At 49.4% G+C, this 247567-nt stretch overlaps 4 protein-coding genes across 18 annotated transcripts; 2 read left to right on the forward strand and 2 right to left on the reverse strand.

Moving 5' to 3' along the window:
* Positions 1-19891: 19891 nt before the first annotated feature.
* Positions 19892-153073, reverse strand: AK8 (adenylate kinase 8). 6 transcript variants are annotated; one of them, XM_036856352.1, is made up of 13 exons: positions 152809-153069; positions 150090-150174; positions 143134-143183; positions 140798-140911; positions 130213-130281; positions 105420-105501; positions 104820-104891; positions 104125-104325; positions 100612-100743; positions 93023-93112; positions 72497-72638; positions 21427-21507; positions 19892-20243 (listed from the first exon to the last, which is right to left on the reverse strand). In XM_036856352.1, exons 1-13 carry the CDS (start codon positions 152947-152949, stop codon positions 20006-20008), a joined length of 1497 nt encoding a protein of 498 aa, XP_036712247.1. In that variant the 5' UTR covers positions 152950-153069; the 3' UTR covers positions 19892-20005. The 6 variants fall into 6 exon arrangements, with proteins under 6 accessions (XP_036712247.1, XP_036712248.1, XP_036712250.1 ...); XM_036856353.1 differs by lacking the exon at positions 100612-100743 and having other exon boundaries at positions 19909-20243; positions 152809-153073; XM_036856355.1 differs by lacking the exon at positions 150090-150174 and having other exon boundaries at positions 19909-20243; positions 152809-152941.
* Positions 153074-153599: 526 nt separating this feature from the next.
* Positions 153600-162934, forward strand: SPACA9 (sperm acrosome associated 9). Of its 5 annotated transcripts, XM_036856362.1 has the most exons (6): positions 153600-153691; positions 154901-155093; positions 158588-158765; positions 160897-161099; positions 161858-162074; positions 162875-162923. In XM_036856362.1, the coding sequence occupies exons 3-6, from the start codon at positions 158619-158621 to the stop codon at positions 162884-162886; spliced, it is 579 nt and encodes a 192-aa protein (XP_036712257.1). In that variant the 5' UTR covers positions 153600-153691; positions 154901-155093; positions 158588-158618; the 3' UTR covers positions 162887-162923. The 5 variants fall into 5 exon arrangements, with proteins under 5 accessions (XP_036712257.1, XP_036712254.1, XP_036712258.1 ...); XM_036856359.1 differs by having other exon boundaries at positions 161858-162934; XM_036856360.1 differs by having other exon boundaries at positions 153643-153721; positions 161858-162934.
* A 3621-nt stretch (positions 162935-166555) lies between these two features.
* TSC1 (TSC complex subunit 1) lies at positions 166556-212405 on the reverse strand. Of its 4 annotated transcripts, none has more exons than XM_036855508.1 (23): positions 212350-212405; positions 202989-203051; positions 196182-196367; positions 194631-194734; positions 193369-193521; positions 191284-191428; positions 189585-189739; positions 189127-189200; positions 183253-183428; positions 182520-182635; positions 182028-182139; positions 181596-181714; positions 179777-179846; positions 179261-179365; positions 178415-178973; positions 177290-177333; positions 176518-176684; positions 175538-175720; positions 174527-174637; positions 173261-173383; positions 170028-170215; positions 169785-169946; positions 166556-169376 (listed from the first exon to the last, which is right to left on the reverse strand). In XM_036855508.1, the coding sequence occupies exons 3-23, from the start codon at positions 196285-196287 to the stop codon at positions 168872-168874; spliced, it is 3477 nt and encodes a 1158-aa protein (XP_036711403.1). In that variant the 5' UTR covers positions 196288-196367; positions 202989-203051; positions 212350-212405; the 3' UTR covers positions 166556-168871. The 4 variants fall into 4 exon arrangements, with proteins under 4 accessions (XP_036711403.1, XP_036711404.1, XP_036711402.1 ...); XM_036855509.1 differs by having other exon boundaries at positions 202989-203191; positions 212350-212390; XM_036855507.1 differs by lacking the exon at positions 196182-196367 and having other exon boundaries at positions 202989-203191; positions 212350-212390.
* Positions 212406-236619: 24214 nt separating this feature from the next.
* On the forward strand, positions 236620-240948 carry GFI1B (growth factor independent 1B transcriptional repressor). Of its 3 annotated transcripts, none has more exons than XM_036856251.1 (6): positions 236620-236719; positions 237274-237414; positions 237838-238109; positions 238700-238837; positions 239667-239931; positions 240770-240948. In XM_036856251.1, the coding sequence occupies exons 1-6, from the start codon at positions 236620-236622 to the stop codon at positions 240946-240948; spliced, it is 1095 nt and encodes a 364-aa protein (XP_036712146.1). The 3 variants fall into 3 exon arrangements, with proteins under 3 accessions (XP_036712146.1, XP_036712147.1, XP_036712148.1); XM_036856252.1 differs by having other exon boundaries at positions 239766-239931; XM_036856253.1 differs by lacking the exon at positions 238700-238837 and having other exon boundaries at positions 239766-239931.
* The last annotated feature ends 6619 nt before the right edge of the window (positions 240949-247567 follow it).

Genomic DNA, 247567 nt, shown 5'->3' on the forward strand with positions numbered 1-247567 from the left:
TATTAAATGCAAAAGTGAATTATGTCTTTTTCAAGACTGACTCAGATTTGTACTTCAGTGTATGAAAAGAAAGTGAACATCAAACTTGTGTATACAGAAATAAGACTGTATAGAAAAATAAGTCTGTGTTGTGTAGAGTAGTATATATTTTGTTTATCCAATGCCTGTGCTATCTTTGTGCTTGGCTTCAAATTATGTGTTTGTTTACATATGACATTTTTTGAAATAAAAAGAACAGGCATCTAAAAACTTAAGGTTATAGAAAGGAGATGGTTTTTTAATGCTTACCATCTGATTAGGTGGTGTGTTTTAAACTTTTAGTGTGTAAATAAAAAAATTTTAAGAATAATAGCACATTTTGCTTGGAATACCCCCATCCAGATGAATTGGCTGCTTCTCTGCATTATACGTATGTACATAGTGTTCATTATTAGATTGTAAGCTCCTCAAGGGCAGGAACTGTCTGTCTCATCTTGGTAGTTCCTGCAGCACCGAGTGTCAAGTGCCTTGCACAGAGTAGGTGCTGGTGATACAGCGAATGAGTGAGTAACTTCCTGCCACCTGTAAGACGAAGCATGGTTCACTTTTCCAGTGTGTTCAAAACTGCGAAGAACTCATGACCGGAAGAGGGCAGAATTCTTTCTTGGGTTTGAACTGGGTCTCCTGGGCTGAAGCAGACCATGCTGTGTGCTTTGCCCTAGTTATCTTCTTTCCCTGAAGATATACTGGTGTCCTGAGCTTTTATCTGATAGTAGGGCAGAGGTTTCTGGGAAAAGTTTGAAGTGGGAAAGATTATAGAGAAAATGAAGTGGAAATTATGGAGGGTGTTTGTCAAATGCAGTCCTGTGGGGCAATCTTATTTTAGTTATTACTAAAGAAAAGGGTAGCAGATTCTCTTTCTTTACCAGTTAGCTGGTTGGCCAATTTTCCAGTTAATGAAAGATCATTGGTTTTTTAGCTTTTTCCCATTTTGGATCCCCCGCAATTGCTCTTAGGATTCTGGTACTTAGAGTCTATTAAAGTTGCTGTGAATATCCAGTGCTGTACATAATGGCAGTTTTGTAAATGTGAAATAACCTCAATTATGTTGTGTTTTGTATGCAGAGCCACTAGTATTGTTATCTTGGCCACTTTTTTATTCAAAATAAATAATCAAATTACTTGTATATCGTGTGCATATTTTCACCTGGTTTGTAGCAAAGCTTAGAAACCTCTTTTGTCCTGACCAGCACCAGCAAAGGTAAGTAATGCGCAGGCACAAGCAGAGGAGAAGGGAAAGAATTGTGCAAGAAATGGCCATTAGCAAGGACCTCGAAAGCAATTCAGTATGCCTTCGGTGGTTTATTCCAGAACAAGTCTGAGGAACGTAAGGGGAAATAAAACAGCTTCAGTAGGCTATTAGACCACATATAGTTAACAATGTCAGTTAAATAGTATCTGGTGAGTACTTAAATGAAGTGCTCGTTGCCGGATTTCAGCAACGATAAACCTGTGATTCAGACAAATCCTCCTGCTGAGAGCAACCAGAAAAGCTAGACAAACACCAAACAGGATAAAGAAAATGAATAACACGCCTCAACATACAGTAATAAAACTGCTGAAGAATCAAAGAGAAAAAACTAAGCAAAGAAAAAAGATAAGTTACTTTTTTAAAAAAAGCAGTAATAAGACTTAAAGACGACTTCTCAATGGAAATGGTGAAAGTGAGAAGGCAGTGAAAAGGTGCCTTCTAGGGGCTGAGAGAATAATTTCCAACCTCAGATTTTGAGCTTGGCAAAAAAAGTCCTTTAAGAATGAAAGACATTTTCAGACGAATAAGAATGGAAAATAATGCTTCACAACAGACCCACACCAAGGGAAATTCTAAAGGGTGGTGTCAGGTGGAACTCAAGGGCACTAAGAAGGGGAGGCAGGAGGGCAAAGCTGTGACTGTGTGAAACAGAACATCCTGAGGTTCTTAAATAAAACACATGCCTGCAAGTCAGGAGTGCTCAGTTCTGTAAGTCCTGGTCCTGTCTAGGAGCAAGTAAAACTAATCCATATTAGACACTGATAAGTAAAGTTTTCTCTATGGTAAACACTTGAAGAGCAAAGGGTCTTTTAATTAAGCTGAGGGGGAAAACTAGAACATTTTAAAAATAACTCAAAAGGCAAGAAAAAAAATAAACATAGAATAGGCTGGGAAAATGAAAAGCAAAAGGATAATGGACTTCTACACTGAAATAGAGCAGTAATTATATTAAATGTAAATAAACTATTAAAGCAAAGATTGTCAGACTGATTTTTTGAATTTTATTGGGTTATAGTTGATTTACAATGTTGTGTTAGTTTCAGGTGTACAGCAAAGTGATTCAGTTATACATGTACTATATTCATTCTTTTTCAGATTCTTTTCTCATAGGTTATCAGAATATTGAATAGAGTTCCCTGTGCTATACAGTAGGTCCTTGTTGGTTATCCATCTTATATATAGTGGTGTGTGTATGTTAATCCCAAGCTCCTGATTTATCCCTTCCCTGCCCCACGTTTCCCCTTTGGTAACCACAAGTTTGTTTTCAATATCTGTCAGACTGATTTTTTTTAATGTTAAAAGTGATAAATATAAAATATAAGGATACAGAAAGTTTTAAAGAATGGAAAAGTATACCATGCAAGCACTAATCAAAAAGTAGTTGACATTCCATTGCATTGGAAGAATCAATATTGTCAAAATGACTACAATACCCAAGCCAGTCTACAGATTCAGTGCAATCCCTATCAAATTACCAATGGCATTTTTCACAGAACTGGAACAAAAAAAAAATTTTCAACTTGCATGGAAATGCAAAAGACTCCGAATAGCCAAAGCAATCTTGAGAAAGAAAAACAGAGCTGGAGGAACAAGGCTCCCTGACTTCAGACTATACTACAAAGCCACAGTAATCAAAAAAGTATGGTAGTGACACAAAACAGAAATAGATCAGTGGAACAGGATAGAAAACCCAGAAGTAAACCCACACACCTATGGTCAATAATCTATGACAAAGGAGGCAAGAATATATAATGGAGAAAAGACAGTCTTTTCAATAAGTGGTGCTGGGAAAACTGGACAGCTACATGTAAAAGAATGAAATTAGAACATTCTCTGAAACCACACACAAAAATAAGCTCAAAATGGATTAAAGACCTAAATGTAAGACCAGATACTATAAAACTCCTAGAGGAAAACATAGGCAGAACACAGCAATATCCTTTTGGATCTGTCTCCTAGAGTAATGGAAATAAAAACAAAAATAAATGGGGCCTAATTAAACTTAAAACCTTTTGCACAGCAAAGAAACCATAAACAAAACAAAAAAACAACCTACAGAATGGGAGAAAATATTTGCAATGATGCAACCGACAAGGGATTAATCTCCAAAATATACAAAAGGTTCATACAGCTCAATATCAAAAAAACAAACAAAAAATAGGCAGAAGATCTAAATAGACATTTCTCCAAAGAAGACATACAGATGCCCAAAGGCCATGTGAAAAGATGCTCAACATCGCTATTAGAAAATGCAAATCAAAACTACAATGATTTGTATCTATCACCTCACACCGGTCAGAATGGCCATCATCAAAAAGTCTACAAATAATAAATGCTGAAGAGGGTGTGGAGAAAAGGGAATCCTCCTACACTATTGGTGGGAATGTAAATTGGTGCAGGCTCTGTGGAGAACAATATGGAGATTCTTTTAAAGACTAAACACAGAGCTACCATATGATCCAGCAATCCCACTCCTGGGCATATACCTGGAGAAAACCATAATTGGAAAAGATACATGCACCCCAATGTTCATTGCAGCACTATTTACAATAACCAAGACATGGAAGCAACCTAAATGTCCATCAACAAATGAATGGGTAAAGAAGATGTGGTATATCTATACAATGGAATACCACTCAGCCATAAAAAAAAATGAAATAATGCCATTTGCAGCAACATGAATGGACCTAGATATTATCATACTAAGTGAAGTAAGTTAGAGAAAGACAAATATCATATTGCTTATATATGCAATCTAAAAAAAAAGTACAAACGAACTTATATACAAAACAGAAATAGACCCATAGACATAGAAAACAAATTTATGGTTACTAAAGGGGAAACAGGGGGAGGGATAAATTCGGAGTTTAGAATTAACATATACACACTACTATATATAAAATAGATAACCAACAAGGACCTACCATACAGCACAGGGAAATATACTCAATATTTTGTAATAACCTATAAGGGAAAAGAATCTGAAAAAAACATATATATGTATGTATAACTGAATCACTTTGCTGTACACCTGAAACTAGTACAACATTGTAAATCAACTATACTTCAATTAAAAAAAAAAAGTAGTTGCTATTCCATTTATGTCCCTAGCCTTCATGCTGTCATTGTCATATATTTTCCTTTTACATACATTATAAGCCCAACATATTTTGTTTTAAACAGTCACTTGTCTTAGCTCAGGCAGCCATAACAAAATACCACAGATTGAGTGGCTTAAACAACAGAAATTTATTTCTCATAGTTCTAGAGGCTGGGAAGTCCAAGATCAAGGTGCCAGCAAGGCCTCATTTTGAGACCTCTTCTCGTGGCTTGTAGGTGGCCACCATCTCACACACAGTTCACATGACCTCTTCCTTATGGGTGAGCAGGGAGAGAGAGCAAGATCCCTGGGGTCTCTTCTGATAAGGGCACTAATCTCTTGAGGGCCCCACCTTCATGGCCGCATCTAATCTTATTCGCCTTCCGAACGCCCCATCTTCAAATACCATCACACTGGGGGTTAGGGCTTCAACACAGGAATTTTGAGGGACACAAGCCTTCGGTTCATAGCACTGGTGTTCCTATTCCTTCCTGTAGATCCACGTTCCCATTTGGTTTCATTCTAATGATGCTAAGACTTCCCTTAGCATTTACGATGGTACAGCTCTGCTGGGGACAAAGGTTCTTAGCTTTTGTTTATCTAATAAATGTATTTAACTATTATTTTAGAAAATGGTTTATATGCATTGATTCATTTTTCTTCTTTCTGCTCTCATCTCTGGAGAATATTTTCACAGGATACAGTGGAAATTATATATACATATTCTGCCCCCTCCCCCCCCACCCCAGCGCATTAAAAATCTAGTTCCATTGATTTCTGGTCTCCATTGTTTTATTTTCCCTCATGTGTACTGTCTTGTTTTTCCTCTGGCTGCTTTTAAGGTTAGTATTTATCCTCTCATCCTCTTCACTTCCCTGAGTTTATCAGCCACTGCAGTAACCATTCTCCAGCAATCTGAGGACTGGCAACTTAGCTTCCTGCCTTGAGATCTGTGTCTCTGCCCGAGGCCTTCCTCCAGCACAAGGTGGCTGGCTCGGCCATGACCCACAGGTGTGGGGAAGCTAACACCCCAGGGCCCACCCTCAGTGGAGCCACAGGGAACTGGGGGTCAGCATCGCAGTTCTCCAACCAGCGTTCTACAGTTTCCCAGGCCTCCCTCGTGTGATTGAGCCAGTTTCTCATATCAGTAACCCGCTGTTAACCCACCACTTTAAGGCTGCCCCCCTTCTCTGCCTCACTTTCCTCACTTCTTCACCTGTGCTTCTTTGGATCACCTCCTAAATAAACTACTTGCACCAAGGTCCTTAAATCATGGTCTGCTTTGCTGGGGGACTTAAAGGCGAATTGGTACTTTTTCCTAAAAGTAGCCCAGGAAGCAACCCCTCAAGATGGGATCCTGGAATCGGTTCACATGCCAATCAGCAATGGGCACCTCAGTGCTGCTGGAACGTCCTGGGAGCTCAAAGGGCCCTGAATGCAAAGCCAAGAAGATCTGGACTAAAATGAAGTTCCCAATCAGGATGCTGAGATCTGGGATGGGGTCTTGAAGATACTGAATCCCCAGATTCCCTGGAATCCCGTCGGCCAGCAGATTCATTCTCGCCCACTTGATAAAGGAGAGTAGCTCTGACTGCCTGGGGACCAGCCAAGACCTGGAGCCTCACGGGATGATATTTTCCCTCTTCAAGACCCACCCTCACTCCCTGCATTCCCTCCAGGTCAATGACTAGGGTGAATTTCAGCCTCACCCACGTGGGGAGGACACTGCGTACTCACCAAGGAGCTGCAGTTCCTGTGGGCAGGAACCAGGGCGTTTGGGGCCAGGAGGGAGAACAGAGGCTGGAGAGGGGAGCGCATTGGTGGGGAGCACTCTGTGTGGCTCGGATGAGGACCCCTGGAAACAGTCCTGTGTGGTGATGGACGGCTCATTGAAGCTTGGACCCTGAAGCCACCCTCAGGGGACTGAGGACGAGACCTGCAGCGTGAGGATGAGAGGGGCGCATGAGACAGGCTGTGTGAGGCCAGAGAGCCCCCCAGCCGACCACATTTCCCAGGAGAGACCAGGGCCGCCCTCTGGCTAAAGCCGAGGTGTGGGCACTGAGTCAGTGAGAAGCCTGGTGGCAGCTGCCCCTAGGCCAGGTTGACAGTGAGAGCTGCTGCGCAGGAATCGGCCTTCCTAGGGTCAACGATGCTGGGATCCCGGCCCCTAGTGGTTGCCCTGGGCTGGTAAAGAACAGGAAACAGAATGACCACCACGGGCCGGCTAGAGCGGCCATCAGAGCCTTGGTGGGCAGGACCCTGTACCAGGCGGTTCCTATGGGTGAGAGACGGGCGGACAGTAAGGTTGTTGCTGGATTTTAACCAAAAATGGGCTTGAAAACCCAAGCTGTGGTCATTTCCCCAACACTGGAGTTCGTATTCGGGATGGTTCTACTTAGCGTTGGTTCTCTGACCTGTGGGGAAGGGCCCAGCAGAAGCCCTGAAACTGCTGTCACCAGCCTAGACCATAGGTCAGAAGCAACACTGTAACTTTGGCAGGATTATTAGGGTGAATGTCACCCTCAAAGACTTAAAGATTGGGGTGGCGGTGGTCTCCATCTCACCCCTGTCTGGTGCAAAGCCAGCTGGTCACAGCAAAGCCAGCTGGTCACAGCAGATGACAGTGGGCTGCTCTAAACGGACCCCTGCCAGATGTAACGTCTTCACTAGAACAGACCAGCATAGCTCTGGCAATTGATATGTTCCATATTGATGAGGCAGATGCATTATTTTCAGCGTCCATCGGAGAAGAGGATCGACAGTAGTTTGCGTTCACCTAGGAGAGACTGAAGTTCACATTCACTGTCTGGTCCCAGGTCTGCTCCCTCCTGTGGGGAAAGTGAACTTAACGTCACGTCACAGAGGAAAGCTAAAAGGTGTGACTAATCAATACTAGATACTCGGTAGGGGGCAGCCGTAGGAGGTACTGATAAGAAATTATGAACAACAAAATGTCAGAGCAAGTCTAACCAAGGATTAGAAAAGAACAGAGTGTCAGCATGAACCCGATCAAAAATTATGAAAAACAGTACGTCAAAGTAAGCTCAGTGAAACCACTGACACAAACACCTGCTGTTTACTGAAACTAGGATGATGTGCAACTGCTGTAGCTCTAGTTCCATAAATAGAGTTAAACACTACAACTTAGTACCCACTCGCTGGTTACCTACATGCATTAGGGCATTTTGATGTTCAATAACTAAATCAGCTAGTTATATGTTTATAAACTGGTGTCTTCTGCAATGAGAAGCCCACACACCACAACGAAGAGTGGCCCCCGCTCACCACAACTAGAGAAAGCCCGCGCACAGCAACAAAGACCCAACGCAGCCAAAAATAAATACATAAAATAAATAATAATTTAAAAAAATAAATTAAATAAATTGGTGTCTTCCCTTGAGTCTTAATTTCTTTCCTCCTCCCCTGACACTCATCTGCTCTTCACAGTATAATCCGAAGACATTTGACTTTGATTCCACAAAACTTAACGCTGGTCTGTGACACAGATGGCAGCATCCTAACAACTTGGTAAACAAAGAGTGGCAACTCCTGGTATGTGGGCATCTGTGTGCCTGGAGGGAGTTGAGCACCCTGCCTGCAGGTCCTGCCACATAAGGGAAGTTGTGCGGGTCCAGTGGGCTGGGGCGTGACATTCCCTTTGAGGTAAAGAGGAAGTCGCTGCGCCTTTACCTCCTCCCACCGAGAGACAAAGGTGCCTGCTGGGCCTCCTAGGACTGGAAGACGGCTCTGGCTCATTTACTGAGAAATTCAGGAGGCTGCAGAGCGGGGTCAACGGCAGGTCCAGGCTGCGGTGCAAGCTGCCCTGTCACTTGGCCAGGTGACCTGGAAGAGCCAGTCAAACTAGACATACCTGTGTAGATTATGGAGCCAAGTGGAGTTTCCAAAAAGCCCAGATGAGCTGCATCACAGACGCCAGGGTCCTGAGCAGGGCCATGCCTCCACCACAGTCTGCTGGGCTCTGGGGAAGACTGAGTGCCTGACCTGTGGGACATCCAGTGGCCAAATGACCAGAGCCATGCATCACACGTGGGGTACCATCAGATCCAGGACGAGACAGCCATTATCAACAACAGCCATCATATGGTACCGTGTGCCCAAGAGCTAGAATTGATGAGTTGGGACCCCAAGCAGTGGCAGGATTTGTCCCCCCACCATCATTTCCTGTGATCCATTTGAAGAATTTTTGCTTCCCATCACCACAAGGTCAGGCTTGGTGGAATTAGAGGTTCTGCATCCCTAGGATGTGGAATGCTTCCACCAAGGGACACAGTAAGTGTCCCACTGAACTGAAACTGTAATCACTGCCTGGTAATTTGGGGCCCCTCACACTGGTAGACCAGCAGGCAAAGGAGTAAATTATTATGCTAGTGGGGCTAATTGACCCTGATCTCACAGGAAGCTGGGGTTTCTGACATAATGCACAGTACAAGTGGGCAATAATACATACCAGTTTTGGCCTTGTGGATACCTATGGCAGGTGAAGACAGGGCTGGTTCTACTAATCCTCTTTTAATCCATTTTGAGTTTATTTTTGTGTATGGTGTTAGGGAGTGTTCTAATTTCATTCTTTTACATGTAGCTGTCCAGTTTTCCCAGCACCACTTATTGAAGAGACTGTCTTTTCTCCATTATATATTCTTGCCTCCTTTGTCATAGATTAGTTGACCATAGGTACATGGGTTTATCTCTGGACTTTCTATCCTGTTCCATTGATCTATATTTCTGTTTTTGTGCCAGTACCATACTGTTTTGATTACTGCAGCTTTGTAGTATAGTCTGAAGTCAGGGAGGCTGATTCCTCTAGCTCCATCTTTCCTTCTCAAGATTGCTTTGACTATTCAGGGTCTTCTGTGTACTAATCCTCTTTTGTAAGAATTGCTTTAAAGATTATGCTGAACACTACACTAAAACAGCCCCAGCATGGATGTGATGTGGGCAGCTGAAGGGGTAGACTGTAGCAGAAACTGTGGTTGCCTCTCACCATACCCTCTTGGCTCCCCTGAGTCCACTGTTAGATGCAGTAACAGGTTCCAGTACCTGACAGCTTCTCAACTTGAGCATTGGTATCTGTTCTCTCCCCTGCCTGAGGGCTTCCTCTGGCACCCCAGGGACTTGCTTGGTTGCCAGATGACAGTAGTGTTGGGGCGTCAACTCCCCTTGGGGCAACTCGAAAGCAATGGGGAATGAGAAATAAGGGATAAATATGCCAGTCTCTGGGAGGGATGATTTCGAGGAGTGTTCCACATAGCTTCCTGGAGGAACCCCAGTGGATGCACCCCAGTTACCCACAGCTGTACCCTGCCCATCAACTAGATTTTATTGGCTTTTCTCCCCTTCCTGTCTCACAGCCCCACACGTGCTTCCTGGGATCACCTCCCAATACCCAAGACCCTCCTTGTCTCAGGGTCTGCTTTGGTGGGAACCCAAAGAAGACAAAGCCAACCTTACTAACAAACACAGGTGCAAAAATCCTAAACAAAATATTATCAAAATGAATTCATTATACATTTGATTAAATGTATTTAATATATAATAAAAATTATGCTACATCACAACCAAAGTGGTTTACTCTAGGAATGAACATGTACAAACCAATCAATGCAATTCACCACAGCAAATGAATAAAAGAGAAAAATCACGTGATTAAGATGGAAAGATGGAAAAAGAAGATTGATAAAATCCAACAATAAGAGCAACCTAAATGGGAAAAGAATTTGAAAAAGGATAGATACATATATATGTATAACTAAATCATTTTGCTGTATACCTGAAACTATCACAACATTGTTAATCAACTATACTCCAATATAAAATAAAAAGTTTTTAAAAATTCACCAATAATGATTTTTTAAGATGACCAACTTTTAGCAATCTTGGAATAGGAGCAATTAACTTCCTAATTTAATAAAGTATATCTTAAAAAAACCTTATAACAAATCTTATACTTAATGGTAAAATATTGAAAACTTCTCTACTGAGATCAGGAATGATAAAAAAGCGACTTGCTATTAGCACTTCTAGGAAGGGAGAAGCACAGAAGTCCTAGGTCCTCTCTCTGCAGTTAATGGGAAGGAGCCTGTCCGTGCCAGGACAGCAGCCAGACCACCAGCGTGGCTAATGCCATACTTGGCTGTACTTCCATTTTCAGGTTCTTTCTCTCCCTTCCCTACTTTCTCCTTAAAACAAGCAAAGGAAGTTGGGGTGAGATCACGGAAGCTTTGACAATGTCACGGGGAACTGTCCTCCAGCTGATTGTTTGACAAGAGACCATACCACCTGCCACCCGGGGCCCCTGCTCAGGATTCTCACGGGGTACACGTACCAGTGTTAGAAGTGTGGGGTGATCTTTCAAGACAGGTGCCTCCAAGAGTCTCCCGGGACACCCAGGGGAGGCCAGGTGTCAGGGGTGACTCCATCCAGCCCCAGTTCTCTGATTCCCTCAGCTCTGCCCTTCTTTGCATTTCAGCTTCATACTCAGGCTGGTAGCAAGATATGTGTGCCTGATAATGCGAAACTGTTTTCAGAGTGTGCCCACGCCTGGCTGCACCCGAGAAGGCGAGCATCTGTCGGGCAGCAGGAGGGAGGCTCGTAGAACCTCCAGGCTGCACAAGCTCCCCAGGTGATGCTAATGCACTTGTTAACTCACCTGCAGCCTCTCATTGCTGCCGGTCCAGATGCACCACAGCTTCGCTCTACCAGGTGACCCTGATCTTTCCAAAGCCGGTAACCTTCCCACCCCCGCCGGCAGTCTGTATGAGCTCCCACTGCTTCACATTCAACATTAGAAACTGCTAGTTAAATTACTGCCAGTCTGGGGGCTTGTAACCCTATCCCAGTACAGTATGCATATCCCTGGTTACTAAAAAGTTCGAGCTTTTTTCATGTATGTAGTTGGCTATTCATGTTTCCTTCTGTAAAACGCCTGCTTCATAGTTTTCAGTCACGTGTGTGTGCTGCTATTTAAGCCTCTCTCAAATGCATTCAGCTTTTAAATGAACATATAACACATTCAATTAAGTGTATGGCTTAAGATTTGAGCGTAACTACCACCCAGACTGATAGAGAACATTTACAACCCACAAAAGGTTCCTTGTGCCCCTCCTCATGCAACGGTCTGCTCAGAGGTGACAGTTATTTCTGATTTCTATTAACAGTGATTCGTTTCATCTGTTCTTGAACTTCATCTAAATCGAATCATACATAGAGTCTTCTGGGTCTGGCTGCGAGACTCACCCATATTGGGGTATTTATCAGGAGTTTGTTTCATTGTCATGGAACATTTAATTATACGAATATGCCACGATTGATGAACACGTTGTTTCCAGTTTAGGGCTAATACAAACACAACTGCTTTTAACACGTTTGTGTGCATATGCACGCATTTCTCTTGGCAATACTAGGAGAGGAATTGCCAGGTCGAGGGGCAGACACGTGTAGCATTAGTAGATAATTGCTTCACGGTTTTCCAAATGGTTAAAACCCAATGCTCCCTCCCACCAGCGCTGCAGGAGAATTCCAGTTTCTCCAACTTCTCTCCAACACTTGGTGATGTCTTATTAAACGCTGGTGGTGGGTGTGCAGGCAGCTCTCACCGTGACCCTAATCTGCATTTCTCTGATTACTAACAAGGTTAAGCATTTTCTGTCTACTGTAGTTAACTGATCATTCATGTTTCCTTCTGTGAAATATCTGGTCATGTCTGTTTTCACTTTTCTAGTTGGTTGCTTGTATTTTGGTAATATTGAGGTGTTCTTTGCATATTCCGGACAGCAATCCTGTTTAATTAAACATATTGCTGGGCTTCCCTGGTGGCGCAGTGGTTAAGAATCTGCCTGCCAATGCAGAGGACACGGGTTCGAGCCCTGGTCTGGGAAGATCCCACATGCCGCGGAGCAACTAAGCCCGTGAGCCACAACTACTGAGCCTGCGCGTGTAGAGCCTGTGCTCCACAACAAGAGAAGCCACGACAATGAGAAGCCCACGTACCGCGATGAAGAGTAGCCCCCGCTCGCCGCAACTAGAGAAAGCCTGCGCACAGAAACGAAGACCCAACACAGCCAAAAATAAATAAATTAATTAATTAATTTATATAAAAAAACCTATTGCTAGTCTTTCTTCCCGGCTCTATTTCTACCTGTAGGGACTCTGTGTTTTTCCTCCAGTCTCCATGCAGAGACCATTTCAGCTGAAGCCCTGGGCCACTAGGGGTCAGCAGATACTTCCCAGGCTGCTCTGGGGTCAGCTCTCCCCTATCTCTCCGGATTTGTACGTTCTTATCATTTTTGGTCTCTGTATATTTTTTATTTTTCTTGCCAGCTCAGTTATAATTTTAGAGGTTTTTTCATACTTCATTCAGAATCTGTAGGGGTTTGTTTTAAGAAGGGTCACCAGGATATCTAATCAGCCACGTTGCCAGGGACGGATGTCTCCAGTTACTTTTGAATTTCCATGTTCTGACCACAAGGATCCTCCACAACAACCAGGCAGTGATCCTCGGAGCTCAGGTCCACAGACACAGATCAATAATAGGATGTTTGCTGGAAAAACAGCCCCCCAGGCCCCACCCTGAACTTGCTGAATCAGAATCTCCAGGGATGGAGCCCAGGATTTTCATTTTAGCAAGTGTTCCAGATGCTTTTCACATACTGAGAGAGTGCCTCTCCCAGAAGGCTGCTTGAATACAAAATTACATCCTTCAAAGTGGCTAAAATATCTACATGTAGAAGAATGAAGTTGGACCCCATCCTCACACCATACAGAAAAATGAACTCACAATGGACTATACACTTAAACATGAGAGCTAAAACTAAGAAACTCTTAGAGGAGAAAATATAGGAGTAAATGTACGTACTTTGGATTAGGCAAAGTCTTCTTAGGTGTGACACCAAAACCACAAGTGACAAAAGAAAAAAATAGATAAATTGGACTCCATCAAGATTTAAAACTTTTGCACTACAAACAATACCATCAAGAAAGTGAAAAGACAACCCACAGAATGGGAGACAATATTTGAAAATCATATGCCTAATAAGGGACTTGTATCTAGGCTATATAAGAACTCATAGCTCAATAATAAAAAGATGAAAAACTCAATTTTCAAATGGGCAGGAGGCCTGAATAGACACTTCTCAAATGAAGACATACAAATGGCCAACAAGCACATGAAAAGATGCTCAACTTCATCAGCCATCAGGGAAATGCAAATTAAAACCACCATGAGATACCACTTCACACACACTGGGATGGCTATAAAGACAGATAATAACAAGTGTTGGCAAGAACAGAGAGAAATTGGAGCCTTCAGACACTGCTGATGGAGATGTAAAAAGGTGCAGAAAACAATCCAGCAGTTCTTCAAAAGGTTAAACACAGAGTTACCATACGACCCAGCAATTCCACTCCTGTGTATACACCTAAAGAAATTAAAACATGTGTCCACACAAAAACTTGTTCACAAATGTTCATAGCAGTGTTTTCCGTAACAGCTGAAGAGTAAAAACAACTCACAAATGCCCCTCAGCTGATGAATGGATAAATAAAACATGGGACATCCCTACAATGGAATATTTTTCCTCAGTAAAAAGGAAAGAAGTACTGATATCCTACAACACGGATGGACCTGAAAATCTTATGCTAAGTGCATAAGATGCATAAGTGCATAAGTAACATTTTAAGAAGACAGTCACAGAAGGCCACATATTGTATGATTCCAATTATATGCAATGACCAGAGCAGGCAAATCCAGAGAGACAGACAGTAGATTACTGGTTGCTAACAGCTAGATGTCGGGGGGATGGGGAGTGATGGCTAATGGGTACAGGGGTTCTTTAGGGGGTAACAAAATGTTCTAAAATTAGTAAGAATGGTTGCACGACTGTGTGAATACACTAAAAACCAGTTAAGTTATATACTTTCAATGGATGAATTCTACGATATGGGAATTATATCTCAATAAAGTTGATATGGCTAGAAAGTTTATATTCATGCACCTTCCTCCATCACACACGGTGATCTCCAAGCTCTCGTGGCTTTGTAAAGAGCACATAAAGTTGTCACTGTGAATGACACCCTAATGCTGGCACATGTGCCTTTCAACCTCCCCATAAATCCCAGGCAGCAGGTTCAACGCACAGCACCTCATACCTGGGCCTGTGAGCAGGTCCCTGTTTGTTCTTCCTCTCCGCCTGGAGATCACTGGAGGGTCCGCTGTTTCTGAGAGTAGCTCAGTTAGTGATCCGCTGGCTATTTACATGTAAATTACACGTCAGTGTTGTCATTCCAACCTCCACCAGGGATCAGGTGGAAAAGATTTGCAAAGGCAACAAGAGCTTAACAGGAAAAACTGGACTTCACCACATGGGTATCACTAAAAACCAGCCTACAGTTGACCAGAAGTGACGGCTGTGAGCAGAGCTCAGCCCTCTTGCCTTGGGGAAGGAATGACCAGATTGGTAGGTCAGTAGCTTATTTGATGGCCCTGGATTGCAGGTGAAAAAAAAAATCAGGAAACTGTTTTGCTAAGGAAAGGTGCCTTATGTGACAACATGGATGTACTTCGAGGACATTATGCTCAGTGAAATCAACCAGTTACAGAGGACAAACACTGCGTGATTTCACTTATAGGCAGGATCTGAAATAGTCAAACTCAGGTGTTCCATGGTGGTCAGGTGGTTAGGATTCTGGGCCTTCATTGCCGTGGCCTGGGTTCAATCCCTGGTAGGGGAACTGAGATATTGCGAGCTGCTCGGCGTGGCCATAAAAACAAAAAAACAAAAAAACAGTGAAATAGTCAAAACTCATAGAAGCAGAGAGAAGACTGGTGGTTGCCAGGGGCTGGCGGAGGTGGGGTGGTTGCAGAGCTGCTGTTCCCTAGGTATAGAGTTTTAGTTGTGTGAGATGAATAAATTCTGGAGAGCTGCTTACAGCAGTGAGCCTGGAGTTAATACTATACGGTACACTGAAAAATGTAAGAGGGTAGACCGCATGTTAAATGTTCTTACCACAATTCTTTACAAAAGTAGGTAACAGGGCAGTATATACAATACAGTCTCATTGGTGTACTCATACCCACCTATCTATCCACCCGTCCGTTCATCCATCTGGCCATGCATTCATCCATCCATCCCTTCAAACTTTTAAATTTGGTTATCTCTAGTGAATGACAAATAAGGGAGGGTTTTATCGTGGCAAGGATGGGAGTTTCACTTCCCAAGCGATGGGCTTCAGAGGTATCGAGTTTTTTATAAGTAACATTTTAATAATAAAAACTATTTATAATTATATTTCAATTTTTTAATGGAAGCATATTCCATGATCAACTAATACGTCACTTTTTCTCATGCCTCTGAACTCTCATGTGGCTCAGAAGTCAGCCCCCAGGCCACCTTCACCTGCCCTAGGGGGTCTCCTGTGAGTCCTGGCCACATTTAAATTCCCTGTCACCAGCTCCCCTAGCCCTGGGCACACCTCCAGACTAGTCCTAACCACGCCCCTGTTCCCAGGAACCCTGTCTGACCCTCTAGGCAAAAAAGCGGAGCTGGCTGGGAGGGTGCGGGGCTGTTTCATGGGACCCAGGGTCAGGGATGGGTCTCAGGAACCATCAGAAATTAGGTGGTCTCTTTTTCTCTCTCGTTTCTGTCATCTTCTTTGTAAAATGTAAGCCTCATAAGGGTAGAGATTTTGTCCTTTTTTTCCTCTGTTACATCCCCAGTGCCCGGCACAGTAGGCAGTCAGTAAATACCTGTTGAATGAATGGGGCGGACACGTGTCTGCTTCTCTCTCGGTTCCTCCAGACAAACTTGCACTGCTCTCCTACGCACAGGCCAGACAGACCCCGACATCCTCTCCTTCCTCCAAGCCGCAGGAAGAGTGACCAGCTGCCCTCAGTTCTCTCTCCAAATTCCTGGGAGAGAGGAGCTGATTGGCCAGCTCAGAGTACAGGTGTAACCCTGGTCTCATCAGCAGCAGTTAGGTGCAGGTCCCACAGGAGAAACACCTGTGCAGGCTGCAGGGCGGGGACAGGCAGACACCCCAAAGGAGCCTCTGTACCGTCTGGATTTCCCACTGGTGGGGAGCAGGGAAGGGACGGGGACAACAAACACAGACGTGAGCCAGGGTGTCGGGTGGGAAGAGAGTTTGTGGTGACAACATGATGAAAGAGGCTGGAAATGAACGAGGGAGCTGCTTTAATGATGACAGCATCAGCGATTGTTCTCCTGCAAGTTACCTTAATCAGACCTCAGTGGTTAACTTCAAGCACAGCGGCTGATCTGGAAATTAACACATTTGCCCTCCAGCCACGGACTTTGCCTCTCCTGAGCCAGGAAGCCCCCAGCCAGGATCACTGCGGCTGGAACCGGATGCTAATACACTCCAGCCAGGCCTCCCAATTAGGCCGCGACCTGGAGCTGAGGGCTCCAATTAGAAGAGCCTAATTTGTCCCGGCAGCCTGCGACCCCGGAGCGGGGAAGCTTTGCTATGCAAAGCAGCGGGAGGGGCTGTGCGTCGCGGGGGTGAGATGAATACCATTTGCTCGTCGTTTCCGGGGGAGCTATCTACACGAGCGGGAGCGTGTTGGGCCAACCCGGCGGCGCGGCAGGGCCACCGCACTCCCGAGGGGCGCGCCCGGGACCGCGCGCCGGAGCGCATCTCAATGAAGCCCGCGCTGTCCCCGCGTCCAGGGCGGCGCGGAGCCCAACCAAGGCCCCGCCGCGGGGCATCCAGGATGCCAGGGGCTTCGGGACGCCGGGACGCGGCGGGGACGAGCTCCTCCAGGGTAAATGCAGGGCCCTTGGCAACCCCGACGGCGACGGAGGGAGAAGCAGGTGCCGCGCCGGTCATCACGTGGAGTTCTGGGACCAGCGAGTGACTCAGGTCCCGACCCCTGTTGCCACTTACCACGCACAGCCTTTCACAAGTTATTTGACTCCTCTGAGCCCCAGTTAACTCATCTAGGGATAAAAACAGCACTGACCTCAAGGGGAGCTGTGAGAATGTGATTGAGAAGGGCTGCATTTATTGAGCATGTACTGTGTGCCCTATTTTCAGCCTTGGTGTATGTATTCATCACTTCATCCCACAATATGAGCTTAGTATTGGCTAGGAGGCAGTGACTACTTGTTCTCATTTTACAAGGATCCAGAGGGGTGAAGCAACTTGCCCAAGGTCACACAGCAGCATGGGGACCTACACTCTTGGCAGGGACATCACCTGCCTCACAAAGGGGGCACAGAGCTGGCACAGCTGCTCTAACGGGGTGGGGCAGGTGGAGGGAGAGGAGGGGTAAAGGTGTGGGCAGTCCAGAGAGGAGTTCGTCCACAAAGTAAGCCTTGCTATGTGAACTAATTAAATGAGTGTTTGATGATGTCCTTGGCTAAAGATCTACATCCAAATGGTATTTCACTGAGTAAAGTGAAACCACATTCTCTGGTACCCGGAATGACACGCAGAGGGGTAGGCAGGCCTGTGTTGGCCACCTCCCCGCTTTTGTCTCCTGCAATCAGGGGGTGCCGGGTACAAGTGGGCAGAGTTTCATCACAGCAACCTGGCCCTGTGGTCTGTACCTGGGACTTCTCCTGGGGCCTCCCAGGGCCTGAGGAGGCTTAATGGGCAGGAGCCCGTTGTCAGGGGACTTTCAGGGTAGTTGCTGTTTTCCCTGTAGGGGTTGGGGGGAAGTGGGGCCTGGGCAGGGGAGGCCCTGATGGAGTTTCAGGAGGTGGCACCCGGTGCCTGTGCAGGGTGAGGAGAGAGAGAGTCGGGGGGCTGAGCCACGAGGCAGGGGGAGGCGCTGCCTCCGGAGAGAGGCCCAGCCCCGGGAGGTGCGAGGGCAGGCCCAGGGCTCAGTCTGAGGTGGCGGGGCAGAGGCAGGAGGGCAGGCCCGGAGGCCTGGCTCCAAGGACCCCAGCTGCCGGCTGGCACGTCACTGGCTACTGTGGCCAGCGCCAGGGTCAGATCTTTGCTGGAGGGATTCTGGGCTGCTCCAGGCTGGAAGGGGCTTTAGCCATTAGGCCTGGAGTCCCCGAGCTGCCCAGAGCCCAGAGGCTGGAGTCTTGGGCCCAGGCTGGCCTGGCCTGCTGAGGCCCGCAGGCAGAGAGCACCAGAGCACTGGGTTCGGGTGTGCCATGGGTCTGGGTGACCTTAGGCAAGTCACTTACCCTCTGTGGCTTTAGTGTTCTCTTCTGTCGATGGAGGGAATCACCCAAGTATCTTTCTAATGAGGTAAAAAAATAACTGGGTGGGGGGAGGGGGCTCATGAAAGAGGATCAAGAGCTCTGTCAGCCTAAGATGTCACTGTCCGGTCCCTCCAGGGTCTCCTCCTGCTGCTGTGGGCTCTGGGGGACCCAGAGGGGCTATTTCGGTGGGAGGTGAAGGCAGGCCTTCCGAGGGGCTCCAGCAAGTCTCAAGAAACAGCTAAGTGTGTCTAGAGCTGCCCTGACATGACAACCACTCACCACATGTGGCCATTTACATTTTTTTCTTTTATATAAACTTATTTAATTTATTTATTTTTGGCTGCATTGGGTCTTCGTTGCAGTGCGCGGGCTTCTCATCGCAGTGGCTTCTCTTGTTGCGGAGCACGGGCTCTAGGCACGCGGGCTTCAGTAATTGTGGCACGTGGGCTCAGTAGTTGTGGCTTGCGGGCTCTAGAGCGCAGGCTCAGTAGTTGTGGCTCATGGGCTTAGTTGCTCTGTGGCATGTGGGATCTTCCCAGACCAGGGCTCGAACCCGTGTCCCCTGCATTGGCAGGTGGATTCTTAACCACTGCGCCACCAGGGAAGTCCCTACTTTTTTTTTTTTTAAAGCAAATTTATTTTTCCCACAGATCAATTTCAATTACCAAGGAAATATTGAATTTTTTTTTTTTTTTGGCCACACCGCTTGGCATGTGGGATCTTAGTTCCCCAGGCAGGGATTGAACCCAGGCCCCCTGCATTGGAAGCATGGAGTCTTAACCATTGGACCACCAGGGAAGTCCCCATTTACATTTAAATTAGTGAAAATTAAGGACAATTTTTTTTGTGACAATTTTTAAAACATCTTCTCAGTCGCAGTGGCCATGTTCCCTGTGCTCAGCAGCTACCTGCAGCTCGTGCCGTGCTGGACGGTCAGAGAGCGTGCCCCTCATTCCAGAGAGTTCTACCGGACAGGCTGCTCTAGAGACAGCGGCTTTGGTAAAACTACATTTGCTGAGAGCACAGCCTGTGCCAGGCTCTGTGCTGAGTGCTTTACCAGCGTCATCCCATTTAGTCCCAAAGCAACCCCGTGAGGCAGGGACTGTCATTACCCCATTTTAGTTGTGAGAAACGAGGGGCTCCGAGGATCGGCTGACAATCCCAGGGTGCACAGCACATTGATGCTGGAGCCACACCGCATCCCAGGTCTGACCTGGTCCGCGGCGCTCTACTTGACTGCTTTCCTGGACTTTGCCTGTCCTGTGCTCCCAGACCCCCAAACGAGGCAACCTTCCTGCCACCCCACCTTCAGGACACACGAGACTGCACTCAGCACTCTTTATTGGCTTGGCTGAGTTTCCAGAAGGTCGGGGAGAAGGAGTAACTTTGTTTCCCTGGGGGACGCTGCTTGCTCTTAACCCATCAGGGAACTTTCTTGGGCAGGGGATTAATGATCCCACTCTCTATGTATTCAAAGACCGTGTACGGGTCCTGGTCCCCGTTGAGGGTGATGGCCCGCCCATAGAACTCCTCCAGCTCAGCGGAATTCCTGTAGAACAGGTCCGTTCTGAGCTTGATCTGCTCTTCGGAATCCTTTGGGCTCTGCAGGAGACGGGCCTGGATTTCCGTGGTCGGAGGTGGCTTGTACATGAGGTGGTACCTGCGAGAGGAGGGGAAGCAGGTGACCCCTGGTCCAGCTCAGAGGACAGGGGAGAAGGGGGCCCTCTGTCCTACTGCCAAGCAAGCCGGTCACCATCAGCACCGCCACCAAACATTTACTCTGCACCAGCTGTGTGCACACCCTCAGCTGGGCCCGGGAGCCGCAGAGAGACCCAAAGCCTAGGCCCTGCCCAGGAGAGAAGAATGCAGATCAATAATAGGACAGAATATAGTAATATACCGAGGGCCAAATCCCTTTCTTTCTGTCATTCCCTTCCTTTCTTCTTTCTTCTCTTCCTCCTTCCAAACAATATTTATCAGCTGCTATATATGCCTGGCACACACTTGCTATTGACAACGCAGTGGCCCGCAAGGCAGTTGCCTCTGGCTTTATGGAGCTCACAGTCTGATGGGGGATGGGACATTATAACACCAAGTGTGAGCAGAGATGACAGGAAGTGCCACCATTACTGTTGGAGAGACCCCAGGGGCATGGCAGCGTGAAGGTCATTGTACTTGACACAGGTCAGAGAAAAGATGTCCCCTAGCAGCAAGGCGACAGATCAGACTTATAGTTTAGGAAAATCCTGGTATTTCCTTCGTGCCCCTCGTCACTCCCTACTGAGAAACGTGGTCTGGTGACCAAGAAACAGGGTCTTGATTACTGGGAAGATGGAAGCTTCTACCTCTTTGCAATCGCAGAGACTATAAATTGTACTTCAACACCAACACAGTGATTGTACTTGGTCAGATGCAGAATAAAACTCAGGATTTACCCCCGTAGCTGTGGGAGGGCTCAGAGGTGAACTGGTTCCCGAGGGGACGCGTCTGTACAGCAACCACGTCTGGGACGTACTGTGGTGACAGCAGAGGCCTGGAGCGCCATTTCACACGCTGGGGTCAGAGCCGAGCCCAGGACAGAGCCGGCAAACATTTCAACAACAGCTGTAGAGCCCCGGACATTAATTTTCTTGCTGCTCTTCCAGGAAAAGAGGGCCGACAGAAAGCGCAGAGGAGCTAGCTGGGGGAACCCCCTTTCTAGAGTCTTCTGTCAGTCGTCACTGGCGTCATCCCTGGAGCAGCCCCACCCTGGCATTGGTCAGCTACATGGAGAGAGGGGGTCCCTGGTGGGGCATGGCCCCTGGAGCCCTCAGAGGGCTGCCCACTGGGAGCCTGGCACAAACCTTTCTCCTGTGACAGGGTCGGTTCTTCTCAGGGTCAGCCGCTCAATGATGGAATCGAATGGCACATTCAGGAAAAACACCCTACGAGGAAGAACAAGCACCACGGTCAGCTGGAGGGAACCGCAGGCTGGACTCGTCCGAGACCAGGGTGGGCATCAGCCCCCAAGAGCGGGTGGAGCCTCGGTGGGCATCACTCAGGGCTCGGGGTATCAGGCTCTGGACGGCCACCAGGGAAAGATGCAGGCAGGGCCTCCCTGCTGTGGAAGCTCTCCGCACCCTGATTCAGGGACGGCGCCCAGCGCCCATCACTCCCAGGGGTCGGGGGGGACTCTCTGGGGGGGGCATCACTCAGGTGAGCTTCGGGGAGCAGACGCCCCATCCTTGTGGCAGGACAGAGTGTTCTCTGGAGTCACACAGACTTGGGTTAGAACCTCACCTCCACCATGGACCTGCTGGGTGACCTTGGGCCACTAACACAACCTCTCTCAGACTCAGTTTCCTCACCAGCAAAATGGGTCCAGTGATAGTTGCTGGTGTTGAAGATGTAAGGAAATGAAGCATGTGACAAGCTTAGTGCAGGGCTTATGCGTCCTGGGCGCTCAGACACGGCAGCCAGTGTAGAGATTGAATCACATTTCTTACTGGAGTCCCCTCCCGAGGGTCCGGGCTCCCTGGCTGCCTGCGCCCCCCTTAGAGAGGCAGGGCTGCTGGCCTCAGCTTCCTCACTTTCTCTTTCACAGAGGAGTCCTGGACCCAAGGGAGCAGGACCCTCGAAATCAATAGTCCCAGCAGAAAAGACACAGCCCTCGCTTCTGATAACTCAGGACTCCGCCTGGGCCTGCCTGAGAAACCACCTCCTGAACCCCTAGTTCAAATGGTCTAATCCCCTCCCTCTTTGGCGGTGGAAGTCTTTCTTTCTTTTTCCTTTTTTAATTTTTATTGGAGTAGAGTTGATTTACGGTGTTGTGTTACTTTCTGCTGTACAGCAAAGTGAATCAGTTATACATATATCTATTCTTTTTTAGATTCTTTTCCCATATAGGTCATTACAGAGTATTGAGAAGAGTTCTCTGTGCTATACAGTAGGTCCTTATTAGTTATTTATTTTATATAGAGTAGTGTGTATATGTCAATCCCGAACTCCCAATTTGTGCCTCCCCTCCTTTCCCTGCTGGTAACCATAAGTTTGTTTCCTACATCTGTAACTCTATTTCTGTTTTGTAAATAAGTTCATTTGTACCATTTTTTTTAGATTCCACATATAAGAGATACAATACGATATCTGTCCTTGGGAAGCCTTTCTTTATATAAAACCTGAGGAGAGAGGTTCCCAATCAGGGCTGATTTTGCCCTGAGAAGCTATTTGGCAACATGTTTGTGGCTGTCACAAGGGGGGGGCCGGGGGGAGTGCTACTGGCATCTAGTGGGTGGAGACCAGGGGTACTGCTCAGCACCTCACTCTGTGTAGGACAGGCCCTCCCACAAAGCGTTACCGCCCCGTGTCAGTCGGGAGGCAAATGGAACCGGTGGGAGGTGCCACCGCTCTGGCTGGGGTCCGGCTGGGGGAAGCGGGTCGAGGTGAAGGACCAAGTGTTCTGGCTCTTCCCCACAGATCTAATCCAGGGCCTGTCTTCTGGCATCAAACCATCTCAGTTTGTTTTTTAAAAAAATAAGTTCTGGAATATTCTATGGCTCACTTACTGTTTATTCATTACTTTAATTAATTCATGCCTGTGTTTACTGAGTGTCTGCTGTGTGCCAGGCTCTGCAGTGAGGCCCTGTGTTTACCAACCCATCGTATGGGACTGAGACAGGACATTGAACAGAGTTGTCATCTCGGACGTCAGCGTCCCGTGACTGATGCAACTTCCAGTGGGGACAACATCCGGGACAGCAGTAGCGGTGACAGCCTCACTGCACCCAACACCTTGTTCATGTCACTTCCGAGTAAGAAATTCAGGCGAAAAGCACCTCTAAGTGTAAGAAAAACTTACTCAGCGATTTCCCGCCTTCACAATTGGGTGGGAGTCTTTTTAGGATGGATCCTCTGTCTCCTCCTAAGTTAGTGAACAAGAAGCCTTCACCGGCATCCCAGGAATTCACCAGATGTGTTGATCAGGCCGCCAAGAGGCCAAGCTTTAGTGGGTCCAGTGGCACATTGGTCCCCATGGGCCCTGGACCAGCCTCTTGGGCTCAGGTGCCACCCCTAGGGCCAGAGCAATGACCAGCCCCCAGCCAGTGTCCTGACACCCGGAAGGCACTCAGGAAAGGAAGGAATAAATGAATAAGTGGTACACCATTCTAGTGCTCTATTTATATAGTCTTTCTGCCTCCTGCCTGACTTTCCTCCATCCCAGCCAAAAAACTCAACCAACTGGTGGAGCTGAGAATGATGCTAAATTCCAGGGTTGGAAGGGATCAACGTTTCCCTAATTCCCAGGGACCAGGTGCATCAGAATCCCGTTGGGAGACTGTGACCCTGCTGGGTGCCAACACCCTGGCCCAGAAATGCTGATTCAGCAGACATTGGAGGGCGCCCAGTATTCCCCCCTCCCCACCACCCAGTGCCTGGAATCCGCTGCCTTGGAGAACACCTGGGCCAGGCACTCTTGAAGGTCCTGTGACCCCTGGAAATTAGACACAAACTATGGAGTACGTGTCATTTTGGGGAGGGGATAGATCCATGTTTCACAACAGATTCTCAAAAGGGTCCTGGTTCTTAAAAATGGTTAGGAGTCACTGGTCCGAGTTTCACAGGGCAATGAAGGATGCGGCCACGGACGACTGTGAGGAGGTGGCAGAGCTGGGCCGCCCCAGGTGCCACACTCTGTCCTCACACTCACTGCTTCCCGGCGATTTTCCTGAGCCCCTCTGGGGAGCCACCCCGATGCCCACTTATCCCTGTGACTTGTTTGGAGTTATCTCATCCCCGGGCTGTGGGGCTGGGCGTGAGGGAGGCCCAGGTGTGGCCAGTTTGAGTGCCAGCTCCTCCTGGCCACAGGAGTTGGGTCAGGGTGCAGACTGATCCAAGCCAGGCCAGTGAGAGGCTGCCCCAAGGCTTGCCAGAGAGAAAGCAGCTTCACTTTTTCTGGGGCTGCTAAGCTGTTGGCACGGGAGCCTGGGGTTGCCTGGGGCCTGCACCCAGAGACAGCCTACCTGAGAATAAAGCCCACCCCGAGAGAGCAGAGAGATGGTGAGAGACACTGTTTGGGGCCCTGGATCAAGCTGTACCTGAAGCCAAACGCCCCTCAATGTTTCCCCGACATGAATACATAAATCTCTTTTGCATAAACCAGTTTGAGCTGGGTTTCCTGCAATTGTTATCCAAAGGCCATCTACTACATCTAGTCTCTCCAATGCCACTTGCTTCTGGAAAACGTGTAAATTAAAAAAAAAAAAAAAGAGTCAAATGTGAGCCAAATGCTCTTCTTCAAGACCAGCGTCTCCCAGGCTTCCCTGGTGGCACAGTGGTTAAGAATCCACCTGCCAATGCAGAGGACATGGGTTCAAGCCCTGGGCCGGGAAGATCCCACATGCTGTGGAGCAACTAAGCCCATGTGACACAACTACTGAGCCTGCGCTCTAGAGCCCGTGAGCTACAACTACTGAGCCCACGTGCCACAACTACTGAAGCCCGTGCGCCTAGAGCCCGTGCTCCGCAACAAGAGAGGCCACTGCAATGAGAAGCCCACACACCACAGCGAAGAGTAGCCCCCACGCATCGCAACTAGAGAAAGCCTGCGTGCAGCAACGAAGACCCAACACAGCCAAAAATTTTAAAAAAGACCAGCGTCTCCCACTGACTTTCTTCTCGTTCTCTCTTTTTTGCCCACACTGTTTGCTGAGGCTCACTCCTGCCCAGTTGCCAAGAAGCCCTTTGCTGGTAGCTGATGAAAGCTGCAGCCTCCCCTCCACGAAGTGAGCACAGCCTGGGGTGTGGGCGGGAGCCATGAAAATCCACCTCTTCCCCCGCACACATTCTCGACAATGATCTCCATTCCCCACGTGCCTCAAAATAACAGCCACCAAATAAAACATGCGAGATCAGGAGCATCTGAACACGGGGAGCACAGATGTTTCAATGTGCTTTCATCTCTTACACTCCAAACATGCCTGCCCCCCCTCACACCCCCAGAACTTGAGAGGCCCAACAGCAACACCAAAACGTGGCTGTCACCGCAGCTGGCGGTTGACGGTGCCGCTCCGGATGGATGCCGACGCCGGTAGAAAGGGAGCCAGTTTGGAAATCCGTGATAATGGATGCTGCTTCATAAACAAAGGAGCCCCAACTGAAAGATTTTTAACCCAGCATATCAAGATCGCTTGTCGTCATTCAAGGGAATGGCTTGTGAAAGGCTGGCGAGATCAGAAGCCCAAGGACACCAAATTGGTACTTGAAACACGTCGCTGGGAAAAGCCTCGCTGGGGAGGAGCTGTGTGCTTCCATGCTGGAAGCTTCTGATTAGCCAGGCTCAGGGCGACCTGGTGCCACAGCCAGGTGGCGGGGAGAGTGGGGAGCCCACTCAGCTCTGCTGCCCTGTGCGTGCCCCACCTGCCGGTTTTGGGTACTATGCTACTCATTTACAGTAGCAGCCAGGAAAGACAGAATGTGAAAGCAGAGAATACTCAAAGCAGGGCGCACCGGGCAGAGACACCCCTGGTATACGTGCTTGGGTTCACCAGGGGAGGGAGCTACACCTGCCTTGGGGTTTGCAGAATTTCAGGCTGGTGGCTGCCTCAGGAGGGAGCTGGAAGGTACCTCTGATCCCTCGCTACTCAAAGTGGGGTCCCTGGACCAGCCGCGCCAGCGCCAGCTAGGGACTTAAGCCCCACCTCCCACCCACCGAGTCAGAGTCTGCGTTTTAACAGTGATTTGTATGCACATCGAGGTTGGAGAAGTGCCACTCTGATCCTGTGTTTCCCAGATTTGTCTGACGTTGAGGATCATCTGGAGGGCTTGTCTAAAATACAGATTCCGACCTGAAACTAACACAGTATTGTAAATCATCTATTCTTCAAAAAATAATTATTAAAAAACAGAACAAAACAAAACATTCCAGGCACCCCTCCCAGAGCTACCAAGCCAAAACCTCCAGGGGTGGGGCTGGGAGACCTGTGTTTGTAAGTCAGCAGCTCAGGTGAGTCTCATGCTCGGGCAGGTATGGGAAGCATGGCTGTAATCCCAGGTCTCACCTTGGCCAAACCTTGGAACCAGAAGGGGAGCTTTGAGAATACTGAGGCCTGAGCCCCACCCCTACAGATTCTGCTATAATTGGCCCAAGGTGAGGCCTGGGAGTGGAGATTTTTTTTTTTTTTTTTTTTTTAAGTTTAAGCTAACTTTTATTTATTTATTTATTTATTTTTGGCTGTGTTGGGTCTTCGTTTCTGTGCGAGGGCTTTCTCTAGTTGCGGCGAGCGGGGGCCACTCTTCATCGCGGTGCGCGGGCCTCTCACTACCGCGGCCTCTCTTGTTGCGGAGAACAGGCTCCAGACGTGCAGGCTCAGCAATTGTGGCTCACGGGCCCAGTTGCTCCGCGGCATGTGGGATCCTCCCAGACCAGGGCTCGAACCCGTGTCCCCTGCACTAGTAGGCAGACCCTCAACCACTGCGCCACCAGGGAAGCCCCGGAGTGGAGATTTTTAAAAGCTCCCCAAGTGATTGTTGTATGCAACCAACTTTGAGAACCACTGCGCTGATTGAATCGCTCAGTGTACAAGACGGGGAAACTGAGTCCCAGAGGGGAGAGGGCTCACACTCTGTCACCCAGGGCACTGATGACAGACAGTGAATGACAGCTGGGATCTCCTGACCCACCCCCATTATGACCCCTCTGATCATACTGCCTGGGGCTCTGTCTGGGGAGCAAAGGAAGCCTTCCTCCTCAAAGGCCTTGAAGCTCACCCCCTGCTCCAGAGCTAAACTCACTGGGGACAGAGGGATAGAATTTTCTCTGGACCCATGGATAGATTTGATAAATTGAGAGATATGACATACAATAACCGGCTTTAAATAAATATCATGTCCAGTTCTGCCCAGAGGCAGGGGTCTGCCCTTATTAGCCTCTTGATCTCAACCAATAAGTCTCTACTCTGTGCAAAACTCCATACAAAGCACCATGATGTAAGTACAGTGAGATATCACTTCACACACATCAGGATGGTTATTATCAAAAGAACAGCAAAGGGACTTCCCAGGTGGTCCAGGCTTAAGACTCCGTGCTCCCGAGGCAGGGGGCCTGGGTTCCATCCCTGGTCAGGGAACTAGATTCCGCACGCGGCAACGAAGGATCCCGCGTGCCGCAAACTAAGACCCGGCGCAGCCAAATAAATAAATAAATATTTTAAGAAACAGCAAATAACAAGTGTTGGCTGGTGAGGATGTGGAGAAAGTGGAACACTCGTGCACTGCTGGTGGGAATGTCAAATGGTGTAACAAGCGATCCAGCTGTTTCACCTCTGATACACACGCAAATAAGGGAAAGCGGAGATCGGAACAGATATGTGCACACCCAAGTTCACGGCAGCATTACTCACAACAGCCAAAAGGCAGAAATAACCCAAATGTCCATCAGTGGATGACTGGACAAATAAAACGTGACATATACTCACAATGGAATATCTTTCAGCCTTAAAAAGGAATGAAATCCTGACACCTGCTACAACATGGATGAACCCTGAAGACATTACACTAAGTGAAATAATCAGACACAGAAGGACAAATATTGTATGATGGCACTTATATGAGGTATCTAGATTAGTCAAATTCATAAAGACAGAAAGTAGAATAGTGGGGGAATTTCCTGATGGTCCAGTGGTTAGGACTCAGCGCTTTCACTGCAGGGGACCCGGGTACGATCCCTGGTGAGGAAACTAAGATCCCGCAAAGCCAAGCAGCTCGGTCAAAAAAAAAAAAAGAATGGTGGGAGCCAGGGGCTGGGGTGAAGGGGAAATTTGGAGTTGTTGTTTAGTGGAGATGGAGTTTCAGTTTGGGAAGATGGAAAAGTGCTGGGGATGGATGGTGGTGATGGTTGCACAAGGAGAATGTACTTAGTACCACTGAACTGTACACTTAAAGATAGTTAAAATAGGGGACTTCCCTGATGGTTCAGTGGTTAAGACTCCAGGTTTCCACTGCAGGGAGGCATGGGTTCGATCCCTGGTGAGGGAGCTAAGAGTTCACATGCCGTGTGGCATGGCCAAAAAAAAAAGGTTAAAATAGTAAATTTTATGTTATGCATATTTTACCACAATAAAAAATAAGCACAACGGTGTGTTTAATAGACATTATGATGAAGGTAGGAGGAGGGGTGGATTTCTAGCCTTGAATAAATTTACAATTTAATTAGGTTCTTAATATACATATGTATACAAATAAATGGATGGACCAAAAAATATGAACCATATAATAGTACTAATTCTATACTAATTATAAGGTCAATGCTATACATACTCAGAAAATAGAAAAGGAAAGAATAGAACTTAATTTATTAGGTTGCCTTTCCCTGATACCAAAAACCAGACAAAGACACTACAAGAAAACTATAGACCAATATCCCTCATGAATACAGATGCAAAAATACTCAATAAAATATTAGCAAATTGAACCCAGCAATACATAAAAAGAATAATACATTACAATAAATGGGGTTTAGCCTAGTAATGAAAATCTGGTTCGATATTTGAAAATCAATCAATATAACCATATTATTAGACTAAAGAAGAAAACTATATAATCATCTCAATAGATGTAGGAAAGCATTTAACACAATTTTATATCAATTCCTGATAAATATTCTAAGCAAACTAGAAATAGAAGGTAACTTCCTCCTCAGTCTAATAAAAGGTATTTACCAAAAAATTCCAGCTAACATCAAGACTGAATGCTTCCCCCTTAAGATTGGGAACACAGCAAGGACGTCCATTTTCACAACTCCTATTCAACATCTTACTGGAAGTCCTGGATAGTGCAATATATCAAGAAAAGGAAATAGCAAGCATACAAATGGAAAGGGAAGAAATAAAATTGTGTTATTTGCAGATGACATGATCATCTAATTCAAAGCCCCAAAGAATCATCAAAAAAGCCACTATAACTAATAAGTAGGTTTAGTGAATTCACAGACTACAAAATCAATAAACAAAATATAAACCAACTTTTCAAGACACTAGCAAAAAACAACTGGAAATGGAAATTTTAAAGTACCATTCACTATAATATAAAAATGAAATACTTAGGTTTAAAGCTAGCAAAATATGTATAAGATCTGTCTGATGAAAATTACAAAACACTGGTGAAAGAAATCAAAGACTTAAATACATATGGGGAGCTATACCATGTTCATGGACTCAGAGACTCAATAGTGTTAAAATGTCAATCCTACTAGATCTGCAGATTCAATGCAATTCTAACCAAAATTACAAGAAGGTGTTTTGAAGATTCCACACAAGTTAATTCTCAAATTTATATGGAGCGTTTTTCTGGAAAAGAATTAGAATCACTAAAAAACGTTGAAAAAGCAGAATAAATTGATTTTGAGGCTTACTACAAAGCCACAGTAGTCAAGACAGTATGAGTGTTAGTGAAAGGCTAGACACAATGGATTAAAGAGTCTGGAAGTTGACTCATACAAATATGACCAATTACTTTTCAACAAATGTACCAACACAATTCAATGGAGAAAGATGGTTTTTTCACCCAGTGTTGCTGGAATAATTAGACGTCCATATGCAAATAATGATAATAATAATAATAATCTTGACCCATACCTCACACCATACACAAAATTTAAATCAAAATGGATCATGGACCTACATATAAACCTGAAACAATTAAACTTCTGGAAGAAAATGTCTGTGACTTTGGGTTAAAGAGTTCCTACATATGACACCAAAATCATGACACATAGATTTTTAAATTGATAAATTAGATTTCATTAGAAATCTAAAAATTAAAAACTTCTGCTCTTCAGAAGACCTTAAGAAAATGAAAGAGATGCCATAGGCTGGGAGAAAATATCTATGAAATCTATATCTGATAAAGGATTTGCATCCAGACTACGTACAAATGTGAATTACACACACAACTAATGACATAAAGGAGGACACACAAATAGATCCCTTAGTACCTTGTGTTTCCAAATTTGATATTCAAATTGGGAAAGTCTGGTCCAGGAAAACAGTTTCCTGAAAAAGGCTCAAACGACTCCTCCTTCCCCAGTTCCTTCAAAGCCCGGAAGGAAGGCAGTGGCACCATCCACACTTTAAACCAAGACTCAGCCTCTGCCATGCGCAGCCCTTTTTCGGGGCTAGAGCGTAGGCAGCAGTGGCTCTCAAGCTTTGATATAATCAAGGGGTCTTCTCTCAAGGGGAACTTTGCAATGACCGCCACTGAAGCAGGGAATCAGAGAGAAAGGAGAGCCACCAAGAAAAAAGGCCAAGTGACACTGTACAGTAGAATGGTCTGCTCACCTTTAAAATGTGCGCCCCTGACACATCAGAGAGGTGAGGCAACATCAAAGCTACTGCAAAATAGTCCTCATATGACTACAACAAGTGGGGCCATTGGATAGCACAAAGCGGGAGTAACCATTGTTACAGACGCGTCAGGACAAGGCCTCCGCCTAGTCCAAGGGCAGGGAGAGGTCGCATCGTGTCTAGAGGTGACTGCATTTGCGGACGGCAGTGAGGGATGGGCAAGCTGTTAGAGGACTCTAATGGGAATGAAAGATGACCGGAGCTGAGGATGGCAGGACTTGGGAGAGAGTGGTTAGAGGGAACAAGTGAATTATGCACAGACTATCAAAAAAAACAAAAAATAAGAACTGGGTCAGCTGCAGAAGAATCCACACCTCTGGGGACACTGCAGGAGGAGCTGTCTGAGGACAAGCGCCGGGCTGCCTTGTCTGTGCTGCAACCTTCGTGCGGGGATGTGGTGAGGGCTGAATAAACGTGCAGCGAATGAGTGGGTTAGCACGTGAGGGAACCAGCTGTGATGCCGTGGAAGGCCCTATTCCATCTCACAGGGACGGGCCCCGTCAGCTCTCTGGGATCGGCCCCCGGGTCCACCCAGTCACAGGTGCAGGTTGATTCCCATCACAGAATGCCATGCTGGACAGAGTTTAGATGCAAGTCCCCCCTGGAGACCGGAAAAGGCCCTGGCCAGAGTTTTAAATTTTTTACTATGTGTCTTTTTTACTCTGACAAGAGTACAATTTGAAAACAAAAGGCCAAACGTCTCAACCTCATTTTAAACCCCCTGCGCGCAGCATGCCTCCTGCCCTCGGGTAGCCGCTGCAGGGTCCCCTCCCCGCCCGCTCCCCACTCCTTAAGGAGACAAGGCTCCCGCTGGCCATTTCTTGTTTAAAACTGTGCATAATTGATAGTGGCAAATCTACACTGCCCACGTCTAAAATCTCTCCAGGGGCAGGAAGGACAGTCTCCACGACTGCCATTAACTGGGAAATTAACGAGCACGCCTGGCGGTTCAGCACGCGCTGTGCAAAGTGCAGCAGTCCGGTGTAAGGACAATGACCCCAGGTTCAAATTCCGGCATAATCGGTCTCCATCTGAGAGTCCTCGAAAAATTTCTGCCTCCATCACCACTGGGAAGAAAGAGAGAAGTTCCTCTGCACACGGCCACCCAGACACTTCCTACACGATCATGAAATGCACATCATTGGAAGTCAGAAAGTTCTGCAAACTTTTCCCAAAGAGAAAGGCAGATGAGTTTAAGGCAAAAAAATGACAGTGGACAAGTGGAAAGCAAGCCAGACCTACACTCCAGGACTAGCCAGTCTCTGCCAACTCGGGGCGCCAGCTATACCAGTGGCTCTCAGACTGGACGTGTGTGGACACAGGAGGACTCTAAAAATTCTGGCTTTCCCCGGGTCCGGGCAGGCCCGGTGTCCAAACTCTCGCAACACCGCCCTCTCCCCGCATCTCTCGTGCCCACACAAGATCAGCAAGTCAGCCATCAGTGCAGGGCAATCACCCGGGCGGGGCCAAAACGGCTCTCAGGGGCCACTGGGCACCTACACTCATCACTGCCTTTCCCTTGGTCGTCCTTCAGCTCCGTGTCTGTGTTTGAGGGGGCCTGGCTCACCACCCAGCTGGTCTTCTTCTGTGTGAGAAGTTCCTGTGTGTTCGTGGAAACGTGTCTTCCCTGTGCGCTGGCCAGAAGCCACACCGCGCCTTCTGTCTTGCGCTCAGAGCACCTGCAGCCACCAGCACCTGGCTGCCTTGGGGTCCCCCCGAAAGTGGGAACACTGATCAACGCTGGTCAACCGTGAAGCATGCCGGTGTGGACACCAGTTCAGTCCCAAAAGGACGACTGGGCTGGTGAACATTTTGTCAGTGCCCCGTGGTCTGGCCAACATCCGATGGATGCTCCATCAGATCCCCCCCTTCAAGAAAGAATTTGTGTCTCAGCTGTAAGGGGCAGGGTCAGCTGACAGCCTCCAGCTGTAAATATCTTCCAGGGACTTGAACCCTACGTTCTTTTTTTTTTTTTTTAACATAGTTACTGAGATATAATTCACCCCCCTAAAAGTATACAATGCAATTCTTTTTAGCATATTAACAGCGTGTGCAACCGTCAACGCGATATAAGTTTGGGAGATTCTCATCACCCCCAAAGGAAACCCTGTACCCAGGAGAAGGCTCTCCCCACCCCCCAGCTCCCAGCCCCTGGCAACTGCTAGCCTGCTTTCTGTCTCTGTGGATTTGCCTCGTCTGGACACTTCATACAAATGGAATCATACAATGCATGGCCCTGCAAGTCTCCATTTAGGAAAATTAAAAAAAAAAAAGAGGACCTCACAAGGTCATTTTAAAAGTTAAACATAATAATGCATATAAAGTGCTTAATGCATAATAACAACATAGAATATCCATGTGGCCCTACGTGCCAGGCATCCTTCATTTAGCCTAATGTTTTGAAGGTTCATCCCCATTGTAGCATGTATCAGAACTTCATTCCCTTTTATGGCCAAATGGTGTCCCAGGGTATGGATAGACCAGATTTTGTGTATTCATTCACCGACTGATGGACCTTTTAACCCAAGCTTTTGAGCAAGCTCACATTCTTCTGGGGTGGCCCTTGGCCAGTGAATGAGCACAGAGGGGTACCAGGGCCTGGCCACTTCTGCCCCTCACAGCCCTCCCTCAGGAGGTCCCTGCTGGGCTGGTGGAGTCTGGGTCAGCCTGCCCCCTGATCCCACGGCTCCCCCGCCCCATCCTGCTTCATCCCTTTTCCTGGCTCAGCTCTTACCTGCTCACGAAGCCTTTTCCACCCCATGACTGTCTCAGCCTCTGCTTCCAGGAGAACCCAACCTGTGACATGTGCCCTGAAAGGCACCAGGAGCCTTAAAGCATTTGGTCCCATTTATGTGAACACAACTTCCTGTTTGCATGCCCATCCTCCACCAGGCTATCAGCTGTGAGGCAGGGACCAGTGCATTCGTGTGGCAGTGGAGAAGAGGGGACTGGCTTGGACATGGGTTCTGTGGTCAGAAAGATCTGGGTTCAAATTCCAGCGCCACCTTCCGGTCCACTGTGGGACCAGCCATGTTACCCTCCAAGTCTCCATATGCGAGGATTAAAAAAAAAAAAAGTACCTTGCAAAGTTATTTTAAGGATTAAATATGATAATCCATACAAATTGCTTAGTGTGTGATAATAAGACAGAATATCTATGGGGCCTACATGGCAGGCAGTCTTCTAAGACTTGACCTACCTTAGGTCATAACTCCTCATCGTGACCTTACAAGGGGATTATTATTATGTCCATTATAGCATGTGAGAAAACTGAGGGACAGAGAGGTTCAACCTGCCAAAGTGCCCCAGCTAGAAAGTGGCCGTGATGGTGAATTTTGTATGTCAACTTGAATGGGCCATAGGGTACCCAGATATCTGGACAAATATTATTCTGGGTGTATCTGTGAGAGTGTTTTGGGATGAGATTAACATTTAAATTAGTGGAATATACAGAAGAAATTAATACAATATTGTAAATCAACTACTACAATAAAATAAATTTTAAAAAATTAATTAGTGGAATGAATGAAGCAGATTGCCCTCCCTAATGTGGGTGGGCCTCATCCAATCAGTTGAAGGTCTAAATAGAACAAAAAGGCTGACCCTCTCCCAAGTAAGAGAGAATTCCTCCTGTCTGCTTGCTTTTGAATTGGGACATTGGCTTTCTCCTACCTTCAGACCTAGTGGGGTGGAGGTGGGATCGACAAGCTCATGTACCCCATCCTCAAGGCTCACTGGACCCCACTTCAGCCTTCCTGCCTTTTGGCTCTTCCTCAGGCTCCTGCTTTCGGACTCACCCCACAGATCTTGCAGCTTGTCAGTCTCCATAATCACATGAGCCAATTCCTTACTACTACGAATCTTTCTCTCTCTATATAATACACATCCATTGGTTCTATTTCTCTGGAGAACTTCGCCTAACACAGTGGTGGAGCCGGATGCAAACGCAGGCAGCCGGCTCCAGTGTCCGTGCAGCTGAGCACAGCACACCATCATGAATCTGCTGAAAGATGAAGGAAGGAAAGAAGGAGGGAGGGGGGAGGGAGGGAGGAAGGAAGGGGAGAGGGAGGGAGGTCTTGGCGTCCACTGCTCAGCGCAAACCCCAAACCTCAAATCCCAAAAGTGTGGCTCAGTTTTAGCTCTCTGGGCTGAGCTGCAGAGTCAGCTGGAGTCAGAGCCACCTTCCTCTACTTTAAGCAGATCAGCTGGAAGGGCTGTGGGGCAAGAAATGGGCAGATGCTCTGCCAAGGGGGCCTCCACCATGTGCCTTCCTCTCAGCCGCCCAGCTACCGGGCGCATGTCCCAGGCACTGCTCTAGGAGCAGGAATTTGCATCAAGGACCAGAGAGCAGGGTGAGCAAGATCTGGACCCTTGGACCGCCTGGGAAACAAGTGCACTCACCTTGTTGCCGGTCCCCGGAAAAGGGAAGCCGAGGGAGGGGGAGGTGAATTAATTTCGAGGTTTCCTTTCCCAGAGCCAGTCTCCCTCAGTGACAAATGGCACACGAAGACCTGCCCTGGTAAAGAGTTACATAAGCATGTCCCGGCCACCATCAGAATCTCCACTCTTGACTTTTCCACTCTCTATTTTTTTTAATAAGGTGCTGCAGAGAAGCTTTTGCTTTAACCCCTTCCACAGCTGGAGTTTTCCTCCATGAATCTCTCTAGCGAAAAGCATTTTACTTCTTGGCTTCAATTTTAACCCTTTGCTGCTCATTAATCTCCACCATCACCATCATCACCGTCACGGCAAAACTTTCTATACTTACTACGTGCCAGGCACCTGCACTAATAAGCATATTACACATGTGTGTTGTCCCATTTAATCCAAGTAAGGTCCTGTGATCCTGCCCATCTCAAGGGTGAAAAAACTCAGGCTCCCAAGAGGTTAAGTGGTGCCCCCAGGCTGGGCTCCAGGTCCAGCTGACTCTAGGTCGCTCTTCCACTACCTTCCTATGTGTAAAATAACACCACTTGTTCCCTGCAGCTGTTAGAACATCCCTGAAGTCTCTGGTGAGAATCAGAAAATGGGAAAGGGACTGACCCTGAAGCAATTTAGGAGGGGAGCGAGTGGGGTGAGGTCCCCACTGTCCATGCACCCCAACCTCAAGGTTCACTGAACCCCACCTCAGACTCCTTCGGGCCAAAGTCACCACCTCATCTGTGTCCTCCGTCACCTGGCGGACGGTTCCCCAGCCGCTGGGACTCCCTCCTCAGCTTGTCTCCCTGGGGACGCGTGCACAGCTGCCTCTCGGGGTTAAAGATAAATAATGTGGATTCCAAAAGATCCTTCATCCCCAGTCGCAGCTGTCTTGCCTAAGGATTCCACCACTGTGTTTGTTAAACCCACACTTCAATTACTCCAAAATTATGTTAAAACCTTGCATAAATATTGCAGTGGCATCTTCCGAAGAATTTCATTACAGCAAGTTGGGCTGCTGCCAGAGCTTCGGTTAAAAAGTAAGAGGAGAACAGACACATGCAGAAAAGATATTGTTTTCAAGATAAAAAGGCAGGGAGGTCATCCTTTGTCAGATCACCCAGGTGTCAAAGAGAAACAGACTCCCATTTCACAGACTGAAGGGGGAAAATGCCCTTCGGCCCTCCAACCTAATAGGTCTTACTTCTCGAAAAACCTAAATCTGATTAAATATTAATAACCAGTGGTATTAATTAAGGCGGAAAAGTCCATCAAGAGAACCCCAATATGTTTACAGTGTCCCCAGGAAACCGGGGAAATTCACAATCAAGTGTGTAAATGTTCTAAAAAAGGGTCCTGAATATTTTATGAATATTTGTCATAAAACAGAAATAATAACCACTGTGCAGAGCTATTAGAATTAATATTTATGCTGCCCGCCATGAAATATTCATGGGGACAGAGAAAGGGGGGGGGCCGTAAGACAAGAATTAATTTACATTGGGCTCGGTTTACCCGCTGGCTTGATGTTTAAAGACGGTTGACAAGCCTCCGGATGAATCCACCAGTCACTTCCCGCAGCCGGTGGAGTGGAGGGGGTGGGCATGGGTCCGGGCTGCTGACAGCTCCACAGATTGAGTTTCTGACAGCCCTTAAAAAACCTAAACGGCCCCCCACCTTTTTTTTCCTTCTTCCATTGCCCAAGGCGCTCTGTTCTGCCACCACGCATCCGAGCTCCCCTTCCATCTGCTGAAATTAACGAATTAATGAGCGCGACCCGCTTTACGGTGGGGCCCTAGGAATGTTTACAGGCGATTAAATTATAATGCGGGGCGGCTGTATAATTCATGAACCAATTAAAGGAAGTGTTAGTTGATTTGATGGGATGAGGACGTACAAAATGCATTTAACTAATGGGGAGCCACGGGCTGCGAGGGCCGGCTCCCTCTCTCGGATTACGCGGCTAATTGCCGCACTTTATGGGGCTGTCACTGATAGGCATGCATATTTCATTGTTCTCAAATACTTCAATTGTGTGCGTCCGTGTCGCGCCTGTAATGTGGAGAAGCCGGGCCAAACTTGGCTGTAGTTACAGCGGCCGGGCTGCGGCCGAGGCCGGAAACCCGAGCGGGGGCATCGGGTGTCTCCCGCCATTAGGTGATTAAAATGGCTCAGCGTAAGATCGCCTTTTGTTTTACTGACGATTCCGATGCTGGCTTCAGGACAGTGGCCACACCAGGGCCCTGACCCCCTTTTCTGTGGGGGAGGGGGGAGGGGAAGTCCACAGCGGCTGTGTTGTTCCCAGCATGCCCACGTCTAGAGTTCAGGGGTCCCTCGGGTCACCCAGAGAGCTCAGTGTCCCCCAGGGCAGTTCACCAGGGACGCATCCTGAGCTAAGGGTTTCCTCCAGGCCCGACTTTGTCCGTCGGCACGAGGTAGCTGCTCAGGGTTTCATTATTCGCAGTGAGGGGCAGACTTGGACCCATCGTGAAGCTCTGCCATCAGCACACTGCCGTGTGCTTGGAAGGAAATCGCAGAGAAGAGCAAAACTATCCCGATGCTCCGGAAGAGAGAACTCGAGTCCACGGTTCCGGGCCTGAAGGGCAGGGGGAACGCAGTCCAGCGGGGTGCCCGGTTCCGAGAGACGCCACCTTCCTGCCAACCATCCCAGCTCACTCTTCGAGGCCTGGGCGAGCGTCCCCCAGTGCATCCCAGACCATCAGAGCCCTGCCTCAAGGGTCTGCTGCTCTCAGTAGCCTGGCCAACTGGCCGGCCTCTGAAATGGCTCTGCTCTCTCCCCTGGCTTCTAAGTCTGGATTTCACGGGAGCTAAACACACGTGCGCACATGACACACACACCCCTAAAATAAATGATTTAAAAACCCTGGGGTTCATAGCTTCAATCCCCCGGTGGATGCCTGAGAAAGAACTTCTTTGGCTTCCACTTTTGGCACCCAGAGCTGGGAGAAGGGACTGGTCAGCGGCCAGAAGCTGCACTCTCAGATCAATGCTCACACGCTTTCTCCACATCCACACTCGAGAGCTTTGTGATCCTGGGCAAGCCTCAGGCTCTCTGGCTCCATGATGGGGATGGGGATGGGGATGGGGATGGGGATGGGGATGGGGATGGGGATGGGGATGGGGATGGGGATGGGGATGCGGATGGGGATGGGGATGCGGATGGGGATGGGGATGGGGATGCGGATGGGGATGGGGATGGGGATGCGGATGGGGATGGGGATGGGGATGCAGATGGGGATGGGGATGAAGAGACTCAGCCACATGCTTAGGGTTGGGTCCAGCAAGTCGTAACAGCCCACGTTATTTCAGCCAATATTATTATCGTGTGATATTAGAGATTCTAACTTATGCGAGTAGGGAGGCCAATCTCACCACTTCTCGCCTCCGCAATGCACATCATGGTCAGGGTCGGCCTCCACCCCCCAGTTGCACATGAATGCTCTGCTGTCCAATGAAGTGACTGCTGGTCTACCAGAAGGCCCAAGGAGTCAGCAGACCCTCCTCTTACAAGCACGGAGTGTCTCTTTGACTAGATCCAGGTGGCAAGGCTGCAGGAACCGAGGGACCACGGGTAAGAAGAGCACCCAAACGGTTGCCACTTCAAGGATGGAAGAAGGGCCAATGGCAGGCTAACAGAAAGTAAGTTAACTCGGCCTAAATTACCTCCTTGCAACCTACACTTAAAGAGCAATGGGTAGTCCAGGTGGTTTTAATGCATTCTGGTTTAAAAGGAAACCAAAGTATCATTCATCAAGTGCTTACCATGGGCAACCAACTGTCCTACATATTTTACAAACATGACCTTGTATCATCTTGCGAGGTAAACAGTAGTATTCTCAGTGCACAAACGGGGAAGCTGAGGCACAGGGCAACCAACCATCTCGGTTCAGGAATTTCTTCCAAGCAAACACTTGTGTTGACATTGGTGAAGAGGCCAAGACACACTCTTAAATTTAAAACAAAAAGTTACATAATAACATATATTATATGAGCCTGTTTAACAAGAGAAGTAAATCTAGAAGGATGTACACCAAGCTAGCCATGATGTTTATCTTGGGGGGAGGGAGTAGGGGCAAAAAGGGGACTTTTTACTTTATACATATCTGCTTTTTTTTTTTACAATGAGAATGTATTATTTCTACAATGAGGAAAAATGCTAATTATACAATAACAAGAAAAAGCTAATTTTTAAAAAGGGAAATTATCGATTTTAAGCTAAGGACCAGCATGATGGTGCGAACGCACATGAGTGGACCAGGTTTTCTTGTGCACACAATGCACAGAGTTATAGTTTAATGGGTCCAGGCACCAGCCTGACACCCTGACATCATCATGGAGTCAGCACTTCATTTCACGAGAGCGGGCAGGCCGGAGACAGGACACCACAGATGGTGACCACCGAGAACCACAGAAAGTGAGATGAATCTGTGTGTAGACCACCCTGCTCACCTAGTCTCCCACGTGGCCAGGGGTAAGAGGGGCCAGGTGAGAAAATAGCTCAGTGCAAACCAATGCCTCTGCTTTAGGAGAATCAACTTATGTTCATTCATTAAACAAATACTGACCCAGTCCCTCCTGTGTGCTAGTCACCCACTGTCCCAGGTACCACGGACCTAGCGGTGAATGAGCCAGACACGGTCCTGTCCTCACAAAGCTTCCAAGGTGTGCTCGTACACATACGAACAAAGATTTCCTGTTCTTGGCACTTGGGTTTGGTCCTGCTATTAAAGGATTAAAAGATGTAGTATGAAAAGACCAGTTGGCAACCAGCAGAGAGATGAGATGCACAAGGTATTTGGCAAATATGGTTCAGGCAAGGCGGGTGAAGCACACCCTAATGTCTTAAGTGAATAATTTTCCAATGAATGGCTGTTGTTAATCAGCTAATATTGACAGTGTTTGTTACGGGCTAAGCATGCTACAGATACAGCAAGTCCCCTACACATGAACGAGTTCCGTTCCGAGAGCGCGTTCGTTAAGTCCAATCTGTTTGTAAGTCCAACAAAGTTAGCCTAGGCACCCAACAAACACAATCGGCTAGATAGTACTGTACTGTAATAGGTTTATAATACTTGTCACATAAATAATACATAAAAAGCAAACACAAAAAATAAGACATTTTTAATCTTACAGTACAGTACCTTGAAAAGTACACTAGTACAGTACAACAGCTGGGATACAGGGGTGGCATCGAGTGAACAGGCAAAGAGAGTTACTGACCGGAGGAGGGAGAGGAGGTGGGAGATGGTAGAGCTGAAGGATCGTCAGCAATAGGAGGCGGAGGGCGAGCTGCAATTTCACTCATGCCTGACGTTCGCATCTTTGAAAGTTCGCAACTTGAAGGTTCGTATGTAGGGGACTTACTGTATAATGTTATGTCATGGAATCTCTCCCTGTACCAGGGAGGTACGACTATTATGCCCCATTTGATGGGTGTGGGAACTGGGGCTCTAAGCAGTGAGTGAAACTCCCAAGGTCACATCCTCAGTAACAGCAGACTTTTTTTTTTTAATAAATTTATTTATTTTATTTATTTATTTTTGGCTGCATTGGGTCTTCGTTGCTGCGCGTGGGCTTTCTCTAGTTGCAGCGAGCAGGGGCTACTCTTCGTTGTCATGTGTGGGCTTCTCACTGCAGTGGCTTCTCTTGCTGCGGAGCATGGGCTCTAGGCGCGGGGGCTTCAGTAGTTGTGGCACGTGGGCTCAGTAGTTGTGGCTCGCGGGTTCTAGAGCTCAGGCTCAGTAGTTGTGGCGCACGGGCTTAGTTGCTCCACGGCATGTGGGATCTTCCTGGACCAGGGCTCGAACCCGTGTCCCCTGCAATGGCAGGCGGATTCTTAACCACTGCGCCACCAAGGAAGTCCCAACAGCAGACTTTTTGAGTTCAGGTTAGTTGGACACCCCAGGCTGACCTGTAACCATTGGGCCACAGTGCCCCTCTGGATGCTCTTGTGCAGAGCACCTCGTAGACAGCTCTGGCTCCTCAGATGCCCCGTGCCTGGCGTCACGCTGAGGATGTGCGGACACCACCTCCCCATTTCACAGGTGAGGCAACACACTGCATCACCCTCCAGAGCATTTTCACTACCTGTATTCAAAGGTAGACCTGTATTCTGCTCTCTGTCTCTGTGGGTTTACCTGTTCTGGACACTTAGTATAAGTGATCTCACGTAGGACATGACCTTCTGTGACTGGCTCCTGTCACTCAGCATCATGCTTTTGAGGTCGAAGTCGTTCTGAAACCAGCCCCATTTTACAGATGAGAAAACGGAGGCTCCACGAAAGGGAACTCGCCCAAGGCCATGAAGCCAGTCAAGGGCAGAGCCAGGCTCCGACCAGGTCCGTCTGATTCAAGAGCCCACAGCTGTACCAGCTCCGTGTCTAGGCTCTCAGTTTCCTTTGGATGATTTCTTTCAGGAATGTGTGCACGTGCTCAGCTCACCTCCTGGGTGTCGGCTGCTCGCAGACCCCCAGCCCCTCCACCACCCCGGCTCCTGACTCCCCGGCCACACGGCCTCCTTGCTGTCAGGAGCACACCCTCCGCACAGGTGGCCCCTGGCCCTCGGACTCCCAGTGGCCACGCGGCCACCCCTTTTATTGATCCAGAACTCCGCCGAGACGTCTCCCCCCTGGGCCCCAGTGGTGAGCAGGGTCCCGACCTCTCACGCCTCCTGCTTTGTTCCCCTTGAAGCCCCCCTCCCTGGGAGACATCACGGATGCATCTGTTTGTGTTTACTGTCTGCAGGCACAGATGTGTCTGGGCTGTTCTCTGCCCTACTGTCAGCTCCTAGAACTGTGCGCAGCACACAGTAGGTGCTCAATAAACGTTTGTTGACTCAACTATGTTGTCCTCAAGAATCTCATCCTGGGACTTTCCTGGTCGCGCAGTGGTTAAGAATCCGCCTGCCAATGCAGGGGACGCGGGTTCGAGCCCTGGTCCGGGAAGATCCTACATGCCGCTGAGCAACTAAGCCCGTGCGCCACAACTACTGAGTCTGCGAGCCACAACTACTGAAGCCCGTGAGCCTAGAGCCTGTGCTCTGCAATAAGAGAAGCCATGAGAAGCCTTTGCACCGCAACGAAGAGAAGCCTTTGCACCGCAACGAAGAGTAGCCCCCGCTTGCCGCAACTAGTGAAAGCCCACGCACAGCAACGAAGACCCAATACATACATTTATTTAAAAAAAAAATAGAATCTCGTCCTTTGAAGGGTGGGCTGGAGCTGAGGGCAGTTGGAAGAATCGGGGGGAGGGTGGCCACAGACACACGCCATAGGGACACACGGCTACAAAGGCCACCACGCAGGGAGGACAGGACTCGGCGCCTGCACGTGTCTCCTCTTATTTCCTCCGCCACCTCCTTCCCCTGCCTTCCTCTGCAGGCTGGATTCACACTCAGCTCACCTTTACTGAGTTTCTGCCATGCACAAGCCTCTGGGGGTGGGCCAGGCCTCACCCACCCCCCGTGCCCCCCTGAACTAGTCTCTCCTCTGTCGGGCCTCCACCAGCTTCACTTCGTCCACGCATTTTCCCAGAGCAGAGGCCGCAGAGACCCTATGGGAGACACACCTCCACGGCATTCCCAGCACAATTCAAAGGACTTTCCAGAACGTTCCAGCTCGGGGAGATCCCCTCTGAGCTTCCATTCCAGGAAAGGCACTTTCTCTTTTTTCTCAAATGTCTAAAATATGATAGGAAGCTCCTACTTGTGGGCTAGAAAGACATAGGTTCGGATTCTACAAAGCCAAATAGACTCCACCTGGAGAATCCGGGCACAACTCAGACCTACCCCCGTGGGCAGCCTCTGAGAGGGGCTCCCTTGGGCCCCGTCCCCTCCTGAATCTGCACCCAACTTCAGGGTGCATCCAGAGACAGTGACTAATGGAAGTTGGGTAGAAGCTGAACCCTGAACTTCATTGATCAAAACCGGAGGAAACTTCGATTTGGGGGATGAAGGACGCCTGCCCTGGGAGGCCTCGCTCAAAGCACAGCCCCGAGGTTTGGCAGTGGCAGTGCCAGGAGAAGACGCCCCTGATCGCCTACCGAGGAGAAACCCAGGGTTAAACTGTTTATCTGGTTACATTCCTGGGTTAAACTTCTTAAGTGAACCTACCTATGAGGTGAAACCTGAGTCTCCAGTTAAAGCTTTTCCACGTCCTTGGCTGCGGACACAGGTCTGCAACTTAAAACTTCTGGGTTTCGATAGTTGCCTAGGAATTACATCTATTATTCGAGCCCAGAAGCCTACCGGGTCTGGAGTAATCTACCCCAAGGGCATCTCCCTGCAATAATCCTGTGTCTGTGTCGGGGCACAGCTACCCTCAAAGGAGAGCTGTGCGGCCACTAACACAGGGGCCGGGAGAGCGTTTGTGAACGGGGATTCACGACACATTAAGTGCAAGAAAAGGGTGGGATACAATGTGCGTAGTTAAAACCCTGTTTTTGCAGAGTATCCCTGAAAATGTCAGAATATGCATACTAAATCAAAAAGTTAACAATGATTGTCTCTGGGTACTGGAAATATTCTTACTTAGCTACATTTTCTAGCTGTTCTACAAACAAATGGATTCCCTGTGTAATAAAATGTTTGAAATATACAGACAATACCCCCAGGCCCCCCCGCACTCCGGGTGTCCGAACAGCTCCCAGGGGCCTCCCCTGGCCTCGCCCTGGCTTATGAAGGGCTGGGTCTCAGGCTCATGTTTAGGTTTCACAGCCTCCCCGCTACCCCCTACCCCCGCCCCGAGATGAACTGCCCCGGAACCTGCTTGGATGGCTCTTCCTTCCCTCTCCCCACCACTGGCTCCTTTTCATTCAAGTCTTGGCTTCAACAATCCCTTCTCAGAGGCGCCTTCCCCTTGGAAGCTGCCACTTCGCCCTTCTCCGCCACACTCGGCAGTTTACCTCCCCACGGGGCACTCCGTCCTGGCCCATGTTTCCTCTGCGCTTGTTTGTGTGGTGTGTGTCTCTGCCCGTGGGAATGTTCTGTTCACTGCTGTAGCCCCAGGGTCTGGGACAGGGCCTGGCAAAGAGCAGCCCATAATAAACACACACGGAATGGACAGATCGATGCGTGAGTGCTTTCCTTATTAGTAGGACTGGGCTCTGCGTCGAGCACTCTGCCCCAGGGAGTCACACGGCATGCCCACGAGAGAGGAGCCAATCTTACTCTCGGCCTCTTTCAGTGACGAGGAGTCAAACGTTCGGAGAGGCAAAGTCACCGCCCAAGTCCCCCTTCAACGAGCACTCACATCCCTGGGCCTCTTCATCTTGCCCCTCCACTGCCAGGACGCCCCCCGGAGGTGGTGAGCCTGGCCCTCTGCCTGGCCCCAAGGGCGGGGCCCTGGAATATCTATGGGGAAGGGCTTGGGGCAGTGGCCTGGTTAGAAGTGATGCATGAGATGCGTCTGCAGAGTCTCATGTTGCTTAGACGATGGCTGGGAGCTCATGGGGGGCGGGGGCTGAAGCCGTCCTGGACTCTCCCCCAGGTGAGAGTCCTTCCCTGTCCTTGGTAGGGAAGGGCCCGCTGTGGCTCCAGGACATACTAGTTTCCTTGCGGAGGACTGGAGGTCATCCCCCTGAGGTGGCCCCCCTCCCCCCGCCTGCGGGGATGGAACAGGCACCTTCACGTGGTGGGGCCCTGGCGACCACAGGAGATAAATGCTCTCACGGCCCATCCCTGCAGCCTCCTGGGGTGGCACTACGGTGACAGTGGGTCGGCAGGTGGCAAGCGCAAAGGTGTCCTGCCAGCTCTGAATTAAGTACTACTATCACCTCCATTCTTCAATGCAGAAAAGGGGCCTGGAGGAGAAAAAACTGGCCTCAGTTAGTGCAGCTCAGAAGGGGCCGGCCCTTCGCTGTCACTCCACGGGGCCTCTCCCTCAAGGACCAGCTGCAGGCCGACCCTGAGAATCCACTCAGCGCAGCACAAAGTCCGGGGAAGGAAGAGACAAGGATGCCCACAATCTCTGCGCAACGGCTCCCAGGAGACGCGGACGTGCGAGGTCAGGGGAGGGGAGACGCGGACGTGCGAGGTCAGGGGAGGGGAGACGCGGACGTGCGAGGTCAGGGGAGGGGAGACGCCGAGCAGATTGCTCTCTGATGTTTCGGAAGTGCCTTGGCCACAGGCAGGCACACAGGTGCATCTTGGTTCAGGACAGAAGTGGCTATTTGCGTTTCATTATCTTTGAGCAGGACTGCAGATACAAACGGGGTGATGATGGAGCAAAGCAGCTTACTGTTGGGCGGGGGGAGCCCAAGGTGACCCCAGCCTGTAACACTGTCATTGCATCACCGATGACTCTGGATGATTACGTTTTCCTAGAAGATGGCTAAGCACGCAAGTGAGGGAACAGTGCCAAGCTCCCAGGCCTACCTGAGTGGACGTGGGGAGTGTCAGGACCCCTCTGCCTTTTAATAGCTCGTCTCCATCCGGCCAGGTAGTGTTTTGGGCTCCCATCACTCCCGCCACCGCGCTCTCTGTGGCTGCTGGCTCGTCCTGCGGCCGGCCGTTCCACGAAGGGACACCTCAGCCAAAGGCAGCTGCCCTGACTCTTCCTGCCCGGCCGTGCCTGCCTCGCAAAGCCAGCTGACTTTTTCCCTTCTGATTCCACTTTTCCCCAACCACTTACAGAAAAAGGCCTTGCGGCCAAAACATTACCGCTGACCCGATTAGCCATGCTTTGCTGATATTTTTATCAGCATCTTCCCTTCTTCCAGCTGACAGCAGGGAGCACTCACTGTCGGGCTGGGATATTTGGATTATAACTTGCTCGTCTGAAATACTTAACAGGGTTTCGTATTTTCCGTGTGTCGGGGACCTGGAAGGTCACGCGTCCTTGGCACCCCCTCAATTGTTTTCCTGTTGAGGGTGTCTTCCCAGGGTCGAGTGCCCAACCCTACACCCCAGGAAACCCCCCCAGGAGAGACTGCTATGGGTCGAGCATCCTCGAATCCCTTTCTGAAAGGCAGACTTCCGGGGGGAGGGGACCACGTCTCACCCATTTTGCATCCCCAGAGCCTGCACTGGGTGCACGTAACACTCATCATAGGGCTAATCCAAGTTTGCAGAATGAATAAATGACCTTCCTATTTGCTGAGATCCATGCCCACGAGCTCCAGAAGCGCAGCCCCAGTAGCGGTGCAGTACAGCACCCCAGAATCAAAGAGAACCCCAGAAGCCCTCCAGTTCCACAGGCAGAATTGCCTCGGACCAGTGACCATCGCTAATTCTCAAAGATTTCCAAGGGAAAAGATTTATCCCTCAGCCTGCTTTGGTTTCTTTCTCTTATCATCACCTTTACAGACACAACAGGAGTTCTTTTTGTCCAGACTCTTGTCCATTTCAATTCTGTTTCCCTTTGTTTTCCTCTCATAGGAAATCCCAAAGCAGCAGCTCACTCTTTATAGGTAGAGAGAATTCCCCTCCCAAAAGGAGCCCCAGGTTCTACAGAGAAAAAGCTTCGGTTCAAACCCTCTTGCCTTCTGCAGCGTCCAGAGGAAGGACGACGCTCGCTCAGGCACAGGGATGCTGGGCACGGAGGGGAAGCAGGGCGGGGCGTGGGGGGGGCGGGGCGTGGGGGGCGGGGCCTGAAACCTGTAAGAACATTAAGTAAATCATTCGCATATTTTTAAACTTTCACTGTTCTTGGTAACAGATTCCTTCTGACCCACCTGCCCACCAACCACAGACCCACGTCTCGCCCCACAGGGCAAGGGTGCCCTGGCAAGGGGAGGGCAGGGGTGGGTGGGGATCAGCACCCCGGGGGCCACGCTCCAAAACACAAATCAATCTTGAACCACCCTCTCGCCAGAATTGCTGGCACCCCTGCTGGCATCTTTCCAGTCAAGTCAGAGTTCACTGGATTATCTCACTCTTTTTTTTTTTTTTCTGCCACGCCTCACGGCTTGTGGGATCTTAGTTCCCCGACCAGGGATCCATCCTGGGCCCTTGGCAGTGAGAGCTTGGAGCCCTAACCACTGAACTGCCAGGGAATTCCCAATTATCTCACTCTTGGGAGCTGAAAATGTGCTTTCCTGTGCAATGGACATGCATCACCTAATTGATTTCTCACCAGCCCCTGGGGGCAGGTGCCATTAGATCACGCCCACTTTATAGAGGAGGGGAGTGACCTGCCCGAGGTCCATGGCCAGTAAATGGCAAAGCAGGATTTGAACCTGGGCAGTGTGGACCTGACTGCCACACGGCTGCTCTACCCAGCCTCAGGGACCACAGCAGTTCAGGGCTTCAAGGCAGGTCTTCCCCTGCACAGGTGCACGCCTGGCTGGCCTTCTGGCTAATGCAGCGCTGTGTACCGGCTGGTACCCCCGGCCAGCTGTACCTCTGCCCCTTGATTCAGGTAGCTGAAGGGCATACAGCTCGAGGCTTGGCGTGAGGCAGTGCCGCCCTTGTGGCTGTGCTCGTCAAATTAATGTCTGCACACCCATAAAACGGCGCACTCAAGATCGTTACCAACCCTACGTATACAACTCACCAGATTGGTATCTAGAGAGTTCTGCTGGCTGATTTTCTCTGTTCTTCTAAGTACTCCACAACTAAATGTTTCACAAAGCCATTTCCTCCCCAAATATTTATGTTCTCAAATGTTTATTAGCCTCTCTATCAGGATCAAGATTTTATGAGCACTCTATACCAACTGTGAATTAAAGACATAATTTCGAATCCATCAAATTCCAGTTTGGCACTACATTTGTCTCTATTACGCTGCAGCGGTTGTCATGGGCACCTGGCAGATGACAGCTGAACGCATCTGTCCGGGGGCAGCCGAAGTGACTGATGTTTCAATCCGGAAGCGGCTGGGGGACTTGGTGCCCACCACCAGCGGCGGCAGAGAAGTTTCCATGGCTCACTGGCACGTGGAGGATTTGGGAGCAAAAGGCAAATCTCCGGAGGACACTCTCCCACCCTCGTTCCACCAACCAGGCCGCCTCCAACCCGCTCATCGCTGGGACAGGAGGGCCGGCATCTCACAGCAAATGAAAAAGACAGATGAGACAGAAAGAAAGGCCGTACCTTCCTCTGATGAGCAGCACCTACCTGCCTGGGGGCCTGTTGGTTAATCCAATCCTCTTTTTGAAACATGGAAGGAACCACAGTTCACCAAGCTGGCACAAAAGTGCTAACTGCTACGGTTTATTATTCACATTTAGTAGAAACCACCATGTTGAACCTAACAGTGACTTTATACCATACAGGCTATTAATTCCACTTTGAAAATTCCGCTCCCACCTAGAGGGTAAGCTGGTCCGTCTGATCTGTTCACTGTCCCAGCATACAGTACGTGCTCACTAAACGTCTGTCGACTAACACCAATTCAAACTCAAGTCTTTCAGCCTACGAAATGGGAGAAAATATTTGCAAATGATGAGACCGACAGGGCTTAATTTCCAAAATATACAAACAGCTCATACAACTCAATGACAAAAAAACAAACAACCCAACTGAAAAATGGTCAGAGGACCTAAATAGACATGTCTCCAAAGAAAGATGGCCAATAGGCACATGAAAAGATGCTCAATGTCACTAACTATTAGAGAAATGCAAATCAAAACTACAATGAGGTACCACCTCACACCGGTCAGAATGGCCATCATTAAGAAGTGTACAAATAACAAATGCTGGAGAGGGTGTGGAGAAAAGGGAACCCTCCTACACTGGTGGTGGGAATGTAAATTGGTGCAGCCACTATGGGAAACAGTATGGAGGTTCCTCAGAAAACTAAAAATAGAATTACTGTATGATCCAGGAATCCTACTCCTGGGCATATATCTGGACAAAACTCTAATTTGAAAAGGTACATGCAACCCCATGTTTATAGCAGCGCTATTCACAATAGCCAAGACATGAAAACAGTCTAAATGTCCATCGACAGATGAATGGATAAAGAAGATGTGGTATACATATACAATGGAATACTACTCAGCCATAAAAAAGAATGAAATCGTGCCATTTGCAGCAACATGTATGGAACTAGAGATTATCATACTAAGTGAAGTAAGTCATAAAGAGAAAGACAAATACCATATGATATAATGTATGTGGAATCTAAAATATGGCCCAAATGAACCTATTTACGAAATAGACTCACAGACATAGAGAACAGACTTGTGGTTGCCAAGGACGGGGGCACAGGGGCGGGATGGACTGAGAGTTTGGGGTTAATAGATGCAAACTAGTACATGCAGAATGGATAAACAACAAGGTCCTACTGTATAACACAGGGAACTATATTCAATATCCTGAGATAAACCATAATTGAAAGGAATACAAAAAAGAATATATATATATATATATATATATATATATGTGTGTGTGTGTGTGTGTGTGTAACTGAGTCACTATGCTGTACAGCAGAAATTAACACAACTTTGTAAATCAACTATACTTCAATTAAAAAAAAACAAAAAAACCCCTCAGGTCTTTGATTCCCAAGCTCATGTCTTTAACGCTAAACCTACGGCTTCTAGAAGACATCATGGCAATGCCAGCCAGAGGTCCGCCCCCAGGGGAGCCGAGTGGGCCTGCTTCCAGGAGGGGCTCTACGTCCACGCTCTTCTGGGGTGCACAACTGTTCTCACAAAGGACGGACGAGCCTGGCATGTTTCTGCCACCAGCACCAAGACAGGCAGCCTGAACGAAGAGCAGAGTTTCCAGGGCCTTGTCTTCCTGAAGGCTGGATGCCTGGGTCCCACCCCAATGGCGAGTCGGCGCCCACGCTCTGCATCTGGCAGAGGCACTGAGCTTTCTTGGAGAGGCAACACGGCTCTCACGAGAACCACTTTCCTTCACGATTGGCCTTTACGTTCATAAGCCTGTCATGTTTTAGCTGTGGCTAGAGGCTCAAAGCATTAAAAATTGGAATAATTGTCATTACTTAAATACTCTAAGTAAATCAAAGAGGAACTGCCGTGGGCAATACAACCATTCTTGAAAGAAAACATTTAGGCATCTTTTAAATCCATCATCGAGCCTAAGAACAAAATATGCTCCCTAAAACTTAAGTTTCCTGCGGTCAAACATTTCCATGGCTTGAGCATTTGCGTGGTGATTCAGCCGAACCGTGTCACAAACCTGGGTGGTTCCAGGGACCCACTTTGCTGCCTAGGTGTCCTCTGGAGTCCTGCAGCGTGGCATCCCCAAACCTACATGAAGCCTTTGTTCCTTGGATGGTCTAGCAGTTTCCACACACACACCTCCTTTGGTCACACAGTGCTTTATCTCCACCAGTAGAGTTAGGAGCTCTCGGGCACTTTGGTAGCACCCACTGAAAATAAAAATTACAATCCAGCAACTCCACTTCTTAGGATTTTAATCTGTAGAGATAGTCCCATGAATATACAGAACCACACGACGGACATCAATTGTAGCAGTGTTTGCAAAATGAAAGAAGGAACACAGTCTAAATGCTCTTCAGTAGGGACGTGGTCAAATTACTTACTGCCTAGTCTAAGGCTGGAATACTATGTGGCTATTAAAAAGGATGAGGCAGAGCTAACGTGCTACACGGAAATATGTCCAGATACGCTGCCAAGAGAAAAGAGAGAGTAAGCAGTGTGTGCAGTATGTCTCCATCTATATAAAATAAATGCATATATTTATAATCTCCTTATTGATGCAGGAAAATATTCTGGAAGAATACCCTAGAAACTACAAAGAGTTGTTGCTTATGGGGAAGGATGAGAAGAAAATGATATTTTCCCCATTTCTTATTATGACATATTTTGATACATAAAAATAAGTTATGTAACATATAATCATTCAGGCCACAACTCTTTATGGAGCACCTACTATGTGCCAGGTATTATTATTTTAGGAGCTTGAGATAAATTGGTGAATAAGACAAAGAATCCTTTACTAGAATAATTTCTATTCTGGTGGATACAGTCACGTAAGAAATGCATCCCTCCAATATTGACACACTCTGGATGCTCCTAACCAATCCCATCCCTCTGTCTCCACACACACCCCAGGAGAACCACCATCATGAATTTTGAAAAGTGTGTATGAACACTTAAACAACACATTACTTATATATAGTATCATGTCATTTGCATATAATGACAATTTTACCTCTTTCCTTCCAATTTGGATACGTTTTTATTTCTTTTTCTTGTCAGATTGCTATGGCTAAGACTTCCAATACTCTGTTGAACAGAAGTGGTGAGAGTGGGCATCCTTGTCTTGTTCCAGATTTTAGCAGGAAGCCTTTCACGTTGAGTATTATATTAGTGGTGGGTTTGTCATAAATAGCTTTTCCCCACTTTGGTAAGAGTTTTTATCATGAATGGATGTTGAATTTTATCAAATGCCTTTTCTGCATCGATTGAGATGATCATGTGGTTTTTGTCTTTTCTTTTGTTGATGTGGTGTATCACATTGATTGATTTGCTTATGTTGAATCATCCTTGTGACCCTGGGATGAATCCAACTTGGTTGTGGTGTATCACATTGCTTAGTTTTGCTTGTTTTTGGTATCATGCTGTATATGTTCTTTTACAACTTGTCTTTCCACTGACCACAACAAATGCATAAAGATGAGTGTGTGTATACACCATTGTTGCTGCATTGTTTGTAATAGAAAAAAATAACAACTGTAAATAACTTAAATGCCTGCCAACAGAGGGCATTTAAAGACATTATAATACATCTGGACTATGTAATCCTGTTCAAAAACTATTACTATGCAATAGTTTGCAGTGTAATACTATGCAAACAGTTAACGAGTTATAACTTTACGTAAGGATAGAGAAAGATGTCCAAAATATTTTACAAAGTACAAAAGCAAGTTACAAAAGGACATACACATGATTTTATTTTATTTTATTTTTTAAAGAAATTCATTGGAAAGCAGTTTGGGTTTTAGTACCAGCCACGCCACTTGAACAGTTCCCTACTTGGTTCAATCATCTATTTATCAAAGGTGAGCACGATACAGTCTCTGCCCTCATGGAGGAGAAGCAGACAAGGCTGTGAGTGGAGAGGGAGGGGCTTCAGCAAGTTTCCCAGGAGACAAAACTAAATACTCAAAACACAGTGCAGAGGGGCTGACGGAGGTGCTGAAAAGGCAGGACCGTTCGGTGGGCAGGGGGTGTAGGGCAGAGCCAGGAGCACCAGACCCCATCCCACTGCCACCACTCCCTGCCAAGTGACCTTGAGCTCCAGCCTCCTTGAGCCCCCATTTTTAGGGGGTAAGAGATTTGAACTGACGATCCTTAAGGATTCTTCAAAGTCTGAAATTCTATGCTGACATTCGTCAAATGCAAGGTTGACTCAGGGCTGAATCCCAAACCTCTGGGGGAAGCTGGGTGTCTTTAGCCCAGGGGAACCCTCTACCAGGACAGTCCCAAGGGCAGGGACTCCAGCCTCGCAGGTCAGGGGCACTCAGTAAATGTGAGTAGAATGAATGAATGACGGAATGAGTGAAGTCAACGTTCAAGGAAGTGCATAACAGAAGTGTTCGAGCACGATTTTAAAGGGAAATTTTTCTAAAATGGTTCTTCAAGGTGATGGTGAGCTTGCCTCTAACAGAGCCAAGTGCTGGGAAGAAAAATCAGCAGACTAGGGCTCCCATCTCTCATTTCTCACAAAGCCGAGGCTTTCTGCCCACTGCCACTTGCCACTCCTGCTAGGTAATCAGATCGTTGTTAATTAATAAAGCTGTCAGGTGAATCATCCTCTCTGGTCATTAGTATCCGTCCAGAAAGAGAATCCTGCCATCACCACCCCATCCACCCCTCGGCTTGCAGCACAATTAACTTAATGCTATGCAAATGAGAGGCTCTTCTCATCATTAGCTTATAGCCCTCGGATGTTAATCGCGTAATTGGGCTTTCAACAGGGTAATTAGACACGATTTCGTCCATTAGTCTTACAAGGCTAATTATTGTTGAGAGGAGAACGGGGGATGCTCCCAGAGCTCCACACGAAGAGGGGCCTCTGGTTAAAGCAAACGCGGGTGGAACCTCCAGCAGGTACAAAGGCGGCCACATTCCAGGTCGTCCCAACCCAGCATCCTAATCCGCCGCGGGTCAGGCGGGGGAAGGGAAGGGGGACACGGGGAAGGACAGCAGGTGTGCCGGGTGGAGAAAAAGAATACACACGGCACTTAAAAGCAAAAGAAGAGAGCGCGGGCTTCCCTGGTGGCACAGTGGTTAAGAATCCACCTGCCAATGCAGGGGACACAGGTTCCAGCCCTGGTCCGGGAAGATCCCACATGCCGCGGAGCAGCTAAGCCCGTGAGCCACAACTACTGAGCCTGTGCTCTAGAGCCCGCGAGCCACAACTACTGAGCCCGCGAGCCACAACTACTGAGTATGCATGCCACAACTACTGAAGCCCACGTGCCTAGAGCCCGTGCTCCGCAACAAGAGAAGACACCGCAGTGAGAAACCTGAGCACCGCAATGAAGAGTAGGCCCCGCTCGCCGCAACTAGAGAAAGCCTGCCCACAGCAGCGAAGACCCAAGGCAGCCAAAAATAAATATAAATAAATAAATAAAAATAAAGAGGTGATTTAGTTAAATGAAGCTGTCAGGGTGGGCCCTAACCCAATCTGAATGGTGTCCTAGAAGAGGGGGAAATTTGGACACACAAAGAGACACTTGTACACAGAGAACAGACCACACGAAGAGTCAGGAAGAGGGTGGCCGTCTGCAAGCCAAGGAGAGAGGCCTCAGAAGAAACCAATCTTGCCAGCATCTTGATCTTGGACTTCCAGCCTCCAGAACTGTGAGGAAATGAATTTCCATTTTTTAAGCCACAAAGTCTGCAGTATAGCAGCCCTGGGAAACCCGTTCAGATTCCTAATAGGTATCTCACTCTTACCGTGTCCAAAATGGAACTGGTGGTCCTGTCCCCCACACCTGCTCCTTCCACATCCCCCTGGTCAGTAGATGGCCAGCCCATTCTTCCCTTGTGCTCCAGCAAAAACTGGAGTTGTCCATATCGACCGTGTCTGTTCTGCCTTCAAAACGTAGTCAGAGCCCAAGTACACCTTGCCACTTGCATGGCTACTACCCTGGGCCAGGCCACCAGGATCTCTCACCTAGATGATGCCAACTGCCCCCTGCCTGGCCTCCTTGCTTCTGCCCTTGTCTTCCTGCCTACATTCCATTCTCCACCCAGGACCCTGAGTAATCCTTTCCAAACATAAGTATCATCACTCAACTGCCCATCACTCCCCACCCCCAGTGGCTCCCACCTGACTCAGAGGAAAAGCCCGAGTCCTCCAGGAGGCTCGTCTACCTCTGACTCACCACCTCCCGCCCCGTCGCCGCTGCATTGACAACAGCCTCCATGATACCCCCTGAACGTACCAAGCACATTCTCACCCCAGGGCCTTTGCACTTGCTGTTCCCCTGGTCCGAACTGCTCTACCACAAATCATCCCAGGATTTGTTTAAACCTCTGCTCAAATGTGCTCTTATCAGAAAGGCCATCCCTGACCACCTTCCAAGCAATGTGCCACCCCACCCATCCCTCCCCACCTTCCTGCCCACCTTCCCTTCTCCCCTTTACTCTGTTTTACTGCTCTCCATGGGACCCAGTATAGTATGCATCTGTTGGTTGTATATAGCCTTTCTCACGCCAGCAGGAATGTAAGCCATGTGACAGCAAGTATTTTCGGTTTTGTTTCCTTTTGTGTTCCCAGAAGTCGAGCAGTACCTGCACGTAACAGATGCTCTGTAAATATTTGGTGCTTATCTGAACAAAGTCATCCCCATCTTGCACAGGAGGAAACTGAAGTTCAGAGATGATAAAAAAAAAAAACCTGCCCAGCCTCACACAGCCTATTGAGGCAAAGCCAGGTTTCTGGGGCCTCTTACTTAACCACTGTCCTGTTAAGCTGCTTCCCATCCGCAGGACAACATGTAAAGTGCCGTGAAGGTGCAGAGCAAGGAGAAGCATCAGGGAAGGCTTCCTGGAGGTGGTGGAGTTTGAGCTAAGCCTTGTAGGAAAGATAAGATTTGGACAAAAACCCAAGGTGCTCTGAAGGAAGACACATTAGGAGCAAACACTCGGTGTTTAGCAAGCAGGAAGTAGGAAGGTGTGCTCAGGTGTGGGGGCAGGAAGGGGAGGGATGGGTGGGAAAGAGGGAAGCCCTCCTCTCCTGATCCCCACCCCACCTCCTACTCTGTGAGTGGGAGTTCCAGGCCTGGTGGGTTTCTTCCCAATGCATGGAGTCCTTTCCTAGGATCTAGAACCTAGGCTTCATGAGACAGAGGCCCAGAGAGAAAGGAAGGGCCTCAAGAGCCACCTGGGGGTTCTGACCCACTTGCTCCTGGGGGTGGGGGCGGGTGTTGGGTGGGGTCTGGAATCTGCAGACACCTCAAAGCCAACAAGGAGGCAAGGCCCAGGGTTCTATAATCTCAGAAAAAGTAAGGCTGAACTTCAATTTGTGGGAGACCTTCTTAAAAGTTTTTTTTTATTATTATTAAATAATTTCTGTGATATTTAGGGAGGAGAGCTTCAAGCTTTTAGACATCTGCCACATGAATCTGGCAGAGGCCCAAGCTTTTAAAGCACAAGCGGGGTTCAACAGTTCAGCACTTTATTTATGCCTCCAAGGAAGATGGAAAATTGAAGTACACTCTGATGCCTCCCAAAGTCTCCTATGGGTAAAGAAAACAAATATGATTTCTCCAGGTCATCTCGGCCTCCGTCCTCTTGCCTTTCTCTGGGAAATGAATTTAAGTCAACAGTCCAGCGTTGCACCTGCCAAAAATGGGGGCGTCTTCATCAGAGCTGGACTCAAATGCCAACTACCCTGGGCTCCATTCTGCTAAAGGTCACCTGTCACTCTCCACCGAGGCCTGGAGATTGCTTTGGATGTCTGATAGCAGGGAAGGCGTGTTTATCTCCCCTGATGTCTCAGTCACCACCGGCTTAGGCCCAACTGTTACTGGTTGGATAAAACCCGTTGCACCCCTAATAAGAGCTTGGAATCCACAGGGGAAACAGAAATTGAGGTGTGCTTTGCCAATGAAGAATAGTCAACCTTGATGGGGGGAAAAGGGAGAGCTGGGCATGAGAGAAATTTTCTGACTGCGAAGGTTATCAGACACTAAACTAGGAAACTGAGAAAAGTTGTCACTTCCTCCCCAAATGACACATTTACGCAGTGTCATTTGGGGAGAAAGAGTGCTCAAGTAGAGCGTGGCAAACTCACCCTGGACCCCTTCCTAGACAGCAAGAGAGCCAGCCAGGCAGAACCGGGTGCTCTCAGAAAGTTCTTAGGAAAAAAAAAATTTAACGGTTAATATACACACTGAGTTAGGGGCTTCCTTGGTGGCGCAGTGGTTAAGAATCTGCCTGCCAATGCAGGGGACACGGGTTCGAGCCCTGGTCTAGGAAGATCCCACATGCCACGGAGCAACGAAGCCCGTGCGCCACAACTACGGAAGCCCATGCGCCTAGAGCCTGTGCTCCGCGGCGTGAGAGGCCACTGCAGAGGCCCCCGCACGCAGCAAGGAAGACCCAACACAGCCAAAATAAATAAATAAATAAATACACTGAGTTTCAATATACTACGGCAAGACGGTTAGTGTCAGTCTTTAACAAAGTTACTAACCAAGAAAATACCACGCAAATCCCTTGTTACACGTGTGCCCTGTCTCTTCCTAAAGACTAAACTCCCAGGCCCTCCATCACCCAGCACAGGCCGTCTCTTAGGCTCCCGGATTGCCAGCTGCCCTGAAGTCTCCTGCCACCAGCACACGACGCAGTGTGCCTTCTGGTCCCCGCTGCCCGTTGGGAACAGCAGAGCTAAGCCTGTGGTCGTCTGGGCTCGCTCTCTCTTTCTGAGAATTCACTGTACTTTTATATTTTATACTCTGCAAGATCCTGGAGGCTGCAGGCAAAGAGTTCAAAGGTCAGGTACATTTTTGATGTCGCTGCTTCAAAAGTAATTGCTCTCATGCTCTTCAAGACAGACGACAAACCTTAGTAACAGACTGTCATAAACTAAGTTTTAACCCTCGAAACAAAGCGGTGCCGACCTTCCACATTTGCTCGGAATCATCCTCACCAGACTTTTTCTTACACAAACACTGGAAATAAGTGGTAAAATGTCAACAGTCCCTAGGCGGGAAAATAATGGGAGAACTTCCCTTTTTCTACTTCAGTCCTTATTTACCGAAGGATTAAAATGCTCCAGCCCCGGGGGCCCCGACTCCACCACTGGCCACAGTCTTGAGCTGGAGGCCCAGCGTGCACCTCCTTTCCTAACTCCAGGCCTGGTGACCCAGCCACCGGCTCTGAGAACCACCGCCTGCATCCCCTCCGACCTCCCAGGAGGCTGCCAAATTCCCACCACCAGCTAGTATTTATTTTTGCTACAAGGAAGCACAACACTCACTCTCAGAGCCAGGACAGTCGGCGCGTGCTGTCGCAATGTGCTAAGTCGCTGTGTAACAGGTGTGGTGGAAACCGAGCTGGTGGCCTGGGAAGATGGCCTACGTCTTGCGGGGAGAGGATGCGAAAGCGAGGACAAGGCAGTTTACCCGAACGGGACGCCGGAGCAGGTGATGGCAGAGATTTCAGAGACGCTGGAGAGATGCAAGTGTTGCCGGGACGGAAGACCTTCGGGTTGAGTTTTAATCTCTTCAGGGCTGTCTCCAAAAGTATGCCTCGACCGCGGAAAGGTGAAGAATACAGAATGAGGACAGGTGGGCAAAGTCCATCCCAAGCAGGACAGGTGTGATACGGCATTTCACAAGTGCTGTCTCGACCCAGTTTTCAAGTCACGGCTCACAGCCCTCAAGTTCCCTTCTTGGGCAGTTTGCCAAGCCCCACTCCAAGCACTACCCTTCTGGGACTCCTACACTCCAGCCGGGGACAGCCCCCAGGCCCCGGAGCCGCCGAAATTATTTAAATTAGCCAATCCAGCAAGAGGCTGCAAAACCTAGCTAACTGCCCTCCTGCCAGACAGAAGATGCCTTCCACGGCTCAGCTGCGGTCACCCTGGCCCCAGGGTGAAGCCCCCGCACGGGCCCCGTGTGGCAGCCGCCTCTCGTTTGGAGCTGTAAGTAACAGAGTTCTGCCTTTCGTCTCTCTAAGTGTCATTTGGTTGTGTCCTGCCGTCAAAAGAATCTTTAGGGAATTCCCTGGCGGTCCAGTGGTTAGGACTCGGCGTTTTCACTGCCGGGGCCCGAGTTCGATCCCTGGTCGGGGAACTAAGATCCCGCAAGCCATGTGGCATGGCCAAAAAAAAGGAATCTTTAAATCTTACAAAACAACAGGGGACAGGTGATCCACGCTTTTTCACGGTCGCCACACGACCTGCGAGACTGTTCCAGCATTCAGATTTCCCCGTTTGTCTGGCTCTTTGGCTTCTCTGACAAAAGTGCAGTTTTGTCTTTGTGTATCTGCGGGATCATCTTCTGCCCCGCAAACCGCAGGTGAACAAGGAAGTACCTTCCTCCACCCAAAGGGGAGCAGTGTGCCCGAGCAGCCGAGGGGCCAGCCCAGGCCACAGTTCCTTGGTGAGGAACTGGTCTGCCCTTGCTTTGCAGAAGCTCTGGTCTCCACGCACAGGCCCAGAGCTCCCAAGGTATTAGGAATAAATGCGGCTCTCACACCCGGAGGCCCTCGTACATACGCCAGGCTCTGTGCAGAGTGCTTCCGCATCACTGCCTCTTACCCCCGACCTGACGTCCTCAATGCCACGGTCCCTGGTCCTCAGTTGAGGAAACTGGAATGCAGAAAGGATAACAACTGGCTGCAGGAAATTCATGTTTCGATATTTATCTGTTGACAACATCATCTTGGTTGTACAGAGCATTTTCTAATTCCTAAGCCCCACCCATACGCATTTTCCCAGCAAATACGGTACATGAATCCAGCAAAGGTGAGGTAAGAAGGGCTGGGTTATCACCCCATTTGACGGATAAGGAAACCGAGGCTTAGAAAGGTTACGCAGAGCCCCCGGACCGCTTACCAGCGAGCCGCAAAGCAAGATTGTCAGAAACGTGTGTCGAGCTATCAGGAAGGGGAAAGACGGATGAAAAAGAGACAGCTGCTGAATGTTGAAAGAAAGAAAGAACCAGAAGAGACAAGGCCTGGAGCTGCCCCCACTCCCACCTCCATCACATGCACACTTTCTTTTTTACCCTTGAACCCAGACACTTTGTTGAGACAATGGCTACTTCCCCCAAAGCCCTCGAACCCAAGTGGACATCTGCCTAGAAGGGCCAATGGACGCCATCGCTCGTGCGACAGAATCCGAGTGGTTGGGGACCCTGCTGTGGATAGGTGCGCAGCGACTCTGCTCTTAGGAGGGGCCTTCCGGCTCACCGATGTTTAGGAAAGCTCTTTCTTCCAAAAACAAAAGGCACCGTGGAGCACACAGTCCATGATATGTATTCCAGCCCGTGTCTGGTAAACTCTCGGATGGTGGCAGCAAGGCAGGGTCAGCCGGGTTCTATTAGCTCAATTAACGTGGAGTAAGATAAGGCTAACATCCCGCTCGCTGGGCGGCTTGGCACGGGGCTGGAGTAATGGAGTTATTAACCTCAGTCAGCCACTGAATTTTGCTGCTGATTCCAGCTCCATTTCCTAGTTCAGGCCTCCATTAATGGGCTGTTTATTATCCCTAATCCACATAAGGATCAGCTGCAGAAATATGAGAGCTTCCTGGAAGGACCAAGTGATAATAAAAAAGAGAGAGAGAGAAAGAGAGAGAGGAGAGGCGAGAAATCCTCTCGTTGCGCATTTTAATTTTTCTTTGGTCCAACTGCTGTTCTCTTAAGAGATTATAGCATCCTTTTCACTGTGGAACACATCAGAAATGGTGAAGCCATTCTCCGAGGGTTTCGCTGTGCTGTCCTCCAAAACACAGTGTCATATGCAACTAAAAAATAATAAGCTTTTAAATTAAATTAGAGAGCTCTGGCATATTAACTATATGCCAGTTCAGTTTTTACTTTCATAACATACCATGATTTTCCATTGTTCAAATTTAACATAGCTGAACCCAAGAAATCAAACCAGCATTCAGCAGAATAATTTATCAACATTGTTAAATGCTCTGATCACAATTTTCCTGTTTGCCTGGATCCACAGGGCCCTCCCAGACAAAAAGGTGATTTTTGTCTTTGTCTATTTCAGGGCCAGTCTCTCATCCCACATGCCGCCTGGTGAATAAGGAGCTACCTTCCCCAATTCCAACCAACGGGAGTCTTTAAAATGTCTTCTGTAGGTAAGAAAAGCAAGCAGATTGTGACTAGAGGGAAAATATTTTGAGTAGAAATGAGTTATTTGTACCAGCCCACTGTGAGTAGATACAGCAATTACTCTCTGACAGTCGTCTTTCAGAGTATAACAGTATTTGCCATTTTAGTCTCTTTTTATGTAATAGGAATTCAAAAGCACATGGGTAACGATTATAATAAATGTTTCCATGCTTCTTAAAGTGTAGGCAAATCAGTAGCTCACCTATTTAGGGCATGGAGTATGTAATTTATTATGTGAGAACAGGAGAGAAAACTATATCCTACACTTTGAAAGAGAGTCTGTCAGAAAGAGCTGTGGGAAAGAGCTGTGGGAGGGATATTCGGAGCCAGCTCATAGAGCCCCCTGCATCCACGGCACTTGCCAATTATAAATCACACGCACACATATTCCACTCACTCTCCAGAGCACTGGTGCTGTCAGGTTAAAAGGGTAGAGGTTATTGCTCCATTTGACAGACAGGAAAACTGAGGTTAATTGTAGTTTTTTCAAGCCAGCAAGCCAGGGAGCAGGATAGATGCTCAGGGCACGATGGAGCCGTTCAGAGCAAAGAGCTGGGGTCCCGGTTGGCCTCCTCCACGTGGCCTGGGGCAAGGGACACGGCTCCTCTGAGCCCACATGCCTTTAACTGAACCAACCTACTTTATGGGGCTATTGAATGGATTAAAGGAAATGCAAAGCAGGCACACAATTGGCACTCGGTAGATACCAGATATCACTATCATCATTCTTGTTGTCAGGGTGATGATGAGGGTCCAAGATGAGGGGGCAGGACCGGGAAGGGGAGAAGTGTCCTCAGGGACAAACAAGGCAGGACCACTGCAGAGCAGAGTCAGAAACTGGATGCGAAGATGCAGAGGGGAGAGGAGGAGAGCAAGGGATCCAGCAGCAGCAGCCTGGTCAGAACATTCTGGGCCGCCTCCGACCACTAAGCGGAGGCTTGTTTCTAGGGTCTGGCCCCAGGAAATCTGAAAGCTTTCAGACCCACGCGTCTGAGGGGCCAGGCTTGCACCGGGCAGGCTCCACTTGGGTGTGGGAGTCCCAGCTCCTCCAGGCTGGGAGTTCATGTCAGCCAGCCTGGGAGTTCATGTCAGCCAGCCTGGGTCCCCTCGGCTGCTCTGCTCTCTGGTTCCCTGGGCGAAAGGGCTATGCTTTTAGCAAAAGCCAACAAGACACCCAGCACCAACTGGGATTCAAGTGCAATGAGAGGAGACCTGTCACTGCTTTCCCAGGGACAACCGAACCCCTCTGGGCTCCCACAGTTATGTGGGACACACAACTGTCTAGTTTAAGAAATAATAATAAATAAAAAATTAAAACCCACCACACTCGAAAAGGAACCTATAGAGCAGTTGCCAGTTTGCACAAAACAACCTGGGACACAACAAGCTAATCGAAAATACCTTCCTTGGGTGATTTCTTCATAGTCCCCAAATTTAGTCCAATGGAGTACAGAAAGAGAGAAATACTAAAGAAAACAGCAATAATAAAATCTCTGCTACCATTCTGCTGAATTCCATTGCCACTGACTCAGCGAGGGTTCCCCCCTTTTACCCTCTTTCCAGGGATTTCTGAGAGACGCAGCAGCAGCTCTGACCTGGGACCTTGCAGTTGGACGTGACCTGGACCTTGCCCGCTGGGCCTACAGCGGTACAGCCCGGGTCGGGGGAAGAAGTTCAAGTCATGGCCCGCCCCGCCCCCTCCTCACAGCATCAAGGTGAGGGAGGATGCAAAGGAAAAAACAAAAAAAACAAAAAAAACACCCACCAGTCTGTCTGATACACTGCAAACTTCCCAACATCAATCAGAATCCTATACTCCCTCTCCATAGTAAACATTAATTTTAAAAGGAAATACCGTGCTACAAACTTGCAGCATGAAATGAATTATTTTACAGCCAGGCAGAGGGCAGATTTCTGGATGGAGCCTTGGATACTTCTTTCTTTGTTTCTTTCTTCTTCTTCTTCTATTTTTTTTTTTTACTATTATTATTACGTTTTAACAAACTTTATAGCCCATTTTATTTGTTCTCAAATAACTTTTTCTCCTTCTTTGTGGCACATCAATTACTTGGTTTGTTTCCCTCATTGTGGGATCTTGGAACCAGGAGGTTGATACTGCTCAGAGGAATATAATTTAGTATTATGTGCCATGGGTTTATGAGGTAGGAGTGAAACAAAACATGGCATTTGAACACTATCCATTTATTATCTCTAAGAAGAGACTCATATTTGACAAGGAGACAATAACTTTGTTCCCTGATAAGCCAGAGGGGTCTATTTCTGTGTCCAATACACAGAGTAGCTTACCCTTCCCCAATAACTCTATTTACTAGTATGAATATATTTTTATAGTAAAATTGTAGATATGTAAATTTATTTTAATCTAATTTCATTGAATCCTCCTAAAAACAAAAAGAGCCTTTGTAGACTGTTTTCATATCTGAATTATAGATTTCGGTATCGTATTCCCAGATTGATTTCTAGGCTATAATTCTGTCAAGATTTCCTCCTGGTGTCAAAAACAGCAGCACCACAGCTAGAGTGCTTTATAATTGGCATCACAACCGAACCAGAATTACAGCCCTGATATTCATCCCAGTGCTAGGTGGGTTCATTTTAGAATGTTTCTCTCTTCCTTAGCCTATATCTGAACTTGAAGGTTCATGGCTAAAATTACTTTCTGAATTAATCACAAAAAATGCTAAATTGCAAGCTAAGGTGGAGGAAATGGATTAGTCAGAGATGAGAAAGAGGAGGGAAAATACACCCTCAGTGATTGGGAGAGAAATACAGAAGGATGATTAAACAGTGGCATATAATTAAATTTACGTTGTAAACAAATACCTTTTTTATTTCTCTGCTTGTCCTCTGCCTTAGGGTCAAATAAATTAAATTGGCATTATTTACTAAGTCTTTAGAAACTGCTTTTTACTTCATGGTGAATGGAGAAGTATTTCCTTGCAAGCCTGCCCTAAATCAAAGAGGTTCTTGAATAATCTTCCCTGCGATGCTTTTAATAAACACCATGCCCTCCCCCTGTTGGTCGTGCAGTCCTGGCATGGTGCACAGTGTCGGTAAATAAAAGAGGCGTTCCTCCCCTCGGGGTTCAGAAAAATGAGCACTAGATTCTCTCCTTATGTCTTGTCAATGACCCGCCCCCAGCCTTCTTTTAAGTGACTGTTTTTGCATTTTCCCTGATGCCTTTCATCTTCAGGTAGATGAGTTTACTCAGAAGCTAATTATTGACACCAAAGTCTGTTCCATCCCCAGAAAACGGAGGGTGGAAACTTCGCCTCATAGCACTGTGGTCCCCTGGCAATTCCCGGTCAACATAGGTGGAAAGACAGGATGCTCAGGCTGCCTGCTGGGTCCCTGCTGCCCTAGAACTAAACAGACCTTTCAGTCTTCTAGGAGGAAGCTCTCCGGACCCAACTCCAAGGATATAATTAAGACAGAATTGAGGAGAATCCAACCGTGAGGGACAGAATAATGCCCCCCACCAAGAGGTCCACCTCCTAACCCCCAGAATCTGTGAATATGTTACTTTACATGGAAAAGGGGATCTGCACATGAGATTACATTAAGGACGTTGATAGGTTAGATTATCTGGGTGGACCCAATCCAATCACACGAGTCCTTAAAATCTGAGAACGGTTCCCAGCTCTGGTCAGAGGGAGATGTGGCCACAGAAGAAGATCAAGTGTTGCAACATTGCTGTCTTTGAACACAGAGGAAGAGGGCAACAATGATCCAAGGACTGGGGGCAATCTCTAGAAGCTGAAAAGGGGAGGAAATGTACTCTTCCTAGAGCCTGCAGGAAGGAATGCAGCCTGTCTGACATACTGATGTTGACCTTACAGAATTGTAAGACAATAAATGTGTACTGTTTAAGCCACTAAGTTTGTGGTAATTTATTACAACAGTCAGAGAAAACTAATTTTCGGTCTATTTTCTAAAACCAACTCATGCTATTCTTAGACAAACCACAGAGCTATTCAAAGACAAGTGATTTGCAAAATATACCCACCTTGGGACTCAGGTATGGACATTGCCAAATAAGGGTCCTAAAAGTTAAAAAAGAGAGAGAGAGAGAGAGAGGGAGAGAGAGAGAGACATAGACAATGAATACCCTTTGGAAGAAGAAGTACTCTAGGAAACAGCAGAACATTTTAGATAAAACCTTATCAACGTGCTCAAAATAATTTAGAGAGAACAGACTCTGTAATACAAGAAATCAAAGAAAAGAGGATGAGATAAAATTTAAAAGGAGATGAAAGAAAACTGACAACGTTAAGGGAAAAAACTAAGGGAAACGTAAAAGCATTATAGAAATGAAAAATAAATTAGAAGCAACAAGAAATAAATATGATAAAAAATAAAGTTATCATGAAGGACAGATGTGAAAAACAATACAGAAAAGAAAAGGAAAAGATAAAAGCTACTAGAAAGAAATTGTAATTATGGAAACAGATAATAAATATCCAGCATGCACATAATTGGTCTTCCTGAATAAGAACACCAAGTGAATGAACCAGAAAAATATTAATATATGTACTAGAAGAAAATTCTCCTGAAATCATGGAAATGGAAAGGATTCATAATATTCCAGAGAAAGGTAATAAAGAGAACCAAGACTGAGGCATGGCCTAGTGAATGTAAATGAACTGAGAGAGAGAGCATCCAGATATAAGAAGTACATTACCTATGATGGAAAAAAACCTCACTGGCCTCAGACATTACTGCAACCCCACAGGTGTCAGAGCACAGTATAGAAATGGTACAGGATGCTGAGGGGTAAGAAATGTGATGGGAGAATTTTTTACTTTGCTAGATACTGTTTACAGATAAAGCTAACAGAAAGACATTCTCAAATGTGCAAGAATTTAGGAAGTTTAGCATGTCTGTACCCTTGCTGAAAATGACTCAAAGACATAATCCATTCAAATGAACAATGAATCAAAACTGATAAATGGAGAGGTTGAATCATGTAAACAGCTGGTGTTGAAATCTGAATCCAGTTGAAGAGAGAATGAAAACTTCACAAGTACAGTAATACAGCTAAAAACAGAATGTAATTGTTATATTTCTAGAAAGAAAAGCTTAGTGATCTTAAAAATAATAATCTGTGTATAATAGACTGAGGCCAAAAAATTTCAGAATGTGTCTGTCCCTCCCCACCCACAGCCCCAGCCTGCCAGAAATGGAGAGTGGATGGAGGAGGGGAATGAGGAGGTGGTACATATGGGAGCATTTTTTCTTTCATCTTTCATTGACAGAGTCAAATTATTCTGTTTCATTTCAGAACTGACAAATTGAGAAATACAAGTTTAATTAAACTATCTTGACGAGAGTAGTAGAACTAGAAACAGATTATCTACGAAACCAGCTTGGGGGGAGAGGAGAGAAGCCAACAATAGCAATAATAAAACAAAAAGAAGGGGCTTCCCTGGTGGCGCAGCGGTTAAGAATCCGCCTGCCAATGCAGGGGACATGGGTTCGCGCCCTGGTCCGGGAAGATCCCACATGCCACGGAGTGACTAAGCCCGTGCACCACAACTACTAAGCCCGCGAGCCACAACTACTGAAGCCCGCACGCCTGCAGCCCACGCTCTGCAGCAAGAGAAGCCACCGCAATGAGAAGCCCGCGCACCACAACGAAGAGTAGCCCCTGCTCGCCACAGTTAAAGAAAACCCGCGCGCGGCAACAAAGACCCAACGCAGCCAAAAATAAAAATAAATAAATAAATTTATAAAATAAAATTAAAAAAAAGAAAACACAGACCATTAAAAAAAGACGGAAAACAAAGGAAACCATGATGAAGCATAAAATAAAGTGATGAAAGTAAAAAATAAGTGGGATAAATTCAACTGTTCAAAGGAAAAGACAAGCAGGTTGAATAAAAAATGTTAAACCCAATTTCATTCTGCCCTACGTGACAACTTAAAATAAAGGAAGCAAAGTAAATGAAGGTAAGAGACATGCAAATGCAACAAAGCAATCAAGGGTTGAGTTCCGGGTAAAAATGGCACATTGAAACATGCACCACATTCTGTTTCCTCCCCAAACCTGACAGAAGATTGACAGGAAAGGGATTCTGAACACCTAACCAGCAACGACAGGGAGAACAGCAGAAGGGAAGGCAACTAAACAAGAGTTTTTGAGGCTGGAAGGCAGCTGGACCTGTGACAACAAGCAGCAAGACGTCAGCAAGCCAAATCCCGAGTCAGCAGTAGGAAAAGCTGAGAACAAACCCAGCCCTCAGCGGCAAATCCTCAAAAGACTCAGGCAGAGGTACTGAAACGGAGCAGGGCCCTGTGGTCCTTCCCTCCCATGTCCTCCTCCTGCCTTTTGTCTGTGGAAAAACTTTAGCCAACGAATAAGTTTAATCAGAGAAGTGAGAAAATGCAGAGGCAAAGAAAACAGTCAAACAAATAATCATAGTTTAGTCATTAAGCATAGTTAAGGACGTTTAGTTCCCCCTCAAGGGCTATGGATAATATTCTGAGCCGTATCCTGTGAGCCGTCTTGTAGATAGTGAAACCCCACGAGGTGGAAGAAGTGAACTACATGATGACCAGGCTGTAGCCGGGACATAAGCTGCCGCAATTCTGAGAACTGGCCTCAAGGAAATGGGAACAAACCAACCCTGGAACTGAAGACTAACTGTACCTAAAACAATCAAGACGACGCTGATCAGACCACCGCAGGACCAGTTTCAAGATGAGTGTCAGAGCTGACTGTGCTGTTTCTGCATGTAGAGCCCTCCCTCCGTCTATAAAAGCTCTTGTCCCCTGACTGTCAGTAGGGGGGAGTCAGCCTTTGGACAGGAGTCCCCCCCTCCCCCCTGGGTTGCCAGCATTGGAAATAAAGCAAACTTTCCTTTCCACCAAACTTGCCTCTTTATTGGCTTTTGAGCAGCAAGCAGCGCTGGTAAGAGTCCACTCGGAAACTGGATGGCTAAAATAAGGACGATTGGTCAAACTTGCTTAAGAAGAGATTAAGCCCCAGATCCCCTCCTCACACCACCCAGCCGAGGGAATGCTCCTCCACTTCGGTAGAAATGGGAGGTTTATTCTCTAGAGAGGATATAATATAGGCTCCTTGGACTTGAAGAATGCTGAGCACAGTTGAGAGTCTGAGTCTGTACCAAAATTAGGGGAATTAGGTTTAAAAAAATATATGCATATGGCATGCAGTATGTGAGACCTCTGCTCGCCTCCTCCCAATTCCCACTGCCCTGCTTCTCCCTCGGACCCCAGACCTTCACCCTCCAGCAGGAGACTGGGTGAGTCCTCTCTGAGGAATCTGACATTTCCAGAGGTAAAGACTTAAAGACGTTGAGTTGGTGGGAGGATTCTGCACAAAAGGCCCAAATAGTTCATCCTACACTGAAGACAAATTCTATGAGCTCCATCTATGCCCTCAGAGCTCCCAAAGAATTTTTTAGTTTCCCGTTCTTACATGTGAGCAAACAACCAAGAGTAACGCAACGTCTTTCTACCGAGAAAGAATGAGACCAAGACAAACAAAAACTCAGTAGGAACAGACTATGCAGGAGGGGAAAAAAACCTCTCCTCATTACCCTCCTGCAAAAACAAGCTTGCCATTAACATCTTCAAGAGATTAAAAAAAATCCATGAAATAAGATCAAGAAACTATAAGAGTAATATTCAGATGACAAAAAAAGACCTCTTGAATGTTATAAAAGTAAAAACTGCAGCAGAAGTTAGAAATTCAATAAAAGGGTTGAAAGAGAAAGTTGAGGAAACCTCCTAGAAGGTAGAGCAAAACAAAACAAAGGCAAACCACACACATACACAAACACAAAAAAAACAAAAGACATAGGATACAAGAGAGAAAAGATTTTTTTTTTTTTTAATTATTTATTTATTTATTTATGGCTGTGTTGGGTCTTCGTTTCTGTGCGAGGGCTTTCTCTAGTTGCGGCAAGTGGGGGCCACTCTTCATCGCAGTGCGCGGGCCTCTCGTTATCGCAGCCTCTCTTGTTGCGGAGCACAGGCTCCAGATGCGCAGGCTCAGTAATTGTGGCTCATGGGCCTAGTTGCTCCGCGGCATGTGGGATCTTCCCAGACCAGGGCTCGAACCCGTGTCCCCTGCATTGGCAGGCAGATTCTCAACCACTGCGCCACCAGGGAAGCCCCAAGATTTTTTTTTTTAATTTACAAGGCCAGTCTAGGAGATCTAACACCCAAATAGCGGGTTCCAGGGAGAACAGAAAAAAAAAAAAAAATAGAGAAAAATCAACAAAATAATTCAAGAGAATTTCCCAGAACTGAAGGACATGGGTTTTCACATTAATTTTTGGTCCCATGGAGTAAATGAGACCCAGATCAAAGAAATAAATGAAATTTCATTGTGAACTTCTTCAGCCTGGAGCACATGTGATGAGGGTGTGACAGCCTACCGTTGTCAAACCATCTTTTTAACTTGAGAAGCAACTGGAAGGTATGCTACACTAAAACAAGGGAGTATGCGAGAAAGAGGAAGATGTGTGATTCAGCAAACAGGGACCCCAACTCAGAAGACAGGCCAAGGGAATCCCTCAATCACAGTGCAGAAAAGTCCTGGAACAGCCCTGCAGTGAACCTACAGAAAAAGCAGTCCAAACAAGAAAGGAACGGGAGTAAATAAGAAAAACCTGGAACTCACAGTTTACATAATATGATGGACTTTGTGGAATATTGTTCTGAGGGGCTATTATAAGCTGTAGAAATAAGTAGCAAATAGATTCAAAGAAAACTAGGCAAGTGAAGAAACAAGGTGATTATTAACATTAGGAAAAACAAAATGAGAAGAGAAAGGCAAAATAGACAAAAAGGACAAAAAAGACCTCCTTCCAGCTGAGTTAGCTCTCCGAAAACAGGTTTTCCGGAAATTACACTCACAATTTTGTGCTTATATCTCATTGGCCAGAACTTAGTCCTGTGGTTCTACAGAGCTGTAAAGGAGGCTGGAAAATGGGGTCTTTCATTTCAGCACCAACATGCTCTACTGAAAACTGATGTTTTGTTACTGAGGAGGAAAGGGAAAATTCATGTTGGAGGAGACAAGTAACGGTCCTGTCACAGACAGTCGCTTTCATCAAGATGACACTGCACAATGAACACACAGCTGACAAAAACCTTTATGAACTAAATAACATGGCACCAAAACATATAAAGCAAAAACTGCAGGAAACACAAAATCAAATCATTAATAAGCTACCTCTCCCCCAAAGGGCCAGCTCCAAGGAACAGTTAGTGTTGAAGTTTTAAAAACTATTCCAGATACAGAGGAAGAATGAAAACCTGTGAAATGATCACATCCTTGATACTATAAGCCTGACAAAGGACAAAAAAAAAAAAAAAAAAAGGAAAAATTCATACCCATATTACATATGCATATTAAAGCAAAAAATCTAAATAAAAATGTAGCCAATACCATCCAACAGTGTATTAGTTTCCCATTGCTACTATAACAAATTACTACAAATTTAGTTGATTTAAAAAGTTCAAACTTATTATACTACATTTCTGTAGGTCAGAAGTCTGGTACAGGCCTAACTGCACTAAGATCAAGGTCGCTCAGGATGACCTCCCTACTTTAAAGCCAACTGATCAGTTACCTTAATTACACCTGCAAAGTTCCTTTTGCCATGTAATATAACATTCACTGGCATGACATGGCAGGGAGGGGGACTGCTCAGTTTTGATGGGGAATCAAAACTGCACCTGCCACAAGCAATATATTGAAAGAATAACACACCAAGACCAAGTGACAGTCATTCTAGAAGTGAAAGGCTGACTTATTATTAGAAAACCTGCTAACATAATTCATTATATTCATACATCAAAAAGAGAAAAAAACCCGTTTGTCTTAGAAGATGCTAAAAAGGCCTTTGAATAATATTCAGCATCAACTCCAGATATTTTAAATCCTAAGAGCTATACTTCTTTAACTTTATAAAAACTGTATATACCTCAAATGACAGTAGTGCCTTAGTGGTAGAATGCAGGACAGTCCTTCACGTCAGGAAAAAAAAAACACCTGTCCATCATGACTCAGTTCTGGAAGTACTGCCCAATGTAATTAGACCAAAGAGTAAAATGAAAAATATAAATATGGAAGAGGCAAAAGAATAAATATTTGTAGATGACATGATCATCACCCTGAAAAGCCCAAGGGAATCAACTGAAAAACTATCAGAAGCAGTAAGAAAGTTCTAGTAAGAAGCTGGAGTATAAAGCAAATAAGAAAAATCAATATCTTTCTTATACTCCTGAGAAATCCAGTTAGAAAATAAAATGGGTGAAAATACCCTCTTATCACAACACCAACAAGAAGAACAACAGGTAATATAATAACTAGAAATGCACTTAAAATGAAAAGCATGGGCCCAATAAAGTGTCGGTCGTTTCACGAAGGGGCAAAGAGAGGACAGGGCCATAGACTGCAACAGACCAAGTGATAAACCTAATGCAATTCTAGTTAAAATGTCAATGGCAGGGACTTCCCTGGTGGTCCAGTGGGTAAGACTTCTTGCTCCCAATGCCAGGGGCCCGGGTTTGATCCCTGCTCGGTGAGCTAGATCCCACGTGCATGCCGCAACTAAGAGTTTGCGTGCCGAAACGAAGATCCCACATGCTGCAACTAAGACCCGGCGCAGCTAAAATAAATAAATAAAATATTCTTTAAAAGTCAATGGCAGTTCACGATTGAATTATCATAGTGCTCATTTGGAGTAACAAACAAACATATAAAATAGACAATAAAGAAGAGTAATGAAAGGGCTTTGTCCTGCACTGACTTGAAACACATGATAAAACTAAAGTAGTTAAACAGTGTGGTACTACTGCAGAAATAGACTTTTGGGAAACAATAGAAAGTTTACAAGTACAACCAAGCGTACAGAGAGACTGTATTTACGAGCAGACAGTGTTCAGACCATATATAAATACCTATCCCCTGCAGCCACCAGCCCAGGACCCAATCACCATCTCTGCAGCAATCAGCCCCAAAGAGCCAGGACTTGATCAGTAACTAACAGCTTCCCTAATTTTGCCACCATTTCCAGTTTAGAACCAAATTAGAGAAAGCTGAATATGTTCCCCTAACCAAGCACATAGGACACCCTGCTTCCAGCTGGCCGCCCCCAGCTTCCCCAGGCCCACAGCCTCCCTCAGGGAAGCCCTCAAGCCTCACCTTTCCCACTAGAAGGCTCTCCCTCCCCTCTGCCTGCCTTTAAGATTGGGCCAACTCCCTTGCTATATATAGCAAGCTCTGACTAAACAGCCTTTGCTTTTTTCATTTAGGAGGTCTTTGTTTATTTCCACAATACCTACTGTGGCGGGGTGCCCTCAAGTTCAAGTTAGTGGAAGAAGGACAGAGTATTCAACAATATTCAACATTTGAGGGGGAAAAAAAAAGAGATTTGCACTGCATACCCACATCAAAATAAATATCAGACGCATCAAAGAACCAAATGTAAAAAAGGAAGTTGTGAAAACAGTAGAAGGAAACATGGATTGCTTTGCACCACAATCCCATGAGGAAGGCAAGACTGGTTGCTGCGTATTATCATTCACAGAGGAGACGCTCAGGTCCAGCAAGGCGAGCGGCCGAGCCAGGATCTGAACCCAAGCCTGACTCCTCGTTCCCAGGGTGAATGGGATGAGTGGGTGGCAATGGGAATGACTAAGAGACACTCCCCCCCTTCCGGAACGTGGTAAGGCTCCGGCAAACTGCCAGCAGTCAGCCGGATCTGGACAGACAGCGCCTGGTGGTGGGGACCTTTTCCAGGGAGGCGGCGTGGCCAGGGCCGAGGCCCCGCCGGAAGCGGGTTGCTCACCTGTTGGGCTTGTAGCCCAGGCCGTCCATCAAGCGCGCCTGGTCCCTGTCTCGCGGGAAGCCGTGCAGCACCCACCCTCTCTCAACGCAGTCCTGCTGGTCCAGGCGCTGCCTCAGCACCTTCATGATGATGTTGTCGGGAACTGCAGAGAAAGGAAGACAGCTGGTCACTCGGCCGCCCTGGCCACCTCTCCTGAGTCAACAGGAAGGTGAGGGAGCCTCCGCAGCCCTGGCTCACGGTCTTCCTAACTTTATTTGACCCTGATTTGAACAGGTGAAGAGGCCATTTTAGATGGACAGGGCTGTGGGCGCCCGTTTCCCAGGACCCGCCGAGGTCCTAGCAATGGGAGGAACGTGGCCACCCAAGAAGGGAAAACCATTGGGTGACCTTGACCTTGAGCTGAGCTTTCCCTGACTTTGACAGGATATACGCCCATCGGCAGCCAGGGTAGCTCCCAGCCCTTCAGTGATATGTGGGCATCCCTCCCCGATCCCCCTGCAACCGCAGGGATCCAGTTTTTGCAGCAAAAAGACTTTTCACGGAAGCATACCAATCCCCAGTGGAAGGTTTAGTTTTCCTCCGATGGGATGGTAGTGGTGCCCCCGAGGCTCTCTGCTAATTCACGATACACAAGCAACCCCCTTCTTTTCCCCTTCCCCCAGTTCTCCCCTCCTTGATGTTCAGAATCAAATCTCTCTCAAGAATCACAGCTTTAGTTATAACCAGAGACTGAAATCGAGTCTCAGGGAGAAGGAGATGTTGAGAAGCCTCTTGTTTACATTACTGCAATTGACATTTTCCTGAAATTTATACCTCTCTTCTCAGATTCATTAAAAGGCCTATGTTGCTAATGTACTGCGTTCTAGCAATTTGCACTGCATTTCCTGCACTTTGCACTCATTTTTCCAGAGATACTTGGTAAATATTACCATTGTTTGCTATGAATGTGGGGCCCCCCAGCGAGCGGGTTTCCTGGAGCTGCAGTGACAGGGCAGCTCAGCGGCTTTTCTGGAGATGCCGGGTTCCCTCCGTGAGTCAGCCAAGTGGCCCTGACGCACATGACTGAAACTTCCCCAAAGGCCCCCAGGCTGACAGCCAGATGAACGTGGTGGTGAGAGATTCAGAAAAATTACTGCTTTCCTCCACGGCTGTGACATGCCGGGTTACTGCCCTGTTGCCAAAGAACCATAAACCTCATCTAAGTCATTTGCATTTCCCTGATTTTGTTCTTTCTCACATCTTCCAGCCTTTCTTCCCCAGTCCCTAGGAAAGAGCAGGAAATTTGCTCTAATGAGAAGATTTGGCTAAGACAGATCAGTGAGAAGTTGATACAGCTAATCCCATCCCTTCCCTGCTTAAACCCGCCGTGGCTCCCCAAAGCTCTGGGGATAAGAGCAGTACACTTCCCCATGGTCAACAGGGCCCTGCAGGGCCCAAGTCCTGCCTCCCCTCCCTGTGAATCTCCCCCAGCTCTTCGCCTCCCCTTGAAGGTGCCGGTCTCTCCATCCAGAGCATCCTTCCCCCATGCCTTGCCCGGGGCCAGGCCCCAGAGGAGTGTCCGCTCCCTGGACGGCCCGTCGCTGGGTTAGCACCTGTGCTTCTTCACCTTCACTTGCCACCCCTGTTATTAACTCTCTGGCTAATTCTTTGTGTAATGCTGCCTCTCACGAGGACAGAGGACCATGCCCACCTCGCTTTTCCATGATTAACACAGTGCCTGGCAGATAGGAGGTATGGAATAAATAGACAGGAGCCCTCCCTTTTCAAAGCTTCACTGCAACTAAACAAAGATGTTAAAACCAACTCGACCAGGCTTTGGGGAGCTCAGAAGAAGAGAGGAGGGGGAGGAGCTGGGCTGGAGGCACACACGAATGCGGGGGCTGGTCTCAGCCCTGCCCTTAGGTGCCAACCGACCTCCACTCGGTCAGGCAGGCTCTCCCAGTCTCAGTTTCCTCAACCGCCGAAAGAGGATGCCGGGACCTCTCACCACAGATCAACACGACGCATAGCTCCAGGCATGTGGGAGATGGCACTCAGAGATGGGGGCTGGTACTTTTCAGTTCGGGAGATGTATGTCAGGAAACAATGTTTCATGAATAGGCTCATGTTTTCCCCAAGGTCAAGGTCACGGTGTGCTGAGTTGGCTCCTGGGATAAAGGATGGTTGACTTCAAACAAGCCTGGGCAGTTAAAGTTGGAGAGACTTAGGGACCTCTGTCCTCAGTCCTCTGTTCACATTCCGGGGGTAGTAAACCTACTGATCTCCCTGCCCCCACTCCCCAGGGGCTGTTTATATTCAGGGCAGCAGCGGTGGCGGGGGAGGGACAGAGGGGCAGCTGTCACAGCTTCGGCTCCTCCACCCCGTGCTCCCCTCCCCACGCACGCAGGGCACACCGGCTCCCACCAGCGGCCCCTGTGAGGAGTCAGGGTGCGGGGAGCCAGCCCTCAGGCTACTGTGTGAATAAATAATGGGTCTTTTCTCTGATCCAGAAACCTCATGTTTTCTGTCAAGAGAAATACAGATTAAAGACAATGTGGGTTAAGAATCTGCCATAGAGCTTTCCAATCCAGGTCTACCCCTAAATATGTACAGATATTCTCAGTGAAATAGTAACTAGTACAAAAACAAGCCTATCCCAGGGATCCATCCAATGGAGCGTTATGCAGCATCTGTGCTGTGTCCAGGGACAAGGGTTTGACGCTGCCACACACGGCAAACAAGAAGCCAAGGGCCCTGCCCTCCTGGATTTTACGTTCTAGCCAGAGAGACAGACAATGCACAGATAAACACCCATCTCAGAGGGTCCTAAATACTATGCAGAAAGCAAACCGAATGATGGGATGCTGCTGGTTTGACTGGGTCCAGGATGGTCTCTGCGGTCACAGCCGGCCGAGGTCTGGACGGTGAGTCCAGCCCGTGAAGATCTGGGGAGGATGTCCGGGGTGGCACTGGCAAAGGCCCTGAGGCTGGAATGACCTCGGCACGTGGAAGGGATGGAGAAAGGGCCAGTGTGGCTGGAGCAGAGTGATCTCTGGGAAGTGGAGGTGGGGAGGCCCTGCCAGGTCTTCAGGAAGGAAGGGGATCTGGCCACCCCCGGGCCATCTTGGGAATGACCATGCGCTAGCCCTTGGTGCATATTTATTGAATGAACGCATGGGGGTTGATCTCAGGATCCTGAGCTGGTACGTCCTGGAACGTGCGCTCTGCCACGTTTGCACAAGGACTGCTTATTTTGTGGGATCCGCCAGTGGAGACCCCGGCTGGGGTCCCCAGGTCCCATGGGTGTGGCTAGTGAAGAACACTTTACCTCCTGTAAAGTCTGCAGAGAGCTTGGGCTGAGGACCCCTGAGTGCAAACCAGCTGTGAACAGCTCCAGCTTTCTAAATTTCTAAAAGGAAACCAAAAAAAAAAAAAAAAAAGTAATTCCCTGGTGGTCCAGTGGTTAGGACTTGGCGCTTTCACTGCGGTGGCCCGGGTTCAATATCTGGTTGGGGAACTGACATCTCGCAAGCCGCGCGGCGCAGCCAAAAAAAATAAATAAATAAAATAAATAAAAGGAAAGAAACCATCTTTTGCTGACCCCACAAGCACAGTGCCCTCAAGTCCCTGGGCACCTGAGTAGCTGAGGGACGCCGCAAGCTTCCAGCGACACCCCATTAGAGAGAGGCCGGCTGTGGCAGAAAGCGCTCTCTGCACCCCTCTCCCAGCCCCAGTCTCTCCATCAGCAGACGGGGAAGGTGGGTGGGCTGAGCTCTAAGTGGGGGCGCTGCAGGAAGATTTGTAAATACTGCTGCTTTTATGAGAGTTCCTTAGAATAAAACCCAGAAAAACTCAGCTCTTAGCTCCCCTGGGTTCCTTTCTTCAAGCAAGTGTGAGCGGAGAGCCCAGTGGTCCGGCCGTGGGACCTCCCTGAATCTCAGAGTCCTCCTCTGGGACACCTGCCTCGCTGGATGTTATGGGGCCTGGAGACAACTCATGGGAGCTGCCAGATCAGAGCTCTTTTGAAGGGATGGGTCTTCATTGCTGCACGTGGGCTTTCTTTAGTTGTGGTGCGTGGGCTTCTCATTGCGGTGGCTTCTCTTGTTGCAGAGCACGGGCTCTAGGTGCGTGGGCTTCAGTAGTTGTGGTGCACAGGCTCAGTAGTTGTGGCGCACCGGCTTAGGTGCTCTGCGGCATGTGGGATCTTCCCGGACGAGGGCTCAAACCCATGTCCCCTGCATTAGCAGGCAGATTCTTAACCACTGCGCCACCAGGGAAGTCCCTGTGTGCATATAGTTTTAATTCCTCCTAAAAGTTTACCCAGATTCCCATCAGATGGCTACGATGAAGCCACTGGCAAGAAAATGGGACCCTTAAATTACAAGCATGAAGTCCAGCATCTGAGCTTGAATCTGGCTTTAGGAGAAACGGGCTTGCCCTTGGGAGAGGAGGTCCACTGGGTAATTAGTTTGCTGACCAGTGATACCCCAGGCCCATTAAGGCCTCAGTTGTTTGGTGGTGAGAATGGCATTGGGCCAATAATTTGTTTTCTTCAATAGTCAGTGCTGTTTGGAAACCAAGCTGCACTCCAGGAGGGACGTCTGAGCCACTGAGCTTCTAGGGGCAACAGCGGGCTGCTTGTGCAGCTCGGAGCCTTGGCGATTCAGACAGGGAAAGACCTGGTAGGTCATCCCTTTGACCACCCCCCTCATTTCAAAGTTGAGAAACCAAGTCCCAGAAAGATTGTGCCTTAAGTGACCTGCCCAAGCCAGTTTCTCAGCCTGGAAGAAATCTGACTTAAGGTCAAGAAATCTGACCAGATAGAAACACAAAGAGACTTTTTGGTTTGGGGTGGTTTTTTTTCCCCCCTATTAAGTTGGCAAAGATTTCTAGAGGGAACTTCCCAACTGACATCAAAAGTTAAAATGTACATGCCTTTTGGCCCAGCAATCACGTTCCTAAGAATTTACACCTAAGATACAACAGCACATACGACCAAAGATGTGCACATAAAGATGTCCATTTCAGTGCTGTTTATATCAGTGACAATCGGAAACGATTTTAAATGTCCGTCAGTAGACAACAGCTTAAATAAAGGATGCACATCTATGCAATGTGATATTAGGTAAACTTTAAAAAATCATTTATATTTATGTTGACTCAGAAAGAGGCCTCGGACAGAATATCAAATGGGAAAAAAGCAAGTAAACAGTTTGTATAATACGGTCTAATTTAAATGTATATTGACATACATATACACACACGCACATATACACACACTACACACGCACGGGGGAGAGAGGAGGGCCCCACTGATGCCCCACGAGTGACAGATGGTCCCTCGGGGGCTCAGGGTCCTGGAGTTGAGAGAGACAATAACACAAGTCAACACATCCTGGCTGGAAAGGCCTAAGGACATGGGAGGCGTGGCAGTGCTGAGCGATTCGGAGGAGGGCAAGGTCACATTTCCGGAGGACTGGGGAAGAAGATGGATACTCACATAGACTCCAGCTTCGAGCCAAAACCAAAACAAGCCCCTCTCTTCAGGCTCTCAAATTAGCACTTCTCCTCAGAGGACCGTACCACAATTGTGAATCAATCATTATTGGTGCAGTATTTGTTTAATGCCTACATTCCCACCCTCACCCCCCACTGGAGAAAGCAGGGACCCCTGTCAAGTCAGGCTCGTTGCTACACCCGGGCATTTGGTATTGTGTCCCGCACGTGGCAGGTACGTAATCAACACACGTTGAATGAATGAATGAATGCATAGTTAACAATTCCCCCAAACCTGGACTGTTCTCCCAAGCTCTGAGTCAAGTCCTGTGGCAATGGGAAACAGCCCTTCTCTCAGGGCTCCCTTCATCCACGCCACAGCCCACCCATGAATTAAATAAGCAGTCAAGAGAAGACGTGTTGACGTCTGGGATTTGTTTCAAAATACTCCTGATGGCGGGGAGGTCTTCCCAGAGGATTCCAGACGCACCGAGGGTGACCACGAGCTCACGTGGGTCCCTTATACTGGTTATGGGTCCCTTCAGGTTCCTTATCCTATTCTCTCTGCTTTTTACATACATTTAAAGGCCTCCATTAACAAAGTGGGTTTTTTGTTTAAAGGAAATGACTTAAAGGCCTAAAGGAGGTTGAAATGACCACTGCGAGAGACCACTGCAAAAGGACAAAGGATGAAATCTCCTTGGAGGGTTGTCCTTGCACCCCAGAAGCGGCTCCACTTTGGGGGCACCTGAGGGCTGGATGGAGCCCTAGCCCGTCTGTCACTCTGCTCTGGACCCTGGAAGCGCTGCCCAGGAGCCTGGCATCTGCACGGATCTGCCTTCCTGGGCAATCCCGGGAAAGCTGCTCAGACCCGCACACCGGGCCATTACCCTCTCTGTGTCTCAATCAAGGTTGAACATTGGTAACTGGGGCTCCTGGGGCCAGGGAGACAGAGGCTGCGGGGCCACGGAGGCTCGCTGGTCCCCTCCCCCTCCAGCACGGACGGCTCTGGGCAACACCAGGGGTCCCCTCGCAGGGACGGGCTGTGCTCCCCCTTTGGAGGCTGGGAGACACTGCTGGCGGCAAAAACAAATGACAGACCCCTCTGGATACTGCCTCGGGGGCCCTCCCGGACACAGACACGGCGTGCAGGCCCAGGGGTGAAGGGTGAGGCGGGAAGACCCTGCCTTCAGTGCATTTCCCGGCCCTACCCCTGCATCTCCTGTATCAGGTTTTCTGCCCTGTGCCTTTGTTTGGCTGCTGCCTTTTTTCCCCCTGTAGGCCATCGACTCACTTTTCCAACCCCACATGGTCTGACCAGCCGGTTCAGCAAAAATGCAGCCTTTTCAGAGCAGATCTCGGCCGCTGTGTTCTGCTGGAAGTTGAAAGTCTCCTTGATAACGCTGTCCCTCGGCCTTCATCCTCCTCTCGGAGAGAGATTTTCAGTGCGCTCGCAAGTCTTTCTCCACTGAGTCAGGTGCCTCAGGCTTGATTTCTGGGCTTGACAGTTAACATCTTACCCTGCGTATAAGCTACTGCCAAGGGCTACCTCTCCGGAATGTCCTGTCAACCCTAAATTTAGCAAAGTGCAAGATATGAATATCCCATTATTTCATAAAGGCCACACCACATGGTTTCGGGTGGCTTTTTTTTTTTTTTTTTTTTTCTGAAAATCTTCCATAAAAGATGGCAGTCCTCACATTGACCTCGAGGTTATTAAAATCTCAATCCATGTATTCCCTGCCGGCCGGCTGTGCTCGAGGGGTGGGCGGGGAGCCTCGGTCACGGGCGAGAGGCTCCCAGGTCCCCCACCAACCCCACCCAGGACACCTGGCCCACCCTTGGTCTTGAAGGGGAGGCATTCCTGTTCAAAGGCCTGGGCCCCAGGTCAAGCCCCCTCCTGCATATCAATCCTACGGCTCAGACAGAAGAAAGTACCCCCGTGAGTCAGGCCACCATGAGGTGACTGGACAGGACTCTTCTTCCCAGGCTGCAGGTCTGACATCCTCAGTCAAGTCCAGCTCAGAATGCCAGTGGCATTCGTTAGGGAGGGCCCCGGAGAATACCTAGGCCAGCTCATGATGTGCCCAGTGGAAGCGAGAGCCGAGGGCAGAAGGGACTCTCTCGGAGCCCTTGCCCCGACCCCTTCCTGCTGCCTGTGGTCCAAACCTCTGCATCCCCGTGAGCGTCCCTGACCCGGGGCTCAGCTGCTGGGGGAGGGGCCCGAGGGGCACCGAGGTTGCTGGCGCTGGCCCTGAACGGCTAGGACGGAAAGTGGAGAAAAGGAAAGAGCTCCCTCAGCCGGGGCTTCAAGGTAAAAAGACCCAAGGTTGATTGATGCGCCCAGGACAAACCATCTAACCCTCCCACCACCCCCGGGCAGATCAGAAAAAGCTGAGGACCTCACCACACACCCTACACACTCCCGACACACACACTCAGAAACCCACCGACACACTACACACGCCCAGGCACTCACCTATAACACCCCTACACACCCCTGCAGGACACGCACGTTACACACCTGCTACACGCCTACCTGCACCCTACACACGCTACCCCCCCATGCGCAACACACACGCTCTACGCCCCACACCCTTCTACACACAATACAGCGCACGCGCTTACCCCCTCCCCTACACACACACACACGTGGACACACACACGCACGCACACACACATACATGCACACACACATACACACATGCACACACGTACACAGACACACGCAGCCTGTAACTGCCCCTGCAACGTCTTTCCCTCTTCAAGGCCCCATTTGAAATCAAGTAAAGGGGACACTTGGCATCTGTCGGGGGTCGTGGGAGACTCAGCATTTTCCTCTCCTCCCGCTTCCCAACATCCCAGCGCAGCTCCTGGACCCCGCCCCCTCCTGATCAGGCCCAGTGGGAGAGTCTTGGAAAGGAACCCAGCTGCGGAGGAGAAAGAGGGGTTGCTTTCGTTTCTGTTTTTCATTTCCATCTCATGCATACGGATGCTCCAGAGAAATGGGGCTCCCATTCCCCCCACGCATCTGTCTCTTCCCCACACTGCTGGGGGCTTGACCCAGGATATGGGCTGGGCTCTTCCGGGCCCCGACTTACTGTCACTGTAATTCAGTGAAAGCTAAACTCCACCATTTCTGGGAGACCGTTACCCTTCGGATGACACTGATTCCTGGCAGCTGAGACCTGCAAGCCCTCCTCTCTGCTGTAACCAGGAATCAGGAGTGTCTTAGAAGGACCTGCAGCACCACAGTGCCAGGACCTCGGGCCAGGCTTTCCATTAGCGACGCTCTTTGTTTGTTATTTACCGCCACCTGCTGGTCAACCATGGATCCTGCGCCCCAAGTGAGCACTTAAAATGATAAACAGAACATTTCTAAAACCCGTACAGCAGATGACAAGGAGAAACCAGCTTGTTCGAATTGGGTGTACTCCACAATTCTTCGGGGGGACCAAGCCCCTGGGAGTGCTTGCCTCCTTCGTAAACTCAAGTCACTTCCCCCGGCCAAGTGCCTGCCTTGGTCAGCCAGTGTTTCCCAGGCACAAGATGGAACGGATGTCTTTTAAGACTTCTTTAGGTTCCAAAAGTCTGTATCCTAATATCTCTATTACTTAACAACAACATTTAAATCTGCTTGGCAGACAATGGTGCCAGGAAATAACAATTTTTAAAAAATAATTTTAAAGTTTTTGGGACTTCCCTGGTGGTCCAGTGGTTAAGACTCCACACTCCCAATGCAGGGGGCCTAGGTTCGATCCCTGGTCAGGGAACTAGATGCCAAATGCTGCAACTAAGACCCGGTGCGGCCAAATAAATAAACAAACAGATATATATTTTTTAAATAAATAAATAAAATAAAAGTTTTATTTCCCCCAACAAGTTGAAACTTCCTGGGTTTCAACAGGAAGTTTTCTCCTTATAGTTGCCGACAATTTTTTAATATTGGCTATTTTTTTCAAGTCCAGAAGAGTACATTAGGCCTGGGACTCTCACCAGCCAGGAGGCTGGTCTGTGCTGTCCATCCCTCGTGAGCGCTACCCGCTTTCTATCACTCCCCTCTGCCACGCCTACTGGGGCCAAAAGCAAAGATAAGATTGAGGTGCCAACACGGCTGACCCAGTCACAGCTGCGAGGCAGCTCTCCAGCCCTTGGGCTTCTCTTGCTAATGAGGTTTTAGATGAGAAAAAAAAGACCATTTAAAAACATTTTTCTGGGGTGGGGGGATGAACTGGGAGATTGGGATTGACATGTATACACTAATATGTATAAAATAGAGAACTAATAAGAACCTGCTGTATAAAAAATAAGATAAAATTCAAAAAAAAACCATTCTTCTGTAAATAAATGGGGCTTCACTTAGCAAATTAATAAGACTTTTAATAAAAATGCTCACTTAGACACACTGTGTATAACGATTTGGTAATTAGTTAATCTTAAAGCGCAGTTTTACATCTTTCAGTGGAAAATGAGAAGAGGCCAGCAGTCCAGGTGCGGACCAGATTGTTGTGAAGTGCAGAGTATTAACATTAACGGTACGCTGCGGATCAAAGAGTTTAAGGAGCACGATTTTCCTTCCATGTTAATGAAGTCGGGGCTCAGAACCAGTTACTTCCGCCCACATCTCAAGGGCAGCGAGAAAGCTGTTGCCCACATGATGATCTGTGAGGAGAAAATCAGCAACTACTGGGAAACCAGGGAACAACCATGAGCCCCATATTCTGGGGTCAAAAAGACGCGATGGCATATTTACTTAACAAGCATGTGTGCCATAGTGCTTACTATGAGCTCAGCTCTGTTCTGAGCATGTATTTTCTCTAATACAAGTATTGATTCATGTAATCTTCATTAACAACCCCATTTTATGGATTAGGAAACTGAGGCACAGAGAGAGGAAGTAACTTGCCCAAGGTCACACACTAATAGGTTACGAAGCCCAGAATTAAACACAGGCCATCAGGCTCTGGGGTCACCTGCTCCACCTCTGCTCTCTGCCTGCCTTTCAGGGGAAGAAACAGCAAGAATTCTGCCCTCCATTCTGCATTTCGTTTGCAGCGTGCCCTTGGGTGAGTGACTTTACCTCCCAGCTGGGGTTTCTTCCTCTTTAAAAGAGAAGTGGACTCTCAGTTCTCTGAGCTCCCTGCAAGCCCCTACGTGGCACGTCTGACGTCAGGCCACCCCCAGCTCTGAGGACCCATGAGGCCATCTGGGTTCAGCCTCACCCAGTCACAGGATGCAGCCAGTCCTGAACCAAACCAGAACGTTCAATGCAAGCCTTCCCTAGGGTGGCAGATTAGAGGTGGCCACTCCTACCGCTGAGAGGGGACTCTAGCCCCCCTCCCCCCCTCCCCCCCCCCGCCACCGCCTTGAATCTGGGCTAGTCTTATTGACTAGCTTGATGGAAGTTCATTCTGGGACTTCTGAGGCTGGCTCAGCAGAAGACATAGCTTACCCCATCCTCCACCCCATCCACCACTGCCGCCCTGGGCCTCCTTGGGATGCTTGTTCTGGGGGAAGCTAGGACCACATAAGGGGGGCTGACCAACCCGAGGCCCCCATGCTGGGAGGAAGCCCAAGCTAGCCATGTGGAGAGGCTGCACAGAGAGAGGTCTGACCAGCCCCAGACGGTCCAAGCATCTCACTCCAGGCCCCAGGCATGGGGATGAAGAATCCTGCCCCAGCAGATGCAATAGGGAGAAGAACCAAGGAACCAGGTTGACACCAGAACCGAGAACCCCATGTAGAGCCCCAGAGGAGCCAGCCCAGGTGCCTCTAGCTGTTCTAGCCATGCCAAGTAAGGCCCAAGGCAGTGTGGGGTGGAGCCATCCCTGCCACACCCTGCCTGAAATCCTAGTGCACGAAATCAGGAGCAAAATGAAACAGATGTCCTTTTATGCTGTCACGTTGCAGGGTGGCTGCAATAGATAACTGAGCCCCGGACGTGGAGCAGACTGGGCTCCTGCCAGCTCCTGGTGACCATAGGAACCAGGCACCCAAAGCTGACGTTAGTCACAGGAAGAGAATACGATACCAAAAAAATCCACATGTGAAACATCCGTCTACCGAACAATCTTGCTACTACTACCATGACTTCTCCTACAATTACAATTACGACAATGACAATACTGTAACTATTAATAATAATAGTAGTAAGTATCCAATAAGTGGCCTATCGTGTGCCATGCACAGTGCTAAACATTTTACAGACACATTTTCATTTAGATACCTAACAAGCCATGACTTTGATACTGTGAAAAGCTCACCCTTGTAGATGAGGAAACCGTAGTTCTGAGCGGTCGGGTGACTTGCCCAAGGTCACGCAGCGGGGCAGTGGCAGAAACTGAACTGGAATCAAGTGGTGATTGCACAGCCCAAACCTGCAGCCGCTCCCTTGACTGTCGAGGAGTGACCGTCGCTGGCCACCTGTCTAGAAACCCGTCAGGCTGCCTGCTGCCTTCTATCGCCTGTTCTCCCTTTGTTCCTTCGAGACAAACGGGGTCTCACCTACACGGAAATGCAGGCAGCAGAGGGGAGCTTCTGGGCCCCCGACGCCACGGGGCGTGCCTGCCTGCTCCTGCCGCCCCACATTGTCCCAGGGCACGTGCTGGGCGCTCAGCTGTGAAATCGTTCGTTCACCCGCGAACATAGCTGAGCTCCTAGCATGAGCCACGCTGGCCGTGGGGACGGGGGAGCAGACAGACCATACGCAGAAGCATGCAGCGGGAGGTGCTGGGAGGGGTCCCGGACGAGGTCCTTCTTACCTCCCGGTAACCCAACCGTGACCGAGTGGAGAGAGGGTGGTGAGATCAGAGTTCTAGCAGCCAAGGTCACAGATGGGGTAGATGGAGGTCTGAGGTGAGAGGTGAGGAAGAGGGAGGTGTCTCTCCCCGCCCCCTCCCCTGGGTCCCAGAGCAGGCCCCAGGGAGGATGGGCGAGAGGGAAGGGCACGGGCACTTCCTTTTACGCTCTGTACTCTCCCTCACCTCTCGCCTCCTGCGTCTCTCTGCCCCATCGCACCCTCCCCACCCTTCGCTCTACCCCGAGCCCCCTTCTCGCTCAGGGCAAAGCTGGAGGGCATGGGCCCCGCACTCCCCTCCCCGGCGATCACAGCTGTGCCACGTTCCCCATGGGGAAGCTGCAGCGCTGCCTTCTAGCTGACAAACCCCGGCAGGTCTCCAGGGACGTGGTGACCGTCCGAGGTGTAGGGGCCGCAGAAGGTCACCGAGGGCAGCCTCCCCTCCACCCCTCAGGCCTCCCTCACAGCCCGAGGAGAAAGCCGATGTCAGCTCCCCCTCTGGGGCGTTCTGAGAGGGGAAGGGGCTTCGAGCTGCACCTGCCTGGAGGGGGTCGTGAGGGGCTGGCCAGACGGCTGCGCAGGGAGACCTCCTAGCTGGAGGAGAAGGCTGGGCCTCGGGGCCTGGCCTGTCGAAGACGATTTCACAGCTGAGTGGGTTGGAAACCACCAGGGCTGCCCGTGGAGGGGAAATACTTCCAGAAGCTTTGGTCGGAGTGAGAAGGACGCCCTGCACCTCTGGGCTCCCCTTCTGTTTTGTGATCTGCACGCCTGACACACAGCAAGCCCCCGACGAACATTCAGCCCAACAAGAACAGCTGAGCTGCCCCTCTTTGGTGACACGGCAACAGTAGACAGGCCCCTGTCTCTTGGGGGGAGAGAGACGTTTCATTGACCAGATGCACGAGCGAACTGAGAGCCCCTTGCTGCCTCAGTTTCCCCGCTGCTCTGGCGATTGAACAAACAGCTTTGCGACCTTTTGGCCACAGACCTTTGGCTGATGCCCCAGCAAAGCATCATTTTAATAATGATGCTTTTGCAGTCAAAGTCTAGTTTTTACAAACTAAGAGCTGGACCCTCTAGGGGCGCAAACCTGTTGATAAAGCCTTCTACCGCTGTCCTCATTACAGGGCTCTGGCCCTCACAACGCACCCCGACTTTGAGACCCACTGCTTCTGCTGGGCCGTCTCAGCAGGAAGACTCCTACCTAGTTTCCAGAAGGAAACCTTTGTAGTAGTCCCAGCGGAAAAGTCAAAAGTTTGACTGGAAAAAAGGAGCTACTTCAAAAGCATTGTCAGACCGCGAGGTGAGGGTGCCTTCAAAATGCATGAATTACAGGGGTGTCCATTCGTCAACCGATAGGCAGCCCAACAGTGGGGTTCTGGATGGGGGCACCAAGGGGACGTGTGGGGACACATCCGGGGGAGGTGCAGCGTGTAAAATACACGCCAGGTAAAAGAGTAAATTAATGTGTTTATTACTCACTGCTTGGAGTGCACGTGCGTGCGCGCGCGTGTGTGCAGAAAAATGAAAGAAAAATGTAGAGTTTTTTCAATAATAAAAAGGGAGTTGCACTGCGGGGCCCCTAAAGCTTGTGAAAAATTAAACTCGATAGATTCAAACTGTCCTATTTCCACTTCAAAAGAGAAGAGGCACTGAGCTCTTCCCAAGTTATCTTCAAACGCCCAGCACCCTAGAAAGTTTCTTTAAAAAAATAAAGGCTCCTGTTCCCCCAAGCACTGTACCGGTTACTGTACCCACTGTCTCTCCCTCTTCTAATTATACCCCTGTGAGTCTATTAATCAACTGGTAAATTATTTAGAGAGTCATGCGCTGTCTTCAGCTGGTACAAACACACCACATGCAAAGACTTGCTGGAAACGGGCCGGGGTCCCTCGGGGTCTCCCCTCTGCAGTAAGACAGCCTGCAGCTCACCGAGGCCGCACCGTTAAAAAACAAGAAATAGCGTTCCGCTTACCTCCTCGGATGGGAAGATTTACTTTGTCTTTCAACTCAGCAACTCTTTGCAAGGTTTTAACAAAGGAGAAAAGCTGGTGTATTGTCGAATCTTTGGTGTGCATTTAGTGATGAGAATATTAATTTCCCCTAAAAAAAAAAAAAGGCAGCACTTCGGCTGAGCTCTGATCCATGCCTCCTGGGACACGGACTCGTGGAAGGCTCTCGAAAACGCTCATAATCATGCCAATTTGGGGCTGGTTTGGCTTGTTTGTGCTCCGATGGCTGCGTTGGCTGTGGTGAGGTCTCATTACCAGAAAGGGTGCAAATTAGAGTCTGGAATCTCCCTCAAATCTCCCACCTCTTCTCAGGTTCTATTAGGCCATGAGGGACCTTCTCCAGATAGAAATATTTCAGAGGCACGGGGTATACGGGAGGGGGCACAGGTAACACTTGGTAATGATCTGTCTTCCGCGTTACCTTTTCTACACACCAGGACTTGCGCTTTCAGGGGAAAGTTATTACGCCAATTAAATAGCTGTTTTCTCAGCTGAAAGTCAGTATATGTGTGGCGTGTGCACCAAGGAACTTGGGCCTTTTTTAATTGAATCACTCTTGCTGTTGGAGTGCTGGCAGGGGCTGGTTACAGAGGTGAAGTGACTTAGGAGCTCCCTGTAACTTGGCCAGTGAGCCAGGTTGGCAGGTGCTGGGGTGCACAGTTCCCCCTTCCGCTCCTGGAGAGACGGGAGGTGGGAAAAGCTAGGGTCTAACCTGAAAACCCCACCCCGGGGACACGCCCTCGCCGGCGGTCCCCCAACCTGACAATCCCAGCACGTTCGGAGCGCAGTGGGGACGGATCTAGACAAGCATCTCACACACTTAGAGCAAAGACTTAAACCAGTGAAGACAAAATATGCCTTTGGCTGTTTTAATATCTCCCCTGGGTCACCGGGCTCCAGAGAAAGCGCAAGCAACATTCGAGAATGAAAACAATGGCCAGAGCCCGGGTAGAAGGCAACCCTTCTGAACCAAAGAGACGGTGGTGTACCACTAATGAGACCCAGCAATCTGGAATGAGGTTATACCTACTGCCAACAGCCATGGGACCGTAAGTTATGGCCGAAATTCCCAGGAGAAGGACTAAAAGTAAAGCAATGCAGGCTTCTTTCTGATGGGGTGAGTTGAGGTCCATGAGAAGGGCTGGTTTTGTACTAAGTGAAACTTGGGAAATGAGACAATCCAATGGGCAAAGACAGGGGGCTGCCTTCCTCGGGAAGCTCCGCATCCTGAGGGTTAAGGAAGCTCACCTTCCAGAAGGCCCTTTGGTAGGAATGAAGCCCAGAGAAGGCTCAGGGCACATCATTTGGGGGTGGTGGCCACTGTGACTCACCGGCGATTGAAGCAGAGAATTGAGCTCTAGCTGCTCCTTTGCCTGATTTGGGGGAGAAAACAAGAACAACTGCACGCATGGCCCTAGTGCACACTGGCCATAGCGCTCACCAGCACCGACCGTGGGACTTTAAATGGCATACGAGCAGCTGAGAAGTTCTTTTTCCAAAAGCCCAGAAGAGTTTTTACGTGTTCTGCAGCCACGTAAAAGCGACGGGAGCTCCCGGGCCGTCAAGCCTGCATGACGTGCGGCCTGGCCCCGTGTGTCGTGTGCGGGCCCCGTGTGTCGTGTGCGGGCCCCGCTCCGTGGCTGCCAGGGAGGGGCTGCGCTGGGAGCGCCGCGTGGAGCCCAGGGAATAGATTTGCTCAGCGCAGCTCAAGTCGGAACGAGTTTGGGAGGTCAGACCTATGCATCTCAAAATCCGGAGCACGGAATAAGCATCTCCCCACAGCATCCAGAGTGGCCGCCAAAAGCCCAGGATCAAGAGATTTCGGACGAGCTAAGACGGGGCCCTGGGGTCCTTTGCCCAGTACATGTGGAAAGATGGGAAAGCAACAGTTATTAATTTTGCCGCTGATTTGAAAGGAGGAGGTGTTGGCAGCACCTGTGAGGACAAAAGAGAACATAACTGAGCCTGCAGAGGTCACGGCTGGGACATCACATCATGAGGCCCCGCAGCAGGGAAATAAGACGAAGTGGCTCCCTGGGGGGAAGGTGGCATGTGGATCTCTTCTCCGAGCTGCTGGTGGCAGCTGGGGCTGTGAGGGTGGCCGGGGTGCACTGTGGTAACCACACTGCCCGTCGCTGGGGCCTCCGGCTCCGAGGCACGTGGGGAGAGGGCAGGGATCCCGCAGAGAGACAGACGGGCAGCGGGTGAGGCCGAGCCAGCCAGCGGCCAGGAGCACGGGGCAGAGTCCCCAGTGGAGGAGGTCCAGCCCCTGGAAAGGCACTGACTGCCTTCAGGGGGGGTGGTGAGGGGGGCGGTTTCTACACTAGGTTGGCTGCAGGGCAGGATGTTCCGGCAGTGACATCCGCCAGCTCCGAGGTGCTGGGGCTCTGCCCCCGGGGATGGGGCCTCTATGTCCTTACGAGACTCTCTGCCCCTTTAGCTGAGCTCCCTGAACCGTGTAGGATTTCTGGAACCTTCTGGATTTCACACGCAGAGCACTGGCAGGGGCTTCCCAGGAATGCTGCTGACCCCCAGCAGAGACGTCCGAAACACGCCCAGGGTTGTGAGAAGGGAAATCTGCGTCGCCTCGATGGTCCCACGAGGCAGAGGGGCAGCCGTGTCTCCTTCTCCCAGGAATTCTGTCAACGGGCTGAGAGCGTTCAGGGCCATGCCTCGCTGCTCATGAGGATTCGGGAGGAACCTCCTGGTCCAGGGCAGTGCTGGGAGGATGTATTGCCTCCACCCCGCCTCACTCTTGCCCGGAAAGGAGAATCACGCATCCGACGGGCCTTGTCCCTCCAGCTGGCGGGCCCTCACCCCTGGTGTGGAGGGATTCCCTTCCCATTTAAGCCCCTACTCAGGGCTCTTCCTGGGGAGGGTCTGGGCTGGTCTCCCCGTCCTCACCGTCGGGGTGCAGCCGTTTATTGTAAGGTGTCACCTCTGCATCCCAACTGGCTTGTCCCAAGGCCTGGACTTGGGGGGCGGGGGTCATGTTAGGAAGCCCAACCGTGCCCTCAGATCCCTGCCACGTTCTCCATCCGATGCTCCCAGCAGACCCTGGGTCTGTCTCCTACTGGGTTCAGAACTCAGGTGTGATGTGGTTGATTCCCACCCCCAGATCTGCACCTGCACCTGAGACCCCGATGCCAGACGCCAGCAGTGCTGGCTTCCAGAAGCTGCCAACCGCCGTCATGCGAGGTGGCCACGCAGAGTTTCCGGGTTCAGTCTGACCTCGTTTTCAAACCCGACTTCAGTGGAGAATCATTTAAATTTTGGTCCTGTTTCCGCTGGTGGTGATGCGGGCGGCCAGACCCGGGTGGTTCCCGAGCTCGTCCTGCCAGCCGAGCGCTTTGGTTCTCTCGGCAGCGTCTCCACAGCCCACTAATGAGCCCCTGTTAGTGGTGATGAATGTAAATGCATTCTTTGTTATCCCTGTGAGATCAGGATTCGTGAAATGACAGAATTTATTGCTTCTGTTAGGAAGATATGATATTGGTGGTTGTTGGGTCTTTAGTTCTGTAGGAAGTGCAAAAGTATAGAGCTACATTGTCTAAGCAAAGAGAGGGTCGCAGAGGAAAAAATTTAGCACAAAGCGTTGAAGATCGAAGCTACCGGGGTCTCGCTCACTTTGTAGGAAATTGGGAATTTTGCACTGTCTCCTAGGTATACACCAAAAAAAAAGAAAGAAAGAAAAAAAAATCCCCAAAACAACTCTGCCTCTTGCCCACCAGTGAAAAGGCTCCTTGTTTATTTTTAGGGGTCAGAGAGAGAGAGAGACTGGAAGATGCTGTACTACTGACTTTGAAGATGGAGAAAGGGGCCTCTAGAAGCTGGAAAAGGCAAGGAAACAGATTCTCCCCAAGGGATTCCTCAGGAAGGAATGCAGCCCTGCCAACACGTGATTTTAGGACTTCTGACCTCCAGGACTGTAAGATAATAAATCTGTGTTGTTTTAAACCACTAAGTTTGTTTCAGCCGCGATAGAAAACAAATAACTTGGCAATACCCAGAGATGGCAAAGCCGTGGAGGACTCGAGCATTCCGTACACGGCGGGGAGGGGGACATTTCACTTCAGTGTCACGAGTCATACCTGCTCATGGGTCCCAGGCATCAATTTATCCTAAGATAATTAGGGGTGTCTGCAAACCTGTGCCAGTACAAGAGGTTGCATCATAGTATTATTGAAGGAGTGCAAATTTGGAAACCGCCTGAATATTTACTTTCCATAAGTTTTATGTTGAAAAAAATTCAAAAGTACAGGAAAGTTGCAAGAAGAGTCAAGGAATTTCTGCATCCCCTTGCCCGAGATTTACCCACTGTCAACAGTGCCTCATCTGCTTGGTCATGGTCTCTCTTTCTAAACCACGAAACGCTTTCTCGTGGAGAATTAAACAGATTACCCTCCAGTCTGCACAATGGAATACTACGCAGCAACGTTTACAATGACATAAGTCTATTAACTTGTTATCCTATTCACTCATTTATGCAACAAACGTTCTTTGGGGTGCTAATCACCCCCCCACCCCCCTGCCCCAATAAAGGGGAAGCTGGCCTCGCTGGAGGGCAAGTGTGCTTGAGGGGGCGCCAGGCCCCCGTCCCTGCTTGCTGCTCCCACCCCTGGGCGCGCACACCCCAGCCCGTCCTCACGGCAACCCTGCAACCCGGGGTTTCTGTCTCCATCTCGCCACTGAGAGGCCTGGGCCACGTGGCCGGGGTGGGGGGCAGCGGGATCTGAACCGGACAGGGAAGCACCAAAGCTGGCACTGGTTTCCGCTGGCGCCCAGGGCTCCTGTGCACACGCCATCCTAGTCACCACCCCGGTGACTCAGGAGTGAACAGACTTGCCCACCGAGATCATCGTGTCTCACCACGCAGATCACTGTGTCTGAGGGATCCCGTGCCGCCTCACCTGAACTGCACCCTGGAGACTAGAACACCTTAAGGAGGGCCTTGGGAGGGCCAGGCCGGGACGTCCTTCCTGGGGGGCTCTTTGGGCTGAGGTCCTGCGCCTCCTCGTCAGCTTACTCCATCCAGGAAACGGTGGGAGAAGGGGAGGGCACCCTCACAACACACGCGCTGCCCGTCACAGTGGCCCCTTCTCTCTGGGTCGGGTTTCTTCACGGCAAGTACCTGTCCATATCAGACTTGATAACGAGCCTGTACTGATTGCACAGAGGAGCTACAGCCCTTTACGTAAGAGTGGAAGAGGTGGGTGTGGGAAACGCACTGCCCCGGGGACGAGCCCAGACGTGAACTGGCTCTGAGGTCCTCAGTACCTCGGTCCCTTCTCTGTGGCTCCTTTGTGGACTCAGGAGACTGGAGAGTGATCTCAGTGGTGCCCTTCCTGGGGGTCAGATCTGGGGGATGCTTTCAGAGCGTAGGTCACAGAGGGCTCTGGAAAGATGATCTGGTCCAGCCTACCCTGAGGACCAATGGCTGGTCAGCCCTCCCTATCTGCAAAGCTGTCTGAACCTTCTAGCTTCTGACTGCTGATTAAATTGGAATCTTGGCCGATGGTATTCTTTTGTACACCAATTAATGAAGGAGGTGGGCAGCACTATGGTCTCTCCCAGCTCCCAAGGTTTTTTTTGTTTTGTTTTATAAATTTATTTTATTTATTTATTTTTGGCTGCGTTGGGTCTTCGTTGCTGCACGCGGGCTTTCTCTGGTTGCGGCGAGCGGGTAATACTCTTCGTTGCGGTGCGTGGGCTTCTCATTGCGGTGGCTTCTCTTGTTGCGGAGCATGGGCTCTAGGCACGCGGGCTTCAGTAGTTGTGGCACGCGGGCTCAGTAGTTGTGGCTCGCGGGCTCTAGAGCGCAGGCTCAGTAGTTGTGGCGCACGGGCTTAGTTGCTCCGTGGCATGTGGGATCTTCCCAGACCAGGGCTTGAACCCGTGTCCCCTGCATCGGCAGGCGGATTCTTAACCACTGCGCCACCAGGGAAGTCCCCCCAGCTCCCAGTTTTAAGCGTTATCAGTTATGGAAAGCAAGCATTCTTGAGAAACAGGAACATTCCACACCACCAGTGAAGCGCATCATGTCCACAGACCCCTCCCCCTCACTTGGAAGCCAAGGGGACCAACCAGGGAACAAAACCAGAGCCTTTGCCTGCCGGAAAGCCCAATTTCCATTCCCTGGTTGTTTTCCCCAGTTTGGGCCCCCGCGTGCCCAGCGAGCCTCACACAGAGGAATCTCTCTTCAGAGCCCGGAAGGTCGTGGCAGTCACGGCAAGTGTGGCCTACCTGCCATCTCCTTTTCGAAAAAGGGCCGGATCATCTCGCCGTACTTGGACTTGTCTGCCATGGCCTCTTTGAGTAGTTGCCCACAGCAGACTAGAGGAGAGAGGAACAGAAAGACGCCCGTTAAATTTTAAATAGAAGGAAGAATGAGAAAAAAAAAAAAAAAAAAGCCCCCCCCCCCCCCAGTGCTGCCTGCTGCGGGGGAAAAGAAAAGGTCACTGAAAAAAATATAAAAGGGTTTTTCTGAGTGTGGGTGTGTGTCCAACTGAAAGTAAGTATCAAAAAGGAATAAAAAAGAAGCCGAGGAGGAGGATGTGGAATGAAAAAGAATGCATTTGGCAAAGAACATATTAAAAATGGACGGCGTGGAGAAGACATAACAAGGAATGTCACCACCAGAGAAGGCCCCGCAGGGCCTCGGCGACACCCAGGATTGCTGGCCCCAGCCCCGGAGGGTGTTGAGAGCGAACGTTCTGGCGGAGAACCGCGTGGACCTGCGTGACGTCCATGTCCACGCTGTTATCACGCAGGGGAGGGTGGGGACGCTTCTTGTTTCCACAGCCCCCTGGGATGACGGGTCCACAGACATCATCAGTTTCTACCACAAAGGGACACACAGGTGCCTTCCTGTCACAAGCACCACTGTGTCTCTAGACCCCAGCCGGGGCCAACACACAGGGCGTGTCAGTTAACTAGTGTGGAAGGAATTAACACAGCTGCCCTCTCCTTGGCTATGAAAACCTTAACAGCCAAAGCCAGAAGGGTCCAGCCATGTTTTCATGAGTTGGTAACTGCACAATCTTACTTTTCTTAACTTTAAAGCTAAGAACTTTACTTCCTGCCTTAAAGAAACCAAAACCAGTCCTAAAATTAACTGCATAAAGTGAACGTTTAAGACGATGACCACCACCAAAGACGTATTCCTCCGTAATGACATGTTAATTCACTGTGTGATGGCAGTGATCGTATCCAAGGTGGCTGGCAGCTTCGCTCACTAAGGGAAATGTAAGGACTAATAAAGGCTGTCGGCTACTGAGACCTTCAGCTACGCCAAACACTATGCTAGGCATGCTTTGTATTATCCGGTCCTCACAACAAACTGTTGCTTTTTAGATAAGGAAACTGAGAACTGAAGAGGCTGTATATACTGCTCTAGGTCACGGAGCCAGTAAGTGGCAGAGCTGGATTCACACCCAGGTCCGTGTGACATCAAACCTAGGCTTAGCTTCCAGCTCAGGACAGGAGGGAGGGGCAGGTATCATATTCACCTTCTGTCATAAAAAGCCATAAAACTTAACAAAATATAAGAGGCAACTCTTTTCAGGCACTGGACAAGACAGGCACGGGCTGTGATCCTTGAGAGAAGGGATACACACAAAGTGAGACCCTCACTCGCCCTGGATTTCGACCTATGGGCACTTTCCAAACCATGGCTCAGGAGAAGTGGAACCCAAACACAGCAGCAGGAAACAAGGATTGGAGTTTGGGGCCCTGAGGCAGCTGGACCATGTGGGACAGAATAATGGAGGGGGGAGTGGGGCAGGAGGGGTTCGGGAATCTGCATGAGGGTTTACTTGAGTCACTAGTCAATGCAAAACTGCACGTGTGCAGGGGAGACTCCACAGGGCCTGGGAGACAAAAGCTACGGGGAAGCTGGGAACTGAGTGGCATCTGACAGCCAGAGTGAGAGATCTCGCTCAACACCCCAGACACGCAGCTGAGACTCCAGGAAGGCCACGCTTCGGGTGTAGGGATACACGAGCCCTAGGGGAATCCCACCCTAATCCCATAGTAACAAAGACTAAAAATAAGCCTCAGTGGGGTGAAGTTGGTCCTCCAGTTATTTAACTGCCTGTTAGAACTCAATTCTTTTTCATGCAATATTCTCAAAGCAGGATCACACAATCCAGACTCTCAAGAATGTGAGAACCATAATGTCCAGCATATAATAAAAAACTACTTGAGAGGCAAACAAACAAACAAAAAAACCACCAGGAAAATGTGATCCCCTACAAGGAGAGAAAACAGGCCATAGAATCAGATCAAGAGATCACACAGATATCAGAATTTGCACATAAGAACTATAAAATGTCTATTATGAAAATGTTTAAACTTTAAAAGATAAATAAAATGAATGAAAAGATGGGGAATCTCAGCAGAGAAATGGAAACTATAAAAAAGAACCAGATGGAATTTCCAGAACTGGAAAATACAATATCTTAAATGGAAAACATCACTGGATGGGCTGCCATCAGTGAATCTGAAGACATGAAAACAGGCACTAGAAACTATCCAAACTGAAGCAAAGAGAAGGTGGGGAGGGGACCAGAAAAAAAGAAAAGGAATAAAACCTCAGGGAGTTGGAGGACAATAGCAAACAGTTTAACATACATGTAACTGGAGTTCCAGAAAGGGGGTCGGGGGGAGGGAGGGGGAGAGAGAGAGAGAGAGAGAGAATATCTGAGAAAATAATGGGAGGAGAATTTCAAAATTTGATAAAAATATCAACCCACAGATCCAAGACTCTGATACCCAAGCAAAATAAACACAAAGTAAACCACACTTTGGTACATCATCGTTAAATTTCTGAAAGCTAAACAGAAAATATTAGAAGCAGCTATGGGTGGGAGTAAGATGCTTTATATATAGGAGAACAAAGATAAAAATAATCTCTGAGTTCTCATCAGAAGCAATGCAACGGAATGCATCAATGCAACAACCAAATGACATGTTGAAAGTGTTAAGGTGGGGGGGGACCCTGTCAACATAGATTTCTATAAGCAGCAAAAACATCCTTCAGTAACGAAGGTGAAATAAAGACATTTTCAGACAGATGAAAGCTGAATTTCACCAGCAGACTTGCACTGCAAGAAATGTTAAAGGAAGTTCCTTAGGTTGAAAGAAAATGATATCAGATGGATCTTGGATCTAAACAAAGGAGTGAAAAGTGTTGATATTGAGTATATATAAAAGCTCTCTGCCCCCACTTCTTGACTTAAAAAAATGACGGTTTAAAGCAAAAATAATTACAATATACTGTAGGGTTTATAACATATGTAGAAATGAAATGTATGACTACAATTACACAAAGAACTAGAGCAAGGTGAAGGGAAATACACTGCTGTCAGGTTCTTGGGTTATACATGAAGAGGTATAATATTAATTCAAGATAGACTGTGATAAGTAATGGATAATAGTTAACCCCTAGAGCAACCACAAAGAAAATAAAGCAAAGAGATATAGCCAAAAAAGGCAACAGAGGAAATAAAATGGATTACTAAAAAAATAGTTGATCAATCCAAAAGTTGGCAGGAAAGGAGGAACAAAGAACAGATAACACAAATAGAAGACAAAAAAGCCAGAATGGTAGACTTGAAACCAGCCATATAAAAAATTACTTTAAATGGAAATGGACTAAACAATTAAAAGGCAGAAAATGTCAGGCTGAATTTTTTTTAAAAGCAATTATATGTTGTATTCAAGACACATATTTAGAATATAAGACACATAGTTAAAAAAAAATAGAGTATATACTTATCAGACAAAGTAGACTTTGAGAATTTACTGGAGAGGTAGAGGAGCATTTCCTAATGATAAAAGGATGATTTCATCAAGAAGAGATAACGATCCTTAGTGTATACCCACTTAACATAGCTTCAAATTACACGAAGCAAAGACTGGCAGAGAAATAGAGAAATCCACAGTTAAGAGTTGGAGATTTTAACGCACCTCTCTCAGTTACGGAAATAACAAGTAGAGAGAAATCATTAAGGACGTAGAAGAAATGAACAACGCTATCAAACATCTTATCCTCATTGACATTCTTAGAGCACAATATTCAACAAAACCAGGATACATATTATTTTCAAGTGCACATGGAATTCACCAATAGAGAGCATAGGCTGGTCCATAAAAAGTATCAATACATTTCAAAGGATTGAAATCATATAGGGTATGTTCTTTGACCAACATAGAATTAAAGAAACAAAGAAAAAAAAATGTGGAAAATTCCCAAATATTTGGGAAGTAAGCAATACACTTCTAAATAATACATGGGTCAGAAAAGAAACCACAAAGGAGATTAGAAAATATTTTGAACTGAATGATAAAACACAACACATTAAAATTTTGTGAGATGCAGCTAAAGAAGTGTTTGGAGAAAAGTGTGTAACATTAATGTTTATATTAGGAAAGAACAGTTTACAACTCCTGTCTATAGCCACCTCATTCTGCAAGATCCTAGGAAGACAGTACTGCTATAACAGTCTTCTCTTCCTAGAGGTTCCAAGTACTAAGACTTTAGACACACATGACCTGGGACTGCGTTGGGAGGAGCCCCGCCTCACCTCATTCCTTCCCCCAGCAGGGCCCACCTCCATCCTGAAGGGCCTCTCTTATTCTTTCTACATGTTCCCTATCTGTGTACCAAATAACATGCACTGCATATAGCAAGCACTCAGTGAGTAAAATTAATAGTATTTTAATAAAATGCTTCATGGTTGTTTCTGGTTAGAAAATTCATGCTCGGTGCAGGGAAAAAAAAAAAAGTCAGAGTTGTGTTAATATGTGATTCTACAAAGATAACCAGTTTGGTATATGGATGTTCCTTCAGATGTTTTCTTTTCTTTTTCTTTTTTTAAAATAAATAAATTTATTTATTTATTTAATTTTTGGCTGCGTTGGGTCTTCGTTGCTGCACGTGGGCTTTCTCTAGTTGTGGTGAGTGGGGGCTACTCTCCGTTGCGGTGCGCGGGCTTCTCATTGCTGTGGCTTCTCTTGCTGTGGAGCACGGGCTCTAGGCACGCGGGCTTCAGGAGTCGTGGCTCCCAGGCTCTAGAGTGCAGGCTCAGTAGTTGTGGCACACGGGCTTAGTTGCTCCGCAGCATGTGGGATCTTCCCGGACCAGGGCTCGAACCTGTGTCCCCTGCATTGGCAGGCGGATTCTTAACGACTGCGCCACAAGGGAAGCCCTCAGATGTTTTCTTGAACATAGACTAACACACTTTTTTGAACAAAAATGAGACCATTCGGGCTTCCCTGGTGGCGCAGTGGATTAGAATCTGCCTGCCAACGCAGGGGACACGGGTTCGATCCCTGGTCTGGAAGATCCCACGGGCTGCACAGCAACTAAGCCCGTGCGCCACAACTACTGAGCCTGCGCTCTAGAGTCCGCGAGCCACAGCTACTGAGCCCGCGAGCCACAACTACTGAAGCCCATCCCGCAACAAGAGAAGCCACCTCAAGGAGAAGCCCGCTCACTGCAATGAAGAGTAGCCCTGCTTGCCGCAACTAGAGAAAGCCCGTTTGCAGCAACGAAAACCCAACAAAGCCAAAAATAAATTAAAAAAAAAAAAAGAGACCATTCCCTGAACACTGTTGAGTGACTTGCTTTCCACCCAGCCCCGACGTAACGATACCTCACGGACATCGAGTCACTTTACAGGTTTCTTTTTAATAGCTGCCCAGAGCTTACTTTAACTAACCCCCTTGCGAACAGAGTTTGGGGTTGCCTTTATTTTTCATTATGCGTCCTTCACATCTCTTGTTGAATACTGTGGGGAGTGTTTCAGCAGAATAAAATCCTGGGCGTGAAATCACTGGACCAAAGGATTTGCACAGTTAGCTTGGTAATCAGTAGTGGCCTTTATCTTTCAAAAGGTTGTGCCTGTTTATATACTCGCCAATTATAGACAGGAGCCTTTCAATAAACCTTGTCGGAGTGAGTGCTGGTTATTTGTTTGGAGACTTTTTCCCACGACCGAGAGGTTCATAAATGTGGAGATAAGACCCAAGGCAGGGGATGGCCAGTGGGGCTGGGCTGTTGGGGGCTGGGCGGGCGGCTCCTGGAGCTTTGGGTGCAGACAGGCCTCTGCAGAGAGACCCTAACGGACAACTCAGTGCTTGCCTCTGCAGACCACAGGTCCCCTAAACAGGTTTACGGAAATCTCACGATGTCTTGTATTTCTCAAGAACACCTTTGAAAAATGTCAACTTTCTGAGCTAGTCTCCAAATGCTCAGTTATTGAAAAGAGGCCCAAAATGGCTCTTCTGCTACAAAAGCAAAAACCATGGTGAGCTTTTCTATTTTCATTTTTGGAAAACTCTAGGCAGATAATTTCATTTCTTTATGATTGGTGTGCTGAAAACAATTTAAATTTTAAAATACTTTTCTTGAATGGGAGTGTCTGCATAAACAAACTTCGGCACAGTGACAATTATTTAAATTAAGCTGTGCACTATATTAAGGTATCACTGTTGTGTTTTTCAGACCCTCCCTCTGCCATTCAGGCTCTTCTCACTGTAACTCTTCATATGTCTTCACATAACAATAAGTGCAGGCACTTAAATAAACGTGGGCGTGGCCACAAGTAGACTGTGGCTCATTCTTTACAAAGTCATCCCTAACCACAGCTGGAATTTTATTCTTGTAATACTCTTAAGAGGTAAACTCGGAAGGAGAAGGAATTATTTGAATAATTCCATTAAAAAAAAAACTGTTGATACAAGCAAAAGCATTTTTTATCATGAAGTATCCAGGTGATTTTTCCATACTAATTAAATCAGAATACTACTATTTAGTATTTTTACTAAAATACTAATACAACTATTAGTGTTTTTTTCCATACTAGTCAGAATAATTGCTCAGTTCTCCACCTTCAATCTATGGGTATGATTTTTGTCATTGATTCCTGGCTGGGAATCTCAGTGGCTTTGGAATTTTAAGCTGGAGAAGACCTAATTGAAAAGCATTTTTATTCAAAACTTGATCTTTCTGGGGTGGTATGTATATATTTGTGCGTGTCAGTATACATGTATATCTGTATGGTGTATGTGTATCATTTGCGGGTATCATGTGTATCACATGCATATTTCTATATTTCAGGGTGCAGGTCTCATGTCTCCTGCTTAAATAAAGTAGAGGTTATTGAGGCTTCTGGAGCACTGAAGTGGGAGGGGGTCAGTGCCTTTAACTCTCTCCAGTGCTGTGTGTCTGCTACAGCCTCCCTTCCAGCCCTGTATCCTCCTGAAACCAGGCTGGCATCCAAGACCATCCGGGACCACCCCAGGAAAGACCTGGAGGACTGATTTCAATATTTTCTCTCTTCCTGGTAAAATATTTATTGAAACCGTGCTGAGCTAGAAGTCTTCCTCCGGTTCAGAAACTGTTTGCCTGTAAACACACTGACCTGGGTTGGGGGAACCAAACAAGACCGGAGAAAATAATTAAACAGCAGGTCCACATTATGCAAGAACTCCGGCTTCTGGGGAGACTGCAGGGGCAGGATGGAGGTGCCTCTGGGGCAGAGCACAGAAAAACCACTGCGCCAAAGGACATAAAAAATGATGACCAGAAAACGTTCCAGCTCTTTGGGCTGCGGGCGTGTTTTTATTGGTTAATGTTTTTATGGCCATATTCTTTGGGAGGCAAAAACCTTATCCCTGCAAAGATGGATTAAATGAAAATTGTTCGCAGCAGAGAGCAAGAAAGAGAAGTGATGCCGATCTCCTCGCCGCTCCAGTAACACGGGAAGGTCTGGGAGGGCAGGAAGCAGGGGAGGCTCTAGAAGCCGGGCGGCCGCCGGGGCACTCACCGTTGACGAGGCCATATTTCTGGGCCAGGAGGGCGGCCTGCAGACTTTTCCCGCTGCCCATGGGCCCGCAAAGCAGCACCCTCGGGGTGAACGGGGCGTTAGATCGATGCATGGTTTGGACATAGGTCAGAGCTGGAATGAGAGGATGTGAGGATAATAAACCAGGGTCCTAAAGAAAGGGAACCAGCTTACGACACCTCTGCCTGGGCTCTTTTAACGGCAGTAATTATTTCTCTCTTTTACAGCTCCGTGGAAACCCTCTGTGAATCTGCCGGGTAACCACAGGGTGAAGCTGCGGGGAAGGAATTACCCTTCAGGCCTGGGCACCAAGGCGGGAGGGGACAAGGAGAGGCACAGAAGCCACCCTCCGAGCAGAGCCCTGCCCTGGATCCCTCTGACACAGCACAGGGGCCGCGCTGCCCTCCTGGTCCAAGGAGGGCTGGCTGTGTGGTTGGGGGCTGGTCCCGGGACACAGAACACACACTGAATACTGGGTTAGGGTGTTTCCAAATTGAATCCAGGCTGAGCCTCACCCTGAAGCCCCGGGACCAGGTCGACCTCCTAGAGTCAGACACAGGCTTTGATAAACACGACAGGCCACGCGGGGGCCTCGTACTCGGGGACATCTAAAGGCCTTCGGAATTGGTGGAGGATAATTTGCAGCCGCGCTCCAGTGACACCAACTTTATTGCAAGTCTCCAAAGAGGCAGTGATCAAATGGGTCCCGGGAGTGGGCAGATGTAGCCCTGGCCCGGGGTGCCCCTGGCATCTGAGGAACAAAGAAGTAGGGAGACAGGGCTGAGGCACATGCACCGTGGGGGGCATTGGATGCCCAAAGCTACTGAACATCAAACCAGGTCACCTCCCTCGAGAGTGGAGGGTAGAGGAGGGGGCACGAGCGGGCTGAGGAGGCCGTTGAAGGGCAGCCACTTGGCACCTGGGCCAGGGGAGCGGCCCGCCCGCTGAGGCCGAGGCCGGGGGTACCTCCTCCTCAGTCCCCCTTGCATCCAAAGGGGGTCTCCCTCCCCGGCCCCGCCTCCTGCCAGGGACCCTGGACCACCCTGCGCAGGTGCCGGGGCGCCTGAAGTCAGCATGTTGGCCCCTCGCCCGGGATGGAATCCATCCGAAGACAGGAAGGTGTCCCCGGGGACCACCCTGAAACCCGCGACAGGTGTGCAGGGTCTTCCAACCTTGTGCTTGTCCCTAGCTGTGACAGCCACAAATGTCTCCAGACATTGCCACATGTCCCGGTGTGGGGAGAGGGCAAAACTGAGAACCACTGGGATATGTTCACTGGGCAAATTTTGAACTCTCAAATCTTTGTAGGATTTTTTGATTGGAAGGGTCATGAGAGATACTATGATTCCCCTCTGTTTTAGAACTAAAGGCACAGGTAAGTTACCTGTCTTCAAGGTCAAGATAATAACCAGCATCATCACGGCAGGGATGCATTTGCTGCTAAGCTAAACTCTACCAGCCTTATCTTATCTGATCCGTGCACGGTCCCATGAGGGATGTGCTTTTCTTGTCCCGATTTTACAGAGAGTTGGCAGGGCTGGGGCAACTCTCCCAAGCCCACTGCCATGGGTTACACTGTCCATCAGCGAGATGAACCCGGAGGAAGAGATAAAGATAAAGACAGCAAGGCTGTCTTTATCCTCAGACCTTCCAGGATCCAGCCCATCTGAAGAGCACAAATACTACAGGCAAAGCAGCCTGCTTACAAATGATGCTTAATTTACAGTAAATAACCAAGTTAATTAGAAGTAATGATCCCCCAGATGGTCTCAACATCTAATTATTCTTTTTAAAAATATGTGGTTGCTGGATGCACTGCAGAGATATTAAAAAAACAACACAGAGAGAATTTTGCATTCCAATTTTCAATTTATCTCTCTGCATTATTAATTAATAATAATTAATATTCACTCACATTTTTATTTACAATTTCAGGCATGAATTCTTAATGAACGATCATATGAACTTTTAAATTTAATTAAGTAGTTTGGAAGTAATTAATGTGTAAATTCAGAATCATGGCATAAGATAAATGTTGTGGTTGTTTACCTTCGGAGTGCAGTGTTTGCTACTAAAGACTCTTCCGAGATGCGAAATCACTCGAAATTTATAAGGCATCCATAAGCCTGGCATTTTTCAAAGTAGCATCACTCTCCAGACATGGCCCCTCGTATACCGACCCCCTTCGGAGACCTCCGGCTCTCGGTAAAGCAAAGCCGCTCAGACAACAAGGCCACCAGCAGGTGGGGGCCAGTGGGAGGGCCGGTCCGGGGAGCTCAGAACCACCTCCCCACCAAAACTAACCTTCTCTTGAAGAGATTTGAGAGAATATACCAAAAAAGGGCATCGTAAACCATCAAGTGTCTTAAAATCCCTGCGGAGGTATTTTTATTGTGTCAGGCACCGGCATCTCACAGAAGGGGATAACTGCATGTGAAGACAACTGAAGCTCAGCAAGACTTTTAAAAAATGAGGGTGCTCCCTGGCGGTCCAGTGGTTAGGACTCCGTGCTTTCACTGCCAAGGGCCCGGGTTCGATCCCTGGTCGGGGAACTAAGACCCCAGAAGCCGCACAGCGTGGCCAAAAATAAAAATAAAAATAAAAATAAAATGAAATAAATAAAAGAAAAAAATAAATTAAAAAAAATTAAAAATGATAAATGCAGCTGCTTTGGGGGAGAACTCTTCTAACTTTCCTCGTCTTTCGGGACCGGACGTTGAATCCTGATGATAGCAGCGTCCGATGGTTACTGAGCCGTTCTCTGCACCAGCTACTGGGCTCAGGGCGGCGGATACCTGCGTCGCAGGATCTCATGGAGCCCTCACCTAAGTCCGTGAGGAAGGAAGGATTTTTGTTCCCATTTTGGGGATGACAAAACTGAGGCTCAGAGGGGTTAAGAGAGTTGCCGCAGACTGCACAGCTGACGTGTGGTGGGGCTGAGGTCACCTGGCTCCAAAGTCTCGGGACTCAACGGTCACACCCCTGACCCCCAAACAGGCCTCTTTCAGCCCAGTTCTGGGAAGCTGCTGTGAACATCTGTTATTGTTCCCAGCGGCAGGGCCGTGTCCGGCATGCGACTGCCTAGCCCTGCCCTCAATGGGCTCAGGACACCTGAGTTGTGCTGTGGTTTTTTGGGTTTTGTGGAGCTGGTGGGTTTGGTTTGTACGTCTGTTTGTTTGAATATTTATAAATTTTCTCTTCCTCCTCCTTCAACCTCAGGGCAAGACTTCTTGCTGCATGTCCCTCCCACCCCAGCCCTCACCTCTCCTCGCCCCACCCCATCACTGTCAAGTCCGCTGACCACGCAGGCTGTAGAATATTAGCCCAGGGTCTCAGAGGACGACGCTCCCAGGGACCCCAGACTCGTTTCTGGGCAGGGACCTTGGGCCTTCCGTGACTTGACTCCCGGGCTCCCAGGCACACCCTGGACACTGGCATCACTGCCAGAAGAGGTGACACCAGGATGAGAAGGGTCGAGGGTCCACCCGGGTTTACCCTGACAGAAGACGTCCACGCACGGCTGGTCGGCAGGGATGACTTTCAGGATTTTGGGGTACGAGGGGAGGATCCTGACGATGTCCCTGTGATACTCCAGCAGCCTCCGCGCCGTCTCCCCTTCCGAGACGCCCGCTGGCACTATCAGTCGGTTCTGGATTTCGGACTCGGGGGGCCAGTCGAAGGTGGTGTGATAGATCTCTGCAAGAGAGAGGGACACGTTTAGAGTTGCCCGCCCAAGCTGGGGGCGGGGCCTGCGGGTCCCAGGGGCGCTCGTCCGCCCACCCCGGCGGCACCGCACTCGGCTTTGGCTCCGGGGCTGCTCCCCCGTTGCTATTGACAACCACAAAGCGGTGATGACGCTCAGCACGAGGGGAAGGGTGGCCGTGACCTTCCGAGCGCGTGTTCTGTGCCAGGCTCCCACCCTCAGGCTCTCATTTCATCCTCACGGTGATCAGATCACAAGGCAGGGCTCGGCGTTTTCAGCCTCAAGTCCAGGTGAGAAAACTGAGTCTCAGAGACACCGGGCAACTTGTCCCATGTCACACAGCTAGAAAGGGGCAGGGGCCACAAACCCGGGTCTGTCTGCTGCCCGGGCCTGAGAGTAAGTGCTCAGTGAGGGGTGAGCGGGGTTGTTATTAGGATTCCCTGTGAGACCCCGCGGGGTGGTTGGGTGGAGGTGGAGACAGCCGTACCTCCTGTCTGAGGGTCGATTCTCTTCCCCAAATTTCTCTCAATCAGGACCGTGTCTGGAGCGCTCAGCACAACTGGGCAGAGAAGGAAAGAAGCAAAACCAGGCACGGTGGGCAGCAGATCTGCCGCTGTGTGAAGACATTAGAAGCACCGCCATCTCCCATCCCCAGCAAGGCCTTAAAAGAGAGGTCAGAACACAGACACGTAATCTCGGGACAGAGGGAGCCCACGCTTGAACACTTCACCTGAGGACAGGCTTCAGTGTCCTCAATAACTCCGTGACATCTTTGTGCAGGACGCTTTTGCCACATTTGGGGATTATTTCCTAAAGAGAGTTTCTCAGATGTGAGATTCCTGAAACAAGGAATCACCAGGGTCAGAGCAAAACCCCACGTTTCTCAGAACAAGCCCCAAATGCATTTAGCTCCGTGGAAAATTCGACTGTGCTGTCCTCCTTTTTCCTGCTGGGTCACAGGCCCATCAAACCCCCTTCCTGGATGGTGCCTGGGCACCGGGGAGCCGTTGACACAGAATGGAGCGCTCACTCGCGGGGCCTGCAGGTCTGGGGGGAGGGCTCTCCGGGCGCGGGTGGGGCTACTCACTGACATGTCTGGGGGAGATCCCGAGGGTCTGGATCATCAGGGCCTGCTCCCGAGTTTCAGGGATGCCATCCAGAATCCAGCCCTAGGCAGAGAATGTGGAAAGGTGCGCACCTATGTTTACTTTTTCAGATTTGTTTGGAATTACTATAACAGGAACATCATACCTTTATAGAAAGACTGGAACTTTTTTTTTTTTAATTCAATTTGCTTTTATTAGAGAGTCACTTGTGTTTTGAACTATAGGAATTCTACAAAAATTATTGCATTTCTCTACTAAACAATAATTAGAACTAGATGTTTCATGATAACATTTTGGAAAGGATGACAAAGTGGAATAAAAAGGAAGTTTTGCAGAGTTACGAGTTACAAGTAGTTGAATGTCCATAACTATGGTAGTTGAATGTCCATAACTATGGGGATCCAATTAAGGGATATTTTTTTTTTAACATCTTTATTGGAGTATAATTGCTTTACAATGGTGTGTTAGTCTCTGCTTTATAACAAAGTGAATCAGTTATACATATACATATGTTCCCATATCTCTTCCCTCTTGCGTCTCCCTCCCTCCCACCCTCCCTATCCCACCCCTCTAAGTGGTCACAAACCACCGAGCTGATCTCCCTGTGCTATGCGGCTGCTTCCCACTAGCTATCTATTTTACGTTTGCTAGTGTATATATGTCCATGCCACTCTCTCACTTTGTCACAGCTTACCCTTCCCCCTCCCCATATCCTCAAGTCCATTCTCTAGTAGGAAGACTGGAACTTTTAAGGTAAGAGAAAATAAACGTTTCTGATAGCTGCCTCACCTCACTTAACAACTCCTCTCATAATATCACATCCCCTTCTGAATCTTACGTTTATAATGATAATCACACCATACATATTTTCTGTCCTGATTTTTTCCATCCCGTGTTATAACCACCACCGTATTTTTCCTGTCGGCCCACCTCCTCGCTGGCCATATAACATTCCACCGAGTGAGCGGTGCCCCACGACCAAACGCTTCACCTGCTGAGCGCTCGCACCGTTACCAATAACGCCGTAAGAACATCTCTGTGCTACAGCTCTTTCCACGTGTCGGATTACTTCCTAAAGGGAGTTTCTCAGATATGAGAGAAAAGGAACCACCAAGGGCAAAACAAAAGCCCACTTTTCTTAAGAACAAGTCCCGAACAGAGCATTAAGAGGCCCGAGTTCAAGTTTCTGTTCCTAAGTGAACTCGTTATAGGGCTGAAATCCCTCAGGCATCTTCTTGGATCAGCTGGGGAGCTGGTTTAGAAGATTTATTTTCATTAACCCTTTAAGTCCAATTGTGAGAGTCATATGTGGTTGTTGTACACTCTGTGGGAACGCTAAAGAGCTGAAATAATAATGCTAGTCACTGGTGACACCACCAACCCAAACTAGCCACTGTTAACACTTAGGTGTATCTCCTTCCAGGCTTCACATACAGAGATCTTTTCTCCTGGCTGGCGGGGCGGGTGGAGAAAATCACACTGCACATACTATTTTGTAGTCTGTTCTTTTCATATAGTGAGAACATTTCATGCATATTTTCCCATGTCACGGAACGCTCCTCTCCTGGGAGTTTTCGTAGCTGCCAGGCATTGCACGAATTGACCTGCCAAATGCTAATGAATCACATACTGCTGCTCATTTACTTTCATTCCATTATTAAAAAAACACTATTATTTAGGGACTTCCCTGGTGGTCCAGGGGTTAAGACTCCGTGCTTCCACTGCAGGGGGCACGGGATCGATCCCTGGTGGGGGAACTAAGATTCTACGTGCTGCGCAGCGTGCGGCCGAAAAACAAACAAACAAAAACTATCATTTAAAAAGTGTTATATGTACATCTTGAGGTACACAGAATATCCTGATGATAAAGTTCTAAAAGTTGATACCTTCTTTTATAACTTTTGACACGTTTTGCCACCTCATGCTACAAAATTGCCCACCAGTTTCTGAATCCAATGGCAGATCACCTGCTTCCCTGCATCTTTGTCAATGTCAGGCTTTATCCTGGGGGGAAAATCTGTCCAGCAAAATAGAGTACACCGTAGCTGCTTTAATTTACATCTCTTTGATCACTAATGAGGTTCAATATTTTTTCCACATGTGTATTGGCTATTTGAATTTTTTCTTTTCCAAAATGTCCATTCATGCCATCTATTCACTCTGCCCTTGGGGTTTTGTCCTCTTATTTGTTTACAGGAGCTCTTTACATGTTAAGAATATTAATGCGTTTTGGCAACTGCTACCACAGACTCTGAGAAAAACGATATTGCCAACATTTTCCACAGTTTGTCTTTTGTGTATGGTGTTGTTTCTGACACACAAGTTTTTGGCCAAATCAATCAGTGCTTTCCTCTTTGGATTCTGGTGTTGTGTGGATGTATAAAAAGGCCCTTGCCACTGCAAAAGCTGGTAAGTGTTCGCTTGCATTTAAACTGAGTTCTCTTAACAGTTTACTCTTTACACTGAAATATTTAAAAGAGCCACATTTTATGTTGAAAATGATGTGAGCCTTGATCTAATCTGTTTCTTTGTGGATCTCCAACTATCCCATGGTCATCTATGAAATAGCCTGTCCTCTCCCCTCTGAATGTCAACTTTTTTTGAGTCACAGCTACACGCTGATATGATGTTGGCTCTGGCATCCTTCTGCCTGCAGACTCTTGTGCCATCCTCACACCATTTGAATTATCGCTGTTTTGTAATTTATTGTTCTATCTAATAGGAGATGCTCCTCCTTCTTTTTCTTTTTTTCAAAAATTTGTTCCTCCAAGTAGGCAGAAGACTATTTTGTCAAATTCCAAAAATATAAATTCTACAAGGTTGGGAATGACATTAAATGTATAGATTAATTTATGGAGAATGGACATTTTTATAATATCAAGTCAAAACATTATCTTCCTGGGAATCTCCTGGCAGTCCAGTGGTTAGGACTCGGCACTCTCCCTGCCGGGGCCCCGGGTTTGATCCCTGGTCTCGGAACTAAGATCCCACAAGCTGTGAGGCCAAAGAAAACCACAAAAAACCAAAAACCATGATCTTCCCATTTGCTTACGCTGTTTTCTTTTTAATGTACCTCAGGAATATTCACATTCAACAATTTCTAAAGTCCTTTCAAATCCTATGAGCCTAGAGTTATACACATATACACTAAAGCCTTCAACTTGATGGTCAGATAAAATAGATAAAGTGAGCTTTGGAAGAGTGAAATAAAGACGCAAATTGTCTCAGCAGGTCTCCATTCTTTTTTTTTTTTTTGGCTGCAGTAGAAAAGGATAGCTTTATTACTTTGTCAGGCAAAGGGGGACACAGCGGGTTCCTGCCTCGAAAAACTACGTGTCCCCTCAGGTCTCCATTCTGCGGTGAGGCGGGGTCAGACAGCCCCAAGTGGAAGCCCAGGTTTCTGATGCTGGCTCCCAGAAGGGACCCCGCCCCCCGCTCTCAGTCATTATAAGAACTGGCTTGCCGTAAGGTCAGAGGATGGACTGATAGGGTGAACTCAGACCCAAGGTCACCCATAACTCATATAACACCTGATGTACAGAACACCGCGTGGTTGAGGGCAAGGAATGTTTTTCTTTTTAAAAAAAAAGGGGGGAGCACATTTCTTCAATATTAAAATATTTAGGTTCCAACAGCCTCAACTGACAGTTAAAAAAAAAAGCTAAACAAATTTACAGAGTAAAGGGTATTGGAAAAATCAGGCATGCTTTCATTAATTTCTTAAATTATGCAGGAGAACACGCCGCCACGGAGCCCCTGGATTCTAGAACTAATGAAGCAAAAGTGCAAAAAAAAAAATTTTAACAGCCTTTTGCTCCCTCAAGTCCTTGTTATAGGCAGCCAAGCGCTGGCTGCAGCTCTTAAAAAGAGCAAACACCTACAGACGTGCGTACCCCTCCAGGAACCAGGAAGCACAGGGTCTGAGAGCTCCCCCACTTACAGCTCTGGAAGCCAAACCCAAATGTTCTGAACTTTGGCTACATTCAGACCCCTTTATTTTTTCCTTATTTGGAGGGGAGGGTGTCGGAGCCCCCTGACTGCTTCTTCTAGGACGAGGGCTGGTAATTCTGTTTCGAATCCCGTTTTGAAGCTGAAAGAAGGTTGGAACCCCGCCTTCACTCAGCACTGAGAAAGACCTCCGCTTTTAATATTGCATTACTGAGCAATCATTATAATCTTGCCCATAAATTTGCAGCTGATATCAGTATGTGGTCCAAAGCTTTTAGAACTATTCAGGGGAACAGCTCTCGCCGACTGGAGAAAGCGGGCCTTCCAATTACACAGGAAAAGTGCAGCAAAATGAGGAACATCTCCCTAATTAGCTGGCCTCACTGGTGCATCATTCTGGTTTGGATGTGAAATTTAAGGAAGGAGAAGGTGGGTGGGGGGCGCTCGAAGCGAATCCCAGGCCCCCTGCCCTCCGGGTTACTCCTTCAGACTCAGGGAGACGGTGCCATCACCCAGGTGCAAAGAAACGAGGTCCCTGGAGGACCTCTTAGGGCAGCACCCACACCCCACTGGTGCAGCTGTGGAGACCCTGCATCCCCGCATCAGTCCGCTTGGGAAGGAAAGGCACAGTGACCACGGCCTCTGCGTCAGGGAGTGTGGGTCCTGGAGCATCCTCAAGATGGGAGCCCCAGGCTTAGCGCCTGCAAGAGATCTTCCTTCCCAGAGCTCTTGACTTTATAGAGGTTATACGCAACTGCCCAGTGGCAAAATGGACCACACTTCCAAGGGGAAACAGCACTTCTGGTCGAGAGCAAGCTAATGGCTGCAAATTCTGGCAAAGCGAGGAGTCACCGATCAGTCAGTAGCACCCGAGCAATGCCGGGATGGGACGCTGGTGAGGTGCATCGCGAGGGTCGTGGTTCTGACTTCCAGGAACGGCTGCATGCGGAGATAGCAGTCAGTCCCTAATTAGAATACATTATCCATCTTCCTGACACTTCAGTGAAATGTCGATTCCACTCTGGAGCTGCAGCTTTGTTCGGGGCAGGTTAATTGATATTCTGCTGCCTTCGCGCCGCCGTACCCCTGTGGCTCGGCTCTGTTTTATCACACATCAAAAAGGCCGTATGCTCAGGGCACTCCCTGCACCGGCGCAGAGCTGGAGGTCTGCACAGCTGCGAGGGGTACGGTATCACAGGAGGGACAAGCACCGAGCAGATGTCACAGATGAAAAAAAGGGAAAGAAGAGCAACCAGCCAGCCTAGGGAACGCGGCGAGGCCCAGCAGAGCGCTGCCGGAGGCCGAGTGGGCGGCCGCTCTGTGTGACAATGGCCTCTTCTGCCCTCCTGACTGCTGTTAAAGCGCGGTTAGCGACTTCACACTGCAGGACCCTTGCCCTCCGGGCCCCCTGCCTGTTTGATGCGGTGCCCCTTGTCTCCTCCCCTCTCCTCCAAAGGCCAGAGCGGGGTGCTCCCCTGGGCAGGTCTCCCTAGGACCCCCTGATCCAGCTCCCGGCTCCAACTGCAGCCTCTGGAGCCTCCATCCCAGGCGTTCCCCGGAGCCGAATGCTGATTCCTCACCGTCCCAAGGAGGCAGACTGAGGCTGAAGGTTTGGATTCGATCAGACTCACTCAGCTCAGAGTGTGAACCAGGAGACACATCACAAGATGCATCATGGGCCGCCACCTCCCTCGCTTTTTTCTGATGAAACGTTATACGGTTTCCCAACATATAAAAGAGGAAAAAACGGGAGATTTTTATCAGCCAGAAAAGAAATGCATATTAAAAGATCAAGTTTGGGGGCTTCCCTGGTGGCGCAGTGGTTGAGAATCTGCCTGCCAATCCAGGGGACATGGGTTCGAGCCCTGGTCTCGGAAGATCCCACATGCCGCGGAGCAACTGGGCCCGTGAGCCACAACTACTGAGCCTGCGCGTCTGGAGCCTGTGCTCCGCAATAAGAGAGGCTGTGACAGTGAGAGGCCCGCGCACTGCGATGAAGAGTGGCCCCCCGCTCGCCACAGCTAGAGAAAGCCCTCGCACAGAAACGAAGACCCAACACAGCCAAAAATAAATAAATAAAAAATAAATAAATTTATTTTAAAAAAAGATCAAGTTTGGGAAATTGATGTGTTTCAAGACAATCGGTGAGAACAATTTGGATGAATACAAAAAAATGTTGACATCAAATCGCCCCAGTACTGGTTCCTTTGGTTTATACAGAAACATGACAGTCCTAGCCTGCCGTGGCATCTTAAGACGCCTTCCACATGCAACTCATCTGAAAGGTGACTAGCGGGAAGTTTTACTTTGAAGTTTCATCTCAAACGATAGGCAACACCTGCTGGCATTCCTGACCACGTTCAAGCACACGCTGCAGCAGGATGAGATACTCCGTAACCCGCCTGCACACCGGCTCTGCCACACTGCCAAGGCTTTGCCTGGCCGTTCCCTGTGCACAGCCCAAAAACGCACATGCCCAGACAGGCTGAGATGGGCAGGAGAGATGTTTCTAAACAACTGACAGTGCCAAGTTTCACCCTTGCTAGCAAATCAGTGGACACAGGCCTGACGTTTTTCTATACAAAGGTGAATGTGGGAAAATCCATACTCCTAGGTCGGCAGGTTAGAAGCCACTGATCTCCAGGGTGTTAAAATTTGGTAGAGCACGAATGTGAATGTTTAAGAGGCTTTTTATTCGTTCCCAAATAGCTAAAAAATGTTTTAAAGTCAAATTCATATAAAACGTCTGTGGGGCCGCTCTGCAGAGGAAGATACAGTCAGAAAAACACTGTTCCGTCCCCAGCGGACCAGTCCCACCCCAGCTCCGAGGCTGGGCGATGCCGAGATGACCAACCGCAGAGATAACGTGCTTCACGGCATCACGTCTAGTTCCCAGGTTCAGACACAGTGGCCTCTGGTTGAAAGCACAAGAAATGGATAATCCAACAACGTCCAGTTAATGGGTCCATTCCTTCCAAACACTTTAGAGCATGTCTGTGGTGTAGACCCATCTCTTCAGAAACAAGACTAGTCTGTTAGGGTGTCAGTTTATCACGCTGGTGAAGAGCAGGGCCTTGGGAATCAGCCTGTGCCACTGCCAGCCGTGGGACTTTCAACCAGGGACTCAGTCCCTTGGGGCCTCGTTCTCCTTCTCTGCAAAACGGGGACACTGACAGCAATCTACCCCACAGCTGCTGGGACGATTAAATGAGGCCCATAAACAAACAAACACATAAACAACAACAAAACGAGCACAGTGCCTGGCGATGGGGAAATGACCCAGTCCATGTTAATTGGTTTTATCATTATTATACTTTTGAGCAAGGTGAACTCTGTTCTTTTCCTCTACCTCCTGCCAGGAAGGAACCCCACTTAAGACTATAGAACTTAAGGGACTTCCCTGGCGGTCCAGTGGTTAAGACTTCACCTTCCAATGCAGGGGGTGCAGGTTCAATCCCTGGTCAGGGAGCTAAGATCCCACATGCCTCAGGGCCAAAAAACCAAAACATAAAGCAGAAGCAATATTGCAACAAATTCAATAAAGACTTTAAAAATGGTCCACATCAAAAAAAAAAAAATCTTAAACACAAAAAAGACTGTAGAACTGAATATAAAGAATTCATTTCAAAAGGCAATCTCAGGACTTCCCTGGTGGTCCAGTGGTTAAGACCTCGCACTGCCAATGCAGGGGGCACGGGTTCGATCCCTGGACGGGGAACTAAGATCCCACATGCTGCGCGGTACGGCCAAAAGGTTAAAAAAAAAAAAAAAAAAAGGCAATCTCTTGGAAAGAGCAGTAACTGGCATCCCAGATGTGACCTGAGGAACGCTTTCTAATCAACGAGGACGTGGGAAAAACACATTTCGGTAAAAGTGAGGGAGCCTAGCGAGTCGTGGGCTAGCGCACACCCGCTCCAGCGTGCTCATACGTTTTCCGGTGCCTGCCCAGGAGCCTGCCCAGGGAGTTTGCTCCTCTGAAACCATTGTCAGGAGCCACCTGGGCTGCCAGCCTGGGTCCAGCACATGGGAAACAACAATCATGCTTTTACAGTGGGGTGGGCATTTCCACAGGGAGACCTGGGGTGCATTCATTCATTCATTCACCCATCCATTCATCAATTCATTGGCGTATTTATCCACCACTGTGTGTGGTACACTGTTCTTTCATATTGAAAAGTTCAGAAGCCCTGGGTTTGGGGGCTTGTCCAATAGATAGCACCTGGGGGTGATCAGTCACTGGTTCATGTAACCAACTACCCCCCCCCCAAGTCTGGCTGACCCAACTCTGTTACTTAGGACTCTTTCCTAATTGGCCATTTGACTTGTGCAAGGCACTGAACTTCATCTGTAAAACGAGAGGATTGGACCAGGCAACTTCTAGCAAAGACATTTATGGTCTAACAAAGACATTTTAAGAGTGAACAGCTATTCATAATTATGCAGGGAAAATAGGCATCAACCAGGACGAGGGACTGCCCTGCCTCTAAGGGTCTTTGCACATTAAAACATGATAATTTACTTGCAATCATGCAGCCTGATTCTCCTGTGAAATTCTGCCAGCTCCCGAAATCATGAAAAGAAGGGGGAAACCCCCGTAGGCAGTGGGGGCAGACCTTGGGGGCCGCTGACAAGCTACCTGGGTCTGATCAACACCTGTAATGACTCTTCTCCCAGGGAATTCCGAAGTACACACTGAAGGTCAAGTGCTGGGTCTGAGTTGGGTACACACGTCAGCCCAGAGCTCCTGGCCTCACTCTCAGAGGCTGCAATGGCCCGAGTTCACTGACCCGATGGTTTCTCAGACCGCATTCCTCTCTCTCCATTCCAAATCCACTGAGCCTGGCACGGCTCAAAGCCAAGCAGCCAGCCTGTTGATTCACGCCTCCTCCTCAAGCTGGTGCTCTCTCCCCCTTTATCCTGGGACCGCCACACCTGTCCATCCGGGCCCTGGTGCAGGGAAAGCACTGGCCATGGGCAGAGTTGTGGCTGGGTCACAACTCTGGAGTCTTGCGATCGTCAATCACCTAAGCCTTGAGTCTTAGTCTGTAAAATGGGGGCAGTCAGACCCACCTAAGAGAAAATCCCTGCAATGATTGCATAAGATTATTGATAACAAGTGTGATGACAAAGCTCCTGACCCAAAGCAGGCGCCTCACAGACACCGGTGCCTTTCTCTCTCCTAAGAACAGTCTGCGGTGCAAGGGCATTTGCATTTCCGCAGGACCAAAAGAGGCTGAATCTCCAAGTGGCTGACTTTACAAGGCTGCCGTTTCAGGCCCCAAAAGGTGGGCAGTAGTCTGGGGGACGCTCTGGGCCTCACCTTCCCCAGGAACAGCTGTCCCTCCATCCCCTCCCTCGGTGGGTGCTGGCCACCACTGGTCACTTCCCCTCTCTCCGGCTGTCCCTGGCGTGTCTGGGTCATTTCTTTCAGAAACACATCCCATTTTCATTCCCTCTCTCCCAGTCAAAACAGCCTTCTCCTGCGGGCTCAGTTCCCTGGGGACATTCACTCTCAGCCCACCCGGAGGCCTGGACCGCTTTCCACATCTTCCTAAGCTCATCTCAACTCGGGCCTGTGGTCTCCTGCTGCCAGAGGCTAGACACCACAGCGCTGCTCCAGGAAAAACCCAACCTGACCAGCTGTGGAAAGCGCAACGTGAGAGGATCGATTACGTGTTCAGAGAATGAGAACACATCAGTCTAAAGGCTAGTGAATTCCACGCAGTCTCAACAAATAAAAGGCACGCCAAAATATATATATACGCTTGCTCTGGTATTCTAGCCAATACTCTCATTTATAATTAATATTATAGGTAGTAGGTTTGTAATTAAAATTGGGGGTAGTTAATATGTTACAGATTATAGCTAAAAATCATCCACTTTAGTTTCCACAGTTCTTTCAAATCCCACTGACTGACGGTATTAAGCTACAAGGGGACCCCCCCAGACCCCCACATACCAACTGTTTAACAATCTCCTTATCTGCAAAGTAGGGCTAATGCTGACGGGCCCACACTTCCTGGTGTTCAAGGTTAGGTGCAGTGGTGAGCATGCAGCTCGAGGTCTGGCCAATTGCAGGTGCTGGAGAACGGCAGCTGCAACCGTCTCCGGTCTCTGGCACGTGCCATGTTTTCACGGTTGACAGCTAGCTGCAAAACTAAGCCACACCAAGAGCCTGGGAATGGGGGATTGAGGATGCCCCTCTGTTCCGTCCTCCTGGTGGGCGTTTCCAGCTCTCGGGAGGCAGGTCTCTGATCCGGCCCCTGGATCCGACCTCAACCTGCCAAGGGTGACGTGGTTGGTGGTTCTGAGTCCAATGCGGTCTCCAATATCACTGGGCCTCTCCAGCGCTCTCTGCTGCTCCGAAGCCCATTTACAGTGGCTCGAACATCGGGCTCTGTCCTGCATTCCAGCCATCTCTTTTCCCTCCCCGACGGCAGTGAGAAGGATCCTAAGGGCATCCCAGGCATCTGCTGCCCACAGAGCACCCGGGGTGCCTGCTGCTTAGCCAGCAGATAAGTGGGCCACACATGCCATGAATGAGCCCGAGACCACACCGCAGGGTCCAGAAACACCCACAAACGAGGGACCCACAAGGGGGTACTCACGGCCTCCAGCCCGGCCCGCAGAGCCCTGCCTCGCCGTGACGCATGCCGTTCAGTTCTCCGAGTGGAGTTCAGACCTCCCCTCCAGATGCCCAGCCATCCTGACTGCATCTGTGCTAGAGGAACACACAGCCCCGGGCCTCAGCAGAGCTGTTGATCAATAAACCCGCGCTCCTCAGAGGATGCGATTGACATCTACAAACCCGCGAGTGTCAGAACAACGGCAAGAAAATCCCGTGTTCCCACCATCAGAGGATGAGAGCTGCGTAATTCATGCCAGCCCAGTGACGCCGCCAGGAGAAGTAAAACAAATAGCGGGGGGTTCTGTAGACCAGAATCGGGCTCCTGTGTTCCGTTAGCGTTTCCACTATAAAATACTCACTCCCGTTACGGGCGGGGACGCGTCAATCTGTGACCAGACAGGAAAAAGTAAACAAGAGTCTAGAAACCTGCCAAGTAAATGTTAGACTTTCGGTTCCACAGTCAGAAGTGTGCTCCAGCGACATCTCCTTTATCATGAAGTAACGGAGCATCTCCACGATATGAAATGAGATAAAAAAAAAGTTAACCTGTGAACGCAAAGTCTCACTTTGCATTTTCTGTAAAGGAAACACCTCCAACCTGCACTGATCACGGGAGGCGGGGGGGAGGGGGAGCGACCCCCTTCCAGGGTGCCTCGGAGACCTTCTCCCTGACTTAGCAAGCTGGGGACGTGGTCAAAGTTTTGCCTTTGGTGATGTCGTTCTGCAGCTCAAGGAGGGAGATGACGTGGTGCCAGACACTGGAACTTGCTGGATTTCTGGAAGAGCAGTTCTTTTTTCAGGCAACACACGTATCCTTCCTTTGGGTCAGCAGCGGGGCTCCGGCACTGCAGCCTCCTTTTCTGTAAAGTGGGAGAATCACAGGGCTAAACGCCTACCTGCACCACTAGCCACGGGCCCGTGAAAGCGGGCACTCTGTTTCCTTCGTTCTGTTTTGTCCCTCACACAACCTAGAATGGTCCCTGTCACACAGTAGGTGCCTGTTAAGTCTTGGTTGTTGAAAACCTCGCAGGACAGCTGTGCGGATCTCACCAGAAAGTGCCTCCGAGCGTGGCAGTGACTTGCACCATGTGCCGGTCAAGGCTGGTTAACAACTATTGGTACCTTTACCTCAGTGGACCCACAATGCTCCCCAGCACCTGTGCTGGGCTTAGTGCTGGCCTTCGGTGTTTTGTTTTTTAAATTTTTATTGGAGTATAGTTGACTTACAATGTTGTGTTAGTTTCAGGTGTAAGCAAGGTGAATCAGTTACACATATACATATATCCATTCTTTTTCAGATTCTTTTCCCATATAGGTTATTACAGAACATTGAGTGGAGTTCCCTGTGCTGTACACTAGATCCTTATGAGTTATGTATTTTATATACAGTAGTGTGTATATGTTAATCCCAATCTCCTAATTTATCCCTCCCTCACCCCACGTTTCCCCTTCGGTAACCATAAGTTTGATTTCGAAGTCTGTGAGTCGGTTTCTGCTTTGTAAATAAGTTCCTCTGTATCACTTTTTATTAGATTCCACATGTAAATGATATCACACGATTTTTATTCTTCTGATCTTCACCACAGTCTCAGGCCTGACGAGTCATGGGGTGGGTTGATATTTTCTGAACTCGCTGAAGGAGGGGCCTGCTTGCATCCCATTTAAGTAACCACAGGTCCCCGGGGAAACGTTCCGTTTTTCACGCCTTTGCTTTTTGTGGAGGCGTTGGGAAGACTTCCTGACCAGCGGCTGGGGATGAGGAGACGGTTAGAACTCAGCACCCTGAGCGCAGGCTGGGGCGGCGTCCCCCCGCAGGCCTCTGCCGGGCCGCCCCGGGGGACACGGGCGCAGCAGGTGAATCTGTGTTATCCGCTCGGGTGGGTGGCACTCCGAGCGCCCTGGCTTGGCAAACAGAAAGGAGAGGCGCTGCAACACAGAGCACGGCCGAGGAGGGCGCCGACTCCCACGTGGGCGCCGAGCGTGCCCATCCCTGCCTAGGTCACACTGAAGGTCGCTGCCGACGGCCCGGCTCATCCTGCAGGGGCTTCTTGCCTTACACCTGGCAAGAACCAGCCCTAACCTCCGGAGCAGTGAACTCCAGCCCAAGGGGACGCTCACAGAAGGAAAGAAAAGCCAAGGCCAATGGACAGAAGCCAGGGCCGGGGAGGCTCCAGGTAGTTTTGAAATTTCATTGTTTTTCCCTCCAGGCACTACAATTAAAAGACTGCTGGGACCTCCCTGGTGGCGCAGTGGTTAAGACTCCGCGCTCCCAATGCAGGGGGCCTGGGTTCGATCCCTGATGAGGGAACTAAGATCCCACATGCCGCAACTAAGAGCCCGCAGGCTGCAACTAAGGATCCCACACGCTGCAACTAAGACCGGCACAGCCAAATGGATAAATAAAATAAATATATAAAAAAAAAAAGACTGCTAACTCTCATCCATGCAGGTACGGGATGTTCCAGAACGCACTGGAGCAACGATTCCAACAGCATGCTGTGGGCTCGCTGGCGGGTCAGGAGCCAAGCCCGGAGGGTACAGGACCCCTGCCTAACACACAGGGAGGCCCATGGGGGCAGCAGGCTTCCCCCACCCGTTAGTGATCCTGGTTTGCTCTCACTCGGCTCACTTTGCATGGGAAAGCGGGGTAAACCCTGTCTAGTGGGCCTCAGGGCCAGGCACGGTGCTTGTACGACGCGCTGCGCACCCCAGAGCCCCCGAGGCCTGCCTGCAATCCCCGGGCGCCCACACCGAGCCGCACCGAGGCCCGCCCAGCTCTCCCACCAGGTCCTGCTGCCGCCCACCAGCCCAGATGTGCGAGGGATGGCACAGGCCAGCAGAGGCAGACACGAGCCGTCCGTGGAGGCCTCTGACTTTTCACGGGGGGTGGAACTCCCAGCGCCTGACAAGCCATCGTAATTGGGCACAGCCGCTTCCTCCCCACAGCCGGGCGAGGTGGCCGGCCAAACACGGACACCTCCCTTCTGTCTCTCTCAGCCTGACAGTCCCTGCCTGTGACATTCCAGTCGGCCTGGTCCTGGTGATGCAGAGATACCTTTGTCAAAGGGATGGCACAGGATCACGGGGTCCCAGGCTGAAGCCGGGCCTGGCAGCCAGGGGTGGTGGCAGTTCACACCTGTCCTGGCCCGCTGGTCCCCTGACCTAGGCTAAGTCCCTTCCTCCATTTGGACCTCAGTTTCCCCTTTCATAAAAGGTTTCAGGTAGGAATAGTTCTCAAGACAATGTTTTAAAAAAAGTTGATGAGACAAATTGGAATTCATCCACAAGGCACAGTGACTTCTATGAAATGCTGTTATTTAATACTTTAAAATCAACTGTCCTGGTGGTTGATTCTTGTTACAGTCAGTTAAAGGAATGAAGGAGAAGGGCACAGGTAGTCTTGACATAGGGCAACAAGATCCAGTTGGAAGACAGGTTCCCAAACACTGGAACCCCGGGTCTGGTGTGCATGGCCACCCCTGGGTGCAGTGGTTGAACTTGATCAAGCTATAGGAGACCAAGGCCAAATGAGAACATTGAAAACACTGATAATGGAAAATAATCTTCAGATGTGATGGGGAAAGTCACTAAGTGGATCTCCACAATTCAGAAAAAGCCAGGGCAACACCCCCAAAAATTCTCCCCAGAGAAGCCTCAGGACAAATCTGTTCCTATGGTCGAAACCGTCATTAGGATGTTCAGATTCCATCGAGCGGTTGTGATGGATTTTCAACACCTACCCCTCCTTGGGCCAATAGCAAGTTGGCAAAGGATTTCATGGCCATGGTGGTGCAGACTGGGGAATTATCTGAACGGCATTCATTCATTCATTCACTTCATAAATATTTCCTGAGCTTGGAGTCCGTGCCAGGTACCATGTGAGATGCTGGGGGATTCTGCAGTGAATGGGACAGACGGGGCCCCTGCCCTCCCAGAACTCACAGAGGACAGCAGGATGCTACGAACTCGTGTAACAGGAAACCCATCCTCCCTGGGGCTGGGCGAGGTCAGGGGGCCTTCCTGAAGAAGTGACTTAAACCTGAGACTAAGGACTAGGGGACAGGAGGGGTGGGGTATCTCAGTGAGAAGAGCACGTGTGTATTAGTTTTCTATTGCTTCATAACAAATGATCACAACCTTAGTGGCTTTAAAGCCACACGTTTATCTCATGGTTTCCATGGGTCGGGAGTCTGAGCACTGCTGAGCTGGGTTCTCTGCTGGGGTCTCACAGGGCAGCAATCAAGGTGTCAGCTGGGCTGCACTCTCATCTGGAGGCTCAACTGAGGAAGAATTGCTTTCATGCTCACTCAGGTTGTTGAAGAATTTCCTTCCACGTGCTCTGTGACCGCGGGCTCTCGTTCCTTGCTGGCTGGAGGCTGGAGGCTGTGGGGTCCTCCAGGCAGCCCACACAGGCTTCTCCAACATGGCAGCCGGCAAGGAGCATCTCTCTCTCTGGTCTGCTAAGATGAAGTCCTAGATAACGCAGTGTAATCACGAGAGCAGATCTTCATCACCTTTGCCCCATTCTGTTGGTCCTGCCCCCATGCAAGGGGAGAGGATTTTCCAAGGTGTGGACACCAGGAGGAGGGACACCATTGGGAGTCCCCTCAGGCTCTGTCCTCCAGGGTCTGCACAGGCCCTGCACGGGGCAAGTGCAGCTGAAGCTGGAGGAGGTCTGAGAGGCAGAGGGCACGGATGAGAGAGGCAGAGGGAGGAAGCTGGGCTGCGCCCAGGCCCAGGCCCCTCACTCAGGGCTTCGAGTATGCACCCCAAGAGGGATGGGAAGCAGGGAAGGTGCTCAGCGGTGGAGGGACACACGACATTTGTTTTCAAAAGACAGATGCTTCTCTATGTAACAAATACTCTTCAGAAGGATGTCCTTTCAAGGGAGTGTTAACAGCAGCTGACTCCAGGTCAGCTTGGTTCCAGGGAAGGGAACCAAGTGGCTGGGGGACAAGAGTTTGAGGGGGACCTGGGGACCTTTTGAATTTTGAACCATATGAATGTTCTGCAGTCAAGAAATAAATTTGTTCATTGTTTTAACGCAATCTCTCTGGCAGCGATATGAAGACAGGATTAGGAAGAAAGAGACCACGGTAGCTGCAGGGAGATGGATTAGGTGTCAAAGAAGGGAAAGGGATTCTTGGTAATCCAAAAAAAATGGAGAGCAAACGGTGACTATGGTGAAGGTGAGATTTAGATTCTCTTTGGTACTGAGCCTTTCCCCGCACATTTCCTGGACTCCCTGCCTTACTTCTTAGCTTCCCTTTGCCCTACAGATGTAGTCTCAAGAACTGGGCACTCCCGGACTCCAAGAACTCGGCTGCCCCTAAAGAAAAGCCAATTGGTCCCTGAACGTAGCGCCCACCTGCTTTCGATAATTCCAATACAAAGTGCTCATTTCTCTTTCTCTAATGTATTTGATGGTCACTTCAAAGACGTTCTTCAAAGAGATTGCATTAGATCAAAAAAAAAAAAAAAAAAAGAAAGAAAAGGAAAAAAGGCAACATTAACTACAGAATCCTGATGGGTTATGATTGCAATCTTTTTCCCTGAACACTATTCCCTGCCTCCTTTTTGTGCTCTAAATTACCAATTCTAGTCCCTGCGAAGCTAAATAATAATAATTACCATATAAATGAATATGCATATGTGTCATTTTTCTCCCTAAAAGCAAGAAAGCCTGTTTATTTTGGATGAGGGTTTGTTTTGTTTCTGAACAACCAGAGCACATAATTAGGAGCCTCATCTCTTACTCTTGAAATCCTGTCTCCACCGGGAAGAGATGAAAAAGGTACTGGATGTCCCTAGAAGCTCAGAGAAATTTTAAAACAAATTAAAGAAGATATTTCTTTACTCTGCAGGCAACAATGGCTTGGACACGATCAGAGTCAGAATGTCAGGCCAGAAGGAGCTCCAGTGCTCAAGCCCGAGTCCATTGTTTTACGGATAGAGAAACAGAGACCCCGGGAAGTGAAGTGCTCACTGGAGACACACAGCGTGTGATGGTTAGGCAAGAACAGAGTGGCCAAAAGCAGGACTCCATGTTTGTATCTTGGTTATGGGACTGACTGTGGGGCTTTGTGCAAGACTCCGCGAGTCTTAAGATGCTACATCCCTAAAACAGGGGCGATGACAGCCGCGAGGCTCCACTGCGTTGTTGTACAAATTAAATGAGACCGCTGACGTGGCACTCAGCCCTAAACCCCCAATCAGTGGTCACCATCAACAGTATAATAATTACGGCCTCTCTGCATGGTGTACTCTCGATGAGGTGCAGGGGACGAAGTGTCAGACGGGGGCTCCCAAGCCTTTGTTTGGAGTCCAGACAACATCTGCCACCATCATCAAAATAGGAATGATAATGATAATTAATATGATAAATATTAATACAAATAGTATTAATTCAACCAACAGTGTTAAGTATAATGCACAATACAGTCATATAGTACAATATAACTAATAGTAATATCCCTTATGATATAATTAATTAATAATGCTCCTAAATGTTATGACCATTTTGAGGATGCTGGTAGCTGTCGGCAAGGACCTGGGATGCCTGGGCTCACGCTTTGTCCGTGCTGCAGGTGAGCAGTGCAGCCTGGGCTTTCAGATAAGCTCAAGAAAGGCTTATAGAAGTTAAATGTGTGTTTGAGAGACTATTCTAGATTACTGAGGGCAAATCTGGGATGCCCAGTTGAAATCACAGAGAAAGTCATTATATTTTCCCCAGAAACCATGACTCACTGACTTTCAGAGATTAAAAATTTAAAAACATAGACAATCATATGAACAAATCAGCCCAGGCCAGCTGGCTCCTGTGTCTGGATCTAGTGGCTGGATCTTCGCAGCATGAGTCCCAGGGGGTTTACCTCACCGGTGGGATGCACCCAACCTCACGATTCCACACCTCTGAATTCTAGGCTGAATGCTTACACTCCGGAAACATTTGACTTGGGATGCAAGTCAATTATAAAAATAACTTTCACAAAACGAGATTGTTCCAAATATTTCAAGATTGGGAAGGACGGCGTCTCTAGGGTCACTCAGTGGTCCAGACGCCCGGCTTCCATGCCAGTCGGTTCAGGGTCACCAATAAGTAATACGACAGTGGTTCCTCCCTTCCTTTCTTTCCTCCCTGCCCGCCTCCAACAGGCCCTTGGCCCTCCACACAGCTCACAGGCGTGGGTTGGGGAGGGTCCCACAGAGGCATCCCTCCCTCATCCTACATACACCTCTCTGCTGGGAGTATCTGCCAGGCCCACTTTTTTTTTTTTTTTAAGTATTTATTTATTTATTTATTTAGGTTGTGCCAGGTCTTAGTTGCGGCAGGTGGGCTCCTTAGTTGCAGCTCGCTGGCTCCTCAGTTGCAGCACGTGGGCTCCTCAGTTGCAGCAGGCGGGCTCCTTAGTTGTGGCTCGCCAGCTCCTTAGTTGTGGCACGTGGGCTCCTTAGTTGCGGCAGGAGAGCTCCTTAGTTGTGGCTCGCCAGCTTCTTAGTTGTGGCACACGGGCTCCTTAGCTGTGGCATGCAGACTCCTAGTTGCAGCATACATGTGGGATCTAGTTCCCTGACCAGGGATCGAACCCGGGCCCCCTGCATTGGGAGTGCGGAGTCCTATCCACTGTGCCACCAGGGAAGTCCCCTGCCAGGCCCTCTTTCTGGAAGCATATCCTCCCAGGCGCCCATCTCTAGCTAACATCCTGACTGCACACCCCACTTGTTTCTTTGGTTTATCGTCTGTCTCCCCACAGCTAGAATCTGTGCTCCTTGACAGCAGGCGTTTAACTCTTTTGCTCACCGCCTTGGCATTTGTTGCACAAGAGAATAAACAGATGAACAAACGGAAACTCCGGCAGGTGGGTCGGCAAAGCCTGGCGATGCCTTTGGATTTGACGGTGAAGGAGGCGCCGTCAAACCTGGGCCGGGCACGGCACACTTGGCCTGTGCTCGGCCTCAGAGCCCTCAGCCCACAGCCTGGGGCCAGCAGTCAGAGCGCCCACCCTGTGCTCCACAGGCCCGGGTCCACGCCGGCCAGCACTGCCACTCCGCGCTGTGGCTTTGGGCGCTCTCAGGCCCTGCATCTACAAAGTGGGGTCAATAATAATAATAACAGGGACCTCACAGGGTTGTGTGAGGATGGGTGAAGCACTGAGCGTGGTGCCTGGTCCAGGGCCCCCAGCTTTTCTCAGGGCCTGGTGGGAGGTCTGAGCAGAGAAGCTGGGTCTGTGCTCCCGCCTGCCCGAACCACAGGGCCTCTTGCATCACCACCGTGGGGCTTGGGCCCCGGGCCTCTGCTGCACCAAGGCAGTCCGTGAAAGCGAACACTCTTGAGGGTGAGGGAGGCCCTGCGAGCAGAACAGCTGGGACCCGGCAGTTCCCGCTCAAGCTCCTGGATCACAGGGTGGTTGGAGGTTTAAGCGTCTTGAAAGGAAATCTGGACTAGGCGTGGGAGGCCCTGCTGCCTTTGCTGAGCCTGAGCCAGATCATGGAGCCGTCTCCACCGGGACTTCTGTTTGGCAGGAGTGTGACCATGGCTCCCGAGCAGCCCGTGTTCCTCAGGGCAAGTGCAATCCCTGGGACAGGGACTGAAGACGGACGTGCACCCCACCCACTGTTCACGGCCACAGCCAGTCACGTGATATCCTGCTACCAGGAGCTCTTGGCACACTGAATTTGCTGATGGGCAAGGCTGTGTCCAGCTGTGCTTTTATTTATTTATTTTTTTTAGTTGTGGCTCGTGGGCTCTAGAGCGCAGGCTCAGTAGTTGTGGCGCACGGGCTTAGCTGCTCCGCGGCATGTGGGATCTTCCATGACCAGGGATCGAACCCGTGTCCCCTGCATTGGCAGACAGATTCTTAACCACTGCGCCACCAGGGAAGCCCCCAGCTGTACTTTTAAATCCAGCCCCCATGAATGTAAATTGGTGCCGCCACTGCGGAAAACAGTATGGAGGCGTCTCAAAAAACTAAAAATAGAAGTACCATGTAACCCAGCAATTGCACTCCTGGATATACCTGAAAAAACAAAAACACTAATTCAAAAAGATGCATGCACCCTAATGTTCATAGCAGCGTTATTTACAGTTGCCAAGATAGGGAAACAACCTGAGTGTCCATCAACAGACGAATGGATAAAGATGTGGTGTATATACAATGGAATACTACTCAGCCATAGAAAAGAATGAAATTTTGCCATTTGCAATGACATGGATGGACTTGGAGGTCATTATGCTAAGTGAAATAAGTCAGACAGAGAAAGACAAATACTGTATGATATCACTTATATGTGGAATCTAAAAAATACAACAAACTAGTGAATATAACAAAGAAGAAACAGATCCATAGATTTAGAGGACAAACTAGTCATAACCAGTGGGGACAGGGAAGCGGGGAGGGGCAAGATAGGGGTAGGAGATTAAGAGGTACAAACAATTATGTATAAAATAAGCTACAAGGATATATTGTACAACATGGGGAATATCACAAATATTTTATAATAACTATACATGGAGTATAACTTTAAAAAATTGTGAATCACTATACTGTACACCTGTAACATATAATATTGTACATCTACTATACTTGAATTTAAAAAAATACAGGGCTTCCCTGGTGGCACAGTGGTTAAGAATCTGCCAATGCAGGGGACGTGGGTTCGAGCCCTGGTCTGGGAAGATCCCACATGCCGCGTAGCAACTAAGCCCGTGCGTCACAACTACTGAGCCTGCGCTCAAGAGCCTGCGAGCCACAACTACTGAGCCCGCGTGCCACAACTACTGAAACCCATGTGCCTACAGCCCGTGCTCCACAACAAGAGAACCCACCGCAGTGAGAAGCCCGCGCACCACAATGAAGAGTAGCCCCTGCTCAACCCAACTGAAGAAAGCCCACGTGCAGCAACGAAGACCCAGTGCAGCCAAAAATTAATTAATTAATTAATTTAAAAAAAAAAAAACAGCCCCCATCCCGCTGAGGGGTTCCAGTCTGGGTGACTTGGATGCACTCATACCAAAGGAGTGACGCCCACCATGTGACAAGCAGTGCTGGTGAAGAGGAGAAACAACTCAGCTCTGAAGGGCAAGGAGACGAAAGGCAGACCCAAACGCTTCCTGCCTGGGGGCCCGCAAGGCCAGAGTTGAATTAGACTTGGCAACTCATAACCAATTACAGATTAAGGCATAGAGCGTTTTGTATGAGAAAGTCCCGCCCCGTTTCCAGTCACTTAGGGTGCTCTGCCCTCCCCTCCCCTCCTGACAAACGATTCTCTCACCATTTCCCAGATAAGAGGGTGACCGATGGGTGGGTCAGTTTTAGGAAGAGTTGGTCTGAGGCTGGTTGAACTAAGGCGGCGGTAGGGGTCGGGGGAGCTATATTCCCAGCCCTGCCTTGTCTGCCTGCTGGCCCCTCTGCCCAAGACGGCCCCTGCGCCGACTGCCCCGCCCCCACCTCGAGAGGCTTCGGGGACAACTCAACTCCCCTGGGCCTGGTTTCCCTTCACACTGTGTTTCTGACCCCATCACAAGCCTTCCCAGTGGCTTTGCTCTGGACACATGAGCCTCTGTCTCCAGCTGAAGGTGGTGAGTCTGGGGCCCAGGGTACCACCCTGCCCATGGGGGATTGAGGAGGATGAGCGGGGGCAGGGTCCCAGCAGGATGGACAATGCAGTGCCTACAGTGGGCACTTGATTGGAGTGGGTGGAATCGAGCCGGGGGGCTTGGGAGCCGGGTCACAAGGAGGGAACTTGGTTACAATGGAAGTCTGTGGTTAAATGGCCTTTCTCCTAACATTGCTGGAAGGTGGAAGTCTGTTTTTTATTTAGAACTGAAGAGAAAGGGTAGAAGTGTTTTTATCATCATGTGAAAGTATCATTTAGGACAAGGGTTAGCAAACTACAGCCTGCTGCCAGTTTTTATAAATAAAGTTTTACTGGAACAAGCCATGCCTTTTCATTTATATATCACGTATGGCTGCTTTCACATTACACCAGAATTGAGAAATTACAGCAGAGACCGTAGGGTCTGCAAAGCCTAAAATATTTACTATCTAGCCTGGACAGAAAAAAATGTGTCTACCCCCCGCTGTAGCCTGGCCTCTGAGCTCTGGGCGCTTGCCTAGGCCTGGGCAGTAGGAGACAATCAGCTCGCTGGGAACAATTTGAAGTCAGAGGAAAACAGGCTGTTCAGACCAGACTTTGAAACTCAGACTGCAGCTTACTTGAGGCTCTCTTGCGATTTAGACCCACATGGCTGAGGACCACGCAGAGCAAGCCTGTGAGAACTGCCCCTCCTTCACCAGTGCCCTGGGAAGGTGCCCAGGCATCTTTCCAGATGTGGGCCTCCCAATCAATTTCTAAGCAAGAGAGTGTGTGTACGTGTCTGTGTGTGTGCGCACACGAGTTCTGGTTCTGGGCAGGACAGAGTAAGCCCACTGTAACCTGTCACCCCCACTGAAAGCAGCTGCAATGCACGGACAGAATGCAAAGGGCGGCTATTAGAGGACTCAGAAAGTATACAGTAGTAGGTGAATTGGGGAAGAAGATCAAAATTCAAGATCCCACCAAACCAGTATCCCTGAGCTGGTCTCTCCAGGCAGCCTGAAACCTGAGATGGGCAATAGGGAGGGACAGAGACAGGGCCAGGAGCCCCTATTTCTGGCTTGAGCAGTAAGAAAGGGGACTCCCAACACGCAGAGAGAGCAGGGGAAATCTCCCTGTGTTTTTTTTTTCTTTTCTGTTTTTCTGCACCCCTGCCTTGAGGCCATCCTGCGTGACAAAGGGGGCCTGCGGGGGCCTGAAACTCTTACAGCGCAGGGGACCCTTCCTCTCCAGTCCCTAGAAAATGCAGCAAAGCCCCATGAATTTTTCCTCTCACTGTCCTCCCGCCACTTGGCCCTGGTCACAAGCATTGTCACAGGCAGCCTGTGAGAGAGCCAGGTAGATAAAGGCCCAGCTTTCTGGCCAAAAGACCAAATAGAGGGACACCAGGGAACTAGAGGTCACCAAGAAGATGGCAAGGAGGGGAGCGCAGGAAAGCAACCAAATGAAGTCGTTTATGGACTCCCGGCTCCCCCCCGAGCTGTGCACACATGGGGCTGACCCCAAACAGCCTTCCAGCCTTCCTGAGAAATGACCTACAGCACAGCCGCTGCCCAGGCCCCCCTGAGTGGCACCCACACAGCACAGAGCTGTAGAGAACCACACAGCACTGCAAAGGCTTGCGAACAGAACTGAGGTGGAAACCACAGCCCAGAGAAGGTGGTTAGAACTTGCGACCCGAGCCCAACTGAATCAATTGTCTGCTAAGACGAAAATATCAACATTCGCCATAGGATTCAAACAAGACCCAGAGTCTCAGGGCAATATTTTGAATGTTCAGGGTACAAAATTACTTAGCACAGGGAGAACCAGGAAAATTCAGCTCACATGGGATGGGACATTAGACACCACTACCAACATGACTCAAGGGTTGGAATTGTCAGACAAGACAGTGAAGCAGCTAGTACTAAAACAACGACAATGACAAAGCTCCCAGTAAACGAATGCACACATAGAAATCCTCGGCAAAGAAACAGAAGACAGAAAGAAGAACCAAATGGAATTTTTAGAACTGAAAAATACAATAATCAAAATTAAAAACTCACTGGACGGGCTCAAGAGTAGCCTGGAGATGAGAGAGAAAAGATTTAATGAGCCTGAAGCTAGTTCAATACAAATTATCAATCTTATCAACAGAGAGAAAAAAAGATAGAAAAAAAAACCCAAAACTAAACAGTAGAGCTTCAGCAACCCATGAGAGAACACCAAAAGGTCTGACCTTCATGCCAGTGGAGTCTCGGAGGGGAGAAGAAAGAGAATGGTGTGGGAATTTATTTGAAGAAACAATGGCTGAAAACTTCCCAAGTTTGGAGAAAAACATAAACGTATAAATTCAAGGAACCCCACAAAGAATAAATCCCAAAAAATTCATGCCCAGACATATCATAAACTTCTGAAAATTACAAACAAAGAAAACAATCTTGAAAGGAGCAAGAGAGAAAGGACATATTATTTATGAGTTTGAATGACTATGGATTTTCACCAGAAACCACAGTGTTAAAAGTGAAACATTTTGCAAAGTGCTGAAAGAAAAAATTGTCAGCCTAGAATTCTGTATCCAGAAGAAAATATCCTTCAGGAATGAAGGCAAAATAAAGACATTCTCAGATGAAGGAAAAGCAGGAGAATTCATTGCCGGCATACCTACCCTAGAAGAATTGCTAAAAAGTTTTTCAGACAGAAAGGGACACTTGGAACATCAGGAATGCAGGGGGGGAACAAGAGAAATAGTAAATACCTGGATAAATATAACAAACTATTCTCCTCTTGAGTTTTTAAAATATGTTTGATGATTGAGACTGAAAATTATAACATTTGCCCGATGAGATTTTTGATGCATATAGATGAAAACATAAGACAGCTACAACATAAAGAGAAGAGAGGAAAGAGACCAATATTGCACATTCTGCCTGAAATGGTAAAATACCGATTCTAAGTAGACTGTGGAAATCTAAGTTTGTATATTGTAATCGCTAGGTCATCCACTAAAAAAAAAAAAAACCAAAATACCTACAAAGAGATACAGTAAAACACACAAGCGAAAAATTAACATGGAATACTAAAAAAATCCCAAACAACTGATAAATTGGACAAAGACCAGATACACATTTCTTCTTATAAATCACAGTATCACGACCCCCGTCCACGCCCCAGGAGGCTGACCTCCACGGACGGCCTCACCTGGACCCCTGCCCTCTGGCTTCACGGGGTCTGGCGGAAGAGAGTGCTGACGAGAGGTCAGAGGATGGAAGGAGAGCTCGGGGCCCCCCCAGTCCTCCCTCTGCCCCTCCAGGTCCGGGGCGCCTCCCTCCCCACTTCTGCAGCTGTCCTTCCATTAAAGGCTCTCCTGTGACCCCGTGGAGTGGGCCAGCTCTTTCCTACAGGAACCCCAATGGGCTCCCCAGATGCCACCTTGTTATTTTTCCTCCATCCAAGGTGAAATCCACGTGCACAGCCTGACCTTCCCCGAGTTTCGGTTCTTACCCTTCTCTGCAGGTCATCTCTGCTCTGGGTCATAAACACACCACCCTCAGCCTCCTTCATCTCGTAAAGGAGGCCCCCTCGCCCCGGAGCCCCCGCTGGCTCCACGCAGGGCTTCTCACCCGCCTGACGCAGTCCTCTTCCCTCAGGCGTTCCTGAACCAGTCTGACGAGCAGCGTGTTGGGCAACGTCTGCAGGAGAGATGACACAGGATGAGAGTCTGACCTTCCGTGTGGGGCTCAAAGGGACACAGACTGGCAGGCCAGCGGGCTCGCTAAGAACCGAGGACCCGGCCCTGTGGACACGAAGCTCCTCCAGGTCCCGGACCAGGGCCCTGTGGCCTCCATGAAGCCCAGGCCCAGCTCGCGGCCCTGCCCTCGTCCAGCCTGGGCTCCTCTTTGATGACCAACCCCCCCAACATGCACGCGCGCCCACCTCCATGCTCTGGCTTCTCCTGTGCCCCCGCCCCGATGCTCTGCCCCACCGCCACCTGGGTGACTCCAGGCTCCCGCTGAGCCTCAGCCCCAAGTGCCACTGCCTGCAGGCAGCCCTCCCTGATCCTTCCCGGGCGGGGTTGGCGGCCGCCATAATCCTCGATGGCAAACTCGGTTACTGCACTAACCAGACGTCCTTCCAGGGGCCTGCTCACATGTCTGTCTCCCCAGAAGGTTTCACAGTTCCTGGAGCAAAGGGACCGAGTCTTACTCGCTGTGTCCCCCAGACGATGGTGTACGAGAGGGAGTCGGTGGTGCCCACCTCCTCCCAAACCCACGCTCCGTGACCTCACGGTGGCAGCCTGAAGTGGGCCCTGGTATTCTGTGGCATTTGTACCACGGAAATGGGCAAATGCTACCAAGGAGGGCGTTTTCCCTCAGAGAGCTGGTTGTGAACTATTGACCAGCACACCTCTGCCCCTGCTGACTGATGACTTAACGAAACTCCATGTCCCCTAATTCGCTCAGTAAGTACTGAAAATGCTGGTGGCTTCTGCTGAGCGTGTGCTGGGTGCCAGGCACTGCGCCAGGCTACAGCAGTCAATGTTTACAGCTCTGTGCAGTCTGTACTACTTTCATCCCCTTTATACGGATGGGGAAGCTGGGCACCAGAGAGGTTAGGTCACCTCCCTGGGCTACACAGCCAGGGAGGAGCAGAGGCAGGACCTGAACCCGGGCAGGCCAGGCTCGGGAAGGACAGACAAGCAACGGTCGGCAGGTACGCGGGAGTGATACCCAGAGTGGCCTTCCTTCTGCTTCCCCTCTTCTCAGCTGTCTCTCTCGGACCGGAAGTGACATCCCATTTTTCACAACCGGCTCTGCTCTTTCTAACAAAACCTCAAACGCCCCAGAGCCCATGCCCCTGGAAAACCCGCTCCCAGGTGTGCCCTTGACCCCCGGTCACTAAAAGCGGGTGCTTCTCCCCAAACTCCCCAACACTCGGCCAAGGGAGACTCCTGGGCCAGCCCCGGGCCACACATCCCAAGCTACGTCCAGGCTGAGCAGCCTCCAGGAGGGGGCAGGGCTTCTGCCAGGTGCAGGTGAGGGCCCTCAGGGCCACGGCCCAGCAGGGGAGCCCAGAGGCACCCAGCTGTGCGGCGAGGGGCAGGGGAAATCTACCTTACACTCCTTTTGCCAAGCTGGGGACCCTGAAGGGGTAACACGTAGGTCCGGGGGGACGAGCACCTTTCCCTAATTTCCCGAAGTATCCTTAGGGCAAGCGGTGGGCCTGGCAACACGTCAGTGATGCTGGAGAAAAGTCTGGACCTCTCATTTTAGAGCCAGCGTCCAGAGTGACCAGATCCTGCCTCGGGAATGCTGCCGTTTCTGCCTGGAGTGATGAAGGAGCACCTAAAGGGACAGAGAGCTGGGACACCACGGAGCCTCTGGGAGAGGCTGTGGGAACGCTCGGGGCTGCTGACTTAGAAATGGCGTTTTAATAAGCATCCATGCGTGCGGCAGAACCCATCCATGCCTCACTCTCGTTACGTCCTGGGAGCGAGAGCCAGGGGAATAGACAGCACTCGGCCCCCTCCGTGTTTACCTGCGCGCAGTGAACCGGCTTCGGTCAGTTCGCACACAGAGCGATTCCCAGAGAGGGAGTGGGGTACCAGGTGTGCAGAGAAGGGCTGGGAGGTAGGAGGCCAATCCCCACGGGGGCTCGAGTTCTCCTGGATTCTACAGGCAGCACCCTGACCTGTCTTCTCTTTGAGCCGTTTGAATGGGTTCCCCGACAAGAGCAGGCTGGGCTTGGGCATATGGAGGTGGCAGTGAAGGGTGTCCCGGGAACCGGCTCACAGGGGAGGGCCAGGGGCTAGAGGGGGAGGAGATGGAAGGCCTGTGAGCCGTGATCCAGGAGGTTCTCTCCGGCTTCAGGAGAAGGATGGCCCGAGTGGGGAAAGAATGTTCCCAGGGAGAACCCTGGGGGACCACTGGATTGGCTGGGGACGCAGGCACTCATGATTTGGACCTTGGTCACCCGCTGAGTGACCCGGGACAGTGCCTTCAGTGCTCTGAGCCTCACTTTCCGCGTCTGTAAACGAGACGAAGACCAAGTGCTTCAAAGAGTTGCCATGAGGATTAAATGAGGTAATACACGTGACGCCTGGGACATGCGTGGCCCCCAGCAAGGGCTCGGTGCTATGGCAATTGTTACCCTCAGGCCCCCTTAATAAACCCTGCACCTCCTTCCTCAGCGAGGATCTGGATGAGGAAGCAGCTCTACCCACTGGACCACTGATGCCTGGTCTGTGTCACCTCCCCCTGTAGTGTACAACCAGGGGCCCAAATCTCTCCCAACTCCCACTCACATCTCTGATAAAAGATGTGGGAAGTCAAAATAAATTCCAAATGCTAAGGCCCATTGCTGGGGGGTGGGGGATTCCTGGAACAGGCATTTCTATGTAGAGCAGAGACTCACCCTCAGCATTAGGGCTCATCCCCCCAACCCCTGCCCAAGGCTGGCTCCATTCATGGTTCAAACTCCCACCTCTTGCCTACATAATGGCTGCTGCAGCTCCAACCAGCTGGGTGACCTTGGGTCTTGCCCTCTTCAGGCCTCACACACTACACCAGTAGAAATGAGTAACAGTACTTCAGTGTTTGCTTTTATTTTCTGCCCAGCATCCATACACCCCGCCTCCAGTAATATACAGTCCCCCAAAGTTCCTTTGAGGCCACACTGTCTTGCCCTTCAGCCTTTACAGTTTCTGTGGGGTCAAGCCCACCATCGGATCCAGAGGAGGGCCCTGATTGGTCCAAGCTGATCAGCATATCCCACTCCTGGCCACTGTGATTGCTTCAGAGGCTGCCCAAGGCCCAGTCCCAGTGAGTGAGAGTCAGGCCCAGGACATGAGTGCAATCATCAGGGGCAGGAACCTTGCTTTCCGCTGGATCTGAAGCTGAGAGCATGTAACAGCTGGAGCTGCAGCAGCCACTTTGCAGGCACGGGGGGAGTATAAGGGAATAAAACCAGCACAAAAGGAGAGAGAGAAACCAAGCCTCTCAGCCCCAGAATGGCTTTTCCAGGATGTGGAATTGGACGAGGAAGAGCAGACAGCAAGAGGATAAGGGAGGGGGCGCCTCCGACGTGAACTTGCAATGTCTCCCCTTGAAAGTTATGGGGCCGCTATGGCTTCTAGAAGTGGACAGCAAAAGTCAAGAGCAAGAGTGAGCGGGAGAGAGAGAATGAATGAGTGAGTAGCCCGGAGATGAGAGGGAGGCTGGCCGGCACCTGGTCCCTGGTCTCAGGATCTCCTAAGACACCTCTGTGTCCTTACATCTGCCCTCTGCCCATTTCCTGCTTAAGCCAGGAGTTCTCAACTTGAACGTGCACCCCGGAAGAGCTTGTTGACTCACACATCACTGGCCTCGCCCCAGGGTTTCCGACTCGGCAGGTCCGGGTTAGGCTGGGAATCTGCATTTCGCGTAGGTTTTCCGGTGATGCTGAGGATGCTGGTCGGGGGACCACACCTGGAGCACCACTGACTTAAGCGAACTCCAGCACCCAAGACCCGACCCCACGTAGAAGAAGTTGCTGGAGAGGGAGAGTGTCCTGCTGGTGCCCATATGGCCCAACGAGCCCAGGAGCCGCCCGCCCGCCCCGGGGCTGCCAAGGGGAACAGGGATTGGCCTTTCCCACCGCCGGGTCTCCCTTCCCGGCCACCTCCCTCCACATGGCTTCTATCCTTTCCTGTCCCCTGGTGTCCCCCGCCGACCCCAGGCGCAGCCAGTTTCCATCCCGAGATTCCTCTCCCTTCCCTGCCATCACCCATTCGCGAAGCAGCATTCAAACAGGTTCTGGGACGCGGGGGACGAGGGGGGTGCAAGCCAATCAAAGAACACGGGTTGAAAGGCGACAGGTCCGGGTGGAGTGCGGCGCCCCCCATGGCCCGCGCGGCGGCGGGGGACAGGCCGGCGACTTTGAGCGCGGCCCCTCGTGAGTGCCCCCCACCCCCACCCCCCGCCGCTGACTGCCTCTGTGCTGTCTCGGTGCCAGCTTTGATGTGTCACGTCAGCAGCGGGGGCTTCCCAGGGGCCGCTGCTCGGAGCCCTGCCAAACTGTCTTCGCAGGAATCAGGCTCCCTCCTTCCCGAGCTCTGCTGTGCTCTCCCACCCCAGCCCCCAGAGCCTGGCTTTTGGGGGCGAATCAGGGACAAACAAACGGATGGAGCCCAGTGCAGCCCCTGCTGGTCACCTAGAAGGCCCAGCCCAGGTGCAGGCCCCGGCCCCTCGGCATCCCACTCGGTGGCAACGCGACTGCCAGCCTGCCTCCTTGCCGTAAAGGGCAGAATCGGCTGCGTTGGCCCCAGTTTGGACCTGTCTTCTCCTCCCAGCTCCCAGTGCCCGAGCCCGGGGCAGAACCACTGGCCTGCGAACCTCACTGGTGCCGCCCCTGCCCCGAAGACGCAGCCCCTGGAGGCTGAAGCCCTGGCTCTGGCCCCCGGGGCACCTCACTGAGCTTCTCCTGCCTGGGCTTCCTCCACAGGATGGCAGCAGCCCACATGGTCCCATCACCAGGCCCCAGCCTCAGGGCCCCTGACGTCGCTGTGTCACCTTTGGGTAACGCTTGCTCAGGAGTTGTGGGTATCTTGATCAACTGTATGAACTTCCATCTGGAGCAAAGCGGGAAGGGGAAGAGTTGAGACTCCTGGTCTGCCAGGAGTGGAGGGGCCTCCCTAGAGGGGCTGCTGGTGGGGGAGGGAAGGCCCCTACTTGGACTTGCGCTCACTTAAGAACTGATTTGAGAATCCGTTAAAGACAACTCTCCTTTCAAAGTTTCCGCTGCTTCTCGGGGCTGTCAGAGCAGGTTTACGTGGCAGGGACTCTCCTGGTTCTGAGAGGCAGGGCCCAGGCAGAGTCTGGAACGGGAACAGGAGGTGAGAGGAGGGAGAGGACAGGAGATGAGGCTTTGAAGGGAGAGCGGAGACCCCACCACGGGGCACCGACGGGCCCGCAGAGGGAGGTGGCCGGGAAGGGAGACCCGGCGGTGGGAAAGGCCAGCGAACTTTAAAGGAGCTACGGAGACTGGTCTTTGGGTTTCTCTGTCCCCATCCTGGGCTGTCCCCATCCTCTCCCTCCCCAAACCTTCCAAAAGGGACCATTCCGCACCACTGCCTTGGGTGTCGGACAGGGAAGGACAGAGCGTGCGGGCTCCTGCTGGCTCTGTCTGAACACAGCCCCCAGGACAGAGAGCAGCCAGGTGGGAGATGGAATGGCCGGAGGGGAAGGAGACAAGCCAGAGGACTTGGAAGCCAGGACTGCCGGGCAGTGCCGGAAATCCTCAGAAACACTTGCAGGGGACTACACCTCTCTGTGTAGACAGAGGCAGGATAAGGGCACAAGTGCTATTATTTGGACGTTAAAGAATGGTGACTGACAACTGGCCGCTTGGGTACATCATGTTACATCAGGTTCTTGATTTTTACATGGGACTGAAGTTGGAAATTAAACGGAACTGAAGTTAGGAAGAATCCAGCTTTGGCTCCTTCGGTCTGAGCAGCCTTTAGAGTGGGGCTCATTTATTCATTCAACAAACACAGGCAGTTCTGCTCTAACGCAACAGTTGCGTTCCAAAGAAACCTTGATTTAGCAATAACTGTGCTGTAAAAGTAATAACTGCCGTGAGAAAAGGGGAATGGTGTCTGGGCTGGGCTCCCAGATGACCAGACGAGAACTCCCTAGGGAGCATGTTTAAATGCAGATGCCTGGTCCCCCACTTCCAGGGATTCAGACTAAAAGAGTCTGGTGGGGCCCAGGTGACTCTAATGTGCTGCTCAGGTTGAGCACCTCCGGACTCTGCAGTTTTAAATTTGCAAATACATATGCTTCCTGCAGGGATTTCAATAATAAAGCTTTTCTTTTCTTTCTTTTCTTTCCTTTTTTTTTTTTCTTTTCAGTAAAAATCTAATACACTGTAGAGCAATCAGCTCCATCCAGCTCCTGCTGCAAAGAAATGTCCTTTCCCCACGGAACCTGTATGCTCTTCGCCGCCCAGAGCCACGTCTAGGGCTTAGCAGGTGCTGAGCGGAGCTGGTCGCCGCCCGTCTTGTCTTCATCTTCGTTCAACGGGCCGGGTCTTGACCATGTGGCTGTGTGGTCATTGTTCCTCCAAGAACTCGGAAGGAAGCTTCCGGGCCTAGTGGGCTGCCCGTGAATGATGGCTGGTGGGACAAGTATCAGAGACGGCCAGCCCGTGGCTGCAAGTAGCAGAGATTGCCCGGGCTGCCCAGGGCAGAAAAGGGGATCAGAAGGGGGACGCAGTGACGTGCCTGCAAAGGCAGGTAGAGCAACGAGACAGCTTTATGGGTGCGCCCTGATGGAGGCTGGGGGCGGCCAGCTGGAAGCAGGGCATCCTATGTGCTTGGTTAGGGGAGCATATCTGGCTGGAAGTGGGGACAAAGACGAGGGAAGCTGGCAGTTCAATATGAATCAAGTCCTGGCCATTTGGGACCGACTGTCACCGGGGTTATTGTTGGGCTTCCTGGACTGAACTAGAGGCGCAGGCTGACTTCCCCCTGAGTCTGACTCTCAGCCCGGCCTCCTGGGCTGGTTCCTGAAGACAGTGGGCTGGTTTCCTGGGCAGCTTGCTGAGGCTGTGGCGCAGAGGTCTCTTTTTAAGTCTGGTCTCTGGTCACTGTACATTCAGCCTCTCAGCAGATGTAGACCAGGACACCCAGGGATGAAATGAAGTGCTGCGTGGGTTTTGCTTTCAAATAACCTGGGAGCAGGGGATAAGGGGCATCTGCCTGCAACTAGATTGCCGTGAGCTGATACTAGTTGAAGCCAGGCGATGAGTCCGTGGTGGTTCTTATACTGTTCTCATTGCTCCTGAGCAGAATTCTTCACAATATCTTACAATAAAGCTAGAAACAAGCCAACAGCAAAGCCGTTTCCCACCCCTGGTTGCCCTGAGCCCCCAGCCTCCTCAGGCTACGCCTGCCCATGCGGGTTTTGGGACCCTCTGCCAGATTCTGAGTTCTTCCACATCATCGCCCGGCATGACTCTGGTGATCGCTCCACAGAGCCCCTAAATCTTGCCACCTGTACGCTCTTCCCCGCCCAGAGCCACGTCTAGGGCTTAGCAGGTGCCCAGAGGACACTCAGTAAATGAATTAGTCAAGCAAGCCACTGACTGCATGAGGGCTTTCTGGCCCTGCGCCCTCGGTTGGGTACCCTCGGTCTCCCCCACTGGCTAGAAGTCCCCAGGGGCGAGGAGAAGGAACTCATCTCTGGGTCTCCCAAGGCACGGTACGCAGGACGGTGCTTGGCATACAGGAGGTGATGAGGAAGTGTTTCAGAAACCATTTGGAAATTCCGAAGATGGAAGCGTCTACATAAGAGAATTCTGTACAGGAGGGCAGAGCCAAGATTAGCAGGAGAAAATTACGTATTTGAAGGTATTATTGCTGCCTGCAGAAAGAGCTATAAAGGCTCCAGATCAGCAGATGCTTTAAAGACAGCACTTAATGAGTGGCCTCGCCGGGCGGGCGGCGTCTGCGGCAAGGCCACGCACCCGCCCCGGCTCCTCAGAGCCCTTCCCTCCTTGATCAGTCCTGACGCCTCGGCCTTTCATCTTCCCTCCACCCGCGCTTCCGAACCAAAGAACCCCAACAAGACACCCTTGAAAGCACTTCGATGTGGTCTGAAATACGCTGATAATTAGAGTAATGAAACCCAGGAGGAATTTCCTTAAACGCCCTCCTCGCCGTTGAATTTTCTAACCCTAATAAAAGCATCTTTATCCTAGAAATGAGCCTGCCTCCCCCACCCTGAAAAGCTCATCTTCTGTAGGAAATGATAGCCACTTTCTTTCTAAAACTGTATTCCCACCCCAAAAGCTGGGATCCCCCAAACTCTGCCCACACACTCTGACCCCTGCAAGACGGCAGGGCAGTGCAGGGGCGTCACCTGCTTGCCCTGAGAGCCCCGGCCAGGCGACGTGGGGTCCGGAAGCGCTCTGGATTAAGCGGTGTTAGAACCGGTTCACCGTTTGGGTAGCGTGGCGGGGGGTGGGCGCTGAACTTGCTGAAGGAGGCTTTCCTTCACGTCCCTCAAACTGTTGCTATCGGCAAACTTGAGGCTGGGAGTTTGCCTAAGTGACACCTTCCTCTCCAGGAACTGCCTGCACCCTCCGGGCCCTCCTGGCCGAGGCCGTGCTCCATGGCCTCGATGCGCCTGCTGTGCACACCCCTCCCCAGAGCTGGCCCAGCCCCGGGGCCACCTGACCAGCTGGCCCACACAAATCCCTTTTCTGGAAATTTGGCCTTGGAGCTGCCTCTGTGACTGGTGTGAACCGAAGACACGGGAACCTGGACGAGGGTGGTGGTCACGAGTGGCCGTGGAAGACAGAAGACAAAAGGAAGGCAGAACCATGGGGAGAACGGAGACAGAGACAAGCAGCCGCACAGGGCAGAGGAGGCCAGGGTGCTGCCCAGTTCCCGGCCACAGAGCCAGGGAGGCGGGCGCTTCCTCCATCCGGGGCCCAGGAGTCACTGCGTCCCCCTTCTGATCCCCTCTTCTGCCCTGGGCAGCCCGGGCGATCTCTGCTACTTGCCCCACCAGCCATCATTCATGGGCAGCCCACGAGGCCCGGAAGCTTCCTTCCGAGTTCTTGGAGGAACAGTGACCACACAGCCACATGGTCAAGACCCGGCCCGATGAACGAAGATGAAGACAAGACGGGCGGCGACCAGCTCTCGGCTGCGGCCTCTGCAGAGACGGGCAGGAGACCCAGGGTTCTCACCCCGACTGGCGGCTCGAGCCCTGGGCAGCCCCGGGTGGGGCCTGAATCCTGCCCTGGCCCGGGGCACTTACTCAACCTCACCAGGTATCAGCACACCTCGCAGGAAAATCGTTGAGGGGAGGAGGGTAGGCCTGCGCACGCTTAGCGCTCAGCAGACACCAGGACCCCTACGCTTCTGAGCCGTCTCCGTGTCCAGGAAGAACGCCTGAAGGAGCACCCGTGCTGCTCTGGGCTGAAGGCCTGCGTCCCCGCAAGTTCATGTGTTGAAATCCTCAAGGTGATGGTACTGGGAGGTGGGGCCTTCGGGTGCCCTTAAAAAAGAGGCTCCAGAGAGCTCCCTGTCCTGTCGCCACGTAAGGCTACCGTGAGAAGACGGCCGTCAGCCAACACTGAGTCTGCGGGCGCCATGACCTTGGACTTCCCAGCCTCCAGAACTGTGAGGTACGTTCTGTTTCCCAGCCACCCGGTCTCTGCAACAGCAGCCTGAGTGGACTGAGGCATCTGCTTACGCTCCAAAGGGGATTTTGAAAAGATATTTGGACATTTCTATTTGCATTTAAGAGAACCAACATGATCAAGCCCTATATTTCCCTTTTAAAAATGTCTTTTGGGGCTTCCCTGGTGGCACAGTGGTTAAGAATCCGCCTGCCAATGCAGGGGACACGGGTTCAAGCCCTGGTCTGGGAAGATCCCACATGCTGCAGAGCAACTAAGCTCGTGAGCCACAACTAGTGAGCCTGCGCTCTAGAGTCCACGAGCCACAACTACTGAAGCCCACGCGCCTAGAGCCCGTGCCCCGCAACAAGAGAAGCCACTGCAATGAGAAGCCCATGCACCGCAATGAAGAGTAGTCCCTGCTCGCCGCAACTAGAGAAAGCCCGCGTGCAGCAACGAAGACCCAATGCAGCCAAAAATAAAAATAAATTAAAAAAAAAAAAAGTCTTTCAAATATAGTGTTGGTGGGATTTTAGAAACAGACCCCTGATCCTCCTGGGATGCCACAGGGTGCCCACCCCGAGGGGCGGAAGGAAGTGCCCCTGAGCTGCAGCACTCAGGGTCTTTCCACTCTGGGGAGAGCTGGACCACTGCCCTTTAAACCCCCCGCCAGCTCAGGCCTGCAGGTCCTGGTGCAGGCCGGCAGGCGCACAACCTGTGGGATGGAGACCCCCGCCCTGCCCCGACCCACGTGACCTGGCGAACCTAAGAAGAGCAGGGCTGGGCCACTCCCTCGGTACTGCACCCTCACGGTTACTGATCCTCTCCCACCACAAACCCCTCACCTCCATACCCACCGGGATCCGTGGGCCCTACTGAAGAATCCTCTCCTTCCTTCTGTCACATCCTGCCTGTATTTCATTTTACCCCAGTATTTTCTCTCACTTCATCCACCAGGAAATGGAAAGAGTGGGGTAGGTGATGGGGGAGCCTTGGGAGCTCTCACCCCGTCCTGTTCCCCAGGACCCATCCTACCTGGAACTTCTGATAATGCCTCCTGGCATCTGCAGCCAGAGAGGAATATTCTTGTGCTATCAAGCTCTCCACGCTGAGGAGACTGCTATTCAGGTGTTTGCCAAGCCACATTGCCTGAAGAAAGGAAAGAGGAAAAGAAAATTTTTGTGAAAGGATTAATTAAGAGAACGCCATTACAATGCCCGGGTCCTTCCATATGCTACTAGAAAAGGCTGTCACAGGGAAGCATAATTATTTCTGGCTGGAAGGAGGCCACCAAGGGAGACAAACCCATAAAGTCCCTCCCAGCCGTGGAATTCTGCTTGCCTGCCATTTCTTCTTCAACCAGCCACTGACTCTAAAGGGACCTGGGAAACCCATGCTTTACCGCCCTGGGCCTGCCTCTTCAAGCTCTGTGGACCACGAGTTCTTAACTCAAGAAAGGTTTAGAACAGGAAACACGGGAACAGGCCCTAATAGGGGTCACGACCCATACTCAATGTTCATTTTTTCTTAAAGAATGGGGGATGGCATATTCTCGCCAAGTGAATGTTTAGTTCATCAATGGCCACTATATATACTCTACCAGGGAAGAACACGTTTTAAGCTATAATCGTGCAACAAAATGTTCTTAACACCAAGATTAGACTGATGACCATTTCAGCAGCGGGATGATTCAAAAGGCCCCGGAGGGGGAATTCCCTGGCGGTCCAGAGGTTAGGACTCGGCGCTTTCACTGCCGGGGCCGGGGTTCAATCCCTGGCCAGGGAACTAAGATCCCGCAAGCCGCACGGCATGGTCAAAAAGAAAAAGAAGGCCCTAGAGGTCCCCCAGGGCAGGTATGAACCTTCATCTTTCTGCTCCTCGTGCTGGGAAATGTTAGCGACAAGACCAGGAAATAGCCCGTTAGGCTTTCACCATGTATCACCTTATTGTAAATTAGATTTGTGTGTCCCTACACAGCAGACAGGGGTGGGAACAGTGAATTTGCCCAAAGGCTTGTAGCTGAAACACCAGTTAGTGCCAGCGACTGCCAGGGCCCCAGGTCCAGGAGCCCCTGGTTTCTAACAGTGAAATGGCGATCGGGAGGGTGAACTGCGGAGAGGAGTGAAAGCTGACAGCCTGACCCTGAGGAACGAAGCAGAAAAACTACAGAGAGATAGACGGATGGATGGATGAACGGATGGACAGACAGACAGATGACAGACAAATAGAAGAGCTGGCTATCCTAACTCCAAAAGCAGGGCCGATGCACGTGGTTTTATGTAAGGACCAGACATCTTAATTCCTTTTCAGAATAAAGCCAGGCGCCAGCGAGTCGGGGGAAACCACCTGCCGCATCATCTGGGCCCAGGAGGAGAGCTGACAGCGATGACACAGTGATCAAGGAAGAGTTCGCTAATGTTTATTTTTTTAAGCAAAGTATATAGTTGATTTACAATGTTGTGTTAGGTTCTGGTGTATCGCAGAGTGACTCAGATAGATATATATTCTTTTTCAGATTCTTTTCCATTATAGGTTGTTACGAGATATTGAATATAGTTCCCTGTGCTCTACAGTAGGACCTTGTTGTTTATCATTAACTTATGTTACCTGATGCTCACTAACCAGGCTTTTGAAAAAACAGAGTTCCATCTCAGATGATAATAATTTGAAGACGCTTTTGGCACTTAAAAAAGGAGCTGAAAGATTAAAACCATACATGGAATGAAGCTTCAGCTTCAGGACAGGGGTTGCCTCCAAGGAGGGAGAGACAAAAAGGAGTGAGGGAAGTGGGGTGAGGTATTTGCCGTATCTTTAAAGTTCTACTATCTTTGAAATGGAGAGAAAGTTGTCAAAGCAAATATGACAAAATGATAAGTTCCTGTAAAATCCGGGAGTGGGATACATGAGTATCTCTGGTGTAGTTTCTCTGCTTTTCTGACTGGTTAAAACATTTCATAATTAAAATTTTACGAGTGAATCTGAAGATTCCACACCAAAAGTCTTTGCAATGTGTGTGCCATTTGACCCAGCACTTCCCCTTCTAGAAATGTATCCTAAGGATAGAACGAAGGGTTTGCCATGATGGTGGCCATGTAGCCATGAGAAAACCCTGGAAGGAATATCCCACACATTCAAAGAATGCTTATCTCTGGATGGTTGGGGAACTCTACTTTTGTTTTTTGTATTTTCTAGGTTTTCTACTACAAACACATACTGTCTTTTGTCATGAGAAAATGAGTTAAGAAGCAGGAGAGAGAAAACATGAAAAAAAGCTCAGTTGTGTTGAAAATTCGCAGAGGTGCAGTCTCATTCCGTCTCTGCAGGACAAATGAGATAGTACCGTATTACAACACTTAATATGATACACTTACTATAGTTGTTTTCCCCGAGGCGGGTGGACCTAATATCACAATCTTCGGCACTGTGGAATAAAGAGATTTGAGTGTCACCATTCAATGTGACAAAGCAACCTCCCGCGTCTGCGGAGCTCTGGGTGTATTTCTTTCTTTCCTCCCCAGATTTCATTTTCTGGGAGTGACACGGCCGTTTGTAACCCAGTGGCTCCGAGATGCTCCCACCACAGAACATACGCTCTGTGTTTAGAGAGGTAAGTGATCACTGAGATGGTTTATTTTTCTGTCTCCAAGGGGATGTGGACACGGTAACTTGTTTGCCAAACTAATAAATATCAAGAACAACTGGGATTTCAAACACCATAAAGCATTTTAAACAGGGACTTTGTCTCAGGGACACGCTCTCAAATAAAGCTGTATTTTATGTAAATCGACCTTCAAAGGTGGGTTGTTGTTGTTGTTGTTTTAATATCTATGCCTTTTTATTTAGCAAATTGTATTCCCCATCATTTTACAGAGGGAAATAATGGGGAAAAGCCTGGAGTGTATGGGCCAGATTTATAAAACCCCAGATAGAAAAGGCTTTGTTTTCAAATACGGGCATTTCTACGAAGATGGAAACCACTGGCTTCGGTGTGATACTCCTGGCTCTGGAAGGTTCCCGACCCTGCAGAATTCCCGAAGACACTACTAGACTAGCGAGTAGGTACTGGCCATTGGAAAAGAAAAAAAAAAACAAAACAGCATCTTAAGAAAAGTGCTGAGATGTGACAGGGTGAGAGAGTGTCATGGACATATATACACTACCAAATGTAAAACAGATAGCTAGTGGGAAGCAGCCGCATAGCACAGAGAGATCAGCTCGGTGCTTTGTGACCACCTAGAGGGGTGGGATGGGGAGTGTGGGAGGGAGGGAGATGCAAGAGGCAAGAGATATGGGAACATATTGTATATGTATAACTGATTCACTTTGTTATAAAGCAGAAGCTAACACACCCTTGTAAGGCAATTATACTTCAATAAAGATGTTTAAAAAAAAAAAAAGTGCTGGAAGGCGTGTGCTTGGGTCAAAACGAAGGAAACTGAATGTGGTGTCTGGACAGGTGAACCCATGCTGGTTCCTCCCTGAGTGCCACCTTGATTATGTCACCCCTCCCCCAGCTGTGGGAAGCGAGGGGCGCAGCACCCAGGTTGGGGAACCAGGCCTCTGCCTGTCAGCCTGGCCCCAGCCCACGGGGAAGGATGAACAGGTGTGCACAGCAACGCAGGGAGCCCGTTCCTGCCAGGCCTCCGAGAGGGAGCCTCGTCCAGGTGGAAGACCTCCTAGTTTGGGAGTGGACACAAGAGAAGGAACTAGAGGGTCTGGCCTCCGAGTTCATGATCATCAGCAGACCTACACTCAGCCAGGCTGCTTCGGTTTAAATAGACTTGTGCCCCAATTCACAGCACCTTCTCATTTTCAGGGGAAACGCAGAGGGCAAGTTCAGGATAATTCACCGATTCACTCCACAAATACTCATCGAGCGCGTCATCCAAGCTCGCCCTGGGCTGAATGCTGCCGAGAAAAGCAAGGTGGCCTGAGGCCCGCACCGGGTCAGCGAGGTAATCGCGTTCGACCAGACCTGAGAGGGAGGGCCGGCCTCTGCCCCGTCTCCGCGAGGGAACTGCCTCTCCTCAAGCCCAGGAATGATGTCAGACACACGTCACAGCTTTCTGCTGCTGCCTGATGTCTGTGTGCCTCCAGCTGATGGCCTTAGAGCAAACACTGTCGCTGCCCATGTTTCTAAATCTGGCCCACTGGCCCCACTGTTGTGAAATGTAAGCAACTTGCTTCTTGGAAGCCCAAAGCCTTTCCTGGGGCTGGTGATGTGAATCAGGGATGTGGGACAGGAAGGCCCCGGTCAGGGCAGCACCTGGCCTGCTGCCAGGAGGTGCTGCCAGGCTCCAGCTCAGCAAACCCCTGCACGTACCCTTTCTCTCCAAGTCACGCTCGGCAAGGCAGCCTCCGGGCCTCCTCAGTAGGGTGGACTCAGCTGCCAGTGTCCTTCTGGCCAAGGGGCTCTGTGCTCCTTTAAGTCCCCTTGGACCCTTGCTGAGGGGCCTGACCTCAACAGGAGGCTGGGCTGTGTCCTGGGCATCCTCACAGCCTCGCGTAGCTGGGGATCCAGAAGGTCGCCCAGGAGCCCTGAGCAATCCTCTCCCTCGATCTTGGACTTGCTCGTTCTTCCTGACGATGTTCTTCCCATGTTCCTACCTTGTCACCTGTCACCTCCCCATCAGGAATGTCCTCCTCACCCCAGCCCCCCCCCCCAGCCCCACTGGCTTCCTCTTCTGAGATTCTCAGCCCACTCCTGACTAAGGGGCTGCTGCAGCCTTGGTGAGCTCTGTCCCCTGCTGAGCAGCTGAGCGGGTCCCCAGGGGGCAGGGACCGAGTCTCATCCTCCTTTCCTGCAGCCAGAACTGCGAGGAGCCACACACGTAGCAGGGCCTTTGGTGGCCTCCTCCTCGGCTGCCCCCCTCCCTGTGGCCACTGAGTGTTTGGTTACCTTTGTCACCACCATCACTACCTCCTTACAAAGGCATCTTCTGCCCGTTGGCATTCTTGGTTACAAGCTGCAGGAACCAGACGTGGCTGAGTCGGGTAGAGGGGGGTTTATTCAAAGGCCAGCGTGGCTCAGAGAGTCCTGCCCAGGCGGGAGGCAGGCCCGGGGCCACCTACCAGGAACAATGCCCCACGTGAGGCCACCAAGGGGTGTGGGCGGAGCTGCACTGGGCACCTGACACTGCAGCCTGTGTCCAGAATGCCGCTCAGGCACGGCCACGGCCACCGGGAGCCGGGCTCTGCAGGGCCGCCAGGGAGAGCACCTCCCAGACCATGTCCAGAGTCGGGGCTCCACTGAGCGGAGAAGCTCAGGGCACAGGCCCGGGGCAGGCAAGGCATTTTCGGCTGCGGGGGTGGGAGCCAGGGCGGGGCTTCACAGCCCGTTCTCTGCTCTGGCCTTGTAACCTGGGGCAAGGCCTTCCGGGGGCCCTGCAACCTGAGGAGAGAAGCCACAGCAGGCGGAAAACACTGCTCGTGGGACGAGTCTGGAAACGAGGTGGCTCTGGGAACACTCGGTCAGGGGAGATTGGGGCTGGGATGCCACGGAAGGCTCGCGGGGAGGGGCCGCATCCGGGCAGCAGGGAGGGAGGTCGAGGGCGGAGGGGCCCGGCGCGCTGAAGCAAAGAGCAAAGAGCTCGCTTGGAGCGGACCGTGGGGAGAAGGCCTGCTTGCGGAAGCCAGAGGACGAAAGGGCGGCGGGGCGGGTGGGGGAGGGGGGGGCCCGGGTGCCGACGCCCTGCTGCCTCTCCAGGGCTCGAAGCCCAGGCCCCCGCTGAAGCTCCCTAGAACCTGGGCCAGACGCAACAAGGCTCGGGGCCTGAGGGACCGACCGACAAGAAGGGGCTGCCTGCACCTTGACGAGAGCATTTTGGGAACGAGCCGACTCCCAGGTTGCACGTGCATTTCGACAAAGTTGTGAGGCGCCACGGCGGCTGGGGAAGCCCTCCCCTTCCTGGCTCTGTAAGTGGCACCCAAATTGTACACATCTATGGAAATACTTTAAAAGGGGAACATCCACGGCCTTTCTCCCCCCCCTAATTTCTCGCACACATTTATGTGATCAATTTCAGTTTCTTAAAATCTAACACCTTGAAACTCCAGCCCTGCTCATGAGTAATTATTTATAAACAGTGTCATAAAAGGCTGCTTGACTGCCAAGAGTAATCAACTTCTTCAACCCACTTCAAAGGAAATCAAAAAACCTTTCCATCCACAGAGCCTTTTGAGGTTTAACTAGGAGCATGATTTAAAATTCACAAGAAAACCCTTAGGTATTGGAGCTCTAATACACAGCTTTCCTGGACAAACGTTTGATAAAAAACGAAACATACCATTATATACACCATCGCCTGCTTTAATATTGCCCAGGGCTACTGTAAATGCTCACTTTGTACTAAATCTGGTTTTCTCGCAGCGAAGGGGCTGCCAGCCCCTGTGCCGGCGGCTCCCCTCGTTCCCTCATGTGCACGCTCACCGCCAAGAGTCCAGAGCCTTCTGTCCCTCTACAGTAGCCATTGGCCATGCCACCGTGTGTCACAGCGAACCCCTACCCACCCAACACCCAGATCCAGGAGGCAGAGGGTTGAGCGCCCGGCTGCAGTTAACACGGGCCACTGCATGGCCGGGAGAAGGCAGGACCGACTGACCCGCTAGCCCGGGGCTGCAGAAGTGCTCGCTGGACATCAGGGGACCTCTCCAGGTCTCCTGTCCTCTTCTAGAACCACGAGGGTTGGGTGAAACTCTTTTCACCTTCCCCCTCTCCTAGAGAAATCCTGGAAGCATGGTCTTCTCCCTTCCTCCTCCTCCCCCCCCCCTCCTTCTCCCACGTTTTTCTTCACTTGTAGGTGGAGGCCTGGGCATGGGAGGGAAACCCAGAGATGCCCCTCTCTTCATTTAAGTGGATGGGACTTGAGCCAAAGGGCAAAGATGTGCCAGCATCCCTCAGAGCTGCCGGCCCAAGGCCTGGGAGTGGGGATGGAGGGCTCTGGGAACAAATCAACCCCTCAAAACAGTGGTTACTGGGATCCAGTGACTCGACTCCCTGAGAGAGCATCTGGACCAAAAGCCTGCACTCCAGCCGTGGGGGAGGACAGCCAGGAGGCCGGCCCCCAGCTCCAGCTGAACGGGGAGGGTCTGAATTCTCCGTCCCTACTGGAGAGCAACAGAGCAGGTGTAACGTGGAGAAAGGTGGAGAAAGGAGGAAGGGCTCCGTGAGGGCAGCCTTGGAAAGGAGGCCCGGGAACGAGTGGAAAGGGGTGCTGAGGAGGGTGGAAGGAGGTGGGAAAGGGGAGAGAAGCAGGCTCTTACAGGTGGCTGTAAGGCCAGCGCCTGAGAGCACTGTCCCGCCGACGCCGACTGCACCGCATCAGACGACATTTGAACTTAAAAATTCTGGTCAAGTGGATAGTTTGACACTGAAAATCATTTCTGCACGCAGAGGAGGAAGATTAAAGCATAAAGAGGGACTGTGCCTCAGATTTCAGGCTCTTGGATTTCTAGCAGGGAGACTAGCGAAGCCTTGAGGTCTGTGGTAGAACACACAGCGTGGCACACACGCCCCTAAACAGAATTTTTCAAACCATAAGTAGCAAGTGCCACCACAACCCAACTTAGGGTTCAAATGGTTATATCATTATCAAGTATGGTTTCCATTTAGTAAAACCTCATTAAGCTTTTCACAAGTGGACACTTGCATGGCACCACCTGAAGCCCGGCGGGAGCATGAGGGCCTTGTCATCCCTTCCCACGGTGTCACTGACCAGTCGCCATGGATGAGGCCGGAGCTTTGCCGCCTCCATCTCCGTTACCAGACATGCCCATTTTACAGAGGAGGAAACTGAGGCCGAGAGAGAGCAATGACCTCTCGCCATTTCGTCGCACTTAACTAGGAGATGTGAGCACAGATGTGCTGGAGGCTCCCTGGTGTGGGGGATGGCGGGAAGGGACACCTCCCTGAACTGCACTTCCCTGCACTTCCCTGCTTTTGCTTCGCTCGTCACTTTGAGTTTACTTCACTGTTACTTTACCTTTATCTGGCCTTCAACTTTTACTTCTTTTGACTTTACTTTGCTGTATTGATTGGGCGGGGGCAGTACGAGAGGGGAACACGGGCAGAAGTGCTCCCAGCAGCCTTCAAGTAACAGAACTTAGCAACACCGGGCCCCGCGAACAGCCGGGGGTGGGGGTGCAGGGGGCTGCAGAAACGTCTTCCTTCAGCCAGCGGAGGCCGCTTGGTGAGGCCCAGGCAGCAAGCTGGGGTCTGGAGCAGGACCACCAGGAAGCAAGGGGGCTTCTCACCCCCCAGAGCAGGTGAGCCTCCCTCCCGCCCTGACCAGAGCACCAGGGAACGGAGGCCCCTTAGAAGACTCTCCGTGGGGCAGACTGGATCCCCCACCTCCGTCACCCCTGCTCCGTCTCCACCTGGGGCACGCGCCCTCACACTCAGCGTCCATTCTCGAATATGCCTCCCTGGAGGCTCAGAAAACGGCACTCCTGGGGCTCTCTGCACCACACTGAACCACCCTGCTTAGGTCTCTGAAACGGCCCCTCACTCCGATGCCCTGCCCCTGCCCAGGCCACGCGGAAGAGGCCAGGTGTCCCTGGCAACCTGCAGGCTTGGAGTTTCCTCTCTCACCATTTCCTTTTTAAACTACTTAGCATCCTCTCTCATCTTAGGCCTCTGAACCCCACCACGGGGCATCTCAGGCCTCCATCCCTCTCGGCTGCACCAAGCCCTCATTTCACTGGTGCGCTGGTAGCTCCTTCAAAGCGGCTAATGCTCCAATGAAAGAAACATCAAAGCTCCGAGACACTGGCCTCCCTGACAGCTCACACAGGATGGCAACGATCCTCCACTTGGCAAATCGACCGTGGGACGGAGCGCCTCCTCTCCCCCCTCCCTGTCCCGGGCGCCGGCCTTGGGTCTGGTCGGCCTGCGCTCGCCTGGGCGAGGTTTAGGGAGCTCTGGAACTCATTAACGGGCGCCGACAACGAGACCATCAGGAAAACCCGAGTGTTGCCTGTCTGGGTAGACCAGAAACCACATTTACACCTGACAAGTGGAGTGATCACAGAGCTTAAACCCAACAGGCGACATCAGCTGGGGCGTGCCAAGGCATTAATAATTAATTCCGCGGGCCATTCTGAGGTTTTCATTTTAATCACTTGGCAGGAGAATTTGTATGAGTTGTGCTCCAAAAGAAATTAAGGCATTTTTCAATTCACCACCTCCCCAAGTTGGCAAAACCTTTCCCCACCCTGTTCTGACCTCCCTTTAGACACAGGGAGGACAGAGTGGTTCCCAGAGGTTCCCAGGGGGAGGAGGGGAGGGAGACAGCTGGGGAGGGGGGAGGAGGCCCACTCCAGTGCTCACCGTAATCATTGTCTCGTTGCAAATGATCAATCATGAATGGGATGGGGTCCTTGGGCTGGTGGATCAGGAGCTGCTCCAGCATGTTCTGTGGGCACAGGGCAGACACCCAGGTGGTTAACACCTGCATGAGCACCCAAGGCCCCAGGCTCAGGTGGCCCAGCACCCTGGTATCGCAGTGGATACCAGTTACGGGGCCTGATCTCTCCCCTTCCCCTACCCTAGCTGGCATCTGTCTGGGTCCCTGTGAGCAGGCCGTGTGGGCTTTGCTGGGGAGGCACCCGGACGGAGGCGGAGCTGGAGGGATGGCACCCCGGACTCAGAGCAGGCAGTCTCGGGGCCCTCGCCCCTCACTTCCTTGGTGACTCCCAGACCAGCCTTCTCTCGGTTTCTCTCCCGCGCTGCACCCGTTCACCCCTCAGAGCCCTAGCAAATGCTGTTCCTTCAGCTTGGAACACTTTTCCTCAGGCCTCAATGGAAACATACCTTCCCGATGATACTCACTAGGTCAATCCTGTCATATGTTCCTGCAGCCCCCGTGCATCCCCTTTATCGCCTCCCCCTTGTCCCAGTGCCTGGCACAATCCCAGTAGGTGCCCCACGTGGATGTCTGCTGGGGGACGTGGCCATCGCTGCTACCTGTGTCCCTCCAGAGTGGAACAGATATCTAAGAGTCCTGGGATTGCCTGGCTATTTAATCCTAAGGGAAAGCAGCTTCCACGGTTCCAGAACAAAAGGCTCAGAAATGGACCAGGTGGCCGACAGCAGCCGGGCTGGTGCACTAAGGAGCAGCCTTATGCCCTGGGACAAGCAGGGAGGGGCTGTAGCCCTTTGGGGGCGGAGGGAGGGCAGGGCAGTAAAAACAGCATGAACCATGAGAAGTCCTAGCCCCACTCCGCTTCTCACCATCAAGACCCTTCCCTTCTCTGGGCCTCAGATTCCCTGCCCATTAAAAGGCACAGCTGGATGAGATCCCTAGTCACATATCACTGGTGAGATGGTGTGAGCTGATTTTAGATGGTTCTCAGATGAATATTTTAAATTTCACTTTTACACAGTTGCATATCTAATGTGTATTAGAAAAATCAGTATGTCAAACCTACGATTTCAAGGATATTGCTTAGGATGAGGTGAAATAAGTTAATTTTTTTTAAAGTGGGTTGATTTAAAGAAATGATTAAGTTAAAATGGAAATATGGTGTTGGTTATATGAATCTATACCTGTGGTAATATTTCATAGACTCATACCAAAAAATGAGTGCTGGTAAAAATGGATGAAATCCAAATAAGGTCTGTAGTCTAGTTAATAGTACCTATGTCAATTTCCTGATTTTGACAATGTACTACAGCTACCTTAGATGTTACTACTAGGGGAAGCTGGGTCAAGGGTACATCAGAACTCTGTACTATTTTTGTAACTTCCTGTGGGTCTAAAATTATTTTAAAATAAAAACATTGGGAATTCCCTGGCAGTCCAGTGGTTAGGACTCAGTGCTTTCACTGCTGGGGCCCAGGTTCAATCCCTGGTCAGGGAACTAAGATCCCACAGCCTCGCTGCACAGCAAAAAAAAAAAAAAAAAAAAAGCCAGAAAATGGAAATGGTAAAAACCAAGGAGGGAGCACACAAATGACTAAGGACTGGAAATACTGGACCAAAAGCTTCCTCAGGCTGCTCCTTCCAACAACTGCTATGAGATACACCAGATTCTCTAGAGCGGGGCACAGTGCTCCCAGGAGTTGCCCCATCCTGCCCACCACCCGGTGACTTAGGACTCAGCTAGCCATCTTCTTCACTTAGATTGGCCACTCAGTTTTAGAAATCTCTCGTGTGCCCTCTATCAGTTAACACTTTCCAAAGGAAGCCTATGTTTGCTGGAGGGAGGGAGACTCAGGTTTCTTAGTCTGAGTTCTTCTCTCAGCGCTGTCAGAGGCTCAAACGGCCACTGGCATCACTAAGGAGGTGCCTCTGGGGACGGGGTGTACCCGGAGGAGCAGACAAACGCTCCAGCTTCCCTTTGGCCCTCAGAACCTCGGAGTGGCTGAAAGTTCCTCCGGTCCAGCTCCTGAAAGCCTTTACTTCCACGAGATGCAGAAGGGAAGCCTGGAGCACATGCAGGGGCACGGCTTTGCCTAAGGTCACACAGGGAGTAGGTCGGTCAGGTCAGGAACTCAGGATGAGGGCTTGGGAGATGCCCTGAACTCTTGGCCCTGAGGAGGAAGGGCCAGGTAAGAAATGCTGCTGTCCAAACCACAGGGCTGCTGTCCCAGGAGGTGGCCCTCTCAGACGACGGAGAGGGCCACCTTCAACGCAGACACTCTCCAGCTCAGAAACCAACACTGCAGACGGCCTGGGAATTGTCAGCACCAGATGAGCCCCTTAGAAACCACCTCTTGCAACCTGGCGTCTCACAGATGGGGGAACTGAGAAAAGGAAGGGACCTCTTCCAGATCATGGACTTGACTGGGGCGGGGCCAGGACCAAATCACGGCCAGCATGGCCTGCCCCCTTTCCTCCCTCCAGGGAGGGTCAGGGAGCATCTTTTGGTCGAGCGGTCCCTTGGGATACGATGGCACAGGAGTCGAACAACCCAATTTGGGCGTCCTCGTGGGTAACAAACGTGACCCCTCCCTGATGCGGCGTCGCCGGCGCGCAGCCGGACCGCAGCAAGAGGTTCCCCGGCCACCGCCTGGTGTCGCGACAGGGCAGGGCTGCCCGGGTCACCTGCATCAACTCGAAGACGTGGTTCGCCTCCCCATACTGGGGCATTTCCGGGGGGATGCGGTGCGGGGCGGTGGTCGCGTCCATATCGCCGTGCAACGCGTCCGCTCCCTGCTGACCGCCGTCGCTAGGGCCGCGCGTCATCAGCGCGCGCCGCTCACTGGTGACCGCCGTCGCCAGGGGTGCCGCGCCGTTGCGTCATCAGCACGCGTCGCGCCCGCCCACCGGCGAGGCTGGCGCCTGGCCTGAGCCCCCGCTCCTCCGCCGGCGTGCTCAGCCGCCTGGGGCAAGTGCTTCCCTGCCCTGGCCTCGTCCGCGCCCCTCTGCGCGCCCCCAGCGGGGCACCTCAAGTCTCCTCCAGCTGTGGCCTTATGGGGTCAGAGGTGTCCCCTGATAGGGCCCCCCCTGTGCTGAGAGACCCCACTACACCCCGAGGGCACGTCGGCCCCCGAGAGGGCGGGAGGCGGATCCTGCTTCTGGTTCCGTCATCGCGCCCTGGCCCAGACGTTAGGAGCTCCTTGAGCCACCCCGGCTCTGCTCTCTGGGCCTCAGTTTCCTCATCTTTAAAATGAAGACGCTGAGTAGATGTGGGGCAGGGTGCTTGAAAAAGGAGGGGCGGAGGGTCGAGGGTCCCGTCGGAAACCCTCAGCCCAGCTTGCACCTTCTGAGCCCCCGAGACCCCGCCACTTGCTCCCGGGGCGGGGCGGGGCTGCCCCGTGACCCGATTGCTATGGCACCGGCGGTAACAATCAGGCCCGCGGCCCCGCCCCTTCTCACCTCAGATCTCCCCACCCCACCCACCCCGTCTCCCAAGCCCTGGGAAGGGCCTCCCCGCCCCTCCGGAGCCCCAGACACCCACGGAGACGCTCCAGCTTCAGGGCACTCTGTGAGTGAAGGCCGCTCTAGGACAAGCAAGGTTAAAGCAGGCCCGGGGAGGGGAGGGGAAGGGAGGGCCCACGAGGGCCCACCCAAGCCCTGGATTTGGAAACTGGAGGGTGAGGGGGGTGGAGAATGGAGGGGGCCGCCGCTGCTGCCGCTGCCCAGAGAGAGAGAGTTGGGGTGGGACGCGGAGGGGGGAAGGAGGTCTGCGAATCGTGTTAATCCCCGGTGGGTAGCCTGGTATCTGACGCGGCACTGAACTGGGAGCTCTAGCTCTTGTCCGTTGCTATTCTTAGGAGGAGCTACCGTAATGTGAACATTATGGAGAGGGAGTATGGCATAGTCAATGCAGATTGCCCAGAGTTCAAATCCTGGCTCCGCTCTTACTAGCTGTGCAAGCCTGCTCTGTGCCTTACTTTCCTCCCCTATTAAGTGGGGATTATGGAAGGCTTCCATGAGCTAATATGTCAGAAGTATTAGACAGTAACTGGTGTGTAGTAAGTGCACAATGCAGAGGGGCTACTATTAGTAATATATCTCATTTAATCTTTGCACCAACCCTGAGAAATAGGTACCTTCATTCCCATTTTACGGGTGAGAAATTGGAGGCTCAGAACGGTAAAAATTTGTTAGCTGAGCCATTTCCCTTTTCTGGACCTCTTTCCTCATCAGCTGTTGATCATGGAGCATTGGAATCAGAAGAGCCCTTGAAAAGCCTCTAATCCAAACTCCCTCATTTTACAGATGGATAAACTGAGGCCTGGAAAGGGTGAAACTCTAGGCCAAGGTCACTTGTTAAAGGTAGAGCCAGGCTGGAACTAGGCGTCCTGACTCCTAGCCAAAGCCTTTTCCAGCAGCTGCCAGCCCAGAGACGTGCCCTCCAAGGGGAAGAGGCTCGCTCCCCCTCAGAACTGCCTTCTCAAAGCACGTACACACTTTGGTAGGCTTGTCAAATTCAACTGCAAAGACAGCTGGGGAAGAAAAGGAAGCTGCCTCACCCTGAACAAAGAACATAACCACCAAGCCTGCAATTTGCACTGGAGAGGCTCAGTTTGCTTCCTGGACATTTCTGAAATGACTTGCCTTCCTCCTCATTTATTTTAAGCCCTAGGCACTTTTCATACCACGATTTAATCTTTAGCAGCCTGAAAAAATACAAATCAATTAAAGCCTAAAACCTATCGGGTAATCATTTTTTTCCTTCCTCCTCCCACAGATCAAGAAGTGCCTGTACCCTGCGCCTTTCATCCAGCCTAATCTGGCTACAGTGACTCTTGTTCAAGGGACGATCACTTTGGATAGCTTATTACAGCTCCTCTCACGGTACTCCTGGTGTGCATGTCACAAGTCGATAGGATCAAGAACCAAGTCGGTTTTGCTCTCAGGGGCTCTTGGGGCCACCAGTCAAGGTAGGCTGTATCCCTAGAGAACTTGGCAGTCCCAGGAGGGTGGCAGGGAGCTGGGCACACAGGGCAGCCCCCTGAATGCTAGTCCTCATTGCTTTGGCAGGGGGAACAGGGAACAGCCTCACTCGAGCGGAAGCGAGGCCCAAGGGTCTAGGTAGTGCAGGCCCTTGGTATCCACTCCCCACCCACCCCGCCCCCCCAGCCACAGTCAATCTGGTATCTGGCGTGTTTCTCTCAATGGACCATCACTGGGGGGTGGGGGAAGGAAGGGAGGTATCCAAGTTAAGATCCCAGGCTTAATAAAGTCGGGCAGAACTGAGTGGGGAAGCCGGTTTGCTCCCATCCTAGCTGCCTGACCTCAGCTCTGTCATCTGTCATGTGGGGGTGATCGTGGTACCCCGCTGAAAGGGCTGTAGCAAGGATCTGAGGTGATGCCTGTCCAGGGTTTACCTAGAGCCTCATCGAACCGGCTGTTATTAGGAGGATTGGGCCGAGCCATCTGGGATCTCGTTGAAGGCTGAATCTCGGCTCCAGTTCGCCCTGCCCTGCACCCACCCACCTCCTGCAAATGCCCCTCTTGCAGACTGTGTAGCCCTTCTGGCCATTCCCATCTGGCTTCCCTGCTTGCTTTTCTCCTTCTCTGAACTACCGTTCACTTCACTTATCCTCATTGTCTGCCTCCCATTCTTAAAGTCCCTCCAGGGTAGGGAGTCTTGTCTATTTTGTTCAATGCTGTGTACCCAGCCCAGCACCCTGCAGGTGTCTGGCACCTGGTAGGCACTGCAGCATAAATGAATGAACGAATGAATGAACGCCTGGAGTGCTCTGCACCTCCTTGGCTAGAAGCTTCCGTGGTTGCTCTCACAGCTCTGCCTGACAGTGGGCCCTCAGCCTCGCCCTGCCCACCGCCCCCGCACCTGCTCACGACATTCCCTCTTCCCACCCTCTGCCCGGGGTCCCACTCCTCCGCCCACCTGCCCTCCTCCTCTCCAAAGCCGGCCTTCTTTTCTTTTCTATAAATTTATTTATGTATTTATTTATTTTTGTCTGCGTTGGGTCTTCGTTGCTGCACATGGGCTTTCTCTAGTTGCAGCGAGCGGGGGCTACTCTTCATTGCGGTGTGTGGGCTTCTCATTGCAGTGGCTTCTCTTGTTGCGGAGCACGGGCTCTAGGCGCGTGGGCTTCAGTAGTTGTGGCTCACGGGCTCTAGAGCGCAGGCTCAGTAGTTGTGGCGCACGGGCTCAGTTGCTCTGTGGCATGTGGGATCTTTCCGGACCAGGGCTCGAACCCGTGTCCCCTGCATTGGCAGGCGGATTCTCAGCCACTGTTCCACCAGGGAAGCCCCCGGCCTTCTTTTCAAACCTTCCCTCCCCCAGGAGGTCGAGCCCTCAGCAGCCTTGGCTTCTTTCAGGGTGTACATCACGCCTGCTTTTACCTATCTTCATTGCTGCGTTTCTGGCACCCCCTTACCTTTTGCAGCGAGGTGTGGGCCTCGCTCTCCTCACCCTAGGCCAGGTCCTGGTCAGCCTGCCTCCATGGGAGGTGACAGAAAACCGCTGCACCCCGGGTCGACTCATTTCTGCCTCCAGGATGGGGCGGCGGGGGGGCCTTGGCTGGCTGTGGCACGTGTTCCACAAACAGCGGGTCCCACTGCGTCCCCACAGCCCGGCTCCCCTCCCAGCTTGTGCTGAATGGGGAGGAGGTTGAGTAGAAGGAGGCCACTGCCCTGCGTGGCGCTGGACCAGGCCTGTCCCCAGTGGAGCTGCGCTGCTCAGTTGGCAAACACAGGCTACGGCTCCCAGGGGTGGCCTCAGGACGCTGCCGCTGAAGCTGCTCCATTCAGTTTGCAGTAGACCCACCTGGGCTGGTGGGGCACGATTGTCGGGCCCCCTCCTGGCATGGCTCCTTTTTTTTTTCGGCTGTACCTCACAGCTTGCGGGACCTTAGCTCCCCGACCAGGGATTGAACCCGCGCCCTCAGCGGTGAAAGCTCAGACCGCCAGGGAATTCCCTGGCGCGGCTCCCTTATGGCAGCGGGGCTGCATTTAGCTCCCAGCCCAGGACTGCGGCTCCCAGCTCCAGGTCCCCAGCCCTCTGAAGTTCTCTGATTCACCCCTCCCGTGGTGTCGTGGAGGCCACCTGGTGGTCTGTTCTCCTTTCATCCCCCTGATGCCGTCTCCTCTTACCACAAAGACTCCCTCATTCCGGTCCTGCTGTGTGAGGATGCTGAGGGAGACCCAGCAGAAAGCAAGCCTCCTCTCCACCTGCGACCTGGCAGGAAGCCTGGATGTGTTCTCCGCCCCCCCGCCCACCCCAGTGTTCTGGCCCCTTCCACTTGCAGCATCCCACTGGGGCCCTACCTCAGTGCAGCCTCCTCTGACTGAGGCGGGGCACGTCCAAGCCTGGGCTCCATGTGTGCCAGGGCCTCGTGGTGCAGGGACAGCCGGCTGTGACACCTTCAAGGATGCTGGTTAGACATCAGGAAACCCAGGACCTAGTGCGTCTCTGGCACACGCTTGCTGTGACCCCCTGGGCCTCAGTTTCCCCCGGAAGTTAAGGGGAGTTGATCTGCTGAGCTTCCAGCCCTAACATTCCATAAATCCGTGACCTGGAGCGTTTTCCATGTGCTCAGCAGAACTGTGATGTTGTGGAGGGCAGAACTCACTGCCTCTTTCTGCTCAGAGGAGATTGTGGACACGTCGTGGACCTCCTGGATGACACTGGGACAGTTTGTGAGGCACCAAAAGACAGTACTCCCCGCAGCGTCAACTCTTCCAATCAGGGTCATCCCTGCAAACTCCCCAGGAGGCAGGGAGGGGGCACCAGCGGCCAACCCCGCCCTGGGGATGGGAGGACCTCAACTCAGGGCTCCTGCCCCAAGCACAGAGTAGGGAAACGGCATGTCCTCAGACTCGACTAGAAGGGTCTCAGTGCCGACCCTTCCCCTGCTTAGCCTGGAAGGAATCCTTAGACTTTTCCACCAGCTGCAGAGTGGCAGATGTTTTAAAACAATTTGGTCCCAACTGATAAAATCACAGATTTTACATGCTGTGACACATTTCTCCATCCTGGCCTTTGCTGACACCACAGGGAGGTGCTGGAGGCCGTGTGTGTGTGTGTGTGTGTGTGTGTGTGAGAGAGAGAGAGAGAGACACCCACAATCTGGAGAAACTGAGGCCCGGAGAAACTCATGTCTACAGCTGAGGGAAGGAAGTCTTGTTTCACAGCAAAGAACGTGTCCCTGGAGGGTAAATAGGCTTGGGTCGGGCTTGGCTCCGTCGCGGACAGCCTGCCGGGTTCTTGAGCAAGTGCACAGCCTCCTAGGGCCTCGTTTCCTTCTCTGCAAAATAGGGATGAAAATCGTCCCTGCTCCCCAGGGTTGCGGGGAGCTGCTCAGCCCCATGCGCCGCTGAGAGGGGCCGTGGGCATCCCACAACCCCCGAACTGGATCCGCGGGTCTGGCCCTGGGAGCTCAAGACTCTCCTCTTCCTCGCACAGACTCCTTCTCGCCTGTGAATGAGCAGACAGGATGATGAATGAGGTGAAAGAATCCCTTCGAAGTGTGGAGCAGAAGTACTGGCTCTTCCAGCAGCAGCAGTTCACCTTCATCGCTGCCCTGGAGCACTGCAGGGAGAATGCCCACGACAAGATCCGGCCCGTCTCCAGCATCGGGCAGGTGGAGGCTCGCGGGCTCGCGGGCGGGGCCGGCCCTCATCCCCTCACTAGAACGCTGAAAAACACCAAGGCCCAGAGAGGGCCAGTGCATGTGTGCCAGCATCGGGACTCAGATCCTAACTGGTGGAATAAGCCGTTCACTCATTCCCTCACCAAGTATGTGAGTGAACGGCAAAGCAGTTGAAAGGTGTGGGCTCAAGACTCAGCCGGCCAGGGTTTAGGTCCCGGCTCTGCCACATGCCACCTCTGGGACTGCGGGCCAGTGATTCACCTCTCTTCATACATTTCGTCTGGGAAATATATGAAGAGCAGCACACACCTTCTAGGGCTGTTACGCGGGTTTAATGAAATCATCAGCAGAACCCACTCTGTCGGCACCTGGTGCTGTCGGCCTGGACTCAGGGCAGGGATGTATGGTGAACAGATGCACACGGTCCCAGCCACTGGGTTCCACTGCGGTTTAGAAACTGCAACCTGCCGCGCACCTTGCTGGTCGCATTTGCAGACGTGTGCAACCCTTGCCTGGCAGCATCCTTCAAACATTTTTTTTTAATTTTTGTAAAAATTTCTCCCAGTTTTTTAACTTGAAATTTTAAAAACCTACAGAAAACGAACACCCGTATAACTTTCACCTAGATACATCAGTCTGTAATATTTAGGGTGCACCCTTGTTTGTATGTACCCTCTTTCCTCTGAACTATTTGAAAGTAAACTGGCTGCATCCTTTTCAGCCCATCCCCCAAAGGTTCAGACTTCCAAGGGCACAGAACAGGTTTTCAGTATCAGGAAGGAGCCCCCGAGACGCCCCCCACCTCTGCTCAGAATCTACAACAGGGCTGAGTGACCCCGACCCACTCCTCCTTGCCTTAGGTTCAGGAAGGCTTTTGGTAGATAATGGCCCCATGTGTGTTGACTCTCAACCTTCACCCTGCCCTTCCTGGACTGAGGTATCCAAAGGTTACCTGCACGCACACCTGGTAGCCCAGTGACGCTGCTCTGTTGTAGTTACGCCACAGTGCAGGTTCCTCCTTCCCCCCCTGCCCCGCCCCGGACCCCGGGGCAGGTGTGTGTGGTGTTTGGGCGTATACCGTGGGTGTCAAAAACCTCTACCCCCCTACAAAGCTATTGTACTTGGGAAGGAACTACTTGAGATCATTTGGGGAGACATCCCTAGCGACAAAAAGTCAACCAGTGGCAGCAGGAAAACCCTGGTTGTCTTAGAACTTTCTGGGTACTGGAGGAGGTAGGCAATGCCCCCTTCCACCAGACCGTGGAGAGTAGGACCATGTGAAATGGGTCAGTTAATCCTGCCTGGACTGGAGCCAACTCCTCCCCAGCCCTTGCCCAATCTCAGATCCAGAGTGACTGGGGGTCCCGGGTGTGGAGAGAGTCCTGGGCCGGGGAGGATCCTCACTGCCCCCCAAGGAAAGGAGTTGAAATTAGATCAATTTTATCACTATTCTTAGCACCTTTTATGGCTTAAGAAAGGTTTCCCTCCCACTAAAACACGTTCACATGGGAGGTTTCGTTTTTAGTATTTAAGCTCTCCATTCTCTTAGAGTTAATTTTTGTCTGTGGCGTGATGTGGAGACTACATTTTTTTCCTCATATAGATCATTGTTTTCCCAGCTCTACTTACTGACTTGTCCCTCCTTTCTCTAGCCTTGGAAGCATAGGACAACAAAACTACAAAGGATTCTAGTTTGCTCCTCAATCTGGGTGGCCCAAACCAGCAGTTCTCAAAGTGGGTCCTCTAGGTGGGACTATGGCATATAGAGTCAGGGACTAGCCCTCTTTGCTTCAGGTGTTGGCTTAGGTGCCTGGGACTGGTGAGACGTATGGGGCTCAGAGCCCTCGAGCTGGGGTGAATAAGCAGGGCATTTCACGTCTCTGGGCCTCGGTATCCATCTGTAAAATGAGGACTTAAAAAGGTACCCAGTGTATGGCATTTAGGTGAGGACTGAGTGAGCTCAGGCCTGCAAAGCTTTCTGCATGGTGCCCGGGACACTTCAAGATGTTCGCTGTCTATAGACCCGAATGCTTACATGTTACTGGCATGTCCCTCATGACTCTGGGAGGGTCAAGGCAGGTGCTCCCGGGTCCTCCCGGCTCACTCCGCGCGGCCCGTGCAGGTGCAGAGCTACACGGAGCACCACTGCGGCAACTCCACAGACCGGCGTGTCCTGCTCATGTTCCTGGACATCTGCACAGAGCTCGGCAAGCTGTGCCAGCACTTCGAGGCCCTGCACTCGGGCACCCCCGTCACCAACGACCTCCTCGAGAAGTGCAAGACCCTCGTTAGCCAAAGCAACGACTTAAGCAGCCTGCGAGCAAAGTAAGACCCTTCTGATCCGGTTCCCGAGGCCTCAGCGCCTGCGTGTGGGAGGAGGGAGGAGGGGTCGGGGACGGGAGAGGAGGGGTCCTGGAGGAAGGGCGGGCTTTTGCTGAGAGGGCAGGTGAGTCTAAGCTGGTGAATCACAGGCGACTGTCCAGACGTCGCCGGCTGGGAAGTCCTAGGCCCCTTGATTTAGTGGACTGACTCTGGCCCAACAACTCATCTCACTGAAAATGAGGGACTCTGAGGCCCAGGTCTAGTAGGACGCAGATCCTTCTGCTGGGGCCTGCACCGGGCCAGGGGGAGGGGGTCGCAGACCAGTTGTTCCCAGAAGCCCAGGAAGGAGTGGGATGTCTGGAGCCCGGTCCCGTGGGCGTCAGCACCACCAGCGTGGTTCCCTGATTCTGAGCCCTGGGGAATCCGCAGCACAGAGTACCAAATTCTGGAGGACGCTGTTGAGATCTTAGGGTAAGAAGAGTCAGAGGGGCTGAACGGTGTACTTGGGAGTGATTAGAGCAGGCTTCCACAGCTCGTGACCCACGCCTTTCACACCGGGATCTCCTGGGAGCTCTTGGGCCCTAAACCCACTCAACCACCATGTCTGGCACCGAGAGCCTGGCCTGGTGGGCGCACAGCTCTAAAACCTCCCAAGGGGGTTCTGCCGTGGGGGCAGCATTAGAAACCCCTGCCCGAGGTCCGGGCCGCGGCACGGGAGTCCCCGGAGCAGGGCTCAGCCGGCCCCTCTTGCCGCCCTGCAGGTACCCTCACGACATGGTGAACCACCTCAGCTGCCACGAGGCCGGGAACCACTATGGAGGCGTGGTCAGCCTCATCCCCACTGTCCTAGACTTGATGAAAGAATGGGTCGCCCACTCGGAGAAGCTGCCCCGCGAAGCGCGGCAGCGCGTGAGTGAGCCCCAGGCAGCCACCAGGGCAGCCGCTCGTGCTCCCCAGGCCACAGGCACCCAGCCTCGGGTAAGAAAAGACAAGTGTGGGCAACCGACACAAGACAGCCTCAAACCTAGGGGGAAAAACAAAGAATGTTCAAAACCACCCTGGAGACCACCTGGTGGGAAACTAACTCAGCCGGTGACCTGCTAGATCCCAATCCCATCCTGTCCCATCCCGTCCCGTGGGGCACTTTGCTACTAAGCTTGGTTTCCACTAGTTGATCCATTTTCACCGGTGCCCACAGTCTTTGCCCCTTATTAACCCCCAAGGGGACCGCCCCATGTATGTCTGAGAACCTCTCTCCCTCTCGTGCTTTAACTTCTAACTTTTCCTCGCCTCCGAGCGTCAGGCTCCGTGCTGATGAAGAGGGCCGTCACTTAGTGTTGCTGGTAGAGGGTGTCCCGGGGAGGCTGGGAAAGGGCTAGGGCACCGACTGTGCCGCCCAGGCCCAGCTTTCCCAGCTGAGCCGCTCAGCTGGAGGCGGCCGCTCAGCTCCCTTCCCGCCGCGGCGGCAGCCATGGGCGAGACGCCACTCTCTGCAAGACAGAGCTGCTCCCGCCTCCCGGGGTGCTGAGGGCAGCTCGCTGCACTGCTCAGTGTGATCAGGTCTCTGCACCAAAGCCCAAGGGGGAACGAACCCGCCTTGCCTCTCCTTTACTTGGGAGGGAGGCTGAGAGAAGCCGGAAGAATTGACTTTGCGGCTCCCGTCCGCGGACAGTTACCTGGTTTCTACAACATAATTGAGGCCCAGACGTTGTAAAATGCGTCACTGGCTTCCGAGCTTGCCAGAAGTATTGTCTGACTGTTGGTTTTTGCCTTCACAGGGGGCGACTTAGCTTCTGTATTCTTGCTTCCTCGGGGGCGATGGTCAAGAATAAAAAGTGTTCTGCCACCTCTTTGCCTAGCCTGGTTTCCTGGGATTTATCCCTTAAAGAAAACGACATTCACCCTAAGACCCCAGAGGACGCTGGGCAGTAGCCTCACAAGCAAAACCACTAGCAAAGCGCTACCACTGTGGAGGGGAACACACCCCGCTCCAAACGGGGTCCGCTGTGAAGAGGTTCCTGCCAAAGGCCCACAGAAGGCCAGCCCAGTAACTCCTTGTATAGTTAGAGACCCACTCAGACAAGAACATCTGAATTTTCCAGACAAAACTTACAACTGCCACCTCGACGTCCTGTCCCAAAGGAGCTGCTTCCGCCGTTAACTGGGCAGAGCCAACCAGTTTCCAGGGCAGCTGGGCGGAAGCGAGCAGTGGAAAACCACGCTGCAGACGTGGCTCTTCACCACCGCTCCTTTCCCAGTAAGGCCAGGGCGGACCTTGCAGTCGTTTAAAGGTAGTTTCCTGCCTTCCTCCAAACACCTGACGGCACAGGGAAGGGGGTGGACGCGAGCTGCACTCCCTCCTCAGCACACTCGTAAGACACAATCGGCAAGGCTCAGGGTCTGTAAGCGTTTGACAACTTCGGTGCCACCTGGGCTCCTCCAAAAGGGCTGCATTAAACCCGATGTGCCGGCCAACCCCTAGGAAGGCAAGCACACACCAAAAGCAAGGCTGGATGGCTGTGCAGACCCGGCCCGCCGCCTGGTTTTGAGAGCTTTCTGCTCGAGATGGCTCCAGTCACCTCCCCCAACACCACCATGACACTTTGTGGGAAGAGCGTGAATTTGAGGCAGATAAAGGTAGGATTTGTGGCTCTTTGCCAGAACAAAAGGATCTTACAGGGACTAAAGCCAGATTCCACTTGTCAGCACCCCCTCCAGCCACCCAAGGTAACCAACCAATCCAGACCCTGAGGCTTTCCATCTTTGGACGAGTTCCTACTTTGCCTATAAGCCCCTCAGAGGCCAACATGCGTCACTTCATGTCAATACAGCAAAGTAGTGCAAAACAATAAATTTTTATTTGTTCACAGTTAAACACAAGCAACTGCCTTGACATTTTAGAACATTCTAAGAAGGACAGCAAACCCTTTTGATTCCAATTCCCATTCACTAAGATTGTACCATTTCCTCTTGCAGTTCGCATTTATGGCATCTGATGTGGATTGTTTGACATGCTTTTAAGATCGAGACGGGAAGGTGTAAACCTTTTGACAAGAGATGACTTTCTTAAATTTAGCTAAAAGCAGTCAGCCAAAAAAAATCTCTTTTTCAGTGATGGGACCCCTTTAAACTGCAAGTTAGCCACATATGGTTGATCCATGATTGAGTTACAAAACTAGATTATGTCTTAGCAAAATCTGTTCCTCCATAATATATTTATGGTCCATAGACGTCTTCTGAAAAGTGATCACTGATTCTTCCTAGTGCAAAATGCCTGGCTGCCTCTTCAATAAGCCCAAGTGTCTGCTGCCAAGAGCAGCGCCGCGCCCTCCCGTCCAAACACTGTATCAGGGTGGGGCAAGGGAGGAGGGGTTGGCCTGGGGGGGGAGGGTCTCCTCTAAAACGTCTACTCCAATGGTTCAACTAGTCTATTTATCACCAAGGATGGACAATTTTGTGGCACCGGGACGGGAAGGGGGAGAGAAAGCTCCTCTGCCTTCGTTAACTCGTTTCAAGGCCAGAAGCCGTCGTGGGCCCAGGTGTTCGACTATCGCAGGCAGGTTCCCCTTGTAGCTACAGCCATCTTCTCTCAGGGCGGCACATACAGACTGCAGGACGGAGTGGAGAAGACGGAAACACCGCTCCCCCGGGCACATCAGAGTCACGGACGGGGAAATGAGCCACGTGGGGACAAGGGTCACAGCAGCAGCCCGGGGGCCAGGCCCCAACCTCAATGTGTTCTTTCATCTATAAAGAAAAGCTTAATCAAGTGCAATCAATTCCTCTGTCACAGTCTGGGGGAGGGCAGGGGCACATGTCAGAGAACTCTGGATGTAAACAGATACGCAAACATCTTCCCATACTCATGGCTGGTCAATTTTAACGCACGTACCTCAAACAGTGAAAATGCCCAGAGTGAGACATGCCGATTTGGGTCATTCCACGAAAGACAGCTTTCTTCCCCACGCGAGACACACACTTCTGGGTGGGCTCGGGCTGCTCCCGGAGCCACTCTGAGGAGACGGCGGCCTCTCAGAGCATCCGCACAAGGTGGGTGGCACTCCACCTCGACAGCGGCTCTGGACTGAGTCTTCACTCTGCCCAAACCCTCCTTAGACCTGTCCACACTTTCTAACACCTCTTACTGTTTTTGGTTAGAAAAACCACATCTCCATGTAGTACTGTCTTTCACTTGTTCTTCAGTTATTTCTTTCTGGCTTCAAGTGGTATGTTCTAGTATTTGGTGAAAATTCACATTGACTGGTCATAGCACTTTTGTTATATTCTCTACACAGAAACACCCAATTTTTTACTCTTAACTGTGAGTCTGAACCTCTGTGGTCTCCACGGACCCTCTCTCATCATCATGATCGTCTTATTTATCCTTTTTACAAAACTACTAGAGTTTTACCTTTCTCAACAAAAACACTGGAAACTACATGTGCTGTTGCAAATGGGGACGGCCCAGGTCTGGAGTTTTGTTTCCCACTGTCCTGGTTTTGCCCAGTGGGGAGCTGGCCTCTGTGGCCATGGTGGCACGGTGGGCTAATCTTTCCAACTGTCAGTGGCTTCCAGGACATTTCCCTGGATTGTAACAGTTTACCTTTTAAGAAGAGTTTGGACTATTTCCACCTAAACACATGACATATATCTGGCTCACAAAGCAGCTTATCTATCATTTCTCTCTCCACTCACAGAGCCTAGTAAGAACCTTCAGCAGCTTATTCCCAAAGATTGGGTAGTTTTCCCTCCTGAAAAACTCTGCTGACAAACCTAGGGAGGTCACATCTACCCACCCACCTTATGGGGTTGGTCCCGGCACTCATCTCCAAGGAAACCTCTGACCCAAGAAATGGTCTTCATCTCCTACCTTTGGATTTCAGTTAGTTTTCTTATTCATGACCAGATATTTCTTCCAATTCCACAGTAACAAATTTCATAGGCTTGTGACAGAACCTTGTCAAAAGCTTTTTTAAAATCCATGAAAGTTCTGTCTGATAGAGATCCATGTACTTATTTACCTGTAGTAGATTCAGGAACTCATTTTCTCTACGGAGACCATGCTATCATCTCCCCTCCCGCCCCCCCGCAATGATACTGTAGTGCTCCCTTTTAAAACAAGGTTTCACGCTCCCAAGACTCCCAAGAAGCAGACTCCCATCTTCTCTCAGGGTCTACGCTGACCCTGGTTAGTGTCAGGTGGCGAGCGGAACAGGTTATGGACACTGGCCAAACAGCTCTGAAGCAGGCAAGCCTGCTCCAAGTGACTCCAGTGGAGCTTAACCCTAACGTCTGGGAATACAGGCTCTGCCTCGAATGTGACGGTTCTACTGCCTTTGCCCTGCCTGTTGCCAGGCCTGAATTCTCTCTCGGGAGTTCCTATACCACTATCACCTTTCCATCCTTAAAAATACTCACTGCAGCATAATCGAGTGACCCGCTGACTCTTGGCAAGTCTATGATTTTCAAAACCAAACCAAACTTTATTATCGACTCAAGTCCTTTGCAATATAAAAGCCTAAATTTTCAGGCTGGGTAACTTCAGCATGACTCCAGGCCTCCATCCCCCAGCCTTGGCTGAATAAAATCCATGGCCTCCTAGAGCCCAAAGGAAGCTGAGTGCAGCTGCTGGGGTCAGCCATGGTTATAAAGCTGAGCAAACGGATGCCCCGGCTGGAGGAGCATGCCAAGGCCTTCCAGCCCTGGCCCCAGTCCACTTTACCACACTGCCTCCTTCTTCCCTGTATTTTTACAATCTGTCCATTAAAAATTTTTTTTTCTTTCTTTACATTGGCCTCCTTGCTTTTGCAGTTAGGGTAAAGGCTTTGATTTAAGTGCCTGGTATCTTTGTTCTGTGGCACAGATCTCCTGGGCTTGGGGAGGGGATAAGCATTTAGAAACAGTTTTAATAGTTACCTGGTAACTTTTTTTTTCCTGGATTTGTTCATGTTTTCCTTTTCTAAATAAAACTGTAATAGGAAACCAGAACATATTGGATTTTAAGCTTTCCTTTGGAAAAAGCTGAATTAAACATCCGTGGTGTCATTAATACTCCACATCAGGCATCCAGCGGCAACTGCTGGCCCCGCGCTGGGCTGGAGCAGTCGGGCACACACCCTCCCTCAAGCTGGGATCCATCAGTCACACCCAGAAATCCTGTCCCAAGGAGGTGGTCTGCCAGTACAGCCATGGTGACGTGGAGTCTCATTCTCTAGCTCCCTTTGGTTATTTGGGAGGCTAGAATATTTATTGCCACACTTTAAAAAAGAGACTTTTACCCTCATGTGCTGGAAGCTTCCATATGCACTAAAGTTTCGTACCATTTCAGTTTGCCATTTCCCTCTTCATGGATGAACGCTTCTACACTTTTAACTGAAAGATGAGAAAGAAAAAAGCCAAGTTCACTGGCTCTTTCCTACCAGTCTCCCCCCCCCCCCCCCCCCCACCTCAGCCTCGGCTGGATCACTAGGCAACAATTCTTAGGCTTCTAGCATTCATTTCAGGAGCACCTGCTGAGTTCAGATTCTCTGCCACGACCCATGTTCTGACTTGTGTCACCTCTCCCAAGCACGTGCAGGCAGCCCACTGGGCCCAGGCAGTCAGCTCTGTCAACCCTCTCCAGGACTCTCCTTTAATGCTCTGCCATGACCAACACGTGCAAGGGGAGCAGCATCAAGCCCCCTGCAGGGTCGGCCCCTGAAAGTCAGCATTGGTGTGAAAAAGCTGTTACCTTTTTGGTGGCCTAGAATCTACTATAGCGAGGCAACTCTCACAGCCTGAGACATGATGTTCATAAAACGTTGAAGAAACTCTTTGGACCTTCAGAGCCTTTCTGCTGCAGCATTCCAGAGAAGCTGACGTAAACAGGAGGCACACGGGACAGGGAAGAGAGGCAAACAGCTAGCACCACCCCGCCTGCAGGCGCAGGTCCTCATCCCCAGCACTTTCCTTTCCAGGGAGCTGCTCCAGCCACCATCCTCCCTCCTGCAGAGAGCACGCCTGACCACCCACACCCCAGCCTGTAATCAGAACAGTACCAGCTTTCGAGCAAACGCCACATAAGCAAGAGGTAGTGGGGCAGGGGGACAGAGCATTCCCAAAGGGGAGCATGGTCTCCACAGTGCCAGCTCCAGACTTTTCCAACAACAGACCTTTGTTCACATGGAACTTTCTAGGAAGCTTATCAGAACCGCCAAAAGAACTTAAGAGAGAATAAACCATTGTTTTTCTAGATCTGCGGCTTTAGATGATGGATGTTAGAACCAAAAGCAGTGACAACATCTCATGTGAAAGCTCTCATGTGAAGATGATCAGCTTTGCATGTCACATCCTCCTGGAAAGGGACAAAACCAGACTTACCTGTGATGCCAACAAGGACTGGGCTCACGGAGAGCCCGCCCAGCTAACTGAGCTTCAGGAAAGGAGCGGGTGGTGTGTGAGACTCCAGGATTAGATTTGGCCTCATATTGCACAGGACACAACCATTTGGGGGGAAAAGGAAGAAAATAAAGCTAGTGAGGAACACACCCTGGCCCTCGGGTTAGTACACGCTGCCAGGTAAATGAAAGAGAGGGTGGCCGAAGGGAAACTGAAGAGGCATTTCAATGCCAGATCCAAAAACCGTTCTGCATTCAGTCAACTGTCAAAGGACCCCCACCCCATTTCCGCTGCGGGAGCTAGCCCCTCAAACCCTGGAAACGGGAGAGCTCCGAACCGGGCGCTCACACGTCCCGCTCCAGGCCGGCGCTGCGCGGTAACACTGCCTGGCACCGTCCCTAGCTGTGCTCGTGCTGCGCCTCATTGTAGTCCATGATACGGAGCTGCCCCACGCTGTCTGGCTTCGGGGGAGGCGGCTGCGGGCCGTCTAGGTTCAGGGGGGGCTTGGCTTCCACACCCGAGTCTTTGCCCAGCTCTGTCTTTAGGGTCTCAGAAAGGCTACTGCTGGTCAGGCTGTCCTCATCGCACTGGCTCTCACTCTTATTACGAAATAGCTCTCGAGCCTTCATGCCCAGGAAGCTTTTTGAACTAGGAAGTGAGCCGACAGTCACAGGGATGCCCGCGGTGGGCTCTCCCACGGCAGTCTCCCAGCGACTGCTGAGCGGGCCCACCCTCGGGTTTGGGGGTTTCTCCGGGGTAGAAAGCTCACTGCCGCCGCTGCTGCTGCTGCTGCTGCTGCTGCCTCCAGGCCTGGGAGGCTTGGTCTCCCCGTTAGGGCCAGATGCCTCTTCACTGTTGTGCCCTGTCACAGAATCCGAGCAGCCGTCACGACAACAGTCGAGCCTGTAAGAAATCCGAGGACGAGAAAGGGAGCTGGTGGTTGCAGTGCCCGTGTTTGGGAAGCACGGAATTACGCGGACGCGCGCTCGCACCGACGCTGAGCTCTGCCGGCCTGCTCTACGTTCTAGAAGAGAGGACTCCCGTGTTGAGAGCTCATGAAGAGAAACCTAAGCCACAACCAGGGATATCAGACGGCGATCTTAAATAGGAACGCTTCCCAGGACCATTATCAAGTGACTCGGGCCCCAGGACAAGGAACTCAGAAGGATGGCTGGGTGCTCTGAGGGACGCAGCTGAGAGCTGCAGGCTCGCCTATCCGGCTGGGACCGCTGCTAACACCACACGATGCCTCCCCGCTCTGTCAGCGGCAGCCTCACGACAAGGCCACGGCTGCCGACTCTTTGCTCCTACCTTTCTTCCGCTGCTTCGGCTGCTTCTGTCTTTTCTTCTTCAAGTTTTTTCAGGAGGCCATCCTTCTCCAACCTGCCGTATAAATCTAAGATCTCCAGTTCAAACACTTGGGTGATCCTCTTCTGAGCTTCATACCTGCTCTCTGCGGCCTGCAGCTGTCCTCTGAAAGATACAGACCACCCCAGAATGTGGGAAGTTCTACTTAAATACATCACAACAAAAACCTTTCCCCCTCCAAGTTACCTTGCCTGGAGTTTGACATCCTCTAAATATTTTTTCTGTTCCAAAAGAAGGTGGTCTTTCTTGGCTAGATGAGATTCCAGTTCCAAAATCCGTTTTTGAGCAGTATCCAGCCTCTGATTCTGCTGGAGAACATGGCTTCTGTTTTTTTCTAGTTCTTTCCGATATGCAGTTTTCATCATTTCTACTTCCTTAAAACAAAACAAACAAACAAAAAAAGGAATTGGAGTTAGTACTTTTAGAAAATGAAAATGCCATACCCACTTTGCAAAAGCAATGTAACAAACATTGAGAAGGTACTTTATTGGTATATTGCTAGTGGAAATAGAAACTAGTACAACTTTCTGGAAAGTAGGCTGGCAGTAAGTACCTACTAATCCTTCCCTGAAATCTATCCCTTAGGAAATCATTTGAAACATGACTAGACATTTGGGCACAAAAATAATCAGCACAGCATATTCAGAAGAGCAAAAAACTAGAAACTATGAAGTCTAACGTCAAGAAAATAAGTAAATTAAAGTACACTTTCTATTTAATAAGTTTTAAAAAATTATGTGTATCAGTAAAAGATAAAAAAGCAGATTATAAAGCCACGTGAATAGTGTGATCAACCATGTTAACACACACATTCTGAAAACACGCCAATATTCAGTTATGATTTCAGCGCGGTGGCGGTGTGGGCCGGCGCGGTGGCAGCGTGGTTCAGCGCAGTGGAGGTGCGGTTCAGCGCGGTGGCGGTGTGGGCCGGCGCGGTGGCGGTGTGGGCCGGCGCGGTGGCGGTGCGGTTCAGCACGGTGGTGGTGCGGTTCAGCGCGGTGGCAGTGTGGGCCAGCGCGGTGGCGGTGTGGTTCAGCGCGGTGGAGGTGTGGTTCAGCGCGGTGGCGGTGTGGGTCGTTTGTTTTCTTTTCTACTCTTCTCCCTCCCCTAATACCAACTAAGATAAAGCTAGAGACGCAACAGGAATGAACATCTGCAGACCAGGTACCCTGACAAGGTTTGTCAATCATGCCAAGAAGACAAGCTGCCTGCCGACCGATGGAAACAGCAAGTGTGCACTATGCTCAGCAGAGAGGTGGAAAGGATGCTTTTCTAACAAGTATATGCTACGTTTGTGTTGTGTGGCTTTTTTATGGTGGTAAAATATACATAAACTTAAAATTACCATACGTTGTCTTTTTAAAAAAGAAAATAAACCATAAGGAGCAAGGAGATGAGCTTCCCGCTTCCCTGAAGGCACCCCACCTCGAAGATGACCAGCAAGTCCAATGCTTCCTCGGTCAGAATGGGATCGAGTTAAGCTCAGGACTGGGACCAGATAATGTGGCCGTTCCGGCTATGCCTAATGGCTCCAGACTTCGGCATAGGTTAGGTGAACAAACTGAACTTTTGTCGGAAACGACAGTAAGTATTTACGGAGAATCAAACAAAGTATTGAACTAGGAACATCTATGCGCTATCACTAACTCTCACAGCCATGTAAGAGGGGCTACACCCAGTACCTACCAGCCATTCCCCACCTGATGCTCAGATACCCATTTCTCGTCCCCTACTGGACTGAACAAGAGGAAGCCCAGCTCCAGGTCCAAAAACAGGTTCAAAGCCATGGCTGGCTAGGGATGGACACATGACATAATCGTGGCCAATAACAAGGGTGGGAGGTCTGGTGGAGAGTTCCTGGGAAAGGTTTCCTTGATGAGAGAGACCTGCAGGAGGCGATGCTCTGCTCCTCCAGGGGACATCATGACATCTACCTGTGACAGTGTTAACTGTGGCACACACTTTGCAACCAGGAGCACAGACAGCCCAAAGACAAGGTTGAGAGGATAGGTCGGGTGGTGCAGAAGAGTGGAAAGAACCAGGCTCCTTGCTGCTGTCCCTCAGCTGCTGACTTGACCAACCTGGAACTCACCTGCCTCGGGACTTCTTGTCAAGAGAAATAACGAAACTCTTTATGGTTAAGCCAGTGTAGTCTTTTTTTGTTGCTGCTTATGGCTGAAGGTTTGCAAGTCAGTATCACCATGCGCATTTTATGAACTGTGAAGCCAGGCCCAAAGAGGTCAGGTGGCTTGCTTGAGGCCCCAAGGGCGTAAGTGTTCCAACCAAAAGACAGCACCGCGGCGCCCATCCACATTTCTCTTGGGAGAGTTAGGACTGTGTTTAAGTAAGCTTTTTCAGAGGTTCTCCAGTCCCTCAGGTCTCTTTTCCCTTCTTTCTTTTTCTGAGGCCATTATACTTCCAAAATAAGTGAGAGCTGGTTTCTAGAGAAAGTTCCACATTTAACATCCTTCTAAAGGGAGTCTGAATCTGAGAGTTGAGAGAAGCTGAGAAATAAGAATAACTATTATGAAAATTCCACCTCTCTGATTCTAAGACTACTCCCTACATTTGGCCAAGGAAAAAGAAAAAAAAGCTTTACAAAGCACAAGCCCAAAAAATCCTAAAAAGAAAGCCTGTGTGTGATGAAGAAGTTAGTGACAGGAGGCATCTAAGCATTTATTCTTAAAATTCCATTCCCAACTCATTCACCAACATTACCCGAGGCTATTTATAAAGTGACATAAAACTTCTGCCTCGACACCACTGGTAAGGCACTAATTAATGTAAGATCATCCCGACGCTGGCCTTGTTGCCAAGACTGAACCACCATCTGCTGAAATTAAATTCAACATTACGAAGAAAAAAAATATTTATAGCAGTATAAACCTACAGCCCTGAGAGTTATATGCTAAACAGAATTGGCTCCCCATCCTTTTTCTTTATCTGTCAGCCTGTCTCTCTCTCTTTAAAGAAGGGGGCATGGGTAAGAGAAGGAAAACACTTTTGGGACTTCCCTGGTGGTCCAGTGGTTAAGACTCCACGCTTCCAATGAAGGGGGCACAGGTTTGATTCCTGGACAGGGAACTAAGATCCCGCATGCCGCGCGGTGTGGCCAAAAAAAAAGAAAAAAAAAAAAAAGAAGAAAAACATTTTTATCATCTAGTCTGTACCAATTACCATTATGTGCTTTCACACATAACTGATTTAATTTCAAAGCAACCCAACTAAGGGAAACAAGCTTGTGTGATAGCTGAAAAGTGCCTGTGTTGCCAGACCAGGGAGAGGTGGAAATGACACTAGGTCTGCCACGCCATCTTTCAGGAAACAATTCATAAGCCATTCTCTGTGCTGTGCCATAGGCATATGGCCTGGGTCCTAACAGCATCTCAGGTAGGCTCTGGCTCCCCAAGCCCACATACCTTTGTGGTGTCTGAATGCTTGTTCTGCAGTTGTTCCAAATACAGCTCGTTGACTTCCCCAAGAACCAACAGCTGCCTGTTCAAGAACTCCATCTGCTGTTGGACCGACTCACTATTTGAGAGCTAACAAAAACACAGAAACAAGCGAAGTGAAAGATCTGACGACACAAAGCTAGCAAATGGACATTAAACAGGGAACCAGCTAGGAGCACACTATTTCAGGGCTGAGTCAGTGTAAACAACCCCCGTGGTTTCAAAGGCCACACCACAACGGCTGGTGGGGAGGAAGGCATACAAGGGCAACAAAAATGGACAGAAACGTACTTCAAAATTGTCCCTATGCAAAGGGGAAGAGGCACAAATGCTCCACATCAAAACTGGCCACCCACAGGGCACCTCGAGGAGATGGGTATGTACACAACCACCACAGCAGGGATGTTAGGTCCAGGGGGATAAAGCCCTGGGATAAACCCACAGGTTCCTGAGTAAGTGATTTACGTACGAGTGCAATGACTTCCAAAGAGGAAAAGATCATAGCTCAGAAGCCTGAACGAACTCTTCACATTTATGTAAACGAAGTACTGAGAACAAGTTCCCGGGATACACACAGACCAGGGCTCAGGCCAGGCAGTCCCCTGCTGCAGGGCCGCCCACGCACTGTCTGATGTTGAGGAGCACCTCGGCCCCTGCCCAGTCGGTGTCAGTAGCATCAAGAATGTCAACCAGGACTTCCCTGGTGGCGCAGTGGTTAAGAATCCGCCGGCCAATGAAGGGGACATGGGTTTGAGCCCCGGTCCAGGAAGATTCCACATGCCGTGGAGCAACTAAGCCCATGCGCCGCAACTACTGAGCCTGCGCTCTAGGGCCCGTGAGCCACAACTACTGAGCCCGCGAGCCACAACTACTGAGCCCGCGTCCCACAACTACTGAAGCCCGTGTGCCTAGGGCCCGTGCTCTTCCACAAGAGAAGCCACCGCAATGAGAAGCCCACGCACTGCAGTGAAGAGTGGCCCCAGCTTGCTGCAGCTAAAGGGGGCCCGCGTGCAGCAATGAAGACCTAACGCCGCCAAAAATAAATAAAAAACAAAACAAAAAACGTCAACCAAAAATGTCTGCAGACATTGCCCAGTGTCCCCTGGGGGGAGGGGAGCAGCGTCACTCCCTGCTGGGAACGCCTGACACAGACACACAAGTAATGCACGTGTCCTGTCTGGAGGAAGAACATCAGCAGTGGTGTGAGCACAGCCCAGCTTGCCCGTCTCTTACCTTCTGAGACACCTGGCTGAGCAGCAGCTCGGTGTGGCACACCTTGCTGTTGGCCTTCTTCAGTTCTATGCGCAGCTCCGCGATCATGTTCCTGCAGTCCTCCAGCTTCGTCTGCCCAAGGAGACGTGCCAGGAAGTTACAGAGTGCCAGCAGGCCAGGCCACGGGTGCACCTGGCCATCGGCCCACAGAGAACCAGGAAAGCCTCGTGCCTCTGTTGCTCTACTATTCTTGGGCCGTCAGGCTTAAAACTAACTTCTTAGTTTTAAAAAGTAAGTTATAGTTAATTTCTGAGTTTCTGACTGATTATCAAAAGGAAAAACAAAAACCAAAAAAAACCCTTAAATCTGCAGTTCCCCAACTGTGCACCAAAGAGCCCTAGGGCTACACAGCAGGCTCACAGAGGCGCTGTGGGGCTACTTTTAAATTTCGAGGGAAACACAGCGACATCTACTGGTCATGATGTGAACTACTAGCTAGAGGGAGCTCAGCGTTTCAGTATCAGGTGTTCTACGTGCCTGTGGAACACGTATTATCTTTGCAAAGCTGGGCTTGTAGGTGGTTGCTGTGACAAACATCACCATGAGAAAACCAATGTGAAACAGGAATTGAGGGCGTCAGTGTCTCATCTGATTCCAAGGTCTGAGACTTGGCAGTGCCCAACAGGTACACATACCGCATTTGTAAGTGACCATGGTCACTCAAAAATGAGATTGAAAATTGAAAAATAAAGTATGTGTATTATTTTCTAACAGCTACTAAGTCGTTAGGACCTAAATCCTAAGTTGTCTGGATCTACTTACTGGGCAGAACTGTTAGATGTTTCTTTTGGCTGTGGAGTACCAGGAAAAAATTACTGAAATGCTAACAGAACTGTGAACCCAGAAAGCTGGGGACTCTCTGCCCTAAATAAAATGTACCTGATGTGAAATCTACCTGCCACGATTTCAGAGATGAATCAGGTGCTTTCCCGCCCTTTCCTGGCGGCCTCTGCTGGGCGCTGCAGTTCGTACCTGTAACTCCTGGCTCTGGTTGTAGAACTCCTCCCGGTCGTGCTGAAGCTGTCTGATCTGGCTGTGGAGCTGGGTGACCACCGTGTCTCGCTGCTCCTGAAGCTGACTGTATCTGGCTTGTTCTTTCTGCAGACTAACCTTCCATATCTGGATGTCTTTCTCTTGTAACTTCAACTGGTCTTTCTAGCAGAGACCAAAGAGGCCATCATTTTAGCTGCCTTCCAGCATGGGCAGTGACCCTCAAGTACAATGTGTGCTGCAGACGCTTCATCTGAACAGGCACGAGCTAACCACAGGCCCAGAATCTGACAGCTCACTGCTGTCTAACTTGGCTTTTGGTCAAGGGTTTCCAAATTCCACATTAGCAAATGGATCAAAAGTTGCTTAAAGGACTTTTCTCAGCGATCAACTTGCTCCTGATACTTTCAAAAGTCCTAAGCCCCAGCACTGAAGTAAGTGCTGGTACTGGCCAAGGTCACTAAAGTGACGAACACTGACTGAAAGCTTACCTTGCACCAGCAATGGGCAAATGCTTACTGACACGGTTTTTTTAACCACCACAGTTAGAAAGCAGATGCTGCGATTCTTCTTCTCATTTTACACAACGGGTAACAGAGGCCTCCAGAGGCTAAATGACTTTCCTAAGGTAATGAGTGTTAGAGCCAAGGTCACTCTCCAGGTCTGACTGGCTTAACTGCCCTCCAAGTTTCTGCCATAAAACTGCTCCAGGAGAGCTGGTTTTACCTTTGGAGAAACAAAATCATCTTTTCCCTCTGTTACCATCATAGTCAATTACAGACCAACAGACACAAAAAAAACACTTGTCCCCGTGGGTTCGAAGAGCTGCAAGGGAATTCCGGGATGTGGCCGTTCGCGTATTAACCGCAGAGACGGAGTGACCTGCCCCAGGCCGCGCCAGCGGGCGGCGCCAGGACGGAGAGCTCTGGCCTCGAGCCCCGCCCGGGCCCCGAGGTGCTCACCATGGCAGCGTTGTGCTCCTCCAGAGCAGCTGCCCTGATCACCTTGCGCAGGAGCCGCCTGTTCCGAAGCGCGTGCTGCTGCCTCTTAAAACGCTCATAGAGTAACTGGTTGTGCAGTAAGAGCAACTGGTTACGGAGGGAGCGGGTCTCATCTGAGGGAGCGGAGCCTGATTGTAAAGCAGAGGGAGGGCGGCAGAGATGCCTTTTACATAGCGTTCAGTCAAGCCCCGGCCACGATTCTTGAAGAAACAAAGTCACTCACTTTGCAAATGACCACCTGGTTTCCAGCCACAGTCACTCACTGGGGAAGGGGGAGGGGCAGTACCTACTACCCATCTTCCTTTTAAAGGAACGCACAGGGGTACAATGTAGGATGGCTCTTTGAGAGCTCCAAGTGTTTTTCCCCACAAATCTGCTAGCTAGCTAGCTAGCTAGCTATCTATCTATGACTCCTTTTCTTGCTTCTTGGTAGGTTCTTGCTCAAGAACTGTCCCAGCACCACTCACTTCACTTGGATCTTTTCTAGGGAAGGCTGGCATGAGGCCTGCCTCTTTGCACTTCTGCTCTCAAGCACGTGGTACTTGCCACTTTACAAAAATAGGAAATGCTGACTTTGCAACATGTGAGAGACTCTGTACCCAAGCAGATAACCTGGCTGGAGCAGTAGGGAAGGGGAAATGTTTCCTACAGGGCACCTCCTTCAAGGACAGAAAAGGCAACAAGCAAGCAGGATCTCTATGGGCTGGATTTGGAGCTAAAGTAACAACTTTACCTCCGAAGTGGGTCCAGTCGACAGACTTGCTGGGTAAAGACAACCTAGGAAAAAAGTTTTTGAGTGACAAAGTTACAGATCTTACCTAGAAAAACTTAACTGGACTTTTAATTGCAGTAACATTAGATCACTTCCTTGTGGTCACAAGTGCACAGGCATGAGAAAGTTTCAAACACAAAGCCCACCTGGGGTAAGAGGAGGGGCCTTATAGTAGATGGAAGGGGCCCCCATTAAGCACGACCAAGTTTCCAGAGTGGAAAGGCCCTAACTTGGAGCTCATACTGTAGCCTCTGAATTTTGGGCGGCTCTCCAAGGCAACTGAGTGATCAAACACACTGAGAGCTGTTTTCAACCCTCTCTGTTGAGAAGCTACTGTCACCCAAGGTTAAGGAAAAAGCAGGTAATTTACCTGAGTCTATTACACTAAACTTCACTCAAAAAGAGATCTTAAACATTACAGTTATCTGTCAAATTCCACCTTAGGTTATTCTACAGAAGAAAAATTAAAACTAGCATTCCCTAAGAGCCTGTTTAGAAATGGCATCACTGTGGACCAGTGATTCCCTTACTCTTTCTCCAGATCACCTCTAAAAGTGTAATAAAGAAGGGGTGAAAACAGCGCTCTCTGACAGGTTCCTAAGCCATGTGAGCAGGGGCAGGCCACCATGAACTTGCATTGAGATGCTGACGGCTTTTATCTTCCATCTAATGGACTATGTTACCAAAACAGAACAACAACAAATCTGCAGCTGGAGAAGGAGACTTTGTGACTGCTCTTTCTGTATTATTTGAACACCATAACCTCATCCTCAAATTTCCAGAGAGCAAAGATGAAAGCATTTGAGCTTCCTCACAGCACAGTGGCACGGAACAGCCCAAATATAAACGACTCATTTTTAAATGGCCTGTTACCTAAGGAATTACCTGAGTTTAACGCGCCTGTGCGGAGGATACACACATTCATGTACATGAAAGGCAACAGGCTAGGAGGACGCCTGACAAAACAGAGAACCAGCTGCCTCTGGCGAGCACAAGAATAATTCCTGTTTCCAACCACCGGCTTCTTGTAGTTTATAATCAAACGGAACGTTTAAAGAAAAAGAGAACAGCGCTGCCGCGCCTTACCTGTTGAGCTCCTTGCTGTGCGCGTCCGCCCCTTGCTGTATCAGTCTGTCTAGCACTTCCATGGGGGAGGCAGAGGGCGTGCAGTCCTCCTCTGTGTTCCCTTTTGCTTTCTTTAGCAGTCCCTCCGTCTTCTTGCTGACAAAATGACGGGCAGTCTTTGGCAGTGCCACCTCAAAAAGATGATCGTATGGGGGAGGCTGCCCACTGCCAAACCCCACTCCCCTCTGAGGCGGAATCTTAAAAGGGCTGGGAGTGAGGATGCCGCTCTCCAGAGAGGCCTGGCGCTCTCTGTCCCCGGCAGGGCTCTCCTCGGCGCCTCCGCAGGGCAGCTCTATGGGGGTAAAGGCTTGCTTTGGGGTGTCAGGCCCCAGCCTGTCCAGGGTGGAGTTCAGAGGCTCAGGGTTCGCACCGGTGCCCTGGGCACTGGAGACGGCTGAGTGGGTCTTCCGCGGGCAGCCCGGGAGACTGTCCCGGTAGAAGGGAGAGTCAAAGCCTCCGCGAGGAGCTAGGGGCTCGGCGTCGGCTGTTGTGATCTCAGAGAGTTCTTTAGATATTGCCGCTGCGAGCAGGGAGGGAGAGAAGAGACAGCACAGTCAACAGGCCAACCTGGGGAAGGCCAGGCAGTGTGGGGCCGCACGCCGCCCTGGGCCCCCCAGAGGGACAGGTACACAGTGGCCTCCCTTTACCGGGCACAGGACTCAGAATACAACTCCCAGCTCCTCCCCCAAGAGAAGAAAGACCAAGCAAGCCTGTGTGTGTTGACGCTAAATCCTGGTACTAGGGCAGAACAAGGGCTTTATCAACTCGCAGCAATCCCACACAAGCCCAGAATCCCGCACATGTTACCTTCTTCTTTATCTTTTTCTATACTATCTTCTTCAGAAGCCAGGTCACCTAGAAACCCTGGAAGATCACTGAGAGTGACAGACCCTTTGCTCCCAGGTAGCTCTTCTGAAGAGAAACAAAGACAAAGACACACACTGGTCATCCCCGTCACTGTGAAAACTGCTTCCACTGTAACAGAATGGGTCTACTATGATTCCTTCTGCTGAAGAGAGGAAGCTCCCACAGAAAGCCAAAATATTACAATAATCTAACTAAAGGTACCAAAAAATCATCCCACAGAAGATATAACTCTCTGTTCTTAACATCTCAGAGAACAGATAAAGCCACAGTTTGGCCAGCTCAAAACACAGGTACTTAAAAGCTTTGGGGGATGTTGTTATTAGGCTGGCTTTTAGAATTAATTATATGTTTCGTTATCTCTGGGCTTCAGTGATTTGTGGTGTTCCAGAATTTCCCTGTTTCCACATATAACCCATCAAGAATCAAGCAAGGTCTACTGTTACCCAGAGATTTTACCTAATCCTCTGTCATTCGGAAGATGGTGTTGTCTATGTAGACAGGGCCTTGCAGAATCTGTTCTCTCTTCCTGAAAAGACAGGTACCATTTATATCACAAGGCAGAAAATTGTGTACATGTTCTCTAACATTAGAGAAATATCCTAAACACCTAAAATTTTAGCATATTATAAAGGAGTTTAAAGTTTAGCCCTATGGTTCTCAAACTGTTTGGTCTCAGGATGCCTTCCTATTCTTAATAATTATTGAGAATCTCAAGGACTTTGTTTATGTGGTTATACCTATTGATAGTTACCATGTTACAAACTAAAACAGAGTTTTAAAATTATTAATTCACTTAAAAATAACAAACCCAGGAATTCCCTGGAGGTCCAGTGGTTAGGACTCCGGCTTTCACTGCTGAGGGCGCGGGTTCAATCCCTGGTCAGGGAACTAAGATCCCACAAGATGTGCGGCGCGGCCGAAAAAAACCGACCCAATACATGTAAACATAAATAACATAGTTTTATGATAAATAAAAATAAGTTTAGTGAGAAGCGTCAAGCTGTTTCACATTTTTGCAATCCCTTTCATATCTGGCTTAGGGGAAGAAAGCTGGGTTCTTATGTCTGCCTCTGCTCTGCTGCTAGGTTATTCTGGCTCAAGTGTATGAAGGAAACTCTAGAGCCCACAGATAAGTAGTTATAAAAAATAAACAGACTTCTTAGATAACGGTGGATGAGCATCTTTGATGCTCCACTAGAACTCGACAAGGGGTGTTTCTTCCAGGTTAGTTACAATGCAGAATCTGAAACCATGGCAATTCACTCTTCACACTGGGTCAAGATCCCCTGGTCTGCCTTGTCCCCCAAATGCGTCTTTTACCTACGTGTGATTCTATAACATATACACTGGGCATGTAGAATACTGGGTCACCAAGTTATGCAGATCTTCTAAGTGTGGCAACATTTCATTATACAATATCAAAAACTCAAATTATTAACCAAGCTTCCCAAGACTTTTCAATCTCATCATAAAAGACTTGGAGAAACTATTAAGCTCTTGGTGCCAGATATCAGTTTTTTAATATTCTAATTTCACCTTTTTATCACTGGCAACAAATACCGTCAGTTGTTTATCTTGAAGTGACAGACCCAGTTTGTCATCTAAGAAGCTAACTGCCTGCCAGACACTCAAGTATGAGTAACCATAGTTTGTCACCAGTTGTTCTTTCAAATAAAACTGCTGCTCCATGAAAAAAAAAGCAACTAGTTCAGCTCTTAACTCAAATAATGGCACAGGTGCTTGTGGTGACCACCACACAGTGGTATGCACTCGAGGTGCTTTGTCTATTTCCTACTTCATCACAAACAATATTAAACATATGCGTTCTTTCTATGGAACACTCAAGGTTTGTTTTGTTGTTGTTGTTGTTGTTGTTTTTCTTCTGTTAAACTGAAAGAACACATCGAGGAAGAGAATGCAATGCCTACTAGGAGAGTATGATTTTATACTAAGGGGCCAGCCCTTTTACCCACCATTGTTTCTGTGCCATGAGTGTAAGTGCCAATGCGGTAAAAAGGGCGAATAACCACTTAATATTACTATGAAAGTAGTTCTGACCTGGCAGATGCCCTTAAAGTGTTTTGAGACCCCTGCAGTCAGCAGATCACACTCTGAGAGCTGCTGGTTAGTCTATTTTGAATTGATCTGATTCAAACCCATTACATTCTAGGTCAAACTTCTCTCTGGCATAACAGGCTTCACAAAGTGAGGCTGGAAGCAAGTCACTGTGCTTGGGTGGGCGGGTGGGGAGGGCAGCAGAGGAGCCCAGGCAAACCTTCTTGGGGGCTGTGGCCATGGCCTGCGGGAGTGAAATGTGCACGTAGTCATCCGAATGGCAGGGTGGGGCTGGAGGAGGAGAGGTTGCAGGGGTTCCCAGAGGAGTTCCTTTTCTACCTGCTCAGAGACAAGAGCAGAATATACACACTTTGAGGAAGTAAAACAATTAGGAAAACTGCCAAATTTTTTTCAGCTTAACTATTACTGCAAAGAAAGCTGCCAGAGTTAACTTTCTGGGGATCTAGATCAGTCTTTCTTTTTTTTTTAGGTTCACTTTATGTGTTCTGAAAGCTCCAGGGGTTTGTATTGTCAAAAATAGGTTTACTACTACAAATGGCTCTCAAACTCACTATTCGACCTAAGAGATAGTTCCTTATCATAAAAGGCTGGCCCGAACCAACCAGTCAAATCTAACCTAAGACATACATACCCGCTGTACCAAAGACTTTACTGTAAGGGTGTGACAAATCAGGTGGGACATTTCCAGGAGAAGTTGGAGGAGTGGTCATCCCACAAACCACAGATGGGCTCCAAAGAGTAGCCTGGAAGTTAATAAGGCAGGTCAGCGATGAGGAACGAATACCCCCGAGGGTATACCCCCCCCCGAGGTTTAACGAATACCCCCGAGGGTAACCTCCCGAGGTTTAAGTCCATGACCAATGATCTTAAATTTAGCCTTTCAACTGGAAAAAGGCATCTTATTAAAGCCTTATCAAGAGACACATTGCATTTTGTAAGTCTAGACTCCAAGAGAAACTCAAGTGGCAACAGTAACTTTTCTTGCAAATGTCATGCATCCTTAAAAACTAACTCCTGAAATGAGCAGTGAGAGATTTTCCCAACCACAGGCTAAATCCTGACCCAAATGGTCAGCTTCACCAGCAAGCAGAGAAGAAAGCAGGCACACTATTTGACACCATACTTGTGGCGGCTCAGTTAACAGCCGTGTCGACAGGGAACTCAGAGTCTGAGGTAGCTGCCCTGGCGTGTTTAACAACATCAGCCGAGAAGTGGAGTGAGGGGTAGAAGTAGCACTCCCTACAATGGAAGGGAAAGAACACAGGGGGGTCAGTGTGTGGCTTCAGATTATTCTGATAAAGAATTATGGTCCTCGAGACCATTTGATAATTTAAAAGCCTCTTTAAATACCCTTTGGAAATAAAGTTTAGTAAGGTTTGATGTCTAGTTAAGCTTTAGGATAACTTGAAAAAGCACAACCTGTATGACAACTTCGCTGGGTGCTACCTATAGATAAGCCTAGACTTTTACATGAATCCAATTCTGAATTGTACAGATTCATTCAAAACTGTGTCAATGTGACAGCCCAGAGGGCCTCACTAAAAGTGTCTGAAAAAATCTAAGATTCCTTTATGAGCTGGAGCCTAGAAGCCAAATCCTTTAATCCATTTTCTTTGTTAAATGTTGACACATCCCAAGTCTGTTGACATACTATCAAGAAGGAGATCAAGGACATGGGACTGTAAATTAAACTTAGGGGAAAATGGAGGCAAATTCAAATTTTAAATATTTGGGAAACAGTTCCTAGGAGCTGAACTAAGTCTTATTCTAGGAAAGGGAAAAAAAGTCAACAAAAATAAACAATGCTTTCTAGAGACAAAGTTGTAAAGCAGATAAGTACCAAAGTCACTTTTTACCATAGCTATTCTGTGTGTCAACATAAGAGCTGGCGGTCACATCGGCTGAACGATGAGGAAAACGGGCTGAGATTTGGTGAGACACAGAATAGCCATCTTCATAGGAGGCTTCGGTAGGGTCCAGAGAGATTTTGGCACATTCTATGACAACATCATGTGTTTCTAATCTCTTCCACCTGTAAAAGGCAACGAAAGTCAAGAAGCGCAAGTTATAATCCATTTATTCAAGCCATCAAATACTGAAGAGCGCTACCTCAATGCCAGCCACTGAACTCTGACTAGCAAAGAACAGGCAGGACCACGCCAGCCCAAGCACTAATCAGCACTATGATATAAAGAATCAGCCATTCATTCTACAAACCTATACCCTCCCTATTTAAAATGGTTATATCAAGTTATCAGAAACTAATCCGAAACAAAAATTCCATCAACAAAAGACCAGGCACAGCCTCAGAACAGAACACAAACTATGCAGAGCAGTCACCAGGGGAAACTCTCCTTTGGCACAAAGGTAATCAAACAAGAGGGAGACCTGGAAACTGCCAGGTAGCTGAGGCTGACTTAAGGTCTCCTATCAAAGCCTCAGGATTCTAATCCATCCCTAGACCAGAAATACAGCGCAGCAAGTCTCAAACTGAGAGAAAGCCCCTGAGGATATTTGAAGAATTGTCTAAAGAGTCCTGTTATGTGATCCAGAGTTCCACTTCTAAGAATCTAGCTTATGGAAATAGACATACATCAAGATGGACAACACTCATCACAGCTTGTAATAGAAAGAAGAAAGGTCCAACCAAAGAGGTAGATTCTGCAGAAGAAAACTTATTACACCACCATGAAAAAGCATGCTTTCAGCAGATCAGTGGTTGCCAGGAGTGAGAGAGGAGACTGAACACCTCTCAAAGGGCATGAAGGAACTTTCTGGGCAGCTTCCAATTTTAGCTGCTTCCAGCTGAATTGTTACTCTACCTCCATATTTCTATGCTTCAAATTTCCTGATGTCTGAATTTTTAGACATCAACTATTTTTTTAAATTAATTAATTAATTAATTTTTTGGCTGTGTTGGGTCTTCCTTGTTGCGTGCAGGCTTTCTCTAGTTGCGGCGAGCTGGGGTTACTCTTCGTTGCGGTGCAAGGGCTGCTCATTGCGGTGGCTTCTCTTGCTGCAGAGCATGGGCTCTAGGCGTGCAGGCTTCAGTAGTTGTGGCACGCGGGCTCAGTAGCTGTGGCTCACGGGCTCTAGAGCACAGGCTCAGTAGTTGTGGCGTACGGGCTTAGTTGCTCCTCAGCATGTGCCATCTTTCCGGACCAGGGCTCGAACCCGTGTCCCCTGTGTTGGGAGGTGGATTCTTAACCACTGCACCACCAGGGATGTCCCAAGACATCAACTATTAAGGTCCTTATGGTAGGTGAGGATTTAGGTCACTTCCGTATATCCTTTTCCCTTCTCCCCAGTGCTCTCAAAATAGTATATCATTGTTTGGTTGTTTCAAAATTGATTTTGAACAATTCATTATAATGACTAGATAAGCACTACTCATATACTACAGTATTTCCTTTGCTGCTCAATCTAGTTTCTCCTGGAGTTTGAATGTTGTTGTTCCTTTTCCTCAGTCTTCTGTGTGTCTATTACCAATCCTTCCTAATGTGGCTCCAGCAGTTCTGAAATAATGCCGAATATAATTTGTTCATAATGAAATGCAAATAGTCTACCAGGATTTTTCACCCTCTCCTAAAGAGCTCCCTGCTGGAGCCCTCCCTCTCCCACTGGTTGTTCTCAACATTGCTGTGTTATACCAAGACTTCCCCTGACCAAGACCCTAAGTCAGGTCCCCCATTTTGTGAACTCTGTGTCTTCCTCGATTTTACTCTCGTTTTCGTGGAAGACATGCTCCAGTGGTTCACTGAGGAAGGGTATATGCGAGGTAAATTTGAGTCCTTGCATATCTAAAAATGTCTCATACTTGATAGGCAGTTTGGCTGGGTATAGAATTCTAAGCTGATAACCTTTTTTCTCTCAATTTTGAAGGTGTTTCAGAAGCTAACCTCATTCTGATTTCTGATCTTTATAGCTTTGGTTTTTTCTCTCTTTAAGATTTATCCCTGGTATTCTGAAATTTCACAGTATTGAGGCTTAGTAGCATTCTTTTTCATTGACTGTGCTGGGAACTAGATAAGCACCTTCAATCTGGAAACTCACTTCCTTCAATTCTTGTATTATTGTATTTTCTTGTATCATTTGTACTTGTATTGGAAATTTTCTTCTGTTATTTCTTTCACAATTTCTTCCCCCACCAAAGTTTTCTCCTCCCCCTTAAAGACTCTTCTTTACTAGGCTTCCTGGACTGATTATTTTAAATTTCTTCTTTCATTTTACTCATCTCTAGCCTTTGATTCTGCTTTCTGAGATATTCTCAACTGTATCTTTCAATTCTTTTACTGTAATGTTTATTTTGGCTATCATTTTTCATTTTCAACAGTGCTTTCTTTAGTCTCTGACTGTGCCCTTCTGTGGCATCCTGACCTTTATATATGCACAAATGCTTCCTCTCTGTAGCTACTGTAGATGTTTTCTTCTGCTCTCTGTATTATCATTGTTTCTAGCTCCTTTTTCTTCTCTTTACATTGGTCTCTTATCCTTGGTGTTAGAACTTCCTTCAAAGGCCAGATGACCCATCTATCCAAGGTGAAGGAGGCTCCGTAAGTTGATCCAGGAGGCTTCCGAGTTAACACAGTAGATTGGACATACACATCCAATTGTAGACTCTCCCCAAACCCCACCAAGCCTAGAGTAAAGATTCCTTTGTTTCCTTTTAAATATAAACCCACAAGAAAGAGAAGAATGAGAAAAAAGAGAACAGCACCACGTTTTTGAAACTAGAAAGCAGATAGGCAAGTGGTGACTGACTCAGTGAATCCAGGAAAGCAGAATCCTAAGCTGCCAGTGTTTCAAAGCTAAAAGTCAACCTGATTTATACTGAGGAACCCTTAAAAAGCTGAAGAATTTGTATACGTCGAGTACTTCTGTACACCTGTACTTCTGGAGATGAGTGACAGGTAGGTGAGGGCAGCTAAAATCAGCAAGACAGGGTAAAATCTACTGAGGAGCAGTTAGAGCCCTGAGACTCTGTCCCTGACTCTACACTCCCACTTTTCTCACCAGAAATCCAGATTATTCTCTGAGGAGGTTAAACAGAGAGTATCGGGATTGAGGTACTCCAGAAATGGTTGAGGGCATGAGTACTATTCAAACAAGAGGATTAAGTGAGCATGTACATTCTGAATGCCAAGACCACTAACCTCTCCCCACCAAGCAGCCTCTTCCCTCTAGGAGTAGCCAAATCCTTGCCAGACTAGACATCAGAAGACCCTTTCCTGAAAAAGTCCGACCAGCTCAAATGGAAACCAATACTGACATCAGCGTCTCCAACAGATGCTCAGATCGACCTACAAGGAAGCTCAAAGTCAACAAGCCCCATCCCTGTGAGCAGAGCTTTTTAGTCTCCTCACCCAGATATAAACCAATCTTTGCAGAAAGCCTCAAATTTTTAAAAAGAACAACAAAAGAGCAGTTTAAAGGAAACAGATTATGTAGGGAAAAGAAAACCTTACAAAACACCTATCAATCTTATCAAAGACATGAGAGACTGCATCCATGAAATAAAAACAGGCTACTGTAAAAAAGGAGCATTCAGAGGACTAAAAAGAGCTCTTAGGTATTGAAAACGTGGCAGAAATGAACTATAATAGAAAGATTAAGAGCTAAAGACAAGGAAACCTTTAGGAAGATTTCCTAAAGAGGAGAGCAAAGAAAAGCAGAGAACCGCTCCAGGAAGTCCCAAGCAGAATACTAAGAGTTCCAGAAAGAAAGACAGAGACAGTCAAGGAAAAGAAATCAAGCTCAAATAATTAAAGAAAATTTCCTAGAATTTAAAGATAGCAGCTTCCAGATTGGACAATGAGAACACATTCATATCAAGGGACATCACTAGGAAATTTCAGAATATTATAAGAACAAACAGAAGACAGTAAACACAGATGATCAGAAATCAAAATGTCTTTTGATTTCAATAGCAGCATTGGAGGCAAGGCAGCAATGGAATAATGCCTTCAAATTGCTGAATGAGAATGACTCCCAATCTAGAAATCTATACCCACACAGAAAATGACATCCTTTCTCTAAAAGCTACTAGAAGATATATTCCATGAAAATAAGAGTGACCCAAAAAAGAAGGCATGAGATACAGGAAATGGGAGAACCTGCACAGGAGAGAGGCACAGAGAAGCCCCAGGAGAACAAGATGATAGCTGTGTACGAGGCACAGAAGACAACCTGGTCAGATCAGAACAGACATGCCAAGAGACAAGCGTGCTGCAGGCCATCTTTAAGGTTTCTGCTGCCACCATACCCTCTTTCTAACTGAGGGAGTGTCTAGGTGACGATAACTTGTTGGTACTGAGCTTGTCTCGTTATGCACTAATGAAGTTCCTACTCTCCCTTCTCTGCCAGGATCAGCTGAGGACATTCATTTCATCCCACAGAATGATTCTGCTCTGACCTATTCCTGGAAGCAGCCGCAGTGAGTTCAGGAGCACAAACAGAGCAGTCCCCTCGCACTGCCATATTTCGGCAGCATATCCAGCCCCTGGCCCTCACTATCTGGCCTCACCAGATGCCCTGACTAGGGGAAGGCTTATGTTTCCCAGGACTTGTTCATGACCTTGCCCGCCGACTTCCCTGGAAGGGACTCCTGTAAACTCTCAAGGAAGGGGACGCCCAACCAAGACTCAGACACTCAGTTCCTCCTCTCGCCTCCTGGGAACCTTCACCTCATGATGACAAGACGGCCTTTTCCAAGGCCAGACTTTGCTTCCTAATTAGCTTTTCAAAATGAAACAAACATGTGGTCACACTATAAAGAAAAGAAAGAGAATGATTAAAATAAAAGCAAGAATAGTAGGTGCCTCTGAGGTGAGACATGGAACAGGGAGAAAGATGGCTGCAACTGCAGAGGTTAATGTCCCATTTTTTTCAGCCAAGTGGCAGCTACACAAGTATCCATGCGTTACTACTAAACTTTTCTTACACATTTGCTATGCTTCTCTACATATATCTCACAGCAAGTTGCTTTAACCTGAGGTTCGTGTGGCAGAAGGAGGGCTCGTAGAGAAGTGAAATTGGCTGAAGGGGGATCAGGCAGTGAGCCACCTTTCCCAGTGGGAGATCCTCCAATGTCAATACCCGTGGACCCCTTCTCCCCCAGAAGGCTTCAATCCCCAGCCTGGGGAGCATGAGGCTGGCAGCCAGCCAGAGAGAAGCGGAGGGGAGGGGCTGAGCCTCTCACAGCTCAGTGTGTAGGATTTCACCCTGGTCCCTCCTTTCCAGTCATGACTCAGCTCCACCCTCCATCATGCTTGGCGTCCTCAAATCAGGAGCCTTGCAGGTTCCACTTCCCCAGAGAAGGAACCTGGGCACTTCTGCCAAGCCCCGCGGAGGATGGCAGTCGCCTGGCTGAGCAGGACAGAGAAAGGGACCCGGGGAGCCCGGCCACTCGACGTCCAGACTCTCCACAGTGCGCTTGGTTCCAACCACACCCCTCAGCGCCCGCCCTGCACAATCACACTGAGCTGCGAGCCTTTCCGGGGTTCTGCGGCGCGGGTGGCTGCACTGCACCTCCTCCATCCTGCCTGTGAGGAATATGCTCTAGACTCACGCATACAAAGTTTTTTTACTGTACGAGTCCTTTAAAATGGAATGATTCCATAAATAGAAGAACATGCTCCCCCAACAACACCTCAAAAGGGACATCTCCGAGGTCACATTTTCAATTTCTTAAGTGAGCCTATAAAATTCTGTCACTAGTTCAGTTTCTATACCTTCGAGGGTCCAGTTCATGGTCCTTGGATCCAGTCACTAATTCTGGGTGAATTCGCACATGCTCCATCATTGGCTAGAAGAGTTTGGGTTGACAAGTTATAAAAGGCTTAACTTCTGTGGTATTTCTACACAATGAAATATTATTTGACAATAAAAAGGAATGAACTACTGATACATGCCACACGTGGATGAATCCCGAAACATTATGTTAAGTGAAAGAAGCCGTTAACAAAAGACCACATATTATATGATTCCATATAAATGAAATGTTCAGGACAGGCAAGTCCTATAAAGGCAAAAAATAGATCAGTGGTTACCAGGGCTGGGGGCAGTGGGCAGCACAGGGAGAAGGCTGAATTTCTTTTCAAAATTTCCCTATCATTTAATACAAAAGTTATAAATGCAGCCTATTTACACAGTATGCTAAGTAGCTAATAAATGAGTTTTTGCTACTTACCTTGACCACCTCTTCAAAAGTCTCCAGGTTCTCCTTCATACTGTAGTGAGAACGTAGGAAGGAGACAAAGTTGCAAGGGTACATCCCATACAGGCGATGGAAGAGAGCGTAAACGCTGGCGTGGAGGTGGACGAGATAGATTTCCGTTACGTGGCCTAAAAAAGAAAACCATTGAAAGGAGTCACCAAGCTGGACACAAGACTGATGTGTGTGAAACAGACACGAGCACAGGGCTGCCAGCATGACTCTCCGCGTACGTGTGCTCCCACCTCGCTCCAAAGATGGTAAGTAAGAGCGGTTTTCTAAAATCCAAATCTGAACACACCGGACACCCCTGTTTGAAATCCATCAGTGGCTCCCCATGGCCTCTGGATAAACTCCCACCTACTCAGAGTGACCCATAAAGGCTCACACTGATCTAATCTCTGCCCTCCTCTCCAGTCACCCCTAAAACAGGACCCCAGACATTCTCATAATACTGAACCACCTTTACAACGGTACTCTCTGAAATCTGTAATCATGCTTCTCCACGGCCCTACTCAGTACGCGTCTCTTGAGAACAGCACTGACTCACTCACCTCTGTACCCTCATTAGTGCCTCGCACTGGGCTTGATGCGTACGAGGCGTTCATATGTTTGTGGAACGAATGTGCGAGAACGTTTTAAAATCAGTTTGTAGTCTTAGCTATGCAGATTTGTAACTACAGAGTGAAAAACTACCATCCAGAAATTAGCTTAAAAAGCTAAGAGTGGGAGAAATAGAAAATTTAATTCATCTAGCCTTACCTAGACCCTATGGAAAACCCCAAGTCCACAGTATACATAAAGCTCCTCGAAATTAATGGACAGGCCATTTCTTTCTCCCCAGGAAAAGCCTACGAGACAAGTCGGCATCATATGCGCCTCAGGCTTGTCACTTAATCCTGCACAGGAAAGCCAGCGTATTCCATTTCCCAGGGCTTACACATTTCATTCTTTCAACACGAATATCTTATGCTGGGGTGACCAAAAGATTCCAAATTTCGCGTGTTTATATAGCTTCTGAATCATTTTGATAGAGCCGTACTACCTGTCGATATGGAAACAAAACCCCACTGCATTGGAAACTAGAACACTAATTAGGATGTGCTGCATTCTCTCTCCTCCTTCCACATTTACAATGGACAAGTTCTCTGAACCAGAAGCTTGTGTTCTGTCACTATAGACCGGCAGAGGAAGACAAAGATGTCCCACAAGCTTAGTCCTATACTGCTATGACACAGATTGAAGTTGTTTATCAGTTTATTGAAAATCAGGAAGTTGTACCTACCACTCAGTTTCTCTGACAACTAATCCTTTTAAGCCAACAAAATAAGGAATGTATCTCAACAGTCGTGCTGCTTCTTTTTTTCTATTTAATTTGTTGGCTGTGCCACACGGCATGTGGGATCTTTGTTCCCTGACCAGGGATCGAACCTGCACCCCTTGCACTGGAAGCGTGGCGTCTTAACCACTGGACCACCAGTGAAGTCCCAACAGTCATGCTTCTTATTTGTGCCTCTGGTGGACGTACCTGAGGTATTTCCTCATCTGGCTGGTGACAACCAGCCATTTCAGCTTTAGAATTCTACATGACCTTCCCTTCCAGCACATGACCTGTTAATCAATTATGAAAGCACTCACTTGGTGGGGCATGACAGGTATAGAAGGAGATCTTTACCTGGTTTCTTCAGGCACCATGACGAAAGACGGCCAAAAATATCAAAGAAATCATGAAGGTGCTGTTTCCCCGACTGCGGAATCATTGGTAGCATGGTTATCAGCACTAAGACCCCTGTTGTGAGGACAATGACATCGGTGTCCATCTGCAGGCGGGAAGGTCAATGAAAGAAGAAACACCTGTCAGGTGCAGCATTAGAATCCGCCCACTTGGAGGGTCTAACACCAAGGCGTCACAGGTTAGACGCCCAGCACAGACTTATCCTCCTACCCCTAAGGGTGGGGGCACAACACTGAAACACACGCAACCAAAAGCCACCGCGCGACCAGCGCGACCATGCTGAGTCTGCAGGGACCACGCTGACGCACCAAACTCATCCGGGGCAGGGGCTTAAACGGGGCTTGGGGACACCCAAGCCCAGAGACTTAGGATGTGCTATTTATAGCCCTTGGAGGGAAGCACAAGAAGCTGCTTTTTAACAGAAGGAAAGAATGTTGCTATTCTTGTTCATTCAACCAAATCATATAATACTTACTTTTTTAAAGTCAATTAAAAAGAACCTCATACATTGACAAGTCATTCACTATTTTCAAAGGATTACAACAGAAGTATAATTTAGTAAGACACTGGTATAGCACTAACAAGTCTACTTAATGGCTCACCTTCACAGCAATATTTAGAGACCAGCAAATAAAAGAAGATATGGTGACCTCTGACCATGTCTACAGTTGAAATATCAAGTCATATAAATGTAGACTAATTGAAGACACTTAATAACCAATGAATAATGAATCAACTCAGACTAGCTACAGCAGCTCACACGATCCACAATTAAGTTATGAATGTTTGCCAAGTAACTGGAATTCAGGTTGAAGAAACAAGATATTAATCAAAAGACTACCATGCAGGCTAAGACGTTCATTATTCCTACTAAAAAAGGAATCTACGAGTCTGGAAATAAAGTTTTAAATATATTTAGTTTTTACATCAAGCACCAAGCCATTTGTTATGGCGGATATCTAGTAGGAAGAACATACAATCCTGGTAGGAGAATCAAGAATCTATAATGAGTTCGGGTAAAAAGGACTAACCCTAATTTTGGTTAACAAAACATTCTTACTAAAGGTTTGAATAACATTCCGTAAGTAATTTTCAAGGCTTATCTTTTTGGAAAAGATAAGTATTTTGCAATCTGAACTAAACAGTGTGCCTCAAAATCGGATTATATTCTCGTCTATCCATTCACTTAAAAAAATTGTTAAAACTGTTCCTGCTTTTCCTGAACATGAAATGCACATTTTTATGATACCCTACCAATGTGACTCCCTGAGATCCACCTCTAGGGAGATTAAAACAGTTACCCTTGTTGGCAGAGACAAAAATCAATTTGCATGGTGCTGTGTCAGATGACTCCAAAGGCACTGACATTCTGGAACAAACACTACTGGATATTTTCATGTCATATCTCTGTGAGGTACAGGTAGTTCATATTAACCACATTTCCTTATTTTATAGATAGGAAACAAGTCCAGGAACTAAAACAGACTAAGCAAATAACGCTGAGTATTTCAGCAAGCCATGGTCAAAACCAAAAGCACAAAGTTCTACTCAGGTTTTGACTCCCTCTGTAGAAAAACGCACTAAGGTTAGTGCAAAAAAGTAGAATGCAACTCAGCTGCAACCAGAACATGTTCCTAAATAGCTGAAAGGGCCTTTCAGCCATTTTTCTATTAGCCAAAAGAGAACTTAGAAATGGGGGTTCCCCCAAGACAAACCAGTATGTTTTCAACTGAGGAAAGGCTAGACAATGATGAAATCAAAGAGGGCTGGAACAGCATAATGTCAACCAATCTGACCGAAATGTAACCACATTTGCTTGGACTAAACATATTGCAATAGTCACAGTGATGCACTGAGAGCTTACTAAGTACCAATTTTGGACTACGTTACATTTGAGAAAAAACAAATGACCAGAAGTTTTCAAACTCTCAAAGTTAAAATCCAGCTTGCTTGTTTTAAGGTACTCAGAATTTCAGAAATTATATTCACAAAGCTATTTCGTTCAAATCCTTACAAACATTGTACCTTGAGACATTTTAGTAAAGAAGGCAAAAGAGGTGCTTGAGAGAGCTTATGCTTCCAAGACGGCTGCAGCCTCACAACGTGGCCCAGTAACGAGAGGGTGGATAACCGAGAGGCGGCTTTGCCCATGTATTCATTCATTTTGTCCAAGAGGTGCTGAAAATGCACAAGAACAAGAGAAATATATCTCAGTAAAGCTGGGAAAAATCAAGGGAACCAAGGGACACGCATATATGAATGTATGAAGTTCACACAAGGAGAGGCAGCAGTGATATAGCCCAGTCTCTCAAGTCTTCCCTTTGATGTAAAGAAAGGCTCATGCAGGTAGAGATCACATTCAAGATTTTTTAAAACCATGCTAGCAAACAACCCACTGTTGCATTTGGTCTGAGAGAGGGAAGCCAGTTTGCAACTCCTGAAAGAGGATCCCACAATACAGGTCTGTAAGCGGGGAGGAGGACTCCTTCATAGGCCCTCTTTTTGAAATACATATAGGCCACTTCTTATAATAACCAATGTTATAATAAGCCTGTGGTAGGTTGTTGAAGCTTCACAGGATCCTGCTGGAAGCAGTTACTTATTGCTCCCATAGCCCAGCCTACATGGATTTGGCCCCAGATATAAATCAGGTAGTAGTAGAAGTTAAAATTCAGCCCAGAGTAAAAAAAAAACCAAAAAAACCCCAAGATGTACTGTAAAAGGCAAGGCAGACAATTGCAAGGCCTTCAAATCCCAGTAAAGTAAATCACTAGCACATACAAACACAAGACGTACCAAAATCTGCAATTGCAATGCTTTGTTAGCTATTTACCATCAACAAAAATAAAAGCAAAAACATGAAGGAGTCTTCCAAGTGCCTGGTGCTGTGAAACAGCACTAGTCAATTAGCCCCATTAGTTGCCACACTTACAGATTCTGCCATATTGATCAAAAGTCTGAAAATCCTACTCAGAGCATGGGTTTAAAGATGGGTACCTTATGGACCAAACTGTCACTATACAATTATAGTTTAGGATTACAGGATTTCTTTAAGCAGCAAGAGCCTTAAAAGCCTCTTGAATATGTTGTATTTTGAAAACTTTTCAGGAAACATAGGTCCTGACAATTGTTTTTATATGTAGTTATAATCTGGGGGCAGTATCATCAATGGCACGTATAAGTCGAAGGAGTGAGCTCTGGACAGGCTGTGCACCGGGGCTGCACAGACACTGTCACACCACTCATAGAAAACGTATCAAATCTCTACCATTAGTTCCAGCAGTTACCTTATCATGTGGCTCTTGCAAGGTAGTCAGGATGTGCAATACAGGCTGAGAATTGGTTTCCAGGTAATAATCCACCAAGGTGTTCACAAGCATCGGACCACGGTCTAAAGAAAGAAAAGGGCAGTTTATAATAGTTATTTCCTTTAACATTCTAAACTTACCTCAAGTAGTTGCCTGTCACAAAATCCAGAAAACGTTTCTTTGCATGCTACCCAAAGTTATATGAAGTGCTGTATTTCTGCTTCCTTAAATGAATTTAGGTTTAACAATAGGATAATACCAAGTTTATTTGCCTAAATAGCCGTAAGAGCACATGAATTACTATCTTTTTTTTTTAATATTAATTAATTTATTTATGTATTTGGCTGCATCGGGTCTTAGTTGCGGCATGTGGGACCTTTCATTGTGGCGCACGGGCTCTCTAGTTGTGGCACGCAGGCTCAGTAGTTGCGGAGCATGGGCTTAGCTGCCCCGAGGCATGTGGGATCTTAGTTCCCCAACCAGGGATCGAACCCGCGTCCCCTGCATTGGAAGGTGGATTCTTAACCACTGGACCACCAGGGATGTCCCCTAACTTCTTTTTTTATTGCTTTTTTAATTACAAAAATAATTCATGTCTATTGTTATAACAATTCAAGTTATATGAAAGTACATAAAATACAAGTGAACATCTTCCTCACCACCTGCCTCCCAACCCACTCTCCAGAGACAAACACCCTTGGGTTTGGTTCATGTCCTTTCAAAACTTTTCACACTTGTACAGTCACACACACCTAGGCCCCATGTCCATATATCCATGGTCTGTGTATGTGTGTTTTTTCCACTCAGCGAGGTGTTGTAGACACCTTTCCACGACAGCATCTATGACCTACTTCATTCTCTTTCCTGAGCTCCTTGTTCTCCACTGCATGGCCCTACATAATTAATTTAACCATTCACCTGCTGAAGGGTACGTAGGTTTTCCCAAGTTCCCACTACATTTCATTCAAGGCTATAATGAAATACAGATTCTTGTAAGTCTGTAAGCCAAATGGCACATGCTTTCAAGTCGATGACAGATGCTCCAAAAGGGCAGAGCGCCCATGTATTGGCCTGCTAACAGTGCCCATTTCTATGACCAATATTTCATTTCTGCCAACCCGGCAAGCAGGAAAGGGTACTGTTTAAATTTATATTTCTCTGATAAAAAGAGAGGTTAAGCATGTTTCATATTAAAAATCACATGTGATTTACAGATGAAATGATATACCTGGGATTTGCTTTAAAATACCTGGGTGGGGGGAAGTCAGGGAGGTAAGATGAAACAGGAAAGGCTGGGAATGTGGGGTTCATTATGTGACTCTTCTATGTTTGCGTGTATATTTGAGTATTTCCATAACTAAAAGCTTGAAACACATGTAGAATGAATCCACCGATGTATGCTTTTCCTTGGTGGTTTTAAAGACTCTCTTTAGAAGATGAAAACCAAAATTTATCAGCAGGATTCTAGTCACCTCTAGGTCAATCTCGTCTGATTAGCAGATAAGCTAACCAGGGTACGATTCTGCTTACCAGAACTGAGGTTCTCTTTAAAGACAGCTGTTACATCATCACGCACACTCAGCATGGGGGAATCCAACATGGAGAGGAGCTCCCCAATATTTGCTTGTTGGGCCATTATCTTACACGAATGCGCTGTGCTGGGTCCAGGATGTGTGTTAAAGACTTTGAAGGCTCTTCATTGGTGCCACTATCAGACTGAAAAAAAGAACAGGAATGGTGTAACAAAATGGCCCTATTTTTCCCCACAAAAAACTACCTGCCAGACAAACTGAGCATATATTCGAAGCAGTGAAAAGTTTGTCCAGAACTTTGCTGATAAAAGAAGCTAGGGCGTGTAAATAATTCTGTCCCTGACAAATTTACGAAGAGGAGTTCTAGGGAATGCAACAGAGAGAAACCTTAAAAAAAAAAAACAATACCGTTGGAATCATCACAGCAACTTAATAATGGGACTAAATCTAAGTTTTATTCCTACTCTGATTCTACCTTGGGTTTTGGCTAAGACTATGTTTATGTTTCAAATCAGTGATCTAAAGAGTAGATGAACTATCTTCAGAAAAAGAACTGAAAGCATGCTATCTTCTTCTTGACAAGCCCATCAGAGTCTAGAAGTTAGTATGGCCAGTTAGGTCACAAGTGCGTAAACCTCATCTGAACCAGGGATGGTTCCTCTATTTTTAGTGTATGCTCCTCATCCCAGACATCTACCACACACTCAAATGCTGCTAGTTACAGGGAAGTAGGCATGAACGGGGGAACCCTGCACCTTCAAAAACTCAGTCCTTTATGGCAGTGGAGCAGTCACCTTATCTTTATAGAGAAAAAGCAGCTCATTCTCCAGTGTCACTATACACATTTACAGTTATTCATTTCTCCCCACTATGGTCCCTAAAGCTATATTTTCAAAACCAAGTAAAGACAGCTACCATTTATTAGACAGGCACTGCACACCTTTCACAAACATCATCGAATACACTCCTTATATAACTACAGTATGATTGGTTCTTTTGTCCCCATTTTACAGGGAGAGGAACAAAGATCAACCCCATTTGCTTACGGTCAAAAAGCTAGCAGGAGGCAAAATCAGGGACAACTGAAATTTGAGCCGAAATCTGCTTCACTCAAAGCACTAAGCCCGTAAATGTGACATTAAACTAACTTGTGGCTTTGATCCTCACAGCAACTGTGAGGTAAGCAGATATTATCCTTATTTTACAAAGGAGAATATGGATACTCAAAAAGGATAAATAATTTTGCCAAGGTCACATAGTAAAGCAGAACTTAGATGCCTCAGCTCCCAAGCCAACAATTGTATACGTCACTTGCAGTCACATTAAAATATATTCTTATTTTCTATTTGCTTGTCTTTGGGTAAGCTAAAGTAGCAGTTCTCAGGTTTCAGTGTGTATCAAAACTACCTTGGATCTAACTTCCTGGGCCCATTCCAGAACTGAATTGTGGGCTTAGGAATATGCATTTTAATAAGCACCGCAGAATAATTCTTATATGGGTGATAAATAAGCCACATTTGAGAAACACTACGCTAAGGAAAAACTCCGCTGAAGAGTTAAGCTCCTACAAGGATGCCAAATTTAAAGTAGCAATGACCCCTGAAACTGGTGAGTATTAACTTACTATCATCTATGCTCTTGTTTAATTATGACCTGGTGATATTCACTGATTTTGCTCTCAGTGAATCAAAAATTCATTAGCCAGAAAAATCAATTAAAATGTATAAATGCATTTTTGATAGCAAATCCTGACGTAGAAAGTATGATGTAGGAATGTAATACAAATTTATATTTACATAAATATAAATCTTACAGGTAAATCATAAAGGAAGTCAATTTCAAAGGACTCAGAAATGTGAGACCATAACCGGTAAGATTTTATTGTAAAAGTTCAAAGCTGAAAACAATAAAATTTCACCTTATTGTGAGTTGGATTAAATTAAATTTACAAGTGAAGATAATACCAACCTGTCAGGGTTTATTGTTCACCAAGAGGATTAAATGAGATAGCGTGTATCACACAGTTAGCACAGTACCTGGCACAGATACACACTCACTGAGTAGTACTCACGTATTATCAGAAAGAATACTGGTAAAAATCTTTGGGCCACCACTTTCAAGATGACTGGAATAGCACATTTATCTAGCTAGCCTCCACATTCATTTCTACTTCAGGTAAATCACAAATGATTCTCAGGCTTAAAAGTAATTTGTCCCTAAGTTTGGTTTTGTTCCAATAAAACTGCTACTTACCCAGTCTCAGGCTAGTGACACTCCGCGTTTGTCTTTTGTATATTCAGAAGACGGTAATGTCAGAGCTGTTCCTCCAAATGCAGGCAGCCCAGAGCAGAGTGACATGAGCTCAAATCTAAACAAAGATGGCGCCCATCCAGTCACCTTGGCGATACTCAGGGCTGCCCGTCATGGGTCACCTAGCTTGTTTTTCAGATTGCAAATGTAATTTAGGTATAAAAGTCTGATTTCTGGAGCCTACTCTTTCCAAATGCTTTATAGAAAGCAAAAATAAGGTTTTATTCTAACATACATTAGTATCTTTTTTTGGCAACAAGCGTTTGTTGCTCTTCTCTCCAGTTCTAAAATTCTACCTTTTAACCATATTTTTTAAACCTCAGAAAAAATATAAATCATGGGCTTTGTGTGGGATTCTTCATTTAAGTGCCTCAAGTTCAAGGATTTTTGACATTCTAAAAAGCCCTCACGGGAGTTCAATCATAAGCTTTTGGAATTAGGTCCATGATTGGAATATCTCCTCTTTTAAACTTATTCAAATATTTCTGGAGGGACTGAGTGCAGGATGCTAAGTAGGGAAGACAGACTTAGCAAGTGCAATGAAGAGCTATGTGTACATGAGCAGGAAATGGACATGATTTAGTGAGTACACAAAGGAGGGAAGGGACCAGCTCCACCTGGACGTGGTGGGAATGGGTGAGTTGCACACGTGTTAAGCACACTTTACAGCCTAGAGAAGATAAGGGGAAAGTCCCTGAGAGGTTAGCACCACAGGCACATGAAGCATCCACTTCAGCCATGAAAGTCTCTCTTCCGTTTTGGAAGTACCCAAGTATAGAAAATAGGAGACAGGAGAAGCCAAAAGCCAATATTTAGTTAATGCATTTCTGTATCCTACACGCCAAAGCAACATTCCATTTAGTTTACTATTACCTTTGGCGGCCACAAGCCACAGAACAGTGCTATCGATGACGCTATTTACATTAGGAAGCCGTGACTTTCAACGCCCACTCCCCACCCAAAACCTGTCACTCTGATAGCCTCCTGGACCTCAGCAAAAGACATGATCATCAGTCTCTAGCAAACGTCTAGGTGACATCCGTGCTCTTCCACCACTCGTACCCTCACATCTAATCCTCTGGCAAACCCACTGACTTATCCCTTTTGTTGTCACCCCAGCCCAAGCCCCCCTCATCCCCGCTTGGAGACAAGGGAGCACCAGGCTCCCTCACTACCCTCGCCCTACAGCTTACCTGCCACCAAACAACCACAAAAGACTCTGAAGTAGGGAAATCAGAATCTTTCACTCCCCTGTTTAAAATCATCCAGTGGCTTCCCACAGAGCTAATAAGCTCCAGCTCCCAAGGGCCCTGCAAGGCTCCACCAGACTGGGCCAGTTGTGAAGTCCCCACTCCCTCTGCCTTCGTTTCACAGCACTCCACCCCCTCGTCTCTCTGCTCTAGCCTCAGGCTCCTAAACTCAGGAAAACAGCTTCTTGCTCAGGCCTCTGCACTTGCTGTTGCTCTTCTCCCAGATCCTCGTGTGGCTGTTTGTTTCAAGTCTCTGCTCAAAATGTCACACCGTCTCTGAGAGGCCTCCCCGACCACCCAATCTAAAGCAACAGGGGGGCTCTTAGTCACCACCTTTGAATAAACCAAACTGAAACTCTACACTGGTAACCAGATTTGAGATTTATGGTTGGAAAATAGAGATTTACCAAAGTTCGATTTTACTCTCTATACTTGGCCAAAATCTGGCTGCACCTTGGTCTTTAGGACTGAAAGCTGAGCAATCGCCCACTTCAGCAGCATTTCTGGCACCTTTGACTGTGCATGTGTGACCAACAACTATATGTTAATGTTACCATCAGACCTAATCCACATGATGCCAGTAATGCGGACAAGGCATGCATACGGAATTACTATTAATATCTGAATAAAGGTAAAAACATTCTAGATGTAACATCTAAGTTTTGTGTTTTATAAGTTGAAATTCTGTCAATACAATACTTATTTATACATTTATTATTACAAAAATAAAAGCTTCAGTTAACGATGTGATTTTTATGTTCAAAAACAATTAAGAACTTTCAAACAGTTAAATATATTAACTAATATTATGAGTATTAAGGTAGATTCGCTAGATAGCTTTACAAAGAACAGTAATTATTCTTTGAGCCAAATGTTTATAAAAATTTTAGTAACACATGGCTAAATAACAGAAATTAAACTATATTTTAATTCTAACTTTTATAGAATTGCTTTATAACATTTATTACAAACGGAATAATCTTTAAGAACTTCACTTAATTTGTAGTCCTGATTTGTAGTCTTTCAAGAAAAAGTCATAGTTGGGAATACCTCACATCTTGTGAGGGCGAATTAAAAATAAAATGCCAACCTGTCACGTCAATTTTATGACATGAAAAAAACCCAAAATCACAGTCAACAATATCCATGATAAATCATCTTCAAGCCAAACATAAAGAATATATAGAGTATGAAGAAAAGAAAACAATGTTAAGAAAAAATGAAATACTCAAACACATTTTGTACTCACTAATCAAATTTCAAAACAGACTTTACAAAACTGTTTTAAGAAGACAATTTCTTGTAGCTGTGTGTATACGGAGGCTAAAAATTTAATCAAAAAGCTTTTCAAAATGATTGGTATAGATTGTCAACAATTTTTAGTAGCTGAAGATGAAGGATCCTTGAGGCTTGCCCAAGCTATGAATCCCAGGTACAGGTTCCTTCCAGAAAACAATTTACCAGAAACTCTCCCGAATTACATTCTGCTTTGTCTAAAAAGGTTAGTGATGGGACTAAACGTGGCAGCTGAAGACAAATGTCCTTCCAGTATCACACACGTGTTAACCCAGGAGCAATCTAGCAGCTGACACAGCTGACCAATTTGTTAAAATTTCAAATTTTAACAATCTGACTACTAAAACGGAATACAAATGCAATATTGAAAAATGTTTAATAAAATCTGAGATTTGTGGGACTTCCCTGGTGGTGCAGTGGTTAAGAATCCGCCTGCCAATGCAGGGGACACGGGTTCAATCCCTGGTCCGGGACGATCCCACATGCCGTGGAGCAACTAAGCCCGTGCGCCACAACTACTGAAGCCTGTGCGCCTAGAGCCCATGCTCTGCAACAAGAGGGCCACCGCAGTGAGAAGCCTGCGCACCGCAATGAAGTAGCCCCCGCTCGCCGCAACTAGAGAAAGCCTGTGCGCAGCAACGAAGACCTAATGCAGCCAATAAATAAATAAATAAATACATGAAAATTAAAAAAAAAAAAAATCTGAGATTTGTGATGTGTGATGTTCAGCTTGGGCCTCAATGATTTGATCATGACCATCTGACACTGGGTTCAAATTCATATGCAGTGGATTTCCGACAAAGGACAGGGTGAAGTACACATAAAATATTTGAAGGTAAAAAGTCAAACTTAGAAAGCTTCCCCTACTCGTGAGGGAACAATACTTCCACCTTCCTGTTAGACAGTCTACAGTCTGTATTAAGTCCCTGTTTGTGAACAGACACCAATCTTTAAGGCAAAAATCTCCACCTTATTTCACAATTCCTAGGAGGTAAGGTGAGGCAGACAGTGACAGAATACAGCAAATAGCAACCAGTGAGGCATTAAATGAATCCCATTAGCCATCTGTGCATAAAGACAGCAGACCAAACACTTCCCTATCTCCCCTACACCCTTCCTGTAGACACGGAAAGCCGTTGCACTGCACACTCCTGCCAGTAAACTCAAAATTAGAGCTCAGGGATCAGTCAGGTCACTCAGACTACATTAGTATCCACAGAAATGCCAAAGCCTCAATATTTAGGAAGGATATATTCCAGGACTCTGAGAATTGTCCAATTCCTAGAAACCACGATAGCATGCAACTCATCCCCAAAAAACGAATTAAGACAATTAATAAGTAAAGCCATGTTACAATGTAAATGCTAATTCGTTAGCTCAGGGGTCCTCAGCCCAGGACGTACATTAGAATCACCTGGAGAGTCCACACAATCCTGAGCAGGTTAAGGGGTGGGGTCCAGACAGGACATCTGGCTTGTTTTATAGGCCTGTGTGGATTGTTAAGGCACAGCCAGGCTTGAGAACCTCTGTGTTAGTTAAATGACTTGCTCAGACACACAGGTTTCAATTTTATCTAGGCGTTAGAACCAAATTCTGCTGCTAGATTGAACTGATTTGAGTCGCAGGTACACCAGGAAAATTACGTAATTTCAGAGCCCAATTGCTCGTCTGTAAAACGGAGATACACCAAAAGTGTGGCTGTGAAGAACAAAATAAATAACCACAGAATGCACTTAACACCATGCCTGGCACTGAATAAGCAGTTAATAAATTACCGGTAATTTGACTAATTACTTCACGGCACAGAAGGTCTAGTTCCTAGCAAGTAGCTAAAAACATCAACGTTAATCCTGAATGCAAAGAAACATCTTTGCCCCCGTACAGCCACAGACAGGATAAATGATTCTCTTCCACCTTCCCCCAACCACTGGACTGAGTTTGTACCTTACCTGTTCTGGGGACAATTGGTACTTCAGTTTCCAGTGCTGTCAACCTGGTGTCTTTCATGGTCACTGAAGAGAAGAAACACGCATCTGTCAATACCAATCTCACAATGAAGTGAGATCCCAGACACAACAGAGGAAGTTCAGGATTCACTGGCTTCCACCTCTTTCCTACTGCACATCCCTGACAGGTGGCCATCTGGTTTCCGCTGGAATGAACACTTATAATCAGCGGGTGCACGTGCCTCTCCCCGTCTACATTTCTGAACAGTTGGTTGCTGGAAAATTCTTTATATTGTGCTGAACTTGTAAACTCTGCCTTTTGTTAACTGTCTTTATTAGAGCTATAAACGAATGGGCAGGAAATGCATGGGCAGGATGGGCTCCAGAATTAGGGCTCCGAGTTGAAATCCAAGCTCTGCCACTGAGTAGCTGTGTAACTTTGGGTGATTTATCTTATGTCTCTAATGTCCGACCTTAAATTACATCACCTGTACAGTGAGAAGAACGGTGGCGTCTACCTCCTAAGGCTGCGTGAGGCCTGCAGGAGATGAACGCCCATAGCCCTCGGCATGGTGCGTGGCACAGAGAAACCACCCGAGGAGCCCGAGAGGAAGAACAACGCCAGGCATGAAGCACTTGGTGGGTCCGCATCACCTCAAACCCACCACACCCTCTCCCTCCCCACGGCCCTGCCCCACTAGCCACACACGTCCCCACTTCAGGACCAGGTACATGTTGTCCCTGTGCCCGAGAGACTCTACCTCTGCCCCCTCCCAAGCTCAGTCTTCACCCTGAAAAACCTCAGCTTAAACATGCGCTTCATCAGAGAAGCCTTCACGTCCCTCCACTCAGGGCCAGACCAGGTCAGGCCCCGTCACATACTCTCAGCAGCCTGTATTTCTTGGTGTCACGGAGCACACCCGACTAAGCAAGTGTAATTAGTTACTGAATATGTCCCCCTCACCAGAACAGCAGTTCCAGCCAGGGAGAGACAGGGGCTTCTCCAGTACTGCGCCTCTTGCAGCTGCCACAGTGCCTGGGACTTGTTCACTGAATGATTAGGAGTTAAAATATTTCTTAAATAAATGTACAAAGTTGAATTCTGCCTTTGAAACCACACAACCTTAATCTAATCCTTCTACATGACAAGCATAAAATATATGAGAACAGGTATCATTTCTCCCTATTTTCTTTCCCTTTTTGCCCTGCTTTCTACCTAAATTACCTCATATTAAATATCCTTGTGAAATATGAGTATATGTAAATACATTCCAGTTTGCTCTTAAAATGTGGGCCCTTCAAACTACGTTTAGGTACAGCCTGATCACCAGATTGTAAGCTCCATGGGGACGGGGACCCCCACTGGTGGGGGACCACCAGTGCACACCCAGGGCCTATTGCAGCATCTGGCACACAAGGGGCAAATATACCCTGTTCAGGTCAACAAAGATTTCATCAGCTTCTTTGGTAGCCATTCCAGGGTTGAATACAGATATGAAAAGCTGAACCTCATACACTATATATGCCTAATTACACTGAACACGGAAGAGCTTGGAAACAAGCCCTTCCACATACAATCCTGGTCAAAGTTGACTAGTGTGTTGAGCAGCTCTCTAACAATTAAAACCTCTTGCTCCAGATGACGGGGTAATTATATTTCCTTGTAGAACACATTCTAGGCATTAACGCCATTAACTGTGGTCCTCAGTGGCATACTGCAAGTGTGTGTGCAGAGCTGGAAGGCAGGCTGGCCTTCCAAAAAGGCCAACGAAACCATTCACACAGGGGGTGCTTGCCCAGCCACAGTCACTCAACCAAAAGAGCTAGAATTAAAACACTGGAGCCTCTAATCTTCAGAATCTTAACTTCAGCTGTTACTCCACTGAGTCATGTAGACTTCCTCTTGCAATTAATTCCAGTTGGATCTTTTACCTGAAAAGGAATATCTAAGGCAAGGGTAAAATTAGGATGTATACAAGATGAGATCTTATAGCCTGCCTAGCCAGGATCACTGTCCTAGATAAAGGAACTGGCATAGGAAATCAGAATGTTTTTTGTCCAATGCTCGACATTAAGACTTCTTACCTTCTTTATTGCTATGCTAAAAAATGGTAATGGTGATAAATGTTGGCCAGTCAGGGGCTACCTGGCATTATTTATATTTTTAAGTGTTTACTTATTCATTTATATTTAAATCCTGCCCTATGGATGTACTACTAGGTAAAATCATGCGACCTGTGAACTTCCTGATCAGAAGTGAGGAATGGCGAAGACCCTCCTCAAAAATGTGTACCCCTGAGGGGTATGGATGGAAACACCTGTCAGAGCATAACAGGGCCAATCCATGTTCTTATCTTCGAAAGCCAAATTAAAAAAGAAACATGCCCTCAGATCTGGACTCTTCCTCTTGGACCCAAAAGTTGTATTCTCACCAGAAAGCAACACTGTAATTGCACTTCTACAAGTCTTTTTGAATAGAAATAAAGGGTAGGTTTGAGGAAGATGATGGCTCTGTGCTTTAGTGTTTTGAGATTAAGCAGAAGGAACACAGGTCAACTTGTTTTCACACTTCACCTTCATTTCATTCTGTAGGTGTTTACAGAGAGATGGTGTGTATATGTGGGGTACACACAAACTGCAGCTGAACAGCCATGTAGAGAGTCATAAGCAGGACTTGTACACATTTTTTCACACATCTCTGCCCTAGGCAAGATGCATTACAAGCCATGAGAGACCTGAGAGAGCTGTAATATACCTTTATGAAATACTAGTGGCAGGTACCTAAATGCCTTCACGAAGTATTTTATCTGAAAATATCAGCTGAATATTCAGACTTTTGGAAAATCAGTGTTGTGTGTGGCCTTCTATCCCCTAGGACTCCTCAGAACCCCAAATCACATAAAATATGTAACTGCATATCATATCACCTAGATAATTTTGTACAACTTTTCTATGATGTAAAAACACAACTACAGGTATAAACGAAAGCAGATGTCTCTTCACTGTAACTTGTTTTCTGTACTGAGGTTTTTATCTAAAAAAGTTCAAAGACAATTCAGATACAGGTTCAGGCATAGATGGACTATTTCATTATCAAGTACAGTATAGGTAGAACAGAAACATTACACAGATAATACAGATAATAATAATATGTCAATAACACACTACTGGGCTTCCCTGGTGGCACAGTGGTTAAGAATCCGCCTTCCAACGCAGGGGACACGGGTCCGAGCCCTGGTCCGGGAAGATCCCACATGCCGTGGAACAACTAAGCCCGTGCGCCACAACTGCTGAGCTGACGTGCCACAACTACTGAAGCCCACACGCCTAGAGCCTGTGCTCTGCAACAAGAGAAGCCACCGCAATGAGAAGCCCACGCACCACAACGAAGAGTAGCCCCCGCTCGCAGCAACTAGACAAAGCCCGCGCACAGCAACGAAGTCCCAACGCAGCCAAAAATAAATAAATAAATAAATTTATTAAAATTAATAATACACTACTACACAATTATGTTTGACTCTGGCTCAGTAACGCTCAGGTGATTTCTTAGAGTAATATTCTATCAAGTGAATAAAGTTGCCTTCAGCACAAATGCATCCAAAAAAGGTAAGATACAAGCTCCAATTCACTCTTCCTACCAATGCACAGAAGGAAAGAAAGGGGTAGGAAATACCACTCAGTGTGTGAAAGTAAAACAGCTGGTAGCAAAACCTGCCAAAATGTGTAGTCACGTGTGATTTGCATGGTCTCAGCAGTTGTGGCCCCTCTCAAGGTTGTATAAACAGGGGCAGGAGAGCTCCAGATTCTCCATTCAGAACTTTTGCCATGAGGGACCTGGAAGGACAATTTGCTGAAGCATATACCCTCTTTCAGAGGTAAATCCTCTAGTAACTTGCCTGCAGGGACAGAGCCTTGATTTTGGTAAGGTGTAGCTCTTCTATAAATAACGTTTCTTTTTTTTTTTTTAATTAATTAATTTATTTATTTATAGCTGTGTTGGGTCTTCGTTTCTGTGCGAGGGCTTTCTCTAGTTGCGGCGAGCGGGGGCCACTCTTCATTGCGGTGCGTGGGCCTCTCACTATCAGGGCCTCTCTTGTTGCAGAGCACAGGCTCCAGACGCGCAGGCTCAGTAATTGTGGCTCACGGGCCTAGTTGCTCCGCGGCATGTGGGATCTTCCCAGACCAGGGCTCGAACCCGTGTCCCCTGCATTGGCAGGCAGATTCTCAACCACTGCGCCACCAGGGAAGCCCCTAAATAATGTTTCTTATGTTTTAACTTTCTATTAGCATGAACAAAATTATTTACCAAGAAAATAAACCAAATATCATGTATGTTTCAAAAGCAGAGCTTCCCTTAAAAGAAACCTGAGGAAAATTGTGACGATTTCTTTAGGTTTCAAGTTCACAGGACTAAAACAGAAATATCTGAGGGAATAAAGGCACAGGGTCTGATAGCCTAGGACTAACACATGTGGTTCTCAAATGTGGTCCTCACACCAGCAACGTCAGCATCCCCTGGGGATTTGTTAGAAATGCAAATTCTTGGGCCTTGAGCCTTGGTGGTCAGAGACCTCTGAATCTGGGAGTGGGGTCTTCCTGGCGATTCTGATGCCCACAAAAGGTTGAGAACCACTAGCCTAGGAAGAAGGATGAAGGCAAGAAATATTAAAAATATATATTTAATATATATTGTATATATACTTTTGAGGTTCAAAGGGAAAAAAAATAGTGCATAAACCTTGGGAAAAAAAGCCCAATGGAATTCTGCCAGGTGCTAAAGGTACACACAGACTGAATGCCAAGCTTGACAAGCATTTACCAAGTTACACACCTGAGTTCTCCACTTATAATTTTTTTTTTTTAATGTGGCACCCAAGGTTGATCTTCCAGTGAAGTTTAAAGAACCTTTCAATATAAAAGTTTAAGAAAATGATTTATAATACAAACAGTACATAGTCCATCTTTAAAAGACGTGGGCCTTTCCTATCTACTGTTTTGTTTGCTGTTTGTTTGTTTGTTTCTTTTTTAAAGCCCAAGTCCATTTTTAAGAGCAGTAATCTATCTAGAATGATCAGCTGGGCTTCAGGCTGGGTCTGTAAAGTTCCTGAAGCCATATCCAAAATTTCATATCTGTATGAATTTTGTTCTTGGTGCTGATGGGACAGAAAAGGATATTTGGTCCACAGCTTCCCACAGATTCTCAGAGGGTAACGGAGGCCCCCCCAAAACTTAAGAACCATTGACCTCTGAGTTAGTTTCTGAGATCAGCAGTTCAGACAATTTATCCCAGTGAAAGATTAAATGTGTGTGTTCTGGAGTCAAGCAACAGGGCTCCAATCCCAGCTCAGCCACTGAATAAGTGGCCTTAAAAGCCTCAGCGTGCTCATCTCTCTCTCCCATCCCTTAAGGCTGTGGGAAGAGCTAACAGGATCCCGCACGTAAAAAACACAGCACACTGTTTGGCACTGTGCCAATAAATATAAACTTTATTATAACAATATTACTACTAAACAAAATGGGTACATAAGCCTTAGAAGTCTACATTTAATAACTTATACTTGAAACATTGATACAGTCATTCTGTAGCTTAGAATGGATACACTTCATGTTTGTTTCTGTACTCTTGGGCTCTGTGGAACTACTCAGAGCAGCACAGGTCTCAACAACTGCAGACATTACGGTCACCACATCTGTTTTTTCTTACCACGGCCCGTTGTGTCCTCCATCACCGACCGAAGGGTAAAGTTGTCCCTTGTTACTCAAATACTTCTTGGCTTCTACTGCCATTATCTTTACTTTAGAAAGTGACCTGTGAATTCTAGGCCAGTAACTACCACGTCTTGCTCTGTATCAAAGCTAGGTTTTTAGGGCACTTTACTCATTAGATGACAATCTGAATTCATTCAACCTTAAAAAGTGTTCTATAACCTTTTGCTACTTCCCTGTATAGAACAAAAGTTAGTACTGCACAAGAGAATGGACAAGAAGAAATTAGCAAGGTCCTGGGATTATATATGTTTTATATATACATATTTTTTAAAATTCTCCCCCTCCCAAAAATAGACACTAGACATTAAATTACTAATGTCTAGGAACTACATGCTTAACAAGTAAATCAGAAAAAGAATAATCTAAAGTTGCTGATGGTGATTTTAGACCAATTTAACTGGTCTAAAACCCTTTTCAGACCAATGGAAAAAAATCAGTATTTCATGCAAACTAAACACTGAAGGGGGAAATTCAGTTTTTGAGTATATGCTAATTATAAATATATATGTATTTTTAAAGCAAAAAGCTCGAGATTTAAATGCTATCGAGTATACTTTTCTTTCACGCTTGCAGCTACTTAAATAACAAACAAAACTAATACAAATAAAACTAATCTCTCGAAGAGAAATTTATAATATGAGGAACTTTTAAGGAATACCTTCTTAAAAATGTGATATAAAGGAAAGGATAAAAACAGGTCGCGCTAAAAGTCATCCATTTGCTCAGTTATTATAAAGCCATTAACACTTTGATTCAATCAATGTAGAATCTTTAACTGAAGCCCCAGAAGGACTTGAAATCTCAGAAATTTAGACTTTGAAATACTCATTTACAATCCAACTCTCTTATTTCACAAATGAATAAACTGAAGCTCAGAGAACTTAGTGGCTTGTTAGAAGTCGAAAGCTATTTGACTTTTAGAAAAGCTTGAAATGGTTGATGTATTGCTGTATTTGGCTCATCTGCAGCCAAGAATATCCAGTTAATTCCAGAAAAAGTTAACTTTAGTCTACCATGGCCCTAGAACCCGGAAAAGAACCATACCTGTACCTTAACAAACTCTGAAAGAAGACAGATCTGTAAGATCAAGTCAGCTGTAATTCAGAGCCCCAAACTTACCCACCACTATATACACCAGAGGTTAGAAGCTATTTTAAGAAATGCCTCTGCAATAAATTATAAATTAAAAGAAAAATAGCCGAAGTGGTTACTTTAGCCACTGGTCCGCAACCCCTGGTGCACATCAGAATCACCTATGACTTCTTCCAAAATACACATCCAGGGTGTCCTTAAAGACCGAATACGCAAATCTACCTACTATGGGGCCAGATACCTGTGCATGAAGGTTCTGATGGACGCTACTGTTAGAGATCTCTCGTTTCCGGTAATTTCATTACTCTATAAACATCCCATAGACAGGCATGTATTTGATTTGTCCTAGTAAGCCTGTTCAGTTTCGCCTCACAAATGAAAACAGGTACGCACAGAAGGCATCTTATTACACCCGGACAGCAGCGGCATGGGACGTCTTTGCTCTTAAGAAACCAGTGAGGAAGAGTACAACTGAGTCACAGGATTTGAGACCCTCCAATTGAATGAAAACAAGTAAGAATGCGTGTAGCTGCCTAGGAATCTGTCTAGCTAGGCATTTAGGAGCATCCCAAAGTCTTTATGACGCCAGGAAATGCGTGAAGCAAAGAAAGCTTACGTCGTTCGCCCTTCCATGCACGTGAGGTAAGAGCGTCTGGGTAAGATAGGAAGTTTGGTAAGAGGATAGTTTCCATTGACACCCTCTATAAATACCCCTTAAGTTTACACCAGGTGGTTAGAGGGAGAACCTGTGACTCCCCAGAGCAACAGCAAAGAATCTGTCAGTGCTTCTGAGGCACCTCATTAGCCTGATGCGTGACTGTTAAAGGCGCATTTCCCCACACGACCCTTCATCAGTTTTCACACGTGCATGTTCCAGGTTTACTCAGGAATGGTCAACTTAAGAATCACAGGTGGTTGCTCTGTAAATCAAGGGCTCCCACAAGGTTTGGTTTTATGACGCTTCTCGAAATTTACAGCTCCACTTTGCCAGCATGTGTGAATTCAGACGACTCCAAGTTGATCCCCAAATGATAAACCTATGAATCTCAGAAGAGTATTATTCTATTTTAGTACTTTTACAGCTTTCGCTATGTAAAGTGAAGGGCTATTTCCATGCTTTCTATAAAAAAATCCAGCAAGGATTTTAGCACGACTTCTTTCTGCAGTAAACGTGTGAGTTTTATGAAAACATCAAATACTTCCCGGCGTAATTTAGACTAACATGTTTACAGGCACAACACTGCCACCCCCAACAAAAGTTAAGGTATAGAAGCAAGGGTGCTCCTCCTCAAAATTAAAGACACACACACACACACACGCACTTATGCACAGACCTCGGCCAACTGATTAATTCTAATCACCTACTTAGAAAGAAAGACGGGCCAGCTTTGATCAAATAAGAGATAAATGAGAGAGTCATGGGTGTACAAATAGAGACGGGAGCACAGTCTGGGAGGCAGTCAGACCCCAGTTCCCGTCCTGGCTCACATAATCCTAGAGGGGTGACCTTGGGCAAGGGACCCTCATCTCTCGGGGCCTCAGTTTCCTCATCTGAGAAATGGAGGCGTTAAGAGGGGCTGCCTCTCCCCTTTGTCTCGAGGGCTACAGGAGAGGATGACCGCAAAGCACCTGCACAGCGAGTGCCCCATAAACAAGCTGCTGTTGTCAGGAGGACCGCGCCCCCTCCAAAGCCTCCCCCCACACCCCCAAATCCAAAGCACACGAAGCAAAACTCTTGAACAGGAGACACAAAGAAACAGCTTGCATTCTCCAAGGGCTCTCTGACTGCGGGCTCTTCGCCCTCCAGTTCCTCAAATGAATGAATGAGCGTCTAGGACTGGCTCTGCAAATAGCTGTCTCTTAAGAATCACCTCTGCTGACTCGAAAGCAACTGTCTTTCACCGTCGATTAAATACCCACGAGCACACCCGGAGCGACGCGCTCGGTCATGCAAATTTCAGCGGAGACACCGAGTCCAGGCGGGTCCTTGATGCCCACAGGCAGCCTCCATTCATCCCCCGCCCCCCCCAACTCCTGACCCCTCTCAACAAGCCCGGGGACCAGCCCCACCGCCCGGCCCCGCCCTCCAGCCGAGGGTCTCTCCTCCGCTCTCCGCACCCCGCGGGAACCTGTCACCCCACCCAGCGAGGGGCTGGCGACCGGGCCCACCTCACCCCTGCCCTCGGCTCCGCGGCCCGGGGGTGCAGCCGTCCCCTCCGTCGCCGAAGAGGGGCGACGTGCCGGCCGGGGCCGCCTCTCCTCCCCAGAGAGCCGCCAGCCCGGCCGGGCCCCGCCGGAGATAGCGCGTAATAAGAGGGAGGGGAAAGCTCTCCGAACCCCCCTTCCCGGAGTCCCTTCTCCGGCAAGAGAGCCCCTTGCCCCAGCCCCACAGGGCCTCCCAGACTGAGGCCATGGTGCCAGGACTGCCCTAAGAAGCCCCCATGAAAGGGAGGGGGCGACACCCTCATACTCACACACCGTCTCCTCCCCCTCAGCTGTTTACCTCACAGCTCCTCCAGCCTACAGGGCGCCGCCATCTTGGACGTACAGCACCTCCCCCCCGTCGTGAAATGTCCGCGGCCGCTGCAGCCTCCGCCACGAAAAAGAGTCCCAGCGGGGTCTCGCCCCCCCAACCCCGTCGAACCCGACGACAGATGACCGCGGTCGGCAGCACCTTTGGAAGGAAGGAGCAGTTCTGCTCATTACTGATGATGCTAACCAGTCGAGAAAGAACCAAGGAGAGTTTGTAACGTAGGGGGGCGGGGACGGGCGGAAGGATTCCTAAAGGGAGCCTCTGAGAGATCTTGTGACTGCGAAGGAGGCAAAAAGAAGGGCCGGCGCGGCGGGAGGAGCCACGCGAGAGAGCGAGGGGCGGGGCGGCGGGCCGGGCCGGGCCGGGCAAGAGGCGTAAACAAGCTGGCCCGGCTGGGTGTGGTTGGAGTGCTTCACGCATTCCGGAGGTTCCTTCTCCGCTCGCAGACCCGGGTTCCCTCTTCCAGGGTCTCCGTGTGCCCGGCCGCAGAGCTGCGTTCATGTTTCCCGAAGAGCCCGTAGGGCCCCTGTGGGCGAAGGGTCTGCTGTGGAGCCTTGGAGGAGAGGCGGCTCATCTGGGGAAAGAGAAAAGCTGCACCAGGGCAGCCTTCTTTCCTTCGCCGAGTATTTACAGAAGCCCACCTCTGGGCCTGCGGAGACCCACAGTGGCTTCTACCCTCTGACTGCTGGCGTTTCAGACCTGGTCGCGACGTCTATGGAAAACCACCCTGATCAGAGCAGGCAGCTTTAAAAGCAGAACCCCTCGGTTCAGTTCCTGCTCCGCTGCTTCCTAGCAGTGTAAACCTGGGCAAGTCTTGAAGTCCCTTGAGCCTCAGTTTCTTCCTCTGTGAAATGGGCATAATAACAGGAGTGAAGTGAGGATGCAGGGAGAAAAAGTGTGGAGAGTGTTTAGCACAGCGACCCTCGCCGAGTGAATGCTCGAAGGATGATGGTCCTTATCAGAGGCAGGGTATAGTAGACGCTGTGACTGATACAAAGTAGCGTGAGAGAGGCCACAGTTCAGCTGTGGTGTCTGAAAGGCTTTCTGAAAGAGTGAGCATCCCGCTGGGTTTTAAAGGAAAGGTAGGTTTCATGAAATAGGAATGGGAGAGGCGGTTGGGAAGAAAAGAACTGAAAGAAGCAAGCGCCTGCAGGCAATCAGCGCTGGGGAAGTTATGGAAATAACAAGTTTTGTCATGGGAACTAGTTGGGTCACAAGGCAAGGCAGCATATGGCTTAAGGGGCCTGCGGTGTGAGTGGCTAGCACGGTGGGTGCTGTTAGAATTCCAAGAGGCCCAGCGGGTCGGCTGCTGTTAGCCCGTGGGTTGCCTTTGTGAGAATTAAAAAAAAGGCACTCCTTCTGGGCCCATAGCCCACGTGAGCAGAGCCCGGGCTGTATTTTGGCCTCTACCCATCTCCCCGCACCCCGACTCCTCCTGGGGACCCTTGAGCCGGGCACATCCTTTATAATCACACTGGCTTATGGGGGAGGTGAGCATTGACCTGGAAATTCCACCAGCCTAACACATCATGGAGGCAGCTGGGGGAAGCCAAGAGGTCGTGATTCAAACAGACGAGAGTGTGAAGGCAGGTTTCTGCCATCGTGCTGACTGGGTGAGCCTTAGTTTCCTCATCTGCAACATAGGGGTAATAATAATGCCTACCTGATGGGGATTTGGGGTGGATTCAATGAGACGTTAAGATGTAACCAGCATAGAACCTATTTCAATGAATGTTAGTTTTGTTGATTTGTTAACTGCACTCACAGTCAGCATCTAGTCACTTCCTGGAGTCCCTCAACCCAGTGCTGACTTGCTGTGTAGTCACCCAACATAGTCGGCTTGGGGCCCAGAGATGGAAAGTTTGGGGGAGAAGGGGCGGGGCGGTCTGGGTTCAGGAACAAGATTCCTGCCTTTGCATTAGCACCATGGCAGGAACTCAGGCACATTCTGAGACCACCAGTGATTGGGAGAGTTAGGTTAAGGGATGGAGTCGGGGGATGGGCACTGCTCCAGAGCTCCAGCCCAGGAACCCCCCTTCCCTACCCACAGTCTTCCTGGGCTCCGTGATCTCATCCTGCTGGAATGCTCTCCTCCATGGAAGGGAGCAATGATACAGGAGGCTCATCAGCTCCTGGACCTCAAGGGGGCCATAACCACACCGTTACTGTTTATACAGTGTCTGGAAGAAGAATGGTAACTGTTCTATCGATATGGACCACCAGGGGCTGTGAGAAGAAGCTGGGAAGAAAGGCAGAGACAACCCTGCCACTGTCTCCGTCCACTCCCCAGGGGCTGCCTTGCTATTTTCTGCTTTTCTGGGGTTGATTTTTGTCATTGGCTAAATAGACGTTAATCAGACCACTACCTTCCATGTACCACCCTGGAGCCTCCCCATGGCAGGGGCTTCCTGACCGGGCTTTCTCCAACCGTCACGTCCAGCCTGTCTGAGTGTGACGGAAGACAGAAGGGGTGGGCCCTCGGAGGCAGGTGGCACCCACTTGATGTGTGTGAGGCACACCTGTGGCATTCATCTGTGCAGCATCTCCCCCTCCCCTTCCTGGGGACAACCACAGCATCACCCTCAGGCCACAGGCACCTGGACCAGGTCTAGCCAATCCAAGATCCTGGGCATCCAGCCAAAGGGGTTGGTACGGTTGGACACGTGACCCAAGTTGGGCCAATCAGGGTGCTTCCCTGAGTCTTTATACATGGATGCTGAAAGAGGTGTTGTCTTTCCTCTGGGGTCACTAAACTGGGATGAGAAAGCTGTGACCCTCCCCCTCTCCCTCCCCTACACCAAGCGCTGTGAGGAGTCCAGCCAAAAGATGGAAAAGACACAGAGAAACAGAGACAAAGAGAGACAGAGATGGAAAGAGAAATGTAGGTTGCTACCCCCTCAAACTCCGGAGTCCCTGATGCCAGCTTCACCCTGGTCCTCCGAGTTCCATGAGGCAAAAACTACTTCCGCTGATGCTAGTTTCAGTTGGGTTTCTGTCCCTCACAAACAAAAGACCTTCCAGATGCGATGAGATTTGAAGGCCTTTGGAAGGACACCACTAGTCAAAAATATGTCCTTTTCAATGTCATAAGTTCATCCATTTGAGTGGTTCTCTTGCTTCAGCTTTCTGTGTGGCAGCCCCCTGCTTTCAGGGATCACACATTTACTGGAGGATGGACTCCAAGCTCCTGACAGTAGCCCCTGAGACTCTCAGCAGCCCTGGCCTCTCCAGTCCTGTCATTGTCCCCTTGCTGTCTAGCACTGTGTCCGAATGGACACGTATGTATATAAATATATGCATATATCTTTAACTTAGTTGAATGGATTATGTCGTAGATGGCAATCTGCTTCTTACTTTTTTCCCCACTCAACTTTATGTTTTGAAGCTTCATGCACCCTGCCCTGTATACGTGCAGCCAGTAGCTTCTAACTGCTGACGATTATTCAATGATGTGGATCTACCCTGACCTACCCTCCACTCTCCCAGGGAACGACACCCATAGTGCCACCAGAAACAACACTCTGACAAACTTCACTACGTGTTCCCGTATGCATCCAGCTGAGAATTTCTTTGGGATATGTAACTAGGAGTAAAACTAGTGGATCATAGAGTATGCATGGACTTACTCTGTTGTTTTTAGAGAAAAAAAAAATTGGCTTTACAGGGGTATGATTGATACACAGAAGATTAATGTTATATCTTGATGACTTTGGACATGGCATGCACCTGTGGTACCATCACCACAGCCAAGGTACTAAACATATCCATCACCTCCAAAATTTTTACACAGACTTACTTTCAAGAAACACCACCGAACTGTTCTCCAGGACAGCTGCCCCAGGCTACAGTCTCACTAGAAGTCTACAAAAATGCCCACATCCCTGCCAACACTCTTAATTGTAAAGTATAATAGGGCTGTAGTGACCCATTCTTGTTTTTACCTCTCTCTGTTAATGAGATGGAACATTTTTTAATATTCTTGTTAGTCTTGTGGGTTTCATCCTCCATAAATGGTCAGTTCTTATCTTTTGACCATTTTTCTCCCAGGAGAGTTACTATCTTTTCCTTGTTGCTTTGCAGGATTGCAACACACAGAAATGTGTCCTTCGTTGACTATAGATATTTCAAGTGTCTTCCCCCATCCACTATCTTCCTATTAACTATATTGTACTTCGCTGGAAAAGAGACATTAATTTTGATGTAATCAACTCCTTCCCCTTCTTTTTTGACTTATAATTTGGGTTTCTGAGGTTTTGTTCAAGAATGCCTTTTCCAGCCCTTATTCATAAAGGACAGTTGGCATGGCGGCCACAGGTGTGCAGTGCATGAACCAGGCCACCTGGGGAGGACAGAGGGAGCAAGGCTGAGTTGGGATCCTGGCTCTACAGCTTGGCAGTGTGCCCTGGGTGAGTAACCAAGCTTCATTTTCTATACCTGGACGTGGGGATGCCACCAATACCTTAAATACCCAACTCAGAGGGTCACTACGACAGTCCAGTGAGAGACTCATGTAAATGCTTATCAGAGCGCATGACAAAGTGTGGGCACCTATGAATATCGTCATTACTGTTCCCTGATGCATGAGTGTCCTCAGGCTGCTGTGACAAAGTACCACAAACAGCGTGGCTTTAAACAACAAAAGTGTATTCTCTCTAAGTTCTGGAGGCCAAAAATCTGAAATCAAAGGGTCAGCCGGGCTGGTCCCTTCTGGAGTCTGTGATGGGGAATGTTCCATGCCCTCTCCTACCTTCTGGGGGTGGCCAGCCATCTTTGATGTTCTTGGCTTGCAGCTGCATCCCTCCACTCTCTGATTCCATCTTCGCGTGGCCGTCTCTCCCCCTGTGTGTTTTCACGTGGCCTAAATTTGGTCACTGGGTTAAAGAGGTGACAGCAAAGAGGCGACACACTTCTCTGTATGTGTCACTGTGTGTTCTCTCTTTTTATAAAAACACCAGTCATGGGGAATTCCCTGGTGGTTCAGTGGTTAGGACTTGGCGCTTTCACTGTCGCGGCCCCAGGGTCAGTCCCTTGGTCAGGGAACTAAGATCCCACAAGCCACGTGGCGCAGTAAAGAAAGAAAGAAAGAACACCAGTCATAGGATTTAGGGCCCACATCAATTCAGTATGACTTCATCTGAACTGAATTACATCTGCAAAGACCCTATTTCCAAATAAGGTCACATTCTGAGGTTCTTGGTGGGTGTGAATTGGTGGGGGGGGGAACACTAGTCAGTCCCCTACACCTGCTTTTAAGGTGCATGGAGTCCAGCAGATGAGATGGAAGGGGGACCCACCATAGTGTGACTCAGAGTCAGATCCAGCCCAGAACCACCTTGCACAGTGGTTGCACTTGGAACGATGAGGGCAACTTATTGGTGGGGATGAGGCTTGACCTTTGCTTCCAATTTAATCCGAAGTCTGATAAATGGTGTTGAGGCAGGTGGGCTTTTCAGGAGGAAGACCCAGCTTGAACAAAGGCATGGACGTAAGACCATGTAAGGCTCATTGGTTGATAAATTGTCAGATTTAAGGTATACATGAAACAGGAGATAAGAAAGGCAAGGCATGGAGGGTCCCGAGCTAAAAAAATAAAGAAGCCTGATGGACGTATATACACTACCAAATGTAAAATAGACAGCTAGTGGGAAGCAGCCGCATAGCACAGGGAGATCAGCTTGGTGTTCTGTGACTACCTAGAGGGGTGGGGTAGGGAGGGTGGGAGGGAGGAGTGAGAGGGAGGAGATATGAGGATATATGTATATGTATAGCTGATTCACTTTGTTATACAGCAGAAACTAACACACCGTTGTAAAGCAATTATACTCCAATAAAGATGTTAAATAAATAAAGAAGCCTGAACTGTATCTGGAGGCAAGGAGGATCCTCTGAAGGTTTGAGAGTTGAAGAGAGAAGAGGCGGAAGTTGTCTGTTGAATATTGACAAAGGCTCAATCTTGACTTTCATGCCTACCAATGTAACTTTGAAATCCTGGGCTATCTGTCTCCTTGGCAGGCCACTTCCTCACCCAAATCCCCGAGCACATCTCTGTACACCCCTTGCAGTATGATGTGTAGGACCACACTACACAGTGTTCTCCATGTTTAAGAGTTTCCTGGTCATCATGAGACCGTCCCCCTTCCCCAAAGCAGAAGCATTCACAACCAGAGGTTTCATTTTAGCTGGGCCTGCCTTGAAGAATGTACAGGGACTATTTGGAAAAGATAAATCTGGATCCCTACTTCACACCCTGTAATCAGGAAAAAACTCCAAAGGGATCAGAGCTCTTAGGTGTCAAAAGTGGAACCATAAAAGTGCTAGAAGAAAACAACACAGGTGAATTTTCTGTAATCAAGAGTGAAAGGGTGGGATGGGGAGGGTGGGAGGGAGGGAGACGCAAGAGGGAAGAGATATGGGGATATATGTATAACTGATTCACTTTGTTATAAAGCAGAAACTAACACACCATTGTGAAGCAATTCTACTCCAATAGAAACGTTAAAAAAAAAAGAGTGAAGAAAACCTTTCTGAAAATGACTGAAAAGTCAGAAGCAAAAGAAGAAATGGCTGATGAATCAGACGACCTCCAAAACAAAGTAAAAAACAAAACCAAACAAAACCCCTTTTGTAAGGCAAAAAGAAAACAAGCAAAGACAAAACAAATAAGCTGAGACAAAATATTTGCAACTTATTTTACAAATAAGCCTCCTAATATAGAGAGAATTCCTTAAAGTCTTTTTTTAACTCACTTATTTCATAGAAAAAGAGGACAAAAGACATGAACAGAAAGTTCACAGAAAAAGAGGTGGAATTGATTTCAGACTTCCGGCCTCCAGAACTGAGAGAGAATACATTTCTGCCGTTTAAGCCACCCAGTTGTGGTCGTTTGCTAAAGCAGGCCTCAGAAACTAATACACTGACCATAAAAAGGAATTTTTGGAATGTAATGTAAATCATTGAAAAAATACAGATCCATGAGTTCATAGTGATACTCAAAATTAAGGGGGGAAAAAGGAGAGAGAAGATTTTAAAAATCCAATTATGCCAACACCTTACTATGGAAATCAGCAATTAAAAAGAAAAGATGAATCATTTACACCCTGATATTTGGAAGAACTCTGGCTCATCCACAGTTAATGAGGGAAAGCTCTTCTTTACAGAAAAAAAAAAAAAAACAAAACAGATAATAAATGTGGAAGGGGTGATAGAATTAGAAGGATCACCATTTTGCAACCATCAATGAAACAGTTGATTCAGCAGTGGAGGCTGAACCCATTAGGAGAAGCTGTGGGGAACAGGATGCTTGCATGATGACAAAGTCCTACTCTACAAATTGCTTCTCACCTCACCTTTATGATGGAGAGAGCTGGCTGTCACCTCTTTAACCCAGTGACCAAACTTAGCATCACTAAGGTGGGACAACCTGACATTAGGTACCGCCAATGCTGTGGAGCACACAGCATCACCTGAGAAATATCCTTGCCTAAGACATCTCACCTGAACTGCATCAAGCCTTGGCCCTAATGTCCGGTATACATGGGATGGAGGAACAGGTTAGACAGCACCTCAAGAAAACAATCAGACAAATCCGGAAAGCAGGCCCTTCTACCAGGCTGACCTGAGCTCTTTTGAGGGGGTGTGGGTCGGGCGGGGAGTGGTGGTGGGGGGATCAATGTCAAAAGAAAGGGGTAGGGGGCGCTGTTCTATCATAAAGGAGGCTAAAGAAACAGGCAAACACGATGCTTGAAACTTGGCATGATCCTGATTCTAAAAGAGCCACTCTACCAGAAAATTGGGGGAGATTGCAAAAAAAAAAAAAAGTGAGTCTGAACTGAATATGCAATGATACTAGGAAATTATTGACAGTTTTCTTAGGTGTGATAATGACAGTTACATGATGATGTAAGAATATCTGTTTTTAGGAGATATATGCTCAAGTATTTATGGGTGAAGTGTCATGATGTCTGCAATACATCTTCAAAATGTTTTATCAAAACGAAACACATTTATATGTACATATATATGCATATAGAGGCATAAAGCACAGTTGGCAAATGATAACTATTGTTGAATAACAGTGAGGGATATATAGGTGTTCATTAGACATGTTTCACTCGCTTTCTTTTTGGAAATTTTTCATAATAAAAACTTGCAAAACTACGTGAAGATCAGAAAATAATAATTGGACTGCGCAGCGAAGGGAAATCTGAGATCCTCATCACGAGACGGTGAGATTCTCCAGGCTTCACTCTCACTCTCTGTGTCTGTGAAAATGAAGCATTGGGCAGGATGGTTTGTTTTTAACTTTGGTAAACTACGCATCACATAAAATTTGCCATCTTAACCATTTTTAAGTGTACAATTCAGTGGCATTAAGCACATTCACATTGCTGTGCAACCATCACCCCCATCCATCTCCAGGACTTTTTCATCTTGCAAAACAAACGCCGTACCTATTAAATAACTCATCCCTCACCCACAGCTTCTAGCAACCACTATTCTACTTTCTGTCTCTGTGATTTTGACTTCTCCAGATACCTCGTGTAAGTAGAATAAAGTATTTATCTTTCTGTGATTGGCTTATTGTACTTAACAGAATGTCTTCAAGGTTCATCTGTGTTGTAGCACGTGTCAGAATTCACTTCCTTTTTAAGGCTGAAAAATATTCCATTGCACAGATATACTCTATTTTGTTTACTTATTCATTTGTCGATAGACACTGGGTAGTCTCCCCCGCTTGGCTGTCGTGAATACCGCTGCTGGGAAGACGGGCATACAGGTATCTCTTTGAGTCCCCCCTTTGATGCTTCAGGTGCATACTCAGGAGAGGAATGGCTGGATCTGGGTGGGGTGATTTGTAAAGGATTCTTTCCTGCTTTCCAAATGAGCTTATTACACGTGCCCTTTTAAACTGCAAACCACACATCTTGCAGAAATGCGTGGACAGACCACCTTTCAAGGATGTACCAACTGCAGTCACAAGACTGCTATGTCCTCACCCTCTCCCCAGCTTCTACATTCTTTTCTTCAGAGAAGGAGACCTCCCTACGTGCTCTTGGGTAGATTAGAAACAACCGGAAGAGAAAAATGCTCACCCTTCAGGGGACAGTGGTAAAATGGTAATTTGAAATTTGAAAACCTCTGAAGGTACAGGCAAAATAAATGTAAATTGAGTGCAAATCCTAGAAGCTGGAAGGCAGCGCCCCCTGCAGGTCACTCCCAGTGCTGATCAGCCTTGAGATAGACTGCTCTTTCCCAGATGGGTTTGTATTTCGAGTTCTCTGCAGAGAGGTGTATGTCGTCCTGAATGTCTTTCCTCGGCTCTCACTTCTTTATGGGTTCCTTTGAGGCTTTGCTTCCTCGGTCTGGAGGCTGAAGCCATGCCCCAGGCCCAAAGCCCCCTGACCCACGGAGGGTGTCGGGGGAGACAGGGCCTCTCCCCGCTCAACAGCCACAGAAAACTCCTCTGATGGCTGAAACTACGTAGGCACCAAGGCCACCACTCCCTGAGGCTACTTGATGGGGCTTGACCGGGGAGGTGAGGACCCACTGGGAGATTTTCACCCTCCTCAGGCTGGCTAATGAACCCCCCACACACACACACACACACATGCACAGTGCTTGTTGGGAAGAATACAAACTTGCATCCATGCATCACAAGCTTACTGATCCTGGGATGTGCCAGGCAGGGTGCTGGAGAAACCCTGGGGAATAGGAGGTGGGGTCCTTGCCCTGGTGGATCAGGCAGATGCCCCCACTTATCACTGAGTGGACTTGGCTGTGGTGCCAGCTGCACCTGGGGGTTGGTGCTTGGTTTCCCGTCATTTGGTCAATACTTCTAAGTGACCAAATGTTACCTGGGACTAAAAGAGGTGAGGCTTGTGAAGGCCCTGCACCCTCTCTGGCATGGGTGAATGTTCACGAGACTCTCATTCCTTCCTCTGTGCCTGCAGCCTCGCGAGGGCTTCCTGTGAGTATCCAGAGAACACAAGTGCGGAAGTCACCGGGAGTTTATGGAGCAGTAACCAGATGCCATGTGTTTCATTAATAACCAGCCTGCCATGTAAATTAGCACAACCCAGCTGGTAGGAATCAGGCTGACACGCCTTGTTTGCTTGTTTGCCCTCAGCAGCTAAGGCTTCTGGACTATCCCATGAAAGAGAGGGCAGAGTTCCACAGTTGAATATTTCTGATGAGATGTGATAACTTACACATTTAAAGCATTTTAGCGTTTATAAAACGTTTTGCGTGTATTATCTCATTTGCTACCTACGGCTCCAAGGGAAGCTTTATCTTAGCCCTGTTTTAGAGACGGCAAGTCTGAGGCTCGGAGAGGCTAATGCCTGCCTATGGTCTGCAGCGGGTGTGTGTCAAGGCCAGGAGCAAGCCCAGGTCTGAGTACTGGCACGAGGCACCCATTGCCCCCAAGTGACTCTGGAGAATCCGACGTTATCCGCTCTGTTAATTGCCACCGGGGATTTATGTTTTATAAAACATATATGAATCATCTAGACGGGAGGCAATAAAACACCAGTCTCCATTATGAAGGGCTGTCAAGAAGAGTTAGGAGGCCAGAGGCCCAGCCCTGGCTCTGCTTCCTGGGAGCTGTGTGACCTTGGCAGCTCTCTCTCTAGGCCTCAGTTTCCCCTTCTGAAACCTCAGGTGGCTGAATTGGGGATGTGCAGTCACCCTGCCGCTCCAGTCCTCACGAGCCTCCTGCCAGGGGGTTTCATGAAGTCACTGTGGGGTAGAAAGAGCAGATGAGCTACTTGATCGTCTGGTTATTTCCTAAACCTAGAAACAGGGTCCCAGCGCTCTGTTTGATGCCCCTGCCGGGGATGCTGGGAGGCATCAAGCAGGAACGCTGGCCCTTGAAGCCTCCTCTCTTGTACCCCCTGCTTCCCTGCCTGATTTCTCGAAGCCCCTCTTTCCTGTCGTGCTCCTCTAGGCAAACCAACCATCTTGTGGCATGAAGGCACCCCAGAACCCCACGCCGTGGTCTTCCACCAGGAAGCTGCCCATCCCCATCTTGAGATTCGTGGAGGCGGGAGGATGGGAGGGTTGAGCTCACAGACCGAGGGAGATACTGCCTGTGTGGTACCCAAGAGCAAAGGGCCAATAAAGATTTGTTTGACTTGAAAACATTATACACACATATGTATGTGTGGGGATAGGGAGACTGGAGAGAGGGGGAGAGGAAGGAGAGGGAGAGAAAGGGAGGGGGGAAGAGGCAGGGAGAGAGGGAGGGAAGAGGAGAGGGAAGGAAATTAAAAGGATACACGTCAGGATGGAGGTGCATATTTTATTTTCTTCTTTCTACTCTGATCATATTTCATTCTTGTAATTTAAGCAGTAATTAGATGGATGGATGGATGGATGGGTGGGTGGATGGATGGATGGATGGATGGATGGATGGATAGATAGATAGATAGATAGATAGATAGATAGATAGATAGAGAGATAGAGAGATAGACAGATATATGGATAGACAGTTTTCGGGCTGGTTTTTGCTAGAGGAAAAGTAGGCAGGAGCGCCACCATGTGGCGAATTGCTGCCTCCCGCGGAGCCTGGGCGCCTGGGAGGTGGGGTCGGCCCGCACGGGAGCGCGGGGCTCCCTCCACCTCAGCTGCCTGCAGCTCCCGGACTTGGACAGAGCTCCCCAGTCTCCCTGAATGACTGAGTCGCAGCAGGACCGCGATGGGTGCCTTTCCGGCGCCAGGAGACAGAGGAGGATTGGTGGTGGTGGTAGGAGGGGCACGGTTGGGTAGCATCTGGGAGCCCTCACCCCCAGGGCAAAGACCACCTGGTCCATCCTCTCGTCCCCAGGACGGGTGGGCTCAGCTCAGCTCCCGTTTGCTGCATTCTGTGGCAATTCTAAGCCAAGGCCATAAATGTACCCAAGGTCACAGAGCTGCTGCCAGCTGATGCTGGGACCAGAGGCTGAACCCTGCAGCACACCCAGCACAGCACAGGCCAGCCTTACCGGGGTCAGTCTGTGCCTGTCGTCTGCTGAGACAGGATTCCACAGGGTCCTTCCCCTCAGATAGCTGCTGGTCTTATTAAGAAGCAGCTGAGTGCCCATGACAATGGATAGAGGCAAGAATCCAAGGGTTGTCGTGGTGGGCCAAATCCTTTGTACTACAGGTGACCCAGAGATGGTGGGAAGCCTGGAAGGCTTCCTGGAGGAGTAGACTGAAGAAAAAGGACATTCCAGGCAGGGGGAACAGGAAGAGCAAAGGCAGGAGTTGGAATTTGGTCTGGTGGATAAAGAACGTCACCTGCCATATCAGTAAACAAAGGATGTTGTGGCCACCAAGCCCTCAGCCACTGCAGCCACCCCCAAGGGTGCACCCCAGGGGATTCAGGATGGAGAAAAACAGGATACTGACCCTAGATAGTTAAGATGCATATCAAAGGAATAATTTCATTAAGCCCAGACTCTTGCATTTTCCCATTCATAGAAAAGTCCTAAATTCATTAACTTGAGATGCCTGGGTTTTTTGTGTGTTTGTTTGTTTGTTTTTTGGCTGCGCTGTGTGGCATGTGGGATCTTATTTCCCCGACCAGGGGTCAAGCCCACGCCCTCTGCAGTGGAAGCGCGGAGTCTCAACCACTGGATCGCCAGGGAAGTTCCCCGGTCTTTCTTTAATTAGCAATAATCTTTTGATGTTCGACTACCTGTTTTTTTGTTTTGTTTTGTTTTGTTTTTGCAAAAACTCCTATATATCCTGGCTCCTCCCTTACCTCTTTAGAACAGTCCCTCAGAGCTACCTGAGAGGCTGTCTCCTGGGCTTAAGTCCTCAGTAATGCCCCAAATAAAATATAATTCTCAACTTGCAGGTTGTGCTTTTTTTTTTTTAATCGACAGTCTCCAGCAGGAAGGACACAGCATACTGAGGTGACAATGAGAAGATGGTTAGAAGGTGGCAGCTACAAACACTTTTCTGGCTTTATTCTGTGTCCTTGCCCAAACCCTTTTTCCACTCTCCCATGGTTTTAGCAGGTCAGCCAGCCCTGGCCAATGAGAGGCCCATATCCCTCTCCCTGCTACAGTGAATGGTGCAGAGATGAGCCAATCAGAGTCACTCCCTGGCCTCTAACTGAAACTATTGAGAGAGCAGCTTTCTTTCCACTGGAGTTTCTAAGCTTATAGACTCAAACTGGTAATGCTGAGGATCTCAGCTGCAGGATAAAGCAAAGCTGAGAGATGGAAAGTGAGATATTCATGCATTGATTGATTGATCCATTCATTCTGTAACTACATCATCAGTATCTACCATACACTGAGATTCAGCTGTGAGCCAGGGTAATGAGACCCCTGCTCTTGTAGTGCCCACATGCCTTGTGGGCAGTGAGGCCCCAAAAATAAATAAATAAAGAGGAAATAAATCCACAAGATATTTTCAGTTAATTATGAATGCTAAGAAGAGCAAGGCTGATGAAACAGAAAGTGTCTGGGGTGGGAAAGTCAGGCGCTAGTTGATGGCAAAGGAGGTCTTGCTACAGCGAGACATTTCAGCTGAGACCTGGATGACAAGGGGTCAGCCACGGAAAGATCTGGGGTTGGGCCATCCAGCAGAGGGGACAACAAACGCAAATGTCCTGAGGCTGGAATGAATGAGATCCAGGCAATATCATGTGAGCATCTGGATCCAGCCATACCTGAAGTAGACACTTTTCAGTGACATGAAGTAATTGTTTTGTTGTTGTTCTTTTTTTTTTTTTAAACAACTGTGTGACGCCTGACCACAGGGAACCACTTTCTTTTTAAATATTTATTTATTTATTTATTTATTATTTGTTTTTGGCTGCGTTGGGTCTTAGTTGCGGCATGCGGGATCTTTCATCGAGGTGCGCGGGCTCTTCACTGTGGCACGCGGGCTTCTCTCTAGTTGTGGCGCACAGGCTCCAGAGCACGCAGGCTCAGTAGTTGCGGCTCGTGGGCTTAATTGCCCCGTGGCACGTGGGATCTTAATTCCCTGACCAGGGATCGTCCCCTGCACTGGAAGGCGGATTCTTAACCACTGGACCACCAGGGAAGTCCCTTGTTGTTGTTCTTAAACAAGTTTAACTCGGGTTTCTGCAACTTGCACCTGAAAAAGTTCCATCATTTGGAAGAGTTCTGGCACCATGAAAACACTGAGCGCTAATCTCTGAAGCTGAGATTTTTGTCCTGTGGGCAAAGGGAACTCATTAAAGGCTTTTAAGCTAGGGAGGAATCTTCCTGATCTTGCTCCTTCTTTCCTCTCTAGGCTCGTCTCTCGAATGTCCTATCCTTCCCTCCCCTTCCTTCAGTTGCCACCCTCCACTCAGACTGAACTTGGCTGCCGTCACTTCCCTGAAGGTCCTGGCCTCCAGCCCTTTGCACATCCTTCCCTACTTTCCTTCTCCCAGCTAACTCAACCTGGCGTCCACTTAGATGCCACTTCCTTCACTAACTCTCCAAGTCTGGGTCCATTTCCCCATGCCCCAAGCTCCTTGTTTACATGCAAACCACGTTCACATCACAGCACTTCTTAGCCCAAATTGTAAATTTCTGGGTATTCTGTCCCACCTGCTAGACAAAGAAGAAACTCACTAGGGCTCCTGTCTGGTTCTTGTTTGAAACCCTAGCATCTGGCACCTAGTAGGTACTCAGTAAACATGTATTAGCTAAGGGAATGTAATGGACCAAATGTCTGTGTCTCCCCAAAATTCATTATGTTGATGAATGAATGTGATGGTATTTGGAGGTGGGGCCTTTGGATGGGAGATAGGTTTAGATGAGGTCATGAGGTTGGGACCCCCATGATGGGATTAGTGTCCTCTTAAGAAGAGGAAGAGAGACCAGAGCTTGTCCTCTCTCTGCCATGTGAGGCCTCAGCAAGATGGTGGCGGTCTACAAGCCTGGAAGCTTGTCCTCACCAGAGACTCAACCTGCTGGCAACTTGACCTTGGACTTCCCAGCCTCTGTGAGAAATAAACGCTGTTTAAGTCACCCAGCATGTGGTGTCTTGTTCTGGCAGCCCGAGCTGGGAGGAGGGAAGGGGGGAAGAAGGAGGGACCTGGCACGTGAAAGGTACCAACAGAACTCGAATGAATGAATGAATGAATGGGCACAAGGATGCTGATGTGACCTAGCCCTTGGAAGAGTCTAGATGAAGGCATTTCATTTCCAGGGCTGCCTACCAAGAGGAGTGGTGATGGCTCTGCAGGCAGCCCTGGAGGGGATCCAGAGGCTGGGTGGTCTCAGTCTGCAAGAGCCTATGAGAGGCTGCCTGGGGCCTCCTGGCTTCAACTGACGTGCTCATGGGGCCTGGACGGTGCTCTCCCATAGAGGGGCTCCCAGGTGGCTCCAGGGAAGACCTGCCTTTACTTGCAGGCTGGGATCCTGGTCTAGGAAAGGAGTCCCTGAGTTGGTTACTCAAGGGGGCAGAGAAGGACCCTAAGTGGGCCTACATTTTAGAACAACAGCTGAACTGTACATGCCTGATACAGCAGCTTTACACTAGAAAATACCCCCCAAACTAAATGCCCTGAATAGAGAAGGTGGTTGGTAAGGTAAGCCATGAAAAACCGTGAAATCATTAAACATGTTAATAAAAGCCACAAGAGAATTTAGGAGGTCCTGAAACAAAATAACATTCAGTGAAAAGAAAAAAAGACCTGTTGGTTGACAATAGCAAAATGTGGACATGTGTGTATACCAAAGTGAATTAAGGGACAAGTTCTTGAATTATTTTTTATTTTTCTTTTTATTTCTACTGTAATGATTTTTCTAATTATTTTTTATTTTTCTGAACGTCCTTGAATTCTTTGTCAAGTTTTCTGCATAATGACAAAGAGTTCCAGTTGACTGTGGGCAAACTGCGGCATCCAAAGAATATTCCAGGAGTTTCCACTAATCTCTCTCCACCAAGAAGAGAGACCAGTCGTCTCCTGTGTTTGGCCTGCGGTCCACCAGCACCAGCACTGCACAGACCAGGGTGACCCCAGGCTGGTGCTCCCCCGATGGCCTGGCCCAGCAGCAGTGAGACCCTGCCCCGAAACCCCGCCTTTCTCTCCATGTCGGACGTTGGACTTCAGTTATGTCGGGGCTTCCTGTCGCCAAACTTGTTTTCTTTAGGAGGGAAACATAATCTCTCCAGCTCTGGGCTGGCAGAGCATGCAAATCAGCCTAAGAGTGCTCTATTTTGTGAGTTCTCATATGCAAAACCTCCTGAAATAAATCAGCCATCCCGTAAGCTGGAGGAGGCTTGAGGGGCAGAGGAGGAAGGAGGTGGGGGGGATCAGGAGGTGGCCTCTGTGCCCAGTGGGCTGAAAGGTCCGAGACTGGCCATCCCAGCCTTCCCGCTGGTGACGGACACCTGGAGGCACCCCCCCAACACCCGGCCCTCCCTGTCCTCCACAGCGGCCACCAGATGGCAGCACATGCGGGCCTTGGGACCCGAGAGCAGCCTGCCCGTGGGCCTGAGCGGCTGAGGGTCCCGCACATGCGGGAATCACCCACGTTCAGTATCACACCTGCTGCTCCTCATTCGGTCTAGGGTCAAGTCTGAGGCAGCATGAATTTGACTTTTTTCTCAACGGACAATAGGGGCCACTCTAAAAGCAGTTTGCAGCAGCACAAGCCGAGGGCTTTGTAGGCGAGTGCTCCAGGCTGGGGATGCTGAGTGCTGAGCTCATGGAGTGAGGGAGGGAGGGAAGGAGAAGAAGGAAAGGGAGAAAGGAAGGAGGGAGGGAGAGAGGAAAGAGGGAAAGAAAGGAAGGAAGGAAGGAAGGAAGGAAGAAAGAAAGAAAGAAAGAAAGAAAGAAAGAAAGAAAGAGAAAGAAAGGGAGAAAGAAAGAAAAAGAAAAAGAAAGGAAGGAAGGAAGAGAAAGAAAGAAAGAAGGAGAAAGAAAGAAAGAAACAAACAAAGAAAAGGAAGGAAGGAAGGAAGAAAAAGAAAGAAAGGAAGAAAGAAAAAGAAGGAAAGGAAGGAAGGAAGGGAAAGGAAGGAAGGAAAGAAAGGAAGGAAGAAAGAAAGAAAGATACTAACTTATGAGTTCTCTACACAAAATCAGGTTTATAAGTAAATGTTTTATTTTAACTTCAATTTTTAAAATTTAATAATTTAGCCATTACTTTTTAAATCCACATGTTATTAAAAATTTCTGGAGAGTGAGTGCCGCTGCAGGAGTGAAGGGTTAGAGAGGAGAATGGAGCGTCTTGGCTCCTGGAAAGCTTTGATAAGCAAATACAGCCCAGCGCTCTGGCGCGCTCTCTATTGGCTGTTTCTTCACCGCCAGATTTTGACACAAATAATCAGATTGAAAATCAGGTAGGGAAACAGAAGAGGAAACACACACGCGCGCGCGCGCACACACACACACACACACACACACACACACAGAAGGGGGGGAAAAGGAGAAGTATCAACTCGAGCAGAGAGTCACGAATTGACTGGGTGGCACCGTCCCCAGAGGGAGCGGCGAGGTTCCCACCGTGGACGCGGAGCTCCGGACAGGTGAGTGAGTAGAGCACCCCTGTCTCTTCTTTTGAAATTTGCATATCCGACTTAGATCGTTTCCAAGCGGTTTACCTAGTCCCTTTGGCAGTCCTAGGAAGACTAAGGTGGGCTGGAAAAATCTCTTTTATGAGAGGTGGCTTTCAGTCCTTGAACCCAGAGAAGAGGTGGCAAGGAGACAGTCTTCTCTGAGATGCTGCGAGCCCCCGTGTACCCGTGGAGGAATTACCTTCCGCCAATTGTGCGTGTATACCCGTTGTTGTTATTTTTGTTTTTGCTTTTTGGCCGTATGGCATGCAGGATCTTAGTTCCCTGACCAGGGATGGAACCCGTGCCCCTGCAGTGGAAGCGCAGAGTCTTAACCACTGGATCGCCAGGGAGGTCCCATGAACGCCCTTTCAAGATTTGATTTTAGGCTGACAGAGATCACCTACCTGCACGATGTCAGACCCACACCCCAGCTCTCCCAGGGACCTGGGCAGGCGAAGGCAGGACACACGTGGAGGTGCCCGAGTTGGTGTCCATCTTCGGGGACAGACTGGCCCTGTCCCCAGGGCACTCTGAGCCTTTCTTTGGCTGTGAAATAAGAGAGTGGGATTGAGGACTCTGAAGGAAGTCTTAGCTTCAGCACCCGCAGTCCCAGGCGACCTTCCCCAAAGTTCCTGGGACACTTTGAGAGGGAGGCGCTTCACATTCAGAGCCTCCTAAGGGGAACAGGGGACTGCCGTCTCCACTGCACCCTCCCACCCAGCCTCCAGGGACAAGAGATGGGGAGGTGGTGCCTCAGCCGCTTCTACCTAATTTTGAAGAAAAAGCCAAATTAGAGTCTGGGCGTCTGGGGAGAGGTGCTTGCTCTAACGTAGGGCTTGTTAAGGGGGGCAGTCCACAGAATCACTGTGGGTATGTGCCTGTGTACATTTTGCTGGGAAGAAAGTCCGCAGCTTTCATGAGATACTACGGTGGGAGGTGCAAAGTAATGTTCGGTCTCTGGACGTGGATCTGGTGGGAGCCAGCTGAGCTGCACCTGCCCACACGGGCTCACTCCTCTGCACATTTCCTAGTGGGCAACAGGTAGAAGACTTCAGTCTTAGAGAAGGGGCAAGTTTCTTGTCCTCAGAGGTGGTGCAGAAGGGATTCTTTGGATAAGAAGATGTGTGAGGTTTCTTCAAACTCAGATTTGGGGATCGGAGGGAATTCTCTGGTGGTCCAGTGGTTAGGGCTATGTGCTTCCATTGGAGGGAGCACGGGTTCGATCCCTGGTCGGGGAGCTAAGATCCTGCAAGCCACTCAGCAAAAAAAAAAAAAAAAGATTTGTGGGTTGGTATGTCAGTTTCCCAACAGAAAGTTCTTGGGGACCACCAGAGAGTTATACTTGGGTTAGGTTTGATTGATGGAGTCACTCAAAACCAGTGCAGAGCATTTTCTCAAGGCTTTCAGGAGACTGGGTGGTGGTGTCCTACTGGAGAGTACAAGGGCTTCCGAAGCCTTTGGGGCCAGATCGCCCCCCCTGGGAAGACTAACCTGATCACATGTGATGCTTCACTGCGACACAACCTCTCAACCCTTTTCAGAAACAACAGAAAACTTTACCCTTCCTCAGTCTAGAGGGTGGTTTTTGTTCCTTTGTTTCCAGGAATTCAAACCAATGGGAACTGCTTTAGCCTCTAATTCAGAGATGCTCAGGAAATGTTTTGTTCACTCCTTTTTGTTTTGTTTTTGTTTTTTAGATTAATTTTTATTGGAGTATAGTTGCTGTACACTCCTTTTTGTTTTTATTGAGGTAAAGGACACATAACATGAAACGGACCATTTTAATCATTTTTTAAGTGGCCGGTTCAGTGGCATTAAGCACATTCACATTGCTGTGCTACCGTCACCACCATCGATTTATAGAACTTCTTTCATCTTGCAAAAAACTGAAACTCTGTCCCCAGTAAACAATAACTCCCCATTCCTCCCATGCCCCCAGCCCCTGGCCCCCACCATCCTACTTTCTGTCTCTGAATTGGACCACTCTAGGTAACTCACATAGGTAGAATCATACAGTATTCATCCTTTGGTGTCTGGCTTAATTTCAAGTGGCATAATGGCCTCATTGTTCATCCATGTTGTAGCGTGTGTCAGGATCACTTTCCTTTTGAAGACTGAATAATATTCCATTGTTATGTCTATACTATATTTTGTTTATCCATTCATCCATCAATGGACACATTGGTTTTTTACACCTTTTGGCTATTGTGAATAACCCTGCTATGAACCTGGGTGTACAAATATCTGTTCAAGTCCCTGCTTTCGATACTTTTACATACCCAGAGGTGGATTCACCTCTTTTTGACATTGCATCCTCTGAACTTAGGAAGAGACATGTGAGAACTTCTTCCAAATTTCGAATAAAAGTAATGACTACCCTCTGCTGGGGCCCCAAAAAGGACCTGGGCTCACGTCCCCTGACTCCTACATGGGAAGGGTGATTTTTTGTTTGTTTGTTTGTGTTTCCCCTTGAGTCGTGTCTTTAAACATAAAGGAAGTCCAAAGGGTCCTCCGTAGCAGACTCTGAGAAACAACGGAGTCTTACTCAACCCTCCCAAAAAGGGAACCCGAGTGATGAGTTTCTTAGTCAAGGTAGGTCGCTCCCGTGCTAAAAGTCAACGAACCCCAGCATGGGATTTTAGAGCAAAAGGGAAGTTTAGAAATCTCTTAGTCCAACCGTCCCTTTTGAGAGATAGGAAAACCAAGCCCCAGGTTGGCGGCTGACGTGGTTAAGCTCAAGGTCACAGAATCCGATTCAGCCCCACGGGAGGCGCCTCGTTGCACGGAAATCACAGGCCTGCGGCTCTGGCTCCACCTGGAAGTCAGGGTGCAGGGCTGCCCCTCTTCAGAAGTACTGGCCGAGATTCTGACTCAGGGTTGGGGAACCCTCTATTGGGATTGGGGGTTTTTGAAGAGATATTAACAGTGAGGCTCTTTCCGGAGGCCCGATACCATCAAGGCCTCTGTTTTATGAAGAAATCTTGGGCTTCTTTCACAATCTCTGCTCTTAGCTCTTTCTCAGGACAGGTTAGTGTGAATCAAACAGTGTGGTTGTTAATTAACTACAGTATAGGTGATTGGTTCCTTTTTTTTTTTAACTCAGCTCACAGGGGTCAAAAGGAAGTTCTCTGGGTGCACTTGGCCTCCACAGTGAGCTTGGTGGCTCAGCTGTAGGGTTGCCTTCGCCACCGTCACTTTGCCAGGCTTAGCGGAGAGAATGTTCTAGGGAGGGAAGGGGAAGAGATTGGGGGCGCTGGGGGGATCACTAGAGTGGGCCCTGAGAATCACCTTCCTGGGACCCCCTTGCTCCGCTGTGTACGTGCTTCTGAACCCCAGAGGGCCATTGTGTTGTCATCCCAGGTTCCAATCAGCTGACCTCTAGGGTCTCCTTGGGTTCTGAGCCCAAGTGATCACCGAAGCTTCCTAAAAGAAGCCTGTTCCCTCGCCTGCCTCTCCACCCCAAACTCCTCACGAGCCTAGGTGGGGCCTGCTGGATCCTGGAAGGGTCCAAAGATCAGGGGAATTTGATTTGTCCCCCATCTTGCCCCACCAATGAGACTTCTCCTCCCTGCTCCAGGCAGGCTATCTTCATCTGGTGTCGAAAGGACTACAGGTGCAGACGGGCAGAGCTTGGGGCCAGGAGTCAAGTCCTAGCAGGCAGGGGCTCTGGGTCTGGCTCTGCTGTGAGGCCCTGGACAAGCCACTTGCCTCTCTCAGCCTCAGTTTCCACCCCCACCCCCCGTGACCCGGGAAGACAATCACTGTTTCCCTTGCCCCCGTGGGTGTCAGATTCAGTGACACAGTGCACACTGGGGAACTTTACGTGCTGTCCTGGTTTCCTCCTTAGCTTGTCAGCTCAGTTGCCACCGCCCTGAACAAGAGCCCACCCCGTGGTCTGACAGCCAAGAGCACGGAGGCCTGGGAGGCAGAGGACCGAGTCCAGCTCCGCCTCACTCTGCCCTGGGATTGTGAGCCCGTCTCTCAGCCTCAGTTCCTCCTCTGTAAAATGGGGTAATAGCCACTCAGCTCACAAGCCAGGATTATCAGAGCTGAGGCTCTGCAGATCCAGGCTGCAAGAAGTATTTCCTGGTGTTCTAGCTCAGCAGCTTTAATACCTACTTTTGGTTCTAGTTGATTGACTAATAAAATACTATGTTTTTAAAAAATCATGGCTACGGAGGTCCCCCCAGAACAGAAGGAGAGGGGAACCCAGCCTCCCAGCCCTCCCCCAGAACGTGGGGGTCTCCTCTCACTCTGCCCAGGCTCTGGCCTCTTCAGGGGGGCTCCTGAAGCCAAGAGTTAGAAGGGGGAAGGAAGGGGGAGTGTGGGGAGCCCTGGGCGGGGGGAGGGGAGGAGGCATGAGGAAGAAGACTGTCCCTGGGAGATAAGAGCTGCCCCACAAGCCTGCGGAGGACAGCAGGCTGGCCGAGCCTCTTGAGGTCAAAATCTGACAGCTGGACCGGACCCCAGAGGCCATCAGGTCCCACCCCCTCATTTCAGGGCCCAGGGGGAGGAGCCTGGAGCGTGTCCCGGCTCCTGGTCAGGGCTTGACCCCATCCATAGAGCGTGCCGGCTTTGGGTCCGGCACTGGGGATGCCACCAGACCAGACAGGACCCAAGCAGTGCCTGCCTTCCCAAAGCCTCTCCTCTGTGGGCTGAGTACCTCCATCCCCCAAGCAGCCCAGGCACCACACCGGGCCCCTTACACAATTGTTTGTAATAAATAAAGTTCCTTTCTCTCCCCAGCAGTCCCAGGAGGTTGGTTTGAGATCGCCATTTAGCAGATCTGGACACTGAGGTCTCCATCCAGGAAGGCTGGGCCTGGGATGGCCCCTGGCAGAGCGGCATGGCCCAAACTCCTGCTGCCCCCAGAGGGGCGGGCAGGTCTGGGCACGGGTGTGGGTACCTCTTCTGCCTGCTCCGGGTCATCCCCTTGGGGAAGGGGTGGCTCCCAGGGCCGCTCCCAAGGCAGAGCTCCAAGCTCCCTCTCTAATCTGCCTGCTCCCAGGCTGCTCCTTGGCCACGGCCTTATCAACCAGGCCCTCGCTGCTGTTCAGAGCTTTTTCCCGCGATCTTTTTCCCCGCGCTTGGCCCTATCACGCCTGCAGCCTTGCCTGGTGCCTGGGCTGGCCCGGGAGTGGGGGACTCACTCCTCCTCTGAGGCCTGGGGAATGGGCCCAGCAGAGCTGCCATCAGCACCGGCGTCGGCTGAGTATTTCCTCTGAGCTTCTGCCTGGGTGTGGCATGGGGGTGGGGAGGAGAGAGGACCACCAGGAGATGTTCTGTCTCCTGGCAGCCCTCAGGAGAGCCTCACGGCTGGGCGCAGGGATGTGAAACATTTTGGGGGGGGTGGGGGACGGCGGGCAGGAGATGCTCTCTGCCCCAGAGGGCTCGGTACCAGAAGCCAAGAGTATCGGGTAGTCAGGCTGGTCCAGCTCCGCACTCCCCGCCCCGCTGACCCGTGGGTTCAGTGACGGGCCTGGGCTGGGCTGCCCTGTGCTCAGTCCCCAGAGTTGGTGGACATTGGCCTCTTCCTCCCTGTGCACAGAATGACCTCAGGCCTCCAGTGGGGTCCTCTCGGGCCTCGAGCTCCACATACAACCTCAACCATCCCCTCCACACACGAGGAGAGAGAAAAAGCCCCTCCCTCTCTGGGGACCAGATTCTGGGCTGGAGCTGCGGACAAGGTGCAGCCCCTCTCTGACTACATCAGCACCCAACTTGCACCATAACGTGGATTTGCGATTGAGGTGGCCCCCCTCGTTGCACCCCAGCTGCCAGGCTCCTCTCTGATAGGCGCTGAGCACATACTATGCACTCACCAGCACCATAAACCTGGATTACCAGCTTACAGAAAAGGTAATAGGCCCAGAGAGGTTAAGCGTCTGCCCCAAATTGCACAGCGGGTGAGCTGGGATTCTAACCCATGAGCATCTGACTCCAAAACCTGTGCTCAGACCACAACTTTCCGTGGCCTCTGAATGCAGACCCCACCGGGATGCAGATGCAGTTTTCTGGGTGCAGGGTCCAGAGTGTTTCACAAATGGAGGTACCCCTGCCCTTCCTTCTCTGCTCCCAGTGTAACTCAGGGCATGCAGCTGGAACAGGCTGACCTGGGGTTTTCTAGAAGTGGGTGTACTGGTTTGCCAGCAAGAGAGGAGTGAGGGACACTAGGCTTTGTAGCTGCTGTAACAAAATACCATAAACTGAGTGGCTTAACACAACAGGAATGTATTCATTCAGGGTTCTGGAGTCTAGAAATCCAAAATCAAGGTGTCAGCAAAGTCAGCTCCTCTGGAGTTTCTGAGGGAGCGTCTGTTTCAGGCTTGTCTCCTAGCTTCTGGCTTGCCAGCAATCCTTGTCTTGAAGCCGCATCCCTCCAAATCTCTGCCCCCATCTCCACGTGGCCCTTCTTCCTGCGCGTGTCTGTGTCTGTGTGTCCAAGTTTCCTTCTTCTTATAAAGACACTTGTCACATTGGATTTAGGGTTTCTCCGCACCTAGTGTGATGTCAGCTTAACTTGATTACATCTGCAAAGAGCCTATTTTCAAATAAGGTCACATTCACAGATTCTGGGTGGACATGAACTTTGGGGGACACTATTCAAACCAGGACAGTGGATTTTGACTTTAGGAGGAGGTCCTAAAATGTAGAGGAGTATCGTCCTCTTGTCCTGCCTAAACTGTCTCATCTTCTCCCCCTGTAGGTGTGGGGCACCCGTTGACAATGCCACGCTCCTTCCTGGTGAAGAGCAAGAAGGCTCACACCTACCACCAGCCCCGTGCCCAGGAGGATGAGCTCCTCTGGCCTCCTGCCCTTGGCCCTGGTGAGTATAGCCCAGGCTGGCCTTCTGCTGTGCCCACCAGGACTCCCTGCCCACGTGGTGGGGAGGCAGCAGCATTCCACCGGAAGTAGCCGCTCTTCCAAGTCTGAAAACAGGAGGAGATCAGTACATGTGGGTTGAATGAATGAATAAATGCACCCATCTCTTCTCACCCCATGGGGGTGATGAGAGCATCCTGATTGGAGCTGTCTTCAGCAGCTGACGTGTGACTCGTAATCAGAGGGCTGATCTAGGGCTGAGGGTGGGTGCTCAGAAAAACGGAGACTGGTCCAAGAGCTCTCCTGGGGGAGGGGAGGGGGAGGGGGAGGGGAGGGGGAGGGGAGGGGAGGGGGAGGGGAGGGGAGGGGAGGGGAGGGGGAGGGGAGGGGAGGGCGGGGGTCTCCTCCTGGCCTCCACGCTGCTCCCACCATCCTAGGCAGAACCGCTGAGCGTGCGCAGCCAGGGGCGGCAGCAGTGGCCTCTCTCTGGTGCCCCTCCTTCCCCCAGTCCCTCCCGACTTCCCAGAGCTGAAGTCTGACGGTCTTGTCTCCCCACAGTGGCCAGGGACCAGGTCCTGGGCACCAACCCTGTCCTCAGCACCCTGTTCCCAAACCAGTGCCTGGACTGGACTGACCTCAAAAGGGAGCCGGAGCTGGAGCTGGACCAGAGCTTGATGACCAGGATGGCCTCCGCCCCAGGTACCCAGCGGGGGACCCCCGCCACTCCCCAGCAGGTGCAAGGGGAATGGAGGATGGATGGGCCCGTGGAAGCAGGGCCCCTTGGAGTTGTGGAGTCAGGGAGGATCGACAATCTGGGCTCTCAGGCTTCTGCTTGAATCCCTCCAGGACGGGGAGTTCATTCCCACATGAGAGCTTCTGTGTGGTGGGGCAGAGGAAGCAGCTGGACAGGCCCACGTAGTGGGTGAGGTGGGCACTCTGCAGGGGTTGGGGCACATTTCCGGACTGAAAAGCCAAGGAGCCACAGTGAGGACCCAGACCACCCCCCAGTAAATAATTGGGGCTACACACCAAAGCCTCAGCATGAGGTCACAATGGAGGGTGGCGGGGAGTGGCTGCCCTGATTTTAATGTCACCACTAGGTAAATGTCCCACTCTCCACAGAGGGGCCTGCTGTGACGTCCCGACCCCAGAATGGGGACTCGCCATCCTCCGACTCACCCCCGTTCTACAAGCCCAGATTCTCCTGGGATGCCCTGGCTTCATCCTACGGCCACAGCTACCAGCAGGCCCCCTCCACCATGCAGTCTGCCTTCCTGGAGCGCTCCGTCAGCCTGTATGGCAGCCCTCTGGTGCCCAGCACCGAGCCGCCCTTGGACTTTAGCCTCCACTACTCCCCGGGCTTGGACACATACCACTGCATCAAGTGCAGCAAGGTGGGTGGCCGGGATGCGGGTGGGCTCTCGGGTCCTGCTTGCATCCCCTCTCCAGCACCCTGGCAGCTGCGGGTGTTCAGAGTTGGGTGCCCCCTGCGATGTGACTCTTGGGTCCTCTGGTGGGATCAAGGACTCACAACATTCGTCCTCATCACCATTCACTGAGCCCTGACCATGTGCTCAGCCCTGTGCTAAGCACTTGACATGCATGAGCCCCGGGAGGGGGACGAAGGGTTAAGGTTCAGAGACGTTGAGTCACTTGCCCAATAGCACGCAGCAAGTAGATATCACAAACAGCATTCAAACCTGGCTCTGCCCAACTCCCACTTTTTAACAACCATTCAGCCTCCAGATAGGGCCAGGAGGGACTTTCCAGATCCCCCGTCCCAGACTCCATTCTATAGACAAGAAAGCCAGCCACAGAGAGGAAAAGGGACCGTCCCAGGACACACAGCACATGGCAGCAGAATCGGCAATCCAGTGTTCCTTCTCCTGGACACCCAGCTATGGCTGAGCTGGGTGCACAGGTGGGACCCCGGCCCCTCTCCCTCTCTGCACCCCTGGGGCCTCATGCTCTGCCCCTCCTGCAGGTGTTCTCCACCCCACATGGGCTCGAGGTGCACGTCCGCCGCTCCCACAGTGGGACCCGGCCCTTCGCCTGCAACGTCTGCGGCAAAACCTTCGGCCATGCAGTGAGCCTGGAGCAGCACAGGCACGTCCACTCCCAGGTGGGCAGCTGGCTGAGCGCAGCACCCTCACTTCCCACTCCTGCTCTGTGCTCCCCCCAGGAAGCCTAGGGGGCTTCGGTGGGTCTCTCTCTGTGCCCCTGAGGGTGACAGATCGGGGGGCCCTCATTATCTGCCGCCCTGATCTGGGTCTCCATCACCCGCCCTTAACACGTTTGAGTCCCTGATGGACCAAGCTGGCTTCATGTACAGTTGGAAGAGGCTAGGAGCTCAGGTGGGATTTCGGGGGCAGCGAGATGTCTGTGATGCTGAGGGATGACCCCACCTACTGGGTGGTCAGGACAGGTTTCTCACCTCTGAGACCCTTGACTCTTAGAATCTTGAAGTCAGGCTTAAATGTTCATCTCATCCCACTCAGCCCTACCTGACGCCGAAATCCCTTCCTCAGAATCCCATTCCAGGGAAAGCACCTGAAACTGACCTGAGTTGCTGACACCTGGGTAGATATAAAAGCTCAGGTGGGAAACGCAGGAAAAGATGGTTAGAATGTACCACGTGCCAGTTGCCAGCTCAGTTCCCGACCTCCAATCCTCCCAACGATCCTTTGAGGTCACTACCCATAACGATCCAATGTACAGATGAGGAACTGAGTCCCAGGGAGGTTAAATGACTTGCCAAAGGTCACGTGGCGAGTAAGAGGCAGAAGCCAGAATTGGGCCCCAATAATTCAGCCGCTTAAACAGACCACAAGGGAAAATCCCCTAATAGGAGGCCACTCAGGGGCCAGGCCTCGCCCCCTCCTGGGAGGCAGGAATGGGGGTCCCTGGGCCCCATCCTCGAGGCCACCCCAATGGAGTGTCCTGTTCCTCAGGGGATCCCGGCCGGGTCCAGTCCCGCGCCCAGCTTGGCAGTCCCGGGTCGCGAGGCCCCACCTGCACCTGACCCCCCGGGGCCTCGTTTCCTCCGGCAGGGGCGCAGCTTCGAGTGCCGGATGTGCGGCAAGGCCTTCAAGCGCTCGTCTACCCTGTCCACCCATCTGCTCATCCACTCGGACACGCGGCCCTACCCCTGCCAGTTCTGCGGCAAGCGCTTCCACCAGAAGTCGGACATGAAGAAGCACACCTACATCCACACCGGTGAGGCCGCGGCCCGAGCTCTGCCCCGGCGGAGCTCCTCCCCGGCCTGGGTCCGCCGACCCTTCCCCCACCCCGCCCCCACCAAGCCCCGCACCCCAGGGCCCAGACAGAGCCTCCGGGCACCCCACCTTTCTCTGTTAAAAGGTGCGGGCTTTAGGACCCGGGTGAGGAGGGATGGGGGTGTCAGGTTACACAGGGGAGGCCACCCCCATCCAACAGGAGGGCTGGTCACGCTGTGCTACTTAATGCCTAGAAAAAGTACTGGAAGGAAATAGCAAAATGTCGACACTGATAATCTGTGTGTAGAAGTGAGACCAGCAGGTGAATTTCTCCTTCGTTCGTCATTCCTTCATTCACTCATTCCTCCAGCCATTCATTCCTTCATTCCCTCATTCATTCATTTCCCATTTGGTCATTCATTCATTCATTCATGCTGCTACTCACCCTTTTGGTCCCCCACTCATTCACCCATTCCCCGTTTGGTCACTCATTCATCATCCCTCCAGCCATTCATTCATCCTCATTCAGTCATCCATTCCTTCATTCCCCCATTCCTTCATTCCTCAGCTGTTAGCCAGTGCCTCTTTTGTGCAGGGCCCTGTACCAGGTTCTGGGCTTCATTGATAAACAAGGTGGACCCAGTCCCTGCCTTAAAACCGGGATACAATTGTCCGAGGGGTTGGGTGGTCAGAGTTGTATTTTTCTTGTCTCCCTTTTCTAATTATTTTCTAAAGTGAACGTGCGATAAAACATAATAAGTTTCCAGAGAACAACTGCAGGGCATTGGGGCAGCAGGTCTGGTCCAAACGGCCCTGACCCTGTCCTTGCCGCCCCGCAGGTGAGAAGCCACACAAGTGCCAGGTGTGTGGGAAGGCTTTCAGCCAGAGCTCCAACCTCATCACTCACAGCCGGAAGCACACGGGCTTCAAGCCCTTCAGTTGCGAGCTGTGCACCAAGGGCTTCCAGCGTAAAGTGGACCTGCGGCGGCACCGCGAGAGCCAGCACAACCTCAAGTGAGACTGTCCCCGCTCCCAGCTCCTGACCGGCCTGCCCCAAGATCGTGTCACCTGGAGGGAGGCCAGCCTCACACACCCAGATCCCCAGTCTCCTGGAGGCAGCACTGGACGGGACTCGTCAAGCTTGTTTTGAGACTCACGAAATTGCTGTGTGACCTCGGGCAAGTCACTTTCCCTCTCTGGACCAACAATTCTCCTGCTGCAAAGTGTGGCAGCTGGATCTTTTCTGAGCTGATGTTGTCTACAGGTCTAAGAGCTCGGTGCCTTCCCCCCGGGGCAGAGCCCAGGAGGCCAGAGTAGCCCCAGGTGCACAGCGATACCAAGAACAGACCAGAGCTGGGACCCACAGAGAAATCCTCCCCCTGCCTGCTGTTCGCTGGGACCTGGTCAGCTCGGTTTTCAGCAGGCCCCTTTCTGGCTGCCACGGATGGTCAGAGCTGTCTCCTGCCCCAGTGGGAGACCTAGCACCCCTCTGCTTCAGCCAACGTGCTGGCCGCTCCCCACTCTTGACGGGCACTCAGGCCACGGGGGTTCCAGTTCTGCGGTCAGACCACGGGGAAACCAGCAGTTACTGCTGTCAAAAGCCTGTTCCTCTCAACAGCTGTAAATAAAAGACACAGATTTACTTACATTTCGCCACCATTTTTTAAACGCGTACTGGGTGCAAGCTAGTGCCTGAGGCTTTGGGGAGGGATGGTGGGGAGGCTTGAGAAGCATAGAAAGCGCTGTAGTCGCTCACAGACACATTGGGAGACCAAACTGATAAAGTGCTGAAACAGAGGCATGAGAGACCCGTGTGACAAGACCCCAGGCAAGGGCAAGGTGGATGCAGCTGGGGCGGTATCAGTTTCCTGTGGCTGCTCTAACAGATCACCGCAAACTCCGTGGCTTCAAACAACACAAAGGGGGACTTCCCTGTGGTCCACTTATTAAGGCTCCGTGCTTCCAACGCAAGGGGCGTGGGTTTGATCCCTGGTCGGGGAACTAGGATCCCACATTCCAAGGGGCACAGCCAGAACATTAAACACACACACACACACACACACGCACACACACACAAAGGTATTCTCTTACAGTTGTGGAGGTCAGAAATCCAAAATGAGTCTCACGGGGCTAAAAGTCAAGGTATCGACAGGGCTGGTTCCCTCTGGAGGCCCCAGGGGAGGTTCTGTTTCCTCATCTTTTCCAGCTTTTAGAGGCCGCCTGCATCCCTCAGCTTGTGGCCTCTTCCTCCATCTTCAAAGTGCGTCACTTGGACCTCCCATCAGCCCACCTCCTTCTTCTGCTTTTGACCTTCTTGCCTCCCTCTTGCAAGGACCCTGGTGATCACATCGGGCCCACCTGGGTCATCCAGGGCAACCTTCCCATCTCAAGGTCCTTAATGGAATCACCAGGGTAGGCAGAATAATGGCCCCTAAAGATGATATCCACGTCCTAATCCCTGGAACCTGTGAATGTTATACGGCAGAAGGGACTTTGCAGATGTGATTAAGTTAAGCCTGGTGCTGCCCCTCACTAGCTGGGTGACTCCAGGCTGAGCCCCCTCCTCTGTAAAATGGTAAACGTAGCAATCCTTTCCTGTGGGTTGCTGGGAGGATCCCCTGAGGCCATGAGTATACGGCAGTGAGGAGGGCCTAACACAGGGTAAGTGTTGGTAGGCCATGAATGTGCCCTCTTGAAATCCTGCCCATCCTATAGGCCTGCTCAAATGCCGCCTCCTCCAGGAAGCCTCCCTTGGTCATTCCAGCCAGAGGTCTTCTCCTGCTTCTAAGCACTGAGCTCTTCGGGCTCCTTGCTTACAGTTCAGGACCCACTGAACCTGGACTGGCAGTTATCTGTGGGTAAGTTTCCGCTCTGCTAGAAAGAATTCCCTCTGGGCTCTAGTCTTCAGCACTAAGCCCGTACCTGGCCCACCACAATGAACACTTCTGAATGAGTCCCTTCCGGGTAACAAGCTGGGCTCAGGGTTTCCATACATCGTCTCTAACCCACATAGCCCTCTGCAAAGGAGCTGTCATTATCCCATTTTATAGAGCAGGCAACTGAGGCTCAGGGAGGTTGGCCATCTTGCCCAAGGTCACCCAGCAAGCAAGTGCAGAGCTGGGATCAGGATATCTGATCCAAGTCTTCTTCTTCTTTGAGTCTCTGTCTACCCTTCCTCCCAATGACACCTGCAGGTGTTTCCTCTCTTCCGCTGTGAATCTAGAGGATTCTGAGGATCCTTAAGGAATGGTAAATCCTTTGACTCCCAGGCTCTGGGTTTGGCTGGGCAGGACCCCATGGTATAGTTCATTGCAAAGGCTCTTCCTGTTTACTTTAGCAAGAATTCCCCTACACAGACCTGTCAGGTGTGCAGAGGGTGGGGTGGAGGTTCGGGATTTGCATACGAGGGTGGTCTGGTCTCCTCAGCAGGCTTTCAGATCCTGTCCTGCAGGCCTCACTCTTGAGGTCAAAGGAAGACAGCCTCTGGCAGCCAACCCACCAGAGCCACCAGAGCCTTGGAGAACACCTGCTCCCCCCTCCTCCTCTTTCCCGTGAGGACCGTGTAGCCCAGAGAGGGGAAGGGACTTGCCCAAAGCCACACAGCAGGGCCAGGCTCGCCTGGGCTTCTGAACCCGGAGTGAGCCTGAACTTCCCAGAGGACGGACGGACACACACACACACACACACACACACACACACACACACACACACACGCACGGAGGAGCTACTTTGCATGCTCCTTGTTTGCTAAACAAAACCACACCAATATCAGGATTTCAGCCACTTCTGCAGCAGGGCGGGGCAAGGAAGTGTAGCCAGACAATGTGTCTTTCTTCATCTGCTGAGGTTGGGAGCTCAGGATTTAGTGTGTCGACCCCTCCACTGTGTGCCCACAACGGTGGGAGGGCCCTGCAGCCTCAGAGCAGGGGGGCTGGACCCCCATTTGTACACACATTGCAGAGAAAGGGAGCCAGTGGGTGGGCAGGTATGGGGGGGGGGCGAAACCTGCTTCCCTGGGGAGAGTCGGCACCGCGTGGAGGGGGAGATCCAGGCCGTTGTCCCTTCCCCACGCCCACCCCTCAGCTGCAGGAACCGCAAGGCGGTCACAGGAAGGATGGGCTGCCCTGTGCACACAGAGCGGCGGCCCTGGAGAAGGCCTGCAGGTTGGCGCCAGCCCACAGGCCACCGGCAACGATCCCGCCAGTGGGAGCAGAGGTCCCGTCAAAGTCCCGTCTCCTGCGGGATGCGAGGGCTGCGCTCATCGTGCTGGGGTCAGGGGCCCAACTCAGTGGGTGCGGCGGGGCCCCAGCTGCTGTCTGTGACCGGAGGGAGTGCAGTCACCGTCCTCAGCTTTCCTCTCCACTTCCACTCCCCACCCCCCGTCTGAGATTCCCGGCATCCGAGTCCCATCCTGTGAACCGGGAGGCCCCGTCCAGCCCCGTCCAGCCCCGTGAAGCCTCGTGCAGCAAAGGGAAGCCACGGGCCCAGGGAGGGGTGAGCGGTGGCCCCAGTCACACGGGTGGTCGGCAGCGACGTCACACAGGATCCAGGTTTTCTGACCGCCCAGCCTAGGGACCTCTCCACCAGAACTGTGGGGTTGACTGCACACCTCCAGGGGACTCTGCTTACACAGAACGCGGAGCCAGTGGTGGCTTCTGAGGTTGTACGGGGAGACGAGGGGCCGCCGGCCTGCGGCGCCGACTCAGCAGCTGAGGGCTGGGGGGTGCGGGTAGAGAAAGTGAGGCTTCAGGATGGCACCGGTAACTCCACCTGTGGGATCGATACGCCCCACGGTGAGTAACGAAACCAGGATTTTAATATGGAAACAAACCAGTCACCTTAAGGCGCAGAAACCAACACAGGAATTCATTTTCCGATGAAATGTCCCGCCAGTGATGTCACCTTCAGGCAACATCTCCAGGCCCCTGCCAGCCCCTGAGGGACATTCTGAGAGATGCCCGACGGCCCTCCTAGGAAATCACTGGTAAGGATGGAAATGCGCCTCCCAGGGTCAGCCCAGGCATTCACACGGGTGGCTGAGCTGACCCCAGCCCGTCCCCAAGCGTGACCGCCCAGAGCTGACTGCACTGGCCCGGAAGGCGTGGATGGGGGAATGGAGGTGGCCTGGGCGCTGGGGCAGTGGGGAGAGCGGAAGGATGTAGGGCTCTGGATCATCTAGAAGAATAGGACCTGTTCTGAAAGTTCACCAAGTGTGCCTCCGTCCATCACCTGCAGAATCAAGTCCGGCCCCTGGCCATGACCTAACCTTCCCAGCCCTGGACGGGCTCTCCCTCAGGCTGGCACAGGCTACTCCAGAGGGAAGGAGCAGGACGAATAAAAGGGTGAGGGTGGAGGACGGGGGATAGAAGAGACACGACCAGAGAATGATGAAGAGTCTGGGCCGGCCAGAAGCATCCAAAGCTGGGAGGGCCACACACCTTGGGGCAGAGCCTGGCACGGGCCAGGGGCAGCAGGAGAGACCCAAGACCCAGAAGAATCTCCCCAAGACCCAGAAGCACCTTCCCAAGGCACCCGAGCCATTGATTGTTTTGGACCAAGGGAGGAGCCCGAGAGACAAGGGAGCTGAGCTTCAGAAAGACAGTCCGTGGTGGATTCACGGTGTGGTCTGGGGAGCCCAGCGGGGGCACTGGGGGCTAGAGGCGGTTCCAAGTCAGGTTCGGAGTCAGCGTATTGGGGATGGCAGCGGCACCAGCTGCCCTGAGCTCCTCCTGGCTCCCTGCTGAGGCTGGTCAGAGAGGCGAGCCCCCTGGGATGGAGGGAGGACGCACAGGAGACCATCACGGCCACACCATCCCAGTTCCCTGGGATTCTGGACAGGAAACCAAGTCTTTCCTGTTATTCCCCAAAAGGCCTTTAGGGAATTCCTGATGCCATTTCCCACCCTTTGCCCTCGGTGTTCCCTCCTCTAAAATCCCCTCTTGCCTCCCCTGAACCCTTGAAACCCAGCTCAACTGCATAGATTTTTCTTTTCTTTTTTCTTTTTTCTTGGCCGTGCAGCATGTGCGATCTTAGTTCCCCGACCAGGGATTGAACCCACGCCCCCTGCATTGGAAGCAAGGAGTCTTAACCCCTGGACCACCAGGGACGTCCCACAAGTGCATAGATTTTTCAACACGTGCTCACCCCCTGACCTTCCATTCCACTCCTAGGAATTTGTGTGAAAGAAAAGTAGTCATGAATGGGCCACAGATTAGCTACAAGATCATCTTCTGAAACCTGTTGGAAATGGAAAAAACAAATTGGGACCGTCCTAACCTCCCAGGAGAGGAGATTGGCTAAGTGACGGATGGTGCACCCAGACGATGGTCGTCCAAGCAACCACTGAAAGGAGCCAGTGTGCTTTCCCCTTTTTTTTTTTTTACCTTTTTTTTTTTTTTTTGGCTGCATTGGGTCTTCGTTGCTGCGCGCAGGCTTTCTCTAGTTGCAGCGAGCAGGGGCTACTCTTTGTTGAGGTGTGTGGGCTTCTCACTGAGGTGGCTTCTCTTGTTGCAGAGCACAGGCTCTAGGCGTGCAGGCTTCAGTAGTTGTGGCACGCGGGCTCAGTAGTTGTGGCTCACGGGCTTAGTTGCTCCGCGGCATGTGGGATCTTCCCAGACCAGGACTCGAACCCGTGTCCCCTGCATTGGCAGGCGGATTCTTAACCACTGTGCCACCAGGGAAGTCCCCGGAGCCAGTGTGCTTTACAAGGACTGACCCAGAAGGGGCCTGGGTGCTGGTGTGTGGAGTGAGAAACGCTTGCTTCATGATTGCGTGCTGGTTCTGTAAAAACAGCACAACGTACATTTGTAGATGCTTAGAGAAACAAATCCGAAGAAGGTCCATCACACCATTGATAGCAGTTGCTTCTGGGGGCTGGGAAAGAGGGTTGACTTCACCCTCAATGCTATCTATAAAAGAGACTTGGATTTGTGTGTGTGTGTGTGTATTTTTTACTAAAAAAAGTTGAACAGAAAATAGATTTTGCAGAATAAATGCATCAACATAGGAAGCTGTTCATGATATCTTAAGTGAAAAAGTGGTTTAAAATCAGTATACACCATATGATTCCATTTTGTTAATTACACGCACAGAAGGAAGCTTGCAAGGATAAAGAACAGCATATCAACAAGGGCTGCACAAAGGGGGCTGCGTATTTTCTTCTCCTTCCTTTTCAGTGTGTATGTTGTATTTTTCTGTCATGGGCACGCATGATAACACTATCACTGGCATTACAAAAAGACTCCTTCTGCACGAATATTATTTCCCCGCTTTGAGGTTTGCCTCTCCACTCCTCCCTCCAAGCTGCTGGCCCTCCACAGCTCCTGGGGTCAGTGTCCTTTCTCCTTCCTCAGTGCAGTGCTGGCTCTCTTGAACCCCACCCCCAACCCTGAGAGCCACCTCCTGGCAGACACTGCGTCCAGTCCTAACACTCAGCTGAGGACCCAGCACCTAGGAGGTCCCCAGTAATTCTGAGAAGGATGTGCAAGCCCATCAGGGCCCCTGGCTCCTTCGTGGCAGGTGGGGTGGGACCCCTAAGGTGGAGCCCCTGGCTTGGGAGCAGTGGGTCAGATACTGGACACCCAGCTCTTCCTCCTGGTCTTGGTGGAGGGCTGTTCCCTCCCACCTCCCTGGGGTCC

This window comes from Balaenoptera musculus, chromosome 6 (assembly GCF_009873245.2).
Source record: "Balaenoptera musculus isolate JJ_BM4_2016_0621 chromosome 6, mBalMus1.pri.v3, whole genome shotgun sequence".
NCBI classification, from domain to species: Eukaryota; Metazoa; Chordata; class Mammalia; order Artiodactyla; family Balaenopteridae; genus Balaenoptera; species Balaenoptera musculus.

What these genes read in the sequence shown, in the direction of transcription:
- AK8 (XM_036856352.1), bottom strand. Translation starts at nt 152,949, where the DNA reads ATGACGCGCGGCCCTAGCGACGGCGGTCAGCAGGGAGCGGACGCGTTG. An exon ending in GGCATTATCAGAAGTTCCAG is followed by an intron (nt 130,282 to 140,797) that starts GTAGGATGGGTC and finishes TCTCTCCTGCAG; the next exon opens with ACGTTGCCCAACACGCTGCT. An exon ending in GAAATATGGCCTCGTCAACG is followed by an intron (nt 93,113 to 100,611) that starts GTGAGTGCCCCG and finishes TCTCTCCTCTAG; the next exon opens with TCTGCTGTGGGCAACTACTC.
- GFI1B (XM_036856251.1), top strand. Translation starts at nt 236,620, where the DNA reads ATGCCACGCTCCTTCCTGGTGAAGAGCAAGAAGGCTCACACCTACCAC. An exon ending in CAGGATGGCCTCCGCCCCAG is followed by an intron (nt 237,415 to 237,837) that starts GTACCCAGCGGG and finishes CACTCTCCACAG; the next exon opens with AGGGGCCTGCTGTGACGTCC. An exon ending in GCACACCTACATCCACACCG is followed by an intron (nt 239,932 to 240,769) that starts GTGAGGCCGCGG and finishes GCCGCCCCGCAG; the next exon opens with GTGAGAAGCCACACAAGTGC.
- TSC1 (XM_036855507.1), bottom strand. Translation starts at nt 203,181, where the DNA reads ATGGCCACCTGTCAGGGATGTGCAGTAGGAAAGAGGTGGAAGCCAGTG. An exon ending in CTTTACTAAAATGTCTCAAG is followed by an intron (nt 191,429 to 193,368) that starts GTACAATGTTTG and finishes TCCCGCCTGCAG; the next exon opens with ATGGACACCGATGTCATTGT. An exon ending in TAAAGTCTTTGGTACAGCGG is followed by an intron (nt 181,715 to 182,027) that starts GTATGTATGTCT and finishes GTCTCTGAGCAG; the next exon opens with GTAGAAAAGGAACTCCTCTG.
- SPACA9 (XM_036856359.1), top strand. Translation starts at nt 158,619, where the DNA reads ATGATGAATGAGGTGAAAGAATCCCTTCGAAGTGTGGAGCAGAAGTAC. An exon ending in CCGTCTCCAGCATCGGGCAG is followed by an intron (nt 158,766 to 160,896) that starts GTGGAGGCTCGC and finishes CGGCCCGTGCAG; the next exon opens with GTGCAGAGCTACACGGAGCA. An exon ending in TTAAGCAGCCTGCGAGCAAA is followed by an intron (nt 161,100 to 161,857) that starts GTAAGACCCTTC and finishes GCCGCCCTGCAG; the next exon opens with GTACCCTCACGACATGGTGA.